We start from the raw sequence: 274,664 nt of genomic DNA, 5'->3' as shown, positions 1-274,664 counted from the left end.
AGCTCTGCGAGAGTCAGCTCTGCACCTCAGGAAGACTTATTTGTGGCTGAACAGCTTGGGGGAAGACCAAGCCCGGAGACCGAATTCGATCTAAGTTTCTCAGCAGTGAATGAGGAAATCTTTACACCACGTTTCCTCATTCCCCCCAAATGCCAGTGTTGGGCCCAGGCTGGGTCTGCTGGATGGAGGGGGGCAGGAGCGTGGACTGGCATTGGCCCCCCCAGGCTTCTCTGCGTCCCCTGCGCGTGCAAGTGGATGTTAAGTGTGCAGGCCAGGGTGAGGGGTAACGGGGACCGATGCCCAGGAGCACCTCTCAAAGAGGTGCACGGGACGACCGTGCGGGCAAAGCCGGCACCTTTTCTGGTCCAGGGGGTGGGGGGTCCCGGGGTCCCCACGTGCCAGGCCCCCACCTCCCCTCACACACATGGGGAGGTCCCGGGGTCCCCACGTGCCTGGCCCCCACCTCCCCTCACACACGTGGGGAGGTCCCGGGGTCCCCACGTGCCTGGCCCCTACCTCCCCTTACACACGTGGGGGGTCCCGGGGTCCCCGCGTGCCCGGCTCCCTCACACACACGTGGGGGTCCCGGGGTCCCCGCGTGCCCCTCCCCGCACACGTGGGGGTCCCGGGGGTCCCCGCGTGCCCCTCCCCGCACACGTGGGGGTCCCCGCGTGCCCGGCTTCCCCCCTCCCCGCACACGTGGGGGTCCCGGGGTCCCAGCGTGCCCGGCTTCCCCCCTCCCCGCACACGTGGGGGTCCCGGGGGTCCCCGCGTGCCCCTCCCCGCACACGTGGGGGTCCCGGGGTCCCCGCGTGCCCGGCTTCCCCCTCCCCGCACACGTGGGGGTCCCGGGGGTCCCCGCGTGCCCGCCCCCCTCCCCGCACACGTGGGGGTCCCGGGGTCCCCGCGTGCCCCCCCCCCGCACACGTGGGCCGGGCCGGGCGCCAGCAAGAACAATGGGCGGAGCGCACGCCGGGCCTCGGGTCACGCCGGCGCCCCGGCCCGGCCCGCAGGCCTCGCACCCCGAACCCCGGCTCGGGAGAGGTGCGGGGACTACAGGTCCCGGCGTGCTCCGCGGCGGGGCGGGGGCGCGGCGCGGCCGCTGACCTCGCCGGGCGCGGGGCCCGGGGGCCGCCGGGGGTGGCGGGTGGGGGTCCGGGGCCCCGCGCCCGGCCTCACCTTCAGCACGCCCCCGTCCTGCTTGGGGCTGATGTCCACCCCCTCGGGGGCCGGCGGCGCCGCGCGCGCCCCGCCGTCCGCCGCCTTCATCTCCTCGGCGGTCATGGCCGCTCGCCGGGGGCGCCGCTGGCTGCGGGAGCGGGGGGGGGGGCCGGCGGGAGGACGCGGGTCGGGGCCGGGAGGGCTGCGGGCGGCCGCGGCGGCCGGCGCGCTCCGGGGCTGGCGCAGCTCTGCGGCCCGCGCCGGCGGGCGGGCGGCGCGCGCGGCGGGCGGGGCGGGCGCGGCGGGCGGGGCGCGCGCCGGGCGCGGCCGCGATTGGCCCCCGCCGCGGGGAGGGGCGGGACGGAGGGCGGGGCCGCGGGGGCGGGGCGCGCCACAGCGCGGCCGCGATTGGTCCGCGCCGCGGGGAGGGCGGGACGCCGGGGGGGGGCGGAGGGGGAGAACTTTCTAGAGACGGCGGCCGCTCAGCCGGTTTGGGCTCTTTGCGCCCCGGGGCGGCGCTCCGGATCTCTGAAGGAAAGGAAAAAAAAAAGAAAGAAAGCAATCCTGGTTCTCCACAGCGTCCGCCTCGCCCGGGCCGCCTGCGCCCCCAAATGCCGGCACCCCCTCCTCCCCCAGCCCCCCCCCGGCCCGGGCCTCGGCTCCGCCCAGATTCTTCTAGATCCTTCTGGATCCCCAGGCATGGCTGGCGGGAAGCCGGGGCCGGCGGGGGGGGGGGGGGGTGGGAACCAGGCCCCGGGGCGACGGCGGACGCGGGTCCCGTGCAAAGGCCCCGGGGCCCGCACGGCGGTTTGCAAGGGACGCCAAAGACAGAAAAACCCCGCAGAAAAACAGGTCTCCCCCCCCGCGCCTGACCCCCCGCGCCTGACCCCCCCCGCGCCTGACCCCCTCCCCGCGCCTGACCCCCCCCGCGCCTGACCCCCCCCGCGCCTGACCCCCCCGCGCCTGACCCCCCCCGCGCCTGACCCCCTCCCCGCGCCTGACCCCCCCCCGCGCCTGACCCCCCCGCGCCTGACCCCCCCGCGCCTGACCCCCCCCCGCGCCTGACCCCCCCGCGCCTGACCCCCCCCGCGCCTGACCCCCCCCGCGCCTGACCCCCCCGCGCCTGACCCCCCCCGCGCCTGACCCCCCCCCGCGCCTGACCCCCCCCGCGCCTGACCCCCCCCGCGCCTGACCCCCCCCCCCGCGCCTGACCCCCCCCGCGCCTGACCCCCCCCCCGCGCCTGACCCCCCCCTGCGGCTGCGCACACCGGCGCCCCGGGGACCCCGGGTCGGAGGGGGGGGCGATGCCTTGGCCTCCCCTGCCCCTCTAAGAACTTTGCAACTTTCCAGGATGACAGGACAGTGCAGGGGTCGCCAAAGGAGCAGCACCCACCCCCCAAAATAACAGGCCAGGATGGGAGCCCGGGGACCCAAAGGAGCAGCACCCCCGCCCTAAAATAACAGGCCAGGACGGGAGCCGGGGGACCCCTGGGTTCCTCGCAGCCCCTCCCCTGGGGAAGATGCAGAGGAAATCACGTCTGAAAGCGGGCTTCTAACACAACCAGGCCCCGAGTGGGCCAACCCCTCCACAGAGGGCAGAGCAGGGTTCCTTGGCCCCTGGCACCCCTGGGAAGGAAGCACTTTTGGAGGGGGCACCTCCAGCCATCTTTCCTGCTGCAGACCTGGGCCTGGGGGTGAAGTCCAGGAGAACTGGGAGGGCCGAGAAAGGGGTGCAGTTAAAATACACACAGGGCTGGGCGCCGGCCTGTCATCCCAGCTCCTCAGGAGGCTGCGATCTGAGGATCGCGGTTCAAAGCCAGCCCGGGCAGAAAAGCCCATGAGACTCTGATCTCCATTGAACCACCAGAAAACCGGAAGTGGCACTGTGGCTCAAGCGGTAGAGCGCCAGCCTCGAGCTGAAGAGCCGAGGGACAGCGCCCAGGCCCAGAGTTCAAGACCCACATGCCCTCACAGGGGTGGCCTGGTTGAAGAGTTCTGGAGTTGTTAGCACTTTATGACTGGAAGGGAACAGAAGTTGCTAGGGTGGGGGTGTCTCCTGAGTTCTTGGCTGTTTCCCTTCAGACCATTAGAGGTAGGCCTTGCCATTTTGAGGGGCAGTTTGCCCTCCTGGGGTTTTCACTTTCCTGGACCCTAAAATGATTGCATAAGGGACTAAAACAGATCAAAGAGCACAGATACAAAAGCGTGGGGGCCTTCCCTCCATTTACAGGACTCAGTAAAAGCATCCTGTGTGTGTGTGTATGTATGTGTGTGTGTACTGAACCTGGTGCTTGAACTCAGGGCCAAGGCAGTATCCTTTAGCCTTGCTTGTTGTTGGTCATGAGGCTTGAACTCAGGGCCTGGGCGCTGTCCCTGAGCTCTTTTGTTCAAGGCGAGCGCTCTACCACTTAGAGTGCCGCTTCGGGTTTTCCGGTGGTTCATTGAAGATAAGAGTCTCTCCGGCTTTCCTGCCTCAGCTGGCTTTGAACTGTGATCCTCAGATCTCTACCTCCTCAGTAGCTAGAGTGTCAGGCATCAGCCACTGGCTCCCAACTGGTTTACTTTTTTAATTTATATATTTTTTTCTTCTGAGTCTTACTATCTAACCCAGACTGCTCTGACAAACTTCAGATCCTCCTGCCTCCTACCTCCTGAGTTGCTGGGATTACAGGTGTGAGGGACCATACTTGGTCACCGGTTTTCTCTGGAATATTCTGCCAACTTCCCAAAGTCACGGTATACAGTAAGGATGTTCCAGTTACTCCACATTTTTGCCCAAACACAGTCAGTGCTTTTAATTTGAGCACATCTAGGGTAATGCAAGCAATGCATCTCCTTGATAGCTAATGATGCTGGGGCTGTTTCCTGGAAGGCTCTTGTGTTTAAGTCTTTGGCCTATTTAGAAAAAAATGTATTGTCTTTTATTAGAAGTTTGTGGAAACTTCTTTATTACTGATAAGAGTGCCTTTGACATTTACACTAATCTGTTCTGTGTTTTCTTGTGCACTTGATGGCTTTCTTTTTTTCTTTCTTTTTAGTGGCACTGTGATTTTTTTGCGGGGGGGGGGGGTCTGGTTGTGGGGCCTGAACTCTGGGCCTGGGCGCTGTCCCTGAGCTTCTTTTGCTCAAGGTGGGCACTCTACCACTAGAGCCACAGCACCACTTCCAGCTTTATCTGTGTATATGGTACTGAGGAATCGAACCCAGGGCTTCATGCATGCCAGGCAAACACTCTACCACTGAGCCACCTCCCCAGCCCCTCTAGGCCTCCTGAGTAGCTAGGTTTACAACCACTTGGTATGTGGCTGGGGGTTTTGTGGGGTTTTTTTGTTTTTTGGGGTTTTTTTGGTGGTTTAAACTCGAGACCTCATGCTTGCCTGGCACGTGCTCTACCTCTTGAGTTAACGCCTCCAGCCATGATGATATGGCTGGGTTTTGTAGATGCGTTATTTCAAGCAAGCTTTCCTGGGTAGCTTAGAAGCAGGGCGGAGCAGTTTACGACTCTGGACTCTAGGGGGAGCTGTGGCGCTCGTTCTGCATTTCTGCCCCCCAAATGTGGAATCTGCATTAGAGAAAATCTCCTGCAGGATTCAAAATTCTAGCATGTGATACTAGGAGCCAAATCCAATCTATTTTCTTCCTTTTTTTCTAATATTACTGACACTGGACTTTGAACTCAAGACCTCAAGCTCACTTGGCTTATTTGCTTGTGTGGCCCTCTAACGCTTGAGCAATACCTCTAGTTGTGTGTGTGTGTGTGTGTGTGTGTGTGTGTGTGTGTGTGTGTTATTTCTGAGATAGGGTCCTACTTCCTGCCCATAGGTTCCTGGTCCTTGATCCATGTATTGTAGGATACTGGTGGCTCATACCTGTAATACTCCTTACTCAGGAGACTGAAATACAAGGAACATGGCTCAAAGCCAGCCAGGTAGGAAAGTCTATAAGACTCTGTCTGGGGGCTGGGAAGGTGGCTCAGTGGTAGAGCGCTTGCCTTGCATGCATGAGGCCCTGGGTTCGATTCCTCAGCAGCACATAAACAAAAAGAAAAAAAGCCGGAAGTGGCACTGTGGCTCAAGTGGTAGAGCGCTAGCCTTGAGCTGAAGAGCTGAGGGACAGCACCCAGGCCCAGAGTTCAGGCCCCACGACCAGACCCCCCCCCAAAAAAAAAAGACTCTGTCTGTAATTAACCAGCAAAACAAAACAAAAAACCCAGGCTGGAGGTGTGGCTTAGGTGCTAAAGGGCCAGTTGAACAAGTAAGCTGAGCAAGGGGGAGGCCCCGAGTTCAAGTCCTGGTACTGGAAAAATGGAAATTATTTTTGAGAAGTGAGATGCAAGACGAATGCCGTAAGAATTGGAGAAGGCTGGGTGCTGGTGGATCGCGCCTATAGTACTAGTTAGGAGGTTGAGATATGAGGATCATTTATCTCCAATAAAATACTCAGAAAAAAACCTCAAATGGATCTGTGGCTCAAGTGGTAGAGCACTAGCATTGAGCACAGAGAGGCTCAGGGACAGTGTCCAGGCCCTGAGTTCAAGTCCTAGGACTGGCAAAAAAAGAAAGAAAGCAAGAGAGAGAGAGGAAGAGAGAAAGAGAAAGAAAAAAAAGAAAAAAAGAAAGGAAAAGAAAGAAAGAAAGAAAGAAAGGAACGAAGGAAGGAAGGAAGGAAAGATTAAAGCTTTTTGGGTTTATTTTCCTAAATGAAGTTTGCTAAAAGTATTTTTATTTTTTATTTGTTGCCAGTCCTGGGGCATGAACTCAGGGCCTGGGCACTATCCCTGAGCTTCTTTTTGCTCAAGGCTGGCATTCTACCATTTGTGCCACAGTGCCACTTCCGGCTTTTTTTTTTTCTTTTTGGGTCCGGTCGTGGGGCTTGAACTCAGGGCCTGGGCGCTGTCCCTCAGCTCTTCAGCTCAAGGCTAGCGCTCTACCACTTGAGCCACAGCACCACTTCCGGCTTTTTTCTTTTTGCTTATGTGGTGCTGGGGAATTGAACCCTGGGCCTCATGCATGCAAGGCAAGCGCTCTACCACTGAGCCACCTTCCCAGCCCACTTCTGGCTTTTTTCTGTGTATGTGGTGCTGAGGAATCGAATCCAGAGCTTCGTGTATGCTAGGCGAGCATTCTACCACTGAGCCACCTTCCCAAGCCCCGTTGTTTTTTGACAGTAATTCTTTTGCACATTCATTCTCTCTACAAATATTCCTGCGTGGCCCTCGTGCCGTGCAACAGGCTGCACAGGAGATTTAGGATGAGGCTGGGTTCTAGCAGGAGATGCGCATCATTCTGTTGCTAGGCTCCTTAGAACAGGAGCGGCGGGCTGAGTTCCGGCCTAGGCATTCTAGATGAGGTTGTTACAACAAACAGTCTGGATTGTTCTTCCACACTTGCCCGTTGCTCCTGGGGAGACTTGTGCTCCTGGGGAGACTTGTGTGCTGTCTAGCATGGCTGCAGCCCACTGGCATGGGTGACTACAGAGAGGCGCGCTTGGCGAGGAAGTGAAGTGAGTCTGGACATGAGAATGGGCTGGGACAGGGCCTTGGGGAGGGCGGGCCGGGTGCAGAATTCCTTCACCTAAAACTTGTACTCTGTGTGTGTGTGTGTGTGTGTGTGTGTGTGCGTGCGTGCCTGCGTGCGTGTGCTGGTCCTAGGGCTTGAACTCAGGGCCCAGACTCTGTCTCTGAGTTTTTGTGCTCAAGGATAGTACTCTAGTACTTTGGCTTTTTGGTGGTTCATTGGAGATAAGATTCTCAGGGACTTTCCTGTCCAGGCTGGCTTTGAACTTTGATCCTCAGATCTCAGCCTCCTGAGTAGCTGGGATGACAGGCGGGAGCCACCGGCGCCTGGCTTTCTGATTTGTAAACACTTTTTTTAAAAAGATTATTTGGTCAGTCGTGGGACCTGAACTCTGGGCCTGGGCGCTGTCCCTTAGCTCTTCAGCTCAAGGCTGGCGCTTGACCCCTTGAGCCACAGCGCCACTTCTGGCTTTTTTTCTGCTTATGTGGTGCTGAGGAATCGAACCCAGGGCTTTGTGCATGCAAGGCGAGCGCTCTACCACTGAGCCACCTTCCCAACCCACCCATTTTTTTTTTTTAACCTGGCAGGGAAGAGGGAGGAGGCGGCTTGTGGCCAACAGAGATGCCTGTGGCTATGGAGCACGAGGTGAACAGCTCCAACTGGGACATCTTGGGGAGGAGCATAGAGTACATCATGGAGGCTCTCCAGGTGTCAGGCCAGGTGAGCACCTTCCAGGTAGACCCTGGCCAGGACAGGGTCACCTGGGCCAGCTGGCTGGGCTGTGCTGGGAGAAGGGGAGGGACTTCCGGGCCACCCCAGTCCCGGCCCAGGGTGCCCGTTGGCCACCTCCTTTCTCACGGCCCCCCCTCCGCCTCTCAGCCTTGCGTGCATCCTGAGTGTCTGTCTCTTCCGACAGCTGTCACCTGAAGAAGCCTTGGAGGTCCTCAAGCTGCTGGCAGTCAGGATCTCAAACAACAAGATGTCCATCGGGCTGTGCCGGAAGCTGACGGATATCATCATCAACTATCTGCGGATGACGGTGGGCATCTGCGTCTCTGGGCTGGGGGTGGGGGTGCAGGAGGGCTGCCTGGGGGTGGGGGAGAGGGAGGGGGATGGCTCCCCAGGCTGGGGGGGGTCAAGGGGAAAGAGGGGTGCTAGATCTAAACCCTGGAGTTCTCTCTCTCTCTCTCTCTCTCTCTCTCTCTCTCTCTCTCTCTCTCTCTCTCTCTCTCTCTCTCTCTCTCTCTCTCTCTTTCTTCTTCTGGTCTTGGGGCTTGAACTCAGGGCCTGGGCACCGTCTCTGAGCTTCTTTTGCTGAAGGCTAGCTAGGCTGGCACTCTACCACGGAGCCACATTCCCAATCCAAGGAACCCAGGTTTGGTTTTGTCTTGGGTGCCAGTGTACTGTGGTTTGAACTGAGGACCTTGAGCTCATGCTTGGAGTTTTTTTGGTGCAGGGCTGGTGCTCTCCCATTTGAGCCACATCTCCACTTTGGGGTTTTTTTTTTTTTTGCTTTGTTTTTGCGGCTTAAATTGGGGATGGGAGTCTCTCAGATTGGTCCTCCCAAGCTGACTTCAAACCGCCATCCTCAGACCTCAGCCTCCTGAGTGGCTGGGATGACAGGCGTGCGCCCCGGCCCCTGGCTCCGTCACACACGTGTGTATCATTCCCCTGACGCCCTACCTATGAGCTGTTCTTCCTTCTGAGGCTTTGCTTAGACCCCCGCCCTGCGGCTAGAGCCTTGTACAGGAAGACCTTCCTGTCCTCCTCGCCCCTCCGTCCCCGGGGGTGGATTGGGACGGGGCGGGGGTTACAGTGCCCTAGTGAGCTGCTGAAACCACCTGCTGACCAAAGCCGACTCTCCAGAGATCCTGGCCTGGACAGCCCGTCCTTCTCTTTTCCAGAAGCTGGAAGAGGAGCTGGAGGAGGTCAGCACCATGGTCCTCATGGCCCTGGGCTCCCATTACCCCGGCGTGGTCATCATCAAGCTCCTGAACAAACCGCGTCTGCGCAGCCTGCCTCCCAGGAGCCTCCTGGTGGCAGTGGGAAAACTCAACCTCAGCAGGGGTATGAGCGGCCGTCCGTCCCCCATGCACGGGGGAGGGCCTCAGTGTCAGGAGGGCGGGGTGGGAGGCGAGGGTGGACCGAGGAGAGGAGAGGACAGGGACAGACCAGGCCCTAGGGGCTGATGGGAACGCAGGAGGAGGAAGGGCCCAGAAGGAAGATGCAGGCAGAGAACATGGGAGCACAGGGGGAGCAGACGGGAGCCACAAGGGTGAGAAGCAGAACCAAAGCCCCTTGGGCAGTGGGAGGGGAAGAAACGGCAGCTTGGAATTGGCTGGGAAAGTTCTAGTATAGCAGCTGGGTGGGGCTCGAATCACCATCCCACGTCCACCCACGGCCGTGTCCAGCAGTAGCTCTGTGGCCAGAATTATCTCCTTTATCTTTATCTACGTACCTTCCTCCATTATGAAGAAAAATCAAAGCTGGGCGCTGGAAGCTCCCGCCTGTCATCCCAGCGATCTCAGGAGGCTGAGATCTGAGGATCAAGGTTGGAGGCCAGCCAGGGGAGGAAAGTCCCTGAGACTCTGATCTCCAGTGAACCACCAGAAAACCAGAAGTGGCGCTGTGGCTCAAGTGGCAGAGCGCCAGCCTTGAGCATAAAGAAGCTCAGCGATGGCTCCTAGGCCCTGAGTTCAAGCCCCACGACCACCAAAAAGAAAAGAAAAAAATCAAGTCACCAGGCTCCCCGTTTTTGTGTGTTTATATGTGTGGGCTGCCCCTAGCCCTTGAATTGGGGCCCAGGAACTGGGCCTCAGCTTTGTCCCTCAAGGCTGGCGCTGCACCCCTTGGCCAGAGGGCGCCTTTCCTGCCTCTCCCCTTAGGAGCAGCCACCTACGTCGGGGTCACGTGGGAGCACGTGCTGCCTCTGCTGAGGATAGCAGTGGAGGAGAAGGACAGGCTGGCCCTGTGTCAGGGTGAGGCTCCGCGGGGACCAGGGGGAGCCGGGGGAAGCATCTCCGACGCCCCGGGCTGGGGATGCCGGAGTGCAAGCAGATGCTTGGAGGCAAGCCGCGGGGAGAGGGTGAATGGATCAGTGCTTCCCAACGTAGGGCCCCTCGCCTTCACGGGGCTGGGGGGGGGTCTGCGTGGCGACGCGGAGGGCGGGGAAGGATGACAGGCCACTCCCCGTCCCACCCCGTCCCCAGTGCTCAGCGGGCTGGCCATCAACGCCCAGAAGCACCTGAACCTGGGCCCCAAGGACACTGAAGCCATGGATATCTCCCTGGAAGCTCTGAACATCAAAGCCTACCTCACCCTGCGAGTCATCTTCAACCGCTGGCCTCTCAAGAGCAGGGGGAAGGTGAGGAGAGATCGGGTGGGTGATGGCTGAGGGATGGAGGCTTGTCTCCCCGAGAGTGGCTCTCCCCGTTATCCAGAAAGGGGTACAGTCAGAACACACTTGCCCGTTCTTCCTGCCATCGCTCGGGATTACTGAGCCGAAGTCTTTGGTGCCTCTCAGCGCCGAAGGACTGTTGACCGAGGACTGTAGAGGCTGACTGAGGCCCAGCCACCACGGAGGGCTTGTCGGGCCTTCTCCCCGGAGCCCCGGCTCTCACATCCTGTCTCCTTGGGCACAGGTCACTGAGCAAGCGCTGGTGATAGTGGGCCACCTCTTCTTCCTCATATCACCTTCCAAACTCAGGAGCCAGGTGAACTGGCTGGTGCGCAGGCTGATGGCCCTGGTATCCGTCCACCTAGAGCCTTTCTACATCTCCCAGGTGACTGCAGGGGGGTGGGGGTGGGGTGGGAGGGGGTGCCACACTCACAGGGTAATGAGTGCCATGGGTGGCAGGAAACAGCCCATGGGCCAAATTCAGTCAGAAACCAGCCCTCCCTCCCTCCCTCCCTCCCTCCTTCCCTCCCTCCCTCCCTCCCTCCCTCCCTCCTACCCACCCTCCCTTCTTCCTTCCATTTTCCTTCCTTCCTTCTTTTTTGGAGGAAGCTGGCCTTAGGGTTCAAACTCTGGACCTGGACACTCTCCCTGAGCTCCTTTATGCTCAAGGCTAGCGCTCTACCCACTTGAGCCACAGCACCACTTCCAGCTTTTTCTGTGATTACTTGGAGATAAGAGAATCTCACAGACTTTCCTACCCAGGCTGGCTTTGAACTGTAATCTTCAGATCTCAGCCTCCTGAGTAGCTGGGATTACAGGCTTGAGCCACTGGTGCCCTGCCTGGGGGGCAGTTATTGAATAATGTATCTTGTCTGTGCGCATTCTGTCTCTGTCTCTGTGTCTCTCCTCTTTTTCTCTCTCCTTCTCTGTCTCTCTGTCTCTCTGTCTCCCCCGCACCCCTCTGCTTCCTGGCTACCATAACCTGATGTGCTTTGCTCTACCACATGTTCCTGCTGCCATAATACTCCCTTTCACCATAGGGTCAAACCATCCTTGCATTCCTGAGAAATATCTCATAGCAATGGAGCCAGTGAAATGTGGACTGAAACCTAGGAAATCATGGGCCAAAATGAATCCTTCCTACTTGAGATCCTACCTGAGAAATAACTAAGAAGGAGATAGAGAGAGGGAGAGAGAGATTGATTTTGTGTGCCCTGGGGCTTGAACTCAGAGGCTTGGGTGCCATACCAAGGCTGTCGCTCTATCACTTTAGCCACATCCGCAGATTTCAGCCTCCTGAGTAGCTGGGATTACAGGTGTGAGCTGCTGCCGCTGCTGCCGGGTCACTTCCAGCTTTTTGATGGTTCATTGGAGATAAGAGTCTCATGGACTTTTCTGCCCAGGCTGGCTTTTGAACCTTAATCCTTAGATCTTGGCCTCCTGGCATCTGGCTTTGGGTCATGATCAATTTATTTGGCTTCTTTGAAATGTTGAACTGCCCTAAAAAAAAAATCCATGTGGAATAAAGGTGGAGTGAAATCAAGTGGGCGGGGAGAAGGGAACCGTTGCGGCTCCTGCACGGAAGGGCTAGACATTGAACTTGATGATGCTCAGACACAGCTGTGAGGAGCAGGTGTGAGGACAGCGTGTTTGCTCGGGTGGCCTGGCCCTGACTCTGCTCTCACTCCACAGTGCCTCTGCCAGCTCTTGGATGCCCTGGTGCAAAGCGGCTATGGTGGCATCAACCTGGAGTCCCAGGTGGAAAATATCACGAACATGCTGTTCAAGCTGGTGCGTGTGTGTGGGCCTGGCGTGTCCTGGGCTGGCCCTGCGTCTCTCCTCTGCGGGCGATGGCTTCCCCGGGGAGGTGCCTAGTCACACACATGCACAGGCACACGCGTGTGCGCACACACACACACACACACACATATGTGCACACACACACCAGGCTTCCCGGAGCAGATAGAGTAAGAGGAAGAAGTCTCCACCAGCAAATAAACAAGTCCTCTGTGACTCCTGCAGAGACAGACCCTGAGCCAGGCACCTGTGGTTCGGCTGTCATCCTAGCCTCTCAGGAGGCTGAGATTCGAGGATCACAGTTCGGAACCTGCCACAGCCAGAAAGTTCCATGCAATTCGAATCTCCAGTTGGCCACCCAAAAAGCTGGAAGTTGTGGTGTAGCTCACGTGGTAGAGTGCCAGCCTAGAGCAAGAAGCTAAAGAACAATGCCCAGGCCCTAAGTTTGAGCCTAGTGTTGGCACCAGAGAGAGGAGAGAGGGGAGGGAAGGAGGAGGGCATCCTGCTGCTTCTCCTAACCTCTGGGGAAGAGGGATGAGTTCAGGCTGCTCATGATGCCTTGGCAAATGGCCATGTTGTGATACAGTTCTGAACAGGAAGGAAGACAGCAGGGCATTGGCAAAGGTCACCTCTTTTGTTTTTTTTATCCTAGGGCTTGAACTCAGGGCCTGGGTGCTGTCCTTGAGCTTTTGCTCAATGCTAGTGCTCTACCACTTGAGCCACAGTGCCACTTCTGGCTTTTTCTGTATATGTGGTCCTGGGGCTTGAACTCAGGGCTTCATGCATGCTAGGCGAGCGCTCTACCACTGAGCCACCTTCCCAGCCCAGGGCACCTCTTTTCTATAATTACTTTGTTGTCCCTTGTCTTCCTCTCTCGATGTCCAGAAACAGTGATTCTTGGGTTCTCTGTTCTTCTCACCCCTTTGGCCAACCACTGTACCCTTTTCCTGGCCTCGTGCCTCAGTTTCCCCACCCATACCCTGGGGTATGGTTCTTCTCAGCTCTGATGGACTTGGTGTTAACCCCCCAGGTGAGTTTAAAGGTTCTCAGCAAGGATTCTCTTTCCGTGGAGAACCACAGCCTTGCTATGAGGGGATTCTACAACCTGAGTGAGTCCACAGCCACCCTGGCCTGTGTGTGTGTGTATACATGCATGCGTGTGTGTATGTGTGTGTATGAATGTGTGTGTACATGTATTTGAGCGTCTCCTTCCTTCTTCCCCGGGGATCCCCAGCTCAGGTCTGGGACAAGGTGATTCCAGCACTGATGGTACTGGTGGTCTTCCTGACCTTTGGGTGGGGGTGGGGGACAGGGCCTGGCTCAGGGAGAGCATGTGTGTCTTGTGAATGCTTGTCCTCCACAGTGGACAACACCCCCATTTCTATCTCCCGGGGTGTCAGTGTCTTTCTGTGACATAATTCATTCCTACTTGTCACCTGCCATTCCTTTGTTGTTGTTGTTGTTTTTGTTTTGTTTTTGTCCGTTGTGGGGCTTGAACTCAGGGCCTGGACACCATCCCTGAGCTGTTTTGCTCAAGGCTGGTGCTCTACCACTTGAGCCACAAGGCCCCTTTGGTTTTCTGGTGGTTCATTGGAGATCAGAGTCTCATGGACTTTTCTGCCTGGGCTGGCTTTGAACCATGGTCTTAAGGTCTCAGTCTCCCGAGTAGCTGGGAGGAAGGGCATGAGCCACCAGCGCCTGGTTTACACAGACCTTTGTGTTCACACGCTTTGGCCAGCCAAGCTGTACAGCGAGCAGGTGGTGAGTCTACTACTGAAGACCTTGGCGTCCAGAGACCTGGCCGAGATCCTGTGTGCCCTTCAGGTCTTCCAAAAGGTGTTTCGAGAAGGTGAGCAGGAACGGGGCCTGGGACCTCATTTTCCCTCCGTTTTCTTCCCCTGTGAGACGGTCCAGCAGAGCAGTTAAAAACAGTTACAGCCAGGGGGCTGGGAAGGTGGCTCAGTGGTAGAGCGCTTGCCTTGCATGCCTGAGGCCCTGGGTTCAATTCCTCAGCACCACATAAGCAAAAAGAAAAAAGCCAGAAGTGGCGCTGTGGCTCAAGTGGTAGAGCACTAGCCTTGAGCTGAAGAGCTGAGGGACAGCGCCCAGGCCCAGAGTTCAGGCCCCACGACCGGACCCCCCAAAAACAGCTCCCAGGAGTCTGTGGGGCTCGTGCCTGTAATCCTAGCTGCTCGGAGGCTCAGATTGGAGGGTTGCAGTTCAAAGCTAGCCTGGGCAGAAAAGCTTATAATAGACCCTATCTCAAAAATAACCAGCTGAGCCGGGTGCCGGTGGCTCACGCCTGTCATCCTAGCTACTCAGGAGGCTGAGATCTGAGGATCCTGGTTCAAAGCCAGCCCAGGCAGGAAAGTTGGTAAGACTCTGATCTCCAATGAATCACCAAAAAGCCAGAAGTGGCAGTGAGGCTTAAGTGGTAGAGCGCTTGCCTTGAATAAAAGAAGTTCAGAGATAGCACCTAGGCCCAGAGTTCAATGAAGCCCCACAATTAGCCAAAAAAAAAAAAGCCAGAGTAGAGGTGCGGCTCAAATGGTAGAGGCTTGAGTGAAAAAAGCCAAGAGTGTGAGGTGTGAGGCCCTGAATTCAATCCCCACACACACACACACACACACACACACACACACACACACACACACACACACACACACACACACGCACTGTTGGATGCACGGACCAAGTGGTGGAGCGCCAGCCAAGCAAGCAAGAGGTCGTGCGTTCTGTGGCTCTGTGGTTTGCCTATGATTCTAAGTGTGCTCTCTCTCAAGTGCTTGTGTTAAGCTTATGCTGTGTGCTTATTAGCACACTGGCCAGGATACAGAGAGAGAGAGAGAGAGAGAGAGAGAGAGATCAATGGATCGATGGACCGATCGATTGATTGGCTGCTTGGTTGGTTGGTTGGGTTAGCTGTGTTACCTGAGAGACCAAGTGGAAAGGCCAGAAGGAGATGGAAAGCACAGAGGTCAGGCCACATCAGAGACAAGGTGGAAGCTGAGGTGGAGAGGTGCGGGGCGGCTGAGCTCTGTGTGGCCAGCTCTGGGGGAGGGGCAGGGGCCCTGGCAGAGATGCCCTCCCCCCCCAGCTCGGGCTGGAGGACCCTGTCCAAGGAAGCAAGGTCTGTGTCCAGGATTCTTCCCCTGGGGGCACGGACCCCACTCCAATTGCCTGCCTGTTTTCCCTAGTGAATCAGACAGAGCTGCTCAGGAGCCAGGTGATGAACTCTGTCATTGTGGTGATCCAGGAGGAGTGCAGGCAGGTGAGCGGGAGGCGTTACCCAGGTGGAGAATGGACGTGGGGGGTAGGGAGGGGCCAGGATGGGGAAGAGAGGCCAGGGGCACCATTCTGCCCTGCGTCGAGATGGAACCCCAGAGTCCTTTCCACTCCTTTGTTGGTGGATTTATCGGCCCCTCGTCCTCCTTCTGAGAAGTGCCCATTCGGCCCCTCGTTGTGTGGATTGATTGGGTGATTGGTTCCTTGGGTTTCGGTCTTAGAGCTCCTGGTCTAATCTTCTCCCCCTCCCCCCAATTCTGCAGGCATCTCTGCAGCTCAGCGATTCCCTCCATGGCGATTCCTGCCATTTTGATCTCTCCGAGCCCCCCGGGAGGATGGAGGGAGCTGCTCCGGGGTGGAACTTGCAGGTCAGGCAGTGGTACCTGTCCGGCCTCTTGTTAGCAGGTCCCACAGACGGCTCGCTGAACCTTGGAGTGGGGAGGGCCGAGGTTCTGCTCGGTCCTGTGTCCTCACCTAGGACAGGAGGACCCCTCCCTACGCCCCCCCCCCCGTCCCTGTCCCTGTCCCCTGACCTGCTGTACGGGTGACAGGTGCGGATGGCCCTGCTTGGCTTCCTGGAGATTCTGGCTGAGTATGGCTACCTGCGCCTACCCCAGGGCCATGTCATCATCTCCTACATCATCAAGCTCAGCCAGTGGGACTTCTCTGTGAGTGGTCCGGGGCAGGGGCGGGGCCTCAGAATCCACCCACTTGACCCGGGAGAGCTTAGGGGAAGGCTGGAGTCAGACTCGGCTAGCTGGCCTGGCTGGGGGGGAGGTTCACGGGGGTGCAGGGCGGCGGTTTCATTTCCCCTCCTCTCTCCCCCACAGCATGAAGAGGCCATGCAGCTATTGTGCTTGAGAATCCTGAAGATGGTATTGCAGCTAGGGCCAAAGTGGGGGGCTCCGGTCTCCGCCTTGTGTCTCACGCCCCTCCCCTCTGTCTTCTCCTGTCCCTCCCACACTCCCTCCTCTGGCTGGGCCCGTAGAGGGGCTCCCGGGAAGGGGAGGAGCTCGCTGGGCGAGGGGTCTGCGGGCCTGAGCCAGCTCCCAGCTGTAAACCAAGAGCAAGTGGTCCTCTGGGCTGCTCTGGGTCCCTGGAATGAAGGCGGGGTGGGGGGACGGGGCGGGGGCGAGGGCGGGGAGCAGACGTGGGCTGTGGGTCGGGGATCGCCACGACCTTCCCAGGAGTCTGGAAGGATCCACGGGCTGCCCAGAGGGAAGAGGCAGCCCGCCCGACGGAGTCCTCCTTAGTATAAGTTCACGGAGGAGGATCGTGGCTTGTGTTTTATTAATCTGGGGTGAGGGAGGGAGAGAGGGAGAAAAAGAGAAAGAGCAGGAGAGAGAGAGAGAGAGAGTGGGAGAGAGGACAGGAGGAGGGGAGAGTGGGGGGGGATAAGAGCGAATGGGAGGAGGCTGGGTTGATGAGGCTTTAAAGGAACACCAGGTCTCGGGATTGGAGAACTGGGCCGGGGACCCATGAGGCCTTGTCACTGAAGCCCCCCCACGTCCCCTGCCAGCTGCCCTTGCCCAAACTGGTCACCTTCGTGTGTCACCCCACCAACTTCAAGGCCTTCCTGATCCTGAGTAAGGCTGCCACCGAGATCGCCCTGCAGTCTTCGGCCCTGGGCCACTTCCCCTACCTCAGCAAGTTCCACCGCAGCCGTGAGTGCCAGGAAGGGGTGTGTCTGGGCCAGGGGCAGCTGAGAGGCCCCCCCCCCCCCCCGCCGAGGCCCTGCAGGGGTGTGGAAGGGAGGGTTCCCGCTGTGGCATGGGGGTAGTCAGGTGCCAGCTATGGCCCTGGGTGCCGACGCCTGAGGCCTGGAACTCAGGCCCCTCCTGCCCTAGCTCTCCACTGCTGGGATTACAGACACACTGCCATGGGCCTGGTTCTCATTGAAAACAGTGGCGCCGGGCGTGGGTTATTACAGACATGTTCTGACCCCTCGCTCTTCACGCTGCCCTGCCTCCATCCCTGGCCTCCATGGGCCCAGGACCAGGGGTCCACTCAGCATGTGACTTGGGGTTTGTCTTTTCAAGCCCCCGGCCCCCAGCATGCACACAGTTGCTCTCTTTCTGCCTTGCCTTTTCCTCTTGTCTGGGGTAGTGAAGGAGAGCTGAAGGCGAGCTGACTCTGTTCCCTCCTTGTCCCCTTTCACCCAGCCGCCCTGATCATCTCCCCACAGACACTCCTCACCCAACTCGTGGTAAGTGATACTGCATCTGTCTGCCCGTCCACCTATCTGCCCACCCATGTATCCATCCACCCACCCACCCATCCACCCATCCATCCATCCCCCCATCCAACCACCCATCCACCCACCTACTCATCCATCCATCCATCCCTCCACCCACCCACCCATCTACCCATCCATCCATCCATCCATCCATCCACCCACCTACCTACCCACCCATCCATCCACCCACCCATCCATCCATCCATCCATTCACCCACCCACCCATCCAATTACCATCTGTCCTTCTATCCATCCACCCACCCCCCCATCCATCCATCCATCCCTCCACCCACCCACCCATCCAATTAACATCTGTCCTTCCATCCATCCACCCACCCACCCCCACCCATCCATCTACCCATCTGTCCATCCCCCCATTCATCCATCCATCCATCTACCCACTCATGCATCCATTCAACTACCCACCCATTCATCCCTCTCCCTCCCTTTCCTCCCTCCCTCCATCCACCCATCCATCCATCCATCCATCCACCCACCCACCCACCCACCCATCCATCCATCCACCCATCCATCCATCCATCCATCCATCCACCCATCCATCCATCCACCCATCCATCCATCCATCCATCCACCCATCCATCCATCCACCCATCCATCCACCCATCCATCCATCCATCCACCCATCCATCCATCCACTCATCCATCCACCCACCATCCATCCATCCACCCATCCATCCATCCATCCATCCATCCATCCATCCATCCATCCATCCATCCACCCATCCATCCACTCACCTATCCCAACTATCCCTCACTTGTGCATACACCTATCATTCCACAAACAGTTGGATATCCCTGTAATGCCAAGAATCAAGAAGCCAAAAGCATGGAGGAGGAAACTGAGTGGTAGGGCGGGAGCCTGGGGGGGGGGGGGGAGGCCCGGCCTGCCTCCTGTCTGGCCCTGTGGAGAGCCTCTCTCCGTTGACCTTGGATAAGGAGCCAGTGCCACGTGGGCCTCGTTAGTCCAGCATGCTCTGCTTCTGTCTCTGTCCACCGCTGTGTCGGGACCGGTGCAGCCCTGCTTTGGGTGTTTCTGGTGTGGATGAGGCGCACACCGTGGACCCGATGGGACCACCATAGCCCTGCAGGGCAAAGGCTCGGCGGGGTCTTCAGAGAGCAGGGGCCTCACTGGCCTCACTGGCCCTGGGGGGGCGGGGCCTCACTGGCCTCACTGGCCGGGGGGGCGGGGCCTCACTGGCCTCACTGGCCGGGGGGCGGGGCCTCACTGGCCTCACTGGCCCTGGGGGGGCGGGGCCTCACTGGCCTCACTGGCCGGGGGGCGGGGCCTCACTGGCCTCACTGGCGGGGGGCGGGGCCTCACTGGCCTCACTGGCCGGGGGGCGGAGCCTCACTGGCCTCACTGGCCGGGGGGCGGAGCCTCACTGGCCTCACTGGCGGGGGGCGGGGCCTCACTGGCCTCACTGGCGGGGGGCGGGGCCTCACTGGCCTCACTGGCGGGGGGCGGGGCCTCACTGGCCTCACTGGCCCGGGGGGGGGGGGGGCGGGGAAGGCATGTCGCGGGCAGCTGTGATGGAGGACGTTTCGGGGGTTCTGTTCAAGAGCTGCACCAGGAGGAGGACCCAGTGTCGCCTCCTCATCCCGGAAGTGTCTCCTAATCTTCCCCCTCCGTCCCTTCCCTCCTTCCCCCTTGCCTTCCTTCTCTCCTTCCTCAGCTGTTTGCTCTGAGGCCCTACAGGCAGAAGGAGTTTGGGGTGCGGTCCCTGAAGCTCTTATCTGCCCTGCACCCCATCACCTCCCTGCACCCTGTTATCAACTCCTGCATCGGCCAGCTGTGGAAGAAGGTGATCCCAGAGATGCTGCAGACCCTGGATGGTGAGGGCGAGGTGTGGTGGGGGTAGGGGGGCGGGGAGGAGGGGAATGGGGGGAGGGCAAGAGAGATGGGGTCCTGAGGGGCAGGAGGTGAGGAGGGCGCGCGCAGCCTCCCGATCTTCCCAGGTGGCGGGTGGCGGGGTCCTCTCCGTGGAGGCGTGGATGAGGGCGGGGGCCCCACACAGCCCAGGTCCCAGTCCTTGGGGTGACGCGGGGTGCTCATCATCTCTTGGTGGTGGCACGGGGGAGGGCTAGGGTTAGAGTTAGGGTTCGGTTTCCTGCGGCCCGGAAGTTTCCATCGACACTCGTCGTCATTTGCAGATTGCGACGAGGGGAGCCTGAATCAGGGGACCTGGGAGCAGAGGCTGCTGCAGGTGCGGGCCCCCTTCCGCCAGCCCCGTCCTGTCTCCTGTGAGGCTCCGTCAGCACCGCCCCTCCCGCGTCCGCGCCCCACTTGCCCCTGTCTCTCACTTCTTTGCTACCCCATTTCCACGGGGCTGGGAGCCCCCCTCCCCACACAGCCCCTCCCTCCCCCTCCCCCTCCCCTGCATAGTGGATTCCTTCTCCCTTCTTTTTTCCTCAGTTTTCCAGTCAATCGCTGGTGGCCATCAGCGATGATGGCTGGATGGAGCAGCTCACCATGGACGTCCTGAACAGGATAACTTGCCTCAGAGACAATGATGAGGAGAAGGTGCGTCTGTGCAGGTGGCTGGGGCTGGGGGTGGGAAACGTCTCATTAGAAGGTGGAGGAAGTGGGGGGTCAGCAGAGGAAGGACGGGCTCAGGCAGGCAGGCAGCCGCTGAAGCCTTGCAGCAGCTCATCTTAGCGCTCTGAGCCCTCTGCTGACTGTCCTCTTTGCTGGAGTTCCTAGGTGTGTGTGTGTGTGTGTGTGTGTGTGTGTGTGTGTGTGTGTGTGTGTGTGTGTGTGTGTGTGTGTGTGTGTGTGTGTGTGTGTGTGTGTGTGTGTGTGTGTGTGTGTGTGTGTGTGTCAGTTCTGGGGCTTGAACTGTTCCCTGAGTGTTTTCGCTCGAGCTAGCTCTCTGCCACTTTGAGCCACAGCTCCCCTTCTGGTTTTTTTCTGGTGGTTCATTGAAGATAAGAGTCTCGCAGACTTTCCTGCCCAGGCTGGCTTCAAACCGTGATCCTCAGATCTCAGCCTCCCTCCCGAGTAGCTGGGATGACAGGCGGGAGCCATCATGAGTGCTTAGCTCCAGCCGGAGAGCTTGCCTTCTATATCATGCAGATTTAAAGATGGCAAGGGAAGGAACAGGTCCTGGACCCCAGCTGGAAGTGGAAGGTGTATGGAGCTGGGAGCCTTATTTCTCCCGCCTTTAGCCCTCCTCCTAACAGAGGCCAGACCCCACTCCACCCGAGGGAGAGGCAAGCCGTGATTGACCCCTGTAGTCTCTGAATGGGCCGCCATCCTCCCAGCTGGCTGCCCTGGTCTCCCGCTAAACCTGCCTGACCTTGGCTTTGACCTTCCTTCCTTCCCACCACCTAGGCTTTCCTGTACAGATTCCTTGGCTACACCGTGAGCACCACCAACAACCCCCAGCTGGTGAAGAAGATTCTGTGGTCGATTCTGAAGACTTCCCACAAGGAGCTGCTGGAGAGGGAGGTGAGGATGAAGAGCTTTGTGTCTTGACACAATCGGATGCTTGTAGAAGAGTCACACACACACACACACACACACACACACACACACACACACACACACACACACACACACACACACACACACACACACACACACACACACACACACACACACACACACACAGCGCTGCTTCTACTGAATTGCTTAGTTCTCTTCCTGGACCTCAAACCATTCAAGGGAACCAAGCTGCCTTTCCTTCTCCCCCCCCCCCCCCCCCCCGCCCGCCGCCGCAGGGCATCGCCGTGGCCTTCAGCATCCTGTCGCTGCGGCACCTGCAGGTGGTTCTGGACGAAGTTGAGGAGTTCGGCACCGCGCTCACCGACCAGGACGCCTCGCCCATCCTCAAACTCAAGCAGGTGCCTGTGCCCCGTCACCCCAGCCTCCCTGGTCCCCAGGCCTGGGGTCCCTCCCGGGAACGTCCTCTCCGCCTGGCCCACACGGGGACGTCCCGTCCTCCTGTCCTGGCCTCAAGCGTTAGAGCTTGCTAGTGCTCACCACCACACGTACACACGTCCCAGGCTTTCCGAGCATGCTTTTCCTCTCCTGGCCTCAGTTTCCCCATCCGGCAAGGAGACGGCCACTTTGCCTCTCCACCTCCTCCCCCGCAGGAGCTCCAGCAGAGGGAGTGGGGGCTGGTCTGTAGCACCATCTACTTCATCTACGCCAAGATCATCTTAGAGAACACGGTCGCCGTCTTCAAACACGTGGACAGCATCCTGGCTTTGACCCTGCAGCACTATCAGAACTGCATTGTGGAGAAGGTGCGGGCAGACCTCTCCCTCCCACCCTCCTGCCCCCGCTTCTGGCCTCCTCTCACAGGGACTTCCCCCTCCAGCTTTCGATCTGTCCTTGTGTGTGTGTGTGTGTGTGTGAGAGAGAGAGAGAGAGAGAGAGTGTCCTGGGGCTTGAACTCAGGGCTTCGGGGCTGCCCCTGAGTCCCCTTTGTGCTCAAGGTGAGCGCTCTGCCACTTGAGCCACAGCGCCACTTCCGGTTTTCTGGTGCTTCCTTGGAGATCAGAGTCTCACGGACTTTCCTGCCCAGGCTGGCTTTGAATCGTGATCCTCGGATCTCAGCCTCCTGAGTAGCTGGGGTGACAGGAGGGGCCTCAATCAGGCATTCCTTACCCAGCTACTCCGGAGCCCTGACTTGGTGGGAAGCACAGCTGTACAGAGAAACTTCCCTGCCCTGCACCGTGGACCGTCCTATGTGCCTTATGCTGGCTAGGCAGGTGCTCTACCACTTGAGCCACACCTCCCGCCGCTATTTGCCTTGGTTATCTCCTCACCCAGGGCGGCAGGATGGGCTGCCCTGTGCTTCCCTGTGTCGCTGGGGTGACGGGGTGTGCTCCCGCCCCCAGCCCTTGGTTGAGATGGAGCGTCTTGAGAACTTCTATGCCGGGCCAGCCTCAGACCTCAGTCCTCCTGACCTCTGCCTCCCAAGTAGCTAGGATCACAGGGTTTTGAACTGCCTTACCTGGCTCAAGACACATCTCGAGCAGGAAGGAAGCTGGGTGTTTCCAGCTTTTAGTTTGAGGAGAGAGGGGAGCCCCTTCCCCGCCCCCGCCCCCATGGGGAGGGGCGGGCATTTCCACCGCAGGAGTTACTGCCCCTGCCTTTCCTCGGCTGCTCCCACCTCCCCAGGGCGAGATCGTGGGGGGGGGGCTCCCTCACCTGGGGGCCCTGAGCGTCCCCCTTCCCCCAGGATAACAATCTGAAGCTGTGTTACCTGGAGACGCTGTCCCAACTCACCAGCGTGCTGAGCCAGCAGGAAATCATGATCCAAAGCAACATCCCGCACAAGCTGGAGATCGTGGCCTTCATGGTGGTACGGCGGCTGGGCGCCAAGGAGCTGGGGGGAGGGGGAGGGGGAGGGCTCCCCACTGCTCCCCCCTCCCTGCCACTGCTGAGCTCCTCTGCCAGCCAGAGGAGAGGCGGTCAGGTCAGGGAAGGACTCGGGGCAAGAGAGGTTGGGGTGGGGGTGCCCCATGGCAGGTTCCTGAGGGGTCTAGGGTTCTAGGCCTAACCTGGAGGCTGCTGGCGGCGGGGGGGGGGGGGGGAGGAGGAGAGGGAGGAGGGGAGGGAGGAGGAGGAGGCAGCTGAGCTGTGCTCCTGAGGTGTCCTGGTCTTGGGCTGGGCTGTCTGTCGCAGGATGTGATTAGGAAGGAGCCAATCAACACCCTCTCCAGCCCCATTAGACAGAACGCCATGAACATCATCACCGACTTCAGGTAACCAGACACTGGCTCTATCCATCATCCACCCACCCATCCACCCACCCACCCACCCATCCATCCATCCGCCCTTCATCCATCCATCTATCCATCTGTCTGTACATCTGTCCATCCATCCGTCCATCCACTATCCATCTGTCCACCCATCCATCCATCTAACCATCCACCCATCCATCCACCCATGATCCATCCATCTACCCATCTGTCCATCCATCCATCCATCATCTATCCATCCATCCAACCAACCATCTATCCATCCATCCACCCATTATCCTTCCAACCATCCATATTCATCCATCCATCTGTCCGTCTGTCCTTCCATCTATCAATCTATTCCATCTATCATCTATCCATGATCTATCATCTATCATCTATCTACCATCATCTATCTTATCACCTCTCATCTATCATCTATCATTTATCAATCATCTATCATCTATAAATCATCTATAATCTGTCATCTAATTTCTCATCTGGCATCTACTTATCACTATTATCTGTCAATCTACTATCAGTTTATCATCTGTCAATCATTTATTATCTATCTGTCTATTATCTATATTTATTCTCTGTCATTTAATCTGTCATCTATGCATTGATCATCTGTATCTGTCGTCTAGCTAATCTTTAGTTGTACAAACAGTTTGCATTTGAAGGTGTCAATTTTTTTTTCTGGGTCTGGGCGCTGTCCCTGAGCTTCTTTTGCTCAAGGCGAGCGCTCTACCACTTGAGCCACAGCGCCACTTCCGGCTTTTTCTGTGATGAATTGGAGATCAGAGTCTCACGGACGTTCCTGCCCAGGCTGGCTTCGAACCGCGATCCTCAGATCTCAGCCTCCCGAGTAGCTCGGACATCAGGCGTGAGCCACAGAGCCCGGCTTCCGTTCCATTCTTGTCATCTCCTCCTCTTTCTCTCTCCGTCTGCTCCCTCCGTTCCCCTCCTGCCCGTCCTTCCGTGCAGGAAGTTCAAGCCCATCCTGGAGAACGAGAGCTGGGCGGAGCTGCTGCGGACCTGCCTCGGGAGCGTGCTGGCGCTGCCGCCCTCCGACATCCTGAAGAGAGATGCCTCCAGCCCCAGCCAGGGCCTGGCTGTCGTGGTAACTGCTGCTCCTCGCCGTTGTGTGGGAGGCCGGGGGCCCGGGGGGCCGGGAGGCCGGGGCAGTGTTGCAGGGGAGAAGCGCCCACGTTTAATGAACAGGAGATCGGTGGAGGCCCATGGAGGCTCAGCTGTCGGAGGTCAGGTGGCGTGGACTCCACTGCCCAGGCTGGCTTCAAACCCCGATCCTCAGATCTCAGCCTCCTGAGTAGCTGGGATGCCAGGCGTGAGCCACCGGCACCGGCTCTTTGGGTATTCATGTAAATCTTGTGAACAGGCTCCCTGCAGTTTCCTGCCTCCCTGTGGGTTCCTTCACAGCTGGAGGCTGTGTTACTGGTGGGATTGTCTTTTCTCTTTAATGATGTGAACTGATGCGTCTTCCCGTGCAGCTAGCGAGCGCGGCTCCTCTGCCCGCTCCTCGTGCTCAGGCGGGGAGCGCTGTGAGCGACCCTTCACCCAGGAGCACGCCTGTGCCTCACAGCGAGGTCCTGCGTGTGCACTCACTGCACACGCTCACCTGCGCCGTGCACACTCACCTGCACCGTGCACACTCACTCACCTGAGCCACACACGCTCACCTGCACCGTGCCGGGCTCCGCCCTCGCCCCCAGCCTGCTTGCTGAGGCCCAGGCCGGGAGCCCAGCACAGGGATGGGGAGAAAGGCTTGGCGGGGGAACAAGGGCCAGAACACGTGCATGTGCACGCTTGGGGCAGGACAGAGGTCCTGGTGGTTCCTGTCAGCACTGGGCCACCAGGGAAGCCCGGGATGGGGAGGAAGTGTGTGTGGAGGATGCAGGTGGGGATTTGGGGGGGAGCGCCCATCGGTTGGCGGCAGCCTGAGGTCCCCCCCCTGCAGGAGCTGTTCAGGGTCACCATGCACGCGCTGCACACGCTGATGGAGGCCGTGGTCATCGAAGACCCCTCCAAGGTCCCCCTGTGCTTGGAGGTGGGTGCGAGGGGCGGCCCAGCGAGCGTGAGATGGGGAGGCTGGGGGGAGGGCAGAGCAGGTGCGGGGTGCAGAGGGGTTCCCACACACGGGCCTGCGGTGTCCTCTGGCTGCTCCTGAAGGCATCGCACTGGGGGTGACGGCGCGGCTTTGGCGCCGGGCGGCTTCGCGTTCAAAGTGGAGGCTGCAGGCTGAGGCGGGGCTGGGCTGGTGGTCCTCTGCCTTCCAGTCCCCCCCCCTTTTACTTTTAGCACTAGGACCGTGAGCTCACTCACGTGTGCCCTGCTACTTGATTTTGTAGCCGTGTCCTCCGTCCTGTCCCCCTCTTCACTCACACAACACAATCTTTTGTTGTTGTTGTTGTTCCTGGCTGTTTGTTTTTGTTGGTTGTGGGACTTGAACTCAGGGCCTAGGAGTTATCTCTTTTTTTTTGTTGTTGCTGTTGTTGTTTGCTCAAGGCGAACCCTCTACCATTTGAACCACAGCTCCACTTCTGATTTTCTGGTGGTTCTCTGGAGATAAGACTCTCATGTGTGGGCTGGGAAGGTGGCTCAGTGGTAGAGCGCTTGCCTTGCATGCCTGAGACCTTGGGTTCGATTCCTCAGCACCACATAAGCAAAAAGAAAAACCCGGAAGTGGCACTGTGGCTCAAGTGGTAGAGTGCTAGCCTTGAGCTGAAGAGCTGAGGGACAGCGCCCAGGCCCAGAGTTCAGGCCCCACAACCGGACCAAAAAAAAACAAAAACAAAAAAACAAAAAAAAAAGACTCTCATGGGTGCCGGGCGCTGGTGGCTCCCGCCTGTCATCCCAGCTACTCAGGAGGCTGAGATCTGAGGATCACGGTTCAAAGCCAGCCTGGGCAGGAAAGTCCATAAGACTCTTATTTCCAATAAGCCACCAGAAAACCAGAAGTGGTGCTGTGGCTCAGGTGGTAGAGCGCTCGCCTTGAGCTGAAGAGCTGAGGGACAGCGCCCAGGCCCAGAGTTCAGGCCCCATGACCAAAAAAAAAGAGAGAGTCACGGAATTTCTTGTCCAGGCTGGCTTTGAACTGTGATCCTCAGATCCCCGAGTAGCTGGGATGACAGGCGTGAGCCACAGGTGCCTGATTCCACAGCACATTCTTATGTGTCTGTGTGTGATGTGTGTGTGGGTGCATTTGTGCACATGTCTGTTCATGTGTGTGTGTACGCACACATGCGTGTGATCACCTCTTTCCAAAGACAGCAGTCCGAGCACACAGCTCCCTCCTACTCCAGTCTGAACTCACTTTCTATTGGCCGGTTTTCAGAGCCCTCCTTCCAGACCCGGGCGCCTAGTGGGGTCCTGAGTGGACAGAGCCTTTGTCCCCCGTGGTCGGTGGGGCTGAGCTGGCAGGAAGTGGATGGAGGAGGAAGGCCGTGCAGGGGAGAGGCAGCAGAGCTGCGGTCTGAGCTATGCTGGTCTCTCTCTGAAGTACGTTGGAGTGCTCAGGGAAAAGTCACGGACTGTGTGCAGCCACCAGCTGCAGGGCCCACACGCTGGTCCAGGAGAAAACGGGGTCCGTGCAGCCAAGGTTGCACAGCGGGCCATGGAGTCAGGGTCTAGAACCCCAATGTACACAAGTCCTGTGGGGCTGGGGAAACAGCGGCACCCGGCGCCGGGCTCGACCTCTAGGCCAAGCTGGCCGGGCTCTCAGAGTGCCGGCCCTGCCGGCCTGTGGCAGCGGGGCTCCCACCTGGCTTTCTGCGGTTTGGGAAGCAGCTGATCAGGCTTCTCTCCTTCCGGCTGTCGGATCGAGCCTCGCCTGTTCTCCTCTCCCTCCAGATGCTGGACCCCTGGCTGAACTCACACAAGGACAATGAACGGGAACGCGCCATGTGGATTACCGCGCGTGTTCTGGGCTTTACGGCACAGATGAATAATTTTGAAGTGAGTGGGGTCCCTGCCGCCAGCCCTGCTGCCCCCCTCTGAACCTGCACGACACGGTCACGGCGTGCCACGGGCCCGGCATGACACGGATGACACGTGCCGTCACGTGAATCATACCTGCCGCCTTGGCCACTTAGCCGCCTTCTCCCATGATCCATCCTGTTTGCTCTTGTCCCTCCCCCTCTCCCTCCCGGAGGCTCAGCCCGAGCCTTCCTCTCAACATCAGTGCCAGGATGTGTGTGGGTACTGTGCGGGGTGGCCCCATCTGTCTATGTCCGTCCGTCCGTCTGTCCATCCATCCATCCATCTTATTCACTCTATCATACTCACTCACATCTATCTTATTCATCTATCTCTGTCTGCCTATTAATCTGTCTATGTACTCATTCATTTATCTACCTATCTATATGTATCTAGTCTATTCATTCATCTCTATCCTTCCATCCATTCATCAGTATCTATTCATTCATCCATCATCTGTCTGTCTGCCAATCTAAGCTATCCATTTATGTAATCCTCGATCTGTCCATCCATCCATCTTATTCACTCATCCATCATTTTGTCTGCCTATCTAATCTATCCATCTATGCACTCATTTATCTACCTATCTATATGTATCTAATCTACTCATTCATCTATCATCCATCCATCAGAATCTAATCCATTCACCCATCACGCCTGTATGCTTATCTAATCTGTCCATTTCTGTACTCATCTATCTATGCATCCATCTATCCAGCTATCTTATTCACTCATCCATCGTCTATCTCTGTCTGCCTGCTTCATCTATCCATCTATGCACTCATTCATCTACCTACCTATCTATATGTATCTAATCTATTCATTCATCTCTCTATCCTTCCATCCATCCATCATATCTATTCATTCACCCGTCATCTGTCTGTCTGCCAATCTAATCTATCCATTTACTCATCTACTTATCCATCCATCCATCTATCTTATTCCCTCATCCATCGTTTTTGCCTGCCTATCTAATCTATGCATCTATGCGCTCATTTATCTATCTACCTATGACTCTGTCTTAATTACTCATTCGACCATCCATCTGTCCATCCATCAGTATCTAACCTACTCACTCATCCCTCATCTGTCCTGTCTGCCCATCTAGTCTCCATCTATGTCCTCCTCTACCTATATCTACCCATCCACCTATCCTTAGCTACCCGTCCATCTATATCTCTCTGTCTATATCTAAGCTATTCACTCATCCATCACCTATATCTGTCTATCTGTCGATTTTATCTATGTGCTCATCTACCTACTCAGCTGCCTATTCAGTCTATCATCTAGTCTTCCACCGTGTCTTTTATGTACCTGTCATTTATCTCTTTATCTTTCCATTCATCTGTCCATCCATCTTCCTAATATCTACTCATCCATCCCTCTGTCTCTCTATCACTTATTTAATCTTTCCATCTATCCCTCCATCTTTTTTTGTTGTTGTTGCTGTTGGTTGTGGGACTTGAAGTCAGGGCCAAGGCTAGATCTCTACCACTTTGAGCCACATCGCCACTTCCAGTTTTCTGGTGGTTCATGGGGGATAAGAGTCTCATGGACTTTCCTGCCCGGGCTGACTTTGAACCCTGATCCTCAGATCTCAGCCTCCTGAGTATCTGGGATGACAGGCGTGAGCCACCAGCACCAGCATCCATCCATCTTTGATCATCCATCTATTTATCCATGCATCCACCGGGCCACCCACCCGCACTGGTTCTGGAGCTGGGGCCCAGGGCCTGGGGCCCTGCCATGCCACGCCCCCAGTCCTGACTCTCCGGTCTCTGGCCCACAGGTTCCCCCCTCCCCCCACCTGCAGCCCTTTCCTGGTAGGGGCGGTGATAAGGTGACTTCCGGTTGGTTCTCCTTCCCAGGTGGAGATTCAGTTTGCCCGGCTGGGGCGGCTGGTGAGGATGTTGGCCATTCGCTGCCAGGACTTGGTGGACAACATCTCCTTCCTGTCTTCCCAAGCCGTCTACAACCTCTACTGCATCCTCTTGCAGCAGAAGCGTAGGGCCCCTCCCCTCCCCTCCCCTCCTCTCTCCTTCTGCCCCTCCCCTCCCTCTTCCCTCCCCTTCCTTCTCTTGTCCCTTCCCTCCTCTTCCCTCCCCTCCCCTTCCCCATCCCCGTCCCCCCTTAGGCCTGGCCACACCCACTCACTGCTTCCTGAGCTCGCTCTCTCTGTGGAGGAATCTTCTCCTTCACCTCTACAGATTGTGTTTTCTTGGGCCCGTACCTTCTCTGTGCCCAGTTGGGTGTTGGCATGGGACAAGCAGGGGGTGGGGGGCATTCAGCATTTCCCATTCTAATGCCCATGTCCAACTCCCGCCCCACCAAGGACCACCAGACAACCACACAGTGTTGCCCAAGCTGACTGGGGTTCAGCTCGTGTCCGGGGCTCTGTGTTGGGGTTCAGCTCGTGTCCGGGGCTCTGTGTCGGGGTTCAGCTCATGTCTGGGGCTCTGTGTCAGGGTTCAGCTCGTGTCCGGGGCTAGGCCTCGACTCAGAGGTCGGCGTCTGTGTTGCAGAGATGCTGAAGAAGAGGCAGGGCATGTGGGAGGAAGAGGACAAGACTGTGGCCTACAGCGCCCACGTGTTCCACAACAACACCTATAAAATTGCCAAGGTGAGGGGGGGGGCCAGGCGAGGTGGGGGAACAGGGGAGGGTTGGGGGGTTCTGCAGATCATCCTATGGACGACCAGGGTGCAGGGCTCCACCATCCTCTCTGCCCTCTACCACTGCGGTGAAACTTGTTTTTGTGGTCCAGGAGCTTGAACTCAGGGCCCGGGCGCTGTCCCCGAGCCTCTTTTTGGTGGAGGCCGGTGCTCTACCACTTGAATCACAGTGCCACTTCCATCTTTTCCTGGGTGGTTCATTGGAGATCAGAGTCTCATGGACTTTCCTTCCCGGGCTGGCTTTGAACCGTGATCCTCAGATCTCAGCCTCCTGAGTAGCTGGGATGACAGGCGGGAGCCGCCATGCCTGGCCCCAGAAGCATTTGTTTCGGTGCTTCCCGAGTCTTGGTCCTCAGAGCGGGCGGGCTGGCTCCTGCCCTGGCCACGCCGGGCGGGCGTGGGGCTGCAGGTGTCCAGCCCGGTCCTCCCCCTGTCAGGCGTTCGCCGAGTACTTCACCCAGATCCAGGTCACCAACCTGGTGCTGACTGCCATGGAGAGCCTGACGGACAGCAAGGTGAAGATGTCGCTGGCGGCTGCGCAGCTGATGAGCGCGGTCATGAAGGAGCGAGGCAGAGATGTGATAAAGGTAGATGCGCCCGCCCCCCTCCGTGTGCCCCCCCTCCACCTGCGGGCTCAGGAGCAGGGAGGCAGGACCTGAACCCCTAGATCTAGATCTCTGCGTCCTCACCCGGCTCCGGACAGGTACAGTCCTGAGTCCCGAGCCGCCCTCCTGTCTTGAGGGCCCTTCGCTAGGTTCAGGGCACCCCTGAACCTAGTGGGGGTGGCGGGGCAGGGGGCCTCGGCCAGCACCAGGAGACAGAGACTGGACATGAAGACACAGCGGGAGTGACTGACAGTGTGATCTTTTTAGCCTAATGTGAAATGATGCGAAGGCTGCACAAGTACTTGCATTTACACTTCACTCAGAAGAAGACTTCAGCCAGGCGCCCCTGCCTCACGCCTGTCATCCCAGCTGCTCAGGAGGCTGAGAGCTGAGGATCCTGGTTGGAAGCCAGCCCGGGCAGGAAAATCCATGAGACTCTTATCTCCAATAAACTACCCAGGAAAAGATGGAAGTGGCACTGTGGCTCAAGTGGTAGAGCGCCAGCCTTGAGCACAAAAGCTCAGGGACAGCGCATAGGGCCTGAGTTCAAGCCCCAGTACTGGCACACGCACAAACAAAAAAAGGACTTCAAAAGAAGGTCTCAGCTGGGCACTGGAGGCTCAAACCTGTCATCCTAGCTACTTAGGAGGCTGAGATCTGAGGATCACAGTTCGAAGCCAGCCCGGGCAGGAAAGTCTGTGAGACTCTGATCTCCAATAAACCACCAGAAAACCGGAAGTGGCGCTGTGGCTCAAGTGGTAGAGTGCCAGCCTTGAGCTGAAGAGCTGAGGGACAGCGCCCAGGCCCTGAGTTCAAGCCCCATAACCGACAAGAAAAAAAAGAGGGGATCCCATAGGGCAAGTGTTTGGGAACCCACTGCCCCGTTTACGTGGACTTCACGGGGCTGCACAGGATCCCCACCCCTCAAGCGCCAGGGGTCCTTGTAGTTTTGTGGGACAGAAGCTGCTCCCAGTTGCTGGAGCGGTGTGTATGGGGTAGGGGAAGCCCTAAAGTATCTGGGGGGACTTTCTGTTTTCCGCAGGGTTTCTCGTCCCTTTGGAGGGGCCCAGGACCCCCTTGGGGGGCTGCGGTCAGGGTCAGCTTCCTGTGGCCTGGTCCCGGGACCCCCCCAGAGCACAGTCACCCACCAGGGTCCCCCCTCCTCCGCTGTCCCCTGCAGATCGGCGAGGTGGTGGAGGGCATCCTGGAGAGACTGCACATGCAGCTAGAGCCCAGCACCAGGGAGGAGACCCTGCAGGCCATGTGCGCGCTGGCCGGCAGCAACACGCCCGCCGTGGTGCCCATGCTGCTCAGCAAGTCGCTGCCTTGGGACAGGTACCAGCCGCCCCGCCCCGCCCCGGCCCCGCCCCCACCAGACCACGCCCACCCCGGCCCCGGCCCGACCACGCCCCACCCAGACCACGCCCGCCCAGACCACGCCCTGCCCTGGCCCCGCCCCGCCCCCACTCAGACCACGCCCACCCCGACCACGCCCATGCCATGGCCCCACCCCCACCCCGACCACGCCCCACCCAGACCACGCCCGTGCCCTGGCCCCGGCCCGACCATGCCCCACCTAGACCACGCCCTGGCCTGGCCCCCGCCCCATCCCCGCCCCGCCCCCACCCAGACCACACCCACCCCGACCACGCCCACCCAGACCACGCCCTGCCCTGGCCCCGCCCCCGCCCAGACCACGCCCATGCCCTGGCCCCGCCCGTGCCCTGGCCCCGCCCCGGTCCCGGCCCCGCCCCCAGGCGTCGTCCAGCCAGGCCTCACGCCCGCTTTCTCTGGCCAGTTCTGGGTCCGGTCCGGTGGGGTGGACGGAGGCCCCTTCCTGGAGCCCCCCCACCCCGACTCTGCCCAGCCCATGATGGAAGGACAGACGGACGGACGTGCTGTCCTTGGTCCTTGCAGAACCAAGCTGGCCTTGTGGAAAGCCTTCGGCGCCCAGCGGGAGACGGCCATCAACATCCTGCAAGTGCTCATCGCCATCCTGGAGAAGAAGAACCGGGAGGAGACCAAGGAGATGGCCCTGCAGCCCGTGGCGGTCAGTGGAGGGCCGCTGGGGGCAGGGGTCGGGCCAGCCCGAGGGTCTCTAGGATTGGGGCGCAGGCGGGCTTTCAGCGTGGAAGGGGGCCCGGCCAGGGAGAACATGGGGAGCAGGGTCACGCAGCCCTCTGGGCCTCATTCCCGGATGGCGCCTGGGGTCTCATGGGGGACAAGGGAGGAAGGAAGGGGGGCACAACGTGTTCCCCAAGTCATTGCTGCGTCAGCCCCTCCCTCCCTCCATCCTTCCTTCCTTCCTTCTCTTCATTTCTCCCTTCCTTTTTCCTTCCTTCCCATCCCTCCCTCTCTCCTTTCCCTTCCTTCCTTCCTTCCTTCTCTCCCTTCCTCCCTCCTCTTGCTTTTCTTCCTTCCTTCTTTCCTTCCCTTCCTCCCTTCCTCCCTTCCTTCCTTCCTTCCTTCCTTCCTTCGTTCCTTCCTTCCTTCCTCCCTTCCTTCCTTCCTTCCTTCCTTCCTTCCTTCCTTCCTTCGTTCCTTCCTTCCTCCCTCCCTTCCTCCCTTGTTTCCTTTCATCCCTCCCTCCCTCCTTTCCCTTCCTTCCCTTTCCTTCTTTCCTTCTCTTCCCTCCCTCCCTCCCTTCCCTATCTTCTTCCCTCCATCTCTCCCTCTTTTCTGTTATCCCTCTTTCCTTCTTTCCCTATGTTGCCGGGCCTTGCCCCACAAGCGGCCCTCCTGCCTCAGTTTCCCTACTGGCTGGCACTGCCCCCTCCACGCCTGCTCCCTTTTCCTCCCCAGTGCCAAGACAGCAGAGCGAGAGCTTGGCACCGTGGCCCTCCCCCTCCTTAGCCACAACCACAGGGCACGTGTGTGTGTGGGGGGGGCAGGCCTGGTGACCCCCGCCCCCGCAGGCGGTGTGCGCCCTCCACGAGATGCTGTCGGGGCCGCTGTGCCACGAGGCCATCCAGGAGCTGTTCCCGCGGCTGCTGCTGGCGGTGCTGTGCCACCTGCACTGGGTCATGGAGCAGAACATCCCGCAGAAGCTGCTGGTCTACTCCAGCGAGGAGAGCGCGCGCCGCAAGAGCAAGCACCTGGACCCCACCAGGTCAGCGGGGCCGTCGCTCGCTTGGCAAACCCCACGCCCGGCGTGGAACGGGGGACCCCACCAGGTCAGCGGGGCCGTCACTCACTCGGCGAACCCCACGCCCGGCGTGGAACGGGGCGGGCGCCCCTCAATAAGATGATGACATATTTTTTTCCCTTTGACTTTGGGATACATTATTCAAATGAGCTGTGTGTGTGTGAGTGTGTGTGTGTGTGTGTGCGCGTGTGCCTGTGTGTGTGCACGTGTGTGAGTGTGCATGTGTGTGTGCGCACACGTGTATGTGCGTGTGTGTGAGTGTGTGTGTGTGTGTGTGTGTGTGTGTGGCTAAGGGGAGGTTAGAGTCTCACGGATTTCCTTTTGGCCAGGTTGGCTTCAAATCCTGAGCCTCCAGCCTCAGCCTCCTGAGTGGCGGGGGACAGGCGTGGGCGGCTCAGTGAGCCCCGGTGTGACTGACAGTGACACACCAGGGGGACGTGCTCACGATGTTTCTGCTCAGAGGCCTCGGCCGCGTCTGAGTCTGCGAGAACGGATTGAGGACCCCACAGCACGGGCCTCTCTCTGCCTCTCCGTCTCTCCCTCTTTCTTTCTGTCTCTGTATCTCTGTGTGTCTCTCCCTCTCCCTCTCTATCTCTGTCTGTCTGTCTTTCTCTGTCTCTGGCTATCTCTGTCTCTGTCTGTGTGTCTCTCTGTCTGTCTCTGTATCTCTATCTCTATGTCTCTGTGTCTCTCTCTGTGTCTCTCTCTGTGTGTCTCTCTCTGTTTCTGTCTTTGTCTGTCTCTGGTCTCCATCGCAGGATTCTGGGGGGAGGGGGGGCTAGAACCCTGTCCTGGCCGGCCGGCCGCGTGGGGCGGGAGCCGGGGTGTGACCCCGTGTTCTCTGCTCGTGTGCGCGGCCGCCAGCTGCGCCCTGGAGGTGGTGAGGCTGGTGCTGGTGGGCGCGGCGTACGAGGGCGTGGCGGAGTACGCCAGGCAGCGCCACTGCTGGGACCTGCTGTCCAGCCCCAAGACCTACTACATCGGCATGATGGACCTGGCCAGGTGGGCCCCCCTCCCCCCGCCTCGGGCCCTGCTCTCCCCCACCCCCACAGCCCTGGGGTCTCCCCGCTTCTGTGCGCCCCGCTCCCCGGCCGCCACCCCCAAGCCCGCTTCTTTCCCGGGGTGCTCAGCGGCATCGTGAAGAAGTGTGAGCCCAACATCCTGCAGCGGATCCTGAACCACATCAAGAGCATGCTGTACAGCGCCGACCCCCGCCAGAGGCTCACGGTCCGCACGCTCTACGTGCAGGTGGGGCCCCGCCTGGCGGTGCGTCCCTCCCAGGGCACCTGGGGCCGGCCTCGCCCCTCCCCCACAGCCCTGGCCTCCCCCCCCCTCCCCCGCAGCTCCTGTGGCACCGATCGGTGGCGGAGACCATTGGGCAGGACTGCGTGGGCAATCTCATCCACTGGGCCAAGGAGCCCAGCCTTATCATGAAGGAGATCGGTCTCCGGGGAATCAGCAACCTGGCGCTGCACCCCACGCACGTGAGCCCCTGCCCCCGGGGGAGGGGCATCCCCCGCCCTGGACCTCCACCCCGCCTTCCACCGCCAGTCCTTCCAGATGCCCCGGGTAGCTCACGCTGCGTCTCCCCGCCCCCCCCCCCCCCCCCCGCCCCGCCGCTGATGCCGCTGGGCCTCGCTCCGCTCCCACAGTCGAAGGACCTGAAGAGCCTGGTGCCGTTCCTGCGGGCCTTCCTGAAGAGCGAGCTGCGCGTGACGGTGCAGGCGGTCAAGGGCCTGCGGAACATCATCTACCACCGGCCCGGCGAGGACACCAAGCTGCTCTTCTGCGACGTCTCCAGGCAGCTCTGCCCGCTCATCAACGACGTACGGCTCTGGCCTTCTGGAACTTTCTCCGGGGACGTCTGCCAAACCCCAAAGCCAGGTCCACGCCATGGCCAGGATGTCCGTGGCTGTGAGCCTCTGAGCCCCAAGGCCATCCTCTCCGTGCCCCCCCCCCCCCGCCCCACTGGGACGGCAGGCCAGGGCTCGGTGACGCTGCGCCCCGAGCAGAGGGATCACTAAAGATCTCTGCGGCTCAGGGATTTGAGTAGCCAGGAGTCTAGGTGTGTGGTTCCTGTGCCCAGCTCACGGTCCCTTAGTTCTTTATTTATTAATTTTCTTTTTGGCCTGGGGTTTCAACTCAGGGCCTGGGCACCGTCCCTGAGCTTCTTTGTGCTCAAGGCTGGCGCTCGACCCCTTCCAGCTTTTTCTGAGTGGTTTATTAGAGATAAAGAGTCTCACGGACTGTTCTGCCCGGGCTGGCTTTGAACCCCCAGCCTCAGGTCTCAGCCTCCTGAGGAGCTGGGAGGACGGGCACCAGCCACTGGCGTTTCTTCACCTAGACTTCATCTCTGTATTCGAGAGCCTTCGCTTCTGCTCTTTCCCAGGCTTTAAGCGTCTCTGTAAAGTAGGTTTGGAGGGTTGATTTGTTTGTTAGAAGATGGAGTGTTGCTTAGATTCATCTTTTTTCTTTCTTCCTTTTCTGTGGGTCTAACACCAAGACTTGAACTCATCGGCTGGCGCTCTACCACTTGAGCCAGGACTCCAACCCCCTGCTTAGGCTTAGTCTTTTTTTTTTTTTGCCGGTGTGGGGCTTGAACTCTGGGCCTGGGCGCTGTCCCTCAGCTCTTCAGCTCAAGGCAAACACTGTACCACTTGAGCCGCAGCACCACTTCCGGCTTTTTCTGCTTATGTGGTGCTGAGGAATCGAACCCAGGGCCTCGTGCATGTGAGGCAAGTGCTCTACCACTGAGCCACCTTCCCAGCCCCCGACCTATTTTTTGGAATAGGGTCTCGATTTTTTCCCCCTCACCTGGCTTGGACTGTGATCCTCCTATTCGCATTTTCCGTGTAGCTCGGAGGATAGGTGCATGCCGCCCCATGCCTTCTCCATGGAGGCCGGCCTCCACCTGTGATCCTCCCGAGTCACTAGGACTGATTGACAAGCACGAGCTGCCATGTCTGGCTGTCGTCTTTTTATGATCCTCTTTAAAGAACAGAAAGAATAGAAAGAAACAAAGTTCATACCTGTAATCTTAGCTACTCGGGAGCCAGATCAGGGCTAGTCTGGATAGAAACATCCTTGAGACTCCATCTCCTAAAAACAACAAGAACAACCACCAGCAAAATGCCAGATGGGAGGCACTGCTCAAATGGTAGAGCACCAGCCAACAGCAAGAAAGCCACGTGGGTGCCAGCCCTGAATTCAAGGCATACGTAGTACCAGGAAAATCAGTAAGCAGGCCTTGTTGGTGGAATTGCAAGCTGTGGACGGGAAGGGTGTCGGAAGTAAGATGAGCTGAGGTGCAAATCGTGTCTTATGTGGGGGACTTGAAAGGCAATGACCGGCTCTCCAGTCTTGGGGTGCGGCTGAGCCTGGCAGGAGGGAGCCAGGCCTGGGGGGGAACAAGGGCCCCCAGGCTCCATCCGCGCCTCCCCCTCCCCCGGCAGGAGAGAGACCAGGTGCGGGTCTCCGCCACCTCGGCGCTGGGCCACATGCTGCACCGCGTGTTCCAGTTCAAGCCCGGGATGCTGGTGCGCAAGGAGATCTACTCCTTCCTCGTCCCGCTGCTGCTCAGCATCCAGGACAACAACATGGAGGTGGTCAAGGTGCGGCCGCGCCCTCCCTCCCGCCCTCCCTCCTGCCTGCCTGCCTGCCTTCCCTTCTTCCATCCTTCCTTCCTAACTTCCTTCCCTCCTTCCTTCCTTCCCTCCTTCCTTCCCCTCCCTGATTCCCTCCTCCTATCTCTCCTTCTTCCCTCCTTCTCTCTCCCTTTCTTCTTCCTTCTTTGCTCCCTCCCTCTTGCCTTCCTTCCCTCCTTTTTTCCTCCCTCCTTCCCTCCTCCTTCCACTTCCCTCTCCCATCTCTCCTTCCCTCCTCCTATCCTCCCCGTCTCTCCCTCCCTTCTTTCCACGGCTGATCCGTGCCATGACCCATGTGGGCTGCTCCTTTTCTGTGCACTTCTTGGTGGGCCCTGGCTCCAGCCCTGGCTCTGGTTTTGGCTCCAGCTCCAGCTCAGGCCCTGGCTGTGGCTCTGGGTCTGGCTCTGACTCTGACACTCACTCTGGTTCTGGCTCTGACTCTGGCTCCGGCTCCAGCTCCAGCTTCAGCTCTGGCTCTGGCTCTGGCTCTGACTCTGACTCTGGCTCCAGCTCCGGCTCCAGCTCTCACTCTGGCTCTGGCTCTGGCTCCTGCTCCAGCTCCGTCTCTACCTCTGGCTCCAGCTCTGGCTCTGGCTCTGGCACTGGCTCTGGCTCTGGCTCCAGCTCCGTCTCTACCTCTGGCTCCAGCTCTGGCTCTGGCACTGGCTCTGGCTCCAGCTCTGGCTCTGGCTCTGACTCTGGCTCCTGCTCCAGCTCTGTCTCTACCTCTACCTCTGGCTCTGGCTCTGGCACTGGCTCTGGCTCTGGCTCCGGCTCTGGCTCTGACTCTGACTCTGGCTCCAGCTCTGTCTCCAGCTCCAGCTCCAGTTCTGGCTCTGGCTCTGACACTCAGTCTGGTTCTGGCTCTGACTCTCACTCTGGCTCTGGCTCCAGCTCCAGCTCCAGCTCCAGATCCGGCTCTGGCTCCAGCTTTGGCTTCAGCTCTGGTTCCAGCCCTGGCCCTGGCCCTGGCCCTGGCCCTGGCCCTGGCCCTGGCTCCAGCTCCAGCTCCAGCCCTGGCCCCAGCCCCTCTCCCTGTGGTTTCCCAGCCTTGTGGGCCTGGGGAGCAGGCGCTGGGCACTGCCTTGTCTCCTCCCCAGGCCTGTCGAAGGGCCCTGACCGAGTGGACGAAGGTGATTGGCTGGTCGTCGCTCACGCAGATGTTCAGGCACACCACCCTCAGCGACCACATCCAGGTGCTGGAGGAGACCTGCAAGTTCCTGGTGGGTGCGCGTCCCTGGGGGGCCCCGGGGGCCGGGGCCGGGCTGGGTGCGCTAGGGGCAGCACGGCCATCCACGTCGGATCCTGCACCTTCGGTAGACTCCCCGCGTCCACCGCTGGCTGCTCAGCCCTGGCCTCGGGGCTGGGAGGCCACGCTAGCTGCGGGACCTCGGTCCTCCGCAGACAGACAGCGCTGGGAAGAGGCCAGAGGCCGTGGTCAGGAGGTTGGGAGTCTGCAGCTCTGGGTGCCGGTGGCTCACACCTGTCGTCCTAGCTACTCGGGGCTGAGATCTGGAGGATCGAGGTTCCGAGCCACCCCAGGCAGGATCATCTGTGAGAGTCTCATTTTCAATTAACTAGAGGGGAAAAAAAGGCCAGGTTAGAGACGTGGCGTAACGGGCAAAGCGCCAGCCAAGCAAGTGAGCAGAGCACATGCAAGGACCCGAGTTCAAACCCCAGGACTGGGGGAAAAGTCTATTGGTCCTGTGAAATGCAGCTGCACAGAGACCTGAATCCTTGCGGAAAGCCAGCAAGGCCCTAGCAAGCTCTGTGTGTGTGTGTGCGTGTGTGCGTGCGTGCGTGTGTGTGTGTGTATGTGTGTGTGTGCGCGCGCGCGTGCGCATGCCTGTAATCCCAACACTCGGGAAAAAGGCTGAGGTGGGAGGATTGTGAGTTTGAGGCCAGCCTGAGCCACACAGCGAAGCCTGGAGCAAAAACCAACACGCACACAGCGGTGCCTTCACTAGAAGAGAGCGGGGCGGGGCTTCCCAAGCGGCCGGGCCAGGCTGCTGGGCTCTTCCTTTCCCTTTTTTCCTTCCTTCCTTCCTTCCTTCCTTCCTTCCTTCCTTCCTTCCTTCCCTCCCTCTCTCCCTCTCTCCCTCCCTCCCTCCCTCCCTCCCTCCCTTCCTTCCTTCCTTCCTTCCTTCCTTCCTTCCTTCCTTCCTTCCTTCCTTCCTTTCTTCTTCCCTCCTTTCCCTCCCTCTCTTCCTTTCCTTCTTTCCTTTCCCTTCCCTCCCTCCTTCCTTCCCGCCCTCCTTCCCTCTCTCCCTCCCTCCTTCCTTTCCTCCTTCCTTCCCTCCCTCTCCCTCCCTCCCTCCCCCTTCCTCCCTCCCTTTTTTCTTCCCTCCCTCCCTCCCTCCCTCTTCCTTCCTTTCCCCTCTCCCCTCCCCTCTCCTTCCTCCTTGCAGCTGGCCTTGCCCCTGGCCTGCCCGCAGTCTCTGCTCACACATGGGTTTCCTGTGGGCTGGGGGTGAAGGCGGGGGAGGGCGAGGCCCCCTCCCTGCTTCCCGTCCCCCCCACCCCCCGCTGGCCTGGGCCACGTTGGGATGGGGGCGCAGGTGAAGGGTGGGGGCAGGCCGGGCGGCCCGGTGGACGGGGTGAGGGGTGACGGTCCGGGCGGTTCTGTGGGGTCAGTGCCGGCCGCCTCCGCCCTGCAGGTCAGTTCGGGGCGGCTGCATCTGGTGGGGGAGCTGCTGACGCAGAGCTTTGGCTTTCTGAGTAGCCGCCAGATCTTCCTGCGCGTGGCCGCGCTCAACTTCATAGGTGAGACCCTGGCCGGCTCCCCTCGGCCCCCCCCCAGCCTCCCCACCCGCCCGGGGCCCAGCCACAGCCCAGAGAGGCCCCTGGACCTGCCCTGGGGTGACCCAGCAGGCCCCCCCTTCCTGCTCAGAGGTGTTGAGCTGGGCTAGGCCCCTGATTCGGCTTCAAAAGGCTCTGGGGAGGAGAGGAGGCCGGGTTCCCCAGTTCTGGCCTCCACCATGCTGTCCGGGCGTTGCTTTGTTGGGGACAAGACCATGCAGTTGGGACTGGAGGTAAAGACACTGATCTAGGGGTTGGGCAGGTGGCTCAGTGGTAGAGCGCTCGCCTCGCACGCAGGAGGCCCTGGGTTCAATTCCTCAGCACCACAGAAGCAGAAAAAGCTGGAAGTGGCGCTGTGGCTCAAGTGCTAGAGCGCCCGCCTTGAGCTGAAGAGCTGAGGGACAGCATCTAGGCCCTGAGTTCAAGCCCCATGACCAACAAAAAAAAAAAGACCAAAAAAAATCATCTACTGGAATCTCATGGAATTTCCAAAATGCTGCTGCTTCACAATGTATCCGTAGCATGTGTTAGAAACCAACAACAACAAAAATCAGATTGACAAAAAGAAGAAAATAATGCTAGAATCACCGCCATTTTTAAGATTGTAAAAACTTACTACCTACACAAATAGGAACAAAAACAGCAGGTGCCGGTGCTCACGCCTGTACTGCCAGCTGCTCAGGAGGCTGAGATGGGGAGGATCACAGATCAAAGCCAGCCGGGGCAGGAAAAGAAGTGTGCACGACTCCCTTCCACCAGTCATTAGGCGTGCTGGCTCACACCTGCCATCCCAGCCACGGCAGGCGGTGTGAACAGGCGGATGTGGTCTGGGCTGGCCTGGGGCTGGGAGTCGGTCACGCAGAAGACCGTGTGCGAGCCCCGAAGACAAACCCCGGTACCCCCAGGATGCCACGCCAACAAACCCCCTGCAGTTGGGACACTGTCTTCCTTTGCGTGTCCGTCTCCATGCAGCGGGGGTTTGAGCCCAGGGCCTCCCTCTTGCGAGGTTTTTTGTTTTTTGTTTTGATAGTTTTTAATGTGTTTCGTTACCCTAGCTTTGTGCTTTCAATGTGCTCTATTAATTCAATGTCTTTTTTATTGTTGTTGTTGTTTGCCAGTCCTAGGACTTGAACTCAGGGCCTGGGCACTGTTTCTAAGCTCTTTTGGCTCAAGGCTAGCCACAGCACCACTTCTGACTTTTTCTGTGTATATAATACTGAGGAATCGAACCCAGGGCCTCATGCATGCTAGGTGAGCACTCTACCACTGAGCCACCTTCCCAGCCTCTTCAGTGTTACTTCTAATGACTGTATCAAATCACTTCCATTGCACGCTTGGATTTATAAAATGACTTAACACGTCCATATTTTATTTTATTTTATTGTTGGTCCTGGGGCTTGAACTCCAGGAGTGGCTGTCCCTGAGCTCTTTGTGCTCAAGGCTAGCGCTCAACCACTTGAGCCACAGCACCACTTGCAGTTTTCTGGTGGTTTATTGGAGCTCAGAGTCTCATGGACTTTCCTGCCTGGGCTGGTTTTGAGCCGAGATCCTCAGATCTCAGCCTCCTGAGTAGCTGGGATGACAGGCGGGAGCCACGGGCGCCTGGCTTGTCTTTTTTTCTTAATCCGGACGCAGCAGTAAATCTCCGATGCTCCCGTTCTTTCAGGTACGGGAATTTTCTCACACCCAAGGCTCTGCAGCATTTAAGGTTTTTCACGTCTGTTGGGAACGGTTCTCTGAAACCCTGGTGCCCTGGTCGGTCAGTTGTTTTTCAAACAGGCTGGCCCTGGACCATGGTCCTTCTCATTTCTGCTGCTGGTGTCCTGGAATAATAAGTGCACCACCAGGCCCTGCGTTTATGCTAGTTGAGATGGGGTCTCCCTGGCTCTTCCTCCTGATGCCTGCCTCCTGTGACTTTATGTCTGTCTTCTCCGTAGGGTTAACCATCAAGAACATACAGATGTCTGCTATCCATGAAGATGACGTGGAAGAGATTCAGACCAGTGAGTCCCTGCTCCCCAGGGGCCTGGACCACCGGGGTGTGGGCGCCACCTAGTGGCTGATCGGGACCCTCCCTGAGAACACGGTTCCTTCTTTTAAACTTCACTTATTTTTGCAGTACTGGGCTTTGAACTCATGAACCTGTGCTTGCTAGGCAGGTGCTCTGACCACTGAGCTACGCTTCCAGTCCTGTCTTGGTCTTGTTGTTGTTGTTGGTGGTGGTGGTCATGGGGCTTGAACTCAGGGCCTGGGCGCTGTCCCTGAGCTCTTTTCGCTCAAGGCTGGCGCTCTGCCACTTTGAGCCACAGCTTCTGGCTCTTTTTTGGTGGTTCCGTGGAAATGAGAGTCTCACGGACTTTCCTGCCCGGGGTTGACCTTGAACCGGGCTCCTCAGATCTCAGCCTCCGGGCTGGCTTGCAGACTCTGCGGGGTGATGTGGGTTTCAGATCTGGAGTGCATGAGGAACGACTCCCAGGCGTCCGTGCGTCAGATGGCCAGAAACATCCTGCAGAAGATAGACATGAGCTTGAAGCCGCAGGCGTCCAGGATCTCCCGGCTCAGCCGGATGAGCATCACCTTCCTCAGGGCCTCCGGCATCAAGTCCCCCAAGAGGAAGAAGCACCTGTTTAAGGGGCTCTTGCGGGAAGAGGACGACAACTACCAGAAGAGGCTCTGGCTCTGGTGCCAGGGGATCACCAGGCCCTTTTACATGCGCTGCCGGCACCAGGTGCACAACGCCTGGCTGCTGATGGGCACGCGGCTGCAGCCCGAGCGGCACAGCAGCCACACCCAGCACGTCCAGAAAGTTCAGTTCCAGGCCTCCCACGTGTGCCCGGAGGGAACGGCGGCTCCCGATCAGCCCTGAGACGCCAGCCCGGACCTCGCCGGGCGCCCTCCGCTGGGGCCTTCCTCCAGCGGTCGGTTCGTGTGTTTTCTCATCGTGATCTTATTTGCCAATAAATCTCATTTTCTTTCTTTCATCGAAAGGCTCACTGGCTTCCCTCCAGGCCTTGGGAGTTGGCCGTCAGCCCGAGTGAGCAAGGCCGGCTCCGGACGTCTGTCCTTCTGTGTCCTAGACAGAGGGAGCGGGAGCTCAGGCCTCAGAATTGTCCCTCCCCTTGCTCGCAGCGTGGGTGCTTGACCTGTCATCTGAGGGGTGTGGCCGTGGCTCTGGTGAGCGAAAGCCTCAGATACCATGTTCGAGTCCCGGTCTCAGACCAAAAAAAGAAATAAAAGCAAATGACAGTCATCTGAAACTTTGGTACACACACACACACACACACACACACACACACACACACACACTCACACACACTCCAGACACCTTGTTCCCGTGGTCTGGCTGCAGGCCCCATCTCCACGCGGGCACCGACTGTCCCACACACAGGTGCAGGTGAAAGAAACGCAAGCCAGGTGCCGGTGCGGCGCACACCTGTCACCTGAGCTACTCGGGAGGCTGAGATCCGAGGGTCAAAGTTCAAAGCCGACTCTGGGCAGACAGATCCCAGAGAGAGACTCCACTCCCTCTTAACCCCCCAAAAGCCGGAAGTGGAGCTGTGGCTCAAGTGGTAGAGCACCAGCTTTGAGCGAAAAAGCCAAGCAAGTGTGCCCAGCCCCCGAGTTCAAGCCTTAGTTCGGGGATAAAACAGAACAAACTAAGGCAGCCCTGAGCCAAGTTCCCTCAGCCCTCCTAAACTGCAGGTGTACTTCTGTGTGCTTTTCTGTGTCTCCCTCCACCTAGATTCCCCGGTGTGCGCTGCCCACAGCTCGCCCTGTGATCTGCGCCCCCTCTCTTTCTTTCTCTCGCTTGTGCCATTACTGGGGCTTGAACTCAGGGCCTGGGCGCTGTCCCTGAGCTTTTTTTGCTCAAGGCTAGCACTCTACCACTTGAGCCACAGTGCCATGTCTGGCTTTTTCTGTGCATGTAGTACTGAGCAATCGAACCCAGGGCTTCATGTATGGAAAGCAAGCGCTCTACCACTGAGCCACCTTCCCAGACCCAAGGATAAACATTTGATGATCCCTTCCGACACTGTCCCAAAAGAAATGTGCTCTTTACCTGACTTATGTAACTATAACTCCCTTATATGTCAGGTGCCAAAGGCCCGATCCTCATAATCTGCCTCATTCATCATCAGGATCAACTTTATTCATTGTTACTTTTTTTTTTTTTTTGATTCTCACTGTTAGATTTACATTGTACTATGCCTCCCAGCTTCAGGCTAGCATCAAGGGTGGTATCTGTTCTCAGGTTAATATCCGATCTGTTCTGAGACCACACAGGGCATGGGTGTTTGGAGCAGGGAGTGGGAATACCAGCGCACTATTCGCCCTTGCCCTGAAATCCCAGTAACAAGGAAGCGAAAGCCCAACACAAGGTTAGCCAGCTAACAAGACTGGCCTTCCCGACGCGGCATGCCACCGGTTAGGCCCGTATGTCAGGAGGCCGGCTCATTTTATTTTTATACGATTCCTTAAGCTAGGTCCCATTATCTCTGTTTTATGAGAAATTCAGGGGTTGAAGGTCATCCAGGAAGTCTGATTTTCCTAGCCAGGTACCCCGTCAGCAAAGCAGTAATGAACACACAGGGGAAAGAAAAAAAAAGAGCTCAAAAAGGACTAAAAAGACACCTCGTGTTAAGTTTCTACATTACTGGCTGTTAGGGTGCAGGCTCTAGCACGCTGTCAAGAAAGCAGATTTGTACCCTAGTAGAATGGGTTTCCGACCTCTGGGTTTGTTTGCTTTTATGGTACTTGGAGGGGCTTGTTTGTTTGGGTCGGTCGTGGGACTTGAACTCTGGGCCTGGGCGCTGTCCCTCAGCTCTTCAGCCTAGGCCGGCGCTCTACCACTTGAGCCACAGCACCACTTCCGGTTTTCTGGTGGTTCATGGGAGATCAGAGTCTCACAGTCTTTCCTGCCCGGGCTGGCTTTGAACTGCGATCCTCAGATCTCAGCCTCCTAAGGAGCTGGGATGACAGGCGGGAGCCACCCGCGCCCGGGTGGAGGGATTTTTTTTATTACCCTAAGCTGTGCTCCTTTGGTTGGCTCTTGGCAAACGAGACCATAGTCGGTCCTATGCAAATGAGGTGTAGAACAAGAGACCATAGTCAGTCCTATGTAAATGAAGTGTAGAACAACCGACCATAGTTGGTCCTATGCAAATGAGGTGTAGAACAGACAATAGTCCTATGCAAATGAGGTGTGAAACTACCGACCATAGTCCTATGCAAATGAGGTGAACAACCGACCATAGTCCTATGCAAATGAGGCGTAGAACAACGGACCACTCAGAGGAGGACATGCTGAGGGGCCCTGGGCGTGCGGGCCTGACTGGAGCGCTCAGGTCTGTCTCCACACTCCCCGCCCCCCCCAGGTCAGATGTGAGGACGAGGAAGGACGGGGCGGGATTTTTGAAACCAGAGCCTGGTTTCAGCTCACCCACCACGCCCTGCACTGCCAGCCGTTCTCCAGGGGCCCGCGGCCCTCTGCCATGCACCCAACCTCCTGGCTTTGTAACTGAGCGCACCCTTCATCAGTCAGGCGGGCATGGGAGCAGATGACAAAAATCTTCACCACGGGACTCCCACCAGACTCCCACCCAGCTCCTGACGCGGGTCTCCCTCTGGCACGGGATGCTCCCGGCCCAAGGCCCGGGGTCATGCAGGTGGTTAGACGGTGCGCACGGCGGGTGCAGGCTCCGGGCTCTGGATGCACAGCCCATTCGTCTCAGCCTGCGCTGGGGCCGCCGAGCATGCGCAATGGTGCGGAGTTGGCGCAGCCTGAAGCGCGCAGGCGCAGTGGCCTGGAGGCACGGCCGGGGGCGTGGCGGTGGAAGTGGGCGTGGTCCTGTGACGTGTGCCGGGGGCGTGGCTCCGCAGCACGCTCCTCTCCCGGCCGACGTTCCGCGCGCCGAGCGGCGGCGATTCAAACCCGGCGCGCCGTCTCCCGGTTCCTCCCTCCGCGGCGCGGGCTCGCGCGGGCCGGTGAGTGCAGTGCCGCGCGGCGGCCGAGCCGAGGGCGAGGAGAAGCGGCCCGAGGAGGGGCCGGCTTCCCGCGGACACGCGAGGTCGCGGGGTGCGTGCGGGACGCGGACCCGGGTCCGCGAGGCGGGCGGGGCGAGCCGGGCGCGGGAACCGCTCCGGAAGCGGGGGGCGGGCCCGGCTGGTGACTGACGGGCGAGGAGCCGATGCGAGGGGAGAGCGGCTCGGGGTGGGCGGGGCCCCCGGGCCCGGGGTGGGCGGTGATTGGCCCAGATCCGGCTCCGCTGTGCCGAGGCGCCCGGCGGGGCGCCGGGACCGGGCGGGATCTGCCCCCCACTCTCCTGCGGAAGCCTCCGGTCCCGGAGGGGTGGAGACCCCGCGCGGAGGCTTCCCTCCACCTTGTTTCCCAGGGCTGGCCCCTCGCTGGGGGCCGGGCCCGCGCGTGGATGGGGGGTGGGGAGGGAGGGCGGGGGGGAGGGGGGAGGGAGGGCGGGGGGAGGGGGAGGGAGCAGGGAGGGGTGGGGAGGGAGGGCGGGGGGGAGGGGGAAGGAGGGCGGGGGGAGGGGGAGGGGGAAGGAGGGCGGGGGGAGGGGTGGGGAGGGCAGGGGGGAGGGGGAGGGAGGGCGGGGGGGAGGGGGAGGGAGGGCGGGGGGAAGGGGGAGGGGGGAGGGAGGGGGAAGGAGGGCGGGGGGAGGGGTGGGGAGGGCAGGGGGGAAGGGGGGAGGGGAGGGAGGAGGGAGGGCGGGGGGAGGCCAGGGGGAAGGGGGGAGGGGAGGGAGGCCATGGGGGAGGGCCTGGGGGGGAGGGCCGGCCTAGCTCAGTTTCCAGCGGCAGTTCATACTCAGGAAGCATGGAGTGGAAAATCCAAGCCCCACGAGCCGCACATTCACATCCGAGGTGCACCTGGAGATGAGGGGCTGACCAGGCCCCACTCGGCCCCGACCGCCAGCCGGCAGAGGCCTGCGGGGTGACCCCACGGTGCCCTGGGGGCCTGCGGCTCACCCGGGCAGCCAGCTCCGCTCACGGTGGTTCACAGGTGCAGCTGCTGGCGTAGAGATTCCCGCAGATTACCACACGTGCGTGTGTGTGTATGTGTGCACGCGTGCGTATGCACGTGTGTGCACGTGGTGGAACAGAAAGGCCATTCCGTTCTCTGTTGCCATGTTGTGCGCCAGATCCTGAGAAGCCCCGCTTGTAAGAGGCGCGGTTGGCAGTCTTCATTAGAAGGCCGGCAGCTGGTCTCCAAGGCCCTCAAGGCTGAGGGTGGCAGGGCGCCGTGCTTCGCAGCTGCTCCCTGCGGGCTGCGGGCTGCGGTTCCCAGGCAGGTGCGCCTGGCCTCTGCTCATTGCCTTCCCCTGGTGCAGCAGCCAGTGGGGTTTGGCTCTTCCTCCTCTTGCTCATCCCTCACCTGGGCGCCCCTGAGCAGCAGGAAGTTGGTCTCTGCGGGCCAAGCTCTGCCCGACCCCAGGAGACACTGGTGGGGTGCAGGGGGCGCTGAGCCCCGGCCTCTGAGTGGCAGCCTTGTCCTGGCTGTGGGAGCACTAGCGGATTTCTCTGTGCCCCTAGGAACATGGCCAACCACACCCAGGAGCCCGGGGGCGTCCATTTCCCCTTTCCCTTCCCGCCCTATTCCATCCAGAAGGAGTTCATGGCGGAGCTGTACCGGGTTTTGAAGGCCGGCAAGATTGGGATATTCGAGAGTCCGACGGGCACGGTGAGCGCCCCCATTTGGCTTTCATTCTTGTGTAATGATGTAATTTTTCTCTGCGTAGAATCTTAAAAATACATTTTTAGGCCTGGGAAGGTGGCTCAGTGGTAGAGCTCTTGCCTTGGCATGCATGAGGCCCTGGGTTCGATTCCTCAGCACCACATACACAGAAAAGGCCGGAAGGGGCGCTGTGGCTCAAGTGGTAGAGCGCTAGCCTTGCACGCTTGAGGCCTTAGGTTCAAGTTCTCAGCACCACATAAGCAGAAAAAGCCGGAAGTGGTGCTGTGGCTCAAGTGGTAGAGCGCTAGCCTTGAGCTGAAGAGCTGAGGGACAGCGCCCAGGCCCAGAGTTCAGGCCCCAGGACTGACGGGGGCGGGGAGGAACACAACAATGAATCCATTTGTATTATTACTGTGTTGTGCAGAGGGGTTACTGTTTCCTAAGTTGGCCCTTCCCTTCCGTTCCGTGGGATGGTGGCGTGGGGCGGGGCTCGGCGCGGGTGACGTGGCGGTGGCGTCTCACAGGGTAAGTCCTTGAGTCTCATCTGTGGCGCGCTCACGTGGCTGCGGGACTTCGAGGAGGAGCAGCGGCAGGAGGAAGCTCGTCTCCTCCACGGAGCCGCCGCCGCCTCCAGCCCCTCGTCTCCCAGCCAGGAGCCCCCCAGCACCCCGAGGCCCGCCGGGGAGCCCGACTGGGTCACCCAGTTCGTGCAGAAGAAAGAAGAAAGGGAGCTGGTGGAGCGGCTGCAGGTGCGGGCCTGGGGGCGCGTGCTGGCGGGCCTGAGCAGCGGGGGGACCGCGGGGGCTGGCGCAGCCCCTGCTCCCCGGAGACGCCGCGAAGGCGGGGTGTCTCCAGCGTCTCCCCCTGTGGCAGGAGGAGCAGGGGCGGCGGCGGCGGCGGGAGGAGCGGCTGCAGCGTGTCCGCCACGATGCGCGGCTCAAGTACGCGGCGGCCAAGCGCCTGGTGAGCGACGCGGGCCCCTGCGGGGCTGGGGTGCGGCCTCAAAACCGGGGTGCTGTCCCGGGCCCCTGCAGGGGTGGGCCTGGAGGCTGGTCCCCTTTCCCAGTAGGCCAGGGACCCCGAGCCGTGGGGGCTCTGAGCTCCAGCCAGGCGGCCAGGGGAATGCAGGCCCCGCGCTTGGTGCCCCCACAATCCCCTGCGTCCCCTGAGAGCTGAGACACCCCCCCCTGTCCTCTCCCCGTCCCCAGAGGCAGGAGGAGGAGGTGGCGAGTCTCCTGCGCCTGAGCCAGGAGATGCTGGCGGGGTCGGGAACGGAGGCCGGGCCGGAGCTGGAGGCCGGGGAGGAGGAGCTGGTCTTGGCGGAGTACGAGAGCGATGAGGACAAGCCAGTGGCCACCAGGTGAGGGGACCCCCCCGTCCCGAGGTCCCCCAGCCTCCACCTGCGTCCACCTTCCCCTGGGGGACTTAGTTTCCTGCTGTCAGGCCAGCGGCAGGGCTGGGCACCCGTCCTGCTGGACGGTGGGGTCCATGCGCACTGGCCTGTCCCGCTGGCCCCCCCCCCCCCCGCATGGGTGGGTGGCGTCGCTGGCTGAGGACCCTGAGTTCTCTCTGGTTTCTCAGCGTGGAGGAGGAGGAGGATGACCTGGAGGAGGAACACGTGACCAAGGTGAGGGCCCGGGCCTGGCCTGCTCCCGGCGGGGGCTGCAGTGGGCCGTGCTGGACAGCAGGGGGCGCGTGTGCACGCTGGGCCCAGAGGCGCGGGGCGTCCTCCCGCGCTCCCCCTCCCCATTCCCCCCTTCTCCCTTCTCCTTTTTCCCTTTTCCCCTCCCCTTCTCTCTTTTCTGTTCTCTCTCTGTCCCTTTGGGGGACGTGGGGAGATGCCCAAGAGGGTGGGGGGGGTCTTCACCCCGTAAACAGCTCTCCTCCCGTCTGTGACCTCTGCGCCCCGGCTGGCCCGTGGGGAGGGGCCCCTCGGGTGCCGAGGCCCCGCCCACGGCCCGTGTTCCCCCGGCAGATCTATTACTGCAGCCGCACCCACTCGCAGCTCAGCCAGTTCGTGCGCGAGGTGCAGAAGAGCCCCTTCGGCCAGGGCACCCGCCTGGTCTCCCTGGGCTCGCGCCAGGTGAGCGCCGCTGCCCCGCCCTTCCCACCCCTTCCGGCCCCTTCCTGCCCTGGCGCAGGCCGGGAGCTTTAGCGCTGGGCTCCGTGTCGCCCCCATCCTGTCTCCTAGAACCTGTGCGTGAACGCGGAGGTGAGCGGCCTGCGGTCCGTGGAGCTCATCAATGACCGCTGCCTGGAGATGCAGAGAAGCAAGCGCGGTGCGCAGCCGGCGGGCAGGGGGAGGCGGCGGGGGTCAGGCCCCGTCCCCCCCTTGGGAGCAGGGTCCCGTGTCCTGGCTTGGAGATGGGCTTGTTTTTGATCAGTTGTGGGGCTTGAACTCTGGGCCTGGGCGCTGTCCCTCAGCTCTTCAGCTTAAGGCGGGCCCTCTACCACTTGAGCCACAGCGCCACTTTGGGTTTTCTGATGTTTCATTGGAAATCAGAGTCTCATGGACTTTGCTGCCCAGGCTGGCTTTGAACCGCGATCCTCCGATCAAAGCCTCCTGAGCAGCTGGGATGACACAGCTACATGTGACACGCGGCTTAGAGCTGGTTTTGTAGCCCATTTATGGAGAACGTAAAATCCCAGGATGTCTGGGTGCTGGTGTGGCTCCCGCCTGTCACCCGAGCTACTCAGGAGGCGGAGATCGGAGGATCCTCCTGGGAAGCCGGCCCAGGCAGGAAAATCCTCGAGACTCTTCTCTCTAAGCACTAAAAAGCCAGAAACGGAGTCATGGCTCGAGCCATAGAGCACTAACCAGCCTTGAGTGAAGAAAAGCTAAGGGCCAGCGCCCAGGGAGCTGAGTTCAAGGCCCAGGACCGGCGCTTACAAAATAGCCCAGAATGTGACCGTGAGAAAACAGGAAGGGTCTTGGAAAGTCTCACACCCCTGCCTTCCTCCCCCCCCCCCCCCCCCGCCGTCCCCCTGCAGAGAACCACAGAGCGGAGCCCGACCAGCCCAAGAGGCGGCGGCCGGAGGGCCGGGCGGCGCGGGCCGGCTGCCCCTTCTACGGCCATGAGCAGCTGCGGCTCCTGCAGGACGAGATCCTGGTGGGCGTGAGGGACGTGGAGCAGCTGGTGGCGCTGGGCAGGGAGGCCCGGGCCTGCCCCTACTACGGGAGCCGCCTGGCCATTCCCCAAGCCCAGGTGAGGGCCGGGGGCGCGTGGAGGGGGCCGGCGGGAGGCGGGCTGGGCGGGGCCCGCGGTGCAGTGGCCCCCCTCAACCTGCACAAGTGGGGCCTCCGATCCCCCGCAGACCCCGCGGCTCTGGGTGACCCCCCCCTGTGCACCTGCGTGGGCGCGGCCTGGGGGCCGGCTTGCCGCTCCTCCCCTCGGCCTGCTGTGGAGGCCAGGCCGGCCCTGTGCAGCCGCCGCTCCAGGGATCTCGAGGGCAGACACTCGGGGATCCCCCCCCCCCCCGAGTGATCGCCACACCCCACGCCGCCACCCCTCCTGCGTGCGTCTGTGGGGCTGGGGTTTTGGTGAAACAGCAGTGTTCCTCCTGGAGGCCCCCGCTCCAAGGCTGACGCCCCGCCCCCCGCCCCCCCCCCCCCCCCGGGTTGTTTCTCGGGACCTGGGCCTCGAACTTGCAGCCCTCCCTTGCCTTGTTGCTGACCCCGCGTTCTAGCTGGGCGGGGTTGCTCTGTTCCACCCCCCTGCCGTTGGCGGTGCTTTTATTTCCTCTTATTGCCCAGGATTGAGTTCAGGGCCCGGGCGGGCGCTGTCGGGAGCTTTTCTGCTCAAGGCTGGCGCTCTGCCCCTTGAGCCGCAGCGCCACTCTCAGCTTTGTAAGAGTCTCACAGGCTTTCCTGCCTGGGCTGGCTTTGAACCGCGATCCTCACGGCTCAGCCTCCTGAGTCCCGGGCAGTCTGTGGGGGTGGAGGGGTGCGTTTTGGGGGCCCTGTCCTGGCTGGTGGGTAACGGGCCTGGCGGGCCGAGGCCCACGGTCGCTCCCCGCAGCTGGTGGTGCTGCCCTACTCCATGCTCCTGCACGAGGCCACGCGGCGGGCCGCCGGCGTCCGCCTGCAGGGCCAGGTGGTCATCATCGACGAGGCCCACAACCTGATGGACGCCATCGCCGGCATGCACGGGGCCGAGGTCCGCGGCTCCCAGGTAGCGGCCCTCCCCCCCTCCCTGGGGTGGGGGGGAAGTGTGGATCCCAGAGCCCCGGTGGGGGGCGGGGGGGTCATCCGTGGCCTGGCCTGGCCCGGTGGGGCTGGGCGCTGGGGGCGCTGGGCGCTGGGGGCGCTGGGCGGGAGCCAGCCTTACCAGGCCCCTGGGCTTTGGCGTGTCCGGCCTCCCTGCCCGCGGCCTCCCTGCCCGCGGCCTCCCTGCCCCCGGCCTCCCTGCCCCCGGCCTCCCTGCCCCCGGCCTCCCTCAGTGGCTGGGCCGAGGGCAGCGGCCTCCCGTGCGGGTGTCATGGGCCGCACCTCGCTGAATTTAGCGTCTCTTGGTGGCCGACCCTGCTGTGGTACCAGATTCCGAGGGGCTTCGGCGGTGCCAGTGTCCTGCGGATGGGCATGGGGGGCGGGGGGGGACGCGAGGCTCCCAGGACCTCGGGGCGGAACCCGGGTGGCCGTCAGCGCGCTCTCCTCCCGCCCCCCGCAGCTCTGCCAGGCGCACGCGCAGCTGCTCCAGTACATGGACCGCTACGGGTGAGGCGCAGACCCGCCCCCGGGGGAGGGCAGCCGGGGTGCCACCACCCGAGCGGGGATGGGCTCCTGCCGTGGCCTGTCCCCGCCTTCTCTTGGGGCAGCAGGAGGGGCTGGGCTTGCTGGGGGGGAGGGGGCTGAACAGGTGCAGTGTCCCACCCCCAACCCCCACCCCCCAGGAAGCGCTTGAAGGCCAAGAACCTGATGTACATCAAGCAGATTCTGTACCTGCTGGAGAAGTTCGTGACGGTTCTGGGAGGTAAGAGGAGGCGGTGCCCAGCCCCCCCCCCCCCCCCCCCCCCCCCGCCCCGGGTCCCCCCAGAGCCGTGTTCCCGCGTTGTCAGTCATTGTCCTGCGTCTTCTCCTGGGAAGGTGGCTGCCAGGCTCTGATCCTGTGCGCAGGGGCCGGCAGGGGTGAGGCGTGTGGAAGGGTGGGGGGGACCCCGCCCCGACCCGTCTGAATTCGTGTTTCTAGGGAACATTAGGCAGAACCCCAGCACACAGTGCCTCTCGACGACAGGTGAGGGGGGGCCTCCCGGGCTGGAAGTGGGGGCTTGGGGGCGCCGTGCAAGGCCCGCGTCCCTCCACCCGCAGGAACGGCGCTGCTGAGCATCAACGACTTCCTGTGCCGGAGCCAGGCCGACAACATCAACCTGTTCAAGGTGAGGCCCCGGCCGGCCGCGGGCACGCCAGGGCCCGGCCCGCCAGCACCACCGGCACCGCCCTGCGCCAGGGACCCCCCCCCGGGACCCCCGGGGCCTCAGTTACCCGCGGCCTCCGCTTTGCTTTGCAGGTGCAGCGGTACTTGGAGAAGAGCATGATCAGCAGGAAGGTACCGGCTCTCCCCTGGCCAGGGCCAGCCCTCCCCCTCCCCACCCCACCCCCCTGCAGCATGGGACCTGTGGGCTGCCTGGGCTCCCAGGCAGGCCGCCCACGGGCCCGCCCCCCGCCCCCTCCCGCCCAGCTCTTCGGCTTCACGGAGCGCTATGGCGCCGTCCTCCCGGCCTCCAAGCAGGAGTCCAAGTTGTCGGGCTTCCAGCGCTTCCTGCAGCACCTGCACGAGGAGGCCTCGGCCACCCAGGGTGCGTCCAGTGCGGGGGGGGGGGGGGGGAAGGGGAGGGGGGAGAGGCCCCGGCCCGAGCGCCCGGGCCCACCCCGCACTGCTCTGCAGCTCCCACAGCCCCCGCAGAGGAGGCCGAGGCCCCGAGGCTGGCCTCGCCGCTGGTGCACATCGAAGGCTTCCTCGCCGCCCTCACCACCGCCAACCAGGACGGCAGGGTCATCCTGAGCCAGCAGGGTGGGTCCCGGGGAGGCGGGCCTCTGGGGGGGGTCTGGGCAGGGCCACCTGTGGGTCCCCCCCCCTCCTGGGAAGTTAGGTGTGGGCGTGGCTTGAGTGCCCTGGGCGTGGCTTGGTCCCCTCCTGGGAAGTTTGTGGTGGGCGTGGCTTGGCCCCCTCCTGGGAAGTTAGGCGCGGTGGGCGTGGCTTGCCGCGCGGTGGGCGTGGCTCTGGGAGCCTGGTGTGAGCGGCGTGGCGCCGCCCTCCCCTCCTGGCCTTGCAGGCAGCCTCAGCCAGAGCAGCCTCAGGTTCCTGCTTCTGAACCCGGCGGTGCACTTCGCGCAGGTGGCGAGGGAGTGCCGGGCTCTGGTCATTGCTGGTGGCACCATGCAGCCGGTAGGGCCCGGCCCTGCCTCGGGCGGGAGGTGGCGGGAGCGACCCAGGCAGGCCCGGCAGTGCCCACTAGGTGTCACTGCGGCGCCTCCGAGGGGCTTCCGGTTGGGGTCCCGTCCCGTGGGGGCTCGGGCAGGTGGGCACGCCCGGCCATGGGCAGGTGACTGCCCTGCAGCACGCGGGGTGGGGGATGGGGGGATGCAGGGGCGAGGTCCCGCCGTGTCCCCGGGGCGCTTGGGCGCGGGTCTGGGCCGGGTGCCGGGGTCAGCCCGCGTGCTGCTGGCCCGCCCCGCGCCCGGCGGTCACCGGCGCCCGCGCTGCGGCCGGCAGGTGTCTGACTTCCGGGAGCAGCTGCTGGCGTGCGCCGGGGTGGAGGCCGAGCGCGTGGTGGAGTTCTCCTGCGGTGAGGATCCCGGGCGGAGGCCGGGCCGGGCACGGGGCGGGGCGGGGCGGCCGGGGCGGGGCGCACAGGCCTGCGCCCACCGGCCTCGTGGAACTGCCCTGCCGGGTCTCTTCAGGTCACGTGATCCCGCCAGACCACATCCTGCCCCTGGTCATCTGCCACGGGCCCTCGGGCCAGCCGCTGGACTTCACCTTCCAGAAGCGAGCCCTGCCTCAGATGGTGCGCGTGCGCATGGCGCGCCCCCGCCCCGCCCGCACTGGGGGGTTTGGCAGAACAATCTAGTCCCGTCCCGTGAGGCTGTCGGGCCCGGGGGCGTGGCTGGGGTCACAGGACCCCGGGGCGCTCTGACCCCTTTGCAGATGGAGGAGACGGGCCGCGCCCTGTGCAACCTGTGCAGCGCCGTCCCCGGAGGCGTGGTGTGCTTCTTCCCGTCCTACGACTACCAGCGCCAGGTCCACGCACACTGGGAGAGGAGCGGCCTGCTGGCCCGCCTGGCCGTCAGGAAGAAGGTGAGCGCGCCGTCCTGGGGCGGGGGGCGCCCCGTGCCCACGCGCGCCCGCCCTCCGAGGAGGCCCACGGCCCTCTCCCCGCAGATCTTCCAGGAGCCCAGGGGCGCCGGCCAGGTGGAGCAGGTGCTGGCGGCCTACGCCAAGTGCATCGCGGTGAGCGGGGCTCCGGGGGTCAGGCCCCACGCGGGCCGGGCGCGGCCAGGCTGCGGGAGCGCGGGGCGCCCGCCGGGGCTCGGCAGCTCGGGCGTCTCTGCAGGGCTGCGGCCGGGCGGGCGGCACGGTGACCGGGGCGCTGCTCCTCTCCGTGGTGGGAGGGAAGATGAGCGAAGGCATCAACTTCTCGGATGACCTGGGCCGGTGAGTGGCGGCCGTGGGGCTGCGTGGGGCCTGGTCCCGCTGTGTGGGGGGGGCCCTGGTCCCTGGGTGGGCGCCCCTCGTGGGTGGGCGCCCCTCGTGGGTGGGCGTCCATGGGTAAGGCGCTCTGTGCAGGTGTGTGGTGATGGTGGGCATGCCCTACCCCAACATCAAGTCTCCGGAGCTGCAGGAGAAGATGGCCTACCTGGAGCGGACACTGGTGAGTCGGCCCGGGGTTCCCGGCGGCGCCCCGCCCCCCGCCAGCGCCACACTGACCGGCGGTTTGTCCTGCCAGCCTCGGGCGCCGGGCCAGGCCGCGCCGGGCAAGGCGCTGGTGGAGAATCTGTGCATGAAGGCCGTCAACCAGTCCATCGGTGAGCCGGGGCGGGCCCGGGCCCGGGGCCAGCTGCCAGGCCCGCGGGGAGGACGCTGACGCCATGGGCCCGCCCCGCCCGCAGGCAGGGCCATCCGGCACCAGCGCGACTTTGCCAGCATCGTGCTCCTGGACCAGCGCTACGCGCGGCCCCCGGTCCTGGCGAAGCTGCCCGCGTGGATCCGCGCGCGCCTCGAGGTCAAAGCCACCTTCGGCCCGGCCTTCGCCGCTGTGCGCAAGGTCAGCTGCCGGCCCTCGCCCCACGCCCCACGCCCCTCCCGTCCCCGGGCCGGCGGCCCCCAACAACAGCTGCCGGCCCCCATGCCCTCCTTCTCGGCAGTTCCACCGCGAGAAATTGGGTGCCGCGTAACGGCAGCCCCCGCTGCGGGCAGCCTGAGAAGGGAGATGCTGCGGACCCGCCTCCACTGCGGGGAGGAGCCCCCCACAGCTCAGCGGGCCGTGGACCTCCCCCTTGTCCGTTTCCAGCCCCCCCTCCACCCCCACAGCTCAGCCGGCCGTGGACCTCCCCCTTGTCCGTTTCCAGCCCCCCCTCCACCCCCACAGCTCAGCGGGCCGTGGACCTCCCCCTTGTCTGTTTCCAGCCCCCCCTCCACCCCCACAGCTCAGCGGGCCGTGGACCTCCCCCTTGTCCGTTTCCAGCCCCCCCTCCACCCCCACAGCTCAGCGGGCCGTGGACCTCCCCCTTGTCCGTTTCCAGCCCCCCCTCCACCCCCACAGCTCAGCCGGCCGTGGACCTCCCCCTTGTCCGTTTTCAGCCACCCCATCGCCACCGGCCAGGCCCGGGGTGCCCACAGCGTGGCTGGCTTCAGAGACTCCATGCACTGAATAAAGAGCTTAAGCCACTGTCCCATGAGGTTTATTTGGGGGGGGTGCTGCTCGCAAGGCGCCCGCCTACGCCTCCCAGTCGTCCTCGTCCTCCCCCGCGGGCTGCTGCGGCGGCGGCAGGGGCGGGATGGAGTCTGACATCCGGGCGAAGGCCCCGCCAGGCCCCTCGCTGGCCCCCGCGCCGGGGCCTTTCCCAGAGATTCCTGGGGGGGAGCAATCGAGGGGTGGGGGTCTGCGCTGGCAGCCCCCCCACACCCCCACCTGGCGGCTGGCGGGGAAGGCGGGCCGCGCCCTCTTACCTTTGCGCCGCAGCAGCAGCTTGTTGAAGAGGTCGGACATGAGGTCCCCGCCCTGGCCCGTGGCTCTCACTGCAAGGCAGGGCGCCGGGGCCTGAGGACGGCGCTCGGGGTGGACGCCGAGTCCTCAGCCCGCAAAGGCTCGGCAGGCCGGGGCGCAGGGCGCGTGGCCGCGGCGGGCCTGTGGGGGCCACGCACTGCCCGGCCCTGAGGGCACACGAGCCCGGCCCAGGCAGGAGCGGGAGTGGGGCGCCGGGGAGCGGGGTGCGGGCTCACCTTGCTCCTGCTCCTTCTGCTTCTTCTTCTCCAGCCGGCGCTCCTTCACGCTGCGCAGCCCGGCCTTGCCGATGCCCCCGGCCTGGCGGATGGACTCCAGCAGGGTGGCCCGGCCGCTGGAGGGGTCCAGCACTTCCTTGGGGGCGCCCTGGATGGGGGCTGTGGGGGGCAGGGGGCTGTGGCAGGGGGCTGCGCCCCACGGGGTCCCGCCCCGGTCGCTGCTGCGGTCGCGGGCTCGCGTGGCCGGCAGGGTCGCAACGCAAGTCAGGCCACTGACGTGCTCCGGGGTGCAGAGCCCCCCGGCTCAGGCTGGCGGGGCAAGGCAGCCCCACACCACTGGTTCCGAGCACAGAGGGAGGGGGAAGGGGAGCAGGACCTGCACGAGGGCTCCCATTTGAGGGGGACCCCTTCCCCGAGGGCTCTTACCTGGGGGGGGCACGCCGCTGCCCGCATCGTCCTCCCTGGGCCCCGGGCCGGCGGGGGCGCTGGTCTGGAGGGACGGGGGCGGCGGGGGAGCTCCGGCCAGCACGGCGGGAGCAGGGGGCGGCGGCGGGGGGGGCGGGGGGGGCGGGGGCGCCGTCAGCACCCCATCCTCCGAGTCTGGATGGGAATGAGTGTGTGCTCAGAAGGCAGCGGCGCCCGGCCCTGGCCCTCCCACAGCCAGCCCCTCCGCTCACCGGGCTTGGAGGGCCCGGCCACCTCGGTGTGGAAGGCGGGCAGCTCGGGCATGGCCCCGGGGGCGGAGGGCGCGATGCCAGGGCCCAGGTCGGCGCTGTAGACCAGGTCATCGGCCACGCCCGGCAGGTCCGGCAGGTAGGACGGCACGTCCATCTCCGGCACCTGGCCCAAGTCTGGCACGTAGAAGTAGCTCTCCGGGACCTGTGGGTGTCATGTGGGCCCTGAGAGGGTGGTGTGGGCACTGCCGGGCTGCAGGGGCCCAGCCAGCCGGGCTGGATGGACGATGGGGGGGTGGACGATGGATGGGTGGGTGGATGACGGGTGGATGGATGACGGGTGGATGATGGATGGGTGGTGGATGGTTAACGGATGGATGGGTGGATGGATGATGGATAGATGATGGACGGATAATGGATGGATGATTGATGAAGGGTGGATGGATGATGGATGGATGGGTGGATGGATGATTGGTGGATGATGGATGGGTGGATGGATGACGGGTGGATGATGACGGGTGGATGATGACGGGTGGATGATGACGGGTGGATGATGACGGGTGGATGATGGATGGATGGATGGATGGATGGATGGATGGATGGATGGATGATTGGTGAATGATGACGGGTGGATGATGGATGGGTGGATGGATGATGGGTGGATGATGGATGATGGGTGGATGATTGGTGGATGATGACGGGTGGATGGATGATTGGTGGATGATGACGGGTGGATGATGGATGGGTGGATGGATGATTGGTGGATGATGGATGGGTGGATGGATGATTGGTGGATGATGACGGGTGGATGGATGATTGGTGGATGATGACGGGTGGATGATGGATGGGTGGATGGATGATGGGTGGATGATGACGGGTGGATGGGGTTCAGCGGCGCCTCCCTGGCAGGTGCCCAGCCGCCCCGCCCAGCTGCATCCTGGCCCGCCCCACCTGCTGCTCCAGCTGCTCCCTCTTGCTGATGGACAGGGGGGCTGCAAACAGCTTCTCTTCTGTCTCTGCCCCCAGCATCACGTGGGTTTTGGTCACTGCGCCGGCCAGCGGGTCCAGGAAGACATACTTCTTGTACCTGCGGGGGGCGGGGCGGTGAGCTCCCCAGCCCACTACATACGAGCATTTTCTGCAGGCTCCAAATCAAGCCGGTCAGCTGAGAGCTCCTGGACTAGTGTGAAGCCCACGAAGCCGGGCGGCCTGCCCACCCCCTTGGCCTGCCCACCCCCTCTCCCCTCCCCCCTGCCCCCTACCCCCCTCAGGGCGTACAGGTTCTCAGTGGTGTTGAAGAGCAGCAGGGAGCTGACGGAGCGGATGTTGCTGGGCAGACCCCCGAGCCCCTCCTCCGCCTCCTCCTCGGGCTCGGGCCGGGCGCTCACACACACTGGGAAGTACTTCAGCTTCTCCTGGGGGATGACCAATGTGCTGTGGGCTTCAGCTCGGCGTCCCCCCCCGCTGTCCCCCCTGCCCCCTCGTGGGCACACACCTGCACAGCGCGCTCGTCCAGGGGCCGGTGTTTGCTCTGGATCCTGTGGCGCAGACGCCGCTCCAGGCCCGGGTCCTGCGCGCCCGTGAAGATGGAGCCGTAGTCCTGCAGGCGCTCCGGAGCTGGGTACTTGGCACTGGAGAACACCTGTGGGCCGGCCGGTCAGGGCGCCCGGGTGCCCCGGGCTAGCATGTGGGCAGAGGGAGGAGCTCCGGGCAAGGTGGGAGGGCGGGCTGGGCAGCAGGAGGGCGGGCGGGGCAGCGGGGCAGCGGGAGGGAGGGCTGGGCAGCGGGAGGGCGGGCTGGGCAGCGGGCGCAGGTGGCTACCTTGATGGCCTTCTTGCTGCCCTTGATCTTCTCGATCTTGGCCTGGGCCAGGGAGACGCGCGCCCCGATGGCCTGCAGCTGCCTCCGGCTCAGCTCCACCCGCTGCGAGATCCTGCGGGGAGAGACTCGGGCTGGGACACTACCTCTCTATGCAGACCTGGGAGCAGCCACAGTGGCGTCCGGCCTGGGGATGGGAGGCCGGGGGCATGGCCGGGGGCGTGGCCGGGCTGCTCCCACAGCAGCCAGTGGCTCCCCGAGGAAACCCAGAGCTGGTGTGGCTGGGCGCCGGCTGCCCGGCCTTCGCTGCCTTTGCTCTCTGCGTGGGCTGTGGCCTGGCCTGGGCACCTGGCTTATCTCCGCTGTCCCGTGCCAGCCCTCCGCACCCACCCTCGGGCACAGCCCTGCCCACACTTGTGGCCCCTCTGGGGTTTGGGCCTGAGCCTGGCCCTTGCTAAGCAGGGGCTTCACCGCCCAAGCCACAGCTCCAGCCCTGGTCGCTCCAGTTCATTTTCCAGAGAGGCTCTGGCATTTTTGCCCCCAGGCTGGCCACAAGCCACTAGGACTACGACGCGCAGCACACGCAGCCTGGTGTCAGAGAGAGGGTCTCCCTGAGGTTGGCTGGGCCGGCCTCCCGCTGCGGTCCTCCCCCTCTGCCTCCACAGACACGGCTCTGCCACGCCCGGCCTTTCTCCCTGGGCCGGACCTGGGCCGCACGTTCTCAGGTGGAGCACAGGGAAGCACAGGCCGAGTTCCCCTCCCTGCAGGGTCAGGCCTGGGAACAAGAGCCATCTCTACACAATGACAGGGTTCAGACCCAAACACCGCTGCCAGCCCCAGGTCTTGGCTCCCCAAAAGCCCTCCGCGCCCTCACGGGTGCGCCCCGCAGCCCTGAGAGGGGGCAGCGGAAGGCGCGGGGCGGAGCCGGGTTCCAAGGCGCCTCCTCCACAGACGGCCGAGGCCCCGCCCTCTCCAGAGCCCTCCAGGACGCCGACACGGCCCACGGCGGCCTTCTCCTGGGGCAAGCGCGGCCACTGACTTGCACCGTCCTGTCCCCGGGGGAAATGGGGGACGGACCAGAGACAGCAGTGTCCGCAGTCCCTGCTCTGCCAAGAAGAAGAGGGGAGGGGAGAAGGGGAGAGGGGGAGGGGAGGGGGGAAGGGGAGGGGGGAGAGGGAGAGGGGAAGAGGCAAAGTTGCCAAAGTTGATAGCGGAAGATCCACCTCGAGCGCTGGCAAGCTCCTGGAACGTGTCATTAAACGGTGTGTGTGCGTGTGCACACGTGAGTGTGCGTGTGCACACGTGAGTGTGCACGTGCGCAGGCAGCAGCCCGGGAAAGGAGGCCGGGCTGGGGCTGTGCGCTCCGGCAGGGGAGCTCAGGGGTGCGTAGGGGCGCAGCGCCGGCCGGGCCCCTCCCCCTCCAGCCCTGGCACTGGCCCAAGAGAAGGAGACGAGGGAGCCGACGGGCGCTGCGGGCCGGGCCGGGCCGGGCCGCGGGGCTGGAGCCAGGGCAGCTGCCCCGTGCCACCCAGCCTCATCCGAGGCCTCGCAAGCCGTCACACCTTGTACTACATACAAGTTTCTAGTTAGCTGCAGCACAGTTTCGGGGCCAGAATCCAGCCAGATGCGGGCTGTCGGGGACCAGGCAGGGAGTAGGCGGAGGGCAAGGCACGGAGGGGCAAGGGGAGGGGCAGGGAAGGGGTGCAGGGGAGGGAGGGGCAGTGCAGGGAGGGGCAGGGGAGCAGCAAAGGGGCAGGGGAGGGGCAGGGGTGCAGGGGAGGGGCAGGGGGCAAGGATGCAGGGGAGGGGCGGGGGGCAGGGGAGAGGCAGGGTGCAGGGGACTGGCAGGGGGGAGGGGGAGGGGTGGAGGGCAGAGGTGCAGGGGAGGGGCAGGGGTTCAGGGGAGGGGCAGGGGTTCAGGGGAGGGGCAGGGGTGCAGGGTGCAGGCCAGCCAGCCTGGCAGTGACTTGGGAAGGGCCCTCAGCCATGCTGGGCCAGGCGCTGCTCCACGGGGAGGGGGCAGAGGGGGGTGGAGGGGGGATCAGGCAGGGCCTCGCTGGCCCGGCACAGCAGCAGCGAACCGGGAAGGGGGGGCTGGGCCCAGCACCCCAGGGAACAATGAAGAATGATCTGCTAATTATGCAGGTGGCGGGAACCTGGGGCCAGCGGGCCAATCAGCAAGAAGGGGGTGGAGGTGGGGAAAGGGCAGGGAGGGGGAGGAGGGGCTGGGCAGGGCTGGCGGCCACGGCCTCACCTCTCCAACCCATCCGCCACACCTCCGCCCCGTGAGGCGGTGGCATCTCGTGAGGCGGGTGGCATCTCGGGTGGGTATTTTGGGGTGAGGCGGGGAGGGGGGGCTGAGCGGTCCTTGCCCTTCCTTCAGGCCGCCAGCTCCCTGGTGCTGCCCCTCACGCTCAAGGTGCACCCCGGGGCCAGGCGGGGAGGGGGCTTCAAGCCGGGGTCACATCCCCCAAAGCTGATCAGATGTGAAAGGTCCCAGCTGCTCAGGGCGGCTGGGATCTGAGGTTCGAAGCCAGCTGGGGCAGGAAAGCCGATCTCCAATGGGCACCAGCGCGCAGGAGTGGAGCTGGAGGGTGCCACGGCCCCCCCCCCCCCCGTGAGCCTCGCTTCCAGAGGCCAAAGTCCAGGAGTGCAGCGGCCTGGGCTGGAAGCCACGCGGGCCTGACCACGCGGCCAGTGCCGGGCGGTGTGGGCAGCGCCCCCGACGCGCGCCCTCTGGTCTGAAGCCCACGCAGTCTGCGCCACGCCCAGCATGGTCACACAGTGAGGCCAGGCTGAGTGGGGCCGGGCTGGGGGGGCCCAGCCACGCACCCACCCACCCCTCCACGGGGAGGGGCCCAGCCACGCACCCACCCACCCCTCCACGGGGAGGGGCCCAGCCACGCACCCACCCACCCCTCCAAGGGGAGGGGCCCAGCCACGCACCCACCCACCCCTCCAAGGGGAAGGGCGTGCCCTCGTCCCCCGGCCTCAGCGCAACCTCCCCTTCGCCGGGCACGCGTGGGCTCCTGAGGAACACGTCCCTCAGCTCTTCAGCTCAAGGCTAGCGCTCTACCACTTAGAGCAGCTCCACTTCTGGTTTTCCGGTGGTTCAATGGAGATCAGAGATCAGAGTCTCACGGACTTTCCTGCCCAGGCTGGCTTTGAACCGCGATCCTCAGATCTCAGCCTCCTGAGTAGCTGGGATTCCCAGCATGAGCCACTACTGCCCAGGGCTTTTGAGGGCCAGCTCAGCGTGCTTGACAGCCAGGGGCGGGGGCGGTATCCTCTCCCGTGCCGGTCTCTGGGGCACCGTCTCTGGGGCACGGTCTCTGGGGGTCTCTGGGGCACAGTCATGCGGCGCACCAACGCCCACTGACAGCTCCCAAGACGGCTGAGCGCAGCCAAGGGTGGACACCGTAGGCAGCAAGGAGCCCCGGGCCCCCAGCTCATGCCTGCATCCCTGCAAGGACTACCACCATCACCAACATCACCACCACCATCACCATCACCTCCACCACCACCACCACCACCACCACCACCGTCACCTCCACCACCACCACCACCACCACCACCACCGTCACCACCACCACCACCACCGTCACCACCACCACCACCACCATCACCATCACCTCCACCACCACCACCACCACCACCACCACCACCGTCACCTCCACCACCACCACCACCACCATCACCATCACCTCCACCACCACCACCACCACCACCACCGTCACCTCCACCACCACCACCACCACCACCACCACCACCGTCACCACCACCACCACCATCACCATCACCTCCACCACCACCACCACCACCACCACCACCACCGCCACCGCCACCACCACCACCACCACCGCCACCTCCACCACCACCACCACCACCACCACCACCACCACCACCACCACCACCACCACCACCGTCACCACCACCACCACCACCACCGCCACCTCCACCACCACCACCACCACCGTCACCACCACCACCACCACCACCACACCACCACCATCACCACCACCACCGTCACCACCACCACCACCACCACCACCGACACCACCATCACCACCACCACCGTCACCACCACCAGCACACGGAAGCCTAGAGAGGTTCTGAGGGGCGATGGCTCAGGGCTGGAGAAGGGAGGCGCTGTCTGCCCCAGGCGACCCCCCCGCCCCGCCCGCGCTGTGGCCCTGCAGAGGCTTGGACAGAGGCGCTGGGCTCCACCGCGTTCTGCGCCTGCGCCGTGGGGCGGGCGGCACAGCCGGTCGGTGCGTCTCCACCGCCGCGGCCCAGGCACGGTGCACAGCACCACACCGCACCGCACAGCACCACACCGCACAGTACCACACCGCACAGCACAGCACCACACCGCACAGCACAGCACAGCACCACACCGCACAGTACCACACCGCACAGCACCACACCGCACAGCACCACACCGCACAGCACAGCACAGCACCACACCGCACAGCACCACACCGCACAGCACCACACCGCACCGCACCGCACCGCACAGCACCACACCGCACAGCACCACACCGCACACCACCACACCGCACACCACCACACCGCACACCACCACACCGCACAGCACCACACCGCACAGCACCACACCGCACACCACCACACCGCACAGCACCACACCGCACAGCACCACACCGCACAGCACCACACCGCACAGCACCACACCGCACAGCACCACACCGCACAGCACAGCACCACACCGCACAGCACCGCACCGCACAGCACAGCACCACACCGCACAGCACCACACCGCACACCCCCACACCGCACACCCCCACACCGCACACCCCCACACCGCACACCCCCACACCGCACACCCCCACACCGCACACCCCCACACCGCACACCACCACACCGACAGCCACCGCTGGCTCCGTGCCCCGGAGCGCGGGGTGGAGGAGCCGGGGAGCTCCGGGGTCTCCCAGGACCGGCCGGCCCGAGCCGGGGTGGGGGCGCGGGGTGCGGGGCGGGGGCGCGGGCCCCACCTGTTGAAGATGTCTGCGGAGACCGTCTGTAGGTACTGCAGGGCGTCGGCCGCCTGCTGGACCGCCTCCTCCCGCCGCAGGTCGGGCTGCAGCAGGGGCACGGCGTAGGTCTGCCCCGCCGACGGCTGCGTGTGCGCCGGCGTCATGGTGCCTGCGAGGAGAGAGCTCGGCGTCACCCCAGACACGGCGGCACGGCCGAGACCCGGGGGGCACCCCTGGGTGGCGGGGCACCCAGAAGCCAGGACCCTGCAGAGGCTTGTGGAGGGGAGGCCGGAGAGGGGTGGGGAAGAGGAGACGGAGGGATTCCAAAAAGTGGGACGTGGCAGGAGGCTGAGATCTGAGGATCGCGGTTCGAAGCCAGCCCGGGCAGAAAGTCCAAGAGACTCTGATCTCCAATGCCAGAAGTGGCGCTGTGGCTCAAGGGGTAGAGCGCCAGCCTTGAGTAAAAGAAACTCAGGGACAGCGCCCAGGCCCTGAGTTCAAGCCCCAGGACTGGCAAAATAAACCAGAAGGGCGGGCTGGGCACCGGTGGCTCATTCATACCTGTCATCCACGCACGCAGGAGGCTGAGACCTGAAGATCACGGTTCAAAGGCAGCCTGGGCAGGAAAGCAGAAAAGCCCCTGTGAGACTCTTATCTCCAATTTATGACTCAACAGCCAAAAGTGGCGCTGGGCTCAAGCGGTAGAGTGCGAGGCTTGAGCAGCGTCCAGGCCCTGAGTTCAAGCCCCAGGACAGACAAGAACAACAGCAACAAAAAAGGTGGGACACAGGTGCAGGGGCAGCGGGGTGTGAGCCGGGGTGTGAGCCGGGGTGTGAGCTCGGGGCAGCTCCATGTGCTATCCCAACCCCCACCTTGGATAAGAAAGAAACCCTGGCACTGGGCAGGGGCCAGCAGGGGAGGGCCGGGCGGGGCCGGGGGTCACCCAAATTCACATCAAGAGCGGTCCCCAGATGGGCACCGGGGCCACGGGCTGCTGCTGTGAGGACCAGGGCCACGGGAGCAGAGGCCGGGGGTGGAGGGGTGCAGGGGAGGGGTGCGGGGGGGGGGCAGGAAGGCAGGCGGCTCTGGGTGGCGAGGAGCAGGCAGAGTCTATTTATATCGGGTTAATGAGCTCCGCTCCCCTGTGCCACCAAGCCGCTTGCACACCGCACACGGCACTGATTTGATTGGCAAGACGGCGCCGGGTGGAATATTAAGATGCCAGGCCCCTATAAATAGCCTAATCAGACCCCCGGCAGGAAGATGGCAAGGAAGACATTAATCAGGCCTGGCACCGCGCCCCGAACCTGCTCTTAAGCGCAGCACAAGGGCCCTCGGCGGTGATTGGAGGGGTGCGTGAGTGCTGGTTAAGCACAGCGGGCGAAGGCCAGGTGGCTGCATTTGGTCTTCAAGTGCTGTGTGACCTTGGGCAACTGGCTTGCCTTCTCTGAGCCTGCCTGGTACCTCGTCCCCTTCCATAGCCCAGAACTGACTCCAGTCTGAGAAGCTACTGGGCCTGTAATATAAATGGTGGACCAGAGCTCTCCCTTGCCCAGAAGGCTCTGTCCTGGCCCGTGCTAACTGACCACCAAGCTGCTGAGTGAAGTCTCCCACCAGTACTCGAGACCCGGGTTACTCAGCTTCCACACCCAAACCTGCCACTCAAAACCAAGAGTCCCGCCTCACCACCACTTCCCTCTGATTGGGTCATCCCAGGCCTGGCCCCAATCTGACCGCATGCCCTTCTGGAACTTTCCTTCCCTCCCTGAGGCCATCCCGACTTCCTTTAGGATCCAGAGCATGTGTGGAATTGCACCTCACCCCACCCGCATGTTTGAGGGGAGGTCGGGGCAAACACCCACAAAAAAACAGCCAAGACCCAGCAGGTGAGGGGTGAGTCATTCCAGCCCCTGCGGCTGCTAGGGGCTGGGTGCGATCACAGCAGCGCTAAACAAGACACTTCTGTGGGGCTGGAAACTAGTTCAGTGGCAAAGCGCCTGCAGAGCAAGTGCAGGGTCCTGGGTTCGATCCCCAGTACCAAAAAAGGAAAAGACTCCAGCCTACACTAAGGAGTCAGACACCCCCCTGGGCCGGGGCCGGGGCCGGGGGCAGGCGGCAGGCAGGGGAAGGGGTAAGTAGGGGATGGAGCCCAGTGTGCGTCTGAGCAGGATGAAGGACCCTGGAAGAGAAGCCAGCATGGTGAACACGGCTGGGTACCACGGCCAAGGAGGGAAACGCTGAGATCGGGGCGGCCCCCAGCTTGGCGTGGAGACTGAGCACTGGGAGCGTAGCGCGCAAGCGCACCCGACACACGTGCAGACACACCGCCCCTCCCACCTGTGTCTTCAATCAGTGTGTGTGGCTGGCACCTGGCTCAGCCACTCACTCAAGAGACTGAGACCTGGGGAAGGCAGCTCAAAGCCAACAAGGGGGCGGGAGGCGGGGGACGGGGAGGAAAAATCTGTGCGACTCTGTTCTCTCCAACAAACCAGAGGAAAACAAAGAAGGCTGTGGCTCAGGTGGTAACAGCACCAGCCCTGAGTGTGAAAAAGTTCAGGCAGGGACAGCATCCAAGGCCCTGAGTTCGAATCCCAGGCGCACAGCAAAACAGACAAAAGGCAACCAACACTGAACCATGCAGCCAGCGCTGGTGGCTGGCGCCTGTCACCCCAGCTACTCAGGAGGCTGAGATGTGAGACTCGAGGCTCAAAGCAGCCCGGGCAGGAAAGGCCCTGAGACTCTGATCCCCAAGGGACCACCAGAAAACCGGGAGTGGCGCTGCGGCTCAAGTGGTAGAGCGCCTGCCTTGAGCTGAAGAGCTGAGGGATGGCGCCCAGGCCCGGAGTTCAAGACCCAGGACTGACAAAAAACAAAACTAAACTGAATCATGGTGGGGGGGGGGGAGGAAACGAGGTGACACCATCCAGGAAGAAGTGCATGCAAATTAAACACAATAAAGAGAATAAACAACTAAACAAGTAAATAACTAATAAATAAGTGAATTCCAAGTCTGTGCAAGGTTTTGCCCTTGGGCAGGGCTTCCAGCCCCAGTTTGCTCCCCTTGGCCTGGGCTGGGCCTGGCCTGGGGCTGGGTCTGGGTCGGGACCTGGGGCTGGGCCTGGACTGGGCCTGGGTGGGGGCCTGGGACTGGACTGGGCCTGGGCTGGGGCCTGGGCCTGGACTGGGGCTGGGCCTGAGCCTGGACTGGGTCAAGGCTTGGGCTGGGGCTGGGGCCTGGGACGGGACTGGGCCTGGGCTGGGGCTGGACTGGGGCTGGGCCTGGGCTGGGACTGGACTGGGGCTGGGCTGGGGCTGGGCCTGGCCTAGGTCTGGGCTGGGGCTGGGCTGGGGCTGGGCCTGGCCTAGGTCTGGGCTGGGCTGGGTCTGGGCTGGGCTGGGCCTGGGTCTGGGCTGGGCCTGGGCTGGGGCCTGGGCCTGGGTGGGCCTGGGGCTGGGCTGGAGCTGGGCCTGGGTCTGGGCTGGTCTGGGCTGGGGCCTGGGCCTGGGTGGGCCTGGGGCTGGGCTGGAGCTGGGCCTGGGTCTGGGTCTGGGTCTGGGTCTGGGCCTGGGTCTGGGCCTGGGTCTGGGCTGGTCTGGGCCTGGGCCTGGGTCTGGGCTGGTCTGGGCCTGGGTCTGGGTCTGGGCCTGGGTCTGGGCCTGGGCCTGGGCTGGTCTGGGCCTGGGTCTGGGCTGGGCTGGGGTCTGGGCTGGTCTGGGTCTGGGTCTGGGCCTGGGTCTGGGCCTGGGCCTGGGCTGGTCTGGGCCTGGGTCTGGGCTGGGCTGGGGTCTGGGCTGGGCTGGGGCCTGGGGCTGGGGCCTGGGGCTGGGCCTGGGGCTGGGGCCGGGCTGGGGCCTGGGCCTGGGTGGGCCTGGGTCTGGGCTGGAGCTGGGCCTGGGTCGGGCTGGGTCTGGGCTGGTCTGGGATTGGGCCTGGGGCTGGTCTGGGCCGGGCTGGGGCCTGGGCCTGGGTGGGCCTGGGCCTGAGCCTGGACTGGGTCTGGGCTGGTCTGGGATTGGGCCTGAGCCTGGGCTGGGTCTGGGCTGGTCTGGGATTGGGCCTGGGGCTGGGCTGGGTCTAGGCCGGGGCCGGGTGAGGCCCGGAGTCCCCGAGAGGCCCGAGGCCCGGGCCTCACAGGAAGCGGGGCCTGCAGCCGGCCCGCCCGGCCCCCGCGGCCTCCCCGGGTCCGGGGGCTCCGTGGGCCTCCGCCCGGCGCACCCCGCTTCCGCGGGCCCCCCTCAGCCCTCTCCCGCCGCCGCCCGGCCCTCACCTGCGCGCGCCGCCTCGCCGGCGTCTCCGCCCGCTCGCCCCGCCCCCGGACGCCCTTAGCCACGCCCCTCACGTACGATCGCCCCGCCCCTACCGACGCACGCACGCGCGCCACGCCCCCGGACGCCCCGGCCACGCCCCCGCTCTTGCGCTCTCCCCGCCCTCGGCGCCCCGCGGTCCTAGCGCCGCCGGCCTGCGCGGCGCGGCGTCCGGGACCTTCTTGGGCGGCCCCGGGGTTGAAGTCCACCTGCTGCCCGGGTTCCCACGCGGCATCGGGGTTCGAAGCCAGCCGCGGCGGGAAAGTGTGCTGGACGCCGCGTGCCTGTGACGTAGCCGGAGGGGCTCAAGCCACAGCTCAGGCACGGGTTCGAGGCCCGCCGGGCACCAAAGAACAAGAGGCTTTTCACATCTTTCTCCGCTAAGGCTTCCCCACCCGGGATGGAGACCTGGGCCCGGCCCGGCCCGGCCGCCAGCGCCCCCCCCCACCGCCCGCCAGCGCCCGCCAGCGCCCCCCCCCCCACCGCCCGCCAGCGCCCGCCAGCGCCCGCCAGCGCCCCCCACCGCCCGCCAGCGCCCGCCAGCGCCCCCCACCGCCCGCCAGCGCCCCCCACCGCCCGCCAGCGCCCCCCACCGCCCGCCAGCGCCCGCCAGCGCCCCCCACCGCCCGCCAGCGCCCGCCAGCGCCCCCCCCCACCGCCCGCCAGCGCCCCCCCCACCGCCCGCCAGCGCCCGCCAGCGCCCCCCACCGCCCGCCAGCGCCCCCCCCACCGCCCGCCAGCGCCCGCCAGCGCCCCCCACCGCCCGCCAGCGCCCGCCAGCGCCCCCCCCACCGCCCGCCAGCGCCCCCCCCACCGCCCGCCAGCGCCCCCCCACCGCCCGCCAGCGCCCCCCCACCGCCCGCCAGCGCCCCCCCCACCGCCCGCCAGCGCCCCCCCACCGCCCGCCAGCGCCCGCCAGCGCCCCCCCCACCGCCCGCCAGCGCCCGCCAGCGCCCGCCACCGCCCGCCAGCGCCCGCCACCGCCCGCCAGCGCCCGCCAGCGCCCGCCAGCGCCCCCCCCACCGCCCGCCAGCGCCCCCCCCACCGCCCGCCAGCGCCCGCCAGCGCCCCCCCCACCGCCCGCCAGCGCCCGCCAGCGCCCGCCACCGCCCGCCAGCGCCCGCCACCGCCCGCCAGCGCCCGCCAGCGGGGCCCACCGCCCGCCAGCGCCCCCCACCGCCCGCCAGCGCCCGCCAGCGCCCCCCACCGCCCGCCAGCGCCCCCCACCGCCCGCCAGCGCCCCCCAGCGCCCCCCCACCGCCCGCCAGCGCCCCCCCACCGCCTGCCAGCGCCCCGCCAGCGCCCGCCACCGCCCGCCAGCGCCCCGCCAGCGCCCGCCAGCGCCCCCCCACCGCCCGCCAGCGCCCCCCACCGCCCGCCAGCGCCCCCCACCGCCCGCCAGCGCCCCCACACCGCCTGCCAGCGCCCCCACACCGCCCCCCACCGCCCGCCAGCGCCCGCCAGCGCCCCCCACCGCCCGCCAGCGCCCCCCACCGCCCGCCAGCGCCCCCCCACCGCCCGCCAGCGCCCCCCACCGCCCCCCCCACCGCCCGCCAGCGCCCCCCACCGCCCCCCCACCGCCCGCCAGCGCCCGCCAGCGCCCCCCCACCGCCCCCCACCGCCCGCCAGCGCCCCCCACCGCCCGCCAGCGCCCCCCCACCGCCCGCCAGCGCCCCCCACCGCCCCCCCACCGCCCGCCAGCGCCCGCCAGCGCCCCCCCACCGCCCGCCAGCGCCCCCCACCGCCCCCCCACCGCCCGCCACCGCCCGCCAGCGCCCCCCACCGCCCGCCACCGCCCGCCAGCGCCCGCCAGCGCCCCCCCACCGCCCGCCAGCGCCCCCCACCGCCCCCCCACCGCCCGCCAGCGCCCGCCAGCGCCCCCCCACCGCCCGCCAGCGCCCCCCACCGCCCGCCACCGCCCGCCAGCGCCCCCCACCGCCCGCCACCGCCCGCCAGCGCCCGCCAGCGCCCCCCCACCGCCCGCCAGCGCCCCCCACCGCCCGCCAGCGCCCCCCCAGCGCCCGCCAGCGCCCCCCCAGCGCCCCCCACCGCCCGCCAGCGCCCCCCACCGCCCGCCAGCGCCCCCCCAGCGCCCGCCAGCGCCCCCCCACCGCCCGCCAGCGCCCCCCCAGCGCCCGCCAGCGCCCCCCCACCGCCCGCCAGCGCCCCCCCAGCTCCCGCCAGCGCCCGCCAGCGCCCCCCACCGCCCGCCAGCGCCCCCCACCGCCCGCCAGCGCCCCCCCAGCGCCCGCCACCGCCCGCCAGCGACCCCCACCGCCCGCCAGCGCCCCCCCACCGCCCGCCAGCGCCCCCCAGCGCCCGCCAGCGCCCCCCACCGCCCGACCCGGGCCAGGCCAGGCCCCCCACAGCCCAGGTCCCCCCCACCGCCCAGCCCAGGCCCCCCCACAGCCCGCCCAGGCTCCCCCACAGCCCAGCCCAGGCCCCCCCACAGCCCAGCCCAGGCCCCCCCACAGCCCGCCCAGGCTCCCCCACAGCCCAGCCCAGGCCCCCCCACAGCCCGCCCAGGCCCCCCCCACCGCCCAGGGCAGCTTCCCATTTCTGATTTTTTTCATCTGGATTTCCATGCAAAGGTGATGTGGGGAGCGGTGACGTTACCTAAGTCAAAGAAAGCTGCATTTCTTCTTAAACAGTGTCACCCCTGCTCATGGTCTCCTAGTTACCCCCTTCTTTCTATTCCTATATTTACTCACTTATTACTTTATTTGTGTGTGTGTGTGTGTGTGTGTGTGTGTGTGTGTGTGTGTCCTGGGGCTTGAACTCAGGACCTGAGCTTCTTTTGCTCAAGGCTGGCACTCTACCACCTGACCCACAGCGCCACTTCCGGCTTTTTCTGTGTATGTGGTGCTGAGGAATCGAACCCAGGGCTTTGTGCATGCTAGGCGCACGCTCTGCCACTGAGCCACCTCCCCAGCCCCTTTACTGAGCTTTTATTATTAGCGCTCTACCACGTGAGCCACAACTCCATTCCCGCTTTTTGCTGGTTCATTGGAGCTAAAATTCTCATAGACTTTCCTGCCCAGGCTGGCTTTGAACCTGGATCCTCAGATCTCAGCCTCCTGAGTAGCTATGATTACAGGTGCCCGGCTATTTTTAGTGTATTTAAATAGCGTCTCCTTCTCTACGTTGCCCAAGCTGGCTTTGAACTTCTGGTCTCCAGTGATCCTCCTACCTCAGCCTTCATTGTACCTAGGACTACAGATGTGCTCCACAGTACCCGGCATCAGAGCACCTCCTAACAAACTGTCTCCTGCACTCCAGAAAAGAACCAGCAGTGTGCTGGAACCTGGGAACTCATCCAAGAATCAAGGCTTGCAAAGAACCCCCCGCGGTGCCAAAACTGACCTCCCACAGAACCGCTGGGGTTCACCTGGGACCAGAGGCCTGGGGAGGGGGCCTTGGTGGGGCCCCGCAGGGGTAGCACCCGCCAGGCAGAGCCCCCACAGGACCTGGGGCCTGCAGGAAGTGGTCAGACCAGAAGGGAAAAGAAAATGACGAACTAAAGCCTTAGCACATATTAATAACGTGAGAACATTCAGCTTTCTACGAACACGACCACGAAACCCAGTTTTCAGGACTTTTTATTCTGAGGGAGTAAGGACCCCTGGGAAAGCAGCAGCGCCTAGTGTCGGGGGTCCTGGTGAAGGGAGGGGTCGGACCCAGTGTTTCTGGGTCTCAGCCTTCAGATTCAAGGTCATACTCTGGGGTCACAGGTCCACCATGCCCCCCCGGCCGGTGTCCGTGCACAGAACACATTGCAAGGATCCCACCTTCATCCCCCCCAAATCTCAGGGGTGCCTCCATGTGTATTTCAGACCCTGCGCCCCTCCCTTCCCTGCAGATCCACTTGCACGGGAGCTGGGCAGCCGGATAATCCTTGCAATACTCCGGGAGGATTACCCTAGCCGCAGCTCACAGGGTGGCTGACCGCAGGGGCCAGGCTGGCGTGGGGCAGAGGCCCCAGGGACCTCTAAGGGACGAGGAAGGGGCCTGGAGGGGCAGGGCTGACCCTCGGGGGGTGGGGTTATGCAAATGAGGGAGAGTCTAGCCTGAGACCTAAAGCTTACCCCCCCCCCAAAGTTGCCAGCCAGCCTGGGGGAAAAGAATTTAAATTACAAAAATGTAGTAGCGTGAAATGTGAAATGATCCCCCGAGGTGCTTATTTAACAACCAAAGCCTTCCATCACAATGAACCCTATGTGTAAGGTACCCCCCCACACACACATATAGGTTCACACACTGCCTCTTCCCCTTCCTCTGTGTGTGGGGTTTGTGATTTCTTTCCACAGCACATTATCAGTGCTCCTGAGTTTGTGAGCCAGAAATAAATCTATCATCTGCATTTGTGTGTGAGTTTTCTAGGTGTTCTGGGGCTTGAACTCAAGGCTGGTGCTCTACCACCTGAGCCACGGCTCCACCTGGATGTTTAATGAATGCCGGGTTCCCCCCTGAATTATTGGCAAGAGGAACAAGACTGCACGGCAGTGACCCAGGGGTCAGGGCTTTGTCCTCCCCTCCAGAGGAGGGAGGCTGACCCCAGCCCAGCCCTCTCCTGTCCAGCCTGGCTCTATTTTTTTCCTTCCTTTCCTTCTCCTGAATGGCTTTGCTCTGATGTCTTGACTTGTCCCCCACCCCCTTTCTCCATTCCCCCCCCTCTCTGGGCTCATTTTCCTCACAGGATTATTTCCTTAATACTCCCCACCTCCAGTGGCTGTGTTCCAGGATTAATTTCAACCGAGGAAAGTGTGTGTGAGTGTGTGTGTGTGTGTGTGTGTGTGTGTGTGTGTGTGTGTTTCAATCCAGGATTCCAAGGTGGCCAACATTTGCCCTAACCCTCTCCCCATACCCCCCCCCGCCCCCCACGGCAGAAGAAACCCCGAGATGAATAATTAGATTGGCGTCCAGCTCCCAAGGCAGCTGGGAGAGACATTGACATTTACATGAACCTTTCTTCAAGCAGAATGAAATAGGCGAAGGAGAGGTGTGTGCACACGCACCGCCGGGTGGGACCAAGCCCAAGCAGCGCCAATTGGGGAGGAGGAGGCTGGGGGCTGTCAAAGGAGTGTGTCAAATAGACAACAGGAGGAGGACTGGAGCTGGGGGTCCCAGCAGGGCGGGGGGGGGGGGTCCTTGGGAAAGGCCAGGCCAGGATGCCCCGGGCTGGGACAGCAGGTTATCCCGAAAGGGGATAACCCTTGCAGCATCCTTACGTTTATCCACCTTCCTGCCTGAGATCTCTGGCCCCCAAGTGTATGACCGCCCCCCCCACAGCAATCACATGCAAATATATGCAGAAATATGCAGATATCACAGAACCACCTGACTGCTCCTTTTCCTCTCTTCCCCCCCCTCCCCGCCTCTCTCCCTCTCTCTCCTACTCTCCCCCCCCACCCTTGCTTCCTTTACCTTGTCCTGGGGCTTGAACTCAGGGCCTGGGCACTGTCCTTGAGCTTTTTTTTCATCAAGGCTGGTGCTCTACCATTTGAACCACAGCTCCACTTCCAGCTTTTTTTTTCTTTTAGTATTTTAGTAGAGATCAGAGTCTCACAGACTTTCCTGCCCAGGCTGGCTTTGAACTGTGATGCTCAGATCTCAGCCTCTCGAGTAGCTGAGATTACAGGCGTGAGCCATCAGCACAGGTCCGGCTACATTTCTTAAGAAACAGCAGCAGAAAGCAATGTGCCAATGGTAGCCAGATCTCCACCTGCAGTACCGCATACCAGTAAGGCTGACGGCCATGAAGACAGTCAGTTTGATCTTCCTGCATGTTGACTTATTTTGAGTCTGGCCACAGTCAATATCAAAATTGAAACCGGGCCCAGGGGCGCAGACAGGAGTCTGTAACCCTAGCTACTCGGGAGACAGAGACAGCCAAGTAAGAGACTGCCTTCCATCCGGATGCATTGTATGAATGTGTAGGGAATGTCACAATAAAACACCCCCTTGTATAACTAATGTATGCTAATCAAAAATGAAATGTAAATGATCTCACTGGTTTAATTCAATATTGATTGTCGGGAGGGCTGGAGTAAAGCTAGAGCCAACTAACTGTTATTTTCAAGAATTAACACTCAGGCTGGGAGGCTGGTGGCTCATGCCTGTCATCCTAGCTACTCAGGAGGCTGAGATCTGAGGATTGCGGTTCAAAGCTAGCTTGGGCAGGAAAGTCTAAGAGACTTATGTACAATAAACTCAAAAAAAAAAAAGCCAGAAGTGGTGCTGTGGTTCAAGTGGTAGAGCGCACTGGCCTTGAGTGAAAAGAACCTCAGGAACAGCACCCAGGCCCTGGGTTCAAGTCCCCAGGCCTGGACTTGGTCTTTAAGGAATCACGTTCTAAAAGGCTCAGTAGCACGGCACATGCCTATAATCCTGGCACTTGGAAGGATCTTGATTTCTAAGTCAACCAGCCTGGGCCATTTACTATCATTCAAAACCAAACAAACAAACAAAAAGCCTGGTGCCGGTAGCTCTAATCCTAGCTACTCAGAAGACTGAAATCTGAGGTTCACGATTTGAGGCTAGCCCAGGTAGGAAAGTCCGGGAGACTCCTATCTCCAATAAACTTAAAAAAGCCAGAAGTGGCGCTGTGGCTCCAGTGGTAGAGTGCTAGCCTTGAGCGAAAGAAGCTCAGGGACAGCTCCCAGGCCTGGGGAAAAGAAAAAAAAAAAAAAAAAACAACCAAAGAAAGAATTGTGATGACATTGGCACTCTTGAAAATCTAGAACAACCTTCCCTTCTGGAGATCCTTCTTTTTATTTTAATTTTTTTGGTAGGTCATGAGGCTTGAACCCAGGTCTGGGCACTGTCCCTGACAGCTCAAGGCTAGCGCTCTACCACTTGAGCCACAGCACCCATTCTGGTTTTCTGGTGGTTAATTCGAGATAAGAGTCTCACAACCTTTCCTGCCCGGGCTGGCTTTGAACCACGATCCTCAGATCTCAGCCTCCTGAGTAGCTGGGATTACAGGCGTGAGCTTGTCTCTGAGCTCTTTTGTTCAAGGCTTTCGCTCCATCACTTAAGCCACAGCCCCAGTTCTGGTTTTCTAGTGATTCCTTGGAGATCAGAGTCTCATGGACTTTCCTGCCCAGCCTGGCTTGGAACCATGAACCTTGGATCTCAGTCTCCTGAGTAGCTGGGATGACAGGCGTGAGCCACCAGCACCCGGCTGAAGTCCATTTTATGGCATCTGCAAAGTCTCTTTTGGAATGTAAGGTAAGATATTCACAAATTCCTGGGGTTACACTTTGTGCTGTTTTTTTGGGGGGGGACAGGGCTATTATTCTGCCTTCCTCAAACATTAACATTACACTTATTAACATTAACATTCAACGTTAACATTCTGAAAACTAGAACGAACTGTCGACTACAACTGAACACAGAACACTCAACAAAACACACTGTTCACTGCAGTGCATAAAGGTCTCAGTAAATTTCAAAAGAAGACCGAAATCAATGGAGTATATTCTCAGACTACAAAGGGTTTAAATGAGAAATCCATAATAGATTTGGAAGCAAACAATATACTTTTAAATAACAAGGAAAACGGCAAAAATATTTTGCACTGAATAAAAAGGAAAATACAATGCGTGTATTTGTTGCCAGGAGTGGGGAGAATTTTGGAGATTTAAATGTATATATATATAGATATATAGATATATAGATATGAAGAAGAAAGGATAAAAGTCAATCATCTAAGCTTCTACCTTAAGAAGCTAGGAAGAGAGAAGCAAATGAAAACAGACAGGAGAAAGGAAATGATAAGATTAGAAATCAATAATAGTGTTTTTGTTTTGTTTTGTTTTTTAAGGCAAATGGATCAGGGCGCAGGTGGCTCACGCCTGTCATCCTAGCTACTTAGGAGGCTGAGATCTGAGGATCACGGTTCAAAGCCAGCCTGGGCAGGAAAGTCTGTGAGACTCTGATCTACAACAAATCACTTAGAAAATTGGAAGTGGCGCTGTGGCTCAAGTGGTAGAGCGCTAGCCTTGAACTGAGAAGCTGAGGGACAGCGCCCAGGCCCAGAGCTCAAGACCCATGACCGACCAAAAAAATAATAATAATAACAGAAGTATGAAGGGCTGGAGGTTGTGGCTCAAGAAGCCGAGCATCTACTTAGCCAGAGCAAGGCCCTGAGTTCAGATCCCAGTGCAGGGCTGTGTGTGGGGGTGTGTGGGGCTGCATATTCTATATCGTTTCTGCTGTTATTAAATTAGGTGCCAAGCAAAGGTAACACATTGACAGAAAGTCGTAATCTGTGGCTGCAGACAAAAAACTCACGCTTGTCCCCCTAGGGACCCAGGAGACTGAGACCTAAGGACTGAAGTTCAAAGCCAGCCCAGGAGAGACAAATCTGAGAGGCCCTTACATCCAATTAACGAGCAAAAAGCTGGATGTGGAGCTGTGGTTCAAATGGTAGAGTGCCAGGCTTGAGACAAAGAAAGCTTAGGGACAGGGCCCAGGCCTGGAGTTCCCGCACCCCACGAATAATTTCCTGGTTCACCCAAGCTTCACAAAGCCCGCCTCCTCCCGGCCTCCCCCTCCCAGCTCCCCCTTCCTGGCCCCCCTACTCCTGGTGTCCCCAACCCCCCTTCACCCAGTCTCCCCCACCAGCCTCCCCCCTCCTGGTGTCCCCCCTAGCCTCCCCCCCAACCTCCCCCCTGTCAGTCTCCCACCCCAGCCCCCCTCCTCCCAGCTTCCTCCCTCCCAGCTCCCCTTCCCACCCCTTCTTCCCACCCTCCTTCTCCCGACCTCCCCCCAGCCTTCCTAGCCCCTCTCCTCCCAGCATCCCCCCATCCCTGCCCAGCCTCCCTCCCCAGCCTCCCCCCCTCAGGGGCTCCCCCCAGCCTCCCCCCATCAGGGGCTTCCCCCAGCCTCTCCCCCCCTCAGGGGCTCCCCCCAGCCTCCCCCCCTCAGGGGCTCCCCCCAACCTCCCCACCTCAGGGGCTCCCCCCAGCCTCCCTGTCCCGGGCTCCCCCCAGCCTCCCCCCCTCAGGGGCTCCCCCCAACCTCCCCCCCTCAGGGGCTCCCCCCAGCCTCTTCCTCCCGGGCTTCCCCCAACCTCCCCCCTCAGGGGCTCCCCCCGACCTCCCCCCCTCAGGGGCTCCCCCCGACCTCCCCCCCTCAGGGGCTCCCCCCAGCCTCCCCCCCTCAGGGGCTCCCCCCAGCCTCCCCCTCCCGGGCTCCCCCCTCCCGGGCTCCCCCCTCCCGGGCTCCCCCCTCCCGGGCTCCCCCTTCTCCTCCGGTCCTCGCTGCTCCTGCTGCAGGCGTTCCTCAGCGTTCCCGGCCAGTCTGATGTCATCCAACCCCGGGCCCCTCCGCGGACCCTGCTCCCCGCACACGCACGCGCAGGCACACACAGCTGCATCTGCACACGCACGCACGCGCAGGCACACGCACACACAGCTGCATCTGCACACGCACGCACGCGCAGGCACACGCACACACAGCTGCATCTGCACACGCACGCGCGCGCACACCATCCACCCGGGCGCACACACATGCACAGACGCACGTGATCGTCCGTGTGCACCCACGTGTGCTCACACACGGACACCCGCGCGCACACGGACCTCGGCGCGCGCGCAGGCACAGTGTGCTCACACAGGACACGCGCGCGTGCGCAGGCTCGCGAACAGCCTGGCAGGGCGCGGAGGCGGAGGGGGCGCGGCCGGAGGTGGGCGGGGCCGGAGGTGGGCGGGGCAGAGCTGGAGGAGGGTGGGCGGAGCCGGAGGGGCGGAGCTCTTGGTGGGGCGGAGCTGAACGGTGGGCGTGGTCACGGGAGGGCGTGGCCGCGCGCAGCCCCGCCCCCGGGCCCGCGCCGGCCGGCCGTCCCCGTGGCGCTGACGCGTCGGGCGCGGGCCGGGCGCGGCGGCGGGCGGGCGGGCGGCATGGAGAGCCTGCTGGAGAGCCCGGTGCGCGCCGTGCTGTACCTGAAGGAGCTCACGGCCATCGTGCAGAACCAGCAGAGCCTGATCCACACGCAGCGCCAGCGCATCGACGAGCTGGAGCGGCGGCTGGACGAGCTGAGCGCCGAGAACCGCAGCCTGTGGGAGCGGCAGCGGGGGCCGCCGGCCCAGCCCGCGCCCGCGCCCGCGCCCGGGCCCCCGCCGCCGGCGCCCGGCCCCGCGCCGCGCCCGCCCGCCGCGCCCGAGCCGCCGCCGCCGCCGCCGCCGCCTCAGCACCACGGACAGCGCCCGGCGCAGCCGCAGCCCGGCCCCGGGCCCGGCCCCGCCGCCCGCGCGCGCGCCGCCTCCCCGGCGCCGACCCCCGCGCCCGACAAGGACAAGGAGCGGCCCCCGGGCTGCTGCGCCGCGGCGGGCGCGCTCCTCCCGCACAAGCCCCCCGCCGCCCTCGGCAAGGGCGTCCTGGGCCGGAGACCCGGGTGAGTGGGGCGCGGGGGGCGGGCCTGGAGGCCGCGGGGCCGGGAGACGGCGGAGGGGGCTGGGGTCCCGGGGTCGAGGGGCGGCGGGGTGCTGGACAGGGCTGAGCAGGGCTGAGCAGGGCTGGGGTGCTGGACAGGGCTGGGGTGCTGGACACCAGACATGGCTGACCAGGGAAGGGGTGCTGGACAGGGCTGAGCAGGGAAGGGGTGCTGGACAGGGCTGGGGTGCTGGACAGGGCTGGGGTGCTGGACAGGGCTGGGGTGCTGGACAGGGCTGGGGTGCTGGACAGGGCTGGGGTGCTGGACAGGGCTGGGGTGCTGGACAGGGCTGAGCAGGGCTGGGGTGCTGGACAGGGCTGGGATGCTGGACACCAGACATGGCTGACCAGGGAAGGGGTGCTGGACAGGGCTGAGGTGCTGGACACCAGACATGGCTGACCAGGGAAGGGGTGCTGGACAGGGCTGAGCAGGGCTGGGGTGCTGGACAGGGCTGAGCAGGGCTGGGGTGCTGGACAGGGCTGAGCAGTGCTGGGGTGCTGGACAGGGCTGACCAGGGAAGGGGTGCTGGACAGGGCTGGGGTGCTGGACACCAGACATGGCTGACCAGGGAAGGGGTGCTGAACAGGGCTGAGCAGGGCTGAGCAGGGCTGGGGTGCTGGACAGGGCTGAGCAGGGCTGGGGTGCTGGACACCGGACAGGGCTGGACGCTGGACAGGGCTGACAAGGGAAGGGGGTGCTGGACATGGCTGAGCAGGGCTGGGTGCTGGACAGGGCTGAGCAGGGCTGGGTGCTGGACAGGGCTGAGCAGGGCTGGGGTGCTGGACACCAGACAGGGCTGAGCAGAAATGACGATTGGGAAGAAGTTGAGGGTAAGGACCGAACCGAAGAGCAGCCTCGGTGGAGACTGACATTGTGGGGATTGGAGGAAGGAGTTGGGGTGGTAGAATCATTTAAATGAGATACGAAAATCTAACCACGACACAGAAAGGGGAGTGCTTAGCCAAGAGCGTGCGAGGCGCTTTTCAGAGGGCCCGGAGGGCGTCCAGGGTGCTGCTCGTGATGATCGTGGTGGTGGTGGATTGAGCAGAATCAAGGGCCGAGGGTCTGAGGACACAGGAGGCAAAGGCGGGGGGAACCCCATGAGAGGTAGGGGCAGGAGAGGCTCCCCTCCAAACCCGGGGGAGCCTTTCTCGTGAACCCTTGGGGTGGCAAGGGGGAATGGAAACAGGCACCTGGACACTCCTGGAGGCTGGGCCCAGTTAGACCTCTCTCTGCTGGCCCAGGAGGACATCTGAGCCGGGAGAAGGCAGGCGGCAGGCAGCAGGCTCGTTCGGCTGCGGTGTCTCTGCAAACCGGTTATGGCTGGTGGTTTGCAAACGCTATTTCCTTTTTTTTTCATGGAGAATGTTAACTGTCCCGAGGGAAATGTTAACCAGCCCCCAAGTGGGAGATTCCAGAGCCTCAAGTGCTCTTTCTCCCTCCTTCCTCCCCCCCCCCCGACTTTTCCCGGTGAGATCCAGAGATGGGAAGGGGGTGGGGGAAGGAGGCCAGGTCATCTCCCTGCTCAGACAGGTGAGAGGCCCCCTGGGGAAATCAGGATGCTTGAAGAAGTGAGGGAGGAAGGGAGGGCAGAGGAGGGAGGAGGGAGGAGGGAGGGGAGGGGAGGAGAGCTGAGTCTGGTCACTCACAAGTGTGCTTTCTGTGGGGGAGGGGAGGGAAATCCCTGTAAAAATGAGTGGTTTCCTTAAAAACCGCATTATCTCCCCTAGAATTGCCTTTTTAAATACTCTCACCTTCCTCTCCGGTCTGTTGTGGAGTTAGAGAAGGTGGATGAGGGGGGGTACATTTGACTGTTACCACCGTGGCATCTTAGGGGTAAAGATCTAGAATGATCTGGCTGAGCAGGTCCAGGGGCTCAGGCAGTGAAGTTTCCTCATCTACTTCCTCTTCCTACCTCCCTGGGTGTCTCCCTCATTTCCTGGTCTCTCCGTGGAGTTCCTGCCAGATCTTTTTCTCTCAGAGAAGGACTTGGCCATGCCTGCCCGCGGCCCCCCCCCCCCCCGCCCCCCTGCAAGTGACCTAGAGAGCACAGGCCTTCAGGCCTTCACATGATCAAGGCCAGGTGATGTCTTCATCTCCCCTCTCTACCCCTGCCGGGCCTCAGCTTTCCCCAAGGGAGCAGGACAAAAGCAATAAATGTGTTCATGGAGAAAGTCACGCCCGTCTGTGGCTCACGCCTGTCATCTCGGCTACTGAAGAGGCTGAGGTCTGAGGATCACAGTTTGAAGTCAGCCCAGGCAGGAAAGTCTGTGAGACTTTTTATCTTCCGTTAACCCCCAAAAAGACGGAAGTGGAGCTGTGGTTCAAGTGGTAGAGCACCACCAGCCTTGAGCACAAAAAGTGCAGGGACAGCACCCGGGCCCAGAGTTTAAGCTACGAGACTGGCAAAAGAAAATAAAAAAAGAAAAACAATGTTAGGTGAGTTAGGCACTGGTGGCTTGGTATCTATAGTCCTACCTAACTCAGGAGGCTGAGGGCTAAGGATCTTGGTTCAAAGCCAACCTCAGGCCAAAAAAAAAAAAATCCATGAGGCTTTTATTTCCAATTAATCAGCAAAAAGGTGGACGTGTGGCTCAAATGGGAGAGCATCCACCTTGAGCAAAAAAGCTCAGGGACAGTGCCCAGGCCCTGAGTTCAAGTCCCCCCTCCCACGGCACTAAGAGGTTAATAGTGCCATGGAGTCCTTCCTTTCTTCTGCCTCCCCTCCCCTTGTGAACTTTACTCACGGCTAGGCTGCTGGGTGCTTTTTGCCTGGTTCACGTCTTCTCCCATGGTTTTGCCTGATTCCCCCAACGTTTCCACACAGAACGCTGCAATGGACTCAGACGCTGCCCAGGGGCTGGGGCCCCACCCCAATCTCTACCCATGGCCACCTCCTACAGATTTGTCCCCCTTTGCACCCCAGCATGCAGTGCAGAGGTGGGGCCTGCAGAGAGCAAGGGAAAAACAACAGTGGAACCGGCCAGGGGAGGCCCCCTCCCCCCCTCCTCCCCAGCTCCTGAGGAGCACCCTGCTCAGTCAGTTCTCCACCAAGAAAGATGGAAGAGGAGGAGGAGGAGGAGGAGGAGGAGGAGGAGGAGGAGGGGGAGGAAGAGGAGGAAGGAAGGAAGGAAGGAAGCTATGGCAGTGGGGACTTGTGATGGTGACTCTGTGTAAATCATTGCTCATTCCTTTGTGGCCATGCACCACCGTGCTAATACTACGGTCCTCTCTCTCGCTCTCCCTCCCTCGTTCTCTCTCTCGCTCTCCCTCCCTCGTTCTCTCTCTTTCTCTTTGTTTCTGTGCTGGTCCTAGGACTTGAACTCAGGGCCTGGGCCTTGTCCCTGGATTTTTTGTTTTTATTTTTTGCTCAAGGCTCCACGTCTGGCTTTTTAGTGGTTCCTTGGGAGATCAGAGTCTCATGGACTCCCCCGCCCCCCCCCCGGGCTGGCTTTGAACCCTGATCCTCAGATCTCAGCCTCCTGGAGGAGCTCAGATGACAGGCGGGAGTCGTCAGCGCGCAGCCTTCTTGTCTTTCTTTTCCGCTCTTCCTCTCCCTTATTCCTCTCTGCTGATACTGCCTTTCTCTTCCCTCCTCTTCCCTGCCTCCTCTCCTCCCCTCCCTTGTGCTCTTCCCTTTGCTTCTGGAGCAGCAGGGTCATCTCTTTCCTCCCTGCTCTATTCCTGAAGCCCGGGATAATAATCCTCGTTTACCCTTTGTGGGTGCTTTGTGCGCCCCAGCCCTCAAGACGCAAACCTTGGAGTTGCCCCGGCTGGGCCTGAGGATGGCTGGCAGATCTCTGACCGTGTGTAAGACGCCGATCAGAGCCGATGTCTGCTGCTTCTGGTTAGGGCCTTCAGGTTGAAGGTGGTCACCAAGGCCGGCTTGTGGGGAGCCGCGATGGGCGGAGGCTGCCTCCGAGTTGGGGAGACGCGCCCAGTGTCTGCCCCGCGCCACTGTGCTGTCTGTACTGCGGAAGGACAAGAGGGGAGCAGGTGGCCCCTCAGCCACATAACCGGGACTCACCTCCAAACACGGGGGCCAGGGGGCGGTGTTCAGCCTCTTAGGGCTCCCAGCACTCTGAGCAGCCAGAGAGCCTGGCACCTGTCAACCCCAGCTGCTGAGATCTGAGGACCATGGTTCGAAGCCAGCCCAGGCAGGAAAGCCTGTGAGACTCTTCTCTCGCCCTGAGTTGGGTGTGTGCGGCCTGCAGCGCCTGCCTGCATGGACTCCAGGGTGGGGGGGGGCAGTGGACGCCCTCCTTCTGCTGTCCTGGACAGCACAGAGGACCCCCCTTTCTGCCTCCCCCCCCACCCCCTCCAGGCCTCCTGGCACTACTTCCTCTTGGCCCCAAACCAAGCCATTGTTCCTGCTGACTCAGCACATATCTACACAGCCTGAATTCCATCAGGGTTAGGGAGAGGAGAGGGGAAGGAGGGAGGGGAGGGAAGGGAAGGGGGGAGCAGGAGCGGAGGTGCGGATGAATAGCTGGGCTGGAAGACACTTAAATCTTGAATGTAAAATCCCAGTACAGGTCTGTAGGTCGATGCCATTATATTCAATGTATTTTTTCTCTTCGAGGTTTCAAGCATCCTTGGGCGTTTGATGAGGGTTTTTTGGGGGGGAGGAGGGGCAGTTGGTCATGGGGCTTGAACTCGGGGCCTGGGCGCTGTCCCTGAGCTCTTTCACTCAAGGCGGGCGCTCTACCCCGTGAGCCACAGCGCCACTTCCTGTTTTCTGGTGGTTCACTGGAGATCAGAGTCTCACGGACTTTCCTGCCCAGGCTGGCTTTGAACCGCGATCCTCAGATCTCAGCCTCCTGAGTAGCTGGGATGACAGGCGTGAGCCACGGGTGCCTGGCTTCTTGGGTGGTTTTGACCCCAGGCAGTGCGAGCTTACTAAGGGCTTTCTTAGTAAAAGATCTTAGGGACTCGCGTGACTGCTGGCAGAGCCTCAGGCTGAAGTTACTACTTACCCCCCCCCGTCTTGGGGTGCAGAGTTCAAGGTCCCCCCGCCCTGTCCAGCTGTATGGGGCTTCGCGTTTCTGCGGAGGAAAGGGGTTGTGGCTTTTGTGTCGGGCGAGGAGGACTGAACCCAGGGAGGCTCGGGGAGACTCTGGAAGCCGTGGATCACACGGCATCCAGCTGCTGCGGGTGTGGGCCTGGGCAGGTGCGGGTGGACAGGCGTCCAGCTTTGCCACGCACCAGCTGGGGGCCGTTTCCTGTCCTCTGTGTGTGGGATGGGGACCGCCACCCCCCTCTCGGGGCTGGGGTAGCGTCTAGACGGGAGGGGATCCTCCGGCTCAGCTCCCAGGGCAGGCTGGCCCCTGGCCCTCAGCTGCTTCCAGCCCGGCTGGAGCTCGGCTGGGTTATTCTGTGTCTCACGAGCTCGCCCTGGCTAGGCAGGTGTGAGATCTTCTACCACTTACATCACCTCTGACGCTTTGGGGCGTTAGTCATGTTACTAGGGCGTCATGTTTTGGGCCTGGGGGGGCCAGCCTCCGGCCACGATCCTCCTACCCATCCCTCCCACGCTGCTGGGAGCGGGCATCAGGTGCGCGCCCCTGTGCTGTGATGGTGCCTGGGCTGGCCGTGAGCCGTGATCTGGGGTGTACAGACCCCATCTTCAGGAAGCGATGGTAACGAGGACTTGGGCCATTTCCTGAGTCGGGAGAGCCGTCTCCCCTCGGAGAAACTGTGCCAGCCGCCCAGGACAGCCTGGGGCCGGAGCCGGAGCCCAGCCTCCCACCTCCGTTCCTGGGAAGGAGATGGGAGATGAGTCAGTCTCCCTGCTCTGAGGCTGGGAAGAGGCGGTGGAGGAGGGGTGGAGGGAGGAGGAGGGCGGGGCTGATGGGGGGGTTGGGGTGACTGGGCTCTGTCTGGGCTGCTGAGCAGGCAGAGGGATCTCCCCTGAATGGCTTTTCTTAGGTGAGACCCCCCCCTTCTAGGAAAAAGTAAATGAACAAAAGAGAAATCTTGGGTGTCTGTGGCCATGAGGTCAGGTGGGCTCTGTGTGTGTGTGTATGTGTGTGTGTGCGAGTGTGTGTGTGTGTGTGTGTGTGCGTGTGCGTGTGTGCGTGTGTGGAGACAGCTCTCCAGGCTGGTGGCTGGGGCTCAGGGGTGTGGGGTGGGGTGGGGGGCTGCCCACCCCGGCCAGTGGAGCCTCCCCCTCCCCCCCTGCCCAGGGCCAGTCCCATCTGGACAGGAGGCCCGCACGGCCCCGAGCGCATCCTCTCTGCCAGAGGCGTGGCTCAGGTGGTAAGGCACCAGTCACACGTGGACAAAGAAGGTGGCGGGGCAGAGGCCCTGAGTTCAAGTCCCTGTGTTCACACACACACCCTCGTCTCAGGATGAACGGGACGTGGCTCAGGAGGATGGGATGGATCGGCTGGTGTGTGTGGGGCGCGAGGCCCGCAGGTCACCGGCTGTGGGGGCTGCGGACACTCTTGGAAAGTGGGGCCAGTGCTGGCCTCAGGAGCCTGGAAATTTCCACAGGGCTCCTGCAGGGGGAGGTGGGGGGGTTGGGGGGGAAGGGAAGGGAGAAGGGCACTCCTGGCCTGGAACACCAGAGGAAAACTGGGTTATTCTAACACCAACTGCACCGAGTGTGTGTGCACGCGCATGTGCACGCATGCACACGTGTGTGCGGGCACACGCACTTCTGGTTTTCTGCTGGTTGGCTGGAGCTGGCGTCTCACGGGACTCTTTGCCCAGGCTCAGCTTCCCCCGCCCCCCCCCCCCGCCCGTGGAGCAGCTGGGTGACAGGTGTGCGCGCGGGCTCCTGGCTGAAGCCATCCTCCTCTTCATTCATTCAGACATCTGGGGACATTCTTGAGTGGGGGGGGCAAGGGCAGACTCCCCCCCAGACCCCCAGACTCCCCCCCAGACCCCCAGACTCCCCCCCAGCCCCCCAGACTCCCCCCCAGACCCCCAGGCCCCCACTCTCCCCTTTGCCCTGACAGCAGGGGCCAGGGCTGCGGGGCTTGGGGTACTGCACCACGCTGGGCTGGGGATCAGGGACCCCATGCACCGCTGTGCTCACTAAGCTCTTCCCGAGGCCTTGCCGTGTCTGTGGAGCTGCGTGGGCACACTGCGTGGGGCAGTGCACGGCCCCCGGGCCTGGAAGGGGGGGGTCAGGAGAAGGAAGGGAGAGAGGGGCCCTGGGAGATGATCGTGGCAAGGACCCCAGAGGCGGGCAGCGGGGACTCTGGGCCTAACCCCAGGGCCCCCCCCCCTCGCCCACCGAGCTTGCTCCCCGGCCCTGTTTCTGCCCGTCTGCACCGGCTCTGGCTCTGGGTGAACCATCTGGTCTCTGGAAGCAAAGAAGCGAATGGCAGCCCATGTGGCGTGGAAGGGGGGGAGCCGGTGAGCCCCGAGCAGAGCGAATCTAGAAGGCCAGCAGTCCAGAAGCCTCTGGAAAGTCCTGCGGGGAGGGGAGGGAGGGGAAGATGTGCCATCTTTTTATTTAAAAAAAAAAAAAATATGAGTAGGGCTCTGGTGGCTCCCGCCTGTCACCCCAGCTCCTCAGGAGGCTGAGATCTGAGGATCACGGTTCAAAGCCAGCCCCGGACAGGAACGTCTGTTAGACTCTGTTCTCCCATGAACCACCAAAAAGCCAGAAGGGGAGCCGTGGCCCGAGTGGTAGAACACTGCTAGCACTGGGTGAAAAAGCCAAGCAACAGGAGTCCAGGCTCAAGTCCTAGGCTGGCACAAGCAGGAATTGTAATTTTGTGTTTCTCTCTCATGGTTTGGGGGGTTTGGGGCTTTGTTTTGTTTGGGGTTTGGGTTTTGTTTGTTTGTTTGTTTGTTTTGGGTCAGGTCATGGGGCCTGAACTCTGGGCCTGGGCGCTGTCCCTCAGCTCTTCAGCTCAAGGCTAGCGCTCTACCACTTGAGCCACAGCGCCACTTCCCACTTTATTTGCTTATGTGGTGCTGAGGAATCGAACCCAGGGCCTCAGGCATGCAAGGCAAGCGCTCTACCACTGAGCCACCTTCCCAGCCCCTGGTTTTTTTTTTTCTTTTTGGTTCCATTGACACAATCTGTTCTGTCCCTAAAGTGGCAGAATCATCCATGTTCCTTTGAGAGCTTGTGTAGTTTCTTCTGTTACTCTAGATCTGTCTTTTTGGGGTTCAGTCTTTGTATTGGATGCCGGGCATGAAGACTCTTTTTTTTTGTCCTTTGGCCTAGGAAGATGGGGTTACTTCTTCCAGAACTTTCTCTTGACTTACCTGAGATGGGTGGATGGCCGGTGTGGGCCAGTGCTTCAGCCTGCGGCCTCGGCCTCTCGTGGGACTCCGGGGCTCAGCCTCCCCGCCTCCTTCCTCTCGCTCTGCACCCAGCCTCCGTGCCCTGTGAAGAAGACGCAGGGTAGCTGCTGTTGAGCATCCCTGCCGTCCCGGCTGGCACGGTGCCCTGGGAACATGGCGTGTCCAGGCAGTGCTTCAGGGGTGCGGGGGGCTTCAGGGTCGTGGAGGGCTTCAGGGGTGCGGGGGGCTTCAGGGGTGCGGGGGGCTTCAGGGGTGCAGGGGACTTACTAGGGGTGCGGGGGGATTCAGGGGTGCAGGGGGCTTCAGGGGTGCGGGGGGCTTCAGGGGTACGGGGGGCTTCAGGGGTGCAGGGGCTTCAGGGGTGCAGGGGGCTTCAGGGGTGCAGGGGGCTTCAGGGGTGCGGGGGGATTCAGGGGTGCAGGGGGCTTCAGGGGCGCAGGGGGCTTCAGGGGCACGGGGGGCTTCAGGGGTGCGGGGGGCTTCAGGGGTGCGGGGGACTTCAGGGGCGCGGAGGGCTTCAGGGGTGCGGGGGGCTTCAGGGGTGCAGGGGGCTTCCTAGGGGTGTGGGGGGCTTCAGGGGCGCAGGGGGCTTCTGGGGTGTGGGGGGATTCAGGGGTGCAGGGGGCTTCAGGGATGTGGGGAGCTTCAGGGGTGCGGGGGGCTTCAGGGGCGCGGGGGGCTTCAGGGGTGCAGGGGGGAGCCACTTGCCCCCTTTGTGGCTGTGGTTTGACCGGCCGGCCGGAGGTGAATGAATGAAAGACTCCCAGCCTGCTCCTCTTACAAGGCCTGAAACTCAGGTTTAGATGGCGCCAAGGCTTTGAAAAATTTGGGGCTCCACAGGGCTGGGGACCCGTGGGTCGGGGGACAGAGGCAGGCCCTGATGGCAGCGGCCTTGGGGTAGGGGTCACCAGAGACCGTGTGCCCTCCTCCTGTCTCCTGTGGTCCTTCCCAGCTTCCAGAGATGGCAAGCCAGGGAGACGGGAAGGAGGAGAAAGAGTGAGAGACAGACAGACAGACAGAGTCAGAGAAATAGAGACAAGTCAGAGAGCTAGCCAGAGACAGAGAGACATAGAGACAGACAAGAGAGACAAAGACAGAGAAACACACACACACACACACACACACACACACACACACACACACACACACACACACACACACACACACACACACACACACACACTGGCTCGTGCTGAATCTAGAATGAATGGATGAATTTCTACAGCATATGGCGGAGCTGTAGATAGATGACGAACGCGGCCCTGATTTTGTGAACCAAACCCTGCCTGCTCTCCCCCAAATGTAACAGAACCCCACACGGTTCCGGAAGGTTCCAGGCAACATTGGGTTTTATGAATACAAACCTAACTTTGGCTCCCTTGCAGGAAGTGGGTGGGGAGGAGGGTGGAGAAGCCGGGGGAGCAGGGGAGGGCTGAGGGCTCACGCCTGTCATCCTACCCACTCAGGAGACTGAGGTCTGAGGATCGCGGTTCAAAGCCAGCTTGGGCAGGAAAGTCCGAGAGACTCTGATCTCCCATAAACCACTCAGAAAACCGGAAGTGGCACTGTGTGGCTCACGGGGTGGAGTGCCAGCCTTGAGCTGAAGAGCTGAGGGACCGCGCCCAGGCCCCGAGTTCAAGCCCGGGGTAGACAGGGCACACGGGGTTGGCTGGTTCAACTGAGCTCCCCTGCCTGCTCCTATAAGCCCTGTCACAGGGCCCAGCCACCACCCACCACCCGCCACCCCCCTCTGGGCCGGGCGCCTGGGCTGGGGACAGGCCGGCATCACCAAGGCCTACGGAGGGGGGTGGGGGGGTGGGGGGTGGGGGCAGAGGGGGAATGCAGGAGATGGCTGCTGAGGTTGCTGGGACTGTGGGGCCTCCAGGACGCAGGCTCGGGGCTCCCCACTGGGTTGAGGACAGCCGGTGGGTCAGAGGTCAGCAGAGGATGCCGGTTCCTATTTATGGGATTTGTGAACTGACACGGGTTTCATTCACCGTGGGATCATGAGTGATTTTTTAAAAGTTGTCTTTCAGTAGCTGTACAAAGGAGTTTCAATTCAATGTATCAAAAAAGAATTTTTTGGGGGGTCGGTCCTGGGACTTGAACTCTGGGCCTGGGCGCAGCTCAAGGCTGGCGCTCTACCACTTGAGCCACAGCGCCACTTCCGGTTTTCTGAGTGGTTCCTGGGAGATCAGAGTCTCACGGTGTCTCCTGCGCAGGCTGGCTTTGAACCACGGTCCTCAGATCTCAGCCTCCTGAGTCGCTGGGATGACAGGCGTGCGTTTGGAGCGCCCAGCTCAGTTTGTTTTGCTAGGTGCCGCAGTCAGTGGTAGGGTGTGAGGTTGCGGCAGGGGACCCAACCATTCCCGGCAGGGTGGGGGGCTTTGGGGGGGGGTTTGTTGTTCCTCCCCGAACCCCAGGCAATGCGACCCCACTCATCTGGAATGAATGCCTGCTGGGGCGGACTCGGAGCCCCAGAGCTGGAGACAGATGGTGCTTGCTCATCCCTCAAACAGCCGTGAGCCTCGGTGCCCGTGCGGGCCTGTGCGCGGCCCCCTTCCTGGCTAATAGCAACAAGGACACCGATTTTACTTGCGCCAGTCCTGGGGGTTTGAACGCAGGGCCTGGGCGCTGTCCCCGAGCTTCTTTGGCTCAAGGCTAAAGCTGGACCACTGGAGCCACAGGAGGCCACTTTGGGCTGTTTCTGAGTAGTTTATTAAAGATGAGAGTCTCACGGCTTTCCTGCCGGGGCTGGCTTCGAATCACGATCCTCAGGTCGCAGCCTCCCGAGTAGCTGGGACTGTAGCGCCAGCACCGGCGCCCGCCGTCTTTGCCTGTTGAGCGCGTCGGAGCTCAGCGCGGGAAGGTCGATAACTTGCCTTCTGTCACGCGTGATCTGAATCTATTTCCCCGGTCTGTCACTCATCTTTTGACATATTAGAGTGTCTTTTCCAGAAAAGACGTGATCATTGTATCTAGTGAGATAGACGTGCTTTCCTTCTTTGTGCCTGGCTTGGCCTCAGATACCGAGGTCTTCCTGTACCCCACCCCCACCCCCAGCCGGTATGACATATTCCTGCCTTTTGGTTGAGATGCGGGTTTTGCTAACATTTTCGGGGGCCTGGGCTAGCCTTGAACTATGATCTTCAGACTGCAGGCATGCATTACCCAGCTAAGCGCATTCTTCCTTCCTTCTTAAGGGCTTCTCAGTTTCCTGCTTTGTTTTTGTTTTTAAATAAGAACAGTCCAAGCTACGAACCTGTTTTCTCTGATTTTTATTTTCTGGACTGGGGATTGAACTCGGGACCTCATACACACTTGCTACGCATCCGTTCTACCACTTGAGCCACACCAGCTCCTTTCTGAAGGTTTTGGTGTCTTTGTTGTTGTTGTTGTTGTTTTTACATTTCTTAGCATCAATTAGCTGTATAAGATTAATCCTCCTCCTCCTCCCCCTCCTCCCCCTCTTCCCCCTTTTCCTTTTCCTCCTCCTCCTCCTCCTCCCCCTCCTCCTCCCCCTCCTCCTCCTCCTCCTCCTCCTCCTCCCCCTCCTCCCCCTTTTCCTTTTCCTCCTCCTCCTCCTCCCCCTCCTCCTCCCCCTCCTCCTCCTCCTCCTCCTCTTCCTCTTCTGCTTCTTCCCTCTTGTGCCTGTCGTAGGGCTTGAACTCACGGCCTGGACACTCCCTGATCTTTTTCACTGTAGGCTAGAGCTCTACCACTAGATTTACAGCAGTACTTCCGGCTTTTGGGTGGTTCACTGGTGATAAGAGTCTCATAGACTTACTTTCCTGCCTGAGGAGGCTTCGAACTGTGATCCTCAGCTCTCTGCCTCCTGGGTAGCAGGGATCACAGGCGTGAGCACCAGTACCGGGCTCTGAGTGGGCTTCTGTCTATGTCTAGCCCGTCCCTCCCCGACTCCCCACCGTGCCTTGACGCTGGTCTGCACGCCTCATCTTTGCCCAAGATGGCCTGAAAGACGTGTGTCCGAGGGTGCGCGTCCTGGCGCGCCTGGCTCTGCTTCTCGGGCACGGCGTGGGGAGGAGACAGCTAGGGTAAAGACACAGAGGGAGGAATGGAAGGTTCCAGAGAGGGGTCTGCACAGCCAGGGGCGGAGGAGGACAGAGAAGGAAGGCTGGGGGGGTCTCTGGGAGGGAGGCATGGGGTACAGAAAGACGAGAAGGTCCAGCGGGGGTGGCCGGGGCTTCAGGAGGGGGCCTGAGTTCCAGCCAGAGCCGGTCCCGTCGGTCCCACTGATTATCCCTCCCTGTCTGCCCGCAGGAATGAGACAGTGCTGCACCAGTTCTGCTGCCCAGCTGCGGACGCCGAGCAGAAGCCCGCCTGCTCCGACCCCGCCGCCCACAGGTGGGAATCGGCGGCCTTCGCTGCTCCCCTCCGTGTGTGTGTGTGTGTGTGTGTGTGTGTGTGTGTGTGTGTGTGTGTCCCTGCCTCCTCCCTCCAGCCCCAGGGGGCCGCTTCCAAGGTCAAGGTCATTCTAACACTCACCCTAGGCATGAGATGTCACGACTAGAATTGTCACGTGTCACTTCCTGCGGCGGGCCACGCGACCCCGAGAGCACGGGGCTCCTTCCGGCCTGGCTTCCTTTTCAAGCAAACACCCCCGTTTCTCCTTCTGGGGGGGAAGAGATCAAGGGCGCCCCAACACCTGGGGAGGGAGGGCACCGCTGGCCAGGGCCCTGTGGCACTGCCATGCCCAGCCTTCGTTTCCTCTGGGCCTTCGCCCCCCTCCTGTCTCCAGCCTCCGCCACCTCCCTCGCCTCCATTTCCCTGCTTTCTCACGTGCCTGCCCTTGGGAAATGTGTCCCGCCCACCCTCCGTCTCCTGCTGGAGCCCAACAAGTTCCCAGGCACCTGGGGCCTCAGTTTCCCTTCCTCGCTGTCTGGTGTTCAGGCCCCACGACCAGACCCCTCCCCCCAAAAAAAAGAAAGAGGAGAAAGAAGAGGGCAGCTGTGTGCAGCTGGGAGAGGATGTGGATGCATTTTTCTTTCCTATGCAGTGTACGCAGGCCTGTGGAAGCGGGGGGACGCTGGGTTGGGGGAGAGGGTGTATGGCAGGCGTGTGGAAGGGGGGGGAGGCTGGGTTGGGGGAGAGGGTGTATGGCAGGCGTGTGGAAGCGGGGGGACGCTGGGTTGGGGGAGAGGGTGTACGCAGGCGTGTGGAAGCGGGGGGACGCTGGGTTGGGGGAGAGGGTGTATGGCAGGCGTGTGGAAGGGGGGGGAGGCTGGGTTGGGGGAGAGGGTGTACGCAGGCGTGTGGAAGGGGGGGGAGGCTGGGTTGGGGGAGAGGTGGGATTTCGTCTCCCACTGGCAAACCCCTCCCGGCTCCAAGGACAGCTGAGGGAATACTCGGGGTTGGAAGGGCTGCATGTTGGAGGCCAGCAGGGCAGAGGCTGGTGGAGGTTTTGCGTTCAGAGGCAGCAGGGTAGAGGCTGGCGGAGGCTGTGTGTGTACGCTCAGCAAGCGGAGTCTGGAGTCTGGAGGCCCCACTTCTTGTTGGCTATGGCCCAGGTACTCCCCGCCCCCCACTCAGATGGGGAGACTGGGCCTTCGAAGGCTGAATCACTGAGGCCGCCTGGAAGCTGACTCAGCAGAAACGAAGGCATCGGAGCCAGAGACACAGAGACACAGAGCCCCTCTCCACCAGAGACACAGAGCCCCTCTCCACCAGAGACACAGAGCCCCTCTCCACCAGAGACACAGAGCCCCTCTCCACCAGAGACACAGAGCCCCTCTCCACCAGAGACACAGAGCCCCTCTCCACCAGAGACACAGAGCCCCTCTCCACCGGCCGTTCGGGGGGGGGGGGATGAGTTTTGTGGATTTCTCTCTAGGCAGATAGGGAAAGGGTGGGGGTGGGGTGGCGGGGAAACCTGAGACCAGGAAAAAACAAAAAAATGAGGAAGAGCGCCCCAGCTGCTCCGGCCTAGGCCTGGCCTGTAACAAGGTTTGAAGTCAGCCCAGGCAGGCAGGAGTGGGGGGGGGAGGGATGAAATCGACAAAAAGCCAGTCAGGTAGCTGTGGCTCAGGTGGTAGAGCACCAGCCTTGGGTGGAAAAGCTGAGACAGCACCCAGTCCCTGCGTTCAGGCGCCAGTACCTGCACCAAAGATTGGGGGGAGGGAGGGGGAAGGAGGGGAGGGACGGAGGGAGGGAGGAAGGGAGCGAGGGGGAGCATCTTGGGGACAACCCCCTGCCCACCTCCCTTCCCCTCCTTTCCCCCCTCCTTCCCCCACTGGCTTTTCTGCCCCACAGCCTTCGGTTGCCTGGGTCGCTGGCGGCTTTCCTTGCAATCAGAGCACAGGCCAGTGGCTGCGAGGATCCCGGCTGGGCTGCTGGGGAGGGGAGGGCAAACCTGGAGGATTTTATACCCCGGCCCGCGCTCTGATTGGTTGCCCCTATGCAAATGAGCCGCGGGGCAACTGGCCAATCAGAGAGAACCTGCTGACTCACTGCACACCTGAAACCTAGTTCTCAATTATGTCTGTCTGGTGCATCTCCGAGAGGAGCAGGAGGAGGAGGAGGGGAGAGGAGGGGAGGAGGGGAGAGCGCAGGGGAGGGGGAGGGAGGGGGGGAGCAAGCCAAGAGTGGGGAGGGTCTTTTTTTTTTTTTTTAACTTGCATTTTCCTCCAGTAATGGGCAGCTGGTCCCCCAGGGGCCTGGGGCCCTAACTAATCCACTATTTAACTATTTGCCTTCCTCACTAAACCCCCTTCCACTGGCCCACAAGGAGAGGGGGGAGGGGGGCTCAGAGCCAGCACGCCTTGCCCTGCGGCTGTACTCACTGAGGCGGGTCTCTAAGCAGCCCCTCCTTTCCCCCCAGAGACCGAGCAGACGGGAGCCCAGCCCTCCCACCCCCTCCTCTCCTTAGTCTACGAGGTGACGCCCCCCCCCCCCGAAAAAAAAACCTCAAGACCTGGGAGCCACGGCTCGGCCCATCCAACACCCATTAGCGGGTGTTTGCTTCTGCAGCCGAGGCTGGAGCTGCGCATCGCATGGGGGGCATGGCTGGTGAGGGAGGGTGGCTGCAACGAGCTGGCCGTGGTCCGGTGCGTTTAGCTTACTGCCTCCCAGCCAGTGAGCTTCGCTCCGTGTCTCCTGCAGCCCAGAGCTCCAGGGGAGCCCCAGCCTTCCAGCTCCTTCCTTCCTTCTTCCCACCTAGGCCTGTCCAGGTGGGAGCAGGGACGCGGTGGGTCCTGTCATTTGTCGGTTGGTTCACTGACGTTGGTTTGAGGGAACGGGGTAGCTCCAGAGTGCTTGTTGGGGATCCGAGGGCCCCCCTGGGTGGAGCCAGGCCTGAGCGCACGGGGTCAGCCGTCAGCTACGGGCAGAGGTGACCGGGTGGGAGAAGGGCCGGGCCCTTTGGACAGGAAGCCCCTGGAGACACACCAACCCCCCTGCCTGCCCCGTCAGGGCTGGGAGCCCCGGACCAGGCAGCGCACTCAGGGAGCCCGAGGAGGAAACTGGGCCTCTCTTTTCCTCCCCAGTCCCCAAACATCTTACCCAAACCTCCCGCTCTGTGATGAGGAACCAGAGACAGAAGGAGGTGGCTGGCGGGGGGGCGGGGGGCTGGGAGAGGGCCCGGGCGGGGGAGGCAGCCCCGGGGTCCAGGGTCCGGGGTCCGCGCCGGCCTTTGGACCCGGCAGGTTCCCAGCCTGCGCTCACACAGAGGCTCACCTGAATTTGTGTCTTGTCTTGTCACTCATGCGATCCGGGATCCCCGCAAAGGCGCTGGGGTGATCCCCTGTGATCATCTTAAATGACTGCATTGATTCAGTAAAGAGAAAAAAATACTGTAGTCAAAGCTGGAGAAACCCGGAGGGGCGCGTGCGGCTGTTGGCTTGTGCGCGGGACGCGTTCTGTGTCTGTCACACGGCTTTGAGGATGACTGGCAGAATCCCCCCCCCACCCGTCAGACCCAGCCCAACCTGCAAATCCCTTCTGGAACATTCCTGGCAGTGACTGTACCAGTCACTTCAAGGTACCACCTTGCCCGCCCTCCCCCAGCCACCTGCCCGCACTGCTCACCCACGGCCCAGTCAAGGCTGAGACTCCGGGTACTGCCCCAGTACCAGCCAAGCCAGCCTCCAGCTGAGGCCCGGCCTCTCCCCCCCCGCCCCCCGTGGGGCCTCCTGGCTTCACCGGACAACTGGAAGGTGCCCGGGGAATTTGTGGAGCCCCTGGGAGCTGGGGAGAGCGGCTTGCACAAGGGTGCTCAAGAGGAGATGGGCAGAGGCGCGCCATGTTTTCTGCTAGGAAACAAAGCCTTAGTGAGCAATCCTGAATTCCTGGGCGGGGGGTGTGCTTTATTTCCTCTCCCCTTTCTCATCTTCGTTTTTGGTTTTGTTTTTTGGTAACACAGGCTGGTTCTTCCCTTCCCTTCCTGGGAGAATACAATAAATAAATAAATGTTTATGGGTGCCTTCCACCGTGCCCCCAACCCCCCAAAATAAGAGAGAGTGGCTTACAGGAAGCTCTTCTGGTCCCAGATGATTTAAGTCTTCTCAGAATTGATGTCTAGAGCCAGATACCTGTGGCTCACGCCTGTCATCCTAGCTACTCAGGAGGCTGAGATCTGAGGATCGCAGTTCAAAGCCAGCCCGGGACAGGAACATCTGTGAGACTCTGATCTCCCATGAACCACTCAGGAAACAGGAAGTGGCGCTGTGGCTCAAGGGGTAGAGCATTTGACTTGAGCTGAAGAGCCGAGGGACAGCGCCCAGGCCCCGAGTTCAAGCCCCACGACCGACAAAGAAAAAAATTGCTGTCTAGGCTCTTGGTGCGCCACCATTGCTGTGTCAGAGGGAGTCATTTAGTGACCCCCCGACCCTCCCCTCCTATGGGGTGCAGGGGAGGGAACAAGGCCACGCCAATCTCACTCTTTTCTATCCTCTACCTGGCCGATTCCTTGTGTGCCTGGGGATGGGAGGGAGGCAGCCAGAGAGTGGAGGGTCGGGGGTGGGGGGGGCGGGGCAGGGGGGGCTAGCCTCAACCCTGCAGGAGGGTTCCCAGAGTGCAGGCAGACTCTGAGCCACACAGCCCGTTAGAGGTGCAGGCGTGGGTGTGTGCATAGGCCCGAGTGCAAGGCACCTGCGTGCTCTCGTGTGTGTGCATGTGTGCGCCTGTGTGTGTGTGTCTGTCTGGGTCTGGGTCTGTGTGTGTGGTGCCCAGAGGCCTAGCTCTCAGGCCTAGCGAATGGATTCAGGAGAGGAGTCTCCGGGTCTCTGTCCACACCAAGGGCCCAGGCGCAGCCCAAGGCTGTTTCTAGAATTCCGTTTGCTTCAGTGGCCATAGTTTATTTGGGCCCACATGAGCCTAGAAGTACAGGGGTGAGGGTAGAGCTGAGAGGAACACACACACACACACACACACACACACACACACACGTGACGGAGCCGTGGCTTCGGGCAGCGTGGTACGGGACAAGAACATCAGGCTGTCTCGGCTGGACGCCACCATGGCAGGACAGCTCCAGCAACTCCAGAAAGCCAAAGGGGCCTCCCGCGAGGGTCTTCGTAGGCGCCAGCTCCCTACAGAGTCTTGGAAACGTTGGGGATCATGCCTGAGGGCAGGCTGGAGGAGGGGTGCCTGGCCCGCAGACATGCTGGTGCCCCCCCGCCCCCCGGGGAAGAAAGGACATGGCAAGAAAAATTGGTGTTAGGCTGATGTGAAAATCAAGGCTCCCCGCGGCCCAGGTCCCCCACCGCTCCGTGCCCTGGCGGGGGGGGGGGGGGAGCCGGGGGCAGGGGTGGAGGGGTGGGGACCGCCTGACTTCCCCCCAGCCAGGGCGATAGCGGAGACTTACGGTGGCCGTGAGCCAGACGCCCCCTGGAGGTCAGCGGAGGGACTGCACCCATTCCATAGCCAGGGAGGCTGAGAAGAAAGTGGCCGACCCAGGACTCGAACCCAGGGACTTCCTTTGCTTCCCTGATGTTCTCTCAGCAGAGAGGCTCACGAGCGCTGTCTAGGGGTGCCGCCCCCTCGTCCCCCCCAGTTCAGGTTCAGGCCCCCTCTCCTTGGAAGAGGCCCAGCAGCAGCAGCCAGCCGCCCCCTCCAACCGAGCGCATTACCTTCTGTTCACAGTGACGGCGCCTGCGCCCAGGCCGGCGGGGGTCTGGAGGACTCTGTGGCGGCGGCAGCGGCGGTGGCGGCAGCCGGCAGACCCGCTGCCCACGCCCCGAAGGCTCAAGCCCAGGAGCTGCAGCAGGAGGAGGAGCAGCCCGGGCCAGACGGGACCTCCCCGAGGGCTGGCCTCCACCGTGGGGCCTCCCCTGGCCGGCCTCAGCCCGCCCACACCCCTGCCACTTCTGAGTACGAACGCTCCCTTGACCTAAAGAGTAAACAGGTACCCAGGGCCTCCGGAGGGGGGAGCGGGGGCGGAGGGCCCTGCCTTTTGGGGGCCCGTCCGGGGTGCCGGGGACCACCCCCCCCCGCGGGGGTGCCATGGTCTCCTGAATGGAGCTGCCTCCCCACCCCCTCCCCTGGAGCATGGCAAGAAGCGGGTGCAGGTCACCCAGCTCCCATCCAGAGCCCTCACCGTCCGGCAGGGATGGAGCACTGTGCCGCCAGGCCCACGGGCAGGGCTGCGGGGTCCCTAACCTCCCCTGCAGGCCCCTAGGTGAGGGGCCGTGACCCCTCAGTCCCCACCTAAACCCAGCCCACCTACATCTGGCCCAGAGGAGCAGGGTGCAGCGGGCTCTGCTAGGCAGACTGAGGGTCCCAAGGCCCGTGTAACAGAGGGAGTCTGGAGTTCCAGTCGGAAAAGAACCCCCATGGCGGGGTATGGGGCCCCATTAAACCTAAAGAAGGATAGAATGATGGTAGATGTCAGTGGACACCTGAGACGCAGAGGAAGTGTGTGTGTGTGTGTGTGTGTGTGTGTGTGTGTGATGTCACTATTAAGAAACAGCTTTGAGCCAGGCGCCAGTGGCTCACGCCTGTCATCCCAGCTACTCAGGAGGCTGAGATCTGAGGATCTCGGTTCAAAGCCAGCCCAGGAAAGGAAAGTCTGTGACTCTTATCTCCAATAAACCACCAGAAAACCAGAAGTGGTCTGTGGCTCAAGTGGCAGAGCGCTCGCCTTAAGCAAAAGGGGCTCAGGAACAGTGCCAGGGCCCTGAGTTCAAGCTCAAGGACTGACAGAGAGAGAGGTGGGGGGAGGGAAGGAGAGAGGGGGAGCTTTGAGCATGGAGATGTAAGACTTGGGGTCCCCTCCTCTGACTGTCTGTGGCCGTGGGGTATCAGGTCAGTGGAGCACTCTTGCGTGTTCATTTCTTCATCCCCAGAATCAGAAATTAGACTTGCAATCCTCTTCGAGAGCCCATTCTGGCTCCAGAATGTTCCAAAGGATGATTCTTTAGCCGGCGGGAGAGTGCGTCTGAGGAAGCCTCTAGAGCTGAGTCAAGACTCAGCATCTCTGCGTGGCGCTGATGCCGGCCTCCCGCGGGACGGGGGGGGGGGGGGGCGCCTGGCCGTCAGGAAAGCGTTTCGAGAGTCTCACGTGGTCTCTATAAGTGGGCAGGGGAGAAAGATGTGGAGATAAGGAGCGCAGAATTTCCTGAAGGAAGGGAGGGAAATAGAAAAGGAGGGAAAGAGGGAAGGAAGGAAGGAAGGAAGGAAGGCGGAAGGAAGGGAGGGAGGAAGGCAGAACTGGGGGAATGGCTTGACTAGCAGGTACCTTGTCCAGCAAGCGCAGCACCCTGAATTCAGTCCTCAGCACCGTACTACAGAACAATGAAATCGCGGATCTAAATCTCATGGGCGCCTGGCAGGACTGGATTAGAACAGGCCCGGCTGCCTCGTGGGGTTGCTCCCCGCCCCCAGCCCCCCACCCCCCGGCTTCTCTCGGGGTGAAGAGGAGGCGCCAGAGGATTCTGGGTGGCGTGTGGTTTTGGGAACATAGCATCTCTGAGAGCCTGAAGTCTGCGTCCTCTCTGGCCCGCGGGTCCGCGGCTGCTCCCCGGGGCCTGGGCTGGCTCAGCTGCTCCCCGGCCCCCCCCCCTCTCTGAAGCCCCTTCTTCTCTCGGCCCTCCTGTGCTCACCTCCGGGCCTCGGTCAGGGCTTGGTATGAGCGCCCCCTCTTCCTCTCCTGCGGCTTCCGCTGCCCGTCCACCTCGCTCGCAGCCTGGTGGCTGGGGTGAAAAGGACAGGGACAAGAGGCACACGGGGGATGAGGCGCGCGGGGACCCCCATAGGCTCCTCCAGAGAGAGGACTCGTAATCTATCCCGTCTGCACAACAGACTGGTGACGGGGGACGGGAAGGAGGCTTGGACAGCTGGTCTACCCACCTGCCACGCCTCCCGTCAGCCTACCCAGCCCCCAGCTCCAGCTGCAGTCTTCCAGCCGGCCCCTCCTACCTAAAGTGCTCATCTGACTGAGCACGGCCCATGTCCTTCCAGGGTGCTGCAGGGTTGAGTGGCCCCTGCAGTGAGCAACGGGGGAAGGCCAGGGCCAAGGCTTCGCCATCTGTGTGAAGAACCAGGGGTCCTGAGGACCCCTCGCGGCCCCCCTACTCTGGCCATCTGCTCTGCACCAGGTGTGGCCCCTTAGAAAGCCGGGGCCTGGGGAATATGCCAATGAAGGGAGGAGGAGAGCAGGCCGCCAGTGGGCGTGGCCACCAAGAGGGCGTAGCTCAACGGCAGGGGCGTGGCTGAAGGGGAGGGTGTGGCTCGAGAGGCAGGGGGCGTGGCCGGCACACCTACCCCCCCACCGTACCTCTGTCCTCCTCCTGATGCTCTGCTCCCCAGCCCGAAGTCGGGGTGCACCTTGTCAAGTCTGACAGCCTACACCACAGGAGGCCGGAGGAAAGCCAGGCCCTGCTTCCAAGCTGCAGACACAACCTGGAAAGAGAGCGCATGCTCTCGTTAACACTGAGAGGCTCATTAGCCACAGAACCCCCCCCCGCCCCCCCCCCCCTCCTCAGCTTCTCCCGGCAGTGCTCTCTTGGGAGGGGTCAAGGCCACAATCACCTATGATGCATGGGGCTCAGGGATGAGGGGCCTGTGAACCCAGAGCCTCCTTTCCTCCTTCTCTGTCCTGCCCTGTGTGTGTGTGTGTGTGTGTGTGTGTGTATGTGTGTGTGTGTGAACTGGGGACAGATCAGTTGAGTCAGGACACTGGCGATCCTTTGAGTCCTAAGAGAATGGGGTCGGGGCCTCCAGGGGGAAGAGGATGGAACATTGGCTGCAAGCCGAGACCTGGAAGAGACCTGGATCTTTTGTTGTTGTTGTTAATTTCCCCCGGGGCAGAGAAAAGCATTTGCAGTAGCCCTGTCCGCACCCCCCTCCCTGATGAGGCCCAGCCCCGAGACTGGCACAGCGCGGGGCAGCGCCAGGGACGCGGTTAGGTAATAACATCTAGCCATGGAGGGACAGTGCCCGTTCTGAGCTGGTGACAAGAGCAGGGAAGGAGGGAGGGGAGAGGAGGGAGGGGGGAGGGGGTGGCGCTGATTGGATCACCCGAGCGTCAGCGCCTCTCAGGAAGTCTGAGCAGGAGAAAGAACAGAGGAGGTCCAGCGGGACAAATGCCAGGAAGGGCCACAGAGAAAAGTCAGCGCCAAAGAGCAGCTTGGAGCCTGGGCGGGCGGCTCCGTGACAGAGCGCCTGCCTAGCACGCGTGAAGCCCTGGGTTCGATTCCTCAGCACCACAGACACAGAAAAAGCCGGAAGTGGCGCTATGGCTCAAGTGGTAGAGCAAAAGAAGCTCAGGGACAGCGCCCAGGCTCTGAGTCCAAACCCCAGGGCGGACACATAAATAACTAAAAATCAATTAAAAAAATAAAAACTAAGCCGGGTGCCAGTGGCTCCCGCCTGTCATCCTAGCTTCTCAAGAGGCTGAGATCTGAGGATCCTAGTTCAAAGCCAGCCCGGGGCAGGAAATGCCGTGAGACTCTGATCTCCAGTGAACCATCAGAAAACTGGAAGTGGTGCTGTGGCTCAAGGGGTCAAGCGCCAGCCTTGAGCTGAAGAGCTGAGGGTCAGCGCCCAGGCCCTGAGTTCAAGCCCCACGACCGATACAAATAAATAACTAAAAATACAAACTAAACTAAAGCAAGGCTCACGGGATTAAGGTTCAGAATGGTGGAGGTGGCTAAGACCGAGCCGCCCGGGAACACTTGAGACTTGTAGACAGGCCTTGTCTCCGAGCTACACAGCCGCGAGGACAGCGGTTTGGTGCCATTCGCTTGGGTAGCCGTCAGACTGAGGCCTCCCGATGCCGACTGCCTCCTGAGTTGCTGGGATTACAGGCGTGATCCACGAAGCCTGGCCTCGTGGGATCCCTTAACAACACGTTCCTTCCGTCCCGGTGTAGAATTCTGCTCCTTCTTGGGGTCCCGCCCAGGGGGCCTGACATCTCGGATTAAGCCAGGACGAGGTGATCAGCCGTGATCCCTTCTTCCCTCTCCACCCCTGCGCCGGGGCCTGCCCCCCCTCCTGGCCTGCCTGACCGCGCCCTTTCTCCCCCGGCCCTGTCTCCCGCCCCGCTGCAGATTGAGATGCTAGAGCACAAGTACGGGGGCCACCTGGTGTCGCGGCGGGCGGCCTGCACCATCCAGACGGCCTTCCGCCAGTACCAGCTCAGCAAGAACTTCGAGAAGATCCGCAACTCGCTGCTGGAGAGCCGCCTGCCCCGGCGCATCTCCCTGCGCAGGGCGCGCGCGCCCACGGCCGCCGAGGGCCTGGCGGCCGAGAGGGCGCTGGCGGAGCGCTGCGGGCTGCTGGGGCTGCCGCTGGCGCGCGCGCCCGGCCCGGCGGGCACGCTCACCGAGCTCGAGGACTCCTTCGCCGAGCAGGTGCAGTCCCTGGCCAAGTCCATCGACGACGCCCTGAGCACCTGGAGCCTCAAGACCATGTGCTCCCTGCAGGAGAGCGGCGCCTACCAGCTCCACCGGGCGCTGCACGCGGGCGCCGCGCCGCCCGGCCTGGAGGCGGAGATGAGGGATCCGGACGGCGGCGGCGTCCCGGGGTCCGGGGAGGAGGCCGCGGAGGCCGGCCTGCCCCAGGGTCACAGCGGCACCCTCATGATGGCCTTCCGGGATGTCACCGTGCAGATCGCCAGTCAGAACATCTCCGTGTCCTCCACGGCGCTGTCGGTGGCCAACTGCCTGGGCGCACAGGCCCCCGGCGCCGAGCCCGCGGCCGGCAGGGCCGATCGCGACGAGGCCCCCGGGCAGGGGGACCGGGACGCCCCGGCTCGGGGGGCCGCCCCCACCGCGGACTCCTGCGCCGAGCCCGAGCCCGAGGCCGGCACCCCGCAGCCGGAGGCCGCGGAAGGCGTGGAGGAGGAGGAGGAGGAGGCGGAGGAGGAGGAGGCCGGGAGAGCCGCCGAGGCGGAGCGGGGAGAGCGCGCGGAGCGGCGCGGCGGCGGCGCCTCGGCCACGCCGGCCAGGCCGGGCCCCGAGGCGGCGGCCTCGGCCTCCAAGGAGGCCCTGCAGGCCATGATCCTGAGCCTGCCGCGCTACCACTGCGAGAACCCGGCCAGCTGCCGGTCCCCCACGCTGTCCACAGACACGCTGCGCAAGCGCCTCTACCGCATCGGCCTCAACCTCTTCAACATGTGAGCCACGGGGCCGGGCCGGCTGGGGCGGGGCCGGGGGCGCGGGAGGGGGCGGGGGCGGCTGGGGCGGGGCCGGGGGCGGGGGCGCGGGAGGGGGCGGGGGCGGCTGGGGCGGGGCCGGGGGCGCGGGAGGGGGCGCGGGAGGGGGTGGGGCCGGCTGGGGCGGGGCCGGGGGCGGGGCCGCGGGAGGGGGCGGGGCTGGCTGGGACGGGGGCGGGGCCGGGCCGGCTGGGGCGGGGCCGGGGGCGGGGCCGGGGCCGCGGGAGGGGCGGGGGCGCGGGGGGGCGGGGCCGCGGGAGGGGGCGGGCCGGCTGGGGCGGGGCCGGGGGCGGGGCCGCGGGAGGGGGCGGGGCCGGCTGGGACGGGGGCGGGGCGGGGCCGGCTGGGGCGGGGCCGGGGGCGGGGCCGGGGCCGCGGGAGGGGCGGGGCCGCGGGGCCGCGGGAGGGGGCGGGCCGGCTGGGGCGGGGCCGGGGGCGGGGCCGCGGGAGGGGGCGGGGCTGGCTGGGGCGGGGGCCGGGGGCGCGGGAGGGGGCGGGGCTGGCTGGGACGGGGCCGGGCCGGCTGGGGAGGGGCGGGGCCGGGGGCGGGGCCGGGCCGGCTGGGGCGGGGCCGGGGCCGCGGGAGGGGGCGGGGCTGGCTGAGACGGGGGCGGGGCGGGGCCGGCTGGGGCGGGGCCGGGGGCGGGGCCGCGGGAGGGGGCGGGGCTGGCTGGGACGGGGACGGGGCCGGGCCGGCGGGGCCGGGGCCGGGGCGGGGCCGCGGGAGGGGGCGGGGCCGGGGGCGCGGGAGGGGGCGGGCCGGCTGGGAAGGGGCGGGGCCGGGGGCGCGGGAGGGGCGGGGCCGGGGGGCGGGGCCATGACGGCTGGGGCGGGGCGGGGCCGGGGCTGGGGGCGGCTGGGGCGGGGCCGGGGCCGGGGGCCGGGAGGGGCCGGGGCCGGGCTGTGGGCCTGCAGCCCTAGCTACTGTAGGAGGCTGAGATCAGAGGATCGTGGTCGGAGGCCAGTCTGTACAGACAAATCCATGGGAGATTTTTTGTTTGTTTGTGAGGCTTGAACTCTGGTCCTGGGCGCTGTCCCTCAGCTCTTCAGCTCAAGGTGGGCGCTCTACCACTTGAGCCACAGCGCCACTTCCAGTTTTCTGGTGGTTCACTGGAGATCAGAGTCTCACAGACTTTCCTGCCCCGGGCTGGCTTTGAACTGTGATCCTCAGACCTCAGCCTCCTGAGTAGCTGGGATGACGGGAGTGAGCCACATGCACACTTTACTGTTCCTCCTCCACCGGGCGCAGAGTCCCTGAGCTCCTCCCAGCAGCATCTAGAGATGGGTGGCGTCACCCCATTCTACAGGCCAGCAAACTGGGCGCTCAGAGAGGTCTGGTGGGCCGCAGCCGCTCAAAGTGGTAGCGGGCAGCAGGGCTTGGGAAGCCAGGGCTGTCTGACCGTATCTGCCATGTGTCCTGGTTCAAAGCCAGCCCAGACAGGAAAGTCTTTGCAACGCCTGTCCCCAGTGACCCCCGGAAGGGCTGGATGTGGAGCTGTGGTTCAGGCACCAGCTTTGAGCAGAAAACAACGACAACAACAAACTCAGGAACAGCACTTAGGCCCTGAGTTCAAGCCTCAGGACAGACAGACAGACAGACACACACACACATACACTTAACATGCTGGGCAGAGTGCTCTCCCAGAATCTTCTTAAATTACTAATTGAATTTTTTCTGTCAGTCCTGGGGCTTGAACTCAGGGCCTGGGCGCTGTCCTAAGCTGCTTTTGCTCTAGGCTGGCGCTCTACCCCTTGAGCCGCAGCACCACTTGTGTTTTTTCTGTGTGTCTGTGGTGCTGAGGACTTGAACCCAGGGCTTCGTGCGTGCCAGGCGAGCGCTCTACCCCTGAGCCGCCTGCCCAGCCCTCTACCAGGCTCTGAATGCTGCTGCCCGTCTGTGTCCTGAAATTGCCTCAAGACACAGCCGGCCCCACGCCCCCCGAAACTCACCCCTGACAAAGGGGGCCAAGGACGGGGCCCTTGGACCCACCGCGTCCCCTCTCAGCCTCTTGGGGTGTCCGGGGTGGGCTGGGGAGGGCAGGGAGGACGGGGCCCTTGGACCCACCGCGTCCCCCCTCAGCCTCTTGGGGTGTCCAGGGTGGGCTGGGGGGGTGGGGAGGACGGGGCTCCTAGGCTGTCCTGGGGGACAGAGCATGGGAGGTGGGGACGGAGGAGGGCCTTCTGTCCCCCCCCCCCCGTGAGGTGCTGGGGTACGCCGTGCCCCCATGGGGGACACCTGCACAGCCCAGGTGCCGGGGTTCCCAGGGGGTTCACGGCGCACAGGAGGCCCAGGCCGCCTCGGCTCACCTCCCCCCTCCCCCTTCCCAGAAACCCCGACAAAGGCGTGCAGTTCCTCATCTCCAGGGGCTTCATCCCCGACACGCCCATCGGCGTGGCCCACTTCCTGCTGCAGCGCAAGGGCCTCAGCCGCCAGATGATCGGCGAGTTCCTGGGCAGCAGCAAGAAGCAGTTCAACCGCGACGTGCTCGAGTGAGTGCCGCCCGCCCGCCCCGACGCCGGCCGGGATTCCAGGCGTCCTGTCCACCCTCGGCCCAGCCGGCCCAGAGGGGGCCAGAGCCGCTAGACTGACACCCCAGGGCTGGCGCCCCCCCCAGGCCTCGACACCCCTGGTGTTTTCTGGGGGCCACCACTTGTCTGCAGCCCCCTGCCCCCGCTGCCTCAGGAGCTTGGCCGTGGGGCTGAGCTGTGGGGAGGAAGGCGAATGAGAGGCGCAGGGGCGCAGGGGTGCAGCAGGGGTTCTGAAGAGGTTAATGATCCGTGCTGCGTTTGCACCGCCAGAAATAACCCGCCAGCCGGCCGCGGGAGGGGAGGGCTTTAATTAAGCCGCGTGAGCCCAGAAGCGCTGGATAAAAGGGGGGTTCCTGCTGGCCCCTCCCAAGGAAACAGATGCTCCTCCCCTCTCCCTACACTCCAGCCCCCCCCCCCCGCCCCGGGTTCCCCACAGCGTCTGCCCCCCCCCCCCAGCACTGGCTGCTGTGTGGGAAAAGCCTGAGATGGCAAAATCCATTTCCTCTACACGCCGCCCAGCCGGCTCATTCTGGCTCATTCTAGAATGCACCTACAATGCACCGTGTCTCACCTGCGGGTGCAGCCCCCCGCCCCCCGCATTCCCAGTGAGGAAGAGGTAGCGGGTTCTGGTTACTGTTCCCTGGGCTCCCGATTACGTTGCTACACACTTCAAAAAGCACAAAAGGCACCCGTAGCTCCCGCCTGCCATCCCAGCGACCCAGGAGGCTGAGAGCTGAGGATCGCGGTTCAAAGCCAGCCCGGGCAGGAAAGTCCGTGAGACTCTTGTCTCTACTGAACCACCAGAGGCAAAGAAGTGGTGCTGTGGCTCGAGTGGTAGAGCGCTCACCTTGAGCACAGCAGCTCAGGGACAGCACCCAGGCCCCGAGTTCAAGCCCCAGGAGCAACCATTCCTCCCACCAACAAAAGACGACGACCCAGACTTCCCCGGGCTCCGTCCCGCCCAGCCACGGGTTAGCAGAAAGCTGGTGAGGCACGCAGCTTCCCAGGCTACCTCCAAACATGCTAAATACAGAGTGAACACCCCGCCAGAGGGCAGCGTGGGGGGTCTCAGAGCACACACGGGGGGGGGGGGCGTCCTGGTTCAGGGGCACCCCTGAGCTCCCCGATCGCCGCGGGCCAGCATTTCCACCCGGCTGAGTGCGGGGAGGGAGCTGTGGAGGGAGAGCAGGCGCGCTCGCCGTCTTCCACCTGAGCCCACGCTGGAAACTAGGCCATGGCGCCGGCTGGACAGATCCCCCCTCCCAGCTGCTGCGGCCCCCCTCCCCTGCCCCCCCAGCCCTGGCCTCCAGCCCCCACCGCCACTGTTTGCGGGGGAGGCGTGGGCCAGGAGGAGCACGGGGAAAGGCTGGAGGGAGGACCCGCTGCAGGGGGGCAGGGCGTGCCCCTGTCTTGGGTGGACGTGGTGGGGGGCTGGGGGGCCTCCTCCCCTGCCCTCACGCCCCCCCTCCGCCGCCCTCAGCTGCGTGGTGGACGAGATGGACTTCTCCGGCGTGGAGCTGGACGAGGCGCTGCGCAAGTTCCAGGCCCACATCCGCGTGCAGGGCGAGGCGCAGAAGGTGGAGCGGCTCATCGAGGCCTTCAGGTGACCCTCGGCCCCGCCCCCCGCCCCGCCACACTCCGCTGAGATCTAGAGGATCGCGGGCCAAAGCCAGCCAGGGCAGGAACGTCTGTGAGACGCTGATCTCCAAGGAACCCGCAAAAAGCCAGAAGTGGTGCTGTGGCTCGAGCAGCAGAGCGCCAGCTTTGAGTGAAAAAGCTCAGGGATAGCACCCAGGGCCCTGAGTTCAAGTCCCAGGACCGACACACGGGCACACGGGCACACGGGCGCGCGCGCGCACACACACACACACACACACACACACACACACACACACACACACACGGCAGCCAGTGACCTCCCTGGGCCCCAAACCCTCAGGGGCGGCGTCAGCCCCTCCCTAGCCTCCCCCCCCCCCGTGCTGGAACTGGGGTGGAGGGAGACTCACGGCCCTGCCTTGCGCCCCCTCCTCCCCTCCCCCCCACCCCCCCCAGCCAGCGCTACTGCATGTGCAACCCCGAGGTGGTCCAGCAGTTCCACAACCCCGACACCATCTTCATCCTGGCCTTCGCCATCATCCTCCTCAACACTGACATGTACAGCCCCAACATCAAGCCGGACCGCAAGATGATGCTGGAGGACTTCATCCGGAACCTCAGGGGTGAGGCAGGGGCCAAGGGGGGGGGCGGGCGGAGGCTGCCGTGTGGGCCTCTGCACTGACCTGTTCTGCGTGGCCTGTAGGCCCAGAGCCGGGCCGGTGCCTTCCCATGCCAGGGCTGAGTGCATTCAGTCCAGTCCTGCCAGTCTCTGGTCTAGGCTCTGGAGTGCCGGGATTACAGGCATGCACTACCATGCCTGGTTTTCCTGTTTGTACTTTCCTATTACTGTGTTAACATGACTAGAGCCTTCTCTTCCTAGAGAGGCCCATCTGATTCCCTCTGCTTCCTGTCCAGCCCTCCCTCCCCAAACCCACCCTGGGTTCTTAGGGAGGGAAAAAACACCTCACCGGTGACATCTCAACAAAACTGCTCAATGCCACCAAAGTCCCTACTGGAAGGAGGGGACAGCTGTGGGGGGGGAGCGTGATTCTAAAGAGAATGAGATTGGACATTGGGAAGATGGTCGCAGGGGCAGGCGGAAGGAGAGGTGAGGGAAGACAAGGGGGTGGCTGAATGCGAGGGTGAGCAGGATTCTTTACATCCTCTGCGGTGGGAAAGAGCCCTGAGGGGTGGGTGGAGCGCTTTCCAGAACCTGGGGCAGGGAGCGCCCTGGCACTGTCCTGGATTTCGTGGGATTGGGGAGCAGGCCGGCCTGGGGCTCTCACTCCCCCCACCCCCCCACCCCCGCTGGCAGGCGTGGACGACGGCGCCGACATCCCCCGGGAGCTGGTGGTGGGCATCTACGAACGCGTGCAGCAGAAGGAGCTCAAGTCCAATGAGGACCACGTCACGTACGTGACCAAGGTGGAGAAGTCCATCGTGGGCATGAAGACGGTGAGTGCCCGGCGCAGCCCCAGCCCCAGCCCCAGCCCGGGCCCAGCACAACCCCAGCCCCAGCCCGGGCCCAGCACAACCCCAGCCCCAGCACAACCCCAGCCCCAGCACAACCCCAGCCCCAGCACAACCCCAGCCCCAGCACAACCCCAGCCCCAGCACAGCGCAGCCCCGGCGCAGCCCCAGCCCCGGCGCAGCCCCAGCCCCGGCGCAGCCCCAGCCCCGGCGCAGCCCCAGCCCCAGCCCGGCCCCAGCCCGGCCCCAGCCCCAGCCCGGCCCCAGCCCCGGCCCGGCCCCAGCGGGCACAGGACGTGGCGCGCCCTGGCAGTCACTGCGCCACGCGACCGTGCAGAGGGGTGTTCGGGGTGCGGAGGCCGGCTCAGGGAGCGGGGTCGGAGCCCGGGCCCCGCCCTGGTCTGCGCTGCCTCCCGGGGCTGTTTCCTATGCAGGGGGTGGCAGGGCGGTCCGCCTCATCCCTACCATCTCCTGGGTGCACGAGACGCGCAAAGCCCCGTCTGGGCCTGCGCAGGAGGCTCAGGGTCAATGCAGGCCCCGGCCTGGGAGCGGGAGCGGGGTCCCCCCTCCCCGGCCTCCAGCCCCCCTTCCGGAAGGTGGGCGCGCGCACCGGGGAGGAGGCCTTGAGGCCCGGCCGCTGGCTGAGCGCGGGGCTGGCTTCAGGTGCTGTCGATGCCACACCGCCGCCTGGTCTGCTGCAGCCGGCTCTTTGAGGTGACGGACGTGAACAAGCTGCAGAAGCAGGCCGCGCACCAGAGGGAGGTGTTCCTCTTCAACGACCTGCTGGTGGTGAGCGGGGCGGGGGACCGGGCGGGGCGGGGCCAGGGCGCGCCGGGCCACGCCCACTGGGCGGGGCTCACCCGCCCCGCAGGCCGGGACTGGGGCTGTGCTCCGAGGCCCCGCCCCGGGGCGGGCGTGGCCAGCTCAGGATGCTCCCAGGCCCCGCCCCTGGGCGGGCGTGGCCAGCTCAGGATGCTACACAGGCCCCGCCCCTGGGGTGGGCGTGGCCAACGCAGGATGCTACACAGGCCCCGCCCCTGGGGCGGGCGTGGCCAGCGCAGGATGCTACACAGGCCCCGCCCCCTGGGAGGAGCCAAAGCACCACACACCTGGAGGGCTCACCATCCACAGGCCAGGATGGATGCTCCCAGGCCCCGCCCCGGGGCGGGCGTGGCCAGCTCAGGATGCTACAAGGCCCCGCCCCTGGGGTGGGCGTGGCCAGCTCAGGATGCTTCCCAGAGCCCGCCCACTGGGGTGGGCGTGGCCAGCTCAGGATGCTACATAGGCCCCGCCCCTGGGATGGGCGTGGCCAGCTCAGGATGCTTCCCAGGCCCCGCCCCTGGGGTGGGCGTGGCCCGCTCAGGATGCTACACAGGCCCCGCCCCTGGGGTGGGCGTGGCCAGTTCAGGATGCTACACGGGCCCCGCCCCTGGGATGGGCGTGGCCAGTTCAGGATGCTACACAGGCCCCGCCCCCTGGGAGGAGCCAAAGCACCACACACCTGGAGGGCTCACCATCCACAGGCCAGGATGAATGCTCCCAGGCCCCGCCCCTGGGGTGGGCGTGGCCAGCTCAGGATGCTCCCAGGTCCCGCCCCTGGGTGGGCGTGGCCAGCTCAGGATGCTCCCAGGTCCCGCCCCTGGGTGGGCGTGGCCAGCTCAGGATGCTCCCAGGTCCCGCCCCTGGGTGGGCGTGGCCAGCTCAGGATGCTCCCAGGTCCCGCCCCTGGGTGGGCGTGGCCAGCTCAGGATGCTTCCCAGGCCCCGCCCCTGGGCGGGCGGGCTCTCAGCCAGTGCTCTCTGCCTGGGACCACATGGGTGTGACATGGCTGCGGGGCAGAAGGGAGACGGGGGCCGCGTGCAGTTACCTGGGAAGGTGGGAATAGGCAGCCCGAGGACCCTGGCTCTCCGAGGGGCAGGGGGCACACCGCGCATTTCCATCTGCGCTCCTGCGTGGGGAGTGTGTACCGGGACTTGGTGTGCAAACGCCACACTCAGTCCATGCCTGGCCTCGTCCTGAGCGCCAGGGGCGTGAGCAGGGCTTGGGTGAGGCTTTTGTCTCCACCGGCCCTCGGTCAGGAGAAGAGGGGGGGGCTGGAGCCAGCCCCACCTGATCTCCTCTCCTTGTCCCACACCCCTAACTCCATGCCCTCCACGACGCAGCGTAGGAAATCACCTTATCCCTTTCTCGGTTTTTGCTGTAGTGTCCTGATGGCAGGAAGGAAGGATGGAGGATGGACGGATGGATTTGTCCTTCATTCTTCCCCTGGGGTCATGAGTCAGCTCACGGAGGTGCTGGATAAAATATATACCCGTTGAGCAACTAGTTTAACTGACCTGTGTCAGGAGGAGAGGAACAGAGATAAAAAAGAAGCAGATACTGGGGTGGGGGATGCGGGGTGGGGGAGGCAGAGATCAGGTCCACCTGGACAAAAAGTCGATGAGACCCTCAACTGAGCAGATACGCCAGGCTTGGCGGTACAGGCCTGTGATCCCAGCCACCTCGAGATGTAGGTAGGAGGATTGCAATCCGAGGCCAGGACCTACCTGAAACACAAAAGCCCACAGAGGTTGGGGCTCGCCCGAAGCGCGCACGAGTCCACGTGTGTGTGTGGGTCCTTGTCTTGCGCAGATTCTCAAACTGTGTCCGAAGAAGAAGAGCTCGTCCACGTACACCTTCTGCAAGTCGGTCGGCCTGCTCGGCATGCAGTTCCAGCTCTTCGAGAACGAGTGTAAGTCCACATGAGATGAGGTAGGGGGGCGGACAGGGCAGACCCGGTGTTTGGGTTTGGGGGGCTTTTTTGTCAGACATGGGGCTTGAACTCAGGGCCCAGCTCTTCAGCCGGAGGCTGGGGCTCTACCCCTTGAGCCACGGCGCCACTCCGGTTTTCCGGTGGCTCCCGGGGGATGAGCGTAGGGCCTTCCCTGCCGGCAGATTACTCCCACGGCATCTCGCTGGTGACGCCGCCGTCGGGCTCGGAGAAGAAGCAGGCGCTGCACTTCTGCGCGCTGGGCTCCGACGAGATGCAGAAGTTCGTGGAGGATCTGAAGGAGTCCATCGCAGAGGTGACGGAGCTGGAGCAGATCCGGATAGAGTGTAAGATGCAGCGGCACCTCAGGGCCCAGGGGTGACGGCAGCCCCCCCCCCGGCCCCAGCCCCTCTGAGCGAGCAAACTGGGGAGCACAGAGAGGTTCAGGACCTGCCCGAAGTCACACAGCAGCAGGGAAGCTCAGATCTCAAATCTCAGCCCGCCAGCCCCCCCCCCCCCAATCGGGCTTCGCGCCCGCGAGGCTGGTGCGGTAGCACCTCTGTCACCTCTCGCCTTGTTTCCCACGGGACTCGCTTGCACTCAGGGCGTGTGGCTGGGCCGTGAGACGCCCACTTTAGGCTTCCTGTGTTTGCTGGGGATGACACCCCCACCCCGCCGCCCCCCACCCCGCCGCCCCCCTTCCCCAGCCTCATGGACTTTCTGCTGCCTGGGCTGGCCTCCAATCTCAATCCTCTGATTCTCGGCCTCCTAAGTGAGCTAGAGCGACCCTTGTGGCTAGCAAGGATTCAGTGTGGGTTAAGCCAGGCAGAGGGAGGGGGAGAGGGAAGGAGGGAGGAGAGGACGGCGGGGGGGGGGCCTCCGGAGCTGGGGGGGTCGCTCTCCCTCCTCTCCCCTGCCCCCGTCTCCCCCGCGCCCCCGCGGGCTGGAGGCCGCGCCCCTCTGACCAGGCCCCTCTGTGTCCTCAGGGGAGCTGGAGAGGCAGCAGGGGACGAAGTCGCTGTCCCTCAAGGCCGGGGGAGCCCAGGCGGATGCTCAGCCCAAGCAGGGGTCACCCCCAGGTGAGCGCGGACCCCCAGGCTGGCCCTCCTCCCCGCGGTGGGAGGGAGGGGCAGCACACCAGGAGCCCTTCAGTGTGCGTGCGTGTGCGTGCGTGTGTGTGTGCGTGCATGTGTGTGTGCGTGCATGTGTGTGTGCATGTGTGCGCGTGTGCGTGCGTGTGTGCGTGCGTGTGCATGTGTGTGTGCGTGCATGTGTGCGTGCATGTGTGCGCGTGTGCGTGTGTGCGTGCGTGTGTGTGCGCACGTGTGTGCGCATGTGCTCCCGCCAGGCCCGGGGCTCGAACTCAGGACCGTGTTCTCTTGCTCAGCCTTTTTCACTCACGGCTGGCGCTCTACCACTTGAGCCACAGCTCCCCTTCCCAGCCTTGTTTTGGTGCGGCTGTTGTTGGTTCATCGGAGTCACAGGGGATTCGTCTGCCCTAGCTGCTTTGAACCTCAGTCCTTGGAGCTCAGCCCCCCCGTTGGCTGGGCTTACGGGTGTGAGCTACCGTGCCCGGCTGAAGTCTCTCTATCTGGAATTGCTCTTGCGGCTCTCCCTGCGGTCCAGCCCCCGTCAGCACCCCCCTCCGGCCCCCAGACGGGAGGAATCAGGTGGCAGGAGAGTTAGGCCCCACTCAGTGCTTCTCTCGTACCCCTCGCCCTGAAGAGGGACGGGGGGAGGAGGAGGTGTCCCCACGCAAGGTCCGCTTGAGCTGGTAGACTGGAGTGGACGCCTCGGGCCCCCGCCCCCCAGCTGGCCCGGAAGCCATGCTCAGGACAGACGGACAGCAGCACAGGGGACGGTGCCAGGGGCCTGGGGCTCCCGCCTGCGAGGAAAGCCCCCCGCCCGCTCGTCCACTGTGATCTGGTCATGGCGTGCCCGGCGCTGCCCTCGGCCTCCCCTCAGCTGGGCTCCGGGCCCCTCAGCCCTGCTCTGCGCCCCTGTGGGCTTCTGAGAGCCCTGGTCAGCCCTGGGCGGCCGATGGCAGGGCGGAGCCCCGAGGGCGGGGCTGTGGGAAGCCGAGCTGGTGGTCTTCCATTCCCAAGCCTTTTTGTTGTTGGTGGTGGTGGTCCTGGGGCTTGAACTCAGGGCCTGGGCGCTGTCCCTGAGCTCTTCAGATCAAGGCTGGCGCTCTACCACTTGAGCCACATATATGGCGCCACTTCCGGTTTTCTGGTGGTTCATTGGAGATCAGAGTCTCACGGACTTTCCTGCCCGGGCTGGCTTTGAACCGTGATCCTCAGATCTCAGCCTCCCGAGTAGCTGGGATGACGGACGTGAGCCACCGGCGCCCGGCCTTTACCTCTCAGCTAGGCTACGTGACAGAGACTAAAGACGGCCCCTTCTGCCGTGGACCTGGCGCCCACATCAGGGCTGTCTCTTGGCCAGCACCCCAGTGCCCTGGGGAGGCTTTGGCAGCGGGCACGATGCGTGTGCTAGACTGCTGTGCTAGACTGCCCAGGCCCAGAGAGGTCCTGCCTCTGGCGGAAAGTCACACAGCTCAGACCCCGCTGGGGCCTGCGCCCCAGCCCAGGCTAGGCCCGGGGCGGAGAAGCTTCCAGCCCTGGTGGCCTGAGCCAGCCTTGTGCCTTTTGTATTCAAAGCCAAAAGCCAGCCGGCGGCCGGGGAGAAGCCCGCGGCGGGGGCCGAGAGCCCGGGGGAGGTAAGTGAGGCCTGGTGCGGTCCAGGTGAGTGACCCCGTGGCCCCGTGGCCCCGCGCCCCGTCTTCCTTCTCACCGTCTGTTGTTTCTCTTCCCAGGTTTTACTCAGTGCCTCCCCAGCCCGAATCACCATTTTACCAATTTCAAGAGATACAATTAAAAGTTACTGCTAGCATGGGTAATGCCACCTCCCGGGGCCGGCCGACCCTCCAGGGCGGAGATCCGGGAGACGCAGCCCCCTCCCACACCCCCGCCCTCCCTCCCGCCCTCCCCAGCAAACCCCAGAGCTTCTCACATCGGACCCCCCCGCCCCGCCCCGTGGTACCACAGAGAGGGAGTCCCGTGCCCCCCTGCTTCTGGGCAGCGCCACGCTTCCCGATCCCTCTGGGCAAAGCGGACAGGGGTGGGGAGCAACTCAGGGCCGAGGCCGGACCCCGGAAAGCCAGCCTTGGGCTGCGTGCGATTAGAACGAGCGGCGGGAGGTGTTCCCACCCATCCCCAGGCCATAACCAAAGACAGCCCCAAAGCCTGGTCCCCCAGGGGCCCCTCCGTGGCTGCCTGGTCCCCCAGGGGTCCCTCCGTGGCTGCCTGGTCCCCCAGGGGCCCCTCCGTGGCTGCCTGGTCCCCCAGGGGTCCCCTCCGTGGCTGCCTGGTCCCCCAGGGGCCCCTCCGTGGCTGCCTGGTCCCCCAGGGGGCCCTCCATGGCTGCCTGGTCCCCCAGGGGCCCCTCCGTGGCTGCCTGGTCCCCCAGGGGGCCCTCCGTGGCTGCCTGGTCCCCCAGGGGCCCCTCCGTGGCTGCCTGGTCCCCCAGGGGGCCCTCCATGGCTGCCTGGTCCCCCAGGGGTCCCTCCGTGGCTGCCTGGTCCCCCAGGGGTCCCCTCCATGGCTGCCTGGTCCCCCAGGGGCCCCTCCGTGGCTGCCTGGTCCCCCAGGGGTCCCCTCCGTGGCTGCCGGGCCTCGGGCCCCCCAGCTGCTTCACACACACAGTCCCCCCCCCACTTCAACCCAGGGGTTGGATCCTGAGCCCCAGGGCCCGGGGGCTTTTCCATCTGTCCCTGCGCCCAACCCCACACTGTGGTGTGTGTCTGCGGGGGGGGCACCCGTACAGCCCCAGCAGCCGAGCCCCTCCCCCAGCCCCCCTGTACAGCACCAGCTCCCCCTCCCTCGGCCCGGCCCCACCTCAGGCTCCAGGGCCCTGCGGCCGCCGAGACCGGGCTGCAGCTGGCCGGCAGCTCCAAGCTCCCTCCTCCCCTCCTCCTCCCTGTCCTCCTCCTCCCCCGCCTCCAGCAGGTGCTTCTCCATCTCTGAGCTGTCCTAACTCTGCTATCCATGCCCACCTGTCTGTCTGTCTGTCTGTCTGTCTGAGTAGGGAGGGGAGGAAGGGGAGCGGGTGATTTGCTGTTACTTCTTGCTTTTCACTCACCGGCTCTTCCACATGAAGGGCGCAGGCTGGCCGTGCACAGGGTGCTCCCGCGGGGAGGGGAGGCGGGGAGGGGAGGGGAGGCGGAAGGCGGTGCGGGCCGGCCCGGCGGGGAGGGACACGGACGCGTGAGGCGTGAAGGCTCCGTGAGCTGCAGGCGGAGCCGTCTTGGGCTGGGCCTGGGATAAATCCCTGGCTGCCGCCCCTCTGCAGTGAGTCTGGGCAGTGGGAAGCATCCTCAGCCTCAGTTTCCCCTCTGCCCTGTGCGGCGGGGACACAAGTAGGAAGCATTCCACCCGGGTATAGGATAAGGAATTAAATCCTGCTTCTGGAACCTTCCGGCCTCTCTCCTGTCCCTGTCCTCCAGGTCTCCCGCTAGCAGAGGCCGCCAGGCCGGTGCGCTCACGCCGGCTCCGTGTTCTGCCACACTGGGGCCCGCACGCGCCCCTGCCCGAGGGGTGACGCTTAGGCCCCCCTCCCAGCGCCCCCCTCCACGGGCACACTTAACCAGAGCCCAGTGGGGTGCTGTCTTGGCGAGTGCCATCTCGGGGTTCGGACACCCCTAGGAGAGGGCTTGGGGAGCGGTAGGAGGGTCCCAGCGTCAGGTCCTCTGGCCCGCAGCGCACCCCTGGGGGGCATGAAGGGGCACAGGTCACAGGCCCTGCTCCTCCAGCTGTGGGTGGAGCTAGCTCAAGAGGTGGGAGGAGCTAGCCGGAGGGGGCGTGGCCAGAGTGAACAGACCGCAGGCTGGGGGCCAGGGCTGTCCCCCGGGGCCAGGCCCGGTGAGGCCGTGGGTAGAGGGGGGAGGCTGGCAGGGGGCGGCTCAGGGCCTTCAGGCCGGGGAACTGGTCTGTAACACGTCACGCTTCTCTGGCTGTTTCTAAACTAGGTATCAATTCACAACAGGCTCCAAACGCCCCAGCACACGTCCGGGCTGGGGGCCGAGAGGGGACCTCCGCCATCACCGCCACCGCCGCCGCCGCCGCCGCCGTCAGACCCGCAGCCTAGCCCCCCGGGGGAGCCGGCCCTGCGACCTCTGCCCCCCGCGCCCCCCGGCACCCTGGTCCAGTGCCAGCAGATCGTGAAGGTCATCGTCCTGGACAAGCCCTGCCTGGCCCGCATGGAGCCCCTGCTGAGCCGGGCCCTGTCCTGCTACGCCCCCCTGCGGGGCCCGGGCTCCCCCACGGCCGCCCACCAGCCCCCGCTGCCCCCGCCCCCGCCCCCCTACAACCACCCGCACCAGTTCTGTCCCCCCAGCTCCCTGCTGCTCCGGCGCCGGGGCTCGGGCGGCTCCCGCAGCCTGGTGTAGACACGGCCATCTGCCACGACTCACCCCCGCGTGGGCTCGACACGGGGGGGGCCCCCACCTCCTGCTGCTCCCCCCCAGGCCTGACACCACGCCCCCCTCGTCATCTGGCCCGCGGCACACCACGCTGGACCCCGGCCTCGGGGCTGGAGGACACTGAGGAGGTTGAGGGCCCGGCTGGCCGACGGGCTTTGGGGGCTCTGTTGGTACCCAGGCTTTGAAGAAGATGGAGGGGGCGAGAGAGGCTGGGTGTGGCCGGCGGCGGGGACCCCGGCCGCCTGGGTGAGGCTGGCTGGACGGCGGGGAGCTCAAGGGCGGCGGGCTTTCTCTGGCCAGCGGTCTCCGGAGCCTGCTCCTTGGGCCCCAAAGATGGCGGGCTGCCCCGACCCCTCCTCACCCCGTGTCCCCGGCCTCCCGAGAGCCCCGGATGGAACGCGGGCTCTCTGTAGCTCCAGCCCACTGCCGTGGGGTCTCACGGCGGTCTCTTTACACACGCGCCGTGTGTGCAAGTTCCCCTGCCCCAGCCCACGTCGGAGCCAGCGCACACGGGCACGTGTGTAACACACACACACACACACACACACAGAGCGGGACATGCACACAAGCAGGTGCGGACACCTCCCCCCAAACCAGGGCTCCATCCTGCATGGCTCTGAAGCTTCCAGAATGGGGGTACAGACAGGCTAGAGAAGTGGGGTCACCTGAGTCTCTGCTGCCTCCCCTACCTTTAACTTGAGCCTCCCCCCCACTTCCTGGAAGGCCCAGCTCTGCCTTCCGCAGGGGTGAGTGGACGGTCTCTGGGCCCTCAGAATTGCACAGATAAGACAAGCCGGGCTCCCCCAAATCCCAGGACCCAGCAGAAGAGACCCAGCCCACATGGTCCCGTGGAGCTCTAGGAACTGCCCCCCCCGTCCCCCCGTCCCGCCCCGGCCACGTGAGGGGCAGAGACCTGCCAGGGGCAGAGACCATGGGGGGGGTGGGCCACGGCCTGGCCTGGTCAGGGCCGGTTCAGGAGGTGTTTGTCGGGGGGGGGGCCCCCACTGCCCACGCTCCCCTCCCGCTCGCGTCATTGCCAACGCCTCGAGCGCGTCTGAAGCGCACTGGCTTTTCTCCTTGGGGCCTGAGCCAGACAGGAGGCCCAGAGAGCACTCAGCTGGGCTGGATGACCTCGTTTCTCCCGTGTGCGTGTGTGTGTGTGTGCATGTGCGTGCGTGTGTGTGTGCGCGTGTGACCCATGCGTCATCACCGTGTCACCCAGCGTTTATTTCTGGCCCTGCCTCTGACAGCCAGACCTCCGTGACCCGCGGCTGATTTGTTGTCTCCTTCCCGGGCCACGTGTCCCCCCCCCCCATGTCTGTCAGTCGGGGGGGGCCTGTTGGGGCCAAGTGTCTGATAGATGGGGCGCTGCCCTTGGCCGGGGGTGGGGAGGACAGGAGCTGCAGGACAGGAGTGGGTGGGTTTGAAGAAGGGTCTGAAGGAAGACCGGAAACGACTAGGAATCAGGTTGTGAGGGAGGGAGGAGAGAGGGAGGGGTGGAACAGCTGGTCCCGGGGCCAGGGGCCTTGGCTGGCGCCCTCCCTCCCCCGCCACCTGAGCTACTTCCCCGGGGAGGGAGGGGCTGGCCCTGGGTGGCAGTCGGGGCTCCCTGCCGGGGCGGGGGGGGGGTTAGGGTGTCTCAGAACCCCTGAGGACCAGGAAAGGCCCCCCCACCCCGTGGAAGCAGCTGGCCCTCCCTCCTCTCCACTGGGGATGCCAGAATTCCCAGCCTCTGGAACTTTCCTTCTCAGATCGTGGTAGCCTGAGGCTGGGACCCTGGGCAAGGCCCCCCGCCCCCTCCCACAGCGTCCAGCTCTCCCAAGGTTGAGAGGACAGCGGAGTACTGACCTGTCCCCCCAGACCCAGGCACCCCAAGGTGGTGCCGCCCCCTCTGCTCTCTAGGCCTTACTCTAGGGGGGACCTGAACCCCTTTCTCCTGTTCCATGCACTCGGCCCCAACTCCAGAACCAAGAGCGGGAGATGGAGTTAGCTTTCCCAGCGGATTTGGGGGGCCGGTTCCCTTCCAGGCCGAAGCCTGTCCCGGGTGTCTGTGGAGGGGTCTCCCCCCCACGTTTGCCCCCGCCCCCCGCCCCTCCCTGGGCCTCCAGGCCGCTCTGTTCCCGGTAGGTAGCCCCAACAGCCACGCCTCCGTCCCTGTCTGTCCCCAAGTCTGTCCAGATGTCCTTCTTGCTGTCCCCGTCCCCCCTCTCCAGGGAAAGGCCGGGCGGCCGCGCCCAGCGACGAAACCCAAATGGCAAATATTTTGTAACAAAATAGCCCAGAGGTATTTTATCTGTTCAATTCATAGAGTTTTAGAGATTATATTGAAATATGTCACTTGAGCAAGCCATGCGTGTGGTGGTGTACTGCCGTCCTGGATGAGGGAGGGCCCGGCCCCAGGATCAGAGCCTCTACCAGGCAGGAGGATTAAGGACCCCTGGGGTACCCTCCATTTGGCGGAGTGGGGGTGCGGGGCTGGGAACCTGTCCACAGGTGTGGCCTGCCTCCACCTCCCCAACACCCACCCACACCCAGAGCCAGCCGCTCACCAGGGAATTGGGAGGGGACACAACAGCCAGCCCGCACCTGGGTGCCCGGGGCTCGGAGCAGGGCCAGCCCCCCCCAGCCCTTGCCGGGGGCCAGTCCAGCACCCCGATGTGACTGTCACTGGATATCAGACACCCAGCCTAGGCGGGCACCTCCCGGGGGAGGGGGGCAGGGGGGACAGCAGGCTCTCACAAAAGGGGGGGAGGGGACATGGCTGGGTACAGGGTCTGAGCATGCAGGAAACCTCCCCTCCCCCCCACGCCTCCCCCCTGTGCTGTCACAGTAGGAAATTCCAGAAGCATCAGAGGCCAGCGAGGACTGGTCCCTTCCTGGGAATTCCCTGACCCAAGAAGCTGGGCACCGGCCCCCAGGGGCCTGCTGAGGGCCCAGGCCCACACGGCTCCTCAGCCCTGGGGGGTCGGGGTGTCCAGGAAGAGCAGGGGCGTGGTCCTGAGGCCATCCCTGTGGGGTGGGTAGACCATCCTTCTAGAATGTCCAGGTGTGATGGTCACCAGATGCCCAGACCGGGGAAAGAAGGGGGGGCCCATTAGGCAGGGGGTGAAGATGGGCATGCTGGGGCCCCTGGGAATTTTTTTTTGCCAGTCCTGCGTCTTGAACTCAGGGCCTGGGCGCTGTCCTTGGTCCTCTCGGTGCTCAAAGCGAGCCCTCTACCCCTTGAGCCACCGCGCCACTTCCGGTTTTCTGAGTGGTTCATTGCAGATAAGTCTCACGGACTTTCCCGCCCAGGCTGGCTTTGGACCGCGATCCTCAGATCTCAGCCTGCTGAGTAGCTGGGATGACAGGCGGGAGCCACGGGTGCCTGGTGGTACCTGGCATTTTTAAGTGTACGTAGGACCCACTCCGTGGCCCCCCTGAGGCCGCCACTGCCCCCCCCGTGTGCCCTGTAAGTGTGCAGCACGCCCGCGTCCTCGATGGTAGCTTGGGGGACAGCGTGGTCACCTGCCCAGGCAGGCCCGAGTGACAGGCGGGGGTGGGGGGCAGAGCGGCCTCCCGCCAGCACCGTGCTCTCTGATGGCCTCATACCAAGGCCCAGCCCGCGGCCCACCTCCTCCGCGGGGTCCCCTCACCTCTCCCACCCACCTCCCCAACTCTCCTCCAGCCCTCCGGATGGAAGCAGGGGGTGGGACCAGGAAGGGGGGCAGGGGGCAGGGGGCAGGGGGCAGGGTCCCAGCAGGAAAATTCCACCCTGGATGGGACTGGCAGCCCAGGAGACGGGGGGAGGGTGGGAATGCTGCTCCTCCCCCTCCCCTGTGGGCTTCCCTAGGGAGCCGGGCAGTCCTGAGCCCCTGGGGCTCCCTGCTCCCACGACCCCAGAAGCGAGTGACCAGTCTGGCTCTGGGAAAGCTGGGAACTAGCCACGGCAGGGGAGGTGACCCAGGAGGGCGCTTCTGATGCTCTAGACAGAGCTGCCTATCTCCCTCCCCTCCCCCTCCTCTCCCTCCCCCTCCCCCTCCTCCTCCTTCTCCTCCATCTCTTCCTCCTCCTCCTCCTCCTCCATCTCTTCCTCCCCCTCCCCCTCTCCCTTTACCTCCCCCTCCTCCTCCTCCCCCTCCTCCTCCTCCTCCCCCTCCTCCTCCTCCTGCTCCTCCTCCTGCTCCTCCTCCCCCTCCTCCTCCTCTTCCTCCTCCCCCTCCTCCTCCTCTTCCTCCTCCCCCTCCTCCTCCTTCTCCTCCATCTCTTCCTCCTCCTCCTCCTTCTCCTCCATCTCTTCCTCCTCCTCCTCCTTCTCCTCCATCTCTTCCTCCTCCTCCTCCTTCTCCTCCATCTCTTCCTCCTCCTCCTCCTTCTCCTCCATCTCTTCCTCCCCCTCCCCCTCTCCCTTTACCTCCCCCTCCTCCTCCTCTCCCTCCTCCTCCTCCTCTTCCTCCTCCTCCTCCTTCTCCTCCCCCTCCTCCTCCTCCTCCCCCTCCTCCTCCTTCTCCTCCTCCTCCTCCCCCCTCCTGCTCCTCCTCCTCCTGCTCCTGCTCCTCCTCCTCCTCCTCCTCCTCCCCCTCCCCCCTCCTCCCCCTCCTCCTCCTCCTCCTCTTCCTCCTCCTCCCCCTCCTCCTCCTTCTCCTCCTCCTCCTCCCCCTCCTCCTCCTCCTCCCCCTCCTCCTCCTCCTCCTCCTGCTCCTGCTCCTCCTCCTCCTCCCCCTCCCCCCTCCTCCTCCTCCTCCTCCTCTTCCTCCTCCCCCCCCTCCTCCTCCTTCTCCTCCTCCTCCCCCTCCTCCTCCTCCTCCCCCTCCTCCTCCTCTTCCTCCTCCTCCCCCTCCTCCTCCTTCTCCTCCATCTCTTCTTCCTCCTCCTCCTTCTCCTCCATCTCTTCCTCCTCCTCCTCCTTCTCCTCCATCTCTTCCTCTTCCTCCCCCTCCCCCTCTCCCTTTTCCTCCCCCTCCTCCTCCTCTCCCTCCTCCTCCTCCCCCTCCTCCTCCTCCCCCTCCTCCCCCCCTCCTCCTCCTCCCCCTCCTCCTCCTTCTCCTCCATCTCTTCCTCCTCCTCCTCCTTCTCCTCCATCTCTTCCTCCTCCTCTCCCTCCTCCTCCTCCCCCTCTCCCCCAGCCCCCTCACTGGGCCTACCTGCCAGCAGACCCCAGGGTTATGCCAGCGGCCCTATTTTATGAATGAGGGACTACAGGAGACAGATTCTGGAGGCTCCGTCTACAACCCAGCTGCTTGGGAAGCTCAGACCTGGAGGATCAAAGTTCCTCTGGTAAGACCGACTAGGAGGAGAGAGACTCAGTCTGAATAAATAACTTGAGGACCAGCTAGGAGGGGCTGACTGCAGAAACCGTGGAGGCTTATTATTATTATATTATTATTTTAAATAGGACACGACAAATAAGCCATACGCCTTTGAATACATTCAGAAAATAGCTTAACCAAAATGTACTAAGAACAGCCTGAGCTGGGCGTGGGCACACCCCTGCAACCGCAGCAGAGAGCTGGGCACACCCCTGCAACCCCCGCTGGCACACCCCTGCAACCCCAGCAGAGAGCTGGGCACACCCCTGCAACCGCAGCAGAGAGCTGGGCACACCCCTGCAACCCCCGCTGGGCACACCCCTGCAACGCCTGCAGAGAGCTGGGCACACCCCTGCAACCCCCGCTGGGCACACCCCTGCAACTCCCGCTGGGCACACCCCTGCAACCGCAGCAGAGAGCTGGGCACACCCCTGCAACCCCCGCTGGGCACACCCCTGCAACCCCCGCTGGGCATGAGGCACACCCCTGCAACCCCAGCAGAGAGCTGGGCACACCCCTGCAACCCCCACTGGGCACACCCCTGCAACCCCCGCTGGGCACACCCCTGCAACCCCCACTGGGCACACCCCTGCAACCCCCGCTGGGCACACCCCTGCAACCCCCGCTGGGCACACCCCTGCAACCCCCGCTGGGCACACCCCTGCAACCCCCGCTGGGCACACCCCTGCAACCGCAGCAGAGAGCTGGGCACACCCCTGCAACCCCCGCTGGGCACACCCCTGCAACTCCCGCTGGGCACACCCCTGCAACCGCAGCAGAGAGCTGGGCACACCCCTGCAACCCCTGCTGGGCACACCCCTGCAACCGCAGCAGAGAGCTGGGCACACCCCTGCAACCCCTGCTGGGCACACCCCTGCAACCGCAGCAGAGAGTTGGGCACACCCCTGCAACCCCTGCTGGGCACACCCCTGCAACCCCCGCTGGGCACACCCCTGCAACCCCTGCAGAGAGCTGGGCACACCCCTGCAACCGCAGCAGAGAGCTGGGCACACCCCTGCAACCCCAGCAGAGAGCTGGGCACACCCCTGCAACCCCCGCTGGGCACACCCCTGCAACCCCCGCTGGGCACACCCCTGCAACCCCCACTGGGCACACCCCTGCAACCCCCGCTGGGCACACCCCTGCAACCCCCGCTGGGCACACCCCTGCAACGCCTGCAGAGAGCATTCTGTTATAGTCAAGGAGCACACGGCTCTTTCAGGAAAGAGAACAAGAAGAATTCCGGAGTCCCTTGCTCATTCATCCATCCCTTCATTATTTGGAGGTACTGAGGTTTGAACTCGGGGCCTGGCACTGAGTGCTGCACAGAGCCACACCCCGAGTGGAAATGTTATTCTTGATTTAAACCACAACCAACCAACAAAACGGCTGGGCAGGGTGGCTCGCGCCTGCCATCCGGGCTGCTCCCGAGGCTGGGATCTCCCAAGGATCTACCAGAAATCCACAAGTGGAGCGCTGTGGCTCCAAGCGACCCGGCCTGGCCCTGCGTGAAGGAGCTCAGGGACAACCGGCAAAACACAACGCAACAATTTTGGAGAAGAAGAGAATGCCATAGCTGAATGAAGCCTCCTGACAGCCACCCCCTGCCATCCCTCCCTCCCCCTCCCCCTGCATGGCAGACCCAAAGGCTCAAATGGGCCAGGCCTGAGGGCCAGAGTGAGGTCTTGGATTCGCCAGGGCCGTTAGGTCTCCCACAGCGGGGTTGTGGGAGGTTGGAGAAAAGATTCAGGATGTAGCTGCATCCGTCTTGGCCAGATTCTTTTTTCTCTCTCTTTTTCTTTCTTTCTGCCAGTGCTGGGGCTTGAACTCAGGGCCTGGGCGCTGTCCCTGAAATCCTTTCGCCCAATGCTATAGCACTCTACCACTTGAGACACAGCACCACTTGAGGCTTTTTCTGTGTTCATTGGAGATCAGAGTCTCGTGGACTTTCCTGCCCCGGATGCCTTCAAACCACGCTCCTCAGATCTCCTGAGTAGCTGGGATGCCAGGCGTGAGCCACCGGCGCCTGGCGCTTGGCCAGCTTCTTGATGGTGACCCTGAAAAGGAGGCAGGGTCAGGGGCCCCCCATTCCCAAGGCTGGAGGACCCCGGGACCATGAAGAGATGGCTGCCTTCTGCTCCCCTTCCCCAACAAAGAACCTCAGCGTTAAGTAACAGCACAGCACTGTGGGGCCGACAGACAGTGCACAATGCACAACACCTTCTGCTCCACAGTCCTGGAACTTTCTCCACAGTGCCACATTTCAGCACATAAAGGAAGTCTGAGCAAGCATGAGACACTCGAAATAGCTCCGTGTGTTCTGTCAGGCCGCAATGGAATTAAACCAGAACCCGGCAGCAAAACGTACTAGAGAAAATATTCACACACACAGACTGCTGAATGACATGCAGGTCACAGGAGAAACAGAAATGTTCCTGGAAACTAAGGAAAATGAAAACACATCTTACCAGAGCAAAGGCAGGGCTGAGAGGAAAATTTATAGCCATGAGTGGCTACTTAAAAGAAAACAGGAAACTAAAAAGCCCTCTAATAAATCGCCTTATGATGCAATTTGAACTTCTAGAAACACAGGAACAAACCAAGTCCAAAATTAGTAGAGATAATAAAGAAATAATAAAGATTAGGGAAGAAATTAATAAAACTGGGACCAAAGAAAACCCCTCCTATACGAAGAATCAGTAAAATAAAAAGTTGGCTCTTTGCAATAAATAAACAAGATTGACAAACCCATCTCTAACTTGACCAAAAGGAGGAGGGAAGAGATTCAAATCAAAATTAGAAGTAAAAAAGGAAATGTAACCACAGATATCAAAGAAATCCGAAGACTCATGAGAGAATGCTTTGAAAACCTACACTTAAAACAAAAATGGAGGCAGGATGTGAAATGGATACATTTTTAGATACAAGTTAACCAAGAGGCTATAAATCACTTAAATAGAAGTATAATAAGCAAGGAGACTGAAGCAGTAATAGTCTTTCAAGGAAGACCAGATGGATTCACAGTTAAGCTCTACTTCAAACAACACCAATAGTTGCACAAACTCTTCTATAAAGTAGAAAAGGAAGCCGGGCGCTGGTGGCTCACGCCTGTCATCCTAGCTACTCAGGAGGCTGAGATCTGAGGATCCCAGTTTGAAGCCAGCCTGGGCAGAAAAGTCAGTGAGACTCTTATCTCCAATAAACCACTCAGAAAAAGTCAGAAGTGGCGCTGTGGCTTAAATGGTAGAGCATTAGCCTTGAGCACAAAAGAGTGCTCAGGGACGACAGTGCTCAGGCCCTGAGTTCAAGGCCCAGGATGAGCATAAAACACACACACCACACACACATGTAGCTAATAGATACATGAAGAAACATTCCTCATAAAAGAAACACACATCAAAACCACACTACGATCGCAATTTTAACAACAAATGCTGGAGACAGTGTGTGTGTGTGAGGGAGAGAGAGAGAGAGAGAGCTCTCCTGCATGGTTGGTGAGGACATAGACCACTGCTTCACTCCAGAAATCAGCACGGAGGCCCCTCGCAAAGCTGAAACATGACTTCTCTCTGAACCCGCCACCCTACTACTGGGAAGATACAATCCCCAAAGAGTGCGGGTCAGGATGGCGAGTGCTATCTACGTAACTTATATTTATGTGGCCGTGATCACAACAGATGAGTGGTGACACAGCCAGGGTGTGCAAGAAAATGTAGGGTGTGTGTGTGCGTGTGTGTAGAAGGGAATGTAGGGTGCGTGTGTGTATAGAATGGAATGTAGGGTGTGTGTGTGTGTGTAGAATGGAAAGTAGGGTGCGTGTGTGCATGTGTGTAGAAGGGAATGTAGGGTGCATGTGTAGAATGGAAAGTAGGGTGCGTGTGTGTGTAGAATGGAATGTAGGGTACGTGTGTAGAATGGAATGTGGGGTGTGTGCGTGTGTAGAATGGAATGTGGGGTGTGTGCGTGTGTAGAATGCAATGTAGGGTGCGTGTGTAGAATGCAACGTGGGGTGTGTGCGTGTGTAGAATGGAATGTAGGGCTCACGTGTGTGTAGAATGGAACGTACGGTGAGTGTGTTTGTGTAGAACGGGATGTAGCCCACGTGACTGTGTAGAATGGAATGTGGGGTGCGTGTGTGTGTAGAATGGAATGTGAGGGCGCGTGTGTGTGTAGAATGGAATTGCAGTGAGTGTGTGTAGAATGTTATGTGGGGTGCGTGTGTGTGTAGAATGGAATTGCGGTGAGTGTGTGTAGAATGTTATGTGGGGTGCGTGTGTGTGTAGAATGGAATGTAGGGTGCGTGTAAAATGGAATGTGGGGCATGTGTGTGTAGAATGTTATGTGGGGCATGTGTGTGTAGAATGGAATGTAGGGTGTGTGTATGTATAGAATGGAATGTAGGGTGTATGTGTGTGTGTAGAATGGAATGTAGGGTGTATGTATGTATAGAATGGAATGTAGGGTATGTGTGTGTGTAGAATGGAATGCAAGGCGCATGTGTGTAGAATGGAATGTAGGGGTGCGTGTGTAGAATGGAATGTGGGGTGCGTGTGTGTGTAGAATGGAATGTAGGGTGTGTGCGTGTGTAGAATGCAACGTGGGGTACGTGCGTGTGTAGAATGGAATGTAAGGTGCATGTGTGTAGAATGAAATGTAGGGCTCATGTGTGTAGAATGGAATGTGGGGCGTGTGTGTATAGAATGGAATGTGGGGCGCGTGCGTGTGTAGAATGGAATGTGGGGTGTGTGTGCAGAAGGGAATGTAAGGCCTGTGTGTGTGTGTAGAAGGGAAATGTAATGCATGTGTGTGTGTGTAGAATGGAATGTAGGGTGTGTGTGTGTAGAATGGAATTTAGGGGTGCGTGTGTGTAGAATGGAATGTAGGGTGTGTGTGTAGAATGGAATTTAGGGCCCGTGTGTGTGTAGAAGGGAAATGTTATGCATGTGTGTGTGTGTGTGTGTGTAAAATGGAATTTAGGGTGCGTGTGTATAATGGAATGTAGGGTATGTGTGTGTAGAATGGAATGTAGAGTGTGTGTGTGTACGTGTGTAGAATGGAATGTAGGTGCGTGCGTGCGTGTGTGTGTGCACGTGTGTGTAGAATGGAATGGTACACTGCCATGAAAAGGAAAATGAAACCGCATCATGGGCAGGAAAATGAATGTAAATGGAGGACGCCAGACTGAGATGAGCTCATAAACCTATTGCATTTTTTCCACTCATGGACAGGCGCGCGCGCACACACACACACATACATGCACCACACACACATGTATTTCTGTACATAGAATTATGTATTTAGAAAGACACGGTATACCATTCTGACGGAAGGAGTACTGAGAAGGGGAAGGGCAGGGGAGGGGTGCATAGTTTTTGGGGGGAAGGGCAGGGGAGGGTGCGTAGTTTTGGGGGGGAAGGGCAGGGGAGGGGTGCGTAGTTTTGGAGCAGGGGCAGGGGAGGGTGCGTAGTTTTGGAGGGGAAGGGGCAGGGGAGGATGCGTAGTTTTGGGGGGGAAGGGCAGGGAGGGTGTGCAGTTTTGGAATACACTGAGTAGATGGGCTGGGGGGCCGGGGTGGAGGGGTACAGGCTGTGTGGGCGGCTGGGCACCAGGGAGGCTGACAGGGGGTGCCTAGAAGGTTTTCCTGGATGAAGCCGGGAACAGTTGAAGCTGTTGAAACTGTTTCCGGAAGGGGGGTTGGGAGGACGGTAGGGAGGGGGAGGGGTTGGAGTACAGTGCACACATGATCGCCATGGCACCCCTCCTCCCCCCGCATAACAGATGTATGCTAATAATAAAAACTACAGAAGCACAGTTGAGGGCGAGGACAGGGTCTGGGCTCAGCCGGGGCCCAGCGGGGTGCCCACAGTGCCCCCCACCCCGCCACCCCCAGGTCTCAGCAGACGCTGTCTCCCAGGGGGCCTGGTCCGGAGCCGCCTGCTACAAGTGCGTCTCCTTCTCCTGAGCCACGAGGCCCTCCTTGGCGGTGGGGAGCCCGCCCTCCTGGGCCAGGCCCCCCTCCGCGCTGGGGCGCAGCCTGGGCTGGGGCAGGCTGGGGTCGGGCGTGACTAGCTGCCAGAGGCGCTGCGGAGAGGAAAGCAGGTGTGCTCAGCTCAGCTCAGACCCGCGGGCTGCGAGAGGCCGGCCAGCTCCGCTTTCTCCTCCCAGGGCGTGGGCCGGGGCCACGGCCGTCACGCGGTCATCACCGCTACTGCTGGCCACGCCCTCTCGCCAGGTGGAAGGTGCACCGAGGTGATGGCCGGAGCCACGCCCACCTTTTTGGGACGGAGCTGGTGGCAGCGCGTGTGGCCGGTGGGTGGACGATGTGTTCAGGGGGGAGGGCAGGACAGATGGGGCAGCCCGTCCCCACTGACACCTGAGCAGCCGGGCCCTATGCCAACTACTCCCCCCACCCCTTGTGGGTCTTGAACTCAGGGCCTGGCGCTGTCCCTGAGCTGTTTTGTTTTAAGGCTGGCCCTCTACCACTTTGAGCCATAGCACCACTTCCAGTTTTCTTGTGGTTCATTGGAGATGTGAGTCTTAGGGACTGTTCTGCCCAGGCTGGCTTTGAACCATGATCCTCAGATCTCAGCCTCCTGAGTCACTGGGATGACAGGCGGGAGCCACCGGTGCCTGCCTGGCACTTGTTAATTATTTTCAAGGTAGGTAGGGTCTCACTTTATATCCCAGCCAGCCTGTCCTTCCCTGGGGTGCTGGGGGTCACAGGGATACGACACCGTGCCCTACCCCTGCACTTCTCTGGTAGCTGGAATGACAAGTTATACGCCACTGCTCCCGGTCAGTGGTTGGGATGGAGTCTCGGGAACTTCTTTTTTTTTTTTTTTTTTTTTTGTCGGTTGTGGGGCTTGAACTCTGGGCCTGGGCGCTGTCCCTCAGCTCTTCAGCTCAAGGCGAGCACTCTACCACTTGAGCTACAGCGCCACTTCCGGTTTTCTGGTGGTTTATTGGAGATAGGAGTCTCACGGTCTCTCCTGCCCGGGCTGGCTTTGAACCTCGATCCTCAGATCTCAGCCTCCTGAGTAGCTAGGATTACAGGCGTGAGCCACCAGCGCCCGGCTTTGGGAACTTCTTAAGCCCAGGTTGGCCTCGAACTGCAACCTCCCTGCCCCCCCCCCCACGCATCTTCAGCTCCGTGTGTGTGTGTGTGTGTGTGTGCGTGTGTGTGTGCGTGTGTGTGTGTGTGTGTGTGTATAGCTAGGATGACAGGCTTGAGCCACAGCACCCAGCTTGCTGCTTACCTCCGTGAAGGAGCCCCGGGCCCGCAGCAGGTTGATGACGGCGCAGAGAGGAACGCAAGCCATGGAGGAGAGGGCCAGCAGCCAGCCGATGGCGTAGCCCCAGGGCGGGTACACGTACACCTTGTTGTAGGTCAGAGGCGTGAACTTGCTCAGGGAGAAGAGGAAGATGGCCTGAGTGGAGAGAAGCAGGGAGGAGCAGGCCATGAGGGAGGCCCTCCCGCTGCTCCCACAGCCCGGGGCGGGTCAGACCCCAGCGGAAGCCCGGAGGCCTCCAGGGCCAGGAACCCCCCCCCCGCCCCCCATGGATGGAGCAGGCAGAGGTGAAATGGCGGGGCGAGGCCGACAGGAAGGCATGGAGCAGGAACGGGAGGAGGGGGCATGGGGGGGGGAGGGTCTCACAGGGCGTGGAGGAAGGGCGGGCAGGCGGGCGGGCGGGCAGTACCAGGCAGAGTCCCGGCGTCAGGAAGAGCCAGGAGATCTTCACCAGGGGCCACGGCCGGTAGCCGATCATGTCCTCCATGTTGTCATAGAAACGGTCGGCCCCTGCCCAGGCAAGGGGGAGGGTGAGGAGCAGAAGGAGGGGGTGTCCCCGGGCCCCTGGGCTCCTCCCAGCCCCTCCCTGCGATGGTGGTGGCCCCCTGGGAGCTGCAGAGCTTGGGGGGAAGGCAGGGCCACCACCACAAGGCGGGGTGCCCCTCCCCCCCGTGCCTGTCCCCCCCACAAGCACTGGGAAGACACGGGAGCAGCTGCTGTGGAAAAGGCCACTCTGCGCCGGCCAGGCCCTGGTGCTTGAACTCGGGGCCTGTCCCTCAACTCAGGCCCTCAAGCGCTCTACCACCTGAGCCACAGCTCCATCTCCAGCCTTTTGCGGGCGACTTAAGCGGAGTGTGGGGCGGGCTGGGGCCGGGGGTCTCAGCCCTCCCCAGTAGCTCAGCTGGGGTTGGTGGGCGCCACGGGCGGGCACGCGGGTGGGAAAGGCTGTTTGCACAAGTATTCAAGCAACGCCCAGGCACTGAACCAGCCACTGCAACGGGAAGGAGGGAATCTGGGGGTGGGGGGCATCAAACCAAGTGGCTGAGGGCCTGTGTGAGGGGGCTCCAGCCGGGGATGGGGGCTCAGCAGCTTCCTCGGGCCTTGCGGGGAACCGGGCTCTCGCCATCCGAATGAGAGACGCCGGGCTTCCCACTCTCAGGAAGCCCCTGGCTGTCTCTGCCCCTTCCCAGCTCTCCCTCCCCTGCTGCGGCCTCCCGGGGCGGAAGGTGGGGCTGGGGGGACTCACCGTACACCCAGCCGATACAGATCACTTCAAACACGGAGAGGAAGAGCAGGCAGATGCCGCTGCACGCGTAATAGTCGAACAGCTGGAAGATGTACATGCCGCCCTGTGGAGGTGGAGGGGGGTCAGGGCTGGGGTGGGGGCGGGGATCCCTCTCCTCTTCCTCCTCCTGGGTCGGCTGGCTGGGAAAAGCCGCTAATGGCCACCACCTGCCTTTGGTTACCAGGTGGACCCTCGGCCTGAGACGGCGGAGGGACACAGGGGACAGGGACGCGACGCAGGGGCCATCTCCCCGGTTGGCTCTCCTCCCCCGGGGCCCCCTCACCTCGGTGACCAGCAGGAGCCCAACCAGGTAGCACAGGACGGCGATGGCCAGGATGAGGAGCTCACGGCGGCCGCGCCTGCGCAGCTGCCCGGGGAACATGTCCAGGAAGGCGGTCACCAGACACTCCATGCACACGAACTGTGGGCGGGGGCGGTGAGGGGCTGTGCGGGTGCCCCCCACACGGCCTGCCCTGCCGCAGGGGCTTGGGAGCGGGTGGGGGGGGCTGGGAGGGGGGGAAGGCTCTGTCCGCAAGGCTGTGGGGCTGAAGCCGGGCCTCCAGAGCTGAGCGGCCAGGAGAAGAGTGGGGGGACATCAGTGGGAACCCCAAATAACAGCCCTGGGCAGCAGAAGGCTCTGAGGCAGGGCCGGGAGGAATAGGAGCTGGAAGAAGGTCCCAGGGCAGGCTGGGCCGGGCAGGGCAGGGCAGGGTGGGCAGGGCAGGGCAGGCTGGGCAGGGTGGGCAGGGCAGGGTGGGCAGGGCAGGGCAGGGTGGGCAGGCTGGGCAGGGCAGGGCAGGGCAGGCTGGGCATGGGTACTGTACCTGGCTGTCCAGCCCGAGAAATATGAGCATGAGGAAGAAAAGGCAGGACCAGAGCTGTGACAGTGGCATCATGGTCACAGCCTTGGGGAAGGCGATGAAGGCCAGCCCAGGACCTGCCAAGCACAGCATGGGCCATGGGCTCTGGGCTCTGGGCTCTGGGCAGCACGGAGGAGCCCTCCCCCACGCCCCACCCCCACCCAGCCCCATGTGTGTCTGGGCATACCCGTGTACACACAGCGTGGGAGTGGTTCAAGAGGACACAGTGGACTTACCCATTGTTTTGCTCTTCCTGAGGAGAGCAAGTTGTTCATCATTTCTCTATCCTTTCATCCATGCATGCATGCATGCATTCTTCCATCCATCCACCATCCACCATCCATGCATCCCTCCACCCATCCATCCACCCATCATCCATCCACCATTCATGCATCCACCCACCCACCCATCCACCCACCCATCCATCCATCCACCCATCCATCCATCCATGCATCCATCTATCCATCCATCCATCTACCCATGCATGCATGCATGCATCCACCCATCCATCCATGCATGTATTCATGCATCTATCCACCCATCCATCCACCCATCATCCATCTACCATCCATGCATCCATCATCCATCCACCCATCCATCCATCCACCCATCCATCCACCCATCCATCTATGCATCCATCCATCCATCCATCTACCCATCCATGCATGCATGCATGCATCCATCCACCCATCCATCCATGCATGTATTCATGCATCCATCCACTCATCCATCCACCCATCATCCATCCATCATCCATGCATCCACCCACCCATCCATCCATCATCCATCCATCCATCCATCCATCCATCCATCCACCATTCATCCATGCATCCACCCACCCATCCATCCATCATCCATCCATCCATCCATCCACCATTCATCCATCATCCATCCATCCACCATCCATCATCCATCCACCCATCCATCCATTCATCCATCCATCCACCATTCATCCATCATCCATCCATCATCCATCCATCATCTATCCACCCATCCATCCACCCACCCACCCATCCACCCACCCATCCCTCCATCCATCCACCCATCATCCATCTATCCACCCATCCACTCATCCATCCATCCATCCATCCACTCATCCATCCATCCATCTACCATCCATCATCCATCTATCTACCCATCCATCCATCCACCCACCCACCCATCCATTCACTCATCCATCCACCCACCCACCCACCCATCCATCCATCCATTCACTCATCCACCCACCTACCCACCTACCCACCCATCCATCCATCCATCCATTCACTCATCCACCCACCCACCCACCCATCCATCCTCCATCCACTCATCCATCTATCCATTTATCCATCCACCCAACCACTCATTCATCCATCCATCCACCATCCATCCATCATACATACATACATCCACCCATCCATGCATCCACTATAATCCATCCATCCATCATCCATGCATGCACGCACGCATCTACCCACCCATGCATGCACACATGCATGCATCCATTCATCCATCCATCTACCCATCCATCTATACATTCATTTGTTCATCCATTCCTTCATAAACACATGCATGCAAGCATTTCCCCTTTCCCGATCCCCATCTCATTCTAGAAACCCAGTGTGTCCCACACTGCCTGCCCCTGACGCTGAAAGGGTCCTGAGGCCGGGGCTCCGGTTCCTCCGGTCTGCAGGAGGACCACAGCTGGGAGGCCGGGAGGCCACTCACCTGACTCGGCCACCTCGGAAATGGGCACCCCTTGTTCTTGGGACATGAAGCCCAGGATGGAGAAGACAACAAAGCCCGCCACAAAGCTGGTGGCGCTGTTCAGGAAGCAGAGGGCGATGGAGTCCCTGTGTGCAAGCAGGGGGATGCAGGCAGGGATGGAGACGGAGAGGGGACGGGTGAAGAGGGAAGGGGGCACAAACGGGGAAAGACAAGGCAAGGATGTGAGAGAGGGAAGAGGAAAGCGGGCAAGGTCTGGGAGCAGCAGCTGCAGCGTCCGGGGCAGGCCCAGGCCGGTGGGTCTTTGCTCAGGCCCCTCCCCGCCCCCCCAGTCCCCCAGTGGAATCCCTGTCCCCTCCGGAAGGGCTGTCCTCACCTGTAGCAGTTGTTGTGGTACTTGTTGTAGCTGCCCAGCGCTGTCAGACACCCCTGGCCGATGGCAAAGGAGAAGAAGATCTGGGTGCCGGCATCCATCCACACCTGCGTGAGATGCCCGGGGATGTGGTAGGAGGGTCGGAAGGGAGCCCAGGCCGCTGGCGTGCGCACCAGCCCACCCCTGGGTCTCCCTGGTGTGGTGCCTGGGTCCCCTGCTCACAAGCATGCCCGCCCCTCCGTCCACTCTCCCATCCCCATCACGGCAGCAGCGCCTGGCCCTTCATGGAACGCCGGTACATTCTGTTGGCAAACCTAAGCGGTTGGCATTTGGAGATGAATTAGTTAAAGAACAAAAAGGATATATGGCCAAGTGCCAGTGACTCAGGCCTATAATCCTCGCTACTCAGGAGGCTGAGATCTGAGGATCGTGGTTCAAAGCCAGCCTGGACAGGAAAGTCCATGAGACTCTCATCTGCAATGAACCACCAGAAAACCGGAAGTGGCGCTGTGGCTCAAAGGGTACAGTGCTAGCCTTGAGCTGAAGAGCTGAGGGACAGTGCCCAGGCCCAGAGTTCAAGCCCCACAACCCACAAAAAAAATCCAAAACAAAAATAGCTGGGGAGGAAATATACTGCTGTGCTAACAGAATTATAGATGCCAAGAGATGCACTAGTTCCTTTCTGGGTTGTCTTCTGTGTCGCCCCCTGTATTTATAGACGGCTTTTAAAGCAAAGGCAAGACTTGCCCAAGCACAGATGGGCGCAGGGTGAGCGGCCCCGGAGTCCCGGCGCCACACGGAGCCCACCTGCGGGTCCCTGAGGCGGAGCAGGTCCGGCTTCAGGTAGTAGAGGATGCCATGGGAGGCGCCGGGCAGGGTGACGCCGCGCACCAGCAGGACGATCAGCATCAGGTAAGGAAAGGTGGCCGTGAAATAGACAACCTGGAGGGAGGGGGGCCGAGGTCACTCCTGGGTGCGGGGGGGGGCTTCCCGGGAGAGACCGCGAGCCTCCCTGAGTCTCCCCACTGCCCAGGCTTCCCTACCGGGCCCCAACTTCAGATGTCCCCACGCCTGTCGTGCTAGCGACTCAGGAGGCTGAGATCTGAGGATCTCGGTTCAAAGCCAGCGCAGGGAAGGAAAGTCTATGAGACTCCTGTCTTGAATGAATCACCCCAAACCCCAAAGTAGAGCTTTGGGTCAAGCAGTAGAGCACTGGCCTTGAGCAGAAAAGCTCGGGGACAGCTTCCAGGTCTGGAGTTCAAGCCCCAGGGTTGACAAGCACACATACACACACACACACACACACACACACACACACACACACACGCACGCACATGCACACACACACACGCACACACTGCAGTCTGGTGTCCCTCCATCCTTTACCCTGGCTGCTATCTCCTCTCCCATGGGGGGGGGTTGGTGTAGGGAGGGTGCGGGGATGGGCAGGGAGATTTCGGTGATTCGTTCCCAAGGTGAAGGTTGAGGAAGGGTGTCAGTCCGCCCATGGGGACCTCGGAGTCACAGGGGTCCTGTGTCCCAACCCAGGACCGCCCTGTGCGTCATTACCCCCACATCTCGCTTGTACAGCAAGCCAGGCAAAGGGACAGCTTGGGTAGGGGCCTGACTGGCGGCCTGAGCCCCTGCCAGGCCTGGCTGGTGAGAGCGGCGAGCGGTGTCCTTGGTCTCTGGGTGGGAAGCAATAACCCCCCCCCCCCCCCGCTCCCCCTGAACTCACTCCACAGCGGAGCTCAGTCTCGCCCCGTCTAGCCAGGCAGTTCTGCTTGGAGCTCTGTGTACTGAGACTCCTGTTCAGGTGGAATCATGTACAATAAGCAGTTGTGAGTGTGGCTCCTGAGTACTGTACACACAGCACAATACACACACACACACACACACACACACACACACACACACACACACACACACACGCAGTGACCGACTCCTGAGAGGAATGAGTAAGCAGAGCCACCAAGGTCCCCAGGGACCAGCAGATCTAACGTGCCGCCCACTGGCCACCTAGACACAGATTAGCTCCGGCTGCGAGATTTTGATGCTTTTTGATTTGGCTCTGAGTATTATTTATGTAAACGGGCCTTTTGAAGTCTACCAAAAAAAGAAAACCTCTCCTTATCCCAGGCCAAAACTGTGGAGCCTTCCTGCCATGGCCCCGCACCCCACCAGGGGGGACCCCGAGGACTTCCTTTCATCTCTTGGGAGGAGGGACCCCTTGGAGTGCCCATGCGCAGGGCGGGCTGTGGCCGGGGCCGCTGGCGCAGCTCACCTTGCCCGTGGACTTGATCCCCTTCCAGATACAGAAGTAGCAGATGATCCAGGCGAGCAGGAGACACAGCGCCAGCTCCCAGCGCAGGGCCCCCAGCTCGTGGAGGCCGGAGGTGATGCCCAGGACGCGTCTCCTGGTGGGTTGGGAAGAACAAACACCCGGGTGAATGGTCGAAGGGACAAACGGCCACTGTCCCCCCAGTGTGTTCAGAGCTGACCCCATCCCATGCCTCCCTCCCCCCCCCCCCCGCCTCCCGCTCCTCCCTCCCAGGGGAGGCCGGTCTCCCCCTGCGCTCCCACCTGTGGTGTCAGGGACCCTGGCTGGGGGTGGGGGGGACCCCCATCACCGTAATCCCACGGGCATCTGTGTCTCTCTAACTGTTGCACAGAGAGATAAAGAGAGAGGGTGAGGGCGTGTGAGGTTTGTCAGGAGTGGGAGAGTGGACATTCATTTACGTGGTGGGTATGTGTTCGGGTGGATGTACAGGTGCGTGTGTGTTTACATATGCGCAGGGGGACATAAAGATGACATAAGGCAAGCGGGTGTGAGCAGCGCCCACGCTGGCCAGCCAGGCAGATGCGGGTGAGGACGTAGGTGAGCGAGCTGGGGTTTGCAGCCGGTGGGGCACAGGCAGGCTGGGGAGAAGCAAGAGGGACACACACGCGGGCAGGCGGGGGGTAGAGGGGTGCACGATCGTGGGAAGGTTGGCTGGCACACTTCCGTGGTGTAAACACTCCCCTGGCTGATGGGGACAGGGTTTGGAAGATCCCCAGGCTGTCAGCACCCCGAGGTATGTGGGGGTCCAGGGATGGGGGTCCTGGACCTCAGGGGAACGCAGGACCTGACCGTGCCGGAGGACAGTGAATGGGGGAATGTAAGCAGGCCTGGGTGGAAAATCCAGGTCTGGGTGTGGGGTGTGGGCGTGGAGTGTCGGTGGGCAAACATGGGGGTATGTGTGGGGGTGCGGACTCCCTTGTCTCTCAGTGGTGTGGGTGAAGGCTAGACAGCGTGCCCACAGTCTCAAACATGCACCCCTGGGATATCCCGACCACGCACAGCTCAGACGCGCAGGTTTCCCCTGTGTGTGGGGGGGTGGGGCCTGGAAGGTGGCACCTACTCCCAGAATTCTATGACGGGCGAGGTGAAGTTCTCGGAGTGCGTGACGGCTGCGGAGTGGTTCAGGAAGTTCACGCAGAGCTCTGCGGACACAGGCAGGGGAGGGGTCAGTGACGGAGGAGATGAGGAGCCCCTCAAACCCGAAGCCTCCCCTGGCCTCTGTCCTCACGTCCAGCGCCTTGCCTTCCACCATGGCTAGGCCCCAGAGCTTTCTTTGGGGGCTCCATCTCCGAGAGCGCCAGGGCTGGGTGTAGAAGGGCCCCTGGTCCCAGGCAGCCCCCACGGCCGGCTCCCTCCAGTGCTGCCCCTCTGATTCCTCTCTCCCTCCCACGCCCCCCCACACCAGTGCGATATCCCACACTCCCCCCCCTCCCTTTTGCCCCACTAGGCTGTCTCCACCTCTTTGGCGCCATGTTTGGCACATAGTAGATGCCTGGGAACTATTACACGGGAGGAGGCGGAGACAGCCTGCCACCGCCACCACGGCAGCCGTCACCATGGTGACCGGGGTGGGGGTGGGGGCTGGCGCACGGGGGTCTACCTGTGTTCCAGGCATTGGAGCAGCTGGTCCAGGGCAGCTGGGAGGTGAAGGAGCTGAACAGATAGAAGAGGGCCCAGGAGAGGATGATGATGTAGTAAATGTTCAGGTAAGACTCGATGACCACAGACGCCAGGCCGATGCCTTCCGGAACAGGGGTGGGGGAGAGACACACAGCGCACCAGGGTGATGTTAACGCAAGCAGGGACGGCATGGAAGCCGCCAGCCGTGGGCTCAGGACAAGGACCACGGGGGTTCTGTCACGGACATGGATTCCTGTTCCTTCCCCTTCCCTTCCTTCTCCTCTCTCCTCTGCTGTCTCTACTTGGTTTGTTTTTGAGACAGAATCTCACGATGGAGCCCCAAATAGCCTCAAGCTCACAATCCTCCTGCTTTGGCCTCCTAAGTGCTGGGATTATAGATGTGCACCACTGTGCACAGCTCCACCGCTGGGCTCTCTGGCAGCCACCTCAGGGCCTGTCCCTCCCTGCCCCTTCTGGCCTCTTTGTACTGAGTTCTAGAGACCAGAGGCCACACCCTAGTTGGACAGGGGTCCGTCCCCTGGCCCAAGGGAGCCCTCTGGACTGCCTTTTCTGGTTGTCTGTCTGCAGCATCAGGGTGGGCACTGTGGGAGGCTCAGCGCACACTCAGCCCTACAGACCCACAGAGGAGGCTCAGAGACCCCATCCAAGACCTGCGCCAAATCTGCTCTTTGTGATTTTGGTAACTTGGTTTCCATGCTGTGGGTCCTCATCCCCAAGCTGTGTAAGCTTCGGCCCCCACGAAGCTTGTCTGTCCAGTTAGCCCAGGCTGAGCAGTGGATGGAGAGTGAGGTGGGCAAGGGTTAAGGAAGCGGGCAGATGCTACACAGGAAGGGGAGGGATGATGGGCAGATGTTATACAGGAAGGGGAGGGATGATGGGCAGATGTTATACAGGAAGGGGAGGGATGATGGGCAGATGTTATACAGGAAGGGGAGGGATGATGGGCAGATGTTATACAGGAAGGGGAGGGAGGATGGGCAGATGTTGCACAGGAAGGGGAGGGAGGATGGGCAGATGTTGCACAGGAAGGGGAGGGATGATGGGCAGATGTTGCACAGGAAGGGGAGGGATGATGGGCAGATGTTGCACAGGAAGGGGAGGGATGATGGGCAGATGTTGCACAGGAAGGGGAGGGAGGATGGGCAGATGTTGCACAGGAAGGGGAGGGATGATGGGCAGATGTTATACAGGAAGGGGAGGGATGATGGGCAGATGTTATACAGGAAGGGGAGGGATGATGGGCAGATGTTATACAGGAAGGGGAGGGATGATGGGCAGATGTTATACAGGAAGGGGAGGGATGATGGGCAGATGTTGCACAGGAAGGGGAGGGATGATGGGCAGATGTTGCACAGGAAGGGGAGGGATGATGGGCAGATGTTGCACAGGAAGGGGAGGGAGGATGGGCAGATGTTGCACAGGAAGGGGAGGGAGGATGGGCAGATGTTGCACAGGAAGGGGAGGGATGATGGGCAGATGTTGCACAGGAAGGGGAGGGATGATGGGCAGATGTTGCACAGGAAGGGGAGGGATGATGGGCAGATGTTGCACAGGAAGGGGAGGGAGGATGGGCAGATGTTGCACAGGAAGGGGAGGGATGATGGGCAGATGTTGCACAGGAAGGGGAGGGAGGACGATGGGCAAATGCTGCGCAGGAAGACTCACCCTGGAAAAGGGGGCAGATCTTCCTCCAGGCTGTGACGCTCCCTTGGCTGGTGTGCTGGCCCAGGGACACCTCCAGGAAGAACACCGGGATGCCGCAGCTGAAGAAGAAGATGAAGTAGGGGACGAAGAAGGCACCTGTGGAGGAGAGGGAAGGGGCATGAGGGCTGAGCCACGCGCTGCGCCTGGGCCCTGCCCTTCAGAGCCTCTGCCCCAAGGCCCAAAGGGGCCTCGTCCTGTCTGTGGGCCACCAGGTGATAGGGCTTTGGCTTTCCCACTGAACTCAGGGCCTAGGTGCTGTCTCCGAGCCGTTTTTGCTCAAGGCTAGCACTCTACCACTTTGAGGCACAGCTCCACCTCCAGTTTTTAAGATTAAGAGTATCACGGGGGACTTTGCTGCCTGGGCTGGCTTCAAACCAGGATCCTCAGATCCTCCCAAGTAGCTAGGATTACAGGCGTGAGCTGCCAGCACCCGGCTCTGATTTTTTTCCCTCACAAATCTTGTTTGTGTATTATTTTTGGAACAAGACATATGTTCTGCATGATCTGATATGCTTATTAAGCTATCAGGTTTGACACATTTGGGAGAAAAATAAACAAACAGGAACACCTCAGACAGACACTGTTTCCTGCTAATAGTTCTCAGCATTCCCCTCTGCTGGGTTCCGATCTGCCTGGATCAGAACCCCGGATGGCAGGCAGGCAGGCAGCCCTGGGCCCCTGCGCTCATGTTGGGATGCACAAAGCGCCCAGGCCTCACTGCCAAAGAATACTGGGCAGTTGTCGGGTGCTCATTGTGTGTCTGGTCAACAGAAAAGTCCTCACGAAACAACCTGCCACTGCATAGGACCTGCGTGACCGCCGCCATTTTAGAGACAAGAGAACAGAGGCCAAAACTGATGCAAAAATCCAAGGCACAAACAAACACACTGAGTCCATCCTCCAACCCAGGCTGGCTGTCTGATCCTAAGAGTGTCTCTTCCTCTCCCTTCCCTCCCCCCTCCCTCTCTCTCCCTTCCTCTCAGGGCCCAGGCTGTAATCCAGGGCCCCCTGTGTGCGCCAGGCTACCCCTCCACCGCTGAGCCAGGCCCCACAGCCTTCCTTCTAGATTTCTGGGTTTTGCTTTGTGTTCAGACAGGGTCTCTCTATCCTGAGGCTCTGCCTGGCCCATAGTTCGTGGGCAGCCCCAGAACAGCCATGGGGAGATGCCACACCGACCCCAGTAGAGTCTGCTTAGCATGGGAAACCATCTATCAGACCATGATAGGGGCCTCGAGACCTATCTCTGAGTTTTGGGACTTCACCGAAGTCTACCTCAGAGAATGGGGCTTTACAGAAACCTATCTCCAAGTTTTGGGACTTCACCGAAGTCTACCTCGGAGAATAGGGCTTCTAAGAGGCCTACTCCTGGGAAAAGGCTGGAAAACCCCCTGGGAAAAGATGTGTTTCTGTCTTTCTTCTGCTCATAAGAGTGCCTATCAATCTTTTACTGTTTCTGCTGTTCATTGTACTTACTCATTGTCAACGTTCCCTTATTCAAAGCTCTTTCTTAAGAGTGTTGACGACTCCAATATCTGATGAGTGTCTTAAAAATATGACTAACTCACCAGAGTTAAGTGCTACCCTGAAACCCCTCTTATGGAGGCTAGTAGACAAGTTATAAGTAAATATAAAAGTATTGGGGGTTTCACAAAGTCACTCCAGCAGAAGGAATTATAAGAAATTTACAAAAAGTTGTAGGCGCGGCTAGAACAGAAAGAATGTATGGCAGTTGCTGAGATAACTACTTAGGAGAAAGAACTTCCTGGTACTCTCATTTACTAAGAGACTTGCTAGATCTAGGCCTCCGTAACCTTATAATTAAGGCCTCTATAGAAATAAGGTAATGGTGAGATGGTGACAAACGTCAAAACCCATTATATTTCTTAGAGATAAGCCGGAAACAAGTGCCTTTCAGGCGACCAGCTGGTGACCACCTAAGAATGAAGCCCTGCAGCAAAATTGTGTAAACTTTTGCCCTTTCAGGCGACCAGCTGGTGACCATCCAAGAACGAAGCCTTGCAGCAAGATTGTGTAACCTTTTGCCCTTTCTTATGAAGACTTCTGTTATAAAAGTTTGTTATCCTCTGCATTAAATCGCACTCAGCACTCAGTACTCAGCATCCACTCCTAATGTGTGTGAGTTGTCTGTTTGCCATCTCCCCATCCTATTCCAGGTTCCTCCCCTAGGTATCCTCCGTCGCCTCGACAGAACCCGGTCCGCGGCAGGGAGATGTCTGCAGACATAGTGGCTTCAAGCTAGGAGTTGATTGGAAATCTCCCCCTCACATCCTCTTCTCTCTCTAAATTAGGCCTTTTTCTTCTCCTCTCTCCTCCCTCCTCCCTGCAGGGCTTTTCCATGCTACGCTCAACAGTTAGCATCTGTTCTCTTTAAGGGGGAACCATTTCTTCAGGATGATTTGTTTTGTAGTTTCCTTTTTTGTAGCGGGACCAATAATTGTACTATGGTTTTCTACTTTATACTTTTTTTGGGGGGGTGTTTCTAGGGTGTGAACTTGGGGCCTCCTGCTTGCTGGACAGGTGTTCTAGCTTGAGCCACACCTCCAACCCTTTTTGCTTTAGCTATTTTCCAAAGAGGGTCTCATGGTATTTTTCCTGGGCTAGCCTGGACTGCAGTCCTATTTATGCAAGCATAATCCCAAGCAGTTGGAATTACAGGTGTGAACCACTGCACTGACTTTTTCTACTTTTTTTGAAAGACTTTTCTCTACTGAACTCTCATTAATAACCAACAAATTTCCCTACATAAATTAATAAAAACTGTATTTAACTATAATCAGAGCATATCATTGGTCTGAGATAAACCTTATTATTACCATGTATAACTCTTGCCTAAAGCAAAAAATTTACATTTGTATTAGCCTGTGACATTGTGTACCTGTATAAATCCATTTCTAGGTTGTCTGTAATAAAGAAACTAATCTCTGCCCCTCTCCTCCCTTTTTGTACCAGTCCAGGGGATTGAATTCAGGGCCTTTTTGCTCAAGGCTGGAGCTACACCTCCACTTCTGTTTTTTTTGGTGGCGAATTGGAGGTAGAAGTCTCACCGACTTTTCTGTCTAGGCTGGCTTTGAACTGCAATCCTCAGATCTCAGCCTCCTGAGTAGCTAGGATTATCCCCTTCCTGGACCCAAGATTGGGATCCAGGTCTCACTAAAAATGAGGGATCAGGGTACAGGGGTGGCAGCCTGTTTTTCCCTAGTAGTTGGCCTACTGTGACTGGGGGAAAACTGATCTAGAATCCTCCTCGCTGCCCAAACCCACAGTGCTCAAGACCCTCCAAGAAAAACAGCACAGGACCTGATGATCTCCTCCTAGCAACCAGAAATCATTTCTAGATTGTTTGTAAGGCCTAGCACAATGGAAAGACTGTAGAAATAGGTGTTATGCCCCATTATATGGGGAATCACCACAAGAAAAAAAAAAGCAGATGGGTGGTTAGTGGCTCACACCTGTCATCCCAGCTACTTAGGAGGCTGAGATTTGAGGACCATAGTTCAAATCCAGCCCAGCAGGAAAGTCTGAGAGACTCTTATCTCTCATGAACCACCAGAAAACCAGAATTGGCTCTGTAGGTCAAAGTGGTAGAGACTAGCCTTGAGCAAAAAAGAGCTCAGAGACAGTGTCCAGGCCCAGAGTTCAATCCCCATGAATGACCACAAAAAAAAAAGAAAGAAAGAAAAGCTTTTACATTTTCAGTTCAGATTCCACTTTTAAAAACATGTATTTTTTTTGCCAGGCACTGGTGGCTCATGCCTGTCATCCTAGCTACTCAGGAGGCTGAGATCTGGGGATCACAATTCAAAGCCAGCCCAGGCAGGAAAGTCTGTAAGACTCTTTTATCTCCAATAAACTACTCAGAAAAAGCCAGAAGTGGTGCTGTGGCTCAAGTGGTAGAGCGCTAGCCTTGAGTACGGAGGGGGATAGGGACAGTGCCCAGGCTCGGAGTTCAAGCCCCAGGACTGGCATAAATAAATAAATACCATATATATACATATATATATGGTATTTATTTATATATATTTATATGTATATGGTAGGGATTCTCCTAAACAATGTGTGTGTGTGTGTGTGTGTGTGTGTGTGTGTGTGTGTGTGTGTGTGTGTGTGTGTGTATTGTTTAGGAGAATCCCTAAATTTTTTTTCCTGGAATATTTCTGGAATTTATAATACATATTTCTCCAGGAAGAATACAGGGAATTCTTTCAAGAGGTAAAATGAATGTGTGAGCCAGCCACAAGGGCTGCTAGGTTAGAGCCCACCAGCTCCCCCTCAGGCCAGAACGAGGGGTCTGGGCAGGCGCTGCCCCCGATGCCAACCCAGGTGAACTCACCACCTCCATTCTTGTAGCAGAGGTAAGGAAACCTCCAGACGTTGCCTAGGCCGATGATCTCCCCAGCCACGGACAGCACGAACTCCATCTTGTTGGTCCATTGGCCCCGGTCCTTCGCCCCGTCCTCGCTTTCTTGGTCCGTGGTCTCTCCTTCCTCAGGGACCCAGGAGATCACAGGAGCCCCAGCCTCGTGGACTGCCACTTTCCTCTCCATCTCCACGGAGTGGCGGGGGCAGGGCGGGAGGAGAGAGGCCAAGGCTGGGGGAGAAGGGAGGAGCCGTGAACTCTGGTGCGTATGTGCGTCAGCCCATTCTGCCCTCTGCCCAGTCTTTGCTGTTCGCATATTGCTTTTTTTTTTTTTTTTTGGTGGTGGTACTGGTCTTTGAACTCGGGGCCTTATGCTTTGCTAGGCCGGCGCTCTAGCACCTACCTGCACCATGCCCCCTGCTATATTGTTTTCCTTCTCAAACTCTGCCTGGCATTTCCACCTAAAGTTCCACTCTGCTCCAAGGAGCCACGAGACCCCGCTTCCCATCCAGGAAGCATCTCTGACCTGGCCAGGTTTGCAGCTCAAGTGACTTGCTTGCCCAAGACCAATAAGGAAGAGCTGGGACCTAAACCCAAGCCTGGGTTCTGTAGCTCAAGTGCCCTTTTGATCTATTTGGGCAGCCACCATCTCACCAGCCCCTCCGCCCAGATGGTCTGTGTTCTCCAAGGCCCTGCTGGCCTCCAGGTCAGAGGGGATCATAGGCTGTGTGTGTGTGTGGGGGGGAGGGTTGGGGTCAAAGGGCAGGGGTAGCGGAGTGGGTGCCTGGAGCTCCAGGCCAGGCACGCTGTGATGGATCCTTCTCACTTGGAGTCCACCAGGGCTGGGCGTTCAAGCGATCGGAAGGCAAGCAGAAGGTGGGGCCTCTGAACAAGGCTAGGGGGGAACCTTGGGCAGCACCAGCAGCAAGTGCCAGCCGCCTGAGGAAGCCATTCCTTCCTTGTCTCCCCCTCCCCACTGTATCTCCGTCCCGAGCTGTGCAGGAAGGGGACGCGGCTTGTGCCAGAGAGGTCACAGAGCACCCTCGCCTGGTAGGAGGTGACCTAAGAGGGTCAGATGATGGGGATGGGTCCCCCCCCCACCCAGAGGAGTCCTAGCAGGAGCTACCCATCCTGGGCAGGCAGGATACCCCCTCTTCTCCCTGCTCCCCACCCACCCCGGGAGACAAAGCTCCCCAGCCCCCCTCCGCTCTCAGCGCTATTTCTGTCCCTCTCATGGGTCTGTCAAATGCCAGGCTGTGAGCAGAATCTTGATCTGACTCACAAGGGCCTGAGGCCCTGCTGCCTCTCCCCCTGGGAAGTGCCAGGTGGAGATGCCCAGCTGTGGGGGGGGGGTGCCCCCCCGCCCCTCACCTCCAAGAGGTACCAGGAGAATGAAGTGAGCCTGAGCCTCAGCCGTCTAGCAAGGCTCCATGTTTCTCTAAGGCTCTAAGGAAACACAGGGGAGTCTTTTTTTTTTTTTTTTATTAAGGAAGAATCTGTGTTTATTTGTTGGTCCTTTTAACCCAGGCAACAGCCCAAGCCCAAGTCAGTTAGAAAGGCGTGGGCAGGAGCGATTGGAGGTTATGGAAATTTTTGAAGGTGACTCTGGAGGGTGCGGGCAGGGGAAAGCGTGGCGGGGTAAAATTCTGGAACCCACACAGAGGCATGGATGGAAAGCTCAGCCCGGGACGGAGAGCAAGGAAAGAGCCACTAGGCTGCAGGTCCAAGACCTGGAGCTCAAGGGAAGAGGGAGGAGAGGGAGTAAGACAGCAAACCCACGGGGGGGGGTTTGCAGGCCAGACCCCCAGAGCTCAGGCTCCTGTGGCCAGTTCTGACTGGGGGCCATCCCCCTGAGGAATGGCTCCCGAATTGTCATCAAGCAAATAAAGGCATAAATGAATGAACTCGGACACACAGATCCAAGAACACCAAAAAGCCTGAGTCCAACGCAGGCCTACTCATCACAACAATAACCACAAAGGGTTAATGGCTGAGAAACACTGAGTGCTGACACTGGTAGAACAGGGCCTCGTCTGACCACAACCCTAATCCCTACCACAGCCTCTCAAGCACCTTATCTTCGTGACTAGCAGAGGCTAAAGGGGGGAGGCTCAGGAGGTGGCACAGAGCAGCTGCTCAGTAAGACAGACTCTTGAGGAGCTGCTGAATACACTTACCAAGATGACGAGTGGCAAAGCTGGGTCTTGCTGTGTGACCTTGGGGGAGTCACACCTCTTCTCTGAGCTTTAAGTCTCCCTGGAAGACAGAACGGCCCCTTGCTCAAGTAGGATAATGGAAGGGGGGTGGGGTGGATAATGATGAGAATGGTAAAAGACAAGAAGAGATTGTCTTTGCCAAGACATGGGGTAACAGGGTCAGAGTAAGCCCCGAACATCAGGACTGCCAAGGGACCTGGCAGGAAAAGCAGTAATGAAGGAATGAATGAAGCGAGAGACAGAGGAGAGCCAGACAGGGGAGCAAGTCACAGAACCCAGTGTGGGCGCAGGATCTGGGGATGCATTAATACGGGCAGAGAGAGGGGAGAAAGAGAAGAGTTGACGCGTAGACCCGGACGTAACTTTTTATGTTATAAAAAACATTCTTCTTTACCAGACTTACGTAACTGTAGCCCCTCTGTTCATCACCTTTATCATAACAATTTAAACATATTTACCAGAAAAGAAGATTATTGGGAAGAACAAAAACTTATGGGTAAGAAGGAAAGCTGGAATGAGGGAAACTGGCTCAGAGCCAAGGTAAGTCAAGGGGAAAGAGGCTAAAAATTGCAGCAAGAGGGACTTAAGACAGACTTGGGAAGGAAGTGTCAGGAGGGGATATAGACACACAGAAGAGCAACACAAAGATCTCCATGTTGGGTTCTTTTCAAAAGTAAAAAGGGGGTGCTGGGAAGGTGGCTCAGTGGTAGAGTGCTTGCCTTGCATGCATGAGGCCCTGGGTTCAATTCCTCAGCACCACATAAGCAGAAAAAGCTGGAAGTGGCTGTGGTTTAAGTGGTAGAGTGCTAGCCTTGAGCTGAAGAGCTGAGGGACAGCGCCCAGGACCAGAGTTCAGGCCCCACGACTGACAATCAATCAATCAATCAATCAATCAATCAATCAATAAAAATAAATGCACTTAGCAAACTTTCACACACACACACACACACACACACACACACACACACACACACACACACACACACACACACACAAAAGCTAAAAGGGCCAGCAGGTACTGGTGGCTCACACCTGTCATCCTAGCTACTCAGGAGGCTAAGATGTGGGGGGTCCTGGTTTAAGCCAGCCTGGGCAGGAAAATCTGTGAGACTTTTATCTCCAGTGAACCACCAGAGACCTAGAAGTAGAGCTCAAGTGATAGAGGGCCAGCCTTGAGAGAAGGAAAAAAAAAAAAAAAAAGCTCAGATAAAGAGCCCAGGCCCTGAGTTCAAGCCTCAGGACTGGTGTGCAGGAACACACACACACACACACACACACACACACACACACACACACACACACACACACACACACACACACACACACACACACACACACACACACACACACACACACACACACACACACACACACACACACAGCTAAAAGGGCTGAACTACATAATGAGATCCTGTCTCAAAACAACAACAAATCAAGAAGAAAGGGAGGGAGGGAGAGGGAAGAAGGGAAGGAGGGAAGGAAGGGTGGAGGGAGGTGTAGCCCCATCACAGCGCCCTCCCACCTCTGGCCAGCTTGCTAAGAACCACGTGTAATGACGGAGCCCCACAGCGGAGAGGAGGCTTGGACAGCTCTCTGTTCTCAGGCCCCACCCCAGGAGCTGATGGTGGTCCCCCCCCCCGCCCTCCTGCTGTCCCCCTGCTTGGCCAAGCTGGGCTGGGGGGGGATGGGGAGGGCGATGGGGCCTCACCATCCTCCAAGAGCAAACGGGGGTCTGCACTGAGTATTCAGTGTTCGGGAGACGGCAAGGTGGAGGGAGCCGCCCCCCCCCCCCCCCCGGCGGGGCTCGGGTGGGCATGGGCGGGCTGGGCATGGGCGGTGGCACGTTCCGCGGCTGTGGCTGTCTGTCCCCCGTCAGCCCAGGAATGGCCGGACTCCTGCTCCAGCTCACACCCACATACCAACACCCCTGTGTGTGTGTGTGCGCGCGCACACAGAGGCCGGTGCCCGTCACGTCCCTTTGCACACACATACCTGTGTGCATGGCACCAAAGCCCGTCTCCCTCACACCCCGTGGGCCACGGGCTGCTCCTCCCCTCAGATCTCCCAGGACACTAACACGCCCAGCCGCCCTCCCTCCACACAGAGGGGAGTACCGAGCCTCCACCTGGGTCCCCCCCCAGCCATCGTAGGCCCTGGCCACTCCTGTCCTTCCCACCCCTGGGGTGCTCTTGTCTTCTCCCCCCTCCCATCTTTCACCCAGCTCCCTGGGGGTCAGCTCTCCATCTGTGAGCTTGTCCTGGAGGATCCTCAATGCTGTGGTAATTGGGGTCACTGGGGAGCCCCCGGTAGTCCCCGCACCCGTTGCCTGTGGCCCCCCCCCGACCCCCAGACACACAAGTCCATCAAGTCCTGCCTTCCAGGTCTCAGCCCTGTGGGGCAGCAGTAAGAGATTGGGGGGAGGTGTCCCGATTCACCTCAGTCCCCGGGGTCGGCTGCACCACACGTACCTGCCTTCCTAGGTCCTGGGGACGCGGCCTTGAGCGCAGGGACCCGAAGGGGCAGGGTCTCACACTGCCCGTGCAGAGTCCCATCCACGTGCTTCGGAGGCTGCTCTGTTTCTCGTCCGTCGTCTGTCTGTGTGTGGGAAGAGGGTCAGAAGCGCACAAGCACAGGAGGGGCTGAGACTAAAAGGCTGTGAACCGGGGTTACAACATCCCAACATCCAACCTCAGGAAGCCAAGACCTCTGCCCTCCCCTCCCCCCCCCCGCCCCCAGCCCCAGCCCCCTCCTTCCGGTGGGCACGGCTGCTCCCTCAGGCAGAGAGGAAGGGGCGCACGCAGCCTGACCTCATCTCCCCCGCCCCCGTCCTGGTCCCCTTCCCCCCACCTCCACCCTTGGGCCAGGTAGGGCTGTGTCTCTTACTAGACAAGGAGAGCCAGAGTGGCCAACGTCCAGGCTGGACACGGAGAAGCCTGGAGGGGGGCTGGCCTCCCTGACGTGGGCACGGGAGGAGGGTGAATCACATACTGGACTTTTCCACCCAATACCTGCCCTCAGTGGCTTCCAGCAAAGCCCTGGGCCTCACCAGCCACTGCCCTCTCCCTGGGATTTTCCTAGAGAAAATGCCCAGAGCCACCTTGTCCTGGGGTAAGCCTGGGGGAGGGGGGGAGAGGACCCCTCCCTTCCCGTCCCTCTCCTGTCACCCAGGACCGCAGCCTCAGTTTCCCACCCTGAAAAGGCAGAGCGCAGATGCTCCGCGTGGCCGTGTGTGTGCAGAACCCTGTAAGAGGGGCTGCATGGTGAGGGGCGCCGCCCATGCCCTGCTGGGCTCCCAGCCCTAGGGCATTCGCCCCGCCAATGTACCATGTGCCCCGTGGGCTTCTCAGCACAGAATCTCGTCTCCTCACTGCTCCTGGGGACTGGGGTACAGGGTCATCCCAAGCCCAGTGTCCCCCCTCCCCCCCCCACTTCAAGACAAGATGTGTCTTCTGCTTCAGGGAGGAGGGGAAGTGGTGGGGAGATGGGAAATTTCCCCTTACGTCTTCTTCCTCTTCTTCTCTCAGAACTTCGCAGCAGTGGAGGGGTGTGAAGGCAGAATCTTGGGTCTGTAATTTTCCATCAAGTAACCCCCACCCCCAGCCTCTCCCATGGGGCTCCCCACCAAGGAAAGCAGGTACGACTCAGTGAAATGGCCACCGCTACGCGTCCACCCCGTCCCCCCGGAATGAAAGACTCACACTGCTCTCTTCCGGGGAGTGCAGTTTGATCCCCTCTACCCCTCCCCCCCCAAGCTGCCTCATCCCTCACCCCTTTAACTCTGAGCACCCTCCCCTCCCCATTCAAGGCCACCCCAACCCCCAATCTCCCAGTACTCACCTCTAGCCCAGTGAGTCCGAGTACTGACTGGAATCTCAGGATGCCAGATACTGCCTTCGCACAAAATCCAGCCAAGGCTGGGTTCCCTCCATACTCAGATGAAATCCAGTGACATGAATCGGTCATCTCCCTGTAGCTAAGAAGCACTGCTCACGACCCCCACCCCCAGGATGTTTTCACTGACCTGGCCTCTGCAGCCTTTCGGAGAGGCTGGAGTGGACCCCGTTTCCTGAGTACCAACCTCAGGCTAGGCATGGAGGTGCTGTCTCTTCTGATCCCCTGAGGAGCCTTGAAATGGAGGCGTGATCCGTCCCACTTCTACAGATGAAGATGCTGGGCTGAGTAGAAAGCTAAATGTTTTGTTCCATGTACGAGTCAATGATGGAGCTGGGATGTGAACTTGGGCCTCTCAGTCCCCAAAAATCTAGGCTGGCACTACCGCATACTCTTTTCTAGAACATGCACACTAAATGGATGGGAACCTCTGTTTCTGTCCGTATCAATGAATACAGTGTGATCTTAGGGCACGTACTTCACATTGGACAGATGGATGGATCATAGATGATGGATGGATAGATGAATAGACGAATGGTGGGTGGATGGATGGACAGATGATGATGGATAAATAGATGATGATGGATGGATCTATGGATAGATACGTGAATGGATATATATATATATATATATATATATATATATATATATATATATATATATATATATATATGCATGGATGGGTAGAAGCAACTGGAAAATAATAATTCTAGTTGTCCCCCCCCCTTCTATTTTGCCAGTCCTGGGCTTGAACTCTGGGCCTGGGCACTGTCCCTGAGCTTCTTTGCTCCAGGCTAGCACTCTACCACTTGAGCCATAGTGCCACTTCTGGCTTTTTCTGTGTATGTGGTCCTGAGGATTCGAACCCAGGGCTTCACGCATGCTAGGCAAGTGCTCTACCACTGAGCCGCATTCTTAGCCCTTGTCCCTTTTCTAGAGCCTTCTGTTCCTCTGGAAGCAGGGGACAGATGAAGGTGTGGTCTGCTCTCTGGTTCCACTCCATGCAGAGCCCGGTCATGAGGCCCCCAGCTGCGTCAGGGCTCTCTCCAGCCCTAGGGCTGTGGGGACAGTGAGGATGTGTCTGAGCACTCCCCGGGCCTGCAGCTGGGGGGCTGGAGCTGCGGTAAGCTGGAGGGACTTACTTGGATGGGTCACAGGACAGTTTTCCCTGAACTCTCTGCTGGACTCTATCGATATTATGATGGACGAAGTATTTTTCTCATTTTTTTAGAAGAGAAAACTGAGACCCCGAGAGGGTTAACCTGCCCAGGCTCGTACAGCTAGCAGGCGCGAGGGTCCAAAGGAGGGTGCTTGGCCAGTACAGGTTTGTGTACAGCTAACAAGGGGCTGGGAAGCCCTGGTGTACCTGTGTGCAAGATCTGAGGGCTCAAGGCAGGGCCCAGTGGGCTCCGTACTCACTAAGCGCTTCTCACCGCCATGGGCATCTTCTCAGAACTCCGCAGCTCCCCGACTCTGTGTGCTCAAGTCACCTGCTGCCTTTCTGCTCTAACGGGTGCAGCCTCTGCGTGTGACAGGTGCCCCCTTCCTTTCTCTGGAACTGCTGGGATCCAGGCCTGATCCTTTCCAGTCAGGGAAAGCGAACGCCAAGTCCAGGGCCAACCCTAACCTTGGCCAGCGATACTTCTCACTTCCCCGCCTTGGCCAGGCAGAAGGTCTCCTCCCTCAGTAGCCACGCCCCAGGTAAGACCGGGCCAGCTCGCACACCCTGCATCTCCTCTGAGCCCTGTCACAAACCTGTGCAGGTGGCACGCACACTCTCACTCACCACCTGGAAAATGAACACAAATTCTAATGAGCACGCAGTGTGAGCTAGACACACAAGCCTGGACCAACAACCTATTCCTTGCACTATTTCCTGATCACTATTTCTTGTGTACCAGTGGCTGGGTTTTTTTTTTTTTTTTCATACTGTGTTCCACCACTTCACCATTTCCGTCACCGAATCCCCCCCTACATATCTTCCTGGGCTCGGCAGACTCTTGTGCCTTTGATCATCCCCAGTGATTGACAGATACTACATCCCTAGAGCCATCTTCTAGACCACCCGAATGAAGCCATCATGCTCCCTTCCTGTGCCCTAGCCTTTGATGGCATTCGCCACAGGTTGTTTATGGGGTCGGGCCCACGGTGTTGGTGGGTCCCCATGGAGCGGCCTTCCCGGGAACACTGTCAGATGATGCAGATGGTGGGGGAATGTGGTACCCCGAGTTTTGGCAAGCGACTCCTAAGGATCTGCTTCTCCCCTGGAAGACCGTGACCGAGCCTGGCACACCTGAGCCCCGTCCAACCAATCAGTCACGCCTCTGGAGAGCGGCCCAGGTTAGCTCTCAGGAAGGGCTGCTGTGTCATTATTCTTTCTCCCTGAATTTTTCCCAACTCCAAGAAATCCAAACTCGGAGACATGGAGAAGACCTCTGTGCATTCCCCCCAAACCTGATGAGTGAGAAAGCCAGCCAGGGAAACCCCGGATGACAGCAGCTCTGAGTCGCGGGGACGTGCACTGTGCAGGGAGCAGGCAGACCCAGGCTTATCCCAGTGAGCCGTGCAGCTGTGTGTGTGTTCAAACACCTCCACAAACACAGCTGCGGCTGCGGCACCTGTGGGACCCCCTGGGGCCACGGCAACAGGCAGGACGGGGCTTTCCTTCCTCTGTCCCCTGCAGCCGCAGCTCCAGGACCTGTCTGGGCGGCTCAGGCCCCACAGTGGAGCCACAGTACCACCCTCTTGTGGCCACAGCTGGCGGCGACAGCACCGGGTCCGGTTGCAGGCCTGTCCCTGGAGGGCAGGGTCCCTCTCCTGGCCTTGCTGGGGTAGTGTTTTCCTCCACTAAGCCTCCCCTCCCCAGACCTACTTGGGGCCTGCAAGGGCGTGGCTGGCAGCCCGCTCCCGCCCTGGGGAGGGGGGGGAGGGGGGGTCGGGCCTGGGGTGGGCACACACAGTGTGGGAATGTGGGCATGGAGGAAGCTACCCGCCTCCTTCTTACAACCAGAAGGAAGAGGGAGGAGGAGGAGGAGGAGGAGGAGGAGGAGGAGGAGGAGGAGGAGGAGGAGGAGGAGGAGGAGGAGGAGGAGGAGGAGGAGGAGGAGGAGGAGGAGGAGGAGGAGGAGGAGGAGGAGGGGGGGGGGAATGGTAAGGGAAGTGCAGGGAGCTGCGTGGCCGCCTCCTCCCCTCCACTGTCTGGTGAAGGAGGGTCTCCACATGGCCCTTGCCTCTCCCCGCCCCCCCCCCCCCCCGCCAGGCCGCATCAAACACCTCCCGCCGCCGCATGGCCCACGGGAATCCACGGAGGAAGGCACGAGGCCGAGGCAGAGACCAGGCCGGACTGCGAGCGGTGGTGGGAGGAAGACGGGTTTAATGGCACCGGCGGGAAGGAGGCCCAGCGGCCAGCCACACTGTCGCCCCTGCAGGGCTGCGCTCCGGGGGCTGTGTGTCACTGTCGGGGGCCACCTCTGGAGTGGGGGCAGTGGAGGTGGGAAGGACCCCTGCCCCAGCTCACAGGGTGGATTGGAAGATGTCCCCCGCTTCTGTCCTTTCCGCCCCGGGTGGACGGCGGGAGCAGAAGGAGCACCGAGGGCTGCCGCGGCCTGGGCCGCCGTCCCCTCCCCGCCAGGCTGACTGGCGGCAGGGCCCCGGGCGGGCCTGGGCCTCAGCAGTGAGACTCCAGCTCTGTGAGTCTGAGAAGGGACGTCCTGGGCGTCACAGGGGTGGGGGGTCCTGCCACGTTCTGCCGGGGCAGGTCCTCGGCCGGGCACAGGAGCTGGCGGAGTCTCTGCAGGGACAGTGGGGTGGCCATTGTCTCGTCTGTCCATCTGTCCGGGGACATGGGCTCCTGCCCCCTGCAGGCAGCCCAACCCACCATCCCCCCCCCCGCCCCCCAGCAGGCTCCTCTCCGGCCTGCCTCCCTCCCTTTCTTACCTCCCTGAAGGGCCCCTTGAGGGTGCTGAGCCTGTAGATACCCCAGGTGGGAATGCAGATCATGGAAGACAGAGCTAACAGCCAGCCTAAGAAGTCGCCCCACCAGGGGTAGGTGTATTTGTTGTTGTAGGTCAGCGGGGTATACTTGATCAGCGAAAACATGAAGGTGGCCTGGGGAGAGGAAGGGCTTGAGGGGGTGGGTCCCCTGCCCTCCCCGCGCAGCCCCCCCCCACAGCTGCCTGCTGGGGCTCCCCACACTTCAATCTCAATCCTCCAATCTCAGCCTCCTGAGTAGCAGGGATGACAGGTGTGAGCCACTGGGGCCTGGCCCCCATCCTACTTTTTGTCCAGGATAGAACACACACACACACACACACATACACACACACACACACACACACACACACACACACACTACACACTCTCTCTCTCTCTCTCTCTCTCTCTCTCTCTCTCTCTCTCTCTCTCTCTCTCTCTCTCAGACTGGGGGTGAGGAGGGGGTCGAGGACTTCTCTCCCCTCCCCTTTCCTGGCAATCCGATGTAGACTTGGAGTGGTAGATGTGGGGGTCAGGTCCAGCGGGAGGGTGAATGGAAAGCTACACCTCAACTCCTAGGAAGAAGTCCATTTTGGAGCCAAGACTGTCCCTCCTGAACACCTGGCTGTACCCCTGGGGGCTTTTCCTTACCATGCACACAGCTGGGGTGAAAAAGAGCCAGCAGTATTTGATCAGCGGCCATGGCCTGTATCCAATCATATCTTCAATGTTGTTGTAGAAGCGCCCGGCCCCTGCCACGAAGAGCACATGGAGAGGGGAGGAAGGTCCTTCTTCAGAGTCTGAGGAATCGGAAGGTGGGGGTGGGGGTGGGGGTGGGGGTGAGGCCCCCCTGTCCTGGGACAGGCCAGGACCATAATCAGAAGGTAGCAGGGCTGCCTTTGTATAAATGACAGCGGGAAGAATCGGTGTGGGGGGCCCTGACTCTGCTTTCGGAGGGTGTTTAAGGGCAGGAGGTGTGTGTAGACAGGTGGTGGCCCCACCAGAGCTGGTCTAGGTGTGGTCATCACTGGCCAGGCCCTGCAATGGTGAGAGACCACACGGAAGAGGTCTCCAGTGGGTGGAGTCCTTGGTCTGAGAGGTTCTGGGGCTGGGGCGGAGGGGAGACAACTGGGGTCTGGATCCAGGGGGAAAGCCACTCACCGTAAATCCAAGCCACACAGAGGGACTCGAAGATGGCCACGAACAGGAGGCACATGCCGCTGGCCGCGTAGTAGTCAAAGAGCTGGAACACGTACATGCCGCCCTGCATGGGCGGAGCAAACAGGTGGGGTGGGCCCTGGTGCCCCTCAGCCTCACACTTTTGGGGTACGGAGCCCAGTTGGCAAGGACCACGGGGCAGGACGGGGGGGGGGCGGACACACAGGTCCTAAGAGGACATAGATGGTAGACCTGGACACTAACTTCTCTGTTATCACTGTGGGAGGCGGGATCGGGTGAGGACTCGTGGTTGGTCCACTGCCCTGCCTCTCCCTGGTGACATCACACAGGATGTCGCTGGGCCCCGGGTCCCTCCCTCCCTGCCTAGGAAACCATGGGCTCTCCTTCTTCCCAGCCTATGAACCTCCTGCAGACTCTTCATACATCTTCGCTTCCCCAGGAGCCAAAATGGGGCTGGTGGGAGGGTGGGGGACTAGAATCCTAGAACCACAGCGGCATGCCCCGCCTGGTGAGTGGCTTGGCCCCCCCCCCCCCCCGTTCCCTTTCCCCACTAGCCTCTCCCTCAGTCCCCGCTTCCCTGGCCGGCTGCTCACCTCTGTGACCATGATCAGGCCGACCAGGAAGGAGAAGACAGCCACGGCGAGGATGAGGAGCTCCCTCCGGTTTTTCTTGCGGAATATTTTGGGGTACAGGTCCACCACCGCCGTTGCCAGGCTTTCTACACCCACAAACTGATGAGATGGCGAAAGGATCAGAGGGGAAGGAGAGCTCCCACAGAGCCCTGCCTGCCGGCTCACAGCCGCTCTGCTCCCGCTGTCCGTCTGTCCACCCCTGGCCCCGCCCTCCTGCCGTGGCCTCCCTTCTCCAGCCTCCTGCAAGTGCCTCTGGGTCCAAACTTGTTCTCAGTCCCCAGCTTTCTAAGGTCTCTTGGGGCAGCAGGCTCAACCTGGTATTGTCTGCTCTCCCTTCTGATACCTGGCTATCTAGTCCCAGGAGGACCACCATGAAGAAGAAGCAGCAGGACCACAGAGGCGAGAAAGGCAGCATCACCACAGCCCGAGGATAGGCGATGAAAGCCAGGCCAGGGCCTACGGGGGTCAGGGGTCAGGGGTCAGGGGTCGGCAAGGAACACAACCCAGGGCCTAAGCCAGTTTCTGGTCTCTGTGATCCCTGAGCCTCCCCAGATGGGCCACGGAATCACAGAGCTGGAAAAAATTCTACCCCACAGTGCCCCTCGCCACCACCAAGAGCGCCACCCAAGCCTCTACCGGTGCCTGAATTCCTAAGGTGCCACCACCCAACCTGAATCGCAGATCCAAGATGGCCCCCGCCCCAAAACCAGAGGTTTCAGACTTAGCATGAGCTCAGGAGCCAGCAGGCAAAATGAATCTCTGCGAGGCTCCCCGGGGGCCCCGCGGAAGTGGCCGGGCCTGAGGGGAACAGGCCAAGTCTGCGTTTACCCAACAGATCGTGGTGTGTCAAAAGCGCCGCGTCTACCCCGAAGTGGCTCTCACCTGACTCGGCCACTTCGGAAATGGGCACGCCTTGCTCCTGAGACATGAAGCCCAGGATGGAGAAGATGGCGAAGCCGGCCAGGAAGCTGGTGCCGCTGTTGAGGAAGCAGAGCGCGATGCAGTCCCTGTGGGGAGCACAGCCTGGTCAGAAGGGGGCTGCTCCCCGGGGCCAGCCCGGCACCTTTCCTGGATCGTGTTTTTGGTCAGTCGTGGGGCTTGAACTCTGGGCCTGGGTGCTGTCCCTGAGCTCTTCAGCTCAAGGCCATCGCTCTACCTCTTGAGCCACAGCGCTGCTTCTGGTTTTCTAGTGGTTTATTGGAGATGAGTCTTACAGACTTTCCTGCCCAGGCTGGCTTTGAACTGCGATCCTCAGATCTCATTCTCCTGAGTAGCTACGGTGACAGGAGTGAGCTACCGGCATCCGGCCCTTCCCTGGATCTTAGAAAGGGCCTCGGGGACTCTGAATCTACTGGTCCAAATCGGGATGGTAGAACTCGGGGAGCTCAGAGTGTGGTCTCTGCCCCCATTTCCTCCCTCCCGCCCCATCCCCAGCTCAGTGGTGGACCTGGTTCTCAAAGGAAGATGCTAGAAGGGAGGAAAAGAACAATCTAACATTGCTAAGCTGACACACAGCCTCCCGCTCCCGAAGACCCTCCCAGACTGACAACAAGACCTCCTCTGGCACCCGTAAGGATTATTCCAGACAGTAAATAATTCTTAGACATCCACATTTGATTGTAGCAGGATTTTTTTTTTTTCTGGCTAAAATCAAAATCGGCATAGGCTGGGCCTTGGTGGAACAATGATGCCCATAATCCCAGCACAAGGGGAAGCTGAGGCAAGGAGGATCCAGAGTTCAAGGCTAGCCTGAGCTTAATCAGCTCTCAAACAACATCAGCAATAAACAGTAACAACAACACTAGTGAAGTTGGCTTCTGTTCTCTGAGCAGAGCCAGGCAAGGCGGGGTGAGCACTGGGGAGAAGACGGAAGGGAGGGAGGAAAGGCCTGTGGCAGACATAGCTAGGGTAAGTATTTGACACCCCCGGGCACAGTTCCCAGGCTGAGCTACCAGGGCTTGGCAATGCTAGCATGCTGGGCACGGTCAACCTTGATCCTCCAGCCAGTGAGCGGGTGTATCGCCCCTAGCCTAGCCGGAAGGGCAGGGGAGGCGCAGGCCGAGGCTCCGCCCCCGCCCCGCCCCCCATCGCAGTCACCTGTAGCAGTTGTTGTGGTACTTGTTGTAGCTACCCAGGGCCGTCAGGCACCCCAGACAGAGGGCGAAAGAGAAGAAGATCTGGGTGCCCGCATCCATCCACACCTGCAACGGGAGGAGAAAGCTGAGCTCCAGGAAGGCCCGGCCCCGCCCCGGCAAGGGGGTGGGGAGAATTCTGTTCTCAGCCCACGGGAGCCTGGGTCCTTGCGTGGAGTTTCTCAGGCACCACCAGGGTGGCAGAGGAACTAAGAACTCAAAGGAAAAGACGCTGAGGAGGGGGTGGGAGGGAAGGACAAGGATCTAGGTTCGAGGGAGGTGGAGGGTCCGGTGTCTGCTCATGGAAGTCGGCGGGGGTTCTGTCCCCACTTTTTCCTCCGCTCCAAGTGTCACGGCAGTGTGACCCGTGGGCGAGGAGTCTCTAAGGGTGGGAGGCTTCCATGTCAAGGTCAGCTGGAAGATGGAGCTTTGTCCCTCCTGAACCCTGGCTCTCCACTGGGGCCTCCTTATTATCTCAGCTGGCTCATCGGCCCGTGCCTGTGGGGGTTTAGATCTCCCAGCTAGAAAAACATCCTGAAGAGAAAGGATGTGCAGAGATCGGGGGGCCAAGCTGGGCGGCAGGAGGGGGTGTGCTGCGGCTGTCCCCCCCTCCCCGCCGGCCCCCGGCTTGCCCACCTCCAGAGGACAAGCACCACCATCAGGCTGCAGGTGCGGACGTGGCCAGGGCAGGCTCCTAGCCGAGAGGACACCCCATCACCCCATCCATGCCTCCGCCCAACCCCCACCTCCGCCAAGGCCCCCAAACAGACTCCTGCTTTCCACTTACCGCCAACAGCACAAGCTAATCCACACACACACAGTCCCTTCCTGCCTTTTCCTGCCCCCCCTTTCTCACACCTTCACCCCTTCCTCTCCCAGTGTCAGCTCAACCCACGTGTCCATTCTTCACACAGCAGGGCCAGGCTGGGGGAGGGGGGCGCCCTAAGCAGGCCGAGCACCTCAGGGTCTGAGCGACTCTTCAGCCAGCATTCCCCATTGAAAATGCCGAATCTCAAAGCCAGGAGCGCAACTCAGAAAGCATACATCTCCAAAACTTGCTAGTAGGCCTCATGACCCCTAACATCTGGCGCTGGGGGGACCCAGCCAGAGAGCCCCCTCTCGCTACATTCCTACAGGCTCACCAGGCCTACAGCTGCCACCAGGGAGAGGAGTCAGAGGAGGAGCGTAGGGGGGTACAGAGCAATGGGGGAAGGTCTCTGGGCCGGTCTGGCCGTTCCTGCCGAATGTTGTGCTCAGTCCCTGCCCCAGGAACATGCAGGGACCTTCAGGAACCTTCAGGAACATGCAGGGGCCTTCAGCACTGTCCTGTGGGCCTTCCTGCCTCCTGTGGGTCCTCGGGAGTTGGGAGGCCTGGCAGCGTGGGCCCTGAGCCCATCCCCAAGGCCTCCCCCCAGCAAGGCCAGGGCTCTCGCCCAGGTAGGTGCATCCTGGTGGTGAGCGCACAGCCCTCTGCCCTGTGCCCAGATTGGACGCCCCCTGCACCCGGTGGGGGCTCCGTCCCCGGGACGACCGGGTGTGTGTGTGTGTGTGTGACCCAGGGCTGGGGCAGAACTCATTAGGAGTGAGCCGTGACTTGGCTGGGTCACCTCCCGCAGCAGGAAGCCAGGGGAGGAGAGGTTACTGAGAACAGAGGACCCCGCAGGAGGACCGGAGTTCGGAGCTCAGGGGGTCCCGTGTGCTGCCTTATGACCAAAGCCCCCTTGCTGGGAGCTTGGCAGGCCCAGGACTCTCAACAGCTGTGGCTCGACAAGCCTGCTGCGCTGGGGGACAGAATGGGGTCAGAAGGAGGTGGAGGAACACGGAGGGCAAGATGTCCCCCCCCTACCCCCCACCACCGGCCGCCCAACCCCGCTCATTCCAGAAGCCCCAGATTCCAGAACAAAACTGGGATGGGTCTTCGGCTGGGGGAGGGGGCTGGGCAAGGCCAGCCAAGGCAAAAGCAAGGATGGAAAACCCTTGTGAAGGGACAGAGAGCTTTAGATGACCCGCAAGAGTCGTTTCCACCTTCGGGTCAGGCCATGGCACATGATGACGGAAGAGCTCACGGGCCCAATTCCTGACGTCACCGCTAGCTGTCGGATCTCAGGCAAAGCACTGCACCTCTCTTTTCTCACCAGAAAAAAGGGGTACGGTAACAAAATCAGGCACACAAATTTCCCGACATAGAAACATAAACATCCCACCCTCTAGAACAAGAAAAAGCAAATAAGTCACGTGCCGGTGGCGCACACCTGTCATCCCAGCTACCCAGGAGGCTGAGACCCGAGGATCACAGTTCAAAGCCAGCTGGGGCAGGAAAGTGTGTGAGATTTGTTATCTCCAACGAACCGCCAGAAAACCAGAAGTGGTGCTGTGGTTCAAGTGATAGAACACAAGCTTGGAGTGAAAAAGTTCAGAGATAGCACCCAAGCCCTGAGTTCAAGCCCCAGGACTGTCAAAAAAAAAAAAGAACTTGCAAATGATGCATAATAGGCTTTGTGAAAGATCTATCATGGAGGCCAAGAGAGCAGACTACAACACACAGAACCCACTCCCTCCAATACGCTAGTTTGGGGTTCTGCCCGGTCCCCACCCTTTCCTAAGTGTCTGTCAAAGGAGGCTTGCCACCGAGTCAGGGTCTGTGGAAAGGTGAAACCGGGCCAAGTCTCAGTCAAGTCTGGGCAGACCCCGAGCAGACCACCTGCAGCCAATAACGAGGTGCCATCGATTTCAAGTAACAATCACAGCGATGACAAATGATCAGCTATGTCTGATCCCTGGGTTCAGACTTCCCCTTTACAATTCGGCACGGCTCTTTGGACACCCTACCAATCCCCTGTCCTTACGCATCTACCAAACCTCACAGGAATGAGAAGTCAAGCAGACTGAATGAGGGCTGGGGCTCGGACCCTGCCACCCTGGAGGGTCAAGCCCAGGAACCCAGGGAAGGTAGCAACCTGTCCCAAACGCACAGCAAGCCCGGCAGAGGCCCCCCTGGCTCCCCACCCCCAGCCTCCGTGCCTGGCGGAGAGAGAAGCCCTGGGTCTTAGCACCTTTCTCAAGTACCAGGCGAATGCCAGCTGGATCTTTCCCGCTTCCCAGGGAGTGCCAACTAGCTTCAATTAGGGCTCTGGTGGGGTGCCCCGCCCTGCAGGTGCAGCTCAGCTCACTGATGACAAAGGCCTGGCTCCAGCAGGGGCCCAGGGCCTGGCTGCTCCTGAAAGAGCTCCCTCCCACCACTGGCTCTGCCGCCTGCAGCCTGCAGCCGGGGAGGGCTGGAAGGATGGTGGCGAGGTTGGAACCCCAGCGCCTACTGCTGCTCCTGCAGAATCCCCCGTCCTTCTGAACGCTCAGAATTAGAGGCGGCCTGGTCTAGCCACATGGTGCGCTAGAAGCTTACCAAACACCCCACCTCAAATAGACCTCCAACTCAACAGGTGCTGAGTGAACGGGTTGGGGGAGAAACAGGGGAGAAGATGGGGACTTGGTCTTCAAGAGATCATACCGTGTGGCTGTGCGGGGCTGTCACCAAGCAGCCCAGTTCCAGTTGTGTCAAGACAGGAAATTCTTAAAGCTCTAGGCCTCTATTTATGTCATCTCCTCCTCCTCCTCCTCCTCCTCCTCCTCCTCCTCCTCCTCTCTTCCTCTTCTGCCTCCTCTTCTTCCTCCTCTTCCGCCTCCTCCTCCTCCTCTTCCCCCTTCTCCTTCTCCCCTCCACCCAACTTTCCCCCATTCCTCAGGTAGACTTTTTTTTGATCAGTCATGGGGCTTGAACTCTGGGTCTGGGAGCTGTCCCTGAGCTCTTCAGGTCAAGGCTGGTGCTCTACCACTTGAACCACAGCACCACTTCCAGTTTTCTGTGGTTTGTTGGAGATAAGAGTCTCACAGATGGAAGTGGCGCTGTAGCTCAAGTGGTAGAGCGCTCGGCTTGAGCTGAAGAGCTGAGGGACAGCGCCCAGGCCCAGAGTTCAAGCCCCACGACCGACAAAAAAAAAAAAAAAAAAAAAAGAGTCTCACAGACTTTCCTGCCCGGGCTGGCTTTGAACAGTGATTCTCAGATCTCAGCCTCCTGAGTAGCTAGGTTTACAGGCGTGAGCCACCAGTGCCCTGCCCCCAGATAGACCTTGAATTTCAATCCTACTACCTCTGGCTCCAGAGAAGTTCACTTTTTTTTTTTTAAGACAACGTATCTACCTTTGCCTAGGCTGGCTTTTGAACGTCCTGTCCCTACATCCTAAGAAGCTGGGATTATAGGCATGTGCTACCATGCCCAGTTCTAGGTCTCTATTTCTTTATGTGCAAAATGAGGATAGCCCATGCATTTGCTGTGAGGATAAGCAGAAATCATGCTTGCAAACTTTGCAATAGCGTCACGGATATAGCAAGACAGACCCCAGTGGTTGTTCCAAAGCCACAAATCCTGGAACTCCCTCCCTCCCCCCCATCCCCCTCTCTCCCCCTCTCCCTCTCCCCCCACCTTTTTCTCTTTCAGCCTGGCCTGCCTGACCACATCCCCTGTGCTCTGGGCCCTCCCTGCAGGCCAGGGTGAACTTTGGCTCCCTTCTGAAGCAGATCTAGGCCTTCAAGGTCCTCCTACGGCCTCCTGCTTTGTGACACAAGCAGCCGTCACAGCCCTCTGGTCCCAGACAAGCCAAACGGCTTCCTTCTCATTCATGAAAGGAAGATGCCCCTCGCAGGATGTACTCCCTACTTGTGAGGTGCCCCTTGAGGCTGCGGAAGGCTCTCTGGTCTAGGGGAGTGGGGGCTCTGAGGTGGAGCTTGCCCTCACTCCCAGTGGGCTTTGCCAGCTTTCAAAATGGCTGCCAGAGAGGAGCCCAGAAGCCATTCTATCAGGGGCCCCTGCCCAGGCCTTTTGTGCCCCAGGCCTGGCTCCACACACCCTCCAGTCTACCCACCAGCAGCAGCGCCCCTCCTGGGGGCCCAAGGGAGGAAGGGAGGGACTGGGAAGAGGGAGACTGGAAACTTAACACCAGCCCAGTTGGTATGGGGAGGGGCAGGGAGCTGGGGGCCTGGGAGGGGGGAATGTGGCCAGAGGGAGGGCAGCAGAGGGCAGAGGGAAGGGTGGGCTGAGGAGAGCTCAAGAAGAAATGCAGAAAGATAGAATGAGGGGGGGGGGCAAAGAATGGGGCAAAGAGACCCAGGTAAAGGCATTTAGTGACTTATTTCTAGTCTCCAAGAAATGTCGCCAGAGGGCTCAGGACCCCCCTGGGTTGCCTGGCAGCTGTGGACCAAGGAGGGACCACAAAGATCTGCTTATCAGGAGGGACTGTGTCCCCCGCCCCCACCTTCGGGAAGGATCCAGGAGGCGCCCAGAGAAGGGAGGGGGCCTGGGGTTCAAGAGGTGGTCCCTCAGCTCTGTGGCTTCTTACCTGGGGATCCCACAGCCGTGTGATGTTGGGGTACAGGTAAAACTGAATTCCTTGGGCGGCCCCAGGCAGTGTCACCCCTCGAATTAACAGAACCACCAGCATGAGGTAAGGGAACGTGGCTGTGAAGTACACCACCTGGTAGGGAGGGCGGAGGGAGGGAGGCAGGGCGCCGTGAGGAAGGGAGGGAGGGGGGGGCCCTGGCCCCGCGTGGGGGGACACACTGGCAGCTCCGCTCCAGCTGCCCTCTGGTCCTCCCCAGATGTCCACGTCCATCCCCCGGCCACACCACGCCTCCCCCCCCCCCCCCAGCTGAAAATACTGGCTGCCTCTCGGAGTAAGTCTCATAGAGGAACTGACTGGAGCTGACGCGCAAAGGGTGTCAGGAACGAAACAAAATCTTTAACACACGATTCCTTCCTCCGCAGTTGAGACGCTTAGTGCACACACACAGACAGACAGCCGGATTAGGAAGGAAGCCTCTCCGAGGCCTCCGGGGCAGGAGTCCAGAAAGAGCCTGGGACAGCCCCGTCCAACACGTCAGGCTCAAGGCAAGGACGCTCCCCACGTCTCAAGCTAGTTGAGAATCATTCTGAGGTAACGGAACTGTTATTGCTGTCATCATTATTGTTATTAATTTTGGTGGTAGCGGGGTTTGAGTTCGGGGGCTCGTGCTGGCTAGGCCTAGCTCCTGCCCTGCTTTTGAACCACTTTTGTTTTGAGGTAGGGTCTCACGGCCCACCTGAGTCGCAATCTATCTTAGGCTTCCCGTTGCTGGGATCAAAGGCACATATCACTTTGTCCAGCTTCCCCTGGTGGAGGTGGGGGGGCTCTCTTTCCTGTCCAGGCTGGTCTTGAACCCCGATCCTTCCATTCACAGCTCCAGGAGGGAGCCGTGAAGCGTGTGTGGTTAGTGTCACGCTCACAAGCACACCGATCCAGAGATCAAATCCTTCCCCAGGTGGCCTTCCTGCCTTTTTCTCTTGGTTCATCTCCCAGCAGTACTTGGGGTTCAATTCAATCGAGAGACGCAGCCACGTCAAATCTTTGCTGTGTCACCCTCCCTTCCTCCCCCCCCCCCCCGTCCCTCTGTCCCCTCTTTATCGGGGACCCAGCCACAGGAACTCCAGGAAGGGTGGGCCATGTGGCACCGAAGGGGGAGGGGTGGGGGGCGCAGGCTAACAGCACAGACCTTGCCCGTGGACTTGATCCCCTTCCAGATGCAGAAGTAGCAGGTGACCCAGGCCAGCAGGAGACACAAGACCATCTCCCAGTGCAGGGCCCCCAGGTGCTGGATGCCATCCGTGATCTTCAGGACCCGCCTCCTGGAAGAGCGGGGGGGGGGGGGGGGGTCCACTTTGCAGGCCTCACATCTTCCCCTCCCTCCTTCCCTCCCTTGCTCCTGCCCTCTCTCTTCGCCTCTCCTCCCTTCCCCTCTCCTCTCCCTTTCTCTCTGGCTTCTTCCCGGCACGCCAGGGAAGCCGCTGTCACTGAGTCACCCCACAAAGTTCCCCCAAGTGTGTCTTGTGCTGACCATGGCGGACCCCACAGAAGCAAGGCGCCAGGCGAAGGGCCAGGAAAGGAGTGGAGAATCTGCTCCCCGCTCCCCGCCCTCCGCACAGGCCCACAGGAAGAATGGGACGAGGGTCTCACTTACTCCCAGAACTCAATCACTGGGGAGGTGGCGTTCTCCGAGGTGACGTTCAGGGAGCCATTGGTCTTCTGGAACTCCACGCAGTTCTCTGCCGCCCGAGCCCCGGGGAAGGAAGGAAGAGAAGGATCATCAGTCAAGACTCAGGTGGGGGGTCCCCGGGGCTGACCTAGCCTCTTCCCCACACTTTCTCCGGGGTCCTGTGTGTGTGTGTACACATCCCCGTGGACGCTGTTCAACATTAGGAAAGGTGGGCTGGGAAGGTGGCTCAGTGGTAGAGCACTTGCCTTACATGCATGAGGCCCTGGGTTCGATTCCTCAGCACCACATAAGCAAAAAGAAAAAAGCCGGAAGTGGCACTGTGGCTCAAGTGGTAGAGCGCTAGCCTTGAGCTGAAGAGCTGAGGGACAGCGCCCAGGCCCAGAGTTCAGGCCCCATGACCGGACCCCCCAAAAACAAACATTAGGAAAGGTTCTCCAAGTGCTAGCTACTCAAAGCGAGCGGATGATCCCAGAAGCAGGCCCGAGAAAGGCACCGCCTTTGAGGCAGGGGAGCATGCCTTCCGGCTTGGTGCAGGAGCAAGGTCAAGACCCTGGCAGGGTTCATTACCCTCTGGGTACCAGCTGAGCGGCCATCAGGAAGTGACAACCAGGCTCTCTAACCACCCCTGCCCTATTTCCGGTATGGGTGCATCTTTTAGAACCGATGGAGGATCACAGGCAAACATGGGATGGGTGCCGGTGGCTCACGTCTGTAATCCCAGCGACTCAGGAGGCTAGATCTGTACCACTCTACCCTCCTAGGCGCTGCTGGCCCCTGGATACACTAGGCACGGCGTACTGAGGGACTTGGCACTCACCGCTCCTCTATTAGATGCTTGTCCCCCTCTGCCTTCAAATCTTTATCTCTATAAGGCCTCTCCTGACCACCCCTACCTCAAATCATATCCCACCCCCAAAATGTCCAGACCCCTTCCCGCTCAATCCTCTGCAGAGAATGGGCTCCTGGGCAGCCCACCCTGGACACTGCGTTGTCCTTACTATCTGTGCATTAGTTTGTGGCTCTAATACCGAAGGTGGTCTGCCCAGGCCGGTAAGAGCAGAAGTCAATTACTACCATGAATTATATCGATGACATACAAAACAGCCAATTCCCTAATTAAGCCCAGATAAATGATAAGTCTGAAAGACCTAAAATAGTATCAGAAATAACAAGGAACAAAGAAATGACCATGTAACAGACACATATATCAAGCTGGCTACAGTCCAAACTAAAATTAATAAGTGGCTGAGCAACATGTTTTTAAACAGAAGTCAATTCTATTTGCCTAAATTGTGAGCTACATGCATTTTTTGTCTGTGATGCTGGTGAACTCCTGTTTTCATTTTCATTTTTTGATAGCAATACTGAGGATTGAACTCCAGATCTCGGGCTTGGTAGGCAGACACTCTGCAACTTGAACCATACCTCCAAGCCCCTTTTACACTGATTTTAATTTTTATTTTTTTCTTGATTTATTTCATTGGTGGTGGGGCTTGAACTCAGAGTCTGGGCACCGACCCTAAGCACTTTTGCTCAAGGCTAGTACTCTACCAATTTGAGCTACAGCTCCGCTTCCAGTTTTCTGGTGGTTCATTGGAGATAAAGAATCTCATGGACTTTCCTGCCTGGGCTGGCTTTGAACTGCTGTCCTCATATCTCAGCCTCCTGAGAAGCTAGGATCACAGGTGTGAGCCACCAGCGCTTGGCTGTACATGGATTATATTAAGGTCACACTTGAGGCCTGGGAAGACCTGCCTGGTCTGTGTTCTTCCTACTTGTGTTTCCCTATGTCCCTGGGGATAACAGGCACATGCCTCCAGGACCATAAACTCCCCCCCCCCACCCCCCCCACCCCCCGCTCTGACTAACCTTAAACCATGATCCTCCAATCCCTGTCTCTGAGGTAGCCAGGATGAGAGGTGTGAGCCAGGGTGCGCATCCCCTACCCCTTCCTCTTATTATTCTTGGTGGAAATTCTCTGTGAATCTGGGCTGAGGAACAGGCCGCCTGGGATACAGGGCCAACCTCACTGCCGGTCTACATGGCAGAGCAGGAGGAAGCCGTAGGATCCTGGGAGACAACCTCACCTGTGTTCCACTCATGGTGACAGCTTCCCCAGGGGAGGTCAGTGGTGAAGCTGCTGAAGAGGTAGAAGAAGGCCCAGGCCAGGACAACAATATAGTAGATATCGAGGAGAATGATGATTATCTGAGAGGCATACCCGATGCCTGGTGGCAGGAGAGAGGACAGGCTGTAGAACGTGGCCGGGGGCACCCAGCCCTGTTGGGAGGGAGCTTCGCTTTCACTATCAGTGTCCTCAAGGACTGAGACTCGCACCCCAGCTCCAGGAATGGGTCTCCTGGGTGCGGGTGGCCTCTCAGCCCACTCCCTGCACCTTCCATCTTTGTCAGCTTCTGAGAGTTCACTGTTCTGAGTTCTTCTAAACCTACATGAGGTTATCTCCATGATTCCAAGGGCTAATGATCCCCAGTGTTTTGTCAGCACAAGTAAGGGATGGAGACAGCAGGTTTGTGTGGGAAAAGAACACGAAGTCACGGTCACATACACACATAGAACAGATACAGCTAAAGTAGTTCCCTGCACTACTGGTTGAACCATCCTTGCCTCTATTTCTCCCTCATCCTCTCACAGGCCAGGTGGCGAGTGCAGGGTGTAGCCCACAAGCCAAAGGCTTGCTGTGGAGCCTCCGTATCTTCTTGTCTTTGTGTAGAATGTGCTTCGTGCTCAGCCATTGCAGATGAGCTCTATCGTGGGGGAGGAGGAGGATGCCTGGGAATGGGGCACACAGGTACTTACCCTCAAACAGAGGGCAGATCTTCCTCCAGGCTGTGATGCCCCCCTGACTAGTGTACTGGCCCAGGGCTGTCTCCAAGAAGAAAATGGGAATGCCGCAGGTGAAGAGGAAGATGAGGTAGGGGATGAAGAAGGCACCTGCGGGTAGAAAACACATGGTCTCTCACCTCTCAAAACCCTGCTCAGGGTCCCACAACCCCCTTGCTCCTGTGTTAGCCAGAACCCCAGGGGGTAGGGGAGCATGCAAAATGCAGATGCTGGGCGCCTGTGGCTCACACCTGCAATCCCAGCTACTCAGGAGGCCGAGATCTGAGGATCATGGTTGGAAGCCAGCCTGGGTAGGAAAATCCATGAGCCTCTTTTTCTCCAATTAAACACTCCCAAAAGCCAGAAATGGAGTTGTAGCTCAAGTGATAGGGTGTTTGCATGAGCAAAAAAGCTCAGGGACAGTGCCCAGGTCCTGAGTTTCAAGGATCAACACACACACACACACACACACACACACAGAGACACACACACACACACACACACACACACACACACACACACACACCCCACACACATACGCACACCCTTGCAGCAGGCATCTGTCTGGACCATGGGCAGTGCTCTATGATCACCAAGGTCCCTAGGAGCCCTTTTTTACCTGCAGTTTCAATCTCCACTGAGTATCAATTGCTGACTGAGTAGCATGTCACTCGAAAAACACGTCACAAATTCATTGACTGATAACTAGCTGGGAGCATCAGCACAGCCCGAAGTCTATAAATCTTTTCAGGGCTGGGAAGGTGGCTCAGTGGTAGAGCGCTGGCCTTGCATGCCTGAGGCCCTGGGTTTGATTCCTCAGCACCACATAAGCAAGAAGAAAAAAGCCGGAAGTGGCGCTATGGCTCAAGTGGTAGAGCACTAGCCTTGAGCTGAAGAGCTGAGGGACAGCGCCCAGGCCCAGAGTTCAGGCCCCACGACTGGACCCCCCCAAAAAAATCTTTTCCAAAAAATGGTTGTTCCCAATGTCAAGTAGAGATTGGGGGGGTGGGGGGGAAGACACAGGAGATACTGGGATTTGAAATCAGAATCTTGTACCTGCCTAGCTATGCCCATAATCCTTCTTTGCACTGGCTATTTTTGAGATAGGGTCTTGCTTTCTGACTAGGCACACTCCTGGACTGAGATCCTCTAGTTTTAGGCTTCCCGCACCACACTCAGCTTCTTGGTTTGAGATGGCGGGGCTGGGGGTGGGTGTGGGGGGTTTGTCTCATGAACTTTTCTGCCCGGCTGGCCTCAAACTACAATGCCCCTGATTGCAGTCTCCAGTAGCTAAGATTACAAGGTAGGGAGTTTTTGAGGGAAAGGAGGGACAGGGCCTCGAACTACCTTTCTGCCTCAGCCTCCCATGCGAGGTTTCCCGCAGCCTGCATCACCTCCCCAGCTAGTGCATTCGCCCCGTACTGTATCAAGAAGAATGCACCACTTAGGGGCTTAGAGCTGGAATCAGACTTCTGCTCCTGTTTTCGTAATCACTGGCCGAGATGAGACTATTATAGATGTTAGAAATGCCAGTACTTCTCTCCAGGGACCTCCATCTTCTGCCACAGCAGACAAATGGAAGTTCATAGCAAACAGTAGCAGAGAAAGGAGCCCTGCCCCCCGAGAGGGAAAAGCCCAGCACGCAGGAAGAATTAGTCAGAAAGGTTAAAAGTCCGTTTTTGTCTGTTCCCACCAGCCAGAGAATCATCTCAAGATTCACCAGGCGCCGATTAGCCAAAGTGCATTTCCTCAGTGGAGAAGAGCCAGCCCTAGAGAGATCATAACACCAGTCCTGGATAACAAAGTCTTAAAGGTAAGATGAAGAAGGTTCAAGAGTCCTCACTGATCCCAGAGCAGAGCTCGAGAACATTCATAAAAACAGGAAAAAAAATTGTATTACCACCAATAAAGCAAGAAATTCATCTGGTCTTGTATCCAATAATGCATTGGCAGCAGCAAAGAAGCTGGAACAGGTGACTCCTACGAAAGTGGTTAAGTCATCCATCGGTTCTGATCCATCACTTACACAGATGTTCCAATTAGCTAACATGGGCACTTAAAGTTATTGTAACTGAGCCAGGAGCCTGTGGCTCACACCTGTCATCCCAGCTACTCAGGAGGCTGAGATCTGAGGATCGCGGTTCAAAGCCAGCCCGGGCAGGAAAGTCCGTGAAACTCTTTATCTCCAATAAACCACCAGAAAACCAGATGTGGCGCTGTGGCTCAAGTGGTAGAGCGCTCACCTTGAGCTGAAGAGCTGAGGGCAGCGCTCAGGCTCAGTGTTCAAGCACCACGACCGAAAAAAAAAGTTATTATAACTGTACTGTATATGCCATAAGAAGTTCTTCCAGGGGCTGGGAAGGTGGTTCAGAAGTAGAGCGCTTGCCTTGCATGCATGAGGCCCTGAGTTCGATTCCTCAGCACCACATAAGCAGAAAAAAGCTGGAAGTGGTGCTATGGCTCAAGTAATAGAGCACTAGCCTTGAGCTGAAGAGCTGAGGGACAGCGCCCAGGCCCAGAGTTCAGGCTCTGCGACTGGACCCCCCCCCCCAAGAAAAGAAGTTCCTCCATGTCTCTAAAAGGTGTAGAAAAAAATATCCAAGTAATACTTGTAAAAGCTGGGTGCCAGTAGCTACTCAGGAGGCTGAGATCTGTGGATCCTGGTTCAAAGCCAGTTCAGGAAAGAAAAGTCTGTGAGACTCTTAGCTCATTTTTTTTTTTTTTTTTTTTTTTGTGGTTGTGGGGCTTGAACTCAGGGCCTGCGTACTGTTCCAGAGCTTTTTTTTTTTTTGCTGAAGGCTGGTGCTCTACCACTTTAAGCCATAGCTCCACTTCTGGTGTTCTGGTGGTTCACTGGAGATGAGTCTCACAGCCTTTCCTGCCCAGGCTGGCTTTGAACCACACTTCTCAGATCTTAGCCTCCTGAGTAGCGAGGATGACAAGTGTGAGCCATAATTGCCCAGCTTCTTATCTCCAATTAACCAGCAAAAAGTCAGAGTGGAGGCGTGGCTCAAGTGGTAGAAAACCGGCCTTGAGGGGGAAGAGCTAGGGGACAGTACCTAGGCCCTGAGTACCTGCACAACACACACAAACCCAAAACTACCAAACCACGGACACAATACTTTTAAATATGTGCATGTTGTCCTCAATTGGTGGAGAACATAATGAGGTCCCCAGGTCTTCACCTTTCGGACTTGTAGTGTGCAGTCTACCCTACTTAGTTCTGACACTATGAGGCTTAATTAGCCTGAGGGCAAAGAAATGAAGGTTGTAAATAATTCAGCCTAACAGGTCCATAAATCAATCCAAGATTTGTCGGGCCAGAGGAAAATAAAAATTAACTCAGTCTTTGCTGAGCACCCCATCTTTCCAGGAAGGGTTAATAGCTCCACTCCGGGGTCCCTCACAATGATTAACTGCAGTGGGTTTGTGCTCAGCTTTGCTTTCCTCCTCCCCTGCCTCTCTGAGCACTAGGATAGCACCAACACTACGCCTCCGGGAATTGCTCCAGGGGTTGGATGGAGGCTGAGAGGGACCTAGGAAGAGCCCAGGGGTCCTGAGGAACAAGCTGCCTCTTTCTTCCCTGCCGTCACCAACCACTATCAGAAGATGGGCGTCAGTCCTGGTGGGGGTGGACAGAGCTCCCGGTGTCCCAGCACTCCCAAAATGTGAGTGTCCACTAAGTCCCCAAATGTTCCAGCCTTACCCACCAATGGGCACTACCATTCTGGAAACGAGCTGCTTTGTTGGCATCTCAAAATGAGGACACTTTGGGATGCCACCTGCAAGGTGCTAGGTACTTTTGAAAGTGATAAACCAATTAGTTCACATGAGAAACAGAGCAGAGAGGGGGGGAGGGGGAGGGAAAGAATGCAGGAATAGCCACATGGCTAGAGTCCACAGGAGCCTGGGCACTAGTGGGCATTGAGTAACTCCCTCAAATGTGAATCGATTGTCCCCTGCCACTAAAATAACGGCTTCTCTTCTATGACGCAAAGGGGTGAATGGTATCCTTGATTCACCGAGTCCACCTAGACTTTGTATTCCTAAACTCTCTTGGTAGAGCCTAGAGCTCAGATGAACAGTTTCTGCCCCTCCCTTCCAAGTCCTATCTCTCAGGCTTCCACCCCCCACCCCCCCCACCCCCCCCCCCCCCCGCCGGTGGCCACACACGGGGACCCGTCTCCATATTCTGCCAATGAGGTCCCAGATGAAGACCCAGGGGCTGAAACCCAAGATCTGGGTGATTCTGGATTGGATGAAAAGACTTGGAGGCGGGCAGAGGGCAGGGAGCTCTTGTCTGCTCAGTCGGGATGGTCTCCAGGAACTCTTACTGTGGGTAGCCCCTGGTTATCCATTACTCTACAGTTAAAAACTAAGTCAAAATGCTGGACAAACCAACTGGTTTTGTCTGAGCTGGGATGGGCAGGCAAGGAATTTTTAAATTTTCCTACCACCTCCAGAGTCGCCTTGTCTCCTTGCTAGAGCTTTAGCTAGACAGGCCTTGGTGGAAAGGTCTTTGCTCTCCCTTTTGGGGAGCTGACGGTGAAGAGCTGGGGAAGAGTTCAAGGGTGCAGCTTCTGCAGCAACTTGACCAGCAGTGCTGGGCAGGCTGGACTACTCGCATGGGCACAGGCAGAAGGAAGAGGGCAGAGATGGAGGTCTGCCATGACGACTCGTACATATGACTTGCGATCTTTCTCCCTCTCCCTCGCTATCGGAAGCCCTGCACAGCACTCCGACCACGAATGACTGAACCCAACACCAGTTCCACCCCCACTCGGCCCTCCCAAACCCAGCTGCTTATTTTCTTCTCCAAGTCTGCTCTTCTCTGGGCCCCAAACATCTCTGGACATGGCCATCCATTTCCTGATTGCCCAGCTAAGTGATCTATCTTAGGGGTTCTCTTAGACAGGGTAGTAGCAATGGTGGGGACAGCAAGAAGCCTGATTCTAGTCGGAGGGGTTCTGATCCTGAGGAACTTCGTCTGCTGGTACCCAGGGGCCAGGAAGCTGAAGAGGCCTCTGCTCAAGGCCCAGGCTCTGAGGCATACCGGATCCGGGTGTTCAGATAGAACCACCGGTTCAAAGAAGAGAATCAAGGATGAATCCAATTTTTAGCCTTGTCACTGGCTTACTGACATTCTTCCTTATAATCAGTTCCTTTATTTATTTTTTTCTGTCAGTCGTGGGGCTTGATCTTGGGGACTGGGCGCTGCTACCACTTTGGAGCCACAGCTCCACTTCTGGTTTTTGAGTGGTTCACAGGAGATAAGAGTCTCAAGGGGACTTTTCTGCCCGGGGTGGCTTTGAACTACCATCCTCAGTTCTCAACCTCCTGAATAGCTAGGATTATAGGCATGAATCACCCACCCAGCACCCAACTTTTTATAATCAGTTCTGAACACAATGGCGGGATAGATTATTCTAAATGCAAGATCATGCCATTCCCATGCAAAATCCTCCTCAAATGGCTGATTCTAAAGTGAAAGCTGAGTCTTGCAATGGCTGACCAGGCCCCACCTGGCATGCACCCCCAACCCCCCAACTCCGATCGCCCTTTCTATGGACTCTTCCTGTTCTAGGCTCACCGGCCTCTTGCTTGGGGCTATCTAACCTGCATTTCCTTGGCCCGGGGTGCTTTCACCCCCAGTAGACACCTGGCCAACCCTCTCACCCCTGGTGATGTGGTGGCTGGTCTGCCACCCACACCCAGCTCAACCCGCTCCATTTCCACAGCTCTCAGAAGCTCTGGCGCGCTGCACGGTGGGGTGCCTTGTCCACCGCCTTGTCCCCCTCCCCTGGAATGGAAACCGTTCGCGAGGCCGGGATACCGGTCTGTGGTGCTGACAGATGCACCTAGAACAATTCCTGGCCTTTGCGAGGTGCTCAGTAAATATTTGTCCATGAATGGCACCGGCAGAGGCCGGGCTTGGTTGGCCGGGTGCTGGCACAGTGGGACTGGAACCGATCTGGCGCCTGCAGGGGTGGCATGCTGGGGACAGATGGTCTACATGGCCTGGACAGAGGGGAGAGTGTCTCCCGAGGAGGGGATCCGGGAGCTCTCTGAAAATCCTGTGCGGCCCCGGGGCTTCTGACTTAAGAAGGGCTTCATCCCAACTCCTTCTCTCCTTCCCCAAGTGTCCAAGTCTGGTTGTCACCCATCTTCTTCCCCCCTCTGGCCTCAGTCCCTCCCCTGCACTGGACCTCACCGGCAGATCCAGCAAGATCGAGCCAAATGGTAAAGCTGAAGAAACCGAAGGAGATGTGACTTGTCTTTCTAGTCTGGATGTAGACCTATGCCGTGGGAGGCTGTGGACTTAGAGGGAGACCCGAGGAGCAGGCTGATGGGACACGCGACCCCAGCACGGAGTATTCCTGGACCGTCCCGTCACACTTCTGTGGGGTCCGCTCCGCCGTGCGTGCGCTTCCTGCGAGCCCAGGCTCCGCTCTCACCGCCATGGTTTTAAACAAAATCTCTAAGCCACGAGGAGAGAGGTCAAACCAATCGAATCGCTTTCCATTCCCAGCACCTTCCTTCCCCAAAGTGGAAAGAAGAGAGAGAGAGAAAGAACATGGAAGCCGGGCGCCGGTGCTCACACCTGTCATCCTAGCTACTCAGGAGGCTGAGACCTGAGGATTGTGGCAGGAAGGTCTGTGAGACTCTAATCTCCTATTAACTCCCCCCAAAGCTTTCCTTGGACAGAGAGGACGAGCTTTTGGGGGAAACAACAGCAATAACAAAGAAAGGAACATAGGTGCAGAAGGCCCTGCGCTCCTCGCCTGACCGTACGCACACACACCTTCGCGCAGACTTTGGCAAAGGAGCCTTCTCATGAATGTATCCAGTGGCCCTGCATGACGCATGCCCTTCAGAGCAAACGCGGGCATTCACCTCTAGCTCCAAAGTCCTTCCCAGCCCTCCCCCCCAGCTGCCGTCTGTCCATCAGCAAACAAGAGGCGGGGGGATGCTAAGGCCTCACGCAAGCTCAAGGGAGCAAAGTGTGGGGGTGACGTAAGGGTTAAAGCACGTGACAGGATCTTAGGAATCCCAGAACCATCTAAACTGCCAGGTGGGAGCAGAAGGCCCAGGCACACTGCTTCTGAGCCTGCAAGCCGAGCCCGCCCCACCCCAGGTCCACAGCAAACGCGCCAGGGAGCCCTGAACCAGAGCTTGGGCTCCACGTCCTCGGGGCCGCTGTCCCTCTCCACCTTGTCTTCTTCAACCCAAACCTGGAAAGGGCTGTCTTCCTGCCACTGCTACTAATTCCCAAGCCAACCCTTACCCCATTCCACAGAGGCTTGGGGAAAGCGGCTCATCGCTAATCTCTCTGCCACATGAGGCGCTAAGCTGGTTACTAGCCATGCTCAGCTCAGTCCCGGCCCGCTGGCTGCGCCCCTCATCCTCCTGGGCGGCTTCTTCCGTCCACCCAGTTTACTCCAAAGGGGCGCCGATTCCTCCACAGGGTGCGAAGTGTCGGGTAGGTGGGAGGTGGGAAGAGCGCCCCTCTCCCCTCTCAATGCAGACAGAGCAAAGTCCTGTGATTTCAGGCCACAGGCCAGAAATTCTTGGAAGACAGGACACATGAGCTCATTCCTGCTGGAAAAACACAAGCTAACCTCCAACCCCAGGGAGCGGGCCGAGGGTCCCTCCAACCACCACAAGCCCCCAGACCTTCCAGCTCTACCTGGGAAGTCTGCTTTCTCCAAAGCCACCGGGAGACTCCAGTCTGAGGAGTCTGCAAAAGGGTAGGTGTTGTGTTAGCCCCCACCCTCAGAGCCCAGGGCACCCTACGTCTCCGCCTCGATCCTGGCGACCCATGTCTGCCTGAAGCAGGAGGTGCCCACGTTACGAAACCGATCTGAGTTCTCCCAGTAAATTCCATTCAAGCATCCCACTGGTCAGTCTAAAACCTTTAGTATTGGGGGGAATCTCTTCCAAGCCTTCCCACAGACATGGGATTCCCTAAAAGTCGCTTAGTGGTAACAGAATTACTTTTTTCTTTCTTTTTTTGTAGGTCGCTTTGCCTGAACTCTGGGCCTGTGCGCCGTCCCTCAGCAATTCAACTCAAGGCGAGTGCTCTACCACTTGAGCCACAGCGCCACTTCTGGCTTTTTGTGATTATGTGGTGCATGCAAGGCAAGCACTCTACCACTTAGCAACCATTCCAGCCCCAGAATTACTTTTTCTAGCCAAGCACGGGAATGGATGTCTGTAATCCCAGCACTTGGGAGACTGAGGCAGAGGATTGAGAGTTTGGTGATAGCCTAGACACATAGCAAGACCTTGTCTTAAAAAAACAAGCCAGTTCATGTCTGTAATCTTAGCTATTCAGGAGACTGAGACCTAAGGATTGTGGTTCAAAGCCAGCCCAGGCAGGAAAGGCCATGAGACACTTTTATGGGGGGTAGGTGGGTTATCAGTCATGGACACTGTCCCTGAGCTCTTTTGCTCAAGGCTAGTACTCTACCTCTTTGAGCCATGGCTTCACTTCCAGTTTTCTAGTGATTAATTGGAGAATAGATAGACTTTGCTGCCTGGTGTGGCTTTGAGTCACGGTCCTCAGATTTCAGCCTCCAGAGTAGCTAGGATTATTAGGTGTGAGCCACTGGTGCCCATCTCATGAGCTCTTATCCTCTCTTATTTCCAATAAATTACTGGGGGGCAGGGACTGGGAGTGGTACTGTGGCTCAAAGTGGTAAAGTACTAGTCTTGAGCAAAAAGAAGCGAGTTCAAGCCCCAGGGTTGGCAAAAACAATTTTTTTTTTAAAAGGCACTGCTGTGGTGAAAACTGTTATTCCAGGGCGGCTGGAGTGAAGAATAAGAAGCTCTTAATGACACAGCGAAGAATTAGTGTTGCTGGGCCCCGGTGGCTCACGCCTGTCATCCTAGCTACTCAGGAGGCTGAGATGTGAGGATTGTGGTTCAAAGCCAGCCTAGGCAGGAAAGTCTGTGAGACTCTAATCTCCAATAAGCCACCAGAAAACCAGAAGTGGTGCTGTGGTTCAAGTGGTAGAGCGCTACCCTTGAGCTGAAGAGCTGAGGGACAGTGCCTGCGCCCACAGTTCAAGCCCCATGACCAACAAAAAAGAACTAGCGTTAAGGGCTGGGAATGTAGCTTAGTGGTCGAGTGCTTGCTTAGCATGCATAAAGCCTGGGTTCCATTCCTCAGTACCATATACACAGAAAAATCTGGAAGTGGTGCTGTGGCTCAAGTGGTAGAGTGCTGGTCTTGAGCACAAAGAGGCTCAGGGACAGTGCCCAGGTCCTGAGTTCAAGCCCCAGGACCAGCAAAGAAAAAAAAAAACAAAGAAAGAAAAAGAACTAGTGTTAAATGTTCCTCCACAGGCAGACACACATGGATACACAGATACACACATACACAGGAAAATTTTAAAGAAAGAGTTGCTAGGGTCAAAGGTTATGCTTCGGTGGGGGTTGGGCCACAGATGGCTCTGGGATTTGTCACAGCGCCGGCTGAGTTGGGGAAGACGCAAGGCCAAGGCGTCTTGAGCGCACAGGAAGTCTAGCTTCGACCTGACTATCATGTAGCCACGACTCCTAACGAAGTTACAGGCGTTCTCTCAGGTGCTTACCACCACCTTGGAAGACGGGTGTGATGACCTGGATTGACAGAGCGGCCCGGGAGGCTCTGAGCACAGGAGCAACCCGCCGGAGACCACGCGGGGTGGGCGGTAGTCAGGATCTGGGCCCCGGGACACCACGGAGGGGTGCGCCCTCATTTGGGGGACAAGGGGGAGGACGCCGCGGCTCTTACCTCCCCCATTCTTGTAGCAGAGATAAGGAAACCTCCAGATGTTGCCTAAGCCAATGATCTCCCCAGCCACAGAGAGCACGAACTCCATCTTGTTGTTCCACTGTCCGCGCGCCAGGGTGCCATCTTGTTCTGCCTTCTCTGTGCCCGCACACACTGGCTTTGTCTCTCCATTACTGGCTGTGCCCGGGACCCTGTTATCCATCCCTCCTGGAAGACAAGTGGGGCCCTCTGTTACTGTGGAAACCCCCGCCCCTCCTCAAAGGGAAGCCTCTGCCCTTCAGAGCCCCGGGATCAAGGTGTTTGTGCCTTCCCCAGCCTTGAACCTATTAGCCCTTCTCATCTCAGCAAGGCCACACTAGAGGGCAGATGTGGCTTCCGTGACCCAGCACTCTCAGGTTGGGGTCTGTGCTGGGGTGCTGGTGGCTCACGGCCCCCTGTCACCCTAACTACTCAGAAGGCTGAGATCTGAGGGTCGTGGTTCAAAGCCGGTCAAATAAGCCACCAGAAAACCAGACGTGGACCCATGGCTCCAAGTGGTAAATGCTAGCTTTGAGCAACAAAGCAAAACAAAACAAAAAAAAGAGCTCAGGGACAGTGCCCTGGCCCTGAGTTCTAGCCTCATGACCTAAATAAATAAAGAATTATCCCTGGGTCATCTGCAGTGAACCTTGACTATGTGAACATGTGCTTCTATTTCTTTACTCTGCTTGCTGGGGGCACTGGAGGGATGCCACACCATTTATTCTCAAAGCCACTGATTTCCCTCTGAGTAATCTATCCTAAGGATGTAATTGTGTCTGTGGGTTAACAGATTCCGTATGAAGGATGTTTGTAACTTCTCACTATGAAAAAAAGAACCAAGCAGACCAATGTTCCAAACTCGTTAGCAGATACACACAATGAAACAACTCCATAATCATTAAATGCTACACTGCAGAGAGAGATTATTGAAGCAGAAAGGCAGTCACACGTAAAAGAAGGGAAAGTAGAAAACAGGATCGGGTTGGTAGGTGGTAGGCTACCCCCAAAATGTCTCTCCTAGCAGCTGGAGGACAGGAATATATTTCCCCTCCATGCCTTCTACATTTTCACCAAAGAACATGTTTTAATTTTGCCCTAGAAAAGTAAAAGCGCTAGGAAAGTAAAATCCTTCCAAAGGAATAGGGGCGGAGGAGCAGAATAAGTGACTGGCCAAAGTAAGCTGAATGAGCTGCCTGGGGGCTCAGTCCTCAGTTGCTCTCTGAAATCAAAATGAGAGGGGGAAATGAGCGATGGATTTTCCCTGCGTGCATGAGCACACACGCACACACGAGCTAATATAAGCACAGGATCTGTCAGAAGACAATAGAAATGAATGGTTCTAAACAACCTCTGCGTGGGCTGCTCTACCCTGAGGTTGGGATGGAGGCCAGGCTCGGCTAGCCTTTACCCAGCAGCTCCTGAGGAGGTGGTACCCAACACCCTCTCATTCACTCGTACCACCCGAAGGTGTGTTCTCACTACTACACTAAAAATAAGGAAGCTGTAGTTCAGTGAGATTAAAAGGGCTGATTGGTGCCATAAAGTAAATTGCACAGCCAAGACCTGAACCCACTCTGCCCTTCCTGTTTTTCTGATTACGTCTGCTCAGCTTATTGTCCACCTCACCGATGAGCAGGTCTAACTGGACTGTCTTTTAGCCACTCCCTCATTAATACGGTGGCCCCTCTTACAGAGAAATAGGTAGCGCTGTTTTTCTCTGAACATCAAGAAAAATGCGCGCTAAAAGAACTGCTTCAGCAGGATCTCTTCTGACCCCCAGATTCTCCTTAGGTTTGGCCTCCCTGGCAGGGTTAGCCCTGGGGATTTGGAAAGTGAAGAGAGAGAAGAAGTGGGGGACAGAAAGCACCTTAGCTTATCTGATAAACTAGGGGATGAGCTCCAAAGGTTGTCCGTGGGCTAGCAAAGAAGTCTAGTGACCAGTCCCAACACACAGCTGCTCTAGCCGTTTCTTGTAGGTCATGGGACCTGAACTCAGAGCCTGTGCACTGTCCCTGAGCTCTTTTGCTCAAGGCTAGCCTGCTACTACTTTGATCCATAGTGCCACTTCTGGTTTTTGAGTGGTTAATTGAAGAGTCTCAAGGGAACCTTTCTGCCTGGGGTGGCTTCGAACTGCAATCCTCAGATCTCAGCCTCCTGAGCAGCGAGGATTACAGGCAGGAGCCGCCAGTACCTGGCTCGCTCTAGCCTTTAGAGTGCTGTCTCTGGTCCTGGGTCAACACCGGGCCTCCCCTTACCTTATCTGATAGGAAGCTGCCTCCCTTTTCTTCTTCACTCTCCCAGACCCTTATAACAGGGCGGTGACAACACATCTTAGGGTCATGAGAGTTAACGAAACGATCTTATGTAAAATGCCCAGTGTATAGTAGCTGTTCACTAAACAAGAGCTGAATCCAGACTTCTCTCAGTCAGTCCCAATCGCAGAATGAGGCGTTTCTAGTGATGAAAGTTTGCAATGATGGACTTTATTCCTTTTCGGTTGGCTTCTCCGCTATAAGAGACTCCTATATTTGTCATCGCCAAAAAAGCAAGTCCCTAGGGTGCAAAGAGGAGCAGGTTTTTCCCTGAGCCTTGACGTAGCTGTGCGTCAGGAAGAGCCCACTACAGAAAAAAAAAATACAACTCCAGCCCCGGAGTCAGCCTAGGTCCAAGCCCTGGGATTTTCTCAGACCTCTGCCTGACTTTCCAGGAGTTAATGAACAACCCAGCCTTAGTCTGCTCACCTGTAAAAGTGGGAATGACAGAACAGGTTTACCTATATGTGAGTATAGAACAAGAAGACCTATAGCTCCTCACTTTGTAGACGCAAACAGGTGTGCTTGCATCTGCATTTTTCTCTCGGCCCTGCCAGCGTCAATCCTTATCTTCCTATACAGAGAGAGGAAAAACTATGCTTTTGTGAGATCAAACCCAATGCCATTCCGCTCAATCTATGGCCATTTGCACTCCGACTCACATCATGCCCTCCAGCGAGCAGCCACCCCAAATTCCAGAAAGTCAAGAAAATAGCATATTGTCTTTTGCATATGCTCAATTAATCGTCAGAAACATTTGTTTAAGGAGATGCCAGAAATGTTCTAGCTATACATCCTATGGATCCCACCACCCAGCAGAATGAGACCCCAGAGAAGGGGTGAGATGGGGAGAGGGGGCGAGAGGGAGAGAGGAAAGGAGGGAGGGAGAGAATGGCACCAGCATTCCAGACCTTAGTGAAGTTGCTGCCCGTCCAGTGGCGAATTCTCCAGGGAAGGGGAAGGTGCTGGCTATTTAAAGTGTGGTTCCAGAACGCCTCTGTGGCTGTGGCACTTGTAATCCTAAACTAGGCCCAGCCCACATTCCGCCTCCTGTCCCCGGCCCTCCCCTCTCCTCAGCCACCAGACAATCCTCACACTGGTGATTCACAGCGGGATTGTGTGCATATCCTGGCAGGTCAGGCCAGTGGCTTATAAGTTATCTTAGGGTGCCACCTTTTCTGCCTTCTGCCCATCCCCACAGCTCAAGTGCTCCTATGAACCCATTAAGAAGTGGTGTTTCTTGGACCAAGTGCTGGATAGATGATTTAAAAAGCACTTCTATGTTACCTTTTACCGTTTCCAAGCTGGAAAGGACAATAATTTATTTTTACTTAGATTTTTGTGTCAGTCCAAGAGGGCCGTGAACTCAGGGCTTGTGTGCTTTTTTGCTCAAGGCTGGTGGCCCACCACGTTCGCCACAGCTCCACTTCTAGCTTTTTGATGAGTAATTGGAGATAAGAGTCTCACAGACTTTCCCGTGTGGGCTAGCTTCAAACCAAAATCCTCAGATCTCAGCCTCCCTGGGATCTCAGCTGGGATTACAGGTGTGAGCCACCAGCACCAGGCAAAGGACAATAACTTAGAACACAATATAAACAATTACTGAGATGTCAGAAATCAAATCCACACTGCCTCCCCTCCCCGTACCCCTATCATATATAAAGTCAAACAACAACTAATCAGACAGTTAATAGTAGTTCTACTAGAACTGGGAGGAGGCAATATTTTTTTTTTTCATTTCTACTTTTTTTTTTTTTTTTTAAGCTTCAATAGTATACTTATTTGTGCCAGACCTGGGGCTTGAATTCAGGGCCTGGGTGCTGTTCCTGCGCTTTTTTTTTTTTTTTCTCAAAGCTAGTATTGTACTACTTAAGCCACAGCTCCACTTCTGGTTTTTGGCAGTTCACTGGAGATAAAGAATCTCACCAACTTTTTTAGCCCTCACTAGCTTCAAACCACGATCCTCAGATCTCAGCCTCCTGAGTAGCTGGGATGACAAGTGTGAGCTGGTGGAATTCAGCCTCTTGATTAGCTAGGATTACAGGTGTGAGCCACCTGCCCAACTGGAGTTTCTATTTATTTCTTTGACTTTTCATCTACCACAATTCATGGGGTAGATGCAGGGAGTGCGTTGTACCTTCATGGTGCTTCATGGAGATTCTGCTGCGCTTGTCTCTGCCGTCCTAACCATCCAGGTCTGGTTTAGGTGGGCGAAGCCGAAGACCAAAGGGGTGTCTGTCCTCAGAAGCTGCAAGCTCAAGCAAAAGAGCCCACCTTCAAAGCAATGACACTGACTTCCATTGTGTGTGTGTGTGTGCACGCGTGCGCACACACGCACGCACGGGTGTCTCATTGGAATCAGGTACCAATTCAATTGGGGAGGGCCTGTCCAAATGTGCATTGTTCCCAACTTACCTCCACAGGGGAAGATGTACTGGTGCTGGGCATGGAGAGGCCCGATGAACTCTGCATAATGCAGATCCAAATGGAAGAAGACTAGACAACCGTGAACAATGCTTAGTCTACAAGTAGAACAGACACAGTCAGCAAAGGCTAGTCAAGGGTTCTGGGTAAATGTTTCTTCCAAGCAGGGGCTAGAATACTTACCTCTATGAATTCTAAAACCTCTTGAGGGAGAAACATCCTTAAAACCAGCCTGTGTCCTTCCTTGGTCAAAGACAGCGGCTATACCTTAATTTCCCTAAGATTCATGTCAACTAACCCGTGTAGAAAATCATGACCTCTAAATAGTTAGGTAGGGTAAGGTCACATATAAAACTAAAAGCCAGATGACTTGATCCTGAAATCGAGTTGACCAATGAACTTCGTGGAACTTCCAAAAGATATTAATTTTCTAGAATTGTAACCTCTCTGTATATCAGCTTTGTTTTTTGGGGTTTTTTTGGGGTCTGGGCGTGGGGCCTGAACTCTGGGCCTGGGCGCTGTCCCTCAGCTCTTCAGCTCAAGGCAAGCGCTCTACCACTTGAGTCACAGCGCCACTTCCGGCTTTTTTCTTTTTGCTTATGTGGTGCTAAGGAATCGAACTCAGGGCCTCAGGCAAGCAAGGCAAGCGCTCTACCACTGAGCCAACTTCCCAGCCCTGTCTATCAGCTTTAAGATAATTTTTTTTTTTAAATATTAAGCTCCAGGCTGGGAAGATGGCTCAGTGGTAGAGCATTTGCCTTGCATGCATGAGGTCCTAGGTTCGATTCCTCAGCACCACATAAGCAAAAAAAAAAAAAAAGCCAGAAGTGGCACTGTGGCTCAAGTGGTAGAGCGCTAGCCTTGAGCTGAAGAGCTGAGGGACAGTGCCCAGGCCCAGAGTTCAGGCCCCACGACCGGACCCCCCCCCCAAAAAAAGCTCCTATTAAGCTCCTATCTTCCTACCAAATTAGAGTAGAAATATGCCTTTATAAGCAAACAGGTAAGAAAAGCCAAGAAATGACAAAATCACTGAGGTTTATTAATGCTGCACATTAATAATTGTGTTCTTTTATCATGTACAATCTTTGTCAACCAAGAAGAAACACTGAACATTCCTTTTGTAAACTTTATTTTTTGGCCACCAGCCACAATGCGCAGTCTGAGAAACATTATTGAAACCAGGACTGTAAATAATTTTTACTAAGAAAAAAGGACTATCATCTTGTGAAACCTCAAATTATCTCTGCTGCTGGCAAGAAAAGTATTTTCCCAGTTAAGAGATAACCAGATGGTTTTCCCTTCCCTCTTTCCACCAACTTTCCTCCCAATTCATAAACACTCAAAGGCTTCCAGTTTTAAGCAGAAGCATGACGCTTTCGGGGTGGGAAACATGGCTCAGCTGGTAGAGCACTAACCAATGAGCAAAAGCATCAGGTACTGAGTTCAAGTCCCCAACTAGGACCAAAAAGAAAAAGAAAAAGCTGTAACACTTTCAGCAGTAACCTGTCCCTAATACTTGTACAGCCTGGTAACCTTTGCAATGGGGGGGGGGGGGGGAAGGGGGACATTTGCCTCTCTGAAGTAGCCTAAGGTCTGAACTGCTGGTGAGCATCAGGAAGCCACGGAAAAGGCCAAGCATTTGTCTTCCCTGTTGCCAGCCTGCTGCAAAAGGACATCTCAGGAAGCAAACTTGCTTCTACCTTCACTCTCCAGCAACAGTATTCTCAGCAGTGATCAGCAGATCACAGCGCTCATCACATGACCCCAGTTCACGTATGCTTCAGTGAGGAGCGAGTGAGAACAAGAGTTTGCCTCGGGACACCCGTGCTTACCACCAAACTTTTTACTTTTGCTTGGTGATGTCTGAAGGTGTCCACCGATGTAAATGATGAGGGAGGGAGCTGGGGAACCTGGGCACTTACACACACACACAATTTTTACTTTTGGTTGTGGGGCTTGAACTTGGCGTCTGGGCTCTGTCCCTGAATTCTTTTTTTTGCTCAGATAGTAAGTACTTCAGCATGTTGAGCACTTCCCATTTCTGTTGGTTAATTCGAGATGTCTTACAGATTTTCTTGCCTGAGCTGGCTTTGAACCACGATCCTCAGTTCTCAGCCTCCTCGGTAGCTAGGATGACAGCTGTGAGCCACCAGTACCCTTGAGGAAAGGAGCTTAGGGACAGCACCATAAATGTATGTATGTACTATACGGTGTAGGTGTAATTAGTTCTACCTAGTAACCTTTCAGAAAATGTAAGAAGCAAAACATGCTCAAAAAATCAAGAGGTCAAGTTATACTTTGGATTAAATCACCAATAACCCTAGAAAATTGTCAGTAAGGGGAAAAAAAGTCACAAGGCAGTATTGAAGTTTCTAAAAGTTTCCTGTTTAGACAACCCCTGCAAGAAGAAATGCAAGCAAAGCCGGGCGCTGGTGGCTCACACCTGTCATCCTAGCTACTCAGGAGGCTGAGATCTGAGGATCGCGGTTCAAAGCCAGCCCAGGCAGGAGAGACTGTGAGACTCCTATCTCCAATAAACCACTAGAAAACCAGAAGTGGCGCTGTAGCTCAAGTGGTAGAGCACTCGCCTTGAGCTGAAGAGCTGAGGGACAGCGCCCAGGCCCAGAGTTCACGCCTCACAGCCAACCAAAAAAAAAAAAAAAAAAAAAAAAAAGAAGAAGAAGAAATGCAAGCAGGACACAGCTTTAAGAACCCATCACAGGAGTGACACTGTCCAAAACAGTTACTCATTACCTGACGTAGGCCACGGTAACTTCTGCATACCACCAATCACAACAAAGACAAATTAAAAAGAACCCGCCCTATCCTTTCCCAGTGGACACCTCAAGACGTGTTGACTGGATATAATCCAGGACAAGGGATGTCTCTAACACCCACCCATGCTGCAAACACCCCTTGGCAGTCCATAGCTGACGCAGTAATGGTATGCTTTAATGTGATTTCAGATGGGTGCTGGGGTGCCACCTGTAATCCTAGCTACTCAGGAGACTAGATCTAAGGGGTTAAGGTTTGAAGTCAGCATAGGCAAGAAAAGCCCATGAGACTATCCTGTTAATCACCAAAAAGTTGGAAGCGGAGCTGTGGCTCATCTGGCAGAACACCAGCCTTGAGCAAAAAAGCTAAGGGACAATGCTTAAGACTTGAGTTCAAACCCCAGAACCAGCACACATGCACACAATTTTTTTTTTCAAAGTATACTGAAAGACCTCCCACCAAAGCAACTTTCTATGTATAACTGAAGCTAATGAAGCTTGAATGAACTGCTCAAATTTCCCACAATTGTAATTCACAAATCGCACTCCAATCTGTTATTTTCTCCTTTTTAAAAGCAATCACATTCTTTGAAAGAGAGGCCTTCTTACCTTTTCCTTTTTATCTACCTGTTTATGTACTGGCTGATCTACAAGTGTATCACAGAATTAAAATCCTGACCATTTCTATTTGTATAAGAACTGTATCTAGAATATAAGAAAAAAAAAACATCAAGCCCAGCACTGGTGGGCAACACCTGTAATCCTAGCTGCTTAGGAAACTGAGACCTGAGGATCACCGTTCAAAGGCAGTGGGGTCAGAAAAGTCCATGAGACCTTTTATCACCAAGTCATCACAGAAAAAAACCGGAAGTAGTGCTCTAGTTCACATGGTAGAGCGCTAGCCTTGAGCAAAATGAGCTCAGGGACAGCGCCCAGGCCCAGAGTTCAAGGCCCAGCACAGGCAAAAAATAAATAAATAAATAAAAATCAGCTTCTTAGGTACCTACTAAAAGACAAAAGTCAAGAACAGGAGAGGCTGGGAAGGTGGCTCAGTGGTAGAGCACTCACCTTGTATGCTTGAGGCCCTGGGTTTGATTCCTCAGCGCCACATAAGCAGAAAAAAAAAAAGCCGGAAGCGGCGCTGTGGCTCAAGTGGTAGAGTGCTCGCCTTGAGCTGAAGAGCTGAGGGACAGCGCCCAGGCCCTGGGTTCAGGCCACACAACCAGACTCCCCCCAAAAAACAAACAAACAAAAAAAACAGGAGTGAAGCCAATCCGATGGTGTGCCAGACTTTGATGTCTAGATTGTGCACATCTATCTACCAGGCAGTCAACTCCTGTCTTTATGAGGCACGGGTCTGGCTCAGGCAGGCAAAGCTGGTCTGCACAGCTGAACGAGGAAAAGCTACCCACTAATGCTACACACGGTTTCTGAGTGTGGGGTAAGCCCAGGCTGACGCCACTTTTTTCACCTTTCCATTACCTTTGCCAGGATATGTTTGATGAAAGCGGTGAGAAGCACCTTTGAAAGCAGGTTAAAAGTGCAGGTTAAAACACAGAACTACAGCCCAGGAGATAGGAAGGGAGAGAAACATGAAATCAAGTTTTCACCCTAAATGCCAACCACAGAGAAGAATGGAGTTCACCGTAACCTACTCTGAGTGAAATGCAGCCTTGGTGTGCTCACCAACATTTGCATACACGCCTCATTTCATTCCGCAGCTCTACACTTTTACATTTGTGTGCAGGGGTGTGTGTGCGTGCCACAAACTTTTGTTGTATTCTTCTCAGTCTCGTCCTAACCACTCTGTAAGTTGGGGAATAAACTCACCCTATCACAGTACCTGACTCATGGCGCAGGCGACATGGCTGCTCACGGGTGGAGAGTTTTCCCTGGGTCTCCAGCAGGGAGACAAGGCACTCACTGCAAGCACATGAACCATTCCCACAGCCACCACCTCCGCTCCCTGCCCAGGGGTGGACATCCGAGGGGCCCCCTGGCCGTCCACATGGGTGAAAGGAAACCTACGTTTTAAAAGGTATTCTGGGAAGCCGCCATTTGTTTTTACGTTTTTGAATTTTAAGCTGCACTCCAGCTTTTAAAACTTAACTCTTGGAGTTCAAGGCAGTTGTTTGAATCCTTTTCAAAGACACACAGTGCTTCCTCCGTAACATCAACTACATGCAATTTTTCACTGAGTGACGATAATCTTTTATGAAATCGGCTAGTTACCTCATAATGTTTATTAAAATCCTAAGTCACATACTGAGTTTAGGATCTCAAGACACGCGTGTTACAACTTCTGGGCCTCTCGTAATAGGCCAGAGTATTTAAACTGTTACCTAGCATTAAGGATAGAGTGAATGACAACAAAAAATCAAAATAGGGAGTGTGAACCACAGAAACTGGGTTTTATAGGAGCCTCTTTAGTTTTCATTAGATGTTTTCCGAGTTAAATCTGGTACCCACTCACACTGCGACTGGACAGTTCTTTTCACTTCTAGTTATAAGATACTTCTTTCAAACAAACAGGCAGACAGGCAGAGACTACAATGGGTTCTAGGCCTCCCTCCCATCACCTCCTTTTACCAGGACATGAATTTTAAGTCAAACCACACACTTTTAAACCAAAACAAAAGGACACAGGACAGTAAAGACAAAACACTGTTTTTAGTAATTTTTTTGTCCTTAAAAAACGTTAACCCCCCTCTGACAGTTACATACAGCTCCGACACCTGGAGGAGGAGGGAGACACAGAGGACGCAGCACCATAGTCACAAACATTCACATACGACGGAAACCAGCCAGCAGAGAGGGCTTGGGGAAAGCCCGTTTCCTGCCAGTGACCAGAGCCACGTCCCGCCCGCGCAAACGCAACCATCTGAGCAAAACAATGGGAGACGGAAGATGGGACGGGCGAGGACTGCACCACAAGGAAGCAATGGGATTTACCAAAACAGCAAGACGGAGGAAGCAAGCTCCCGAACCAAACTACATATGCTGCTGGTAACAGTAAATATATATATGTATTTATATATCCGTATGTGCATATCAAAAAAGGAAAAATAATCTATTTATACAACAGTCAGTAGTCATAGAGACATTTAGAAAAAGTAAAAACAAGTCCTTTTGTTTCTTTTTAGAAATGGATTTACTAAAACAACTTCATCACCCAGAGGTACGACAGGTCCCCCGCCCCCCGTCTTCTGACGCAGCCGTGCGTGCCCAGCAGCATCGCCGCGGCCACGGTGAGAAGCTGCGTGCGGTGCAGACGCAGGGGCGCAAGGCAAAGAGCTGCTGTGTGCCGGTCTCGCCCGTGGCCATGCGGGAAGCCTGGTGGTGTGTGACACTTGCGCGTGGAGGTTTCCGGGGAGCATGCATCGCTGAGACTCGATCTGATTACCAGTCTTCTTTCTGGAAGCCTGGACCACGTTTCCGCCCTCCTCTCAAGTGTAGATTCAAAGCCAGAAGCAGGCTCCCTGTCTTGAGATTAAGAAGAACTCGTCTTCCTCGAATCCATTCCGTCTCATTAACACCCCCACTCTGCACGAAGGGAAGGCACACGCTCAGGTCTCGACTGGCGACTGTGCCATGACTTCTCTCAAGAGTCACTTCGGCCCGGTGCTCCTACTTGACCCGGTAAGAACATGAAATGCCAGCTAATGGCAGAAGCCAAGTGGTGCCCTGTCTCCTCTCTGAGAATCCCAACTATGTAGATCGAAGCAACCAGCACCTTGGGATGGTACTGCCGCTTGCCTGCAGGTCTCTACCTAACACCAGCCAGCTACAAGCCACCCCTGCATGTCTGCTAGCACGGCCATGTGCCAGGGCCACCAGCCCACCCGAGTGTTGACCTGAACTCAGGAGGTCACTGTGAGGGAGACGAGCGCTGGACACTGGCTGCTGCACCCTGGGCGGCGCCCTCCACAGACACGCCCCGTGGGGAGGAACGCAGCACTTAGGAGCACTTTCTCTGAAGGCCACTCATCTTTGGAAGCGACATTCCGAGTGGATCGAAACCACTCTACTTGATGACTAAACATCTCAGTGTGGTTCAAGCCCCCCGTGTCCCAAACTAAGCCAGCATCTGCTAACTGGCCTCGTTCAGGTCCTCCATTGGTAATTTGTAGCTCATGATGAAGGCGGGAGGTGCCGCGTGGCCCGGGCTGTCCGGCCCCGGCTTCTTCGCACAGTTTATACAGATGTAATCTTCGCTCTCTGCCATTTCTGGAGACACCCCAGCACACACCTGATGAAACCACTGGTCACAGCCACCGTCACACTGCACCCAGTCCACCTGAGGAAGACAAGAACAAGGGTGGGGAATGTTCCGGTTACACCACAGGGAGCCTAGAACCAAAGCAAACCACAAAGCTTTCTTGGCTTCAATGACAGCAAACAACTGGGATGTCCGCAGACAGAGAATGACTGCTTTGGGGTTATTTTCAAAGAAAGAAGCTGAGAAGTTAACACCCCAAATTATCTTCTACCAAAGTGTGTCCACAGAAGTAGGCCTCTTAGGCACTCCATCACCTCATGAATACCTGGGGCTCCGTGTGCGGCAGAAACATGTGCAGGAGAACTTGACAAGAAGGAAACGTCTAATAGAGCAGCCAAGTAGCTTACTAGTACAAACAACTTCTAGGCTCTAAAGACAATGGAATTATCAATGAAGAAAGGAGGAGGAGGACAACGTGTGAAGGCAATCCTGTGTATTAGCTTTAGTTCAAAGAGGTAAGCCAAAGTACTAAGAGCATTAAATACCTTTTTAGAAAAGCAGTCACAAAGGCCACTTTTAAAACTACTATTTTTTATTCTTCTCTTCTTCTGTTACAAATACAACTCCCTATAAAAAGTTAGCAAAGATCAGAGGTCAAATCTTACAAATTAACCAATCACAAATAGTCAAAGACACAGATCAATCAACACTATAGGTTTACAATTAGTCTGGACAACTGACAGGTGCCAGTGGCCAATGCCAGGCCACGTCTGACCCTTCGGAGGGCGCCACGATGACGAAGGCCTGCAGAGGACTATGGTCTGGCCACTTTAAACCTTGGACCGAGAGCTAGCAGCAAAGTTAACGTTTGCCTATTATATTTGTAAAGTGATTGTGGCAGCTTTTATACCTGTCTGCAAACAAGAACCTTCAAGATGAAAGGAGCTACTCTACCTCTCCCCGCACCGAGGCTGACGGTTCTGCTGGCAATACAGCAGCCACTGACTGCACCTATGTGCTATGCTCAGTTTCGCAGCCAAGGAAGGAGTCTGAGGCGATCAAAGAAGCTCCTCAGGCAGCTCAGGAGAGACAGCAAAGGATGTCTTGGCTAGTTAAACGAGCTTCATTCAGGGAAAGGAATTGTTTCCAAATTAGCTTCTGTGTCCTGTAATACTTACCCAGCATCATGTCAGTACTTCTGGCTTGATAAAATAATAATAATCACTTTGGTTTTGTTTTTTTTTTTAAAGTTCCTATTCTAGAACTCTAGATCTTAAGAGGTCATGTTATAGTATAAAACTGACTGAACTCAGGCAGGGTGCAGTGGCTCATATCTGTAATCCTAGCTACTAAGGAGGCAGAAATTGGGAGTATCCTGGTTTGAGGCTAGCCTCCTTTGAACCAATGACCTGGGCAGTGGTGGAACAGCACCACAGGTACAGTCAGAGGCACAGGTGAGAGGCACGTGGTCTGAGCATAGCCCCAGCAAAAATGCGAGACCCTGTCTGAAAAACAACCTAAAGCCAAAGTGCTGCTGCAGGTGTGGCTCACGTGGTAGCGCAGCCGCCTGGCCAAGAGCAGGCCCTGATTTAGTACCGCTACAAAAAAAAAAAAAAAAAAAAAAAAGGAAAAGAAAGAAAGAAAAAGAAATCCTGAAGCCGCCGCCCGAGCCACCGGGCAGCTTCTTTCAGGCAGGCCACGAGACTCCCCGAAAGGTTCCCCACGCACCACACCCTAGAAAGTGCAGACCACCACTCGAGCGAGCTGTGTGCGCGTGAGAGGTGCCCTCCAGACCAAAGGCGCTGTGGAGCGAGCGAGGACAAAGAGGACCGTGACCCAGAAGCCAGCCACATGAGGTAACACAGTGTTCCACAGTGCAGACATCTTCACCCCTGCCTCCTGCCCCCAGTCAACACGGCCCCGTCCATGCTAATCCGGAGGACATAAAGGCTTCAACACCAAACAGTGTCTGCTTCGGAGAGAAGCCATCCCTATGTTTTAAAATCCCAGTTTCCTGAAGTTCCATGCAGTGTTTTGCCTTGGTGGCTCCAGCAGACACCCTTGTCCAGAGCCTTGCTCCCCTCCACAAGACTCTATCCATCTACTGGTTGTGTACAATTCACACAAAGCCAGTCTTTCCCCGCCACGTCCAACTATTAACAATCAAACTTGAGTTTCACTTTTGTCTGAAGAGGTCCAGGATCATACAGCAGGACAAAGCTCAGAACTAGATCCAAAGCTTTGAGACAAGGACCAGGGAGTAGCAAGCTGGCAACTCAAGACACAATGTAGTCAGTTGCACATTAAGTTCTGTCATTTTCCCCTTCGTTATTTCTGAAGTGGCACTTTGTCAATCACAAAAAGCATACAGAAACTTCACAGAGCTGAGTACTGGTGACTCACACTTACAGTCCTAGCTACTCAGGAGGCTGAGATCTGAGGATCTTGATTCGAAGCCAGCCCAGGCAGAGAAGTCTGTGAGACTCTTATAGCCAATTAGCTACCAGAAGGCTGGATGGAAGTGGAGCTGTGGCTACAGTGGTAGAGTACTAGTCCTCAGTGAAAAAATTCAGGGACAAAGCCCTGGCTCTAGTTCAAGCTTTAGAACCAACACTAAAAAACCAAAACAAAACAAACCAAACCCAAACAAAACAAAACGAAAACCCCAAAACACACCTTCACAGAAAGCCTAGAGTCCAAGCAATGTGAAAGACAATAGGGACTGCTTGACCTTAGGAGTGCGCACAGTACAGCAAAACCTCAGCTGTGGCTTATGCCTGTAACTCTAACTACTCAGAAAGCTAGTTATCTGAAGGACTACAATTTGATGCCAAAATAACAGGCAAAAAAGGTAGGGCTGGAGGGGCTGGGAAGGTGGCTCAGTGGTAGAGCTCTTGCCTTGCATGCCTGAGGCCCTGGGTTCGATTCCTCAGCACCACATAAGCAAAAAGAAAAAAGCCGGAAGTGGCGCTGTGGCTCAGGTGGTAGAGCGCTAGCCTTGAGCTGAAGAGCTGAGGGACAGCGCCCAGGCCCAGAGTTCACCCAGGTCCCATGACCAGATCCGCCCCCCCCCCCAAAAAAAGGTAGGACTAGAGGGGTGTGGCCTAAGTGGAAGGGTGTCAGCCTCAGTTGGAGTACCGAGTTCAAATCCTTAGTACCAACCACCCCTTTCACGCCCCCAAAAACAAAACCCTAAGATATCACCTTTATTCAACAAACGAGCAATCCAATTTTTAACAGATAACAGGTTTTAGGTTTTGTACAAATAGGTTACTGTGTAGGGAAAATGTCTAGCTAAAAGAACAAGACATTGGGGATTGGGGCTGTGCTAGTTCAGCAGTCAAGTAAGGTGTCTGTCTAGTTACTCAAGGCCTTGGATTTTGGTTCTATCATCAGCCAGCCAAGAGAGAGGCAGACACGGGTAAGAAGGCAGGAGAGAGGGGAGGTGTGAACAGAGGAAATGAAGTCAACTGGACATGTGTGTTTTCTACAACTTCACTTCAGTCACTTGTTATCTATTACATTTTGCTCATTCCTAGAGCATATTCCTGCCCTAGGGGTAAAAAGGTCACTTAGCTTGGTGACAAAGGCTGGATTAAGTAAATGGGCAGCACACTCCTGACCAAGTAATATACTCAGTATCGTGTTCAGCATTTTACCTCTAGTCTCCTCTTTCTGTACCAATGTTCCTTGCAAAAGCCAGATCTGAAAATGCAAACAGTTCACTTCCTGAGGCACAGCATGCGTGCATGCACATGTATGTATGTAATTGTGTCCATGTGCTCTCAACATTAAGCAACCAGCTTTCCTAGTCCGCACAGGAATGAGATTTCCCAATGTATGGGAATGTCAGAACTACAACTGGAAAAGCCCCAAGCACACTGGGGCCACTGGTTACCCCATCTCAACACCATGTGTGTGTTACACACTTACTTACTCCAGCATTGACAATCTGTGCTAAAAGCAGCCATGAACCAGCAAATCCACCAATAATGCCAACATTCTGGTTGACGCCATACTACCACAAAAATCATTTAAAATCAGAATGCCTAACTAACAGTAAATGTAAACATGCAAGTTCTTAAGTTTAAATCTCTTAATTTACCATGCCCAACTCCTTATGGGAGTAGTAGTAGTGGCTAAGGAAAAACAGTAAGAAAGAATATGTCCATAAGTAAAATGCGTAGTTATTTTAATACTGAAAAAAATGCAACTTATGTATCAGCCTAATTAATTTGCCCTTTCAAACTGGTTTCACTTAGTACCAATTAGAACCATTGGGCAGACTTGAGAAAGAAAAAGTGTCTAAACTCTAAAACTAATTTTTTTAGAATTCTGTTATATGTATGTGTATGTGTGTGTGTATGTGTGTATATATATATATATATATATGTTTTTTTTTTTTTTGGTCGGTCATGGGGGACTTGAGCGCTGTCCCTCAGCTCTTCAGCTCAAGGCGACTGCTCTACCACTTGAGCTACAGCGCCACTTCCAGTTTCTGGTGGTTTATTGGAGATAGGAGTCTCACGGTCTTTCCTGCCCGGGCTTGGCTTTGAACCTCGATCCTCAGATCTCAGCCTCCTGAGTAGCTAGGATTACAGGCGTGAGCCACCAGTGCCCGGCTTTAAGTTTCATTTGTTAGAATATTAAGATATGATGTCTTTCCAGGCAATGTAGTTCTCTATATCCTGTATAACCAATGGGACTGCAGATACCTCTATACTGACCAACAACCAACAAATCGATCCCTCATTCTACTACTGCTCCCAAAGGAAGCCCCTCTTGTCAGACCACATGAAGAGCAAAGATTCACATCATCGATAAAACTAATTTTTTTGGTACCACTCCTGTGGCTTGAACTCAGGGCCTGGGCACTGTCCCTTAGCTGTTTTGCTCAAAGCTAGTGCTCTACCACTTGAGCCACAGCTCCACGTTTGGCTTTTTGGTGATTAATACAAGAGTCTCAGACTTTCCTGGTCTGGCTGGCTTCAAACTGTGATCTTCAGATCTCAGCCACCTGAACAGCGAGGATTATAGGCATGAGTCACCAGTGCCCAGCTTAACACTAGTTTCTGAAAGTAGTTCCTTTCTTTTTTTTAACTATCAGTATCTAATTTAGTAACTGAAGAAATAGCTTTTTACAATCCTTTAAATCCAGGTGTGATAGCTCATGCTTGTCAATGTATCTGGCCCCAGGTAAAAACTCAGAAACTCTACCTGAAAAATAACTGGGGGCGGGGGGTGGGGGGCGCGGTGGCGGAGGAGAATGTACGTATGCATGCGTGTATATATAGGTATAAACGTATGCATGAGTACACATTTACATACATTAGCTTGGAGAAAAAGGAATATACCAGCCAGGCAGGTTTGTGCATGCCTCTAAGCCCTGCACCTGAGAAACTGAGGAAGAACTGTGAATTTGATGGTAACTCGAGTTTCACAGTGAGTTCCAAGACAGCCTGGTCTATAAAACACCAAAAGTGAAAATACAGCAAACCAGTGTCAGGAATAAATGCAGAGAGGTCCAGGGTCGTTTTCGGCAATAGCTGCCTCTGCCCTTACGCTGTGTCCTATGGGCCATATGTTGGGATTATTGTGGCTTCCCCTGGCATCACAGGGCGCCAGATGGGCACAGGAGGGCCCACGTTCCACTGCACAGCCCACTGGAAGGCAGGCAGAGGACGCTGGGCCCCCAAGCTAGCGAAGGCCAGGGATAACGTGCAACCTGGTAAGAGTGATGAGGAGAAGGGAGAGAGAAGGTGGCAACGGGTGGAAACAGGAAGAGGAGAAAACTTGAAAAGGAAACCATGGCTCTTGCAGCTGGTGTGGAAAGTAAGCACCTGAGAAACAGGAGAAATGGCTGGCAACACTGTGCTGCTTAAACGCATCGGAGAGCGGCAGCAGGCCGCCGGCCTGAAGCCTCTCTACAAACACAGAAAAATCCAAAATGAAAGAGGAGATGTAATTCACACAGATCATCTATCTATTAAAATGCTTTAAAATCTCTTGGTGTGAATATAGAAAAATTCTTTTTTTTTTTTTTGCCAGTTGTGGGGCCTGAACTCTGGGCCTGGGCACTGTCCCTCAGCTCTTCAACTCAAGGCTAGCGAGCCACTGTGACACTTCCAACTTTTTCTGCTTATATGGTGCTGAGGAATCGAACCCACGCCTCATGCATGCAAGGCAAGCGCTCTACCACTGAGCCACCTTCCCAGCCCCAGAAAAATTCTTATTACATGAATAAAGATGCAAAAGTGCAAGCTGGGTGCCTGTAACTCATGCCTGTCATCCTAGCTACTCTGGAGATCTGAGGGTCACAATTCAAAGCCAGCCTGGGCAGGAAAGCCCATGAAATTCTTATCTCGAGTTAACCACCAGAAAACTGGAAGTGGTGCTGTGGCTCAAGTGGTAGAATGCTAGCCTAGAGCTGAAGAGCTGAGGGACATGACAAAAAAGAAAAGATACAAAGTGCACAGACGGTATTACCAAGATATATAAATAATTCATATCATTATTTACAGCTACTGCCCTTGAAAGACTAGAATACAACTGTACTATAGTTCAGTTTCCAAAAATGAATAGCAGGTCTCAAATAAGCCTGATAAAAGAGGAAGGGTGGGTGACTGGCTGCAGGTGGGGTGTCTTACATCTGAATTACTTATTTTTGTCAAGACTGGGATCAACTACGGTGCCTGGTGCTTTTTCTTATTGGCTGTTCCTCTACCACCTAAGCCAATGCCTCCAACACCACATTTATGCATTACTGAGGGCTGGGTATTAACACGAAACCTGCCAGGAACCAGGGAACTGGGATCGACTTCTGGCTGTGCCTGAGTGCTCAGCCACTTGGTCACTTCATCTGTAAGTGTGGAGTCTGGACAGAGTGACCGCTTGGCCCCTTCAAGTATGAAATATGTTAAGTGTATGACCCGGAAGGTTAAGTTGGACAGTGATGGAATTTTATGGATTCTAATTTTCAAACCACGGAGCTACTAAAAGTCTAAATATGAAGTAATATAATGAGCGATTGGAACGGTAAGTTTATCAAGCCTTTGTTTTGTTGAGACAAGGTTTCATTCTGTAGCCCAGGCTGGTGTCAGATGCAAGATTCTCCTGCGTCAGCCTCCTAACTGCTGGGATTACAGGCATCACCACCACACCTAGCTCCTTTGTGATATTCTTGATGATTCCAGAATGTTACCAGATACCTTCAATCAATTAAGAACCGAATTTTTTGGTCATGTCTGTTTTTCTCAGAAGTTCACACCATCCATATTCCCTGAGGAATGACTGCCATCAAATTACTGAAAAATTTGGAGTTGAAAAATTTTAAACTGTACCTTTAAGAATCTGAAATATTTTGTTGGAAAAAAAAAAGTCATGTTCTATTCAGGAGGGTAGACACGCTCGAAGTGTGGGGGAGATAAGGTCTCTGGGGTGCAATCTCACTCAGAAGTGGACCCACGCTCAAGTGTGTGTGGCTGGGGATGCAGCCCAGTGTGATCTGATCAGGTGTTTCAAATGCTGCCAGTGCCACCTGCTTCTGTGAAGCACACGGACTCTGCCGCCCCTCCCGCCCCTCCCCCCCCTCCCCCCTCGCCCCTGCGGGAACTCACCTTGTCCTTACAGGGCCTCTGGCAGCTCTGGGAAGCACACACGGCGTTCTCGTCGTCAGACTCCTCCGCCCCGGACCAGTCGTACTTGGAAGGGATGTCCAGCACTTTCTTCTCCCTCTTCTTCTCCGTATTCTCCTTCACAAGTTCAACTTTGGCTGTGGCAGCCTTTTCTTTCTTTTTCTTTCTCTCTTCTTCTTTTGCTAGCTTCTTGGCTAGTTTATTCAGCTCCTTTGATTTCTCTGTGTTTAATTTTAATTTCTTCTTTTTAGGTTTGTCCATTTTCTTTGTCTCCTTAGACTTCTGTTTTCCTTCTCCAAAAAGCTGCTCTGCCTTTTCCAGCTTTCGTTTCCGTTTCTTCTCTGAGGAGTCCTTTCCTTTCATTTTTAATGGTTTCTCTTCCATGCTGTCATCCTTCAGAAATAAAGAAGCAATTTTAACATAAGACATGTAAAAAGTGTTACTCTCTTATGTGAGGTGCCTAGAATCACAGAGCAAATCACACGTACATTACAGAGCAGAAAGCACAGGTCTGTGGGGAATAACAGAGGCTAGTTTTATGACTAGAATTCCTATTTGGGCTTAGTAAAGAGTAGTAGAAATGGATTATGGAGACGACTGCTTAATGCTGTAAATGTACTTAAAGCTTAACCGTCTACCCCATAAGGGTCTCATTCATACACACACACACACACACACACACACACACACACACACACACACACACACACGTGTATGTATATACTCATTCATAAACATTTAATTAAAAGGGTTCTGAAAGCGTATTAAAGATATTTAAGAAACAAACAGTGCTAAATATACAAGAAGGGAGGGGAGTAAGATCCCAAGAAAAAACATCACAAAGCAGAATTATTCTAGCTATGTGGAAGAAACAGCCACGGTAACCAGACTGCTTTTCACTTAGCCATCCCCTGGCCAGCCTGGGCATTTTACATAGCTTTAAACCCTTACTTAAAGGAGCTTGACACCCATACCTCCATGATATGCAAGAATCTGTCTTCTGAGGGTGGGTGTGTGGCCTGCAAAATCCGCCATATGTGTTGTGTCTCATCTAGAGACACTTCCAGAAGGTCTCCGACCATCATGAGTTCTTCCAACTGGGCTTTCGCTCCCGGTGACAGCTCCAACACTGGAGGTTCCAAACTTCGGGGAACTAAGGGGCTCTTCCGAGGTTGCTTTCTTGGGGTGCTCGAACCTTTCCCAAAACAATACCATAAAACAAAACAGTGAAGACTGTGGGCAGATGCAATGCTTCCATTGTGAGTGTAGGAGTATGGGGTCCCGTCCTCTATAGTGACTTTAGATATGTGGGTTCATTACATTAGCATTAAAAAGAAAGTGAAGGGCTTTTCTTCTTGTCTGAGATAGGGTTATGCTATGTTCCCAGGACAGCCTACAACTCCTAGGCTCAAGAGATCCTCCTCTCTCCCCTACCTGCTGAGCAGGTAGGAAGACAGGCACACACCCTGCACCGTCAAACATGAAATGAAAAAAATAAAAAACAACAACCAAAAAAAACCCCACAGGACAGACACATCTAGAATTTCTAAAACTGATTTATTTCGAGTTTAAAGATGATTTTCTATCTTATTACTAAATTCCTTAATCCATAAATATTAAGTAGGAAACTGCCCTGTGACAGTGAATGGTTCTACAAAATCCTAAATTTCACTCCAGACAAAAACCAGCCTTCATCTTCCAGAGTAAGCAGGGTGACTTTTTTCACAATTGGGAAAAGAAAAGCAAGTCCTGTGGAGAAATTATTCACCAAGAAGAGAAAGAACTTTCTAGTAATCTCAGCCACTCAGACTCGAGCAGGAAAGTTCTCAAGCAGCTGTTGAGCCGGCAAGCGGCCGTGAGGAGGCAGGTGCACAGCTCACAGCAGCAGCAGCAGCAGCAGCAGCAGCAGCAGCAGCAGCAGCAGCAGCAGGCAGGCCCCGGGGCCTCCAAACTGTCTCATGCGGAATCTCTGAGCGCAACGTTCTCGGGTTATCATCTAATAATAAAAAAACATATCTGGGCGCTGGTGGCTCACGCCTATAATCCTAGCTACTCAGGAGGCTGAGATGTGAGGACTGCAGTTCAAAGCAGCCCCGGCAGGTAAACAGACTCATTTCCAACTAACCAGCAAAAAGCCAGAAGTGGAGATGTGGCTCAAATGGCAGAGTGCTAGCCTTGAGCAAAAAAGCTAAGGCACTGAATTCAAGCCCCAGAAGAGGCAAAAAGGAAAAAAAAAAAGGAGGGGAGCCTTTTCTAACCAACACAGCCTTTAAAAATGTTATTAGCATTTCATAGTCAGGCACTGTGTTCAATTCAATGGAGATTCATAGACAAAAGTTGGTGATTCAAATCTGTAATCTTAGCCAGGTAGAAGGCGCTGAGATTCAGAAGACTAAGTTTGAAGGCAGCCTAGGCAGAAAAATTCAAGGGACTCCATTTCCAAAAATAATCAGAAAGGCCCATCTGGAGGAATGGCTCAAGTGGTAGTGCCAGCCAAGCAAGCAAGCAGAGTGGCACAAATCCTTGAGTTTCAATGTCAGAATTGGGGTCAGGGAAGGGCCAACGTGGGGAGCTTTTTACAGCTTTCGTAATACCTTGTGAGCAGCTCTTGGAAGCAGAAGAATACGCATGCTCCGCACAGAACGAAGGCGCAGTCCACATGTGTGTCACCACTTCCTCAGACTTGATGGGAATCTCTTCATCACAAAAAAGATTGGGCTCCAGACTACTAGAGGACTTCACACTGGCTGTATCCTGAAGGACAAAGAGGGCTTCAGAATTGGAACCGCGGACCTTACACTGTAACGAGGATTAAATGAAGGCTTTCAGCTTTAAAGCTTCTATACATTACAAATAACACTAGAGGGATGGAAATATGGAAATATGGCTTGCCTAGCATGCATGAAGCCCTGGGTTCGATTCCTCAGTACCACATACACAGAAAAGGCTGGAAATGGTGCTGTGGCTTAAGTGGTAGAGTGCTAGCCTTGAGCAAAAGAAGCTCAGGGACAGTGCCCAGACCCTGAGTTCAAACCCCAGGTCTGGCAAAAAAAACCTTAAAATAAATACAAATAACAATGTAATTATATAGTATTACATCTAATTTTAAAAAGTATATTTGAGATAAAAACAGTAATGACCTCAATTTCAAACCCAAAAAGAATAAAGCTAAAAAGTGTATAGAGACAATAAACCTACAATAATTATTACTAAATAATCCATCATTCAGATTCTACAACACATAAACAATTCATCAACAAGAACTGTGGACACTTTAAAAGAAACACAAAATGGACTTTAGAGAGGAAGAAAAGTTTAGATGTGCTATCTTTACACACAACCATTTAATCTCTAAAGGTGTTCAATCCTATCTTGCTGTTCTCAATACAATGAAAAGCCTGAATGACAATACAGAAATCACTCAATTCTGACAGCTCTCATCAGGTCTCAGATAATTCTCCAGGGAATTTATTTCCACACGCTCACCTGCATAGCCTTGGAAACAGAGTGCAATCAGATGGAAATCACACTGTTATTTTAACAGAGAACTCCATACTGGAAGCCAGTCAATTGGGTACTAAAGACTGAAAGGCACCAAGACCTATGACATCACGGGAGGCAGCACAGTGCAGCACAACCCAGGACTGGATGTGTGTGGGGGGGGGGTGGGAGGGTGGTAGGGGGCGGGAAGGTAAGAACTACAAGGAGGCCCTGTGGGACTGAACAGACCTCTGAGAGAACTACCAACCAGGCAGGTGTGCTCTTTCCAGCAACACGTATGGCTGGCTTCAGGGGAGGGGATTGCAAGTGTGGAGTTGCTGCTTACGCCAGGGTTTAAAAAAAAAAACAACAAAAAACCCACACAGCCCGGCACTAGTTGCTCACACCTGTAATTGTAGCTACTCAGGAGGCTGACCTCATCTGAGGATCATGGTTTGAAGCTAGCCCAGGCAGGGAAGTCCAGGACTCTTATTTCCAATTAAAAAAGCCAGAACGGGCTGTGAAGGTGGCTCAGTGGTAGAGCGCTTGCCTTGCAAGCATGAGGCCCTGGGTTCAATTCCTCAGCACCACATAAATAGAAAAAGCTGTGGCTCAAGTGGTAGAGCAAAAGAGCCCAGCGGCAGCAGTCCTGAGTTCAAGCCCTAGGACCAGCACAGAAACAAAATTAAATGAAAGGAAACACGTAATAGATGTTACTATAAGAAACAAAGCAAGAACTCAGCAAGTAAGGTCCATACCCACCCGGCCAGTCCCTAATTACCTTTATGTCATAGCCATAAGTCTCTCTAATGTCTTCGTCAGAATCTGTCTCCTCATCGTCGTAGTCCACTGTTTGCCGGGGAGAAGATGATACACTGCTCACCACCCGGTTAAAAGCTGACTGTTGAAAACTAGACAAGTGTCCCTAAACAAAGAATTCCAGGATGAGCAGAGATTTACTGAGTGAACATGGGTACTTAGTATGTGCTAAAATCAACAATTTGTAACCAACTGGTGAAGCGGCTAAAGGACTTCTTCAACAGTCAGTAGAAACTAAATGATTTGATTAAAGCTGCCACGGTCTAGGTGAATGGGACCTGCAAGGAGTATCTCACTAAAATGACTCTGGCGGGTACTCAGAAAATTTTACAGGTCTGTGGAGCAGGATGATGCGTGGGGCTCATGAAACTGCTGACAAGCTATTGTTCTCCCAGTCAGAGAATAGATGGAGTCCATTCCACTGAATACTGATACACACACAGGGAACAGACAGAGAATGTAAACCCTAATCTTGCCTGTAAGTCCGGGTTGGCAGCTGCTTTTTGGAGTTCTGCGCTGATGATCTTCTCGGTCTTTTCCCGAGCGGCCTGCTCCACCATACGCTGGCTTAGCACAGACAGTTTGGCCAAAGCAGAGGACAGTTCATCTGTGGCCAGGGCCTGCCGTGCTCTGTCTTGCCAGCTCATAGCACGTTCCGTCAAACACTGCAGGGCTTCTCCCTCAGGCAACCGTACAGGCAGCTTCTGAAGGGACACCAGGAGTGACAAAATAGTCTCTAGCCTGGGCCTGCGAGACCTCATGCAAAGAGGGCACAGGAATTTGACTTCTTTGGCCTGCCAACTGGAGCCTTTCTTGTGGGAACTTGGCTTGGGAAGGGGAACACAGCTGTTGTGGAACCAGTCCTTGCAGAGCTCGCACTGCAGCATAAACCCACTGGCTGTCTTCCGGCAAATGCAAAACCTGACTTCCTCTGGGCGGCCCGCCACCGTCATCTTGGCTAGGTTGGCTGCCCGGAGGGAGTGCATGGCCTCAATCTCTTTTTGCTCTCGTTCCTTGAAAACTGCCACCTGCACACGAGAAACATTTAAAGGAAGATGTCAGTGCACTATAAACCCCTAAACACTGAACGTTCAAGGCTGAGGGCTCTTTCTCCAAATAGTTGCAAACCATTTCTGAAAATTTGGGGTGCTCGGGCAGATTCCATACCAGCATCGTCATCTGAGATGGAAGGGTACTGAAAGACTTGACAATTCAATTTACGTAGGCAGAATACTTCCTCTGAGCACCCTCCTCTAGGGTAGGAAGAGGGCATAGGCCACCCTGAAGCCAAGCCACCTGGGTACCAAGCCTGGGTTTCAGAGGGCTGATGTGTACAACTCATCTGAACAGTTTTCTGGTGATGTAGCCACATCATCAACTTCATCCTGTTTTAAAAATTAAGTGCCTAGCTTGTACTGGCACAAATGAAATGTTCAATAATCCTTGGATCCATCTTAAACATTAAGTTCTACACCAATACATTTGTCCAGACGGCCTCCCCTTTTCATCTGGAAAGCCTGGTGACAGGTTCAACACTGGTTTATGAAACTCACTCCAACCAAGAAGAGAAAAAACATCCTAAATATTGATGAATCTTCTTTTTAAATTACCAGAGTTGCTCTGAAACGATTTTGAAATAATGTCCAGTTCCACTTTTCTATCAAGACTGATTTGTTAGGCAGGCTCTCAAATTGGATTATTTGTAGAGAGAAAGAAGAGTACACCAAGCTACATGTTATATGCAGTTCTCAACTACTAACTGTCTAATTTTCATTTTTATTCTTCTAGTAATCCTAATTCTTCCCATTCTTTTTTGTTTTTGTGCTGGTCCTAGGGCTTGAACTCAGGACTAGCACACTGTTCCTGGGATTTTGTGCTCAAGGCTCGTGTTCTATCACTAGAGCCACAGCTCCGCTTCTGGCTTTTTTGGGTGGACATTCCTGACCAGGCTGGCTTTGAATTAAGATCTTCAGCTCTCAGTCTCCTGAATAGCTTAGTGGCTCACACCTATAAGCCTGGCTGCTCAGGAAGCTGTGATCTGGAGGATCCTGGGTAAAGTTGGACGAGGCAGAAAAAGTCTAGGAGAGTTCCATCTTCAATTAGCCAGCAAAATGCCTGACTAGAACTATTGTGGTTCAAAAAATTATCATAATTCTCACTGCTATAAACACTTTTACTGAATAGTCAATATCTTCCCAAAAGCTAATAAAAGGGAGAGATTTTGAGAGTATCTGGCACCAGTACTCTACTTCAACTGCTTCAGAAAGCACAACAGTATTAAGAGCCACAAAATGCTACTAAACTAATTAAATTTCTAACTAACTTAAAGAACATTATACAGCAAGTTCCCCTGCTTACTTACAACAGAACATTTTTAACAAAGTAGGGCTGAGAGTATGGCTCAACTGGCAGACTGCCTGCTAGCAAGCAAAGTCTTAAGTTTAAACTCCAGTATCTCAGTAGGAGGGAAAAGTAATGTTCTGAGCAAATGTTCTGAGCAGGCTGGGAATGAAGTTCAGTGGTAGAGTGCTTTGACTAGCCAGCAAGAAGCCTAAGTTTGATCCCCACCACAAAGAGAAAACAAAAAGCAGATTATGTCCAACTTTGATAGATATTACACAACAATTAAAGCAATAAAAAACTGGTATGTGGAAAAGAATAGTAAACTTTTTGCACGGCAATTACAAATGTATAATAGGAAAATAAATCCCTACCTTAATAGTAACAATAAAATTATATTAAAAAAAAAGTCCTAGCCAGGTACTAGTGGCTCATGCCTGAAATCTTAACTACTCAGGAGGCTGAGATCTGAGGATGGCAGTTTGAAGCCAGCCTGGGCAGGAAAGTCTGTGAGACTCTTATCTCTAATAAACTACTCAGAAAAAGCCAGGAGTGGTGCTGTGGCTTAAGTGGTAGAGTGCTAGCTTTGAGAGAAAGAATCTCAGGGACAGCGCACAGGCCCTGCGTTGAAGTCTCAGGACTGACACAAAATAAGTAAATAAATAAATATATATCCTATGACAGAGTACACCAATGTAAAAGCCTACACCTGTTAACATCTTCCCGGTTTCTTACCACCATGGCTGTATCTCTTGTTTCCTCCAGTCCTTCCTCCAAATCACTCAAGGGCTCGAGGTCTAGGTCCTTCTCTTTTTCTTTTTCTATTAATTCTTTCACTTTTTTCCTCCTGTTTTTACCACTCCCGTATATACCAATGTCAGTTCGGGGACTTAGCACCTAAAAAATAAAACCAAAATATAAACTGTAGTTTTCTAAAGTGAAATAAAAGGAAACACATACACCCGCACACCATGTCCTGGGACCTTAAGAACTTTATGTACGTATCTAACTGAACCTGTGCAATCTTACACATTTATTTCCACACTCTACAAACAAAGGAAATAGATTCATGGAACAACTTGCGCAAGGACACGAGGCTAGCAAGAAAAGAGCCAGTCCTCAAATCTGAAACTGTCCCACTTCAGAGCCTGTCCTCTGACTACCATGATCAACCTGCTCACCATACTAAGGACAAGGATTTAAATCTGTGCTTCTGAGAAATAACATCTGTCAGTGACAGAGTCCAATACCCAGAGATAAGATCAGGCTGACTGCTTTTTCTGGACACAGCACAAGATTATCAGGATATGAGTCTAAGGCTCCAAATTTCAGACTACATCTGATAGGTCTGGGAGGTATCACTAGCTTTAAAGACCAGATTAAACTGGGAACACCCCTCACCTGCGCTACAACCAGCCAGAGGGTTAAGTTTATCAGCTGCTGATGGAGTGCTGAGGAGCTGGACACCAAGGACCCTTGTTACCTGCAGCAGCGTATGGCTGGAATTCTTCTTCAGAAAGGTGCGCCCAGTCCGCTCTCTCCAAGCCCGTGCTGCCGCGACCTGCGACTCCACCTGGGGCAGGGCATCAAGCCGCACAGGGATGGGGCGTCCCTTGGCAGATAAGCTCTCAAGCTGCTCCAAGTAAGCATAATTGCTGCCACTCTGAAATCAGACAGAAGCAGATTCTTAAAACCTCGCTTCTCTTATGGAGCCTGGAACATGTCAGGGGAATGCAGAAAAATGCTCAGATACAGAAAGTCTTACAAACATGAGTACTCTTCCCTCTTATGTCAAATTCATGTCAATTGCCTCCAAAACTCCTTCCAGATAAGTCTTGACTGACCCTCCTCCCAAACCATGCATCCTAAACAAAGCCTTGACTACCATCACAACCTGTCCACTTACTCAGCACCCACATGTCAATACCCCACTGAAGAAAAGGGCCAGAGGGCCAGGCAGAGACACAGTCTTTCCACATTACCAAGGAGACAGACATCAGACGGCCTGTTAGCTTTTCAATCATAAATAGCCAATTAGGATGATCAGAGACCACACTGCCTGGGTAGGATCAGAGACAAAAGAGTAGCCCCGATCAAAACAGAGGTAATAAGAGGAAGAAAAAGCAGCAGGAGCTGAGTCCCAGAAAAAGTGAACTGAAAATTGACAGAGTGGAAGAGGAGTCAATACAACTAGAAAATGTTCTTTCTTGAGACAAGTTTTCTTGGGTATAGTTCTAAAATGAAAGTATATATACAACTCTACCAATATTACTTACGGCTTATTTATTTATTTTTGGGGGGGGGCGGGGAGGGAGACAAGATTGCATAATATAGGCCCAGGCAGCCCTTGAACTCTGTATCCTCTGGCCTCAGCATTTTGAGATCACAGGTGGATACTACCACACTTCATGCCAATGGCTTTTAATACTTCAAGCAAAATTCAGCACTGATTTCACTACTGTAAACTGTAAACGTGTTATCTCTTCAAGAAAAATATGCATTTACATCATTTCTCACTTTCCTGTTCCCAAACACCTAAAAAAAATATCAAAGTACTAGGTGCTTCAGTAAGTGCTCATTTCATCTTATTTTTCCACTTCTTATTTTAAAAGTAGTACATGCCTGGGGAAAAAAGATAAAACCCCCCTTCGGTAAGCACTGAATAGCTAATCCCATCACCTTTTGTAATAATAGCTAGTTATATATAAAAGGTGGTTTTTCAATTATAGAATCAGATGGAAGAGCAGGTGAATTCTAAGCACCGATGCTTCATTATGATTTTCTATCCAAAGGAATGAGAGGTTTCAAGGTTCATGCGCGAGGCAGGCGCGACCTGCTGGGCAGGCTAATGCCAGTGTGCTTACCTGAAGAGCTTCCACCTTTGCTGTCCATTCTCGAGCCTTGTGTAGGGCCTCTTTCAGGGACAACACGTTCGGAAGAAAAGCTGGAATGTTCTTGGCTTCATTCACAATGCTTTCTAAACTTGCTACACTGTGCCGTGGTCTAAATGAGCAACAAAATGGAGGAAAACATGAAGAAAAGTGCAAGTACTACCAACATTTAACAACAATGTATTATGTGGAAAGAACCTTCACTTCTGTCACTTAGTTCTCAGCAAAGCAAGCACCACGTTCCGTCTGATAGAGAAAAACTAACTCATTGGTCATTTTGTATAAATAAATTATACCCCCTTGGCTGGGCGCCGGTGGCTCACACCTGTAAATCCTAGCTACTCAGCAGGCGGAGATCTGAGGATCGCAGTTTGAAACCAGCCTAGGCAGCAAAGTCTCCGTGAGACTCCAATTAACCACTCAAAAACTGGAAGTGGTGCTGTGGTTCAAAGTGGAAGAGTGCTAGCCTTGAGCAAAAGAGCTCAGGGACAGTGTCCATAAGCCCCATGATGACAGATAAAATTCTCACAATGTTTTTGCAAAAATGCTTTCACAAAGAATACCAAAGCTAATTACTAGTCAGATTAGTAATATATACATATATGGTATATATCACTACTTATCCTCATTAAGTACAGTGGGATGCCAGTGCTAACGACACAGTCCGATATAAACCTTATCTCTATACAAACCTTATCTCCTATTACTTTCCTAACTACAGCCTCCATTCCAGAAAAACTCAACTTGTCACCTGAACACACCTTACATGTTTCTCAGTTTATCACATTTCCCCCTTCTATTTCCACCCTACTGTTCTTTTTCAAGGTTCTCCATAAATTCTTTTTTTTTTTGGTGGGTCATGGGGTTTGAACTCTGGGCTTGGGCACTGTCTCTGCGCTCTTCAGCTCAAGGCGAGCACTCTACCGCTTGAGCCACAGTGCCACTTCAGGTTTTCAAGTGGTTTATTGGAGATAAGAGTCTCTTAGACTTTCCTGCCCGGGGCTGGCTTTGAACGGTGATTCTCAGATCTCAGCCTCCTGAGTAGCTAGGATTACAGGCGTGAACCACCAGTGCCCGGCTTCATAAATTCTTATTTCTCTGAAACTTCTCAATTGAAGGTCCAAGCTCAACAAACTCCTGCTGAGGCCAAAGTATCCTGTATGTAGTTGGAACCTATCTGAAACTGTCTACATGCAGCCTCATTTGCTATCTTGGTGCTGGTGGTCAAGTTAACCACCTCATGAAAGAGGCCCTTTATTTCCTCCTTCCCATTCTACTTGCTAAGGTTCTCAAAGAGGCAACCGTCACCAAAATGTCTTCACCTGGCCTGCAGGCAAAGCTTAGCCTTTTCTTCCCATCGTTCAGAGACTGTAAGGAGCTCCTGTAGTTCAGCCATTGCTTTCTCCACAGCATGGTGGGGTGCCAGTCCTACACCAGAGTCAATCAGTTTCTTCATGGCATCCAAAGTGACCTGCTGAGGATCGGACAGGGTCAGCCTCACTTCATCCAGCCACCGAGCCTGCTGGAGCTCTTGTTTCAGCCGGGGTAATTCAGGAAGCTCCACATAGAGACTAGAACCCATGTCTATCAGCATCTGGAGTTTGGAAGAATCTGGCGTTTCATCCATCATGGCCTTCTGAGCACGTTCATGAAACTCTTCCACATCATCTAGCAGATTCTGAAAAAGATAAAAAGAAAATTTAAAGGGATAAAGAACAGACATTCTTTTTTTTTTTTTTTTTTGTCGGTCGTGGGGCTTGAACTCTGGGCCTGGGCGTTGTCCCTCAGCTCTTCAGCTCAAGGCGAGCGCTCTACCACTTGAGCTACAGCGCCACTTCCGGTTTTCTGGTGGTTTATTGGAGATAGGAGTCTCACGGTCTTTCTTGCCCGGGCTGGCTTTGAACCGCGATCCTCAGATCTCAGCCTCCTGAGTAGCTAGGATTACAGGCGTGAGCCACCAGCGCCCGGCCAGACATTCTTTAAGTAAGTTTCACATTTATAATACTGGACTCATTCAAAAACTACATAATGACTGCTAACTTAAGACAAACCATACACTCCAATGGCCAGACAGTAAACACGTAAGTGAAATGTCTCTATCAGTATGAGCACTCTGACAACGGGCCAGCACAACAGAGACTGGCAAGAGAGGGAATGCCACAGTACTCTGATATGACAATCACAGAAGATGATGAACCCAAACCACACAGAGACTGGTGGTGGGAGCTGTGAGGAGCTGGGGTGATGGCAGTTAGTAGAAAAACAGGCATTCAGGGAGCGCAGGCCCATACAACTGGAAGAGATGGCCGGACAGGCTGACAAGCCAAAAATGCTGGACAATGAAATGGGGAACAAGAAAGGAAGTCACCTGTTAATGACAAATAAGGAGATAAGGATGCTACACTAAATCTTTGGCACCACAGCTTTATAGGAAATAGAAAGGAAGCCCACCAATCAAGAAGCCATCTTCAAGGACTCTAATTCTCCCTATTTAACACAAGGCCAACCTCTGTACCACCAAGACAGAGCAGTATGTTTGAGATGGACTAACGTGCTATCTTCCCTGCGGCATGTCTATGCCAAATGCTCAGTTTTTTTGCCACATTTCTTTTCTAATATTTTTACTATCACTTTTACTATATTCAAGTCTTGCCTGAGTTCCTCTCTTGCCAGATGTAAGGAACAGGGTCAACTTAGCTGCCCCACGTTTTCTGTTAAAATTTGGAGCACTGACCAGGAAGCTAGGGATTGATAGGTCTTTTTCTGACCTGGGTTCACTGGACCAAGAATTGAGATCAGGCAGGAACTAACTACAAAATCTTTTTAAAGAAGAATGAGCTTAGGTGGACAGATCAGAAACAAGTAAGTCGAGGAAAGAGTGCATAATGTCTTGTAGATTAAAATGACTAGATTTCTTTCTAATGGCACTTAGGAACCACCGGAGAATTTTAAGCACAGGGAAGTGCTCTAACTTTACTTATATTTGAGATGATCATTCTGCCTTTCCTAACAAAAAATAAACTGGGAGACAGAATAGAAGAGGAAGTAGTTAAGAGGCTGTTATCCACGGGGAATTGTGTGGCACACTCCGAGCATATTTTAAGCAATGGAGGTGGTAACTGGTTTGCGGAGGGATCCATTTTAGAGGCAAGAGCAGCACTTGCTTAGGCTGGGCACAGGGAAATGAAATGAGGAAATCAAGTAGCCTAGGACTTTTTTCTCTTGACTCATTAAAAGTTTTATTATTTATTTATTTATTTTTGCCAGTCCTGTGGCTTGAACTTGGGGCCTGGGCGCTGTCTCCGAGCTTCTTTTTGCTCAAGGTTAGCAACTCTACATTTTGAGCCACAGACCCAGCTTTTGCTGTGTATGTGGTACTGAGGAATCAAACCCAGGGCCTTTTGCATTCTAGGCAAGCACTCTTATCACTGAGTCACATTCCCAGCTCCTAAAAGTTTTTTTGGAGGGGAAATGTGGTCATGGGGCTTGTACTCAGGGCCTGGGCAGACAAAGTCTCTAAGCGCTTTTTGCTCAAGGCTAGCACATTCTACCACTTTGAGTCACAGCTCCATTTCTGGTTTTTGAGTGGTTAATTGGAGATAAGAATATCTGCCTGGGCTGGCCTCAATCTGTGATCTTCAGATATCAGATATTGTATTACAGTCAGAAGCCACCAGTGCCTGTCATTAAAAGGTTTTTGAAGATGGCTTTTACTCTGCCTAGCCCATGCAAGACTCCAAGTTCAAACCCCAGTACATGAAGCAAGCAAGCAAAAACATTATACATCTAGATATATGTCTATAGAGAAGGAGGAAGGAAGAGTGAGAGATCTTGGCATCAACAAGATACAGGTGATATTTATCGACAATGGACAAATCAGAGAGCACACAGCTAAAAGGGCTGAGGCTCCTTCGTATTCTACATTTATTAGTCTGGAGAAAGAGCGAAGAGAATTAAGAGCAGGAGAGTACTATGCCACGGATGCCTAAAGGAGAGTCAATTAAGAGAGGGAGTAGAGGCTGGGAAGGTGGCTCAGTGGTAGAATGCTTGCCTTGCATGCCTGAGGCCCTGGGTTCGATTCCTCAGCACCACATAAGCAAAAAGAAAAAAGCCGGAAGTGGTGCTGTGGCTCAAGTGGTAGAGCGCTAGCCTTGAGCTGAAGAGCTGAGGGACAGCGCCCAGGCCCAGAGTTCAGGCCCCATGACCGGACCCAAAAAAAAAAAAAAAAAAAAAAGAGAGGGAGTAATCAACTATCAAAGGGGTAAGACAAGAAAATTATATATAACTGATAGTATATTTTGTAAATTGACAACCTCATCACAAACTGTTTTAGATATTCTGGCCATCCCTAAAACAAACAAGAAAAACATTAATAGTTATGTAGAATAGCACGGTTGATATATACTTTTGATAAAAATGCTAAGCTAAAACAAATTCTCAATTCGTTTTAGGCTTTATTCCTTTAAAAAGGAAAAACCCAAAACAGTGAAAACCCATGACATAGACTGCTTACTAAAAACCTTAAACAGCAGCACATATGTGAGAAAAGAAACAGCAAAAACTAGGGTAGACATGGCGTTCTGTGAGCCCTGAACGCAGTCCCCACCACAAAGACACAAGGCAAGGAGGCAGACTTCACCTTCACTTGTCGAGCTTGGCTGATGACACATGGAAGACTGAAAAGCTGCTGGACAAAGGCCTTCAGTTCTTCTACGGTCAGTTTGGTCCGCGTTCTCCCACTATCTGGGCTCTGTCTGATGAGAAATAATATGGAGATGTTGTAAGGAAAATTTAAGTTATCCCGGTCTCTCGTGGGGCTCCCAGTCTCTGCACAATTCAAACCTCTGCAATCCTGGAATCCTAGCGTCAGAGGAATTCCACTGCAATGGTGATCACTTCAGAATTAAGTTGCATGCTGAGCAGTTAATAACTCACAACACTCAAGTGTCCAAGTCCCAGTCCCTCTAAGCTATGTGTGTGGAACCCTGCAAACATGAAGGAAGTTCACCATGTGGAACAGTAAGTGCAGGAGAAAATGAGCTCTGAGTCTTGGGCACCTCGCTATCAGGAACCAGGAGCTATCACCTGACACAGCTACTGAACCACCTAGAAGTGTTTTAACATCTAGATGCATACTAATTTTTCTAAAAGTTACCTGTACCTATGCTTTTAGTAAATTCTCCCAGAGTCAGCAGCCCCATGACAAGCTAAAACTCCACTGGATAATGTCTCTAAGAAAGGTTTTCTAATAAAATAGATTTAAAAAATTCACATTAGGTGGCAAAGGCTCATTCCTGTAATCTTACCTACTATGTAGGATTATAGTTTGAAACCAGCGCTGACGAAAAGTCCACAAGACTCTATCTCAACCAGCTAAAAAACTGGGCTAAATTTGTGAGTTAAGGGATAAAAGCGCAAACTGAAAAAGTAAAAACCTCTGAACTCAAACCTCAGTACATACAAACACACACATGCATGTGCATGTACAATAAAGTATTTTCAAACCCAGAATAACACACCACTACAGAAAAAGCCATTCATACCAGGCATGGTGGCAAACCCTGTGATGCCAGACATTTAGGAGCTGAACAAAAGAAGACTGGCCACTTCCGACTACACAGTGAGATGTCTCAGAAGACAGGAAGTTGGAAGAGGACAGGGAACAGGGACAAGAGGAAGGTGCAGCCGCAGACAGAGGAAATGTGCTGGAATGCCTAAGAAGCAATAATATGCGTAAACTGCATTCAATGAAAGGGACACAGGCCGGGCCCTGGTGGCTCATGCCTATAATCCTAGCTACTCAGAAGCCTGAGATCTGTGGATTATAATGCAAAGCCAACCCAGACAGGACAGTCTCTAACCAGCAGAAAACCAGAAGTGGAACTGTGGCTCAAAGCGGTAGAGCACTAGGCCTTAAGCAAAAGAGCTCAGGACCAGCACCCAGGCCCCGAGTTCAAGCCTCACACTTGTAGGCTTGTAAACCCTGCCTCTTCTACATGCACCCAGATTACTCCCTGCTGCCACCTGCCTTCTGCCTGTGGTATCATCTCACCCATCACCGCACTTATTGATCATGCGCCAACCACGTAAGAATAAGAAATACAGTAGCGAAAAGCAGCCCAAACTACCTGACACTCTAGGTTAGTGTTCATTCTACATTCATGGGGGATGGGGGGGAGGTGACATAAAATCAGAATTAGTTCACCAGAAGGTGATAGGGTGAGAAGATAAAGCAGGAAACAAGAAGACTTAAAACAAGGAACCAACGGAGGGAGCTCAGTAGGAAGCAGAGCACTCTAAGAAAGGCGAGTGTGTGAGGTGCGTGTGTGTGCGCACATGCGTGCACGTGTTGCTCTGTGAGGAAAGAAATTGTGAACTAAGAGCTGTAACCCTCACCCCTTAGCAGATCATAAAGCAAGTGTCACCTGAACTAAAAAAAAAAATCAAGAAAACAAAAAACAAAACACTTTCTCCAGGGCCCCCATTAAAAAATTCTGGATGGGGCTGGGAAGGTGGCTCAGTGGTAGAATGCTTGCCTTGCATGCCTGAGGCCCTGGGTTCGATTCCTCAGCACCACATAAGCAAAAAGAAAAAAGCCGGAAGTGGCGCTGTGGCTCAAGTGGTAGAGTGCTAACCTTGAGCTGAAGAGCTGAGGGACAGCGCCCAGGCCCAGAGTTCAGGCCCCATGACCGGACCCAAAAAAATAAATAAATAAATAAATAAATAAATAAAAAATTCTGGATATAGAAAGTTTAAGATTTAAGAAAGCTTAATTCAGGAACAGCCTGGTTAGTTGTTATCAACTAAAAAAGATGGTCTGAACAAAGGTGAAAACTCACTAAGCTCTTTTCTCAGACACAAGCATTAGATTTCCCGAGGGGCTTCTTCCCTCTATTCAACGTGAGACAGGACATTGCCACTACAGCTTGCTTTCAGTACCTGGAAAAGTAAACTTGTATTTGCGTAAGCCAGGAGACTTGGGTACTGGATTTCAAAAACCTGACTTGAAGGCCTCACTCAAGAGAGAAAGGGGATGCCAGGTGCGACTAAACCGGGTAAACAAACGGGTAGACGCAGTTTTTCCTGCACAGAGGCACGTTGTCTCTCTCCCTCTCTCACACACACACAGTCAGTGTGACCCCCAGTATTATGATTTAAAGAGCTTCCACAATTTCTGAAGATGAATAGAGGAAGGGAGTGGGAAGGCAGAGAGGAAAGAAGACGGAGGCATTCATTACTGGAGAAGGAAGAACCAGCGCTACAAGAGATTAAACCAGCTAAAACGTTCACTTTTATTCTTACCTATGTTTCTGCTTCTTGCTAAGCAGCAGCTGAGCCACAGAAGCACAGGTCTCGGCTTCTTTAACAGCATCCCTGAGTTTTCGAAAGAGATCGTTCTCTGGGTATTTCCTGTCCTCAGCATCTTCAAGCATTACTCTTAATTCAATCAAATCTGTAAAATAATATGAAAAAAGCCACATGCTATGACCAGAGACACAAAGAGCCACTCTAAAACCTCATCCACCTCCCCAGGTGGGTCATCAGCCAACTAGCGGAAATCTCACACAGCGGTGAAAACTCTCACCAATGCAGTGAAAGCTTCTAGCAGGTACCTGAACCCATTCCAAGGCCTGGAGATCATTTCTCTTTCAATAAAGTCTTGAGTGTCAGTCAGCTAGTAGCAAATACACCCAGCTACAAGCTGCCTGTCCCATCTGAGGTCAGCCTGTTCGTTCAAAGAGGACTGCTGCCAAGCACGGCAGCACACAGCTGCAATCCTCACACTGAGCCCAAGGCAGGAGGGTTAGAGGTAGAAGCCAGCCTGGGCTAGAGTGAACTCCAGGTTACGTGAGACCCTCTGTCTCCAAAGACAAAGTTTCTCAAATAGACAATATCCAAGGAGCTCTTCAGTCTCCACTGTCCTAGCAGCCGGGGACAAGGTGAGAACACTACAGTGCAGGCCCACGGAAGAGGAAAAACGTAACCTTTCTTGTGGCTGAGGTTATCGGACAGCGCCTCTGTGACGCGACTGACCCAAGTGTCGTAGGACTGTGCCCGGGCCCCCACACCGCACAGGAGGGAAGGGAGCTCTTCCAGGGGGTAGCGGTATCTACAAAAAACAGAAATTAAACACTTTACAACTTGCAAATAAATGGTGAGAAAATGAAAGATGGTACAGGATTAGGGGTGCAGCGTGTAGTCATTGGACAGTTTCCCGATGTTTATACCATTTTCAAATGGATAGCAGTATCTATTCCCCCCGCCCCCCAAAAAACCTCACCGAAACAAAAACTTTAAACCCAAGAACCACCTGAAAATAAATGAGAAAATGAAGGATGCCCACAGGATTGTGGGTGCTGCTCAAGTGGTAAAGTGCTTGCCTAGCAATAAGGAGGCCGGCCCTAAGCCCAACCCCCAGTATGGGGATGGGGGGGGGGTCACGGTTTCAATGTAAAGAGAGAGAAGAAACATCTGGAATTAACTGATGAAGCGAGTAATCACAGTCTCCGTGTTTAGAAACCTAGTCCTCGAGCAAGCAGAAGACAGGAAGTTACTAGATCAGGGACAGGAAGGGAATAATTCAAGATCTGACTTTACTTTTGGATACCTAAGACATTTCTTCTGCATGGGGCAGGGGCACAGATCAGCTGGGTGGTAGAGACACACCAGCCGCTCGGGATTACAGGAGCAGGTGAGAGCCGAAAGGAAGCACGTGGTTCTGCATGCAGAGCACTGTCGCTCATCGTCAGGAACAAGCTCAAACACTTCCTCTTCTGACATCAGAACTCCCTGAAACACAAGCGACAGCACACATCAACGTTGCCTTTTCTTCAAAGCATAAAAAAAAGTGGTGCTGTGGCTCGCCTTGAACTGAAGAACACAGGGACCGTGCCCAAGCCCAGAGTTTGAGCCCCATGACTGATCAAACCACCCCCCCTCAAAAAAAAAAAACTTCTCTCCTACAGTAGGGAATAAGTCAATGGCATGACAAGAAAATATTTTCTAGCAGGAGAGCGATGGTGGCTCATGCCTATAATCCTAGCTACTCAGGAGGCTGAGATGTGAAGATAATGGTTCAAAGCCAGCATGGTCTTTTTGGCGTTTTTACTCTATCACTTGAGCCACACCTCCATTTCCATGATTCTTTAAACCATGATCCTCAAAATGAATTATGAGTGCAAAAAAGGGGAAACTATCCTGAATGTGGGAATCAGTGGGAGGGGAGGGGAGGGTCAAAGTGAAGGTAAAATGATCTAAGTACTTCATTCATACTCAGCATGAAAGCATACTGAAAACCGTTTAGAAGGTAGAGAAAGCCGGGAAATGAAAAGCTAACAGAGGGGATGAATCTGTGTGCACGCTAAAAGCAGGTAAGGAAACATCACAATGAAACCCCCCTGTACAATTAATATATGCTAAAGAAGAGGAAAAAAATCTAGGTGACATCGTTTCCTAGAACTTTTGGAATCTGAAGAAAAACAAAAATAGCAACTACTAAAATACAAAATATTCTTGAAATTACTGATTTTTGTGTTCAACTCTAGAAGAAATCAAAGGTAAAAATTCTGTATGTTCATTTTTTTTCTATATTCCATGAAACAGAAACAAGAGCAGCAACTGGGCTCGGCGAACTCACCATCTGAACAACGGACTCCCTTAATCGCGTTTCTTCTTCAGTCATGAGAGTCAACTCTTTGCAGACCATAGCGGCCAGCCCCACATCCAGGCATTCTGGATCTGCTGCCATTTTGAAAATGAGTTCCTCATGAGAGAAGACACAGTGGCGCTTCAGCCTTCGGTAATGATTTACACACTGACGACCAATGGGCAGCTGAAAACAGGAGATTTCCAAATTAAATTACTTGTTCATAACATCCCAGAACAGAAGCACCACTACCCTCCAGATCTTCCCTTTGATTATCAAGACAGAGTACAAGTCATAGCTGAACCTAAGCGGCTACTGTAAGCATTAACTCTCTGTGGCCCAGCAAGAATTCCACAGGCCCTTCCCAGGGATTTCCATTATCTGAGATACTAAACTCCTGTCCCAAACTGAGTTTGGGAAGATGGAGTTCCTTGGTATATGAGGTGGAAAACTGAGGCCAAACTAACAAAGGATTAGCCATAAAGGTAAAAGATAAAATACTGTTAACAGAAAATCTTAAGCAGGGTGCTGGTGGCTTACACCTGTAACCCTAGCTACTCAGGAAACCTGCTATCTAAGGATCTAAGTTCAAAGAGAACACCAGGTAGAATAGTCCCTAAGACACTTATCTCCAATTACCTAGAAATATGCTAACAAACTGTGATAAAACAGTGCTAGCCTTGAGCAAAAAAGCACAGTAAGAGCGTGAGTCCCCAGGTTCAAGCCCCAAGTACTGGCACAAGAGAAAAAAGAAGTTAAAAGTTCCAACTATAGAATGTTAAGTGAAAGTATTTAGCATTCAGAACAAAGAGAATACATTATTAGGGGGGAAAAAAAGGAAAAATTAGGTGAAAGTACTATTTAACCAATATACATTGTCTAACTTTTTCTTTTTTGTTTACAAGAGCTAAATCAAAAATTACTTTAGATTTTAGCTTCCAGAAGCCTTTTCAAATCCACCAGCCTCACAGAAAGAGTTCAAAGAGTGAAATCATAGCTGATAGTTTTCCCTAACTGAACTAAATGACAACCTTCCATAGCCAACAGATAGCTCTGGATGGGGCTGAGGATCTGGCTCAGTGGGGGCGTGCATCATTAGCACCCAAAACCATCATCCAAATAAACGAAGCCATACACTCCCAAGATAAATTCTCACCATTTCTGTAACTTCCAAGCTACAAACCAAATTTGAAAAGTAGCTATATTCTCTCTTTCACACACACACACACACACACACACACACACACACACACACACACACACACACACACACACACACACACACACACACACACACACACACACACACACACGGTAAAAGTTGTTTTATTTGAATTTGGAAACTGTAAGGTCAAGAGGAAAAAACACAAAGACAGACCTTGAATAACCTTTGAGAATTTACTTCTGTGCGTTAATAACACATACTAGTATGAGGCTCTATCTGAATCGAGCCATCTTCCATGCTCTTCAAACAGACAATTCCCCTCCAAATATATTTTGAATGCATAATTAGCACTCATCTTGTTTATGAACAATATACAACTCTTTAATGTCCAAATTCTTAAATATTTACTCCTTAAACATTTCTCATGCAGCTATAAAAGCAAGTACAGAGCTAGGAAAGTGGCTTAGTGGTAGAGTGCTTGCCTAGCAAGCATGAAGCCCTGGGTTCAATTCCTCAGTACCACATAAACAGAAAAGGCCAGAAGTGGCACCATGGCTCAAGTGGTAGAGTATTAGTCTTGAGCAAAAGAAGCTCAGGGACAGTGTGTAGGCCCTGAGTTCAAGCCCCAGGATTGGCAAAAAGAAAAAGAAAAAAAAAAGAACAAGTAGAAGAAACCAACTGGTGGGGTTTGCACTTCTTAATCATAACATGTAAGGAAGCCACATAAAATAGAACTGATTATGCATTTTAGCTCAGAAAAGCCCTGCTATAATTCCACAGATAAAGCTGTTCCAAGTGTACCTTTTTCTAAAGAATACCAAGAGCTCTCACCCCAAGTGTTTAACTTTGGGTTGTAAGTGAATCTGTCAGTAAAATGAGGAGCTGCCAGAGAAGGACAGTGGTAACAGTGAGCGGTGGAAGGCAGACAACATTCCTAACCCACATCCACATCACCCTGCTCCCTAGCTTACACCCAGCCAAGTGCGGGGCAAGTCATAAACTCCACAAATGTTAGTTGTTTTAAGAAGGAGAACTCAAGCCCAAGGCAAATTCTAAACTTCCATCTTGCTCATGGTAAACTGTGCTGCTTCCATGAACAAATACAGAAGTGTTAAATGACTGGGTTAAAACAGGAGTGAGTGTTCACAAGCCAGATACAGTGTTTCACACCCGTATGGCTGAGGCAGGAGTCTAGGCAACACTACAAGACCCTCTCTCAAAAATACAAGGCTGTTTACCACACCATCTTAACTTTCCATTTTACTTAGCTTTCTATAGTTAACCATGGAAATTTAAAAAGGTATCCAGACAATCTAAGGTTCAATGGTACTGAAGGATTTCTCCAAAAATGAAGGGGGGTGGGGGACCAAACATCACTAAAACTAAACAACAACAACAACAAAACAAGTCAGTACATATTATGCAGCCTTTTCCCAATCATAACCACTTGCACCTTTTGATATCTACCTCATACAAAAGCAAAATAGTGATCACTGACATTATCATTTACAGATTTGTTCTTACTAGTTCTGGGGTTTGAACTCAGGGCCTTTTATGAATGCTAGGTAGGTGCTCTACCATGTGAGCCACACCCCCAAACCTCCATTTATCATGGTAAGGTCCAAAAGTTCTCAGAGACAATTTAGAACAGAGAAATTGTATTCCACGGAGAAAGAATCAACTAACTGTCCACTGAAAGTTCAGAAAGAATAGGGAAACTAGTGAATCGATGGGAAGAAGAACCATAAAATCTTCCAGAGAAATGTGATGGCAACTCGTAACTTTTTAAATGACAAGAGCCCACCATTCACTACCGTGGAAGTGTTCATGGAGCACTCTTAGAGCCAGCCCAGCACATGTGGCTCCTAAGCTCCTTTTGTAGGGTTTGGGGAGACAGGCAACAGCCACTTGCTATAAAACAGACCCAGTCAGCAGTGCAGAAGTTCACAGCCTCCGCAAAGTTGTAGCCCTGGTTGAATCCAGAGTGGTAGGCGCGAGGAAATGTCACTACAAACTCGCCAGCACACTGATTGGTCCTGTACACCTAAATGCAAATTGGGAACAGGGATTTAAAAGAACAAAACAACAGAGAGAGACAGATTTCATCAGTCAGTTTCAAACACATTTTCTAAATGGAGAACAGTACAATGCTCATTCAGTTACTTGTTTCCTAATGATTAAGACTTTTTCCTAGCTACTCAGAAGGCTTAGATCTGAGGATCACAATTCAAAGTCCATCCAGGAACAAAAGTCCCCATGTGACTCTTATTTCCAATGAACCACCAGAAAATCAGAAGTGGAGCTGTAGCTCAAAGTGGCAGAGCACTGGTCTTGAGGAAAAAGTTCAGGTACAGCACCAAGGCCCTGAGTTCAAGCCCCACAACTGACGAAAAAACAAACAAATAAATACACATTCAAGGGAACTTCTTAATTCCTGGGTTGTAAATAGTGGTGAACAATGAAACTGCCTACAACCTTTGGATACATTTTTATCCAAAATTTTTATTAGTTAATATGCGATATGAAATATTCCCAAATCAATGTTCCTATACCCTGTTCTGTGATAATATCATTTTGTCTTAAGGTGTCAGATTTTGTTGCCACTTTTTGCTGTTGGCAGTACTAGTTTTGAACTCAGGGCCTCAACCTCGACAGGAAGGGTGGGAGCTCTCCCACTTCACTTGAGCCATTCCCCCTGAACAAAGTCACTCTTCAAAGACAAATGGAACACCATTCACCTCACTTTCATTACAGCTATGAGGAAGTGGCAGTGGTGGCCCACACCTGTAATCCTATCATTACAGGGGAAGATATGGGCACAGAGCCTTGGGGTAGAGTACGTGTCAAAGCTCATGCAGGACCTTGGGTTCTATGCCAGGAGTACAACCAGAAAAAAAACTTATTGTGAATTTTTCATCACACAGCAAATCTCTTTAAATTTATACTTTATCATACGGTAGTAGTTTGTTTGATGACTTTTCAAAATTAAGTTGAAAGGAAGAAAGAAATTCACAGTATATCTGTAGTAGTTTGTTTGATGACTTTTCAAAACTAAGTTGAAAGGAAGAAAAATTTATAGTATATTTTTGCTTCATTATCTCATGTATTAAAAACTGAGATACTTATATAAAAAGAAAAAAGAAACATCGAGGGTGGGTAATTTTCAAACACATTCAAAGTAATTATGAAGAGAGCATAAAGAACCACAAAGAAATCTGCTCATCAATAAGGGGCTGGGGAGGGGAGAGAAAACAAGGCTCCGTGGGAGATGGGTACTTGTGAGAGGGAGTCAGGCCAATGAGGGCGAAAGAGGATGAATGTGTGACAAGAACAAAAACAGAACAACGAAACCTCTTGCAACTGTACTAGGATGAGAGAGGGGGTGGGAAAGTGACGGGAGTTTGAGTGGAATACAGGATAAGGATTAGTTATTATAGCTGCCATTTAAAAACCCATTTTTTTTAGTTAAATAGGAATAATAAGGACTATAATATTTTTGTTCCAACAAGAATGTAACTGTTGCGGGAAGGTCATCAGATCAGATTCATACTTCAAGAAAACTCCTCTTGGTCAAGCAAAGTTGTTCTCATTCACCTTATAAATTCTAATTTGGCTAGTTGGTGACATGACCCGTTGCTTCCAGTCACAAAGCAAAGCATGCATTGTGACTGTATTTAATCAAGAACTGAAGTAACTTTAAAAGCACTGAAGAGACACACGGAGACTCACAGGCACCCCATGCTCCATCAGCACATTGGGGTTCATGATGGTGACTAGCTGATGCAGGAGGTCAGGCTGGGATTCAAACAGCTCAGGGGCCAGCTCCCTCATCACTTCCTCCAGCTGTTCTGCAGCATGAGACGGTACTCCATACCACGTCTTTGGCTCACCCCTAGCAAGAGAAGTCATGGTTCAGCTACATAGAAAATGGTACCAATGAGACCAAGGCCCTGACGCCCACCCCCTAAACAGGGACCAGCTGGGCAGAGCCCAGGCCACTCCTCACGGCCATCACTGGTGGTACCGCAAGAGGATAGGGATGGGTACACTGTCGCCATTAGCACACAAAACCAGGGGGGATCAGCAAAAGTAGCTTCAAATAGAGAAAACACTACATAAAAAATAAGCACTGTTCCACAGGACACTGACATACTGCATCACAAACACACCAGACATTCCAATTATCCCCACAAGTTACACAATACCTATGACTGACTTCACTGAGTCAGTTTTCCTATCCAAGGATATAAACCAAGACTAGAAATTACTGAAATCTTGAATATAGTTTTCTATAAACCTTAAGGACCAAGAACAAGACATACGTTGATGAGATTTTAGTAGAATATTTAGTTATAATTTATTCAGGGTTCATTTAGAATACCAAAGTAGCTTATCCCCTAGATAATATATTTGATTAGGCAAGCTATTTATACAATAAAAGCTATACTTTCCAATTTGCCTGAGGTTCACAGGACTCTATACCAGCCAGTGCTGTTCCTAACAGAGTTTCTGATGAGATTCTGTTTGCTGGAAATGCAGTGGCTCCTGATCACAGGCAACTTAGCACCTCATAAGGACAGTGCAATGGCAGCTGCAAGTCTGTAATTCTACTTATACTTAACTAGCTTGAGTAAACACAGAAGCTAGCAGCTACCACACAGCACAGCCTCTTAAATATGATCTTCAATGAAAACAAAAATATCAGGCTGGGAAGGTGGCTCAGTGGTAGAATGCTTGCCTTGCATGCCTGAGGCCCTGGGTTCAATTCTTCAGCACCACATAAAGCAAAAAGAAAAAAGCCGGAAGTGGCGTTGTGGCTCAAGTGGTAGAGCACTAGCCTTGAGCTGAAGAGCTGAGGGACAGCGCCCGGGCCCAGAGTTCAGGCCCCATGACCGGACCCCCCCCAAAAAAAAAAAAAATGAAATAAAAATATCTAGTTAAGATATATCATAATATAGTGGAAAGAAACTGGTTATGTAAGTAAAAACTGTGAGATTAAAAAAATTCAGCAAATCAACTTAAAGACCAAACATAACTTGGATATTTTAAGGGAAAATACTACTGAAAGAAACATTTTAGTGCTAGAGGTGCTCCAAGCTCTGGGACTTCAACCTCAGAAAGAGAGAAGGAAAAAACCAACCTTTTCAGATTTTAAGTGGTGAAGGTTAGTATGGTATTTGCATAAACTTTACACATCTTATTTTTTAATTATTAAGATTCATCTGAATTGGGCTGGAAGCAGGTGGCCAGTGGCTCAGATCCAATAATCCCAGCTACTCAGGGCTGAGACTCGAGGATTACAGTTCAAAGCCAGACCAAACAGTAAAGTCTGTAAGACTCTTACCTACAAAAAACCACTAAAAAGCTAGAAATGAAGTGGTGGCTCAAGTGGTAGAGTGCCACGGAAAAAAAATAAGGGATAGCAGCCAGGTCGTGAGTTCAAGCACCAGTATTAGCATTAACAAAAAATTAGGCTGAGGATGTAGCTCACAGGGTCAGTGTACAATTCCTCTGACAACACACTCACATGCTACACACATGTGCAGGTATGCACACACTCACACACACACACATCACATACTCTAAAACTCTAGACTAGGTTTTGCTACTTGCACATGATTTATAAATTAAGGTGGCTGAGACACTTCTCATCCTTTCCCCACCATACGCTCTTCCTTTTGGGTAGTAAATACTTTTTAAGTCAGTCTCCCTACTATATATAGATGTAACATTATTACATATTCAAAAAAGACCAGAGGTCAGTGGTAGAGCATATATTCAAGATGTGTGAGACCCTGGATTCTATCCCCAGCACCAAGAAAGGCCTCTAGATGCACATGCTACACAGAGAACTACACCTACCAGTGCAAGTAGTTAATGGAGTAGCTCCAGTGATCTTCAATGTGCCAGCAGAAAGAAGAGAAACACATGCCCACATAGAGCCAAGGCACCTTCATGCCAGAAATGTCCACATTAATGTGCGCGAGAACGGACTGCTCCAGGACGGGCGTGTTGTTCAAATTCCAGCCCGAAAGCGCATATTCCTGTCAGAGGGAAGGAGGGGCTCAACACACTCTACTCCATAGATTTTGGTTGACTTGGCAGCTAGCTGAAGAGTTAAGGTCTATATCAAAGTAATTATATAATACATATTAGTTTTAAATATAGTTTTGCAGTAGAGCACACGTTTAGCATGTACAAAGTTATGGGTTAACTCGCCAAGAACCCAAAAGAATAAAGTCTGGCAGGTCAAAGAGCAGAAAGGAGAGTCTATACTTCAAAATATAGGAAACAGTAGCCAGGTGCTAGGCTCATGCCTATAATCTTAACAACTAAGAAGGCTGAGAAGATCACAAGTCAAGGCCATTGAGGGCAAAAAAGTACGTAAGACTCCATCTCCAAAACACTCAGTAAAAAGCAGGCTTAGAAGTGTAACTCAAATGGCACTGCATCAGCCAAGCAAGCAAGCCAAGCAAGTATGAGGCCCTGAGCTCAAACCCCACCACCGCCAAAAATACATGTATACATATGCACACACGAAAGAAGTTTTAAAGCAAATTAGCTTTTAAAAGGCAGTCATTTTTTAAAAAGTATTTTGCCTTGTCCATAAGACTGAAGACTTTTGTTTGAATCATACATCTAGGATTAGAGGAAGGTAGGTTTCTACACACCTCTTCCTCTGGGAACATCTTCCTCCGACCATCCTTGACGGGAAACCCGCTTCCGAAGTCCTTGGAGGAGATGTCGGCACCGTACTCTACAATAACATCTTCCTCGATGCTGCTCACCAGCCTCCAGAACTCCTTCTCCACTAGCTCTGTGGGCACCATCTACACAGGCCAACAGAAACGACACGCGCTGCCGACCCGCTGGACCCGTCCCCAGCCCAGCCCAGCCCAGCCCAGCCCAGCCCAGCCCAGCCCAGCCCAGCCCAAGTGGGCACAAAGCTTCACACCTCCCAGGCAAGACGACCAGGGCCCTACCTTCACACAGCGACAGCAGGGAAAAGCTAAAGATAACCTTTACATTCAGAAATATAATGAATCTGAATTGCCTTTTTCTGGAAAAAGCTGCTTCTTTCTTCAGGACAAAGATGAAGAGAACTTCCATGTGAAGCACGGAAGTGACAAAGCAAGGCTGAGCCTTACTTCTGCCAAAACTTTCAAACAGGCCCAGGATCCATTAGGGAAAGAAGCAAACCCCACGTGACAAGTAATGATAAACAGCACCAGCCAAATACTTGTTTTTCAGTAAAGGATTACTCACAGAAAGCTTACAGAACAGACATCAGAAGGGTTTCATAATAAGAGAATATCAAGTACCATATAAAGACAACAAAAGATGCCAAACCTCTTACTTTTATATTTGTGCAGGTCCTAGGGCTTGAACTAAGCTTCTTTTGCTCAAGGCTAGCACTTCACCATTTGAGCCACACATAGCTTCACTTCTAGCCTTTTTAGTTTACTGGAGATAAGAGTCTCAACAGAATTTCCCTCCCAGGCTAGCTTTGAACTGAAATCCTCAGATCTCAGCCTCCAAAGTAGCTAGCTGGTAACTAGGGGCTCAAGCCTCTGGCACCTGGCCCAAATCCTTCATTTTAAGATTCGATGTTCTCTCGTCTTTTGCACTTGGTCCCTGTTTCCCACAAAATATTAAAAATGATCAACTAAGGTTCTATTTACACTTTGAACCTCTCCAAATGGACAGAAAAAAACAGTAACTTACATGGACTGGCATATTGAAATAATCAGACTTGAAGTTATCTGCCATCTCCCCAAAACTCTGAAGCGTGTATTCTCGTACAGCTTGTTCAAATCCAAAAGCTTCTCGGGGTTTGTTGCACTCCTAGACAGAAAAACATGTCTAAGGTTAACTCCCGGAGACCGTACTGACCAGAGTACCACTCTCAGGTAGATGACGCAGGAATGCCACTCCTGGGCACAGGACACAATGAAGGCACCTGCATACCATACAGCACTATTCACCATGGCCAGAACGTGGGAACAGCCCCGATGCCCTATACCAGAAGAATGGACCAATAAAATGTGGTATACGTATATATGTGTACACACACACACACACACACCCTCCAAAATAACCAGCACAAAGCAGAGCTCAAGTGGTAGAGCACCAATTGAGCAAGTGCAAGGCCCTGAATTCAAACCCCAATACTGGTAGAAAACACAAACAAAAGCTATAATGTTTCTTCCTCTTTAGTGTTGCATTATGAACTATCCAATCACAAGTCTCCCTCAACTGAAGAATATATAGAATGATGCAGCCAGGAGTCAGAAAAAGCTTTGGAGCCAAGCTGCCACACGGCTACCTTCCCAGCTTTAGGAGTGTATTTGCACACGTCACATGCGTTACTGCTCCCAGGCCCATACCTCAGCAACGCACTTAGGACACCTCCAATCTCCCTTGGGCACATCGGGCAGCGGCGGAATGAGACAGAACGTGTGATAGCTGTCGTCACATCCGTCACACAACAGCAGCCTGTCCTCGTTGTTGCCCCGACCACAAAACATGCACACGTAGAGATCAACCTGTTAAAATAAAGACCCAGTCTACTTTCCATGACAGAAAACACGGCTTTTCCACAACCTGTTTTGTTAAAATGTACACTAGAAGCAAATGTAACTTAAATCCTGAAATCTATTTCAAACAATACTTCAACATTCTTTTAATAACACTTCCTAAATTGACCTCTAGGACTTCTAGCAAATACAAGTAAATCAGGTCATTAGAATCAAGAACGCAAATCGATTTGTTTTAAAAACACCATTCCTTTTCCTGTATACGAATACGTTTGGTACAGGAGGAGAACTGCGAACTGCCTGGAACACTGCTTTCCTAGACGTAGCATGAGAACCTTTGGTATCTACAGGATCTGTTCCAGGCCCCCACCCACCAGTCCCACGGATACCAAAACCCGCCGATACTCAACCCCTCATCTAAGATGGGGCAGGATGTACGTAAACAGTGATGCACACCCTCACATTTATACTCAGTCACCACTAGATCATTCTTAATAGCAAACACAGCTGAGCTACTACACTATTCAAGGAATAGTGATGACAAGTGTAGATTTTCAGTCTACACTCGACTGGTGCCACAGAGGTGGACGCTGGGCTCCACAAGAATGGCGGCCGACTCTCCACGGATTTCTATCACCTTCTCATTTATTATCACCCACAGGTGTATGAGTCAGGGCAGACAGTCTATACGTACACGAGACAAAGCAAGGTTACATCACACAAACACCGAAGCTCTAGCTCTGTTTTTGCCACCAGGTCTCGTAACCACATGAGCTAATTAAACAGCACACCAGGATTTATCAAGATAAAAAGAGCAAAACTGAAATGAAACAAATCCTTTCCCTCCTGACACATCCCAAAGCACTTACAAAGTTAACAGACAGAGTTCCTTTCCGTTGTCTCATGTGCATGTTAAATGCGTCTGACCTGTTGGTAACTTTTCGTCTTCGGGTGACCTCATCTTGAAATAAAAAGTTATATAGTAATAGTAAAAACTAATGTTGAGAGCTTACTATGGACCAGACACTATTTAAAATTATTTCAGTTAATCTCAGAACACTTGAGCTAAATTATCTCAGGTTAAAGGTATACAAAAATCACATAGGTGCTAAAATCACACAGCCAGCTGGTGGTGGGTTTGGATTCTAATCCAGACAACCAAGCCCCAGCTAGTTTATCCACCGGTGCTGCACTGCAGCATGTGTGCAGTGGGCAGGTATGCGGCACCTACACACACGTCCACACTCACAACTCAAGGGATTCACAATCATTTGTGGGATCACTGCGAGCCAACACAGTAACCACAAATGACAAAGGAAGTGTACTTAATGCTCAGAAGGGCCACAAAAACCATTATAATGTACTTAGCAAATTCTACCACATTAAACGTTCTGAGTGTGGAACAGCATTATCTGATCTTCTACAGTTCTGTTCACAATCTGAATTATATGATTTGACTTTTCCTATCATAAATGCCTAAGAGATGCGATTAGGATTTCATTAATCCTTATAATTGTAAGTCAAAACATGCCCAGCTGCTCCGTGTTGAACGAGCTTTTACACTGACACAGCACATAGGGAGAACAGGAACTTGATTTCTGCATTAGCAGTTCTACTCACAAAAGTTTCCAACATGCAAAGCTGAAAAGAACTAGGCATTTCAAAGAAAACGAGTAAATGGTATAATTTATCAAGGGCAATCAATTATTTTTTAACTTGAATGATGGTTAGAATTTAAAAGCTACAAGTTCTTCCCTGTATTAAGTCTATTTCCCGTTTTTTGTGTTCTTTGTTTTTGTCAGTCGTGGGGCTTGAACTCTGGGCCTAGGCGGTGTCCCTCAGCTCTTCAGCTCAAGGCTAGCGCTCTACCACTTGAGCCACAGCACCACTGCCGGCTTTTTTTTTCCTGCTTATGTGGTGCTGAGGAATTGAACCTAGGGCCTCATGCATGCGAAGCAAGCACTCTACCACTGAGCCATCTTCCCAGCCCCTCTATTTCCCTTTTAATTTGAGCCTCAGATCACTAGGTGATCTGTACCTTCACCATTATGGGTGGAACTAAACTAGCATTTTAAAGCTGCAATGAATTCGTTGTAATATTACACATGGAGAAGGAAATTCTAAAACTGTAAAAATTCAACATGCTAATTGCTCTTCACATCTTAACATCAAGGTATTTGCTGTAAAGAAGACAGTTTACCTAGAAACCATGTCTCAAGTTTACAATTCTGAATTCCCAGCACAATCTGAAATGCAAGTATCATTTGAATCTTTTTACAAACATATTGTTGTACTTCAAGACCAATAACAGACTTTACCTTCTTTATCTTTTGCTCCCATTGCTAGACCCACAACTTTGGGTCCAGCTCCAAAAATCTGGAGTTTCTTCAGTTCTGTGTTTTTATTCACATCTCCAGAGTCTGACTGAAAAATAAAAACAAAACTCATATCAGCACAGTTATCTAATTCATTCATTTTTCTTTTCCAAGATAAAAGTTCTTGCTGTCTTGCTGGGACCTTGAACTCCAACAGCTAGGACAATTTTTCAAAGTTGAGCCACCAAGTTAAAGAATATAATACTGTGTCTTGGGTCCTGTAATTCAAATGGCAAAAATTTCTGGCTCCCAGTTAACTTTGGTCTCAGGGGAAGCTGATTCCATTCTCTTCTCCTGGACATATTCTTTCTTTCCTTTTTGTTTTCTATGCTACAGACTGATCACAGGACACAATACATGCAAACAGGTCATCTGTTCTGAGTGAGCTGTCCTCAGTGGCTTTCAAGAATAATTCTAGTCCACCTGGTGAGGTGCTTTACACCTGTTATCTTACCCAGCTACTTGGGAGGCAAAGATCACAAAATAGCTTAATGCAAAAAAAGGGGTTGTAAGAGCATAGTTCAGGCAGCAGAGTTTCTGCCTACCAAGTATAAGGGCTTATGCTTAAAAAGAATAATTCCATTCCATTACCAATGACTTATTTGATTATTGGTATGGCCCTCTATACAGGCTGAAAAGTACACCGTCAGCTACTGAGAAAGTTCTTTCTTGTACTTAAGAAAAGAGAATGCCGGGAGAGGTGGCTCACACCTATCATCCTACTCAGGAGGCTGAGATCTGAGGATCACAGTTGCAAGCCAGTCCAGGCAGGAGAGGTTGTAAGATTCATCTCCAATAAGCCACTTAGAAAACTGGAAGTAGGGGGCTGGGAAGTTGGCTCAGTGGTAAAGCGCATGCCTTGCATGCCAGAGGCCCTGGGTTCGATTCCTCAGCACCACATAAGCAAAAAGAAAAAAGCCGGAAGTGGCGCTGTGGCTCAAGTGGTAGAGCGCTAGCCTTGAGCTGAAGAGCTGAGGGACAGCGCCCAGGCCCAGAGTTCAGGCCCCATGACCGGACCCAAAAAAACAAACAAACAACAAAAAAAAGAAAACTGGAAGTAGCACTGCGCTGAAAAGCTGAGGGATAGTGCCCAGGCCCAGAGATTCAAGTCCCACAACCAACAACAACAACAAGAAAAAAAAAAAAAAAAAAAGGGAAGAAGGGAGGGAGGGAGGAAAAATCAAGATATACCTAGGAAAGCCATGTTTTATCCCTCTTTCCTTTGATACTTTCCTTCTATAATATACAAGTTCTACAGGTCAGTATGTTGTTTACCTTTTTCCTGAATTAAATAATACTTTTGTTTATTAAAATAGCCTTAAGGCTCAGCAAATTGGAATAAATGGGATTGCATCGAACTAAAAAGTTTCTGCACAGATAAGAACAATTACTAAGTTAAAAAAACAGTCTACTGTAATTTTTATTGTTAACACTTAATGAAATATTAATTATACTTTAAAAAAAAAAAAGACAGTCTACAGAACAGAAGATCTTTACCACCTATTCTTTTTTTTTTTGGTCCGTTGTGGGCTTGAACTCTGGGCCTGGGCGCTGTCCCTCAGCTCTTCAGCTCAAGGCTAGTGCTCTACCACTTGAGCCACAGCACTACTTCCAGCTTTTTCTGTCTATGTGGTGTTAAGGAATCAAACTCAGGGCCTCATGCAAGCAAGGCAAGCACTCTACCACTGAGCCAGCTTCCCAGCCCCTTTACCACCTATTCATATAAGCGCCTAATATCTAACTAGAATAAATAAGGAGCTCAAGAAAATACCTCCATACCAAATCAGTAGCTCAACTAATAAATGAGCAAAGGAATCAAGAAACTTCTCAGAAGAAAAAGCAAGAATGGCCAATAAACATTTGAGAAACTCCTCAACATCTCTAGCTATAAAAGAAATGCAAACCAAAACAACACTGAGTATGCAAAATGAACTATATAATTTGTGGGCAGAGACAGGAGGGGGTAACTAGGGGAAAGTGAAGGAAAGGGTGACTCTGTCCAAAAAAAAAAAGAAATATATTCTTTACATGACATATAACCGTAACTCCTCTGTATATCACCTTTACAATAACAATTTTAAAAAAAAGATTGTCCATCATGAAGAATGCAAACAAGAAATGCTGACAAGGATGGGGGGAGTGGATAGAGGCAGGGGAGGAACTCTATTACACTGTTGATGGGAATGTAAACTAATGCAACTACTCTGGGTGGAGGTTTGGAGACTCCTCAAAATCTAAACACAGAACTACCCTATGATCCAACACCACCACTTCTGGGCAGCTACCCGGACTATTACAAGTCAGAATATGGTAAAGACACCTGCACATCCATGGTCACAGTGGCACTAGTCATGAGCCAAATTACAGAAACAGCCCTGATGTCCTAGAACAGACCAGTGGATCAAGAAAATGTGGTATACATAAAACGGTATTTTACTCATCTAGCAGGAAGAATAATGTCATTTGCAGAGAAATAGGTAAGACCTAGAAAAAAATTACAATATACAAAAGTCAGGCTCAGAGTGACAAGGGGTGTATGTTTTCTCTCGAATCTGAACGCTGGATCTAAATACAAATCCACAAACCTATACAGGATCATATGCACACACACACAAACAAATCTGCTAAAGAATGGTACACTTCAGGGAGGAGTCCAGTAAAATAACTCCTCTGAACAACTAACAAACCACTTAGCAAAATGAATACTAGGAAGCGGAAACATGTTCAGGGGAAGGGGAAAGGAAAAAGACTGGTACATGAAGGGGAGTAGGCAAGCAAACGCAGTCATTCTATACAATGCTATTTTGTAAAATGGGACTGAGTGATGGGTGGGGAAAGCTGAGGGGAAGGATGGGGGATGACACTGATCAAGGTGATATAGCCTGACTTCTGCAGCTGACACTCTTTGTACAGCTACTGAATAAAAATAAATACTTAAGAAAAAATTCTTAGACAGGCTCATGCCTGTAATTCTAGCTACTAGGGAGACTGAGGTCTGAGGATCAAGTTCAAAGCCCAGGCTGGCTTTGAACCTTAAACCCAAACCTTAAAAAGTCTGGCATGCTGGCACACACATATAATCTCAGCAATCACAATACTAGGCCGAAAGACCGTGAGTACACAAGGTTAGCCTGGGCTACACAGCAAGTTCTAGGCCTGTCTGGATTATATAAAGAGGATGTCTCTAAACACATACACATATCCTTACATAAACACATGTGCATACTTATATACACACATATATGCATATCTGTGTGAGATTTTAATATCTGGGCGTGTGACCTCAATTAGAATAAGAAAAAAGAAATGCAAAGATGAATGAATGGAGGATGTGTCTTCAAGGCTAAAAGCGTATGAATGGTTTCCCTATGTCCACAAACCTCCTGTTAAGCACGGCCCAGAGCCACGCACTGTTGGCTGGCACCTGTCATCCTACTAATGAGGAGGCTGAAATCTGAGGATCAAGGTTCCAAACCAGCTCAGGCAGGAAAATCTGCAAGACTCTTATCTCCAATTAACCACCAAAAAAAGTTGGAAATAGAGCTGTGGCTGAAGCTGTAGAGGACCAGCCTTGAGTCAAAAAGCTAAAGGACTGTCAACAGGTCCTGAGTGCAAGCCTCAGTACCAGCACACACAAACCATCACCACAACAAAAAATGTCCTATGCATGTTGATACCTGGGACTTGACACGTCTTGTTCTTTTTGGCAGGATGTTCATTCTTGCTCCCGACTCTGGGGAAGTCTGAGTATCAGGGCAGAGGACCTCAGGTTCCACTTTCTCCTTCATTTCTAAAGTAGGCATCTGCACACCCTAAAAGGTCAGATTACAGAAAAACAGCAGTTTTCACTGATAAGAGACCAGGCTTGAGAAACAGTGAAGAAGAAAACAAATTTCCAGCTGGGCGCCAGTGGCTCATGCCTGTAATCCTAGCTGCTCAGGAAGCTGAGATATGAGGATCGCAGTTCAAAGCCAGGCTGGACAGGAAAAGCCGTGAAATTCTTATCTCCAATAAACCTCCAGAAAACCAGAAATGGTGCTGTGGCTCAGGTGGTAAAGCCTTGAGCTGAGGGACAGTGCCCAGGCCCAGCGTTCAAGCCCCATGACTGACCAAAAAAAAAAAATTTTTCCAGTAACTTCCTATGCCTACACGAAATCAAATCATCATTCTCCCTTGAACTGAACTATCAAAACCCAATTATTTCTATAGAAACTGAAAGCTGACTCTAAAATTTATGTGAAAAGTTACAACTGTTTGGAAATTTTGAAGACTTGAAAAAATTAAGGGGGCTTAATTATTGAGTATCAAAATTTACTATAAAACTACAATGCACAATATGGCCTGGTATTGGTTCTAGGGCAAACATACATGACAGTTTCTCTGTGTACCTGAAGTCTAAGATCCCTGAAGATGCCAGAAACATAGAAGTACCACACCCTATACATCCCATGATTCTTCTACACATGCATATCCATGATTAGGTTTAATTCATATATTAGGCATAAAAAATTAGCAACAATTAACAATACTGAAACAAAACAATTACAACAACATACTACAGTAAGTCATGTGAATGTGGTCTCTCTCTCACTCCAAAGCATCTCCTGGTCCTTTCTCCTCTCCACCTACACTTTGAGAGCACCGTGCAGCTTCTCTGCAGCAGATTTGAATTCCAGCATCACTATTCTCAAATTTGGGGCCATTACGTAGTAAAGTGAAGGTGATTTGAACACAGCACTGTAATAACACCAACAACAGATCTAAAAACTGAGATGGTTACTAGAGACAAAGAAATGATTCACAACTACGGCAGAAGAACACAGATTTCATCGTGCATGCAATTTGAAACTTATGAAGTATTTATGTTTGAAATTTTCCATCGCATATTTTCAGAGCAATTACTCAGTGAAAGTGAAACCAGACCTGGGGAGTGGGGGCCTACTATAGATAGATCAATGGGACAGTGAAGTCCAGAAGTCAGTCTACACATTTATAATCAACTGATACTGATACTTCACAAAATTAATAGGTCATTTCATTGGGAAAAGGATACTCTTGTAAAATAGTGCAGAAAGAAAGAAAGAGAGAGAGAGAGAGAGAGAGAGAGAGAGAGAGAGAGAGAGAGAGAGAGAATTTACACCCTTACCACTCTATTCTGCCTCCCCAAAACTGACTCAATACATCATGGACCTAAGTACAAAAGCCAAAATTACAAAACTACACAAAAACAAAGAAGAAAATCTTAGTGATCTAGTGTTAGGGAAGGACTTGTAAGTAGGAAACCAGATTTGGGCATGGTAGCATAGGCCTATAATCCCAACATTTAGGAAGCTGAGGGAGGAGGATCACAATTTCAAGGTCAGCTAGGTGCCAGTGGCATATGCTTGTATCTTAGCTACCCAGGAAACTGAAATCTGAAGATCACAATTCAGAATCAACCCAGACAGGAAAGTCTGTGAAACTCATCTCTAATTAACCAACAAAAAGCCCAAAGTGGAGCTATGATTCAAGTGGTGAAGCATTAGCCTTGAGCGAAAGAGCTCAGGGACAGCCCCCAGGCCATGAATTTAAGTCAACACTCTCTCTCTCTCTCTCTCTCTCTCTCTCTCTCTCTCTCTCTCTCACACACACACACACACACACACACATACACACACACACGACAAGCTCAAAGTCAGCCTGGGCGATGAGCTCCTGTGAAATAAACAGGAAGAAAATTTCAAAACCCTTAACACATGAAGGCTTATAATAAGAAAACATCCTTCAATTCCCATTGCTTTGTCTTGTAAACCACGAGAAACAGCTATTATTTTTAACTACTACTCTTTGCTCTCCAAATGCTGGAACCTGGAGAAATCTATTCCACCTTGTTATGCATCCCACCTGACTTGTGGAGAACATAGTCTAAATTTCCTACTTGATCTATCCTGGATCTATCCTCTAGGAACAATGACGCATCTCACCATAAGGCTGACACCAGACTGGAATAGCTCATAGGGGTAGAGAATTCTTTCATAGTGGGACTTCAGAAGAGATCCAGTTCCTTTTCCTGGTAAATATCCCAAGCGGCTCCCAACGTTAGACCATTTCTTCTCCTTGGTGACCATTTCAAATCCTCCTTCACTGGCAACGATCTGAAAAGGAAACAGAACTTCAGTGAAGGAACAGAGGTAGATTCCAGCATAATACATCACGTCTGTTACATATAAAAGCAATTCTAGGCTTAGGCTTCAAATTCCCTTTCAACTAGTATGTGCTACTACTTAAAGTAGACACAAAGGTTTTGGAGATTTTAAACTCTAAAATTTCATCAATACCACTGTCCTAATTTCAAAAAAAAAAAAAGATATTAAAGGACATTTAGTAAAGATGGGCACCTATAATCCTACCTACTCAGAATGTGGAGATCTGAGAATCATGGTTTGAAGCCAGCCCAGCCAGACAAATCCTTGAAACTCTTTTTTTTTTTTTTTCCCTCACTCTGGGGGCTTGAACTCTAGGCCTGGGCACTGTCCCTGAGCTTCTTTTTTACTCAAGGCTAGAACTCTATCATTTGAGCCACAGCACAACTCCCAGCTTTTTTTGAGTAGTTTATAGGAGATAAGAATCTCATGAACTTTCTTGCCTGGGCTGGCTTTGAACCGTGATCCTCAGATCTCAGCCTCCTGAGTAGCTAAGATTATATAGGCATGAGCCACCAGTGCCTGGCTCCTTGAGACTCTTATCTCCGCTTAACTCCATGTCACAAGTAGAGCTGTGGCTCAAGTGGTAGAGCACCAGGCTTGCACAACAACAAAAACAGCAGGAGCACACGGACATGAATTCAAGGGTACAATACTAAAACCACAAAAAAAATTCATTTGTACTCTGTACAATACACATGTGAGAAAGCTAAGCATATGCACACAGAGAGGAATATTACTCAGCGTATTGGTTATTTTCAAGAGAAGATCTTGCTTTAAGCAGCCTGGACTACGGCCCTCCCATTTTTATGTCCCTTTGCTGCTGAATGTGGGTTTGTGCCATGTGCTTGAAGCAAAAAGACAACTGAGCATTTGGCAACTGTACAGTTATTACAGAGGTAAACACAACAAAGGCTAGAGGGACATGACATCAGAACTTAGAAAACTGCAAAGGCAAGAAGCTACAAGACTGGAGCCTAGCAAGTGTGCATGTGTGTGTTTTGCAGGTTATAGAACCTGGCATTTCCTAAGTACGCCCTCCACCAATAAGCTACATTCCAGCCCCTTGCTCACTTCATAAGTAAACACAAGTCTTACCTTGCTCAATGCATAGAGGTCTAGGATTTTTCTTTCCACCACAGGTATCTTTAAATTAGATCCTTGAAGTTCCCAAAATTTTGCCAGTTGATCCAAGAAATCCAGTCTCACTCTGGTCATTGCCTGAGAGTAGACAAGTACAGAAATTAGAAATAGAAACTGTAATATCTGAAAATAAGTGAGCCTTAACCATGCTAAAGATACTCATTCCTGTAAAGAAACTCAAAGGTTTCATTATTGCTTAGTCTAAACAAACCTCCCACACCATCACCACCACCACCAATAGTAAAGAGGCAAAATACTTCTAATAAAACTTTACTCATTCAGGCAGTTCCTTAATAAATAGGCAGCCAGGCCTGTGAAATGCTAGGTACTCAAAAGAGGTTGAAATCTGAAGATCACAGTTCAAAGCCAACCTGGGCAGGAAAACCCATGAAACTCTTATCTCTAACCACTGAAAGCTGGAAATGGAGCTGTGGCTCAAGTGGTTAAGCACTAACCTTGAGCAATAAAACTCAGGGACAGTGCCTAGGCCCTGAGTTCAAGTCCCAGTACTAGTAACAACAACAAAAAGAAACTTTCATTAGCAATTCAACATTTAGTTAGCTTAACTCTGTGGTAACTGGAAATTTTAGTCAAATTATTTTCTAAACATTTTCATCCTGTGACATTCTCTAGTACATACACATGGTATAGAAACTATCTAACTGATAATATGCTTAATATTTAATTACAAGAGACAAACAGAAAAATCACTAACAGCTCAGGAATTTTATTTATTTATTTTTGCCAGTCCTGGGGCCTGAACTCTGGGCCTGGGCGCTGTCCCTCAGCTCTTCAGCTCAAGGATAGTGCTCTACCACTTGAGCCACAGCACCACTTCCGGCTTTTTCTGCTTATGTGGTGCTGAGGAATCAAACTCAGGGCCTTATGCATACAAGTAAGCACTCTCCCATGGAGCCACCTTCCCAGCCCCAGGAAATAAATATTTTAAGACCATAGAGGAGACCAGGGTGCCAGTAGCTCATACCTGCAAATCCTATCTCCTCAGGAGGCTCAGATCTGAGGATCTTACCTCCAATTAACCAGCAAAAGGCCAGAAGTGAAGATGTGGCTTAGTTGGTACAGCCTTAAAGGAAAACAAAAGAAAAAAAAAAAATCCAAAACACCTCAGGGACACTGCCCAGGCCCTAAATTCAAGCCCCAGAACTGGCACCAAAATAAATAAATAAATCCCAGTTAACCCATATTCTGGGCCCTGACACATGAACTTCTGAAAGTTCTCTCCCTAGAGCTCTAACACAAGGCATCAGAAGAAGACATGCCAGGCTGCAGGTCAGCAGTAAAGAGTTTGCTTAGCATGCATGACAAAACTTAGAAGCAAAACTGATGTTGCTATACTCACCTCAAGTTCATTCAGTCGCTGGACTCGAGGAGTAAAACGGAAGGATTTTACTTCACATGCAAACGGAGGCTGCCAATCCTAGACAGAAAAATTTTTCTATATGAGCAAGGAGTCCGCTATTTATTCCCTTTAATAAGGGATGAGTTGCGACAAACCACAGTGACAGCAGATTAGCATATATGTCTTCATTTTTTACTACTACACTTGAGGAAGCAATCCTACCAGTCCTGCTATTTACATTCCACAATTATGCTTTCCAAAGTTACTCAAGAAGAATGTAATGAGCTCACGTACCACAAGTGTCCAGCAAACCAAAAGAAAAAAAAATGTTTTAAAAGGACAAAAGTTAGAAAGAAATGTTTTGAAGGTATTTAGACTTTTTAGTATTTATAAATATATTACATTCTATGCTAAACAAATGTTATGTTAAAAGGCCAGCTTCTGGGCACCCAAATATATTCTCTGAAAGGGAACGGACCCTGTCGGTGTCTCCTGTCTCTAATCCTAGCAAGTGTGGAGGCTAAGAACAATGATTGATGCTGTAGACCAGACTGGGCAGCAAGGTCAATGAGACCCCTTCTCAACCCACAATCTGGCTTAGTGGTGTATTCCTGTCACCCTAAACTACTCGGGAGGTAGAGACTGTGGTGCTGCAGTTCCAGGACAGACAGGACCGAAAAGGTCACAAGATTCCATCTCAATGTTGGGAAGATGGATCTGGGTGTTGTATACCTGTCACCTAGCAACTACAGAAGTCTGTAATAGGCAGACTGTAGTCCAGGAGAGCACTTTGGCACAAAGCAAAACCTTATCTTAAAAATAACTTGAAAAACAGGGCTGGAAGCATGGCTCAGTGGTAGAGCACCTGCTTAGCAAGCAAGAAACCCTCAGCTCAAATTTTAAAACCTCCTACCCTCCAAAAAAAAAAAAAAAAAAAAAAGCAAGTCCACAGACCAAGGAAACCTTCCAGATTGTGCTACAACATCATGTATTTGAAATAAGGTTATAAAGCCAAGTGTAGTGACTCACATCGGTAATCCTACCCACTTAAGAAGCTGGGATTTGAACCACAAGTTTCCAAAACTCCATCTCAGCCAAAAATACAAAGCAATGAGCTATAACAGGAAGCTGTCATCCAAGCTGCTCTGTCATCCCAGCTATTCCAGGGAAATCTAACTAAGCTGTGGGATCACTCAGGCAAAAATGGAGCCACTATTTGAAAAATAACCAAAGTTAGGACTAGGGGTCACTGAAATAGTAAAGCACCTCACTGATAAACCAAGACCTTGACTCCAAACTCTACTACTACTAAGAAGAAAAAACCAACCAACAAACTTGATTTGGACTATTAGTAACCCATTTTAAAGATGTAAGTATGGGGCTGGGAAGGTGGCTCAGTGGTAGAGCGCTTGCCTTGCATGCCTGAGGCCCTGGGTTCGATTCCTCAGCACCACATAAGCAAAAAGAAAAAAGCCGGAAGTGGCGCTGTGGCTCAAGTGGTAGAGCGCTAGCCTTGAGCTGAAGAGCTAAGGGACAGCGCCCAGGCCCAGAGTTCAGGCCCCACGACCAGACCCAAAAAAAACAACAAAACAAAACAAAACCCAAAGATGTAAGTATGGATTGGTAAAATTAAAAAAAAAAAAAAAAGATGTAAATATAGGAGAAAGTGAGGGAAAGGGTGCCACTGTCCAAAAGGAATATACTCTTTATTTGACTTACTGCCAATGTTAAAATTAAACTCTGCTTATAATCAAGTTCAATAATGATGTAGCCTATAAAGAATACATTATTAAACAAGCCATATGTGGTGTATGCATATAAGTAGGCCTGGAGAAACCTGAGGCAGTGATATTCCAAGTTCACAGCCAGCCCAGGATACACAGTGATAATTATAACCTTTAAAATGAAAACATCTAAAAGAACCTTTGAATAGAATTTCTAACAAGGAAATGCATTGGGAGGTAGATGAAAATACAGTTTGAGAAAAACTTCAAGGCTTAAGCTTCTGTCCACATGAAGGTGGTGACAGAGCAAAGTAGAAGCTTTTGGAGGATGGTGATGCATACCATTGCAGCAACTATGCAACATTTTGCTGGTAATCCATGATTTGAAAAGGCATTCAGCAAACCCATTCCAGGTAGCAACAGCACAGTGGGAAGAGCACAGAATAGATTCAAGAACATGAGGTTCAAGACCCACTTTGCCACTTGCCCAAGGTAACACACCTGGCTAGTGTTTTAACTTATGCAGACTTGACTCTTCTGTAAAATAAGAACTTTATTTACAAGCTAGGCTTTTTGAAGATTAAATGAAACAATCCAAAGGTGCTAGATCAACTCCTCTCAAGTTTTTCATTCACTATGGTATGTATTACTGTGGCTATCTGGTAGGGAAGACAGTTTTTAGAAAGCAATACTGACCACAGCACTTATTTCTATCTTTGCTATAAAAGCAATAAAGGACATTGTCTTAAGCAGCACTGTGTAAGGCAAAGATAGGCTCACAATCTTTCTCATCTGTATCTAGTCATCTGAAGCCTGGCATGGTGACACGCAACTGTAATCTTAGCCCTTGAGAAGGTGAGGCAGGAGGGTCACAAGTTTGAGGTCAGCCTGAACTACTTAGTAAGACCCTGTCTTGACAACACTGGTGAAAAGTCCATAAACTCCATCTGCAGAAGTTGATTCCACTCTTAATAAGGCCCAGAGATCTGCATTTTAACAAGTATCCAGCTGATCTTAATGCATACTGTCCAGCAGTCCAGTGTGGAAACAAACCACCTTTTTTGACCTTGAGTCTATCATCCAACCTCAAGTTATTAACTGTCCTCATCAAAGTGAAAAACCTACTTAAGTTATTATAATTAATCAAGCTGGTACTAGTGGCTTACATTTGTAATCCTAGCTACTCAGGAGGCTGCGATCTGAGGATGGAGGTCCAAAGACAACCTGAGCAGGAAAAGACCACAAAACTCATCCAATTAACCACCAAACAGCAGGAAGTAGAGCTGTGGCTCAAGCTGGTTGAGCCCTAGGTAACCTACTGTAGAAAAAGCTTAAGGGACAGTGGCCAGGCCCAAGACCTGCACACCCACATAATCAGTTTTAAGTAACCAACATGCAGACAAACCTAGCTATTGGTAATAATTATAGTTCTGACATCTTTGCTCCTTAGTTCCTTATACCAAGGTATTTCAACGTGTTCTCTCCCCCATCTTCATTACTGACCCATTCTTTCTAAACCTCTAAACTTAAAAAAAGAAAGGCAATACTTTTTTTTAATCTTCCCCTGGTCTTTCTCATTGCAGCAGTAATTAGCTTGGGGCTACTATCCGGGGAAATAGGGGAAAGGAGAGAGGGGAGCACAACGAAACCTTGGGCTACACGTGTGTGTGTGTGTGTGTGTGTGTGTGTGTGTGTGTGTGTGTGTGTGTGTGTTTTCTTTAAGAAACTCTTGGGTTGGGATGTATAACATAGCTCAATGGCAAAGTGCTCGCCTAGTAAGTCCTGGGTTCGATCCCCAGCATCAAAAAAGGAAAAGAGGCAAGAGAGGGAAAGAAGAGAAACTCTTGCATGCATGCAAGCAGTGTGGCTACTACGCTCAGGGCCTGGACACACGGACAGCCGACGGACTAGGGAACCCCAAGGAGGGCTGTCTGTCCTTCAGGTGCCTTTTGATACTCTTTCCCCCCCAACCCAGAGACAGGTATCCGTGTCCGAGTGTTACCCCCCCCCACCCCCACCCCGACACCGTCAGAACCGTCCAGAAGGCCTTTCAAAGCCCAAGCTGGCCAGGCCCTGTGGGCGCCCCGAGATGTGGGGACCTGAGGGGACGGTCTCACGAGGGGCCCGCCCGGCTCCCGTCTCCCCCCCAGCCCCCCACTCCGGGGGCTCCTTCCTCCCCGGTTACCTTGGGCGGCCGGATTTTGCAGATGCCGGTCTTCTCGGCCAGAGGCCGGATGCGGCCGATGAAGCTGAGCGGGTCGGTGAACTCCTCCCAGCTGGGCTCGAAGACCGGGCACTCCGGGGGCGGCACGAACTCGGCCGCGTAGCCCCCGGGCCCGACGCCCGCCATGGCAGTCACGGGGCGGGGGGGGAGCGGCGGGGGGGGGCGGCGGAGGGGGGGCGGGGGGGGGCGGCGGAGGGGGGGCGGCGGGGGGGGGGCGGCGGAGGGGGGGCGGCGGGGGGGCGGCGGAGGGGGGGCGGGGGGGGACGGCGGGAGGGGGGGGCGGAGGGGGGGGCGGGGGGGCGGCCCGCGGGCCTCAGGGCCGGGCGCCGGCGGGCCGAGGACCACCGCGGCCTCTCAGCGGCCCGGGCCGGGGCGCACCGCCTCAGAGGACGAGGACGCCGCCGCCTCCGGCCGTTTGTTATGGTTTCCTTCAGGGCTTTTCCTCTCAGAGCCCGGACTTTCCGGAAGTGAGAGTGCCCCCCGCAAACCCCTCCGCCACGGCGTCCCGGAAGTGAGCGCACACCACCCCCCCCCTCCCCAAACCCCTCCGCCGAAAACAGAGTCCCTCCGCCGCGGCGCCCTTTCTCCTCCCTCCTCCCGTTCCCAGAAGCCCTCGGGCGCGGCGTTGCCCGAACCTTCCGGAACCGTGCGCGGGGAGACCGTTTCCCCCCAACACACACACACAAAGGCGAGCCGTGAGGGGCCGGCCGAGAGAAACAAAGGGGGCGGGGAGCGGCCGGAAGTGGCCGGGGCGAGGCGGCGCGCGCACTTCCGCCCGGCGCCGAGGGCCGTGCGCGGCCGCCCGGGAGCCCAGGTTCTGCTTCCTGCGTGGAGGGGGCCGCTTCCGGCGCGACGCTCGCGCTTCCCTTTTGTGCGTTTGCGGGGCGCGGAAGCGTGCGTGGCGCGCGGCCTGGCCCGCGGCGCGGGTTCCCGAGGGCCCGGCCCGGCCGGCTTCGCGCTCCCCCGGTGTTCTCGTCCTTTCCGTGGGCGGAATCGCCTCCCCGGGCCGCGTGTGCACCTGTCGCTTCTCCGAGACCTGCTGGGCTCGAACCGCGGCCCTCGGATCCGCCACCGAGTTGTCTGTCGGTCTGTCCTCCTCGGGATTCCACGGCTCCTGAGCGTGGTTTTCTAGCCATCGGCCATGGTTTTCGCACACCCACTAGCACACGCGCGTGTGTGTGTGTGTGTGTGTGTGTGCGCGCGCATGCGCGTGCTGGAGCTTGCACTCAGGGCCTGACTCTGTGCCTGAGCCTTTTCCACTCCAGGCTGGCGCTCTACCACCTGGGCCACACCTCCCCTTCCGGGTTTTTGCTGATTTGATTGGGAGAGATCAGAAGCTCCTCGACTTTTCCCTGCACCGGCTGGCACTGAACCGCCATCTTCAGACGCCAGCCCTCCTGAGTAGTTGGAATTCCAGGCGTTGAGCCACCAGCACCCGGCTGGTCAGCGGTTCATGATTGAAAGCCTTAGCAGGCCCGTCCCGTGTCCACCGCTTCCTCCGCTTCTACAAGTCGCTGTAGGACCTGCTGTAATAGGGAGTTGTTTACTAAATCTCTCCTAAAAGGATGGATCAGTTCACCTAGTGAGAGAAAACATAAACAGTGGTTCTCACCTAGATTCCAGCTACTCAGTAAACAGCTGGAGGGTCATGATTCAAGGCTAGCCAGGGCGAAAAGGCTGTGACTCTCTCCATCTCAAGAGTAGAGTGGGTGTGGTAATGTGCATTTATAATGCCAGCTACATGAGAAGCATCAATAAGCGGTTATTGTCTAGGCCATCCTGAGGGGGGAAAAATAAGAAACTATGGAAAAAAGAAATCAAGCAAAGGGATTGGGACACAGGTCAACTGGTAAAGTGCCTGCCTAGCAAGTGTGAGGTCCTGAGTTCAAACCCCAGTATTGAAAGTTAAAGGGAGGGCTGGGAAGTTGGCTCAGTGGTAGAGCAATTGCTTTGCGTGCATGAGGCCCTGCGTTCGATTCCTCCGCACCACATAATCAGAAAAAAGCAAGAAGTGGCGCTGTGGCTCAAGTGGTAGGGCACTAGCCTTGAGCTGAAGAGCTGAGGGACAGCTCCCAGGCCCAGAGTTCAGCCCCCACAGCAAAAAAAAAAAAGACAAGAAAGTTAAAGGGAAAAAAAAAAGTTAAGACCCTTAGCTTGACACCAGCCTTGATGACACAGGGATTCTCTGTCTCAGAAAAAATAAAAATAAAACATGGAAGGAAATAGATTCTTTTCTTTGGCGGGGGGGGGGGGGGGGGGGGCGGTCATGGGGCCTGCACTCTGGGCCTGGGCGCTGTCCCTCAGCTCTTCAGCTCAAGGCTAGTGCTCTACCACTTGAGCCACAGCGCCACTTCCGGCTTTTTCTGTTTATGTGATGCTGAGAAATCGAACCCAGGGCCTCCTGCACACAAGGCAAGTGCTCTACCACTGAGCCATCTTCCCAGCCCCGAAATAAAGATTCTTAATGGCTGGAGAGAGAAGAGTTGGGAAACCATGGCAGCTTTCATTTAGATATCCTCAAGACCTACACCACAAATAGTTCCTGCTTTTAGCTGGCCCTGTAGCTGGCTTTTCTGGAGAGGTGACCATAATTGGGGTTGAATTCGTTTATATGATTTATGCCAGTGTCTTGCACGCTTGGAAAAAGGAGGCAGGGACCTGTAGGATAAACAAGTACACCAATATACATGTATAAATACATGTCCAGTATATAACCCCCGAGTAGAAAAAAGGCACTACCCTGACCCTATCCAAGTTGTTGGCTTAGAGCCTGCATCTGAGACAGGTTACACACACACCCCCAAGTACTCCTGTGACCCACTCCATGGTTGTGCATCGAGTTCCGCAGCGATCGCCTAACAGCAGAGTGGCTGAGCTTAAACCTCAGGTGCTGACAGAAGGCCGTGAGCAGAAGAAAACTACAGTTCCCGGCAGCCTCGGCGCGGCCAGACGCCTGGCGAAGTGGGCGGTGCTTCCGCGCGAACGGCTTTCCTATTGGCGCAGCGTCCAAACGGCCGCGTAAGCTCGCGAGCGATTGGGCGGGTTTGTGGCGCCGCGAAGCTTCCTGATTTTGAGTTTTGCTTTTTCGGTTGGGGGGTCTGCGTCGCGGAGTGAGTGGAGGGTTTGGGGGTGTCGGGGACGGGGTTCGGGAGGAGGAGCCCGGCGGGTGGGTGGGAAGTCACCGAGTAAAGGGCGCGGAGGCGGGAAACGTAGCCCCGAATCCGGGGTCTTCAGGCAGGCGGGAGGCCGGAATCTGCCAGGGGAGAGGTGTCGGGATTGGGGGGGACGGGGCGGGGGGAGGGGGGCTTGTAGCCCTGGACGGGCCAGAATGAAATGAAAAGGGAGCGCAGGATCCGACACCCTGGGGCTGGGCCCGGCACCCCCTCGCCCCACACTGTGGGCCTCAGTTTCCTCATTGGCACCCTAAGGAATAATGAAAATACTAAGCAGAGTTGTGTGGGGTGGAGAGCAAAAGGCCGGGAGGAGGTGTGACCCAGGGTGTGACCCCAGCACAAGCAAAGAGAGAAAAATGGTTTAAACCCTTCTGGGGTGTGTGTGTGTGTGTGTGTGTGTGTGTGTGTGTGTGTGTGTGTGTGTGTGTGTGTGTGTGTGTGTGTGTGTGTGTGTGTGTGTGTCATTGTGTCAGTCCTGGGGTTTGAACTCAAGGCCTAGGCTCTATCCCTGAGCCTTTTTGCTCAAGGTTGGCACTCCACCTCCCGAACCACAGCTCCACTTCCGACTTTGCGCTGGCTCATTAGCGATATTGAGTCGTGGACTTTCCTGCCTGGGCAGGCTTCAAACGGCTATCCTCAGATCTCGGCCTCTTGAGTAGTTTAGGATGACAGGTGTGAGCCACCAGCTCCAGACCAAAATAAACCTGTTAGTTTTTGTCAGAAGCAAGGGCCTTGATCCTTTGGGAGATGGACAGTAGATGAGTGATGACTTAGAGCTGGGGGTGAGGGTTGAGGCACAAGAGACATAGCTAGAGGGTGTGGGAGTCTCCATGTGACAGAATGTTCTAAAATTCACCATGATGACATGGCACACACCTATGACTAGGTACAAACCCTTTCAGTGGTAGAGTGCCAGCCTGTCCTGCACCAGGGACTCACCGAGTTCAAACTCCAGGACCACCAGAATTAAAGCCTAAGAGCCATGGAATCGACTGGGAGTGTGGCTCAGTGGTAGAGCACTTGCCTAGCATGCATGAGGCCCTGGGTTCGATTCCTCAACACCATATAAACAAAAAGCTGGACATGGGTGCTGTGGCTCAAGTGGTAGAGCGCTAGCCTTGAGCTGAAGAGCTGAGGGACAGCGCCCAGGCCCAGAGTTCAAGCCCCATGACTGAGAAAAAAAAAAGAGTCATTGAATTATACACTTTGAAAGAGTAGATTTTATGGTATATATGAAGTGTGTCACCAAAAAGGGTTCTGTGGGTGTTTGAACCCAGGCTTTTCTCCAGCTTGGGATCCTCCTGCCCTACCTCACGTCAGGATTACAGACATGCATCACTTTTCCTGGCTCCCATGAAGCTATTTAGAAAGCATCATTTATAATCCTACCGTATCCACTCAATAGCCTTTTTTGTTTGTTTTTGTAGGTGGTTTTTTTGGCCAGGAGCAAATCGACCCGATTTGGAAGGAGGTGAGTATGAAGGAGTGTTCATTACATAGTGTGACCATCTCAGAAAAGAAAGGAAAAAAAAAGAACACTCTAAGTTCATAAAATATTAGGAGCTGAAGCTGCTTTAAAGAATAATACATTTAGCCGGGCGCTGGTGGCTCACGCCTGTAATCCTAGCTACTCAGGAGGCTGAGATCTGAGGATCGCGGTTCAAAGCCAGCCCGGGCAGGAGAGACCGTGAGACTCCTATCTCCAATAAACCACCAGGAAACCGGAAGTGGTGCTGTAGCTCAAGTGGTAGAGCGCTCGCCTTGAGCTGAAGAGCTAAGGGACAGCGCCCAGGCCCAGAGTTCAAGCCCACAACCGACAAAAAAAAAAAAAAAAAAGAATAATACATTTAGGGGCTGGGAAGGTGGCTCAGTGGTAGAGCGCTTGCCTTGCATGCATGAGGCCCTGGGTTCGATTCCTCAGCACCACATAAGCAGAAAAAAAAAGCCGGAAGTGGCGCTGTGGCTCAAGTGGTAGAGGGCTAGCCTTGAGCTGAAGAGCTGAGGGACAGCGCCCAGGCCTAGAGTTCAGGCCCCACGACCGGACCCCCCCCCTAAAAAAATAATAATAATACATTTAGGTATAGCACATTTTCTTCCAGAGTATTTTTGCTCCATTCAGGGGGCAGATATGATTATTGGAACTGAGCACCAATAGTTCATACTTGTAATCCTAGCTACTCAGGAGGCTGAGGCCGAGATCTGTGGAAAGAGGTTTAAAGCTAGTCTGGAAAGTCTGTGAGACTCTGATCTCCAATTAACCAAAAAAGCCAGAAATGAACCGGGCACAGGTAGCTCACGCCTGTAATCCTAGCTACTCAAGAGGCTGAGATCTGAGGATCACGGTTCAAAGCCAAGCTGGGCAGGAAAGTCCGTGAGACTCTTATCTCCAATAAGCCACTAGAAAACTGGAACTGGCACTGTGGCTCAAGTGGTAGAGTGTTCGCCTTGAGCTGAAGAGTGCAGGGACAGCGCCCAGAATGAGTTCAAGCCCTATGACCGACAAGAAAAAAAGCCAGAAGGGCAGCTGTGGCTCAAGTGGTAGAGTGCTAGCCTTGAGCAAAAAAGCCCAGGCCCTGAGTTCAAGCCCCAGGACCAACACACACACACATGAAATATATATGTACTATTGTGTTTTCCTTATCCCTCATTGTGTATTTTCATGTATTTGTTAGGTGTGAATAAGACAACATGAACTTTACCCCAACACCTACCCCGATCTGCAAAAAGTAAGACGTGTGCTTGTTTTTAAGTTGTTTAAGACTTCTTCAACCTTAGTCCAAGGCTAGAAAATGGGAGCTAGAAAGGCCCCTCTTCAATCTTGACTTGAACTATAGTAGATCTCATTTCTCTAGTCTTATTCAGAATTTAGATCAAACACAAAAACAAGGGATTGGAAGGGTGGCTCAGTGGTAGAGCGCTTGCCTCACATACATGAGGCCCTGGGTTCTGTTCCTCAGCACCACATAAGCCAAAAAAGCGGGCAGTGGCGCTGTGGCTCTAGGGGTAGAGCGCAGCCTTGAGTTGAAGAGCTGAGGGGAATGCCAGGGCTCATTGCGCGTTGGGACCAGCCACAGGGAGCAGCCAGCGTTTGAACGTGACACCGGCTGGCCTCATGCTCCTCACCGCCGTATCACCGGACTATGTTTTCTGGTTACTAGGTCATCTTCCTTCATTTACATTCTAGTTTTTCAAGTGATCTTTTCAGTCTCTCACATGCATTGCATCCAGTCTTAAACCATTGTGCTAGAAGACGGTTCATAAGTGAGTTTGAATCCATACGAGCCCTTGAAGCTACGCCGCTCTCCACTTACCTGTGCAGTGATAACACGTCAGCGCTGTGACAACCCCGCTTCCCCATCGCCCGCAGAATAACCAGCTCCGCCCATCGAGACATGGCGTCCGGCGTCAGGACCCCTCCCAGATGGAGGGCGATGACGGACTCCGTGGAGTCAACCCCCTTGCCTTCAACCAAAGAGCGTCTGGCCGTCCTCTGCCCTTCTCAGGAGCTCCTGGAGTATTACCAAAAGAAGATGGCCGAGTGTGAGGTGGAAAACAAGGACCTACTCAAGAAGTTGGAGCTCTACAAGGAAGCCTGTGAAGGCCAGGTAAGAGACGAGGCCCCGGTGCTGCGGCTTCCGCCTCCCGAGCAGCAGGGAGACACTGCGCCTTCTCCCCGCGGCCAGCGGCTTACCTCTGATCCTCCCCTGACAGCTAACTACTGGGCAACACGATTGCCTCCACGGCTTCTTGTTGGGTTTTAACTCAGGCCCCTTGCGCTGGCCAGGCGGGTGCTCTGCCCTGGAGTCACGGCCTCCAGCCCTTCTTGGGCATCTCTGACTGGTGACCTGCCTGGTCACTTAGGGGAGGGGAGATCTCCCTGTGAGCGGCTCCTCCGTCCCTTGCCCTCTGGATCACATAGCATCACCAGACATCACCAGGAGCATCAGCAGACATTGACTGCTGTGTCTTGGGCAGGCTGGGGAGGGCTAGAGGTAGAGGTGTGGATGCCAAGCTCCCCATAGTGAGAACCCTTCCAGAAAGGCCTGTCACATTCTAGAGTAAATCGATGTTACATGTTCAGCCATACTCAATCACTACGTAACTGTGGCTGGGGCCCCTCTCCCGCTCCTCCCCTCATGTCTGCCACATGAAGCCCGCCTTAGCCCTTCTGCCAGCCCAGATTGGGCTTCCTAGACCCACAGGATGGATGAACTCAGATGCCGGTCCTCACAGCCACCTACAGCCTTGTCTCCGTCTGTCTGTCTCTGGGGAGAGCACCTCAAGCATGCTAAGCATGTGCTCTATAACTGAGCCACACCCCTAGCTCATCCTTTAGATCCAGGGCTGGGGGTATGGCTCATGTGGGAAGGCACCTGTTTCATAAGCCCAAGGCCCCGAGTTCAGACCCCTAGTGCCATGAAAAAAAAATTCAAAAATTATAGAGAGTAGCCAAGTACTGGTAGCTCACGCCTGTCATCCTAAGCACTCAGGAGGCTGAGATCTGAGGATTACAGTTCGAAGCCAGCTCAGGCAAGAAGGTCTGTGAGAGTCTTTATCTCCAAGGAACCACCAGCAAATCTGGAAATGAAACTGTGGCTCAGGTGGTAGAGTTCCAGCCTTGAGTGAAAGAGCTAAAGGAAAAGGCCCAGGCCCTGAGTTCAAGTCCTAGTATCTATGTGTGTTCACACGCATGTGCATGCATGCATACACACAATTAAAAAATAAAAACCTAGTACTGTTGAATTCTGTCCTAGCGAACCCAGCTCTTGAGAATATTTCCACACCAATGGGCTCCTCCATGCTCCTTTGAAACCCTCCCTCCACTCCCCTTACCGGTGTCTTGCAGCATAAGCTTGACTGGGGTTTGCAGCAGAGGGAGGAGGAGATTGCCGAGCTGCAGAAGGCGCTGAGCGACATGCAGATCTGCCTCTTCCAGGAGCGGGAACACGTTCTACGCCTCTACTCGGAAAACGACCGGCTGAGAATCAGGTATAACAGAAGGAGGGACGTGTCAGAGGAAAGAGGCTGAATTACATTGGAAATGGTGGGCTCGTCCCCAGCCGTTTTCTTGCGTTCTGACCCCCCCTCCCGGGAAACAGACTCTGCAGGACAGTTCCCCGGCAGGCTTTCAGGAAAGGCACAGAACGCATTCGAGAATTACGAGCGCCGCTCAGTGGTGATGGAGGCGGAAGTGCCTCTGGGAGGCGGAGCCTTTTCCCTCCCCACACTGCCCAGTAGTGGGGCCTGAGGCTGCTGTCCTGGGCAGACGTAAGCCCCTGAGCCGAGCGCCGTCCTCAGGAAGGGCTCTGCCCGCTGGCGGTGGATGTGGCGACCCTCGGAGCCATGCACACACCGCTCTGCCTTGGGGGTGGGAGGGTGGAGCGTAAAGCCGTTCAGCCAGTGTGAGTGTTGGATGGCATTACGCACATCGCCACTGTCTAACGGCAGGATCTTCTCCTGGGTTCGCCTTCCGTGGCAAGGCCCCACGGCCCCTTCTCCCAGCCCTGAGCATCCGCCAGTCAGCACTCTGCTTCTCCGCGTTTGTCTGTGACGCCTTGTTAGCCGAACCCTGCAGTCCTTTGAGTCTTAGCCTCGCGTCAGCATGTAGCAAATACCTTTTTTTCTTTTTCATTTATTATTTTTTTTTTGCCAGTCCTGGGGCTTGAACTCAGGGCTTGGGTGCTGTCCCTGAGCTTTTTTTGCTGAAGGCTAGTACTCTACCACTTGAACCACAGCTCCACTTCCAGCTTTTTGGTGGTTCATTGGAGATAAGAATCTCACTTTCCTGCCCAGGCTGGCTTCAAACTCCAATCCTCAGCTCTTAGCCTCTTAGAGAGCTAGGATGATAGGCATGAGCCACTGGCCCCAGCCTAATTTACCCCTAGTAGTGTCCGGTCTTCATTTGAGGTTACTGTGGTTTCAAAATTAGTCAGAAGGGAAATCCTGTAGAAGGACGAGGGTCACTGGGTGTGTGGCACATGACGTGTGCTTGCCTCCCGTGAGAACGGCAGGGAGCTGGAAGACAAGAAGAAGATCCAGAGCCTCCTGGCCCTCGTGGGAACGGACAGCCAGGAAGTGACGTATTTCTACAAGGAGCCTCCCCACAAGGCGAGTACCGCAGGGGTGCAGGGCAGGGCGCGCCACAGTCAGCCTGAGACAGCGCCCAGAGGCCCCGGCCGTCCCAGCCCCTGTGTATGAGCAGTTTTCAGAGCGTTTTCCTTTAAACCCTTGGAATAGCACGGGGACCCCCATCCCACCCCGTAGAACTAGAAAACGCACAGCCGCAGGTGGAGAGCTCACCTAGCTTATGTGAGTTCATCCCCAGCACCACAGAAGAAGAGGAAAACAGAACCAAAGCCCCGAGGGGCGGGTGGCAGGTGCTTAAAAACAAGAGGCAGACTCTGCCGAGAACACAGCTCAGGTCTTGAGTCCGCATTTAAAATCTCGTTTATGCAGACTACACATGTATACACACACAGGAATCCATTACATGAAAGTGTCCACTAACTCTAAACCCCAGGCAGACCGTTCTTAATAGTTTTGTTCTACTCAGAAATATCTGTATGTACGTATCTGTGTGTGTGTGTGTGTGTGTGTGTGTGTGTGGTGTGTGTGTGTGTGTGTGTGTGTGTGTGTGGTGTGTGTGTGTGTGTGTAGTGTGTGTGTGTGTGTGTAGTGTGTGTGTGTGTGTGTGTGTGTAGTGTGTGTGTGTGTGTGTGTGAGTGTGTGTGTAGTGTGTGTGTGTGTGTGTAGTGTGTGTGTGTGTGCGTGCGTGTGTGTGCGTGTGTGTGTGTGTAGTGTGTGTGTGTGTGTGTGTGTGTAGTGTGTGTGTGTGTGTAGTGTGTGTGTGTGTGTAGTGTGTGTGTGTAGTGTGTGTGTGTGTGTGTGTGTAGTGTGTGTGTGTGTAGTGTGTGTGTGTGTGTGTAGTGTGTGTGTGTGTGTGTGTAGTGTGTGTGTGTGTGTGTAGTGTGTGTGTGTGTGTGTAGTGTGTGTGTGTGTGTAGTGTGTGTGTGTAGTGTGTGTGTGTGTGTTTGTGTAGTGTGTGTGTGTGTGTGTGTCTGTGTGTGTGTGTGTCTGTGTGTGTGTGTGTGTCTGTGTGTGTGTGTGTGTCTGTGTGTGTGTGTGTGTGTAGTGTGTGTGTGTGCGTGCGTGTGTGTGCGTGTGTGTGTAGTGTGTGTGTGTGTAGTGTGTGTGTGTGTGTGTAGTGTGTGTGTGTGTGTGTGTGTGTGTAAAGTGTGCAGCCCAGGCTGGCCTCGAAGCCCAGGGCTTCCTGACACTGCCTCTCCCACGCTGAGGTGGGAGGTGCGTGCCGCCACGCCCAGGCAGCCCTTCACATCCATTAACAGTTTCTCAGGAGTTTGGTTGTGTTTTTTGTTGTTGTTGTTGTTGTTGTTGTCGGTCATGGGGCCTGAACTCAGGGCCTGGGCGCTGTCCCTCAGCTCTTCAGCTCAAGGCTAGCGCTCTACCACTTGAGCCACAGCGCCACTTCCAGCTTTTTTCTTTTTGCTTATGTGGTGCTGAGGAATCGAACCCAGGGCCTCATGCATGCAAGGCAAGCGCTCTACCACTGAGCCACCTTCCCAGCCCTGTTTTTATATTTTTGAACACAGCTACATCAGTACCTGCTTGCTTTCTGTTCTTTTCCATAAGGACTTTGTTAAAGAGTCCTTTCCAGACCCATTTGAGAGAAACATTATTTATTTTAATGTATTTATGCATTCAACGTATTTATAGCTTATATATATCAATAGTATGTTAAACGCATAGTAAGCATATATAATACGTATTAAACACATACTAAGCATATATAAATACGTATTTATTGTATTTATTTTCATATGCGTGTGCCCATCCTGGGGCTTGAATTCAGGTCCTGGGCACTGTCCCTTAGCTTTTTCTACTCAAGGCAAACACTCAGCTCCACTTCTGCTTTTGGAGTTTATTGGAGATAAGTCTCATGGACTTTCTGCCTAAGCTGGCTTCAAACCTCAATCCTCAGATCTCAGCCTCCTGAGTAGCTAGGATGACGGATGGGACTCATCAGTCCACTATTCATTTGTCTCCTCAGCACTAGTCTTTAATCCAGAAATCTGTTGCTCCGCCCACATGGCCTGCGGCACACCCGGCTCCTGATGCGAGTGTGGCCAGCAGGCCCTGCTGGGCCAAGCACGCCCATGCTTCCGACTTTGACAACCCTCCACCCTCCTTTGCTGCTTCAGGTCAGCATTCCCCAGAAGACCCTCCAGCCTGTGGGTGCACAGGAGCCGGAGCGGCCTTCCGAGTGCAAAGCAGGTAACCACGCGCCCTTGCCCCGGCCACCCAGACTCTGTCTACCACGCAGCAAAACCTCCGGCGCTCCCAGCATCCAGGGCCACGTGTGATTCAGTTCCGTGTAGCGCAGGTGTTCTTTGCTTTTTGTCTTTGTTGTTGTTTTCATGCAGCTTTCCCTATTGATACGTGATTATATCCACCCGTCCATGGGAGCGGTGTGGCATTTCAGCATTGGCTACGTGTGTCAGGAGCGTGGCATCATCACAGTGAACACAGCTGTTAACTCACACAAGCACCTTTGTCTCTTCCATTTCACTCTCCCCCATTTCACTTAGGTTTATTTTATTTCACTTAATTACTTTGTTTCACTTCAGAGGTGCATCTTGGGTGCTATGCACCCAAGCTGTTTACTAGCAGTTCTCAAATATACATTTATTTATTGTTAATTCTTTAGTGTGTGTGTGCGCGTGTGTGCGTGCGTGCATGCATGCATGGGGCCTGAGCGCTGTCCCTGAGCTCATTTGCTCAAGGCTATACCACTTGAGCCACAGCATCACTTCAGGGGGTTTGGTGCTTACTGGGGGTGAGGTCTGCCTCCAGTTTCCTTCTTGTTGTTGGTCCCCTCCAGTTACATAGTTTAACTTTTGCATAATTGGCATTGAACATTGTGACTGCATCTACTTGGCCTCCTCCCCCCATTCTTGGGGTCCATTCCACAGCGCCGTTCTTTATGAAGACTATAGATCCAACTTGCTTCATCTCTTCAGGGTCACCGTGGTGTCCGGGGAAAGTCCCACCGAGGTCCCTCGCTTGAAAGATGCAGCGATTCGGTTAGGGCCATTATGTATGATTGCTGCTGTATGTTTTCCTTTTCTCCTCTGCACACACACCCAGTGCTGGTCCTTGAATGGCGGCGAGAAAAGCTGAGGAAAGTTCTTGATGCCATGTTGTCTTGTATTGCAGATCCTAAAACAAGCAGGAAAAGAGCCGCGCTGAGAGAAAAGGAAGCCAGTGCCGAGCACCACCAGCAGGACGTGGAGACGCTGGCCCTCCAGGTGACCTGCGTGACAAGTGTCCCCCGCCCCTGGCCCCGGCAGGTGGCACGCGAGTCAGGAGACCGAGGCCACTGGCTTCTAAGCTCTTCATGTTGTAAAACCCTGAATTCTCGACGTGAACATTCTAGAACCTCTCAACCTGCAGCCCACATGCTAAGCCCTACCCCACAAAACCATCCTAAAGTGAGAGTTTGCCTGGTGGTTGGCCTCGGAGACAGGCAGAGTTGCAGAGGGAGCGGGTCTGGGCTGGCGATCACCGTGCGTGACCTCACGGGTTGCGAGGTCCAGGAAAGCAGCAAATCACGTCTTGTCCTCCTGTCCTCGGTGGAGTGCCGGGACCAGGATTTTCACCTGTGGGCGGGGAGGTCTGCTGGTTTAAACGACAGGTTCTACCTTTGGCCAATGTCTCTAGAGTCATGACAGCAGACTCGGAAGGAAATTCTATTGCATTAATTTACAGGGCCTGGGGTTTGAACTCAGGGCCTCGAGCCCTGCCCCCAGCTTACGTTCATTTTCCTTTTTTTTTTTTTAGTGCCAGTCCTGGGGCTTGAACTCAGGGCCTAGGCACTGTCCCTGAACTTCTTTTTGCTCAAGGCTGGTGCTCTACCACTTGAGCCACAGCACCATTTCCGGCTTTTTCTGTGTGTGTGGTACTGACGAATTGAACCCAGGGCTTCATGCATGCTAGCCAAGCATTCTGCCTCCGAGCCACCTTCCCAGGCTGCTTGCTCTGCTTTTTGAAACCCAGAAACTAAGAAGAGCCATTCCGATTCTGTGCAGTTAGGGCATCTTCAAAGGGCATCAGTCCTAAGGGGCAAAAGGAGGCCAGGCCAGGCCAGAGTGCGAGTGAGGGAGAGGACAGTCTGTCATCTTGTCTGCGTGACACAGATTTGGAGCTGAATGTGCAGAGTCAACCCCATTCCTAAGACCGCAGGAGCGTTAGAGCTCTAACAGCTCTCCTGCTGTACTTTTGGGCCTCCTGTGGCTGGGTTTTCCTTCTGGCCTCGAGCTGACATGGACAAGGAGTGATCAGCGCCCCCTGTCGGCCTGTGTAGGTACAAGCACTGCAGGCCCAGCTGGAGGAGCAGACCAAGCTTTCCCAGGAGCAGGTGCACGGACTCATGGAGGACAGGAGGATTCACATGGAGGAGATCCAGGTTCAGCAGCAAAGAAACCAGCTCAGGATCAAGGAGCTCACGAGAAGGTGAGTGTCTCAGGCTCTCAGCCTTTCCCTCGAGGCTGGTGCTCTACCACTTGAGCCGTGCCTGCAGTTCCTTGCTGGTTATTTTGTAAAAGGAGTCGAGTGAGCTTTTCTGCCCAGGCTGGCCTTGAATTACAGTCCTCCAGATCTCAGCCTCCTGAGTAGCTAGGGTTCTAGGGCTGAGCCATTACCACCCAGCTGTGTGGGTGGCGGTTGAGGGAGGGTCTTGCTGAGCTTTATCGCTGGGGCTGGGGCCTGCCTGTTTGTGCTGCTCCCATGTCACCAGAGTGACGAGAATGTGCCGCCATGCCAGCCAGTGGTTGAGGTCACTTCACCAGCTTCTCTGCCCAGGCGGGCCTTGAACCCTGGTCTCCCTGCGTCTGCGTCCCGTTCTTCCAGTGTTCGTGCAAGCTGTTTCCTTAGGTTGTTCCTCCCGCTTCTCTGGGGTTGTGTAGCCTTCCCAGTGCTGCGAGTCCTCCACGGATGTCAGACAGCCACCATTCCCCGCGCCAAAGCTCTGACATCTCGGCATCAATTATGAGGGACCCCATTATCGGACTCTCGGCCCGTATTCACTGTGTGCTTCAGCCAGGCTCAGAGCAGCAGCTGGGGTGGGGCGGGCGCTGGCTGGTCCCCTTCCTCCACGTCCCACCATGACGCGGCCCCTCTGAGGACCCGCCCCCACCTGACAAAATGCGTCTCTGTCCCCGGCTGTCCCCGTGGGGCCTCTGTCCTGTCCCCTGCCTGAGCACAAAAGCCACACACACGCTCCCTGCATAGCACCCAGCCTAAGTTGGCTGAGGAGAGAGCCCAGGGCCTTGTCCCTCAAGGCCCCGCTGACCCTCAGAGTGGAAGCCCAGCCATGGTTTCCCAGCTCATCCATCACCACCCCCGTGGGGCATGATCTCTGCATCTGACCCCCGTGGTGCATGATCTCTGCGTCTGAGCACCGTGGTACATGATCTCTGCATCTGAGCACCGTGGTGCATGATCTCTGCATCTGAGCACCGTGGTACATGATCTCTGCATCTGAGCACCTAATGTGTCTTCCGTGTGCCCCATCCTCTGACGGCCAGTGGACGGCATGACATCCAGGCCCACAGTGACTGTCCCCAGGTGTCGCTTTCATCCCGTTTGTGCATTCAGTCTGTACGTTCCGCGTTTGTAAGTGAGAGCATGGCGTAGGACAGGACAGAAGTGCCTGGTGGAGCAGGAGCATCTCTGCGTAACCATCCGCCCGCTTCTGTGTACGCAGACAGCGCAGGCCTGAATAACACCTCCTTCCCAAGCTCTGTGCCCGCCCCGCGCTGCTGCCCCCTAGCGGAGTGTCCTGTTACCCCTGGGAGAACCATGTGGGTCCCACAGTGTTGTGGGTGGTCTCCTCACGGTATGTCGCCTCTTACAGGCACTGAGATCATTCGAGAGGTTATTTTTCTAGGTCGTGATGGCAAAGTGATGACTTGCTAACCGCCAGAGATAATCTGTCCTAAAGATACCAGCAAAAAAACAGACTAAACAATGAAGCGGAGAGGACGTGGAACTCTGGCTCAAGTGGTTTAGCACTAGCCTTGAGCAAAAAAAGCTCAGGGAAAGTACTCAGGCTCTGAGTTCAAGTCTCATGACCAACACTACCCCCCCCAACACACACACAGGCTGATCTGTTCCTGACCCTCAAAACCAGTTATAAGGAATTGTTGAGATCTGTGTAGGTGGTGGGGCGGGGAGAAGGGGGGCTGGCCGGGGAGAGGGGGGTCAGTAGTAAGAATTCTACCAGACTGGAGAAAACACACTGTTGAACTGGAAAACTTGATATGCTGTACCAGCATGAGCAGGTTTTTTGTTTGTTTGTTTTTGCCGGTTGTGGGGGCTGAACTCTGGGCCTGGGCGCTGTCCCTCAGCTCTTGAGCTCAGGGCTAGCGCTCTACCACTTGAGCCACAGCGCCACTTCCAGGTTTTTTTTTCTGCTTACGTGGTGCTGAGGAATCAAACCCAGGGCCTCATGCATGCGAGGCAAGCGCTCTACCACTGAGCCACCTTCCCAGTGCATGAGCAGGTTTTGAACGTAAGACAGAGTATACATTGCAGGGGATGGAGCATGTAGAAGATGGAGGAGTTAAAATAGACTCAGGCGTTGAGGTAGCCTCCTAGGAAAAAAATCCATCTCAACAAAGGACAAGATATGAGCAGGTGTGGCGGTACACTCCTGTAACCCATGCTGCTCAGGAGGCTGAGGCGGGAGGATGGCAAGCGTGGGACCTGAAGGGAGGATTGTGCTCCATCAGGCTGTGCAGAAGGTTAGCAGGACCCGTCTCGGCAAGCCAGGCAGGCACCGTGAGGCAGGGCTGTAGTCCCAGCTGCGCTGAGGATGGCAGTCATAAACACCAGAACAGCAAAAAGGAGCGAGGGGCTGGGTGTGGCCCCAGGCAGGGAGCTCGCTTGGTCAGCTGTACCAGGCCCTGGTTTCCAGCTCAGCCCCGCCAGAGAAAGATAGGCAGCGACCAGCCATGCCACAGAGCACACACCTGGAAGGCAGGACGGCCAGAGACAAAGGGACTGACTCTGCTGTGCGTGTGCCGGGCCTCGGTCTTGAACTCGAGGCCTGGGCACTGCCCCCGAGCTTTTGTACTCAAGGCTAGCACTAACCCACTCGAGTCGCAGCTCCAATTTCTGGCTTTTTCTAGTTAATTGAGGATGAGAGTCTGATGGGCTTTCCCACCTGGGCTGGCTTTGAACCGCATTCCTCAGATCTCAGCCTCCCTGAGCAGCTGGGATGACAGGCGTGAGCACCAACACCCGGCGATTCTTTAAGACACCATTGCTCCATTCCTCCCCGTGTCTCTTCTGGGACACACTCAAATACAGGCCATGTGCGCATATTTCTGTCATCTTCCCAATCGCAAGGCCTCCATCGGCGCTGTGTAAAGCAGTGAAGCCAGGGGCTTGGGTAGATCCGGCACGCTGTGACAGCACCAGCCACGCGGTCTCCGGTGCTGCAGCTGCGTGTCCGCCTCTGTCCCCCTCCCCAGCCTCCACCACACGCAGGAGCTGCTCTACGAGAGCACCAGAGACTTCTTGCAGCTCAGGTTTGACAGCCAGAGCAAGGAGCAGTCGTGGATGCTGGAGAAGGACCAGTTGGTGTTGGAGCTGCGGCTGTACCGGGGGAAGGGCAGGAAGAGGGAGGACCGCAGCGAGAAGGGCCCGCCCTCCCTGCACGACAGCCACCCTGCCCAGCAGGAGTACGTGAAGGTAACGGCCCGAGCGTTCCTGAGCCTGCGAGCCATGTGCGGGCAGCATGCAGGGCGTCACCGCCGCCGTGGCTTCCGGGGGTTGGAGATGCTGTACAGGCTTCACTCCTTCAACCCGAGGGCCAGGCCGGTGCCAGCGGCTCACCCCTGCCGTCCCAGCTACGCAGGAGATCAGAGACGTGGAGGGTCCGGTTCCAAGCCAGCCCAGGCAGGAAAGTGTGTGAGCCTCTGATCTCCAGTGCGCCGCCAGAAAGCCAGAAGTGGCGCCGTGGCTCAAGGGGTAGAGCGCCAGCCTTGAGCTGAAGAGCGGAGCCACGGCGCCCAGGCCCAGAGTTCAGGCCCCACAAACGAACAAAAAGTTTCTAGTAGCATCCCTTGGAATAAGGGCGAAGAGAAGAGTCTAGATAGGTTTCCTGCATTCCCCAGAATTCCCTGCCGCGCTTCGCCTCCGCCTCCTCCCTCCCCGGCTGCGCTGCGGAAGCGCTGCTCACCCGCCGCTGCTCACCCGCCGCCGTCTGTCCCTTCGCCCGCAGTCCCTGAAGGAGCGGCTGCGGCAGGAGCAGCGGCTGTCAGCCATGTACCAGGAGCAGTGCGTTTCCCTGGAGGAGGAGCTCGCCCGCATTCGGGAGGAGGAGGGCGTGAGGAGAGAGATTTTCAAGGTAGGGGAGGCCCCGCCTCCCTCGCGGGGTGGTGGGGTCGCAGGGCGCGTGCGCCCCCTCCCTCCCCCCGCCCCCCTCCCTCCCCCCCGCCCCCCCTCCCCCCGCCTCACCCCTGCACGGCCCCACGCAGGACCGCTCTCACAAGATGGGGAAGCGCCTGCAGCTGATGACCAAGCGCTACGAGGCCCTGGAGCACCGCCGCATCCTGGAGGTGGAGGGCTTCAAGACCGACATTAGGATTCTCCGGCAGAAGCTCAGAGACCTGGAGCAGATGCTCCACAAGGTAAGGGCTGGGCCCCGGGACTGCAGGGAGGAAGGGGCTCCCCCAGAAGAGCCTGCACCCGCCAAGAAGCCCCCCCTGAAAATCAGCTCAAGCGCCCCCTTGAGGACGGGTGGAAACAGGGAGTGATGAATATTTGCATCTAAGCCGGGCACCTGTGGCTCACGCCTGTCATCCCAGCTAGATCTGAGGATGGAGTCGAAAGCCAGCCCGGGGGGGGGGGGTGGGGGGGGACGCCCATGAGACTCTCATCTCCAACCAACCACCGAGACGTGGGAAGTGGAGCTGTGGCCCAAAATGGTAGAGCGCCAGCCCTGAGTGAAACTCAGGGCCAGCACCCAGGCTCTGAGTTCAAGTCCTAGGAGTGGTGCACGTGCATGCACACACACACACACACACACACACACACACACGCTTGTAAGCAAACTTGGGAGTTGTTCCTCCCGCCCTGTGTCTGTCTCACCACCAGGCCGAGGGGGGCAGTGGGCAGAGCAGGGCTCCCAGCTTCCGGGCCACGTTCCCTCAGGACCCCTCATGGACGCTTAGGGTCCCCACAAAGCCTCCGCTCCGCGGCAGCAGGAGCGAGGCGGCTGTGTCTGCGGGTGTTACGGGGTGCCGCTGCGGCCCGCCTGCCTTCGCTGCATCCCGAGTCACCGAGGCTTGCAGGGCCTCGCTGCACCCGGGATCCCGACACGCCGCCGCCGCCCTCTTCCTCCTGCCCCTCCGCAGGCCACGCTCAGCACCCAGGCCAACAAGGACCTGGCCATGCTGTGCGACATGCGCAGCAGCAGCCGGCGGGCGCACCGGATCCAGGGCGAGCTGCGGAACCTCAAGTCCAAGGTGTTCGGGCTGGAGAACCAGCTGCGGCTCTGCTGATCTGGCCCCGGGGCGTCCTGAGATGGGGGGACCCCAGCCCCGCAAGGCACCGGCGGGGGACAGGCAGGCTGGGGTGAGGAGCAAGCTCTTTTCCAGGTGACGCGTTCCTTGTAGTTTCCACGGTCCCGCTGTAGCCTTGTTTTCGTTCTTGTTCTTGTTTTGGGGGGACCCTGGATTACTTACCATGTGTTACCTGGTTTCGTTTCTTTAAAACGACGAGGAAACTTAGGAAGCAATGTCTTGGCTGGGCTCCGAGGGCAGGGCGCCTGTGAGGGGGGGGGAAGGGGAGGGCGGGGGCTCCCGCTAGGCTGGGGGGGGAGGCTGCGGGGCTCAACTCCAGGCAGACCCGACCGCGCCCATCAGCCCGCCCCGAGCGGCCACCAGGGGGCAGCAGACACCCCGGCCCGAGCTCGGCCTGCATCCGGGACACCAGCGGCCGCCCTGGCAGCCCAGGGGACCCTGGGTGAGAAGTTTGACATTTCGTCAGTAACACGTTGTCTTTTGTGCTTTCACTTTTAATAATTTGTGTTTCAAGTGAACTGTTTTCAATAAAGACTCTAACTTTTCCTGCATGTCCTGTAAGAGCCAGGTTAACAACTTGCCTGTCCCTCCCGTCTTTTCTTGTCCTGTGCTCAGCTGGGCAGTTTTGGGGTGTGCACACCTGCTCCCCGAAGCCCCTCGGGGCCACGCGTGTGGAGGCAGCAGGAATGGAGGAATACCGGTGACATGCACACACCCAGTCTGCTCTAAGCCCCAATGTCAGTGGTGTGCGGCATCAAAAGTTTGCGAGACCCCATCTCAGTCAGTGGCTGGGCGCGGTGGTGCACGCCTGTCATCCCAGCAGCGGGCCCCCGTGTGAGCACAGATACGCACACCACATGTTCAGCCTCCTCCGTGGAGGTGGATTCTTCTGGGTTTTTCTGCCTCAGCTGGTCTGGAACTTTGATCCTCGGGATCTCGGCTTTCCGTGGGATGGCATGTATGAGCCCGCTGCATGCAGTAATGGGTAGAGACAGGATCTTGAACATTTCTGTCTGGGCTGGCCTGGAACCACGATCCTCCTATTCTTGGCCTCCCCAGTAGCTAGGATTACAGCTGCAGCGCCCAGCTTTGGCTCATGTACCTCCCTCTAGATCTAACTTTAGGTCACTGTAAACTGCACAGCAACTGTTAAAGGCAGGGGGTGCTGTGCGTGTTTTTCCCAGCTTCCCCTCTGACGGGTTTAGCTGGCAGTCGCTCCATCCTGTCCGCCGGTCTGTCCGCCTGATCCCCGCCCTCAGCCCTTTGAGTCCTACCCGCCGGTCACCCCTGCAGCTAACCAGCTAACCACGGCAGCGCCGGCTCCGATCGGTGCCAAGCCAGTGCAGCCCTGCTGGCAGCCTTTTAATTGGCAGCCCTGCCTTGACATGCAGAAAGGGAGATTAAAGATTAAACGGGGGACCCAGATTTCAAGGAGCCCGTGTGTTATCACCCCGCCGATCCTTAGATCTCTCTGGGCCCCGCTCCGCCAGCGGGACCCACGGAAGGGCGGTGTTCGGGCTTTCACTCAGAACAATCCCCCCCCTCCCCGCGTGTGAGATTCCAGGCCGCCCGGCCCCTGATAAGCCCTGCAGAAAATAGCTCTGTTTCTTCCGTGTGCCAGCCGCCAGCGGCAGCTCGCTTTCTCTCTGTCAAAGCTTTGAGCTCCTTGCCCCAAAAATGACCTTTAGGAGCCTCGCTCTCCTGTCCTTCTGCCTCCTCTGCCAGTTTCCCGAGCCTCGCTCCGGCCTCGTCCCTGGAATCCTGCGCTCCACTCATCAGCCCGACCACGCCGCCAACACCTCCCTCCCCGTCTGCTCTTTTCTTTTTTTGGTTGGTGCCGGTCCTGGGGCTTGAACTCAGGGCCTAGGCACTGTCCCTAAGCCTTTTCCCTCAAGGCTGGCGCTCTACCACTTGAGCCACAGCGCCACTTCCGGCTTTTCTGGTGGTTCATTGGACCTAAGAATCTCACAGACTTTCCTGCCCAGGCTGGCTCTGAACCCCAATCCTCAGATCTCAGCAGCCTGAGCAGTGTCATGGAGGAGGCGCATGGCAGAACACAACAAGAGCAAAGGCTCCCAGCCGCCTGAGGCCGCTCTGCCTGCCTGCTTCCTCCCAACAGCTCCACACGGGGGGACAGTCCTTCACCACTGGGCTTTTGGGGGGACAGTCCACATCCCCTAGGTCCTCTCACTCCTTGGATCATAGTAGGATATACCTGTCATCCCAGCTACTGGGAAGAAGAGAGGCCAGAGAATCACAAGTTGGAGACCAGCACGGAGCCGGGCGTGGTAGCTGATGCCTGCAGTCCCAGCTGCTTGGGAGGCAAAGGCCCCCTCTGAGCAATGGGAGCTGCGAGACCCCGTCACAAAGCAGCGAACGCAAAGGACCGGGCAGAGTTCACGTGTCCAGCATGAGCCTGGCACACGCAGGGCTCTGGCTTTAGTCCCCAGCACCACGAGAAAGAAAAGAAAAACCCTGTGGAGTTTCTTTCCCAAGAACGCTCAAAAGCCAGCGCGGCGTCCCTGGAGAACGCTATGGAATTTAAGTGAAACCTACCCCCCATTTTTTTCCGTCTAGAAAGCCAAAGTAACAGGGATGAAAGACAGGGGATCTGAGCCCGCCCAGGAGGCGGGTGACCAGACTTGGTGAAGACCGGCTTGAGGCCTCAGAGGTCACTGGGAACACGATCAAGGAGAAGCTGGCGCGGTGGCGTGCGTGTCTCTATAGTCCCAGCTCTCTTGGGAGCCTGAGCCCAGGCGTGTGACACCAGCCTGGGTAACACAGCCAAAGACCCTGTCTGGGGAAAAGAATCCTCTGAAAGAAAGCTGAGAAATTGTCCTTGCAAAAGCCCTGGGCTCCATGGCTCACATCAGCTCACTCCGGAGGCTGAGCTCCAGAGGATCGAGGTTCAAGGCCAGCCTGGGCAAAAAAGTAAACGAGACCACCCCCCCCACCCCCATCTCAATCAATAAGCTTTGGCTGGAGGTGTGGTAAAGTACCTGCCTAGCAAGTAACAAGGCCCTGAGTTCAAACCCCCGTAACCACCCCTCCAAAGATCAAAACCCCAAACTACTTGTCCTTCCATCAGTAACGCTGGAGACTGCCCCGCGCTGGTGGCTCACGCCTGTAACCCTAGCTTCTCAGGAGGCTGAGATCTGAGGATCGTGGTTCAAAGTCAGCCCGGGCAGGAAAGTCTATGAGACTCTTATCTCCAATAAACCACTCAGAAAACTGGAAGTGGCGCTGTGGCTCAAGAGGTAGAGTGCCAGCCTTGAGCTGAAGAGCTCAGGGACAGCGCCCAGGCCCAGAGTTCAAGCACCAGGACTGACAAAAAAGAAAAAGCCAAAAATGGAGCTGAGTGTAACTCAAGAAGTAGAGCGCCACCAGCCTGGAGCAGAAAAACCTAAGGGGACAGTATCCAGGATTTTGGAGTTGGAGCCTCAGTACTGGGCACAAAAACAAGACCCCAAAGCAACAACCCCCCCCCAATAAATAACTAGCCTTCTACATGGAGCATGTGCGAGGTCTCCCGGGAGAGCAGATGGAATTTCTCCGCCTTGGCGGCCTTGCTGGGGGCTCTGTGTTTTCTCCCCTCCGTGGCCAGTCGGGGTGGCGGCCACGGACTCAAAGGCCAGTCTGTTCTCGGGAGCCGACGCTCCCGCAGCAGCCCCGGCCCAGACCCCGGCAGCTGTGCTCAGATAACGGGGGGCCCTGGGAAACCCGAGCCCCGGGCCCCATCGGCCCCACGGCCTGGCCGGGCTGCAACCTGAGCCGGGGCCGGCCCGATAGGAGATCTGCACTGATTGAGGGGGCAGGCCCGGGTTTCCTGGCTCACCCCGGCGGCAGCCTGCACCTCTGAACCCACACAAAGGAGGGTTTCAGAAAGTCTGGCCGGGGCTTGGACGCCGGGGCCGGTTTGTGGCTCTGCGCGCGTGTACTGGGCCTCAGGACCATTGTTCTGTCTCACAGGGCCATAAGGTAGGTTCATAGAACCGAGGGAGGGCCGGGGCCTGGGTCATCTCCAGAGTTGGAGGCAAGAGAAGAAACATCCGTTACCCCCCTGTCCCCCCGGCTCTGTGGGGGCCACTGAGATATGTCCTCAGCCTGTTCCATTTCTGTTTGGTCAGGGGAAGGCACCTTTAAATGAGCAACTAGAGAGAGAGAGAGAGAGAGCCTCACAAGAATGGAGAGTAAGCCCAGGGTCCCATGACTGCAATGTCTTGTCGAATGACAGAAGCATTCAGCGATCCACCCATGGTAGCACACGCCTGTAATCCCAACTTCTCAGGCGGCAAAAATGGGAGGACTACAGTCCCGAGGCTCTCTGGCAAACACGAGACCCTGTCTGAACAACACTAAAAGCAAAAAGGGCCTTGGGGGAGGGTCGTGTGACTCAGACACGGGACAGCCACCGGTAACAAGTACAGAGCCCCGCGCCACGCCCCACACCACAAGCAAGGACTCTTGAGTGTCCCTCTTCTCTGTAGGAACGCGCTCCATAGAAAGATCTGGAGGCAGTGGACAGAGGGAAGGAGGGACAGGCACGAAGATCTCTGGAGTGAAGAGCGGGCAGCAGGTGGCTGGGGAGGGGGGAGAAGGGGGGAGGGGGGCTGGGGGAGGGGGGGAGGAGCACGAGGAGGAGAATCATGTGGCTGAGCCATGCCAACTTCAGCTCAGAGTTTCCAGAAGGACTCATTTCTCCAGGGGAACTAACAGGACAACAGCACACACCGGCCGGGGGCTGAAGACTAAAGATGTACCAGATCCCTGCCTAGCAAGTGCAAGGCCCTGAGTTCAAATCCCAGTACTGCCAAACAACAACCAAAAGGCACCTGATCCAAGGCCTTGAAAGTGGAAGTTGGCTGCTGGGGCTGCCCGGCCCGAGGCCCCGTGGTGGCTCTCCGGGCTCCCACAGCGGAGCCCGTGACACCTACGTCTTGTGTAGCAAGGGTTTGCACGTGCACACGCACACATACACAGCATGCACACGACCATACGTGTGCACACAGATGCACAGCATGCTCACACGCACATACAACCCCAATACATGCATGCACAAGCACACCTGCCTGCAAGCACGCAGCCACATCTGCAGATGCAACCATGCATGTGTGTAGCACACGTGTGTGCGCATGCCTAACATGCACACCTATGTGTGCACGCACAGACGAGGAGGAGCAGGCTGGAGAGGGGGAAGGCCTCAGCACCAGCGGGCTAAAGATCTGGTCCCTGGCTCTTTGACCTTCAGGTCACCTTGAGGAAACCAAGGCTGGCAAAGCTACTTCGAGCCGGGCCACCTCCGGTCCTTCTTGTGACAGTCTGCCGCCGGTGACTGGTGGCACGGCTCCACGCCCCACCCACCGCCCCCCGCCTGGCACAGCCAAGCCTGCAGGTGAGGGGCAGCCTAGGACCGCAGCCCGCAGCCTAGGACGGCCCGGACACAGCGACCCGGGCTCCAGGCAGGCCCGGAGCCTCTGGATTTGCTGGGAGGTTCCGCCAGGTGTTTGCTCCGGGGAGACCCGCCCCCAGCCACCATGGCACCCACGCCCCACGCCATCCCGAGGACTCCGTGCGCAAGATGGACAGCGCACTTCCCAAGAGGAAGAGCTGCTCACTGCTGGGAGGAAGGAGAGCTCCGCTTTGCCCTCCCCTGCCCTCCCTCCCCTTCCCCTCTCCTTCCCTTCCCCTCCCTCCCTTTCCTTCCCCTCCACCTCGTTTCCCTTCCTTAGGTAAGCACTCTACCACTTGAACCTCTCTTCCTTCCCTCCCTCCCTTCCTCCCTCCCTCCCTCCCTCCCTCCCTTCCTCCCTCCCTCCCTCTCTCCCTTCCTTCCCTTCTTCCTTCTTCCTCCCTCCCCTTCCTCCTTTTCCCTTCCTCCCTCCTTCCTACCTTCCTTCCCTTCTCCCTTCTCCCTTCCTTCCTCCCTTCCTCCCTTCCTTCCTTTCGTCCTTCCTTCCCCCTTCCTCGTTTCCTTGTTTCCTCCCTTCTCCCCTCCCTTCTTTCCTCTTTCCTTCCTTGCCTTCTCCCACAGGCTATCCTGCAACTTTCCATCTAATTCCCCTGTCAGAGCCTCCTGAGTGCTGGGACCATAGGCACGCACCACCATGCCCAGCTTCTAACAGAGAGTTCTAGAACCAGAAACAGGCCAACTGTGATCAATTGGGAAAGGAAATGTGTGAGGCTCGGCTCGGTGGTAAAGTGTTGCTGAGCACGTGTGGCGTTAAAGTATGAAATTGCTGTTTAATAAAATGCCTGCGGTGGTGCAGGTCGGTAATTCCTGTACTGGGGAGGCTGAGGAAGGAGGATTTTGAGACCAAGGCCAGCCTGAGCTACATAGAAAAAGGAGGGAGGAGGGAAGGAAGAAGGGAGGGAGGGAGGGAGGAAAGGAGGGAGGGAGGGAGGAAGGGAAGGAGGGAGGGAAGGAGGAGAAAATATCTTTAAAAAAGAAAACGTGGCGGCAGGTGTGGTGGCAGGTGTGGTGGCACACAGCTGTCACGTGAGCTCCTTGGGAGGCAGCGAGAGAAGGATCCCAATTAGAGGCTGCCCGGGCAAAAGCTCAAGACCCTATCTGAAAAACAAAAAGGCAAGATGGATGGAGTGTGGCTCCAGTTGGAGAATACGTGCAAGCCAAGACCCCAAGTTCAAACCCCCCAAGACCACTAAAGGAATTAAAGGAACACATTTTGGAGGGCAGCGAGCCGAACCCACTCTAGCTCAACAGGCTTCCCACGGTCAGCCGGGAGATGAAACGCGCTTGGGAATTTCCGGAAGCCACTAAGTAACTGGAGCAGGCGGGTGGATGGGAAAGAGAATTGTAGGAAGATTTTATCTGATTGGTGGAGGAGATGATGGTTGGGGTTAAGGTGGGAGCTGGGGGCGGGGATTTAAGAAAGAATTACAGTAGCCCAGTGGACATATTTAGACCTTGAGCTTCTAATTAAGGCGGAAGGAAATCAGGACATTCGATCCTGATCCTGCTGCCCTCAGCTGGGGAGGCTTGCATGATAGGCACATGGGCTTTGTTTTTGTTTTGTTTTTGCTGGTCATGGGGCTTGAACTCAGAGCCTGAGCGCTGTCTCTGAGCTTCTTTTGTTCAAGGCTAGCACTCTACCTCCTGAGCCACAGCGCCACTTCTGGTTTTTTCTGCTTATGTGGTGCTGTGGAATCGAACCCAGGGCCTCATGCATGCGAGGCAAGCGCTCTACCACTGAGCCACCTTCCCAGCCCTGAACCTGGTTTAAAAAAAAAAAAAATCTGGAACACTTGTGACTTTTCTCCTTCTTCTCCAGGAACTAGAGTGGAAAAATCAGTCCTTTCCCAGATCAGTCACCTCAAGTAGAGAAATGGTTCCACTTGCTGACCCTCAGGACTTTAATTATCTCATTTAAATCAGCTAATACCCCTCTGCTGGCCTGCAGCCAGGCCTGGAATGTAGACTGGCTCCTGGACCCTTTGAACTCTTGAGTGATTTTCCTTATCATTGGCCTTTGTATTTTTTCTTTGCTGTCTTCTTTGTGGTCTTGGGGGTTGAACTGGGGGCTGGTAAAGCGTGTGTAGCTGGGACTACACATACCACCCGTTTGTTGAGAGGAGGTTGACCTCCACAACCTCTGGTTCTAAACCTCCTCACTGGCTGGGATTATAGATGGGAGCTACCATGCTGGGTCCTGGGCCCTTTTAAATTTTTGCTTTGTTTTTTAAATTCTTATTGTTATTTTTAACTTAAAAAACAACCCACAAGACTCTACCGCATCTAATTCTCTCCCATCCGCCCGGCCATCCCAGAATGGGGGAAAATTACTTGTTGTGGGTCTCTCCGCTGGGTTTTCCCTGGTCCTCTGAGGGAGACAGTTCAGGGAAGTAAGGATCTTCAAATGTGATCTGGCAGACCCAGCGATGGCTGAACAAATAATACCTCACTTCCCCTAGCAGAACCATCATAGGCAAAAAGAAAGAATGAATATGAGAGAGAGAGAGAGAGAGAGGGGAAAAAGAAAAGAAACAAAAGGCCTGCCGGGAAGCCAGGTGCGGGTGGCCACCCGCGCTAGCTGCCAGCAGCTTCTGGGGAGTCTGAGATCTGAGGGTGGAGGGTTAAAGGTAGCCTGGGAAGAAAGTGTGTGTGGGAGGGACTGTGTCCCCAGTCACTCAGCCACGCTGGAAGGGGAGGCTCCAGTGGCAGAATCCTGAGGGACAGGCCCTGAGTTCACGCCCCAGGCCGGCACACACACGTGTGCACACACACACACTCACAAATAAAAAGCCTGCTCCGCAAGCCAGCCTGTCACCCAACACGAACTGGCCTGTACACCCGGGAGCCCCAAGAGGTGACTCAGTTTCCCTTGGCAGAATCTCACTCCTATGATCTGTGTCCCACCTCCTGTGGGGGGGAGGAGGGTGGGAAACCCGTCCTTCGGCCCCACCTCCTGTCACCCAGCAGGAGCCACAGCCTCTGCCCCTTACTCCAGGGGACAAACCTACCTGCGCCCCCTCCCCGTCCCCTCCTTCACGGGGGCGGGGCCAGCCCCTGTGCGGACTGGGCGTGGCTTACAGGGGCGTGGCCCTGGAAGGGGCGGGGCATCCAGGCTAGCGTTGATGGGCGTGGCTTGTGCGGGGCGTGGCCCAGGCAGTGGTGGGTAGCGTCTTCCCCGCTCCTCCTCCTCGGGGCGGAGCCATCCAATCCCAGAGGGCGGGGTGGGCGTGGTTTGTGCGAGGGTGTGGTTTGTGGGCGTGGCCGGGGCGTGGCCCGGGTACCCTCTTCCCTGCTCCGAGCAGAGCAGTCTAGTCCAGACAGCGGACTGGGCGTGGCCTGTGGGGGGCGTGGCCGGGCAGGGGCAGGCAGCCTCTTCCCGGCTCCTCCTCCTCTGGGCGGAGCCGTCCAGTCCAGAATGCGGATTGGACGTGGCACGTTCGGAGGCGTGGCCTGGGCGTGGCCCGGGGCGTGGCCCGGGGCAGGGGCACACGGCCTCTTCCCCGCTCCTCCTCGGGGCGGAGCCCACCTGCGGCGGGAGGCGCGGACGATGGGGGCGCGGCCTGGGCTTGGGCGGGACAGGTGGGGTGTGAGGTGCTGCGCGGAGCTGCGGGAGGCCAGAGCGGAGGCTGCGGATCACCGGGACCAGCGAGCGAGCGCGCCCGCCCGCCCGCCAGCCCAGGGCCGGCGTGGAGGTCCCCGGGCGGCCGACACGCCCGGAGCATGCCCCGGAGCCCGGCTGGAGCGCGCCCGGGGGACCCGGCCTGAAGTTCGGGGCGCGGCGCCATGGGGAGCCCCCGGGCCGCGCTGCCGCGGCTGCTGGCGCGCCCGGCCCGGCTGCTGCGAAGGCGCTTCCGGCTGCTGCTGGGGCTGGCCGCCGTGTCGCTGGGGCTCTGGACGCTCTACCTGGAGCTGGTGGCGTCGGCCCAGGACGGCGGGAACCCGCTGAACCGCAGTGAGTGGGGCCGGGGGCGCCCGGGGGGTGGGATCGCCGTCCTGGGGGGTCCCCCAGCCTGTCCCCCCGACCGCACCCACCCAGCGCCGTCCCGGACACCGTGCGCTGCCTCTGTCCGTCCGTGCCTCGGTGGTCGCTCCTGTTCCCTGCAGTCGGTGTGGCCACCGGCAGCGACCTTTCCATAAAGGCCACTTGAATGGTGGGGGGACCCCCCCCCAGCCCTGTGCAGCCCCAGGGGCCACCAAGGACCCTCGGAGGGGAGAAGGCACAGGGCGCTCTACCCGGAGCGGGTGTGGTGCTTTTCCTCCTGCCGTGGCCAAGGAAAAAAGAGGGAATTTCTGGGGACAGTGAGTGAGCCGGCGAGGCTGGACGTGTGCGTGTGCACGCGTGTGCACGGTGTGCGGGCACCAGGCTTGAACTCAGGGTCCTGGAGCTCTCCCTTGAACTCCACGCAGCGCTCTCCTTCTGGCTTTCTCGCTGGTTGATTGGAAAACAGTTGGATTTGTCTGCTGGGGGCTGGTCTCAGACTGCGATCCTCAGAGCTCAGCCTCCCAAGCGGCCTGGAGTTGCAAGTGTGAGACCCCCCCCCCCGGCTGCAAGGGAGGGTGCTCCGCCACCACGGCCAGGTGGAAGGAGGGGAGCCGCAGCTCCTCTGGTCTTAAACGGCCTCAGCGCCCCCCCACTCCATGTGGACACTGTGATTGCCACTTGAGTGTTTCCAGGCGCAGGACAGCTACTGGGAGGAAGGCAGCTCACTGGCTTTCCAGAGTGTACCATCGGCCCAGCTGCCTCCCCTTGACAATCTTGCTCTAGCACTTTCTCCGCCGATCAGCCTCAGGTGGCTGACGCCACAGGTTGGGCCCAGCATCGAGTCCCTGGAGAGGCCTCTCCCCGCTTTTCCCCCTCATCACTGGGACCCACCCTCCTCCCAGGGCATCTTGGCTTTCTCATTCTGAGCCATCGGTTCTAGGATCTGCCAAGTTCCCTGCCTGGATGAAGCTGACTTGGTTTTCTTATTCTTTGTTTCTTTTTCCGAAGGCTCCTTCTCAAAAAAAAAAAAAAAGTTCCCAGTGTCTGATTCCAGAACTGGCTTTCGGCGTCGCTTCGATTTTATTCACTGTTTTTTTTTAAACGTGTTATTATTTGAGACAGGGCTTGGAACTCTCCATTCTCTAATATTATCTCCCCCCCAACACATACACACACACACACACTCACACACAAACACACGCTGGGATTACAGGCATGCACCACCATGCTTGGATTTCACGCCGGAGGTTTTTTAACAGGTGGCCAAGCCTGGGCATGGAGGGACCGCTGGGGTTTCCTTCCCTCTGCCTCCTGGAACCCACGGTCCATCTGTGACAGCACGGGTCCCCTCTTTTGACTGTGGTGGTGGCTCCCCGCGTCCCATCTGCTTTACGTGTCACCAAGCCAGGTGTTTGGCATCAGGGTCCCCTCTGGTCCTACAGATGGAACGGGCCACTAGGCACTGCTCCTCTGCAGGGTAGAGGGGGGTCATAGGAGGAGGAAGGAGGAACACAAGGTAGGAAACCGCCGTAGCTTTCCTCCACACCCTGCATACCGGCAGCAACCGGAGTTGTAAAACTGCCCTCCGGGGACTGTATGGGGCCCTGACCACAGCTGCCGTGGCCCCCTCCTGCCTGGCTTCCTCTCACCCCCACCCCCAGCCTCCTTTTTCTAGTAATCGTTGCCAGTTTTCGCCACCGCCAGCCCCGCTGCCCAGAGCCTGTGATTTGCCTGTCCCTGGGAGAAGTCCTCGAAAGATGGCAGTCACCGAGCGGCAGGCTGGCGGAGTAATGACAGGGAGGGAAGGCCACATCTCCCACCGTGAGCTCTGGAAATAACCCCCGAAGCTGGAGACGTGGAGGTGGACAATTTGGGCCACATGTACAGAAAAAGACGTAACCGCAGTTGGGAGGAAAACAAGCGAAGTCATTCACAAGTAGAGGAAGAGGGACGAGACTGGGCGCTCGCCTGTGGCGCAGACACTTATTTAAGAGCAAGCACAGGGCTGGGCAGGTGGCTCAGTGGTAGAGCGCTTGCCTTGCATGCCTGAGGCCCTGGGTTCGATTCCTCAGCACCACATAAGCAAAAAAGAAAAAAGCCGGAAGTGGTGCTGTGGCTCAAGTGGTAAAGCGCTAGCCTTGAGCTGAAGAGCTGAGGGACAGCGCCCAGGCCCAGAGTTCAGGCCCCACGACCGGACCCCAAAAAAAAGAGCAAGCACACCCTGAGCAGGGTAGATAAGAAGTTTCTAAAATCTCAGCCCTCCTTCCTGGAAGGTGTCAACTGCCCATAGAAAATAAAAAACGGCCACCCACAAAACAATCATTAAGTTCCCCAAATGTAGCAACTAGGCGTGGCCAGGCCACTGCTCTGACTCCATTCACAAAAGTGAGACCACCTGAGAACAGCTTGGCGGCGGGGTGAAGATTTTGCAAGGTTACAGAAAGAAGGCCGTCCTGACAGAAAGAACAACGTATCCAAAGACCCAGCTGGACAAGTGGCTCATACCTGTAATCCCAGCTACCTCGAAGGCAGAGAGAAGGATTGTGGTTTGAGGCCAGTATGGGAAGAAAGTTCTTGAGTTTTTTTTTTTAATCTCCGTAGAGAACTGTCTGTGCTTGTGAGTGTCTGTTACCCTAGCTATTTCAGGAAGCCTAAAATAGGTAGCTGGAGATCTAGGTGTGCACCTGGGCAGATAACAAGACCCTATCTTCCAAATAACTAGTTAGAAAACATAGCCGGAGGTGTGGCTCAGTGGTAGAAGCCCCTGCCCAGAAAACTCAATGCCCTGAGTTCGAACTCCAGTACTGCTCCGCGCCCCCCCCATTTCTACAACAAAACATAGAGAGAATTCACATTCAGAATACTGAGCAGCCGGGGGGGATCTGGCATGAGACTTTTCCTGTCACCTGTGGCTCGCGCCAGCTATTCAGGAGGGCTGAGATCTGAGAACTGAGGTTCAAAGCTGGTCTGGGCAGGAAAGTCTGTATGACTTGTATAGCCAGTGAACTATACAGACACACAAAGCCAGAGATAGAGAGAGCTGTGGCTCAAGTGGTAGAGCACCAGCCTTGAGCAAAAAAGCTCAGGGACAGCATCCAGGCGGGAGTTCAAACCCCAGCCCGCACACATAAAAAGGGGAAGGCTCTGAAGAGCAATCGGGGCTCTGGGACAGGGGAAGCGGCCAGCTGGTGATGGGCTCTAGGGTCTGGAGCTGCCACTGCACATAACCCCCCCACCTCCATGTGTTCAGCGGCGCCCCGTGTTTTTGCCATCTCCCACATGGCCTTGAGTGGCTGAAAAGCACCCTCGGGAAACGGAGCCTCCCGGAAGGAAAAAGATTCTCCATCCGAGCAGGTGTTAACAAGCTCTGGCTGTCTCTGCAGATTGGATTATAGCTAGGGATCTGAGGAGCTTCTTTCCTTCCTAAGTCACCTACTGCCAGGACCGGCCAGAGTCAAGACATGACGTTTGGGCCCAGAGCCAGAGTTGAGTGGCTTCAGGCCGGGAGCCAATTGGCCAGAGCTGCCTCCCTGGTCCACCTCCGGGGACAGCCTAGGGGGGCCTTCCAGTCCCCCACCCGACCCCAGCCTGGCACTCTGCTTCGGAGGGCATTCAACCCTCCAGTACCGGGTAATGCGAGCCGCAGGCAGGGGGAGGGAGGGAGGGAGGGAGCGCCTGGCCCTGTGTGTCCCGCCCCCCTGCGGAGTAGACCTGGCCGGTGTGGGGGTCCCTGTGGGAAGAGCCATGTCACACTGCCTGGCAGGCCGGCTTTTCCCTTCCGCGCTCCGTCGGCTCGCTTTCCCGTATTGAACGTTATTTCACTTAGCTGTTGGGCTATGCACATCACCGAGTTAGTATCCGTCCTGGGCAGGCATGGCAGAAGCTTTGTTCCGGTCATGGATAGTCGGGTCCAAACGTGCAAGTTCCCGGCCTTTTCCCCTAGCCAATACCCTCCTGAGCAGCCCAGGAATTTCTTCCCTGGGCCAGCATACTTGCTACCCAAACAAGCCAGGTGCCGGTGGCTCACGCCTGTCAGCCCAGCTACTCAAGAGGCCGAGGCCTGAGGATCTCAATGTGAAGCCAGCCTGGGTAGGAAAAGCCATGAGATTTTAATCAGCAAAAAGCCGGAAGTAGTAGAGCTGTGGCTCAAGTGGTAGAGCGCTAGCCTTGAGTGGAAAAGCTCAGGGACAGCGCCCAAGACCTGAGTTCAAACCCCAGCACCAGCACACACACACAAAAATAGATGATAGGTGGTTAGATAAGATAGATCAATGATAGGTGATAGATGATAGATGGGTGGATGGATAGACAGACAGACAGATACAAAAGCAAATAGAAGGATGCCATCAGCCCTTCTTTATAAGAGTATCTGGCTGGGTCCCAGTGGCTCACGCCTGTCATCCTAGCTACTCAGGAGGCTGAGATCAGAGGATCAAGGTTCAAAGCCAGCCCAGGCAGGAAAGTCCATGAGATTCTTATCTCCAATGAACCACCAGAAAACCAGCTGTTGAGCTGTGGCTCAAGTGGTAGAGCGCTCGCCTTGAGCTGAAGAGCTGAGGGACAGCACCCAGGCCCTGAGTTCAAGCCCCATGACCAACCAAAAAAAAAAACAACAAAAGTGTCTGGCAGCAGGAATGCGTGCTTGACGAGAGACTACCGTATTTGGTGTCTGTCCCTTCCTGGGCTCTTCTGTTCCTCTTCTGGGGGACCTTCCTTAGCCGCATGTGTGTCTTTGCGCCCCTCCCCGCCCCGCGTGGCCTCCCCCGCCGTGCCCGCCCGCAGGCCTGCTCCTCTACAGGCCCTTCTCTGTTCTGGTTCGCAGAGCCTGCCGTAATTTTCCAGGCCCCGGGAAGCCGGCTTTGCTCTGGCCGGGCCCAGCGGAGCTGGGACGGGCGCCTTTGCTTTGTTTGGAAGGGGGCCTGGAGGTTCTTGGAGCCTACCCACTTGCTCCCCGCGCTCTCCCCACGTCCACTGCTCTCAGAGAAATTCCCCTCTGAAAAAACTTTCCACTGGTACCATTCCTTCTGCGGATGGGTGGCGAGCGCTAAACGAGGCCATACATCCAAGCCTCGGCCACCACTCGACCTCGTAATCCACATAGCTAGTGGATTTATAAGTTAGCCGACAGAAAATGCCAGCGCCAGAGAGAGGGGCTCTGTTGCGTCTAAGGGAAGCGGGCCCGTGAGTAGGCTCTTTATTCCAAGCAGCACCTGACAAACCTCTGCATGTACTCTCTTTTTTGCCAAGCTTGAACTCTGAGCCTGGTGCTGTGCCTGAGCTGACCTTGCTCAAGGTCAGCTCTCTACCACTTGAGCCACAGCTCCCCTTCCAGTTTTGTTTGTTGGTTTTTTCTGAGTAGTTTACTGGCGATAAAGACTCTCATGGACTTTCTCCTACCTGGGCTGGCTTTGAACCACAGTCCTTAGATCTCAGCCTCCTGGGTAGCTGGGATGACAGGCGTGAGCCACCGGTGCCCGGCTGTTTTGTATTTTGTAGTCTCTTTGGTGGCAGGGGTGACGCGTTCTAAAGCTCAAAGGAAAATGTTTCCAGAGCC

At 56.5% G+C, this 274,664-nt stretch overlaps 9 protein-coding genes across 23 annotated transcripts in view; 4 read left to right on the top strand and 5 right to left on the bottom strand.

Annotated features, from left to right (window-relative positions):
- LOC138807296 (peptidyl-prolyl cis-trans isomerase FKBP4) overlaps window positions 1-1,353 on the bottom strand; it is a 6,387-nt gene extending 5,034 nt beyond the window's left edge. Inside the window, exon 1 of the mRNA XM_069992920.1 lies at window positions 1,180-1,353. Within this exon, the coding sequence (XP_069849021.1) occupies window positions 1,180-1,284 (105 nt within the window). The 5' untranslated portion in view covers window positions 1,285-1,353. The remainder of the gene's footprint in view (window positions 1-1,179) is intronic.
- A 5,288-nt stretch (window positions 1,354-6,641) lies between these two features.
- Window positions 6,642-42,938, top strand: LOC138807302 (maestro heat-like repeat-containing protein family member 1). The gene is made up of 42 exons (XM_069992932.1): window positions 6,642-6,663; window positions 7,265-7,397; window positions 7,594-7,716; window positions 8,582-8,744; window positions 9,563-9,655; window positions 9,887-10,041; window positions 10,319-10,459; window positions 11,767-11,865; window positions 12,902-12,980; window positions 13,610-13,720; window positions 15,069-15,142; window positions 15,420-15,524; window positions 15,708-15,824; window positions 15,987-16,031; window positions 16,676-16,820; window positions 17,319-17,362; window positions 19,087-19,246; window positions 19,565-19,617; window positions 19,827-19,934; window positions 20,745-20,861; window positions 21,134-21,256; window positions 21,509-21,661; window positions 22,603-22,725; window positions 23,049-23,128; window positions 24,092-24,227; window positions 25,083-25,172; window positions 26,975-27,079; window positions 28,969-29,104; window positions 29,623-29,720; window positions 30,208-30,357; window positions 31,556-31,710; window positions 32,293-32,425; window positions 33,291-33,484; window positions 34,385-34,522; window positions 34,651-34,768; window positions 34,864-35,004; window positions 35,173-35,346; window positions 36,973-37,131; window positions 38,265-38,387; window positions 39,822-39,927; window positions 41,901-41,966; window positions 42,411-42,938. Exons 2-42 carry the CDS (start codon window positions 7,299-7,301, stop codon window positions 42,827-42,829), a joined length of 5,151 nt encoding a protein of 1,716 aa, XP_069849033.1. The 5' UTR covers window positions 6,642-6,663; window positions 7,265-7,298; the 3' UTR covers window positions 42,830-42,938.
- A 2,931-nt stretch (window positions 42,939-45,869) lies between these two features.
- LOC138807284 (putative ATP-dependent DNA helicase DDX11-like protein 8) lies at window positions 45,870-56,132 on the top strand. The gene is made up of 27 exons (XM_069992884.1): window positions 45,870-45,948; window positions 47,512-47,659; window positions 48,178-48,402; window positions 48,527-48,616; window positions 48,862-49,013; window positions 49,235-49,280; window positions 49,629-49,736; window positions 49,845-49,932; window positions 50,645-50,859; window positions 51,673-51,825; window positions 52,321-52,367; window positions 52,544-52,623; window positions 52,840-52,884; window positions 52,959-53,026; window positions 53,158-53,196; window positions 53,329-53,446; window positions 53,536-53,661; window positions 53,924-54,036; window positions 54,364-54,436; window positions 54,552-54,655; window positions 54,796-54,945; window positions 55,030-55,098; window positions 55,202-55,302; window positions 55,435-55,519; window positions 55,595-55,673; window positions 55,758-55,912; window positions 56,013-56,132. Exons 2-27 carry the CDS (start codon window positions 47,516-47,518, stop codon window positions 56,040-56,042), a joined length of 2,703 nt encoding a protein of 900 aa, XP_069848985.1. The 5' UTR covers window positions 45,870-45,948; window positions 47,512-47,515; the 3' UTR covers window positions 56,043-56,132.
- Window positions 56,133-56,537: 405 nt separating this feature from the next.
- On the bottom strand, window positions 56,538-68,893 carry LOC138807289 (WASH complex subunit 1-like). Of its 2 annotated transcripts, none has more exons than XM_069992897.1 (12): window positions 68,845-68,893; window positions 65,138-65,192; window positions 64,595-64,745; window positions 59,586-59,697; window positions 59,260-59,406; window positions 59,043-59,179; window positions 58,716-58,851; window positions 57,768-57,969; window positions 57,517-57,690; window positions 57,091-57,249; window positions 56,818-56,886; window positions 56,538-56,721 (listed from the first exon to the last, which is right to left on the bottom strand). In XM_069992897.1, the coding sequence occupies exons 2-12, from the start codon at window positions 65,142-65,144 to the stop codon at window positions 56,585-56,587; spliced, it is 1,431 nt and encodes a 476-aa protein (XP_069848998.1). In that variant the 5' UTR covers window positions 65,145-65,192; window positions 68,845-68,893; the 3' UTR covers window positions 56,538-56,584. The 2 variants fall into 2 exon arrangements, with proteins under 2 accessions (XP_069848998.1, XP_069849008.1); XM_069992907.1 differs by lacking the exon at window positions 68,845-68,893 and adding an exon at window positions 66,914-66,931.
- A 9,893-nt stretch (window positions 68,894-78,786) lies between these two features.
- Window positions 78,787-119,361, top strand: LOC138807244 (IQ motif and SEC7 domain-containing protein 3-like). Of its 8 annotated transcripts, none has more exons than XM_069992830.1 (15): window positions 78,787-79,280; window positions 91,869-91,952; window positions 97,686-97,947; window positions 102,092-103,158; window positions 105,526-105,687; window positions 107,207-107,329; window positions 107,779-107,945; window positions 108,638-108,777; window positions 109,456-109,581; window positions 111,424-111,523; window positions 111,727-111,888; window positions 112,528-112,620; window positions 114,205-114,263; window positions 114,360-114,439; window positions 116,588-116,665. In XM_069992830.1, exons 1-14 carry the CDS (start codon window positions 78,787-78,789, stop codon window positions 114,432-114,434), a joined length of 3,114 nt encoding a protein of 1,037 aa, XP_069848931.1. In that variant the 3' UTR covers window positions 114,435-114,439; window positions 116,588-116,665. The 8 variants fall into 8 exon arrangements, with proteins under 8 accessions (XP_069848931.1, XP_069848925.1, XP_069848922.1 ...); XM_069992824.1 differs by having other exon boundaries at window positions 116,571-116,651; XM_069992821.1 differs by lacking the exon at window positions 114,360-114,439 and having other exon boundaries at window positions 116,571-119,361.
- An 8,170-nt stretch (window positions 119,362-127,531) lies between these two features.
- LOC138807220 (sodium- and chloride-dependent betaine transporter) lies at window positions 127,532-149,063 on the bottom strand. Of its 2 annotated transcripts, XM_069992817.1 has the most exons (17): window positions 148,986-149,063; window positions 148,571-148,697; window positions 146,064-146,142; window positions 143,860-144,117; window positions 139,470-139,604; window positions 137,764-137,904; window positions 137,224-137,305; window positions 136,107-136,239; window positions 134,630-134,764; window positions 133,826-133,929; window positions 133,453-133,577; window positions 131,710-131,822; window positions 131,169-131,306; window positions 130,847-130,949; window positions 130,010-130,110; window positions 129,568-129,738; window positions 127,532-128,392 (listed from the first exon to the last, which is right to left on the bottom strand). In XM_069992817.1, the coding sequence occupies exons 4-17, from the start codon at window positions 144,071-144,073 to the stop codon at window positions 128,249-128,251; spliced, it is 1,839 nt and encodes a 612-aa protein (XP_069848918.1). In that variant the 5' UTR covers window positions 144,074-144,117; window positions 146,064-146,142; window positions 148,571-148,697; window positions 148,986-149,063; the 3' UTR covers window positions 127,532-128,248. The 2 variants fall into 2 exon arrangements, with proteins under 2 accessions (XP_069848918.1, XP_069848919.1); XM_069992818.1 differs by lacking the exons at window positions 148,571-148,697; window positions 148,986-149,063 and adding an exon at window positions 147,811-147,857.
- A 4,501-nt stretch (window positions 149,064-153,564) lies between these two features.
- Window positions 153,565-180,940, bottom strand: LOC138807206 (sodium- and chloride-dependent GABA transporter 2). 3 transcript variants are annotated; one of them, XM_069992791.1, is made up of 15 exons: window positions 180,852-180,940; window positions 177,608-177,814; window positions 167,806-167,940; window positions 167,076-167,216; window positions 164,953-165,037; window positions 164,488-164,620; window positions 163,299-163,433; window positions 157,874-157,977; window positions 156,659-156,783; window positions 156,120-156,232; window positions 155,738-155,875; window positions 155,127-155,229; window positions 154,617-154,765; window positions 153,930-154,100; window positions 153,565-153,783 (listed from the first exon to the last, which is right to left on the bottom strand). In XM_069992791.1, exons 2-15 carry the CDS (start codon window positions 177,807-177,809, stop codon window positions 153,661-153,663), a joined length of 1,857 nt encoding a protein of 618 aa, XP_069848892.1. In that variant the 5' UTR covers window positions 177,810-177,814; window positions 180,852-180,940; the 3' UTR covers window positions 153,565-153,660. The 3 variants fall into 3 exon arrangements, with proteins under 3 accessions (XP_069848892.1, XP_069848911.1, XP_069848902.1); XM_069992810.1 differs by having other exon boundaries at window positions 154,617-154,717; XM_069992801.1 differs by lacking the exon at window positions 180,852-180,940 and adding an exon at window positions 179,884-180,235.
- A 6,409-nt stretch (window positions 180,941-187,349) lies between these two features.
- Window positions 187,350-241,003, bottom strand: LOC138807190 (lysine-specific demethylase 5A). Of its 3 annotated transcripts, none has more exons than XM_069992761.1 (28): window positions 240,839-241,003; window positions 236,930-237,007; window positions 235,525-235,647; window positions 234,208-234,378; window positions 231,922-232,056; window positions 228,188-228,293; window positions 226,739-226,830; window positions 225,720-225,878; window positions 225,058-225,177; window positions 224,004-224,162; window positions 223,195-223,376; window positions 221,062-221,224; window positions 219,257-219,376; window positions 216,159-216,353; window positions 215,130-215,311; window positions 214,507-214,631; window positions 213,824-213,974; window positions 211,161-211,275; window positions 207,844-208,199; window positions 206,495-206,633; window positions 205,114-205,293; window positions 204,366-204,527; window positions 201,767-202,318; window positions 201,253-201,396; window positions 199,586-199,745; window positions 197,966-198,186; window positions 196,974-197,384; window positions 187,350-189,435 (listed from the first exon to the last, which is right to left on the bottom strand). In XM_069992761.1, exons 1-28 carry the CDS (start codon window positions 241,001-241,003, stop codon window positions 189,229-189,231), a joined length of 5,073 nt encoding a protein of 1,690 aa, XP_069848862.1. In that variant the 3' UTR covers window positions 187,350-189,228. The 3 variants fall into 3 exon arrangements, with proteins under 3 accessions (XP_069848862.1, XP_069848882.1, XP_069848871.1); XM_069992770.1 differs by lacking the exon at window positions 187,350-189,435 and adding an exon at window positions 189,901-189,984; XM_069992781.1 differs by lacking the exons at window positions 236,930-237,007; window positions 240,839-241,003 and adding an exon at window positions 236,555-236,573 and having other exon boundaries at window positions 187,352-189,435.
- A 2,904-nt stretch (window positions 241,004-243,907) lies between these two features.
- On the top strand, window positions 243,908-259,904 carry LOC138807160 (coiled-coil domain-containing protein 77-like). Of its 2 annotated transcripts, XM_069992757.1 has the most exons (13): window positions 243,908-243,987; window positions 245,478-245,521; window positions 246,723-246,776; window positions 247,418-247,655; window positions 248,897-249,039; window positions 250,062-250,158; window positions 252,270-252,342; window positions 253,285-253,376; window positions 254,432-254,580; window positions 257,604-257,823; window positions 258,356-258,481; window positions 258,612-258,764; window positions 259,491-259,904. In XM_069992757.1, exons 3-13 carry the CDS (start codon window positions 246,739-246,741, stop codon window positions 259,635-259,637), a joined length of 1,476 nt encoding a protein of 491 aa, XP_069848858.1. In that variant the 5' UTR covers window positions 243,908-243,987; window positions 245,478-245,521; window positions 246,723-246,738; the 3' UTR covers window positions 259,638-259,904. The 2 variants fall into 2 exon arrangements, with proteins under 2 accessions (XP_069848858.1, XP_069848859.1); XM_069992758.1 differs by lacking the exons at window positions 243,908-243,987; window positions 245,478-245,521 and having other exon boundaries at window positions 246,743-246,776; window positions 247,370-247,655.
- The last annotated feature ends 14,760 nt before the right edge of the window (window positions 259,905-274,664 follow it).

Source organism: Dipodomys merriami, unplaced genomic scaffold (genome assembly GCF_024711535.1).
Source record: "Dipodomys merriami isolate MVZ:Mamm:240054 unplaced genomic scaffold, mDipMer1.0.p SCAF_1009, whole genome shotgun sequence".
NCBI classification, from domain to species: Eukaryota; Metazoa; Chordata; class Mammalia; order Rodentia; family Heteromyidae; genus Dipodomys; species Dipodomys merriami.
The sequence above is the reverse complement of the archived record's forward strand: the minus strand, read 5'-3'. Positions and strand labels throughout refer to the sequence as shown.

Excerpts from the sequence above, each read along its gene's own strand:
- LOC138807302 (XM_069992932.1), top strand. The coding sequence starts at position 7,299 with ATGCCTGTGGCTATGGAGCACGAGGTGAACAGCTCCAACTGGGACATC. Across the intron at positions 10,042-10,318 it reads CTCTCAAGAGCAGGGGGAAG|GTCACTGAGCAAGCGCTGGT; the intron begins GTGAGGAGAGAT and ends CCTTGGGCACAG. Across the intron at positions 27,080-28,968 it reads CACAGATGAATAATTTTGAA|GTGGAGATTCAGTTTGCCCG; the intron begins GTGAGTGGGGTC and ends TCTCCTTCCCAG.
- LOC138807284 (XM_069992884.1), top strand. The coding sequence starts at position 47,516 with ATGGCCAACCACACCCAGGAGCCCGGGGGCGTCCATTTCCCCTTTCCC. Across the intron at positions 53,197-53,328 it reads AGAGCATGATCAGCAGGAAG|CTCTTCGGCTTCACGGAGCG; the intron begins GTACCGGCTCTC and ends CCTCCCGCCCAG. Across the intron at positions 54,946-55,029 it reads GCCTGGCCGTCAGGAAGAAG|ATCTTCCAGGAGCCCAGGGG; the intron begins GTGAGCGCGCCG and ends CTCTCCCCGCAG.
- LOC138807289 (XM_069992897.1), bottom strand. Across the intron at positions 56,887-57,090 it reads GCAGAAGGAGCAGGAGCAAG|TGAGAGCCACGGGCCAGGGC; the intron begins GTGAGCCCGCAC and ends CCTGCCTTGCAG. Across the intron at positions 56,722-56,817 it reads GCTGCTGCTGCGGCGCAAAG|GAATCTCTGGGAAAGGCCCC; the intron begins GTAAGAGGGCGC and ends GCTCCCCCCCAG.
- LOC138807244 (XM_069992821.1), top strand. The coding sequence starts at position 78,787 with ATGGAGAGCCTGCTGGAGAGCCCGGTGCGCGCCGTGCTGTACCTGAAG. Across the intron at positions 103,159-105,525 it reads GGCCTCAACCTCTTCAACAT|AAACCCCGACAAAGGCGTGC; the intron begins GTGAGCCACGGG and ends CCCCCTTCCCAG. Across the intron at positions 107,946-108,637 it reads CTTCATCCGGAACCTCAGGG|GCGTGGACGACGGCGCCGAC; the intron begins GTGAGGCAGGGG and ends CCCCGCTGGCAG.
- LOC138807220 (XM_069992817.1), bottom strand. The coding sequence starts at position 144,073 with ATGGAGAGGAAAGTGGCAGTCCACGAGGCTGGGGCTCCTGTGATCTCC. Across the intron at positions 129,739-130,009 it reads TGACGCCGGGACTCTGCCTG|GCCATCTTCCTCTTCTCCCT; the intron begins GTACTGCCCGCC and ends CTCTCCACTCAG. Across the intron at positions 128,393-129,567 it reads CCCGGGGCTCCTTCACGGAG|CGCCTCTGGCAGCTAGTCAC; the intron begins GTAAGCAGCAAG and ends TCCTCTCCGCAG.
- LOC138807206 (XM_069992791.1), bottom strand. The coding sequence starts at position 177,809 with ATGGATAACAGGGTCCCGGGCACAGCCAGTAATGGAGAGACAAAGCCA. Across the intron at positions 163,434-164,487 it reads GGATCAAGTCCACGGGCAAG|GTGGTGTACTTCACAGCCAC; the intron begins GTCTGTGCTGTT and ends CCTCCCTACCAG. Across the intron at positions 154,101-154,616 it reads TCACCCCAGCTGTGTGCATG|GCCACCTTCATGTTTTCGCT; the intron begins GTAAGGAAAAGC and ends TCCTCTCCCCAG.
- LOC138807190 (XM_069992761.1), bottom strand. The coding sequence starts at position 241,003 with ATGGCGGGCGTCGGGCCCGGGGGCTACGCGGCCGAGTTCGTGCCGCCC. Across the intron at positions 223,377-224,003 it reads AGATGTTCCCAGAGGAAGAG|GAATATGCGCTTTCGGGCTG; the intron begins GTGTGTAGAAAC and ends TCCCTCTGACAG. Across the intron at positions 204,528-205,113 it reads CCAGCCATACGCTGCTGCAG|GTGCTAAGTCCCCGAACTGA; the intron begins GTAACAAGGGTC and ends TTTATTTTTTAG.
- LOC138807160 (XM_069992757.1), top strand. The coding sequence starts at position 246,739 with ATGAACTTTACCCCAACACCTACCCCGATCTGCAAAAA. Across the intron at positions 249,040-250,061 it reads AACGACCGGCTGAGAATCAG|GGAGCTGGAAGACAAGAAGA; the intron begins GTATAACAGAAG and ends TGAGAACGGCAG. Across the intron at positions 258,765-259,490 it reads TGGAGCAGATGCTCCACAAG|GCCACGCTCAGCACCCAGGC; the intron begins GTAAGGGCTGGG and ends GCCCCTCCGCAG.